The sequence below is a fragment of the Cinclus cinclus genome, chromosome 17, assembly GCF_963662255.1.
Source record: "Cinclus cinclus chromosome 17, bCinCin1.1, whole genome shotgun sequence".
Classification (NCBI taxonomy): domain Eukaryota; kingdom Metazoa; phylum Chordata; class Aves; order Passeriformes; family Cinclidae; genus Cinclus; species Cinclus cinclus.
The window spans coordinates 2,184,990-2,463,742 of NC_085062.1; the positions used below are offsets into that span (position 1 = coordinate 2,184,990).

The 278,753-nt window shown below is 43.6% G+C and overlaps 16 protein-coding genes and 2 long non-coding RNA genes across 26 annotated transcripts; 7 read left to right on the plus strand and 11 right to left on the minus strand.

Annotated features, from left to right (window-relative positions):
* Positions 1–31,892: 31,892 nt before the first annotated feature.
* Positions 31,893–33,752, plus strand: CCDC92 (coiled-coil domain containing 92). The gene is made up of 3 exons (XM_062504586.1): positions 31,893–32,022; positions 32,355–32,396; positions 32,980–33,752. The coding sequence occupies exons 1-3, from the start codon at positions 31,893–31,895 to the stop codon at positions 33,750–33,752; spliced, it is 945 nt and encodes a 314-aa protein (XP_062360570.1).
* A 2,219-nt stretch (positions 33,753–35,971) lies between these two features.
* Positions 35,972–84,843, minus strand: DNAH10 (dynein axonemal heavy chain 10). The gene is made up of 77 exons (XM_062504036.1): positions 84,627–84,843; positions 84,250–84,348; positions 83,829–83,944; positions 83,243–83,414; positions 82,785–82,942; positions 81,838–82,068; positions 81,071–81,261; positions 80,397–80,595; positions 79,517–79,711; positions 79,197–79,367; positions 78,345–78,521; positions 77,831–78,004; positions 77,041–77,210; positions 76,170–76,321; positions 75,615–75,779; positions 74,944–75,151; positions 73,924–74,080; positions 72,309–72,785; positions 71,979–72,137; positions 71,522–71,647; positions 71,340–71,442; positions 70,930–71,108; positions 70,117–70,328; positions 69,664–69,820; positions 68,997–69,230; positions 68,773–68,895; positions 67,763–67,996; positions 67,057–67,280; positions 66,311–66,580; positions 66,040–66,223; positions 65,646–65,780; positions 65,192–65,344; positions 64,412–64,600; positions 64,163–64,309; positions 63,404–63,595; positions 63,120–63,238; positions 62,816–62,974; positions 62,389–62,524; positions 62,156–62,278; positions 61,841–61,975; positions 61,333–61,546; positions 60,974–61,093; positions 59,950–60,095; positions 59,392–59,544; positions 58,841–59,101; positions 58,097–58,269; positions 57,635–57,728; positions 56,423–56,590; positions 55,947–56,135; positions 55,168–55,339; positions 54,095–54,298; positions 53,239–53,319; positions 52,638–52,835; positions 51,853–52,014; positions 51,127–51,301; positions 50,159–50,340; positions 49,818–49,954; positions 48,722–48,939; positions 48,159–48,380; positions 47,461–47,608; positions 46,430–46,709; positions 46,093–46,322; positions 45,368–45,641; positions 44,624–44,728; positions 43,985–44,139; positions 43,082–43,236; positions 42,672–42,855; positions 41,909–42,109; positions 40,616–40,825; positions 40,141–40,236; positions 39,361–39,532; positions 38,801–38,932; positions 38,271–38,482; positions 38,022–38,189; positions 37,632–37,809; positions 36,529–36,674; positions 35,972–36,118 (listed from the first exon to the last, which is right to left on the minus strand). The coding sequence occupies exons 1-77, from the start codon at positions 84,841–84,843 to the stop codon at positions 35,972–35,974; spliced, it is 13,584 nt and encodes a 4,527-aa protein (XP_062360020.1).
* A 1,608-nt stretch (positions 84,844–86,451) lies between these two features.
* Positions 86,452–102,312, minus strand: ATP6V0A2 (ATPase H+ transporting V0 subunit a2). Of its 4 annotated transcripts, none has more exons than XM_062504718.1 (20): positions 102,229–102,312; positions 100,841–100,919; positions 99,709–99,806; positions 98,748–98,885; positions 98,318–98,418; positions 97,546–97,672; positions 96,660–96,742; positions 96,192–96,285; positions 95,672–95,884; positions 94,977–95,127; positions 94,126–94,265; positions 93,255–93,412; positions 92,180–92,270; positions 91,762–91,880; positions 91,113–91,323; positions 90,864–90,983; positions 90,252–90,371; positions 88,929–89,046; positions 88,333–88,504; positions 86,452–87,474 (listed from the first exon to the last, which is right to left on the minus strand). In XM_062504718.1, the coding sequence occupies exons 1-20, from the start codon at positions 102,310–102,312 to the stop codon at positions 87,372–87,374; spliced, it is 2,520 nt and encodes an 839-aa protein (XP_062360702.1). In that variant the 3' UTR covers positions 86,452–87,371. The 4 variants fall into 4 exon arrangements, with proteins under 4 accessions (XP_062360702.1, XP_062360701.1, XP_062360700.1 ...); XM_062504717.1 differs by having other exon boundaries at positions 93,255–93,414; positions 94,131–94,265; positions 102,196–102,312; XM_062504716.1 differs by having other exon boundaries at positions 102,196–102,312.
* A 1,007-nt stretch (positions 102,313–103,319) lies between these two features.
* On the minus strand, positions 103,320–111,143 carry TCTN2 (tectonic family member 2). Its single transcript, XM_062504422.1, has 18 exons — positions 111,015–111,143; positions 110,512–110,625; positions 110,138–110,211; positions 109,808–110,003; positions 109,500–109,600; positions 109,065–109,261; positions 108,711–108,834; positions 108,048–108,183; positions 107,374–107,439; positions 106,852–106,980; positions 106,524–106,601; positions 106,138–106,218; positions 105,726–105,837; positions 105,251–105,354; positions 104,788–104,938; positions 104,022–104,147; positions 103,851–103,939; positions 103,320–103,653 (listed from the first exon to the last, which is right to left on the minus strand). Exons 1-18 carry the CDS (start codon positions 111,100–111,102, stop codon positions 103,547–103,549), a joined length of 2,073 nt encoding a protein of 690 aa, XP_062360406.1. The 5' UTR covers positions 111,103–111,143; the 3' UTR covers positions 103,320–103,546.
* Positions 111,144–112,083: 940 nt separating this feature from the next.
* On the minus strand, positions 112,084–116,271 carry GTF2H3 (general transcription factor IIH subunit 3). 3 transcript variants are annotated; one of them, XM_062504321.1, is made up of 11 exons: positions 116,162–116,271; positions 115,437–115,600; positions 115,125–115,187; positions 114,862–114,891; positions 114,386–114,414; positions 114,227–114,301; positions 113,991–114,044; positions 113,697–113,765; positions 113,441–113,576; positions 113,322–113,358; positions 112,084–113,234 (listed from the first exon to the last, which is right to left on the minus strand). In XM_062504321.1, the coding sequence occupies exons 1-11, from the start codon at positions 116,236–116,238 to the stop codon at positions 113,165–113,167; spliced, it is 804 nt and encodes a 267-aa protein (XP_062360305.1). In that variant the 5' UTR covers positions 116,239–116,271; the 3' UTR covers positions 112,084–113,164. The 3 variants fall into 3 exon arrangements, with proteins under 3 accessions (XP_062360305.1, XP_062360306.1, XP_062360307.1); XM_062504322.1 differs by having other exon boundaries at positions 114,862–114,900; XM_062504323.1 differs by lacking the exons at positions 113,991–114,044; positions 114,227–114,301 and having other exon boundaries at positions 116,162–116,268.
* A 696-nt stretch (positions 116,272–116,967) lies between these two features.
* On the plus strand, positions 116,968–120,500 carry EIF2B1 (eukaryotic translation initiation factor 2B subunit alpha). The gene is made up of 9 exons (XM_062504294.1): positions 116,968–117,015; positions 117,127–117,228; positions 117,311–117,447; positions 117,528–117,644; positions 117,866–117,978; positions 118,584–118,652; positions 119,316–119,391; positions 119,587–119,712; positions 120,124–120,500. The coding sequence occupies exons 1-9, from the start codon at positions 117,003–117,005 to the stop codon at positions 120,277–120,279; spliced, it is 909 nt and encodes a 302-aa protein (XP_062360278.1). The 5' UTR covers positions 116,968–117,002; the 3' UTR covers positions 120,280–120,500.
* Positions 120,501–120,689: 189 nt separating this feature from the next.
* On the minus strand, positions 120,690–128,130 carry DDX55 (DEAD-box helicase 55). Its single transcript, XM_062504293.1, has 14 exons — positions 128,023–128,130; positions 127,708–127,758; positions 127,533–127,619; positions 126,853–126,944; positions 126,696–126,758; positions 125,931–126,080; positions 125,280–125,469; positions 125,049–125,131; positions 124,539–124,670; positions 123,518–123,610; positions 122,837–122,951; positions 121,979–122,147; positions 121,334–121,626; positions 120,690–120,929 (listed from the first exon to the last, which is right to left on the minus strand). The coding sequence occupies exons 1-14, from the start codon at positions 128,128–128,130 to the stop codon at positions 120,765–120,767; spliced, it is 1,791 nt and encodes a 596-aa protein (XP_062360277.1). The 3' UTR covers positions 120,690–120,764.
* Positions 128,131–129,066: 936 nt separating this feature from the next.
* TMED2 (transmembrane p24 trafficking protein 2) lies at positions 129,067–135,395 on the minus strand. Of its 3 annotated transcripts, XM_062504508.1 has the most exons (5): positions 135,216–135,395; positions 133,777–133,969; positions 133,367–133,387; positions 131,386–131,493; positions 129,067–130,245 (listed from the first exon to the last, which is right to left on the minus strand). In XM_062504508.1, exons 1-5 carry the CDS (start codon positions 135,393–135,395, stop codon positions 130,121–130,123), a joined length of 627 nt encoding a protein of 208 aa, XP_062360492.1. In that variant the 3' UTR covers positions 129,067–130,120. The 3 variants fall into 3 exon arrangements, with proteins under 3 accessions (XP_062360492.1, XP_062360494.1, XP_062360493.1); XM_062504510.1 differs by lacking the exon at positions 133,367–133,387 and having other exon boundaries at positions 135,222–135,395; XM_062504509.1 differs by lacking the exon at positions 133,367–133,387.
* A 3,033-nt stretch (positions 135,396–138,428) lies between these two features.
* Positions 138,429–157,426, plus strand: RILPL1 (Rab interacting lysosomal protein like 1). The gene is made up of 7 exons (XM_062504491.1): positions 138,429–138,722; positions 141,988–142,138; positions 147,215–147,333; positions 148,206–148,433; positions 151,151–151,323; positions 151,565–151,657; positions 157,282–157,426. Exons 1-7 carry the CDS (start codon positions 138,429–138,431, stop codon positions 157,424–157,426), a joined length of 1,203 nt encoding a protein of 400 aa, XP_062360475.1.
* Positions 157,427–159,067: 1,641 nt separating this feature from the next.
* SNRNP35 (small nuclear ribonucleoprotein U11/U12 subunit 35) lies at positions 159,068–162,072 on the minus strand. Its single transcript, XM_062504688.1, has one exon. The coding sequence runs from the start codon at positions 161,894–161,896 to the stop codon at positions 161,102–161,104; it is 795 nt and encodes a 264-aa protein (XP_062360672.1). The 5' UTR covers positions 161,897–162,072; the 3' UTR covers positions 159,068–161,101.
* Positions 162,073–162,620: 548 nt separating this feature from the next.
* RILPL2 (Rab interacting lysosomal protein like 2) lies at positions 162,621–167,035 on the plus strand. The gene is made up of 4 exons (XM_062504689.1): positions 162,621–162,968; positions 163,878–164,032; positions 166,293–166,403; positions 166,885–167,035. The coding sequence occupies exons 1-4, from the start codon at positions 162,621–162,623 to the stop codon at positions 166,907–166,909; spliced, it is 639 nt and encodes a 212-aa protein (XP_062360673.1). The 3' UTR covers positions 166,910–167,035.
* Positions 163,291–168,134, minus strand: LOC134051132 (uncharacterized). Its single transcript, XR_009933758.1, has 3 exons — positions 168,114–168,134; positions 164,396–164,505; positions 163,291–163,451 (listed from the first exon to the last, which is right to left on the minus strand). It is a non-coding gene; the product is annotated as an uncharacterized LOC134051132 (long non-coding RNA).
* A 799-nt stretch (positions 168,135–168,933) lies between these two features.
* KMT5A (lysine methyltransferase 5A) lies at positions 168,934–177,141 on the minus strand. Its single transcript, XM_062504687.1, has 8 exons — positions 176,717–177,141; positions 176,353–176,447; positions 174,124–174,280; positions 173,077–173,293; positions 172,326–172,410; positions 171,989–172,048; positions 171,309–171,499; positions 168,934–170,585 (listed from the first exon to the last, which is right to left on the minus strand). Exons 1-8 carry the CDS (start codon positions 176,940–176,942, stop codon positions 170,375–170,377), a joined length of 1,242 nt encoding a protein of 413 aa, XP_062360671.1. The 5' UTR covers positions 176,943–177,141; the 3' UTR covers positions 168,934–170,374.
* A 4,132-nt stretch (positions 177,142–181,273) lies between these two features.
* Positions 181,274–212,381, plus strand: SBNO1 (strawberry notch homolog 1). Of its 2 annotated transcripts, none has more exons than XM_062504374.1 (32): positions 181,274–181,420; positions 187,761–187,894; positions 188,350–188,454; positions 189,314–189,623; positions 191,269–191,369; positions 192,486–192,582; positions 193,672–193,832; positions 194,812–194,945; positions 195,090–195,180; positions 196,117–196,278; positions 196,787–196,922; positions 197,014–197,119; positions 198,296–198,449; positions 198,539–198,721; positions 198,920–199,017; positions 199,652–199,803; positions 200,345–200,542; positions 200,800–200,970; positions 201,059–201,228; positions 201,960–202,091; positions 203,214–203,349; positions 203,775–203,887; positions 203,988–204,059; positions 204,512–204,611; positions 205,125–205,199; positions 205,461–205,607; positions 205,686–205,780; positions 205,901–205,993; positions 206,224–206,361; positions 206,878–206,954; positions 207,655–207,848; positions 208,712–212,381. In XM_062504374.1, the coding sequence occupies exons 2-32, from the start codon at positions 187,763–187,765 to the stop codon at positions 208,852–208,854; spliced, it is 4,176 nt and encodes a 1,391-aa protein (XP_062360358.1). In that variant the 5' UTR covers positions 181,274–181,420; positions 187,761–187,762; the 3' UTR covers positions 208,855–212,381. The 2 variants fall into 2 exon arrangements, with proteins under 2 accessions (XP_062360358.1, XP_062360360.1); XM_062504376.1 differs by lacking the exon at positions 181,274–181,420 and adding an exon at positions 181,965–182,339.
* Positions 212,382–217,335: 4,954 nt separating this feature from the next.
* Positions 217,336–220,270, minus strand: LOC134050760 (uncharacterized). Its single transcript, XR_009933736.1, has 3 exons — positions 219,903–220,270; positions 217,660–217,767; positions 217,336–217,426 (listed from the first exon to the last, which is right to left on the minus strand). It is a non-coding gene; the product is annotated as an uncharacterized LOC134050760 (long non-coding RNA).
* Positions 220,271–221,270: 1,000 nt separating this feature from the next.
* CDK2AP1 (cyclin dependent kinase 2 associated protein 1) lies at positions 221,271–236,949 on the plus strand. Its single transcript, XM_062504535.1, has 4 exons — positions 221,271–222,822; positions 233,214–233,320; positions 233,996–234,122; positions 236,843–236,949. Exons 1-4 carry the CDS (start codon positions 222,615–222,617, stop codon positions 236,908–236,910), a joined length of 510 nt encoding a protein of 169 aa, XP_062360519.1. The 5' UTR covers positions 221,271–222,614; the 3' UTR covers positions 236,911–236,949.
* An 885-nt stretch (positions 236,950–237,834) lies between these two features.
* MTRFR (mitochondrial translation release factor in rescue) lies at positions 237,835–241,397 on the minus strand. The gene is made up of 4 exons (XM_062504536.1): positions 241,382–241,397; positions 239,859–240,168; positions 238,907–239,149; positions 237,835–237,959 (listed from the first exon to the last, which is right to left on the minus strand). Exons 2-3 carry the CDS (start codon positions 240,132–240,134, stop codon positions 238,937–238,939), a joined length of 489 nt encoding a protein of 162 aa, XP_062360520.1. The 5' UTR covers positions 240,135–240,168; positions 241,382–241,397; the 3' UTR covers positions 237,835–237,959; positions 238,907–238,936.
* A 2,837-nt stretch (positions 241,398–244,234) lies between these two features.
* On the plus strand, positions 244,235–265,289 carry MPHOSPH9 (M-phase phosphoprotein 9). The gene is made up of 23 exons (XM_062504568.1): positions 244,235–244,341; positions 244,600–244,750; positions 245,933–246,022; positions 248,925–249,391; positions 249,628–249,751; positions 250,404–250,494; positions 251,724–251,830; positions 252,241–252,354; positions 253,134–253,570; positions 254,159–254,317; positions 255,241–255,328; positions 256,158–256,376; positions 257,175–257,222; positions 257,586–257,650; positions 258,083–258,184; positions 259,750–259,887; positions 260,035–260,210; positions 260,931–261,095; positions 261,416–261,536; positions 261,857–261,960; positions 262,774–262,979; positions 263,341–263,409; positions 264,299–265,289. The coding sequence occupies exons 1-23, from the start codon at positions 244,235–244,237 to the stop codon at positions 264,398–264,400; spliced, it is 3,450 nt and encodes a 1,149-aa protein (XP_062360552.1). The 3' UTR covers positions 264,401–265,289.
* The last annotated feature ends 13,464 nt before the right edge of the window (positions 265,290–278,753 follow it).

Sequence of the window (278,753 nt, forward strand, 5' to 3'; positions counted from 1 at the left end):
GGTACCATCCTCTAGCAGAATTTCTCCAGGTGCTGTTCAAAAAGCAGCCCTGGAGGAGATTTTGGAGGTATAACATAACTGGGTGTGGGTTTTCACCCAAATATTATCAGCAGCCTGTGGTCTCCTCTCAGCCAATATGCTGCTGCTTCTTCCCATCAGGAGACTGGAGATTCCCTTTTGAGAGGATCAAAGAACAGCACTTCCTGCAGATATTCTCATTTCCAAACAACCAGCAGCACTCACAAGATTCAAGGCTCAGCTGGAGAAGGATGTTTTGCCTTTAATTAGAAATCAGGTGTTGCAGAAAGAGCTGGGGTTGGGGTGTTTGTCAGGAGATGCCTGCAGGTTTCTGCCTGGGCTGGTGAGTGAGTAGTCTCCACTACCAGCACCATCCCTGTGGCCATGAGCCCTGTTCATGCTGCATTCCTGCCCTACCAGCATTTCCATATCCTGCCTGGGAGGAAGCTGTGCCTTGTAGGGGAGTGGATCTTGAACTTTCTCCGTCACGCAGTGCAGCAGGATTGATATCCATGCTTCAGGGAGACAGGGCTGCAAGAGTAGCAACTTGGGCCAGTGATTAGAAGTGTAAAATTATATATAAAATTGTTATTTTTACTCTTCAGGTGCAGAAAGTGAGAGGAAGAGTAGACAGAGATAAAGGTGCATCCTCTTAAGGCTGCATTATCTGAGTCAGAGTCTCGATTAGGTTATTTATACTGTGATCTGCCAGCTTTGAAAGCCCTCCAGCAGGTGCTGTAGCACTCTCCTGTTCAGGTCAGGACCACAGTCACCTTTCTCTGCAATTTCCTTTGTCATTAGTGCTTTTTAAGAAACTACTTACTCTTTAGAGATGAGGTCTAAAAGCAGCTTTGGAAACAAAATGCTGTTTGTTACTCCCACACCAGTTATACTTATTTAATTTGGAATGAATCAACTGCTATTCAGTGCAGTTACACCTGGGTGACTTTCAAACACTTGTGTAAGCAACTGTCTGCCTACGCTGGGGTATTCTTGTCTCTGAAAACAGCATGATTTGTTTTGTAAAGTACCTGAGTTTATATCTGAATTGCTACAGTCTCTTCTTAAAAACTTCCCATGATGGACATTTTCCTAGGCAGCGCATCCTAAAACTTTCCCTTTAGCTGGCTTTACCTACAGTACTGTCTAAAACTTCCTGGCAATAAATTAGGCTGATTTCTTCTTGCCCTTCCCAAGGTTCTAGAGAACAGTTCCTATCCCTTTTGCAAATATTGGAAGATCATTATCATGTTCCACTCATTCTTCTCTCTTCTAGACTAAACAAATTCTCTTCCTTCCACCTTTTTTTGCAGGTCATGTTTTCAAAACCTCTTTATCATTCATTTTATTCTCTTTGCACACGCTCCAGTCTATTATCTTCCTGAATGTATACTGCCCCAAACTGAGGGGATGGAGTCTCCCACTAAAGGGAAAATCTTTTCTAAGCCCTTATCAGCTTCATAACATCCTGTTTGGAGTAATAGCCTGTGCAGCTAGCATCCCCAAAACTTACTTACTTTTTCAGCTATGTCTTTGGTGATATTCAGGCCAAGTCTTAGGGTGCCATTAGATGTTCTCTTTGTATTCAGTTTAGACTCCCTTCATGAGTCTCAGTAGCCCCCCTCTCTGCTTGAGTTCTTCCATTTGTGGAAAAAAAATGAAAGTAGGGCGAAAAGTATATCCTTGATATACTAAACAGCCCCAAACCCGCCTCATAAGATCTTATAGCCCTCAAAATATTTGCTTAATCTCCCAGCATCTTGGCAGGGCACATAGGTATTAGCGCTCCCAGGTGTTCTTATCCACTGATCTCAAAATATTCTCCTTCTTGTTTTAAACATAGGGAGAGTGAAGTGTTTGGAAGCTCAGTTTTCATAAGCAACAAAGATCCCCCTGCTCCAACTTAAAATCACTGGAAAGTGTGGTTGCAAGCCAGAGGGAGAACTGGGCTTTACATGACAGCCTTGGGTCCCCTCAAAAGTTAATCCCACAGGCAGGAGTTAGAGCCCAGGTTTCCTGAGCCTGTCTGCTGAGCAGAGCCAGGCTGCCTCCCACTCAGTTATGTGAACACACCTTGCATGGTCAAACCCATCTGTAATCCCCCAGGAAAACCTCCTCACCCTGGCAGGAATGCCAGGTGCCCTGGAGAAGAGCTGGGTTCATCACAACTTGCTCTGCTCCCCAACTAGAAATCTTGTGCCTCTCCTATTTGTTTGCATGTTGCACAGCTGAAAACCCTTTTAAAGAAAACAATCAGCACCTATGCTTAGCTCTTCCAGCAGCAAAAGATATTAATAATTTCCAGCTCTGGATTTTTCATCCTGCCTTGCCAGAGCTCACCTGCTCTCTTGTGAATCAGGACGCTGCTCAGTGCTGCTCACTGAACAAAAGGCTGGTTTGTAAAAGACAAATCTGGGGGAATTTTTTAAATTCCAAAAATAGACAAGGGGGGGGAAATGTGCCAGCAAGATGGATCTCATTTCATTTCCCAAATCCCTCTGGTCTCCAGAGTTCATTCTTTGCTCTTAATGTTTCATGCTACAGCTTATTTTAGGCTCCTTAGTGGAAAGTTTAAAACATTTACTTAAAGGCAAAGCTTCAGCTGGCATAAACTGTCACAGCTCCCTTGGCTTCAGTTGCCTTCAACAGAGGCACTGCCCTTTAGCATTTAAATTGCTCATTAGAGAATGGAAAACTGAATTGCTTGAAATCATCTGCAAATACTAAGGAGAAAGGAATAGAGAGGAAGGGGCCACAGTATGGATTTCAGCTGAGAAAGTGTCTTTCCACATGGACAGGTGCAAATGCAGAGAGCACTCCTGGCACTCACTACTCTTCAAGTCTTTCCTGAGATCCCCCTCCAAAGTGGCTGCCAGTGCCCCCCCCATATGCCCTGAGGGGCTGGTGATGCTGGATCTTACTGGGCAGAAGGAATGAGACAGGAATCTCCTTACAGGGCAGTCTCAGCTGCTGAGCACCAGCCTGGAGCCATTTGTATGGCCATGCCCAGGTGGAACTCCTTTGTGCCAACAGAGGTGTGTCCAGAAGCACCAAGGGGTTCTGATAAATGTTTTTCTGGACACAAGCTCCTTGGCTAAAACCTTTGGGCCAGCCTGGAAAGGTGCTCGTTTAGCCAAATGGCCAGGATGGAGATTCCTTCTTATGCCTGGCAAGACTCAATGCCCCATCCTGCAGTCCTTCCACCTCCAAATTCCACCCATGCTGGCCTGATTTGCAGCCCTGGTGATCTCACAGGGAGGGCTGGAACAGGACTGTCACAGTTGCCATTCAGTCAGTGCTTTTACAGGGAACATCTGCAAGCTCTTCCTTTTGTTCAGCATATCCTAAAGGAAAAAGAAGGAAAAAAAAGAAAGAAAAATCAGAAAAGGTGCAATATGTTTTTCTTCTGCTGTCAAGTTTAACATATAGCAGCCATCTGAGCCTGCCCCATTTTATGAGGTTGTGTTCCTGAACTGGTCCCTTTCTTGTGTGTCCTGACTTAAATGGAACCAACCTCCCAGATTCTCTGGTAAATCACATCAGCAGGGCCATTCCTGATCCACACCAGCCCAGGACCAGAGGAAACTGCCAAAGCCCAAAAGATGGGAGCAGTTATTTTGCCAGCACCCTGGCTGGATTTGTGCCTCTTTAGGAATGTGTACACTTCCCTTTGCTTTTGCAATGGCACCAGCGTGTTGATGAACTGCAGTGCTGCTATTTATCCCTTAATTACTCCCATGACTCACATTAAAGGAGCAATTTTCCATAGAAACAAACACAGGCAGAGCTGACACTGCTCAAACTGCTTTTATTCTGAAACACACTCTGTACTTTGGGTTTTGAGGGTGGCAATTCTGGAAGCTGCTCTGTATTCCTGGTGCTCTGTAATCTTGGGTTTTGATGGAGTTAAGGGGAATGAGATTCGCTGGGCACCTCTGGATTACGGCCCAGACAGGGCTGAGGACCACTCAGCACAGTGTGATTTCAGGGTAGATGGATGTAAAGCTGAGGACAGGGTGGTTCTGTCCTCAGTGGTTCCTGGGTGTTCTTAGGACATGTTCACCTAGCAGTGTTCTTGGCGGGATGCTCCCTCTGCTTAATTGCTCGTGGGAGTTTCAACCTGGGCTGCTGCTCTGTGTTTTTACTTGTCTTGAGAGGCTCAATCAGGGAGAGCAGCAGGAGTGCCTTCCCTGGATTTTATCTGGGGATATTCATCCTGTTCTCTGCGTTGTTTCAATTGCAGGTGTCACAGCTGGGTGTGCTCATCCTTGGCTGAGTCAGTAATTTAAAATTACCAATGAAATAATTAGCTGGCAGATCTCAACTGCATCCTTTGGGCCAACCTGGCATCATTTCTTGTGTGGGGTCATCATTGAGAGCTTGTGCCTGACCCTCATAAAGCATCATGCATAGAGGAGACATCAAGAGGGATCTTTTTCTTTTCCAAACCTTCCTACCCTGCCTTGGCAATAGAATTGTCAAATATCACCCTAGTTTTCTTCATCTCTGGAGCCAAGAGAAACCAGGCAGAGCCAAAGCTGTTTGTCTGATTTCTTCATTTGCAGCTGCCATTATTTATAGCAATTAGATGTCCCTGGTGATGATGTTCCAGTACTTCCCCATCCTGTGGGGCAGCAGCAAGGATTTCTCTTTCCTCAGAGCTGTGTATGTTTATCCTAAAACCCTCCCACGAAGGGAGCCCTCCCCAGGGCTTTGCCACAGGCACTGCAGGCACAGAAGGGTGAATACATCCCTACTGGAGGTTGTTGCCAAGCCTCCCTGTAGCCAAAGAGGGAAAATGGCCCCACACTTTCTCCTCCAAGGCAGGGAATTGTAATGTCCAGTGAGATGTAGATACTGGAGCACTCAGAGCCCTCAGCCAGGAAACTGGGCCCCTTTACAAAAGCTGCTACACAGTCACATAAACACACTGTTCCTGCTCCAAAACACTCCTAGCATCATGGAAAAGGCAAGAGCAAGCAGGTGGATGGAGGGAGAGAGGAGGGACGTGGAAGCACAGGGTGATGACAGCAGCAGAGCTGTCACAGCACCCAGTGCCAGGAGGTGGCCAGAGGGCACCTGCTTTGCTGTGGGCTTTGCTTTGCACCCTGGGGAAAGGAGGGCATGATGGAGCAGAGCCCTGGAAAGCTGGAATGGGCTGCCCCCAGGCAGGCAGCGTGCTGCTTTTGCCACTGTGTGTTTTGAGAGATTGTGTGATTTGATGTAGAGTCTGTTAGAGTTGGCTGTAACTTGCTTATGCTTTGTCCATGCAGATAAAGTTGCATTCATATTATACTTCTGTGCTCCACACACACACACTAACTTTGAAAAGTGGGGTTTGAAAAAAAACAAAAACAAAAACAAAAAATTAAATGCAACTTTGGCTATGCAACCTTCCCAGGAAATGCCTGTAGAAACTGTCTGTGCAGGAAACAGCTACAAAGGGAAGGAGAGGAGGGAGGCAAAGCCCAGCAGACCTGGATTCTTAGAGACCATGTGCAGCTTCTTCCTCTCCAGCTCCTCGGGGCTCTTGGCTGTCTCTTCATGTTGCTTCCAAGGCCCCACACATTACAAATGTCTTTCATGAGGGCTTGTCAGCCTCCCACCATGCCCAAGTCCCATCAAGTCCCTTCTCTGAAGAAAAAACTTTTAAGGGCTAGGGCTCTGTAGCCATGACTGAAGCCAGATTTTCAAACAGGGCCAGCACTCCATAAACCACTGGGCTTTTCTAAAAGTCTGGCTCTGAGGAAAGCCTTTATTTCCTTTTATTTTTTTTTCCCTACACTAGAACTGAATCAGTAATATAAACATTAGGCTGAATAAGCTGAATATCTCCTCCCTAGAGAGCTTCTCTATGTTTCTGCCTCCTTTATCTCTGCCAAGGTGCTGATAAGCAATGTGTGCCATGTGGAAGGGTATCCATGGGGCTGACAGAGCCCTGTTCTGTGGGCATTTTCAACCCAGCTGCAGAAAGAGTTGGGAAGGAGAGAGTGGGAAGGCCTTCACTTGCCTCACAAACTTGCCAGCAACAGATTCTGCTTTCAGTGAGAGACTTGAAAATATTTACCTTTGTTTGAAGCAAGAAGGCAGAGAGAGTATTCCCTTACTCCTCCTCCTGGTTTAAGAGAAGGCTTAATTTAAGATGTGAAGCACAAATCAGTGACCTTCACACCTCCACTTAAACTGGACTGTTTAGCTTGAACAGCCAGGATGCACCAGGACACGGCTGTGCCCAAGACTCTCATCCTCTCAGGATGCAGAAACATCACTTGAATAGCATCTACTGAAGTTTTCTTTTGCCTAGAGGTTGGCACGGGGTGACACCAGCTAGTGGCTCACGTTTTCACAGGTAGGGGCTCCAAATTTTTTCCAGAAAGAGAGTTTTAATTGCCCCTAACTTCTCCTGAGCCCAGCAGCTTCAAAGACACATCCCCCACACTCTGTCATAACAACATTTAGAAAGCAGTTTGAATTTCTTCCAGCTGGCCTCTTGTTACAGAGATTCCTATCAGCACCCGGGAGGAAAGAATTAGCAAGAAAAACAAGCGTCTCTTTAAACTTCACAAAGAAAATGAAAATGCAAAGAAAAAGGCCACGTAAAAAGCACAGACACAGCCCTGTGACGTCCAAACAATGTGCTGTTTTCCAAGGGTTGTCTGAGGTAGAAAGGATCCTAATGCTTGACTTTTCTCATGTCAGCTGGAGCCTTTGAACACTAATGGCAGGGTTTATCAAAGCCAGATGCATTTGCACAGGTACTGCGTGTGTGACCTTCCTCCCAGCCATTGGGAAGGAGCACCTCAAGTGAATATTAACCCAGGCAGGAGCGTGTGGCTGGCAATGCAGGGAGTCACCAGAACCAACCAGACAATAAAAGTGGACTTTCAAATGCATCTGCTTGGCTTTTCATGCCAAACTCCTTTCATGCCCCCCTACAAGGGACTTCTCATGGCTCTCTCTTCCCCCAGAAAAGCATCCCAGCTGCAGACTTTTCCCATTTACCAGGAGATCAAGCAGCCAGGCTTGGGGTGAGCAGTGGGAAAACCTGGAACAGGCAGCTCCCCTAGTAGCAGAGCTTCCCCCACCCAAGGCGCTCCCCAAGCCTCAGCCAGCCGGGTTTGTTGTGGTTTCTGCTGAGCTGCCTTCTCTTGTGGAGCTGTCCTGTGCCCCAGCCCAAGCCCTGCAGCCATCCTCAGCATCTCTGTTGGTCACAGGCTGCCGTGCTGACATGTGAACAACTCCTTTTAAAGAACAGATACCCTCCGTTTGAAAGAGCAAAGTCCCTTAGGCATCTGGGGAAGGCTGGCAAAGGACACAGACTGGATTTGGTTTTGCTTTGTGCTCCCTGTGGTGTTTCACACGGAGGAGCCAGTGGCTTGAGATGGGGCTTGGGGACCCAAGCTGGTGCCTTTGCATGTTAGAAACCATTTCCATTTGAAAGCCTGACAAGCACTGTCTGTTTTGGTATTTGTGATCCCCACAGAGCTATTTTTCTGCATTTCCCAATACTTTCTCTTCTTCCCTATTCAGTCTGCAACTGGGCCCAGCCTCATAGCTGGTTCTCTTCAAAGAAGGGCATTATGTTATGCCATCATTTATCATACTGTTCTTTTCTCCAGCAAATTTCCATTATGATTGGGAAAAACAAAAAGTCTGGCAGCCATCACCTCTGCTCTTAGCTGAACTTTGGTTATTGAGCTGTTACTCATAATTTGTCTTCACTTGCTCTAAGTAAAAAAATGGGTAAATCAATAGATATAGATAGATAGATTAAAGGATGAAGGAGTGGGGGAACAATTTGGGGTGAATACTGGCCCAAGTCAAGTTAGAAAGGAAGGGAAATTGCACTGAGCTGCACCAATTAACACCTTCCAAGATACTGACTTTCTGTGACCATGAAACATTTCTCACTACAGAACTCAGCTGAGTGTCTGCATGGGTTTAGTGTGCAGTTAAATGAAAATTCACAAGATGCAATTCAAGCAAAAGTCACAGATTGATGTCTCAGCTTCTGAGAGTCCAAAAAAGTGAACTTGAGCATATGTAACTTCAGAGACTAACCTAATCTTTCCCTCTTGCTGAGAAGATTCACATAGCAACAGTGAAAGGGGCCTTCTTCAATTTGCTTTATCCTGTATGTATTTAAGATAACCCTTTTTTTCCCAGAATTTCATTTACTAGTCATACTACAAACACAAGGACAGATGGTCACCAGATCAAACTTAATCAGCATTCTGTATGCTGGATTTTGAGCTTAGAAATTCATCTGGTTCTAGTAAAGCACAGTCTGAAACCTGCCTGATGTTTAACTCAACCACAGAATTGTATTAAATTTCTAAGCCTCCCCATCCTCACAGGAGATTGAGATGGGAACCATCAGACAGTTTTTAAACGGGGTTGATTAGTAGTTTAATTATCAGAGATATCTGCTCTATTACTAGTGTCTCACTGGAGAAGAGCATTTTTAATGGGAGACTGAAGCCCAGTCTTACCCCTTTGTGTCTTCTTGGAATTCATGACAGAACTAAATCCAGCCCTGGAGCAAGAGGATGCAGTTTTGTTTACATCCCCTTACACCACACTGAATTCAAGGTCTAGACCTTGGCAGTGCACCCTCAGTTAAGGCAATTTGAATTATTTTCCCATGGCTCCTTCTCATTCCTCCTTTCATCAGGCTCTTCCCTTCTCTGCCTCTCTTTGTTGTTAGTTGGGCTGAACCCCACGTGAGTGTCCCCATCCCAAGGAGTTGATGTTTCACAGGACAAGCAATGAGCTCCCCCAGGGAAGGGCTGTCAGGCTTCTCTATGCCCAAGAGCACACAGTATCCAGGTACCTCAGGAGCCACAGCAAAGCCTCCTTTTCCTTAAGTGAAGTCAGGATTGGATGACCTTGTGTCCTTAAATCCTCTGTCCTTCAGGTGTGGTGACCTTTTTGTCCTCTCTGAAAACCCTCTGCTATTTTATCCCTCATGCCACAGCCTCTCAGAGCTGAGAGTACCCCTACATCCAGCTCTGCTGCCTTTATTTCCATAACTGTGGCATGGGGCTGCCTGGCTGGAAACCAAACCCCACTCCAAATGGCACAGAGGCAGCAGCCATCTGTGTCTCTTTCACATTTGGTTTCATTGTTTTAGGATCAAATCCAACCGCTGCAACCTACAGTAACTCTAGACTTTTCAAGGCTCAAAGCTTTCCATAGAGCACGACCTGTGGTTACACCATGGAGAAACAAACCTGGAAAAAAAACTTGTTGAACTGGCTCAGAGGTATTTTAGTTAGTGCAGAGGGTGAAACCAGCACTCCCAGAGTGTGAATGAATGGAGGGTGTTTCGTTCTGTGCTTGTTGGACAATTCAGTCCTAACTGGGCATTATGGTTGCACTGGGCAGGTCACTCTCGAGATGTATTTCCATTGCCACGTAATAAATATAAATACTCCTTATGAGACACTCATGGATGGAAGGCATCTAGTGGTTGCTGAAGGTTATTCTGATGATGTATATTCAAACCCCTCCTGTTTGGCATTAATTAGCACAATGTTCTATTTTGCAATTTCCCAGCATAAGACACATCCAGATTCCTGCTAGAAATTGGAAATGGCATCATCCACCACCCACTCCTCCACCCAAACCAGACAGCACTGATACAATCCCCTCCCTCCCATGAACCCCCCCACAACCTCATGGCAGGGACATGCAGGGCCTTGAAGGATATAGGATATTTTTGCATTACAAAACCTAGACATTCCTTTCCAAGAGACTTCAGGCTGGGATTTTCATTAAGGTCTCTCCCATGGATCCCAAAAGCCCAGTGCCATTAGCTGGGGGCAGTCAGAAGCTCCTGGTTTGGCATATGGACTGGGGTATTTCTGATGTCCAGGCTGAAGACTGCTGGTTGCAGGAAGGTGATGCCCTCAGGAGCTCCAGCCCCTCAGGAACTAATGGAAGTTTGCAACACACACACTGAGTTGAACTCTTCATGTCACAGCACTGGGAAGAACTGGTATAAACCATAAACTTATGGGTTTCCCATTTCTCTGGGCTTGGTTCCTCCAAACCTCCTACAGATGCTTCCTAAGGCAAATACTAAGACAAATGTGCAGGAGGTATTGCGGGAGCTGGATTCTGCCCTTGCCAAAATCCAAGAGAGAAGGGAATGCTTGCACATTTTCTACCTATCTTATCTCTGTTGGGTGTCTGAAAAGCATTTTCTTCCATCCCCAAGCAACAGGGATAATTAGATGCTGTACCAACCAAACTGCCAAAAGATGAAAACTTGTGTGTTTCAATATTGCATGGAATGTGGCTTAAAATAGCTAAGTAGATCCTGTAATTAGGAAAGCACCAACTAACACTCATCCTCCTCTGCTCTAGGCATCCCACCTCCGGGATATTCATCCCACCTCCGGGATATTCATCCCACCTCCGGGATATTCTGAACTCCTTGGGCTGGCCTGGCAGTGCTTTTTCCACTTTTGGAAAGTGCACTTTTTGGTGCATCCTCAATGCAAAGGGATGCTTTTTGCTTCTTTCTCATGCGTGGTTCTATCTTGCCTCATGTAAGGACCATGGGACTCTGAGCTCTAGTGCTAGAACTGATTCTTCTGCATTGTTCTCCTGACCTGTGACTGATGGGACAGTGTGAAGCACCCTTGGGGTGCAGTTACAGTCCTGCAGCTGTCACCCCTTGCACCCACTGTGGGGGACAGCCACCACTGGATTCTGTCCCCAGTGTCACCGTCCCTGTGGCACTGGAGCTCCACAGCAACTCCACCTTTGCCAGCACCACAGTCCCTGCACGCTCTCCCTGTGCTGGAACAGCCAAGCTCACATGCACCAGTTCATTTTGGGTTTTATGCCTCCAGCTTCCCTCTAGATAAATGTATTTTTTTAACTCAGAAATACATTCATTCCAAGTTGGATGCCAACTGCTCCCAGTGCCAAGAAGATGCAGTGCTCCTTCTGCTCACTCTGTTTTCCTGTGAACTTTATCAGTTTTTTGCTTGTTTCTCTGTGACCTTTGGAGCCCATTCAAAGTCATCTGCCTCTTGCTTTGATTTTGTTTCAGTCCAGTACAGGTTGCCAGCTGATTTGTTGCCTGTTTTAACACATCACCAGCAAATCACCACCTCTTCATATTGTTCAGTCAGTCATCAAATCCAGGCTTGCCAGCTCCTTTTGTTAATGGGCTAGGAGGGATTGTTACATCTAGCTGATGGGACCAGAAAGCAGTTTAATTACAGCTAACAAATCTTTAAAGCCTAATGTAGGACTTTTATGGCCAGTGAGGGGTCTGGCCTCTGTTATGGACCCAAAGTCCACCTGGATGTTGGCTGTACCTCATCTTTCCCCTGGTTAGCCAGGCACTTCAGCTGCCACACACACTGGTTCTGCTCCTGAAAATGTATCCCTGAAATTGTTGCACAGAGATTTGGCTTGTGCTGATTCTGGGATGAAGGCAGTTTTAATTGTTGAGCTAAGTGGGACCTCCTGGGTGCTCTTCTACAGCTGAACCCAGTTACAGGCAGCCAGGGATCAGTGAAGGAGGCCCATGCCTCATAGCCATGGTTATTCCTGCAATATTGGCAAGAGCCAAGGTGGACCTGGGAGCCCCTGGTGAGGTGCAGAGTCCACAGGCCATGTCCAGGCTCAGGTCCAGCACCACACACCCCACAAAGTGCTGCTTCCATGCCTGGAAGGATCCATGTTATCCAGGTATTCCTCAGGAGAGCTGTATTGAGGCCCATTTGTGGTGAAAGGCAGCAGTACTTTCTCCAAGACTTGGGTATGTTTCTCTGCATGTTCTCTGTGTTCCATTTCCAGCTCCATGTATTTTGCTCGATGGCTTGTTGAGGACCAAGATTTCCTTTGTGATCCAGGAGTAAAATCCTTATTTCTCTCCAATAGAGAGGACAGCCAGAAGGGAAGGGACAGCCAGATGACGAAAACCCAGGCTCATCCTGGCACCATGGGCATCTCCCACAGCACCATTCAGGAGCTGAAGTACTGATTTATTTCTTGAGCACAGGCATGGTGTACATAACTTTAAACTATTCTAACTCCATTTCTCTGTGTGGGTCCCAGGCCCCTAAAGAAGGGGGGATTTAGAGAGATGAGTGCTCATTGATTGATCCACTCAACTTGGATGAGTTTCCATAATGCAGTGGGTGTAGCATTTTGAAAGGTCGCTGCACACTTCTTCGGCTGTTCCTTAAGGTTTGACTTTTCGTCTGGGTCCATCCCGCGCTGTCCCATGCCCATGCGTGGCCAATGCCAAATTATTGCCAAACCATTCCCGAGCCGTTCCCGAACCTTTCCCAAACCTTTCCCAAACCTTTCCCGAGCCGTTCCCGAACTATTCCCGAACCATTCCCGAGCCGTTCCCACCTTCGCCGCTCCCGGCGCGGGGCAGGCGCTGTGCGCGGGCGGCGGGGGCCCTCTGCTGGCTGCGGGCGGAACCGCGCTCAGGGACGCGCTCGCTCGGAGACCGGAGCTGGCTTTAAAGAGGGACAATAAACCACCCGTCACAGCTCCAGCACGGACAGAGAGAGGGGTCACGGTCTCTGTGCCTGCACGCTCAGGGCAGGGTGCAGCCCTTCTCCCTCGCTTTGCCGGGGATGGAACCCCAAGCAGATCCCTGGTACAGCCCAGGTAAGGCCTGAGGTGGGGGCTGGAAGAGGACAGCAGCATAAGAGGGACAGACTGGAGATGCCCAAGGCACAGGGACGGAACTGTTCACCAGCGTGAAACACGTTTGGGACAGTGCCTGCAGAAAGGACGTAAGAGCAGGGGCCGAAATTCAGCATGCGTTTGTTCCCCGTGTTTCTGAAATAATCCCTTGGAGATCAACGGGGTTTCACATTTTTCCCCATCTGTTCTTAATCTGTTTGCCTGACAGATGCCAAACCACCATACCCTGCATGGAAAAAAACCACAAAACAAAAAACAGAGCTTTATATCTTCTCTGGTTTTATTCACAAACATTCCCTGGAGCCCGGCACTGTTCGTGCCCCAGGCGTGTGCAGAGACCCAGGGAAGAACCTGCCCCAGGGACAGATCTGCTGGCAGCAAGGGCTCACAGAGAGTCTGTTCAGGGCACAGACTGTCTCTGATGGAGCAGCTTTGTGTTTATGCAAACTCGATGACTCCAGTTGGTGATTATCTGCTGCTGGCATCCCTCTGCTGCCACGAAGCCTCTACCAACATCCCTGTCCTGCTGTTGCAGGCGCTGCAGATTTGTACAGCCTAAGGCAGTCCCAGCCAAGCAGGAGGTGGGCAGAGAGAAGGGAACTGCCTTGATAAAAGGTCAGAGAGAAGAAGGAAAACCAGCACCCTGAACCCTGCAAAGGCTCTAGACAATTTGTCAAGCAGCCACTCATCCCACTGTTATCTCAGAGTCCATCCCAGCCAAATCTGCTGAGGATGTGAGCAACAGCTTTTTAATGGCACACATAAATAGTTTATTTAAGGCTGAGACTGGGTGACTACAGCACTGTCATTATCAGTGCCTGGAATGAACTATCTCTGATAATAAATAATCCAGGATAACTCCCAACATCAAAAATTGTTCTGTCCCAAATTACTCCCATCTTCATCCTATCAATCAGAAATTCTGAGTGTTTGTGACAGCTCATACAGTAAATTGACTTTAGCTTTCTTCTTTCCAAATACTGAAATTGGCTCTTTCCAGGGCACTGCCATGTAATTTACAGCTCTATCACCACCTCCTTAATAACTGCCAAGTTCTTTGGGGTCCTTTGAAAGTGAACATAATAAAAAGATATGAGCTGAGTCTGACTGTGGGTTTCAAGTCTGCAGGTTTCTATGTGCCTTGTTTTTTTTCAGCAAGCTGATGGAAACCAATTCTGTATCTTTAAGGCAATATGGAAAGATTTTAGAATTCCCCTGACTAGTGAGAACAGAGAATTGATAGAGCTCTACAGCAGCCAAATGCCAGCACATCTCCACATCTCAACTTCACCATTAGTCTCAGCTAAGAGATGGAAGGGAGAGATTTCCTCTTTGTGTATCATTTGTCTAATCAATCTGAAACATAGCCCTGCAGTCTGAAAACTGGTCTGAATCAGTGACAGTTAAACGGCTGTGCAATTTGTCTGTTGCCCCGAGAACAGAATATTTAGATAAGGTTTGGCCGAGCAAAAAAAATAAGGCTGGGAAAAGATTCAGCAGCTCTAACAGGAGAGGGAAAATGGCACTGTCCTGGGCTGTTAGCATCACAGCAAGCCCTACTCTGTTCCAGGCACTGCTTCTCACCAGCCCAAGCCTATGATAATTTAAAAAATGAAAACATCCTGTGCCTCACCAGTTTGGCAAAGGTAGTAGGATTTGGGGTGAAGGAGATCTCCCTTGCTTACCCTGCATATTTTGCCAGTATCCCCCACCTCCCTGAAATGTCAAGAGAAAGATCAACAGAGTGAAATGTAATCTCAAAGAGAAACACGATATTTTTTTAATGTCCTCACAGCAGCAATCATAATAAAAATACAAACCTGAGGTTTGTAAAAACCTAGCAATAAAACCACAGACATCTTTACAACTCCCAGATACCCAGTGCTCCCCGGCAGCAAGCACAAAAACCCTCCCAGACACAAGGAGCAAATCTCTAACCGGGGACCAGGCCTAATTGTTTTACAGCCCGCAAAGAAAAAAAAAAAAAAAAAAAAAAAAAAAAAAAAAAAAAAAAAAAAAAAAAAAAAAAGCCACACGTGACACCAATTCGCAGGTCATTACCAGCCACCATCAGGGAAGATAAAATAAACTCCCTTCATTTTCCCTCACCTAGAGACCACGGAGTTGTGGGGAGGTGGAATGCTGTGCTTACAGGCAGTACGTGGTTTGGGTTTATAAGGCAAGCTCAGATCTTTGTGCTGTTTCCTGGTCATTAAAAGCCCTTTTTAAAAGACAGATTACAGGCATCTGTACTTCCCGAGCTAACAGTGAGCATATTCTGTTCCACAGGAATAGAGATCATCTCTCAAAATGTGAGGCAGGCCCTGAGGCAAAGTAGCTCAGCTTCCCAGTGTGCTCTGGAAGGCTATTTAATATTTCCATGCCTTGAATCTCAGCAAAAGGAATCCTATATTTAGGTATTTTCCAAGCTTAATACTTCTATGATGTCTCCCACTCTTTGTCCAACCAGACTGAAAGCTCTCTTCCCATGGGCACTGCTTATTATGAGGAGGGGATGGAGGACTGTGGCAGTACAGGGCTGTGCAAGGTGATCAGACTCAGCAATGATGGGAAATTATTCAGAGGGGGGAAAAAAATTCAGTGTAGGCCGGCTTTAAAAAAATCCAGAGTAAACAGCCTCAACCTAGTACTGTACAACTGTACTGTACAGCTGTCAAGTCTCATTGCAGTAGGTTTCTTGATGCTGATAATTTAATGATTCTTTGGCCCAGGGGTACATCTCCCACTGCGAATCTGCTTCTCCAGAGCAGCTTTATCACTGACCTGAAAGGCAGCAATCATGGCTTGTGTGTAAATGTGTGTGACAGCGCTAATGCACGGTAATGACTACAGCACATCCAGCGGGGCTGACAACACCGACAGCGTCGGGATGTGTGTTTTGTTCCCTGAACACGGAGGTCAGTGGTTTTTTTTTCCTGATGATCCTTGATAGAATACAGTAGGCAGAGCCTGAGCATACACATCTAAACCTGTCGGTGATTACTTGCAGACTGTAGGCTGTATTACTTAATTGGGGGGGGGGGAGTCTTAAAATGCAGATTTCACAGGTTTTCTTTTGCCCAGGAAAAATAATGTTTCTTCTTCTCTTATTTCTTGGCTATTTGCAACTTGTCCTTTTTTTTTTTTTTTTTTTATTTTGTGGACTAATTGTCTAAGTTTAGCTGTCTAGTTGAAGAGCTTTTTGAAAGCTGTTCTGGGCCTTAATTACACCCTTTCTGATTGGAATGAGAACCCTTGCTCCCCACGTTTCTGGGAAATGCCCATGGAATAATTGAAAGGTGGGAACTGCTTTTGCCCTTGTTTGTACAATCACAGAATTCTGGCTAATGGCCATCTCATGAATTAATGCTGAAAAATAATGGATTTACTAAGAGTCTGGTTGGTAAAGTGGAGATAAGGGAGCTGAGTAAGGGGCTGACGCCCTCTCCCAGCCAGCAATTGTAGCAATGTTTTATGATCAGGGAGTAGGTCAATTCACTTGCACATTTAATGGATGAGATAAGGGCAGCTTGCACTAAATTAGCTTTCAGGGCAATATATGATCCAAGGGATGCAAAACCCTTCTGGCTGCCTGCTGCTGAGGGAGCCAAAGCAAGGCAGAGCCAGAGCAAAGCTATTTGCAGATGATGCCGTCTCCTACTAAAAACAACTGCTGGTGCTCCTGAGCACCCGGCTGTGAAGTCGTGACCCTAAGGCAATGCAGGCCAGTGGGGCACAGCTGGGGCACAGCTGGCCACGCTCTGCTCAGCACCATTTCCCTGCTGGGAAGCGAGGCCGCAGCTGAGTTGCAGGAAGGATCTGTGTGCTGTGCCCTCCCTGCAGAGAGATGCAGCTCACAGCAGCTCCCACCTTCTGCTCCCCCAGCCCCAAACGTCAGGCTGGATTAGGCATCTCCTGCATCCCGACTTTCTTTTTCCTCCTCCGGAGATGTCTGGGCATCAGTTTCAGCACTTGCCATCAGATGTTCCTTGTTCGGCAGCAGCAGGTTTCCTCCGGTACCAGGAGCCCCCCTGCCCAAGTGTTGTGCAAACGAAGGAGAAACAATAACTAAAACCAGTCTCTGCCTTAAGGAGCTGACAGCATCTCCCTTATTCCTCCCAGCTTCTGTAAATAAATCCTTGGTAATGTCACTGTTTTTCGGAGAATGATAAAAGGACCTGTCTTCACTCCCTGCACAGACTTTTCCTGCCATTCACTGAGCTTTCCACTCCCTCTCCCATGAAGGGAGCAGTTTGTTGAAAATTAATTCTCCTCTGATGACTGCTAATTATCTTAGAGGCTGTTGGTGAAGTGCAGCAAAGGGACCAAAGACAGCGCTCAAGAAGAGCCCTGCGGGAGGAATGCTGGCTTGAATGTTGCCACTGAGTGGGATCAGGCAGAGAGGATTTTAACTGATGCTCCTCCAAAAGGATGTCTGGCAGCAGAGGTACAAAATAAGATTCACTCTTAGAGGTCTCTCTCTCTGCATGCACACATATATATTTAGTTCTGATTTTTAAAATCTTCCCTTTTGAAATGGGGAGGGAACACATCACCCACCAGATTTCAATGTTTTGGTTAATTTTCATCCTGGCTGTTGTTCCCCACCAAGCTCTGGGAAAGGCTCTGCACAATCCCTTCCCCTTGCTCTCACAGAGGGAGCAGGGAGCTCATCCCACAGCCTCTGAGAGCTCGGGCTCTCACAAGGGACAGCCACTCCATAGTGCTGCTCCCCTTCCCGGGGTGAATGGGAAGCTAATCCCAGATTCTCATCTCAGCCACACTGATCTAATTAAGAGTAACTCTTTTGGCTTTATAGGGTGGAGGGTGCCTGGATTTAGATCTGCATTACCGGAATCAAAACCAGGCCAGCTGTGCTTGTTGATATTAGAGATGCACAGCAAAGAGAAACAACATCCGTGTACAGGGACACAGGAGAGGTGACTAAACCTTCCTGCTTCTGGCTCTGCTTCTCTCTCCTTTCCCTCTAACCTCTGCTTTTTTAAAAAAAAACAAAGCAAGCAAAAGAAAAACTGGGAGAGAGGCACCTGGAAAGCAGAGAGCCAGCAAGAAGTTTTACAAACCACTGCACATCATGACAAACCTCTGTGATCTCTGATTTTGGGGGACCACAAACACTGTGAGATTTTACTGCAAAATACTCATATCTGAAACCCTGGTGTTTGCACTTTGATGGATTGGGGATTTGAATTTCTGGCTATCTCCAGAATTCAGGGATTGCAATGGGGGTCAGAACATCCTCCAGTTACAATTGCTGTAACTGTATTATACTGCAGGCCCCTCTTCAGGATTGTTAAAGAATTTTGCAGATATTAATGACACATAATTACCATGCTCAAGTTCCATCTTGAACATGAAGAAACTGGGGCAGCTCAGTGCTGCTCACCTGGCAGAGCAGCCTTTCAAAGAATTGGGGTTGCAGTTGCAGGCTAAAGCTTCTGGGAACTGAGAATTTCAGAGAAACCAGGAGCACGTGCAAAAAATGCTCAGGGAGTATTTCAGTTTTATTTCTGAATGAATGTATTTTTATCCCTTTTTTTCCATCAGGTTTTCCATACATGCAGTACAGGTACATATTTCTGTTCTATAAATGTCACATCTTGAGGCCTGTTAATAAAAAGCACTTCTTTGGAGCAACACAGATGGGGGTTTTCCTTCATTTGTGTTCAGTTATTAAGGATCCATATTGAATTTAACATCCTTCTGTCTTTTCTGCCAGGATGATTCAGATGGCAAATGCATTTTTCTTTTGGCACAGGTTCTAACTGAATCATTTTCCCAGGCTAGGTTGTCACCTAACAGGATCCTAAATTAAGAGTCCATGTTTTGTATTAAAAACTGCCTGGATAAAATTGAATGGACCTTCCTGCACTGCTGCTGGAAGAGTGGAATCTCCTCCTGTACCAGGCTTTTCACTTCTAAACACCCATTTTAAACTGGTCCTCCTTGGTTTTAGCTTTGACTAAGGATTAATGAATTTTCTTCAAAATATTTCCCTCTAGTCTATGTTGTGCTTCCTTTTCCCTGGCTTTAGGAGCTGCAAGCCACCAAGTTCCTAAAGATCCATCCTCTGTGTCCTCACACACAACAGAATCACCTTGAAGGGTAGGTAGAGCAAACAGCTTGCAGCCTGATGCTGAATTTGATTTTGGTGAAGGTGTGAAATACTTCCCTGTGCTGTGTATCTTCCCTGTGCATCTTTTGACTTAGAAATTTATCTCTCACTTCTAGAAACTTTATTGGCCTTTTCTGTTGGTTGCTTCAAAAAGCCAAGCTTCTGTCTTAATTTTGAAGCCCCTTAAAATGAAGTATTTTATTTCCATTAGAAACATAGAAAAGATACTGCATCCATAAATGCTTGTGTGCATCTGCCAGAGATAGAATCACAGGCCAGTGACTGCCATGTGCCATCATCATCAGTTTGTAGAGAAAATGCAGAGAATATCCAACCACGTAGGGCTGCACACCCAGAGCCTACCTTGCTGGTGGTAGGTCACATTTTTTCATATATTAATGCAGAAATGGCAGTGCAGAGTGAAGGTGCACGTGCAGACCAGGGCAGGCTGCAGGAATTGCAACCCCACAGCTCTCCTGGGGCTCTGCTGCAGCTGCACTTGTTTCAGTGGGCCTGGGGGAAATTCACACACACATGTGCCAACAGCACAACCCCCCTCACCCCCCAAACTCCAGGCAGGCTTTTTCCCACACATCCATACACATGTTGCCATGATCCTTTGGAGCACACACCACAGCTTCTGCTCATAGATGTGTTTCCACCCCCCTCATCCTTCACAGCAGCACACATGTGCACACACACTGCTCCCAACATGAGCACACACCTGGTGCACCTCTGTCCTCACTTCAGCTGGGAGGGAGGGAGCTCAGTTATTCTCAGTAGTTGGTGCTGTGCTGTGTTCTGGATTTGGAATGAGAATGGTGTTGAAAACACACTGTTTTGGTTTTTGTTAAGTTCTGTTGATCCTAAGTCAAGAGTTCTTTTTTTTCTCTTTTTTTTGTGTATCATGCTTTGCCAGTGAGGAGGTTTGCAAAAGAAAGTGGGAGGGAGCAAAGGTGGCATAGATGACCTGAACTGGCCAAGGGGATATTGCACAGCATAGGACATAATGTCCAGCGGCATAACTGGGGGAGTTACCCGGAAGGGGGGAGGGGGCTGATCTGGGTTTGGGGAGGGGCAGTCTGACATCAGCTGGAGATGAGCAATTGCACTGGGCATCATTTGTTTGGGGGCTTTTTCCTTTCCCTTTTTGTTATCATTATTGTCTATCAGTGCTGTTCTATTTCACTTTATTTCCAATTACTGAACTGTTCTTATCTCAATATACAAGTTTTACATTTGATTCTCCTCCCCATTCCACGGGGGAGGGAAGAAGGAGAAGAGAGTTGGGGAATTGAGCGGTGCTTAATTTCCAGCTGGTTTCAACCGCGACAGCCTCTCCCGGGAATGCACATTCTCTCCTCTCCCACATTCCCGCACACCTGGTGCCCTTGTTCTCCTCCTTCCCCCTCTCCCAGGTGCGCGCTCCCGCGCGCGCTCCCGCCGCGCCCCGCCCCGCGCGCGCTCCCGGGGCGGCCGCGCTGTCCCCGCGTTGCCAGAGCGACGGGCCCGGTGCCGCAGCCGCACCTGCGCCTGCGCCGCCGCCCCCGGTGCCGGTGCCGCTCAGTGCCGGCCCCGCGGGGCGCCCGCGGTCCTCCCGGCGGGGCGAGCGGCGGACCCGGCTCGGGCTGAGCAGGTGAGGGGCCGGACGGGGCGGCGGAGGCGCGGGGCTGAGGCGCGCTGAGGGGGCGGCAGCGGCATCGGGACCTCCGGGGCTGGGTGGGGAACGGGCTAGCGGCGTCGCTGCTGAGGCCTTTTTCCACCTCACGCGAATCCACCGCCCGCCGAAGGAGCCTCCCGTGAGGGGCGGGCGGGGCGGCTGCGGACCTGCGGCGACCGGAGGAGCCGCGCCTCGGCTGGGGAGACAGCCTGGTGGTGGGACGCGATCAGAGCCCCAGGGCCGGCCGGAGCTGTGCCCCCCCACCCCTCCCCAGGGCCGGCCGGAGCTGTGCCCCCCCCACCCCTCCCCAGGGCCGGCCGGAGCTGTGCCCCCCCCACCCCTCCCCAGGGCCGGCCGGAGCTGTGCCCCCCCCACCCCTCCCCAGGGCCGGCCGGAGCTGTGCCCCCCCCACCCCTCCCCAGGGCCGGCCGGAGCTGTGCCCCCCCCACCCCTCCCCAGGGCCGGCCGGAGCCCCCCGGGCTGTTGCGGGTGCGCGCAGGGCGGCTCCGGGCCGGTGCTCCGGGCGCTGGTGCTGGACCAAGGCGCTTCCTGCGCGCTCCCGAGAGCATCCAGCGCCCTTTTCTGGTCACTGGAGCACAGCGGGTGAAGGGACTGCCCTGCATCTCGCCGTACCCCCCTTGTCTTTGGACGTGTCGGTATTTCTGTTTGGGACGTGGTCCAGAACAGGAGAGCGGCCGCCCATCGCCTCCCCTGCACCCACCGGCACAGGTTTTACACCGCATCTGCCCGCATTCATCGCAGGCTCCTTTTGCACGGCGCCTTTTCACTCTGCGAAGTGACAGCAGTGTCGTTTCCATGAGCAGCGCGGGGCCTGCAAAGGGCTGGATGGGTGGATTGTGTATATTTTGGAGTGGATAGGGAGGAGGAGATTTTTCCTTTGGAGGAGAAGGCCTGTCGTCTGTGGATGTGGCAGCCGAGAAGTGCAGGGCGTCTTCAGACATGGAGATGCTTCCAGACGCAGTTTCCCTGCGCAGGACATGGGGTGGGACAGCCGGGAGGAAGGAGGGGCCCTTCCCAGCCTGGACGGTGGCGGAATGCACCTGAGCCCACCGTATTAAATTGAGTAAAGCTAAGACAGTGAAGGTAAAGGTTGAACCAAGAAGCTGAGGCAGCCCTGGGGGTGGAATTGTCTATTTTGATCTGCATTGCAGGTGCATAGGAAGCATCCAGGGTACGTGTTGGCTTTACTTAGATGGTAAGATGCTTACACTTAAAAAGCTATATTGAGCTTTTGCAGTACCACTTATATTCCTTAATTAAAAAATAAAAGACAAATGGATGTGACTGTAAATACACTGCCTTTTCTCATATAATTTGCTCATTAGTGAATGCAATTCTGTAGTGCGTTATTATGACTGAGCCTCTGGGAGACTGACATTTATGCTCTTAAACTGTATGTTGCTTTTTGGTTTGACAATTTAAAGCAAGTGGTTTATACACAGATAATGGGTGACTTGTAATATTGTTGATTTTTCAAGCTTTCGGTTGTACTGAGGCTCCAGCAGTCATTTTTAGTGAAACAACAAGGATTGGAAGGTCACAGTAGAGGAAAGTATCAGCTGCTTAAATGGTAAGAAAGAATATTGGCTAAACTGATGCAAACTACTTGTTTTCATCCTCTTGTTGTACTTCTGCTTAATATATCTGTAAAGGTTCCTCCTTCATCCCCTTGGAAAAGACAAAGGTCTCATGACCAATCTAGATGCTCTTAAGTAATTTCCAGTCCAGTAGTTTTTGCAAACTGTAGAAGAGCAAAGTTGTTTCTTTGACATCAGATTTCAGATACAGCTGCATACTTTGAGGAGTTTTAATTTTTTTTAATGTGTTTTGCTACAAAAATTGTACTGTTCCTTAGTGTGCCCTACTTCAAGAGGCTGTAGGTGTTAAGGGTGATATATTTGTTCATCCAGACCTACCACATTAGTCAGTCCTTTAACTGCAGGAGGCAGAACACAAACTCCCCAGTGCTGTTATGGCAGAATGTGGATTATGATGTAAAGTAAAATTAAAAGTTCATTCAACATTATAATCAGCATAATAGAAGGAGTACAGTTATAATTTTTAGGCATCTCTGCTCTGTGGCTTAAAAAATAGTGGTTTAAAGCAGCAAAACTGTGAAGGGTTGTTTTCTGTTGGGTAAAAGTATTTATATTAATCATTTTATTCAAGTTCATGTTAAACTTTGTTTTGCATAGTAAAGTTTTAAAAAGGTAGCAAGTTATAATTTGTTTTATAGAGACAACAGACATCTTTCTGAAAATTTATAATGCTGAATATTTTTTTTTTTTTTGCTGACAGTGATCACTTTTGCTGAAAGTGATACTTTCTGTGCATGTTTATGTATGTGTGTCTGTTAGTAACTAAAAGTGCTGGGTTTAGCTGAGCAACACTTGACTGAAAATTCAGCAGTCAAGTAAGTTGAAGAGGGGGAAATGTTGAGTGTGGGACATAGTTTTTTCTTATTGCTGGTTTGGCAAGGACAGCCACCGAAAGGAGAACGTGAGGATGGATGTTGGTGTTGAAGAAGGACAGGTGCCTGCCAGGGCTGAGCTCTGGCTGCCTGGGCCACGGGGGCCTGTGACAGTCCCGGGGGCCTGTGACAGTCCCGGGGGCCTGTGACAATCCCGGGGGGCTGTGACAGTCCCGGGGGCCTGTGACAATCCCGGGGGGCTGTGACAGTCCCGGGGGGCTGTGACAGTCCCGGGGGGCTGTGACAATCCCGGGGGGCTGTGACAGTCCCGGGAGGCTGTGACAATCCCGGGAGCTGTGACAGTCCCGGGGGGCTGTGACAGTCCCGGGAGGCTGTGACAGTCCCGGGAGGCTGTGACAGTCCCGGGGGCCTGTGACAGTCCCGGGGGGCTGTGACAGTCCCGGGGGGCTGTGACAGTCCCGGGGGCCTGTGACAATCCCGGGGGCTGTGACAGTCCCGGGGGGCTGTGACAGTCCCGGGGGGCTGTGACAGTCCCGGGGGGCTGTGACAGTCCCGGGAGGCTGTGACAGTCCCGGGAGCTGTGACAGTCCCGGGGGGAGCTGTGACACTCGGACAGCACAGACACAGCTCTGCCGCCGGGCTGCTGCAATGAGCCAATTGTGTAAGCAGAGCCAGCACTCCCTGAAGGGTCTGGCACAGCCCGGGAACAGCGCTCCAGGGCCCGGTGCCCACGGGTGGAGTTGAGGTGGGAGGGTGCCCTTTGTTCAGGTACAAACCTTATATCAGCAGGGCTGTGCTGAGACGAACCCTCCGTTCCCTTCTTGTTCCCAAGTGTATGTCAGAAAAGCACATGAAGATGGCAAACATTTCATTGAGTGGAGCTGAGTGGGAATGTTACCCCCTGGTCACCTCTGTTCTGTCACCTTTACCTGTCTGGTAGGATCATCAATGAACGTGGTCCTGATTTGTCTCTGTGTTCATTTTCAAGTGATGTAAAAAATATCTTCCTCTAGAGCAGGATGTCCAGCAGTGTAATAATGGCTGTTAGTCTATCTCCATGTGAGCAGTCAGTGATTTTGTTTAATAATGTTTTGCCGTTATCTACCAGCTCATTTCTCCTGGTGATGTTAAAGACTATGGTACTATAAATAGGAACAATAAATTTATTTACTACTAGACATTAGAGGCATGACTAAATATTGCTGAAACTGATGTTTTCAGAATGTACTGGAACTTCTGCAAGCTGTTCATTTGAGTGGTTTTAAATAATCATTGCAAAAAGGCCTTTCTTTGGAGTGCTGTTTCTTTCCTGTTATTGGGGAGCATGTTTGTTCTCATTTTACTCCAAGGAAACCTTTGGTTTGTATTTAAAATCTTAACATACATTGCTGCTTGATTTTTTGTTTTTTGCGGGTTTTTTTTTAATAATTATTTGATTGAGAGAGATGGGGTTTAAAATCAGTGTTATTTAAAAAACAGTGCTGGACTGAAAACTGTTAAATGTCACGGCTTCTCCGTGAACAGAATGGTAGCTGTCTCCAGAAAGGCTGAAAATATGTCAGGGAACAGTAGCTGCCTGTAATCCGAGTCGGTGCCCGGAGGGAGGGCACAAAAGGCACAGCAGATCGCATTTCTGTGGAGCAGAGGTGTCGAGCTCGGGAAGAGTCCATCTGTGAGAAAAAGCCGTGGGAATGATGTCAGAGCCGGCAGATTCCCTTTGTAATACAAGTGTGTCTGCTTGTTTCCTTTCCATCCTCAGGAAAGCTTGATCTAAGCTGTGTAGCTTTACTGGCTCAGTTTGAGATACCTGGGTTATGTAAGGGAGGGTATAACGCCCCTCTGTTTGGAATCCTTTGTCTTGGCATCCTATTTAACACCAAATAAATATTGCTTAAGAAAGGACTTGGACATAGGTCATCACCATTACCAGATTTCCTTCATCAGCAGCTCTCAAAACCTTTAGCAAAGTGGAGACCAATATTTGTGAGTTTGATCGTAGTTGCTGTTCTAAAATAATAAAAATCGATGCCTTATGAAACAGCATCACAGAATGCATTAGAGAAAATCTCATCTCCTCAGCCTGTTACACTTGCCTGGAAATAGTTGTGCAGTTCTGTGGAGCTGCTTTACAATAGCTGCTGTCTGTAAATGATCTCTCGGGATATATTTCTTTAGCTTGCTCTCAGGATTCAGTGCCTTCTGCCATGTTTCACAAATATTCCTGGTAACCTCTGAAAACTATAATTTCTGCAGTTCATGCAGTAGGAGCTCAAGCTCAGGCGAGTGCCTGGAGCTGGCGCTGCTGCAGGAAGCAGTTCTGCCTGTACCACCCCCTGACCTGCTTACAGATTCTATTTTTTATTTTTTTCACCTTCCCCAGGCATCTACATTGCTGCACAGTGAACTTGCCACCTGAAAACAGCCAGTGGGAAAACGGGTTTGTTTTCAGCTGCACCAGTGCCCTGACCTGGTTCACTGAATGATCAGGAAGGTGATTCTGGAGCATTTCAGGAATGCAGCACTAAATTCTTGCTCAGTGTGTGAGTGGAATGGGTGAGACAAAGTCAAGTCTGGGCTGGGTGGTGAAATAGCCCCATGTCTGTGTGGTGATGGGATTTTGTGAGTTTGGGAGCGGGAAAAGGCCCAGCCAAGTTGGTTATATGAAACCAGCTCAGTAATTCTTCTGGCTTGTGTTTCATCAGGCTTCAGAAAGGACAAATTTTTATTTTGCACAAAAAAATTTTCTTCAATTTCTGGTGCAATTCACACATGCTTGCTTGATCATAGAGGACAATATTAAAAGAGGGCGTGCGGTGTTCATAAGTGAGTGTGTGATGTGTGAGAAAAGCCCATGACTATTCTGTAGTATAATGTGATTTCTAAGCATGAATTTTGAGTTATACTTAACAGATCCTTGTACCAAAACCACCCACAGCCCACCTCACTAACTTAAGCTTTGATTCAGCTTTAACTGAAGCTGGAGAACTTTTGTAATGACTTTGGGAAAAAATAGAATGAGTCTGGGGTTTATGTGTAACATTGATACTGTGTTAGTCTGGGAGAATTGAATATTAATTTTCTTGTCATTCTTCTGACAAAAGAAGTTGGTTTACTAGAAAGACTAATATGTCTCTGCATTATTGTGACTGCCTGGTTGTGATGGGGTGCACTGTGCAATCTGTGGCTTTGTTGGAGGTTATATTAAAATAACAGTTTTATCCTCAGAATGAAGGAGTGAATAAAATAGAAGAGCCATTTTTTATAAGAGTGTGTGCTAGAGAGCAGGAGAGAAGCCTAACCCTAACTTGCTCCTCTACGTGATCACACGTCTTGCTTGTGAGGGCCTTTGTTGTCACTTCATCATTGTTAAAGGGGTTCTTTTGAAGTCGTGTCATTCAGGTAATACCTTCTTTGTTTCCCTAAAGTGAATTAGGCTCAAATTAGGTAATTTTCAAAACTTCCTGCCAGAGTAAGCTATTTGTTCTTGACAGCTGTACAGCCATAGCTTTGCATACACTGGTATTGGTCACAATAACTGTGTCTGTATGAAATGCCACTGCAGGACCATTTGGTTTGGTTCTCTAATACTCTGTCACAGTAGTGATTTTAACATCTGATTCCTTTTAGTCTCTTCCCTTGTGACAGCTTTGGGTTTGGGTGGTCTCAAGGACAGAGAAAACACCGTGTGAACCATTCCTGTCAGTGCTCCTGACTCCAGGTAGACAGTCGGGCACATAGGCAGTCAGTGAGTTCTGTGCAAAAGTACCAGCTGGTTCCTTTGGAGCATCCAGAATTAAATCATTGCTACCAGGGTGGTGTCCACTCAATTATTCTTCCTGCTGCCATACCAGCTGCTGTAGGAGTAACAAAAAAAATCATCTTATTAAAATGCTGAAATGTGTGCTTGCAGGACATCCATAGATTAACTGTAAAGAGTTTACACAGCTTCTGATCAGAAAATGATGGAAAAGTCAGGCTGAGAAACCACTGACTAAAACAGCATCCAAAGCAGTAGAAATGGAAAAGGAGCTGAGAAAGCAAAATCATGTCCTTCCTCTGGGAGGACAGTGACACAGTTCCTTCTTCCCCTCCATCGTCTCAGAACTACTAATTATGCTTGGTGTAAAACACACAAATGAAAAGAATATGAGAACGAGTTGCTGGGTCACTAATGATGTGTAAGCATTGTTATATTGTAATGCAGAAGGCTGAGGATGGAGGTGTTGCTGCAAGAGGTACTCACTGATAAGGGAGCACTGCAGAAGGGAGGGGATGTCCCCAGGTGGATGTGTAGGCTGAGTGTATTGTCTGAAAAGCTCGACTTCAGCAGCACTGGACTAGCTGAACTGGCTTAGTCCCATGCACAGATGAACGAGGGGTGAGCAGAAATCTGAAACTGGAACAGTTTGTCACTGAGCTGTGTTATTGCTGAATCTGCTCTAGTAGAGGTGTAGTGGTGTGATAGAATTGGTTTGTGGGGGACTTAAAACAAATGTCCAAGCAGAAAGAGAGCAAAGCCCTTGAGTTGGCTGTGGAGGCTGCAGGGTCTCCTTTGTTACGTCCTTTGGAAGAAGCTGAGCAAACACTTTGGGGATGCCATTATGTCTTGGAGATTGAGAGCTGATCTAAGCAAAGAACAAAGTGGCTTTCGGTAATTTCAGCATTAGAGCTGTGTTTGGATAAGTTTGGTCAGTTCAGTGACAGTCTTTAAAAGGGGGTTTGGCTAAAACTTTGGAGGTTCTTACAAGAGGTACTCACCGTCCTTACTTAGTTCTTGAAATTGTATTTTGTATAGCAAACAAATGACATTTTGGCAGCTTTTGTTACATTTTGATGGAGCACTGGTCAGTGAGCAGCTGAGAGGAAAATGTCTGCCCATACATATTTCAAGGCTATGAGCTGGCAGGGAGCTAAAGCAGCTTCTCAGGTGACGGTCACCCCATCCACGTCAAAGGAGGTTCTTGTGTTCTGTTTAGTGGACAGCAAACAGGAATGGAAATGTTAAATCACTGTTGTTTGGGCTTCGTTCCATCCTTTGGACTTGTGTCTTAAGGTCAGAGATTAGCATCTCCCTCCTCCTATCTTGCAGCAGGGTATAGAGATGCTCTGATTTTGTGCAAAGGCATCTGATACGCAGCCAGATGCTCGTTGCCTTGAAACATTTTGAACTCTTTCCAAATGCTTAAGATCCAAAAAGGCCTGCAGCCTCTATATCTTCTGCAAGGCAAGATGTGGCTGTTAAAATGTTAGTGAGTGTTTATGGTGAGCATGTGATTAATTTGCATTTTGAAAGCTTCTGTTTAATATTTTTTCCTTTTTCGTATAAGATTTTGTGTGTATGTATATTCCCTTTTGAAGAGAACGTGCACTTGTAAGGAGACAGAACAGTTCATTTTTAAGGTGAGCTTACAGCAATGATAATTGAAGTTACCTTCTCTGCTTTACTGGAAGATGATGCCTTAGGTAGGTGCAGTCATGATTAAAGTGTTGTACTTAATGTTCCCAAAAGAATTGTTTGACTCATTCCATTTGTTCCTCCTTGGCTATATTGAAGAGAAATTGTGAATCCATTGTTTGGAGGAGTTGAGGCTCAATCTCTGAGCTATATATAGGAACATTTGGTGGTGTGGTGGTCCTGAGAAATGAGAAATTATGCATGTTTGAAGGGTGGAAATGTGTTGCACAGTCTGCACAAATCCTCTGTCACTGACAGGTTGGACACTTGGTGTTTAGGGCCAGTCCTGCTGCCAAAGAGGAGAGGTGTCACCCTCCCCATCATCCCTGGACACTGCAGTGTCCCTTAGTGTTCTGTCATCCTTCCCAAATGCTGTGTGTGTTCCCAGGGGACTTTGCCAAGCTCTGCATAGCACAGTTCTGTCTGTGTAAGAACACAGTGAACTTTTCTTTTTGTTGTTGTTTGTTTGTTTGGAGACAAAGGGGAAGGGGGAAAACCATAGTGACATAACTCTGTGCTGTGTATGCAGTCACAGCGTTCTTCCCAGCCCTGGTGTCATTTATCTGCCAGCATCCAGCCAGAGCCTGGTAGACTTGGGAGCTTGTCCCACCACTTTCCATGGTGGGAGGTGGAGATTGCTGCTCTGGGCTGTAAAGGGCACCATTGACTTCTGCATTTGCTGTTTCTCTTGTGGTTTTTGACCTTCATGTTTCAGAGAGCCTGAGATGAAATCAGCTTAGTGCAATCCCAGGACTATGGGACATAGCAAATCTATGTCTCTATCATGACTGTCTGTGCAAGACACTTTCTTTCCCTTTCCCTGGTTTGACAGTAGATGGTTTTGGCTGTTCCCCAGAGCACAGGGGGCAGAGTTCACAGTGCTGGCTGTGCTGTGTAAAAAGGCCTGAGTGGGTGGGTGAGTGGGTTTGGAACTGGATCTGCTGCCCACACATCCATGGAGGTTGTGGCTTCACCTTGCTGGTCTTCCCTTTCTCTTGAAGGGAAGGAGAGAGGACAGCAGACAACCAGGCTGCTGTGAGGGGGAAAAGCACAGAAAGGCTGCAGAGGGTTCTGGGAAACTGCTTAGTGCAGAGGGGCTGCAGCTAAAACTCATTGTGGGTTGATTTAATTAATGTCACTGATTAACTTACTGCTGCTGCAGGAGGATGATGCTCTGGTGCTGGTAGTTCTTATTTTCTTCTTAAGCCTGTAACACTCACTTGCCTCTGATTATATTTGTTTTCTTCAGAGCAGGTAATCCTGGTGTGATCTTTCAGATGCAGAAGATCAAAGTGAAAAAGCAATTGAGGAGATGAATAGCAAGAGCTGTGTTCTGGTTTTGGTTTTGTTTTGTTTTTTTTTTTTAACATTTAGAAACTAGTTTTTAATGAACGTGTTTTATTTGCAAGGACTGAGCTATGCACACTTACTGCCTGTTGCTGGTCATGAAATATTTTCCTATTCAGACAAGTATTTTTCTGTTCAGGTTACTGTTACAGGTGTATAGCTACCATTAATACCCATTGTGAGGACAGAAGCTCTGGCCTATTGTGTGGAGGCTGTTCTTTAACCTACTCTATCACAGCTTAGGGTTTCTTTTGGAAAATACATTCCTCGATGAAGAATCCCTTCTGAGCCTTGGTGTCCTGCATAGTCAGAGCTCCAGCTGTGGCTTTATCCTGCTGTCACGCTCGGTCCATCAGAGTAGGATGAACACTGAAGAAATGGGATGATTCAGTAAAGCTCCCATCTGTCTGACGTCAGCTTTGCAAGCCAGAGGATGTCACTTTGAAACTGTATCACAGCTTAAATATCCTCACTCCTCAGAATTAATGGTGCCCCGCTGTAATTGCTGTGACTGGGCAGTGTCCCTTCCAACAGCCCTCCAGCACTGTGGCTGTGAGGGACCACCAGTGTGGCAGTGATGGGGTTTTGCAAAATTTGTTTAACTACCCTAGAAATCTCTTCTTAGAATGTGCTTGGTCCGTAATTTTTTCTTGTTTGCTAACCATGGGAACTGTAAAATGACCCATTCACTCGACAAAGCACTGCTGGCACCGCTACCCACATTCTTGGGCACTGAACTTGATCTCTGTTACAAGGTAACCAGGCTGTTTGGCTCCTGCACCAAGTGGATTTCTTAACATCTTTCACACCTTCCTTTTATTTATTTATTTTTTTAGTATTGGTTTCTGAGGGATAAATCAGTAGAAGATGAAGTCAGTTCAGGTCACTGATGAAATCAGGAGGGCTCTGTGTGTGTGTGATCTCTACACCACCTCCCCAGGTGCTTTAGTGCATCACCAAGATGCAAGAGTACCAAGTCCGGTGTTCTTTTGGGGAATAAAAGTATAAAATTAAACACAGGTGATATGTGACATGTTTAGGAATAACAAAAGTATGTCACTTATCCTCTTAGAGCTTATCCTCTACCGATTTTAAACTGGTAGAAAAATATTCTAGCCATAAGAACTCCACACCAAAGAGTCCCAATGGAGAACACCTGCCATGCCAAGGTAAACCCGTTAAGGTCCATCTTGGACACTAGGTATGGTTTCAATGCCACTGCAGGTGGTTGTCCAGGCAGCAAGAGTTCTGACTCTTCACTTGTCACCTAATTACTGTAATGGTTTCCACACATGTAACAGAATTTAGCCTTTCCTACTGTGTCCATTGTTGCCTTATCAGGACCAGTCACAACGCTGGCAGCACAGGGTCTTCAAGGATGTCTGTCAGCATCATTCTATTAACTGTGTCTGTCTTTGGGTGTGAGCACTGCTGTAGCCAAGGCTGTTCTGTAAGGGAAACCCAGTGGGGTAACAGGTTTCCATGTACTCCTAACCTCAGCAAGAAAAATCTGTTTTCTCTTTGAGTGAAGCGCTGTCCTTGTCTTCTTCTGTGTCACTGGGCCTGGTGTTGAGGAAACCCAAGAGCAGCTGGAGCTGCTTGTGCTGGTCCCAGAGCCCACATCTCAGTTTGAGCACCCATGACAGCCACATCCATGGCAGTGCCACCAGCCTGGCTGTGCTCAGACCCCTGCTCTGCCTTTTTCCTTAGAGCTGTTGAATTTTAGTGCTTTCGTCCTTGTTCTTGCCAGGGATTTTACCAATCCTTGTGTCCCCCGGGGTAAGTGGAAACCCTCAGCAAGACAGGCACAGTAGCCCATTCCTCAGAGCTCTGCTTTTGACTTGTAATGAGATTAATGACTTAGACTGTCTGAAGTTAATCCTTTAAATGTGTTAACTGCAAACAAATGAGTTCCCTACTCCAGCCTACAGTATGATTAGGCTTTTGATGAACTTAGAGCACTTGTAATCGAAATAGTCCTAAAGCAGAAAAACCTTTTGTGGCCTTTGATGATCACACAACAGTCAATGCATTAACAGTAGAAATCAGCCATCCTGCTGATCCTGGCTGCAGAGGGAGAATGTGCAAGGTAACTCACCACCACAATTCCATGTGTCTGTTCCCCAGCAGGGTCAGGATGGCCACCTCAACCCTGGAGTACCAGCTGCAGAGTGCCCAGAAGAACCTGCTCTTCCTGCAGCGGGAACACGCCAACACCCTGAAGGGGCTGCACGCGGAGCTGCGCCGGCTGCAGCAGCGCTGCACAGGTACCCATTCCTTGGAGTGACTGCTTCCACCTCAGCACTGAAACCTCAGCAGCAAAGCCCACCAGCAGGGTGCATTTAGGGTCTTCAGTTCGTATCTCGTGGCAAACTGGCTGATCAAAGCCAAGTTTTCTTCATTTGTTCTTTAAAAAGCTGATAGTTCAGTTGTTTTACATATTTGCCAATTTGCAGTGGATCTCCTATTCTTGCTTTGGGCAGTGGGAAGAGTTCATTCTGTATTTATTGAAAGCTGTCGTTGTAAATCTGCTCACCAGGTGATATATGGGCTCCGTGATGATGTTCTAACAAAAATAAACAACTTTTTTTTCCCTCAGATTTAACCTATGAGCTGACTGTAAAGAGTTCAGACTCATCAGGTAAGGAATACATGGCATTTTTCTTGTAGTGTTCACGTTCAATTTACTAATCTTTTTCAATGTTTGTATTTTCTTTTCTACTCTCCAGAATTAGTTATTTATGAAGTAAATGTCAAAAATTCTTTCCCAAGGTCATACAGGAAATCTGCAAAAGAGCCAGGAATAATATCTGGAACTGCTGACTCCACTAGACAGTCAGTTCCCTGCTTGCTATATGGGAACACAGGACACAAATTTTAGGGGCAGAAGAGTGAGACTATTTTTAAAACTTAGCTGAGCTGGTGCTGAAATTATCCACTAAGCTTTTATTTATATATCTACATGTATATATAGATACGTGTGTGTGCGTGTGTATACACTAGATCCTAGTTATTTTACATGTTTTATGTTAACAACAGGTAAAGAGCAGGAATAAGATAACTCCCTGAGGTTAACCCCCTGGATGAGGGATGGTGTGGGATGAGTATTAGCTGAAGTTAGTCTTTTGGATTCCTCTTAGGGATGGCGGGAGGAACCCTATTGCACTCTCTTACATAATTGCTGTTGTTAACTTAAAACACTTCTGCTTCTCCCGTTCTTCTAGACAGTGGCGGTTCAAGAAGTGATGAACTCAAAAGTAAGTGCAAGGATCTTGAAGCTCAGCTGAAAATCAAGGAGGCTGAAAATAGTGAATTGTTGAAAGAACTTGAACAAAAGAACGCAATGATAATGGTGCTGGAAAATACTATTAAAGAAAGAGAAAAGAAGTATTTGGAAGAGTTAAAAATGAAAAGCCATAAGCTCAACATGTTGTCCAGTGAACTGGAGCAGAGAGCGAGCACGATTGCCTATCTGACCTCTCAGCTGCATGCGGCCAAGAAGAAGCTGATGAGTGCCAGCGGGACTTCGGAGGGGACCCCGTCTGGCAGCCCCGTGCTGTCCAGCTACAAACCATCCCCTCCCAAGGACAAACTGCCGGAGACGCCGCGGCGCAGGATGAAGAAGAGCCTGTCCACACCGCTGAACCCCGAGTTCGAAGAGGCCTACAGAATAGGGTCCGAGAGCCGCAAGCTGGCGCTGCGAGAGCCCGTGGATGCCATGCCCGATCCCACGCCCTTCCTGCTGGCCAGGGAAACGGCCGAGGTGCATCTGATCAAGGAGAGGCCGTTGGTGATTCCCCCGATCCCTTCGGATCGCGCGCCCGGCGAGTCCCACAGCCCCGCCCGCGAGAAGCCGCACAAGGCGCACATCGGGGTGGCTCATCGCATCCACCACGCCGCGCCCGCCCAGCCGCAGGACGTGGAGACCCTGGCAGTGGATCAGGTCCACGGAAACAAAGTGGTCAGAAAGCACTCGGGGACAGACAGAACTGTCTGAGTACACCACGGAAGCGCTGTTCTGTGCTGGTTATGCACTGTGAGCCTGTAGGGTAAATAGCACCTGCGGTGAAGTTTCTTTTGATGCCCCATGCATGCCAAACTCCTCCCGGGTACATCATTAATACATTTTGCTCTAACGAAACCTCCTAGGACTGTGTTCGTATGGCAAGGTATATAACCACTCCATGCTGTGGCCAAATCAGGGGGACCTGACCGCTTGCTTCCAAGTGCTGCTCCATTTAGTGTAACTGCACGTGTGGACAAAGGCACGGGGCTGCGTTAGTGAGCGCTCCTAGAGAGAACACCCCTCCCTCCCACTGCAGCCACGCGTGTTGGCTGGTAAGATTTGATCTGGCAGGGGTTCTCTTGTCTCCACTGTGTGTGTGAGCACTGCACAGCCATCACTGACCTCTGCCACAGCCGCTCTCACTGCAGCACTAAAAGCTGGGCACGTGTATGTTCACTTTAATGACCTGAGGACATCCCCAGCGTCCCAACAATCACTACTTGATTAATCCTAAATACTTAGGTTTGTGGCTTTAAGTAAAATATGGGTGGGGAAGCACCATTTAAAGGGTTAACGACCCTCATAGGAAGAGTATGAACACTGGGTTAGTTGTGGGGATTGTTTTGGGTTTTTGGTTTTGGTTTTTTTTTAATCAAATGGCTTCATGACACATTTTATGCTAGTCAGTACACTGCACTTGTAGCACCTTCCATACTAGCTCAGAGCTCCTTTTCCAGGGAGGAAATGTAACTGGCTATCCAATATGGAAATGGTTCTTTATGCTATAACCTGCACTTTTTTTGTAAAGGGATGGGTTTTTTTTCCCCCTAAAAATCTTGAGTCTTGTTCTGGGCATCATCAGACAGTGCTGGCTACTGCCAGCCTAGAAACCTGAGCTGCCCCTCTAAAATGTGAGTATTTAGTTTTAAGTGATGTAACTGATTCATACAGGAGAACCTGGCATCCTTGATTTCTGTCCTTGTGGATTGGGATGGACTTGCCTTGCACTTGACCAGATTCCCCTACTACTTTCTAGTAAGTAGCAGGTAGACCCAACAGCTGTTAGACTACTTGATTCTTTTTCTTTTTTTTTTTTTTTTTTTTTTTTCTAGGAAAGAAAGGCATACTGGGAGCTGGGAGGGTATGTAGTTTTGGGACAGGAGCACGAGTTTGTCCATTTTTCTTCCATTCAGTTCACCTCTGCTTCACTCTTGTCTGCAGCCTCTCAGTAGGACCAGCAAGAAACACTGGCTCCCAAATGCTGCTAAGCTTATGATGTGCCTTTAAAAATCTGGAACGTGTATTCTCTGTGACAGCTGATGAAGGATCCCTGCCTGCCCTGTCCCCTCCCCTTGCCAGCTGTAGCTTGCCCCTCGTAAGCTTTTTCTGGAGCTGTGTTGGTGCGTGTCTCCCTCCAGAGCCTTGGACCACTGTCAGTGTCCCCAGCAGAGGCCCTGGCAGGCTGGCAGAGCTGTTCTAGTGCCTGTGGTCCCGCTCGATTCCCACAGCATGACCCTTCCAGCAGGGCTGATCCCGGGCAAGGCTCTGCCCTGTGCCTGCCCTCTTCCCCCTCTGTCACTCGCTGTCCCAAAGTCCCAGACCCACCTCAGCCTCGCGCCTTGCTGGCTCTGTGGTAGGAATTTGTTTCACAAGTGGTGGGGAGGGATAGGGAAAAGCTGCGTTGCCAGAAAGGGGTTGGTTAAAGCAAGGTTGTCACTCTGAGGTTTACTGTTTTTATGTGTATTGCATTAACCAGCAGCTGGTTTGGTTACTTTGGTTGTTGGCACCATATTTTTATGGTCATGTGTTGTATGAGTAACCTACCCTGCCACTTGGTGGAGGCTGGTGGGAGGCACCGCTTCCAGGCAGCCCAGAAGTGATGCTTTGGGCAATTAAAGACATTTCTTACAACCATCCAGGCAAACCTTAGTCTTTGTGTGTGTGAGACCAGCTTACTCCCTCGTTGCAGCCACAGACTGGCTTGGAGCTGTTTCAAACGGAAACTCAAATTACCAAAACCACTCTCTTCCTCAAACATGTTTATTGGGAGTATAATACAACCAAGCTAATACTAACTAAAGTCAAATATGCCTAAGCAAACACAACCCCACCCATGGTACCAAATCCCTGCCAGGGTTGAGGGTTTTTTTCCCCTGCACCTCTGAAGGGGTTGCATTCTGGGGGTAGAACACGGTTCCCATTTTTGACTGTCATTCAGCATTCAGGGTGAGACACACGCCTTGGAGGACCCAGTGGGAAATGTGCTTGGTAGTGTAAAGGTCAGCTTCGAAGACCAGGCCGAAGCCCATGGCGTTGCGGCGCATGGAGGTCGTGTACACCGGCGTCCGCAGCGTGTTCTGAAAGGCAGCGTGGACACTGAGCAGTGCAAACAGTGAGGGCCTCCAGACAGCACTGGCTTCAGAAATTCATTGGTTTTGTTAGAGCTTAGCCAATACCCAGAAAATGTAAATGTCCTTTGTGTCATTTACTGGGAATGGGAAATAATGGAAAGAGTAGGGGAGCGTAAGAGTGTCACAAGATCCCTGTCCCAGAGTGCCTGAAGGGAAAAGAGGCAATAACTGCATCAACCCCCTTAGGAGAAAAAACTGTACTAATGGGTAGTGTAAGGAGAAGTGTTAAGCCAAATGCTTTGTATGGGATAATAATGCATGATAATAATGATAAAAAGCAGCTTCTGGGCAGAGAGGGCAGGGCCTGCCAGCTGGGGAGATGTGACAGCAGGAGGAACATAATTCAGGAGCCATACCTGGAGTCTGAGTCTGTGTGCCTCTATGGGGATGATCCTCAGGATGGGCAGCTCCACCACCGGAACACGGGGCTTGCTCTGGATAAGGCAGCCCTGCTCTACATCCCAGTCTGCTCCTTCCAGGAACAGACCAGAAACATAGCAGCCTGCAAAGGCAGAAAATGCAACATTTGGGTAAACTGAGCTCCTGGAAGAGATCTTTTAAGATAACTGTTCTGGGCACAACAGTCATCACAAACACACTGCATTTCAAACTGCAGCTGCACAGGGTGCAGTTTTCTGAGAGCTTTGTTTTTATCATCCAGCTGTATTAGGAAATCAAATTAAATTGTCTCAGTTGCACTACACGTGATGAACAGTAGCAGGAATAAATGTGATTTCCTGTCCTCCAATTGCCCAAGTCACAGAGAGCTTTGTAACTGCCCTGGCCCTGATCACTGAGAGCAGGTGAAGGATTGGGACAGTTGTTCTGGTACAAATACCAAGTACAGCATTTAGATTTAACGAAAAAAAAAAAAAGAGAGAGACAAATGAGACTTCTTTCCTCCTCTGTTCCCAATCAGAGCTGGTACTCAGAGCCTTGCTTAGCTGTTCCCTGTACCCACCTTGTTATAATTATTAAAGCAGTGCTAGTCATAGAGAGCTCAAAGAGATGTTTAGACAATAAATGATACATATTTATAGGTACTGTTTGCTTAAGTAGATTTCAGTGTATTATTTGTGGTGCAAATAGATCTTTACAAGCCTGCTGGGATTGGTAATGTTTTAGGCATAAAGAAATTAGTGTGTCTTTATATACATATATATACACACACACACACATACATAGGTGTATACATACATACCCTAGAGAGAGAGAGGGAACAAGCAAGGTGGAGTTCTGAGTTCAAATCCCTGCCTGTGGGTGGGAAGAGCTTCATGTACACAGGAGTTCTGCAGAACCAGAACCCAGCTACTTCCCAGCTGGAAGCCATGAGGACTGTGAAATGCAAACCCAGGGCAAATGCCTATCAGGGTTTAACCAAAGTAATTTAGTGTGCCAAGCAATTTCTTTCTCTCACCAATTAACTACTTTTTTGCCAAACAATTCTGAAAACACCTACCCTGAATAGATTCAGTGATGTCTTCTGCTTTCTTGTACTTGGTTACCTCTGTGTAGAGGGTGGAGTGATCCAGGGGCCACCTATTTTTCCTGCAGGTGGCTTGAACAAGAGCAGTCAGGTAGGACTCGGGAATGTGCAGGCCCGACAGCCACATCACCTCAGGCTCACCCTCCCTGACCTGCAACCACAGAGAGTGATGGGCAGCACCTGGTACTCACCCTACACTGCCCTTAGAAAGGAGCAGGGGTGAGTCTGCCTTGCATCCACAGTTATGCAATGAGGGCACTAGTTCAAGAACTTACCTGAAATGTTCACTGGCTTCTGCACCAGCCTGCACAGCACATCATGCAGGTTAACAAAACAAAAGGCTTTCTGGAGGCACTTGCTTACCCAGCTGGTGTACTGGTCATATCGAGCTCTAAAGAAAATAATCCAATTTCCAAGTGTTTTGAGGGTGTCGGGGGCCAGCCGCCGCCAGATCCCGGGAATCTGCCCATTGAAGAGAGCCTGAGCCACATCATCCAGTTCACTGCTCATTCCAACTTCCCCAGCCAAGGCCTGGAGCAATGGTAAGAGTTCTGAGGGCAGGTAGAGCCCAGCTGTCCCATCCCATCACAGTTGTTGTGGGATTTTACTTACACGTTGTAGCTCAGCCAATGACTTTGCCATTCGAACGATGAGCTTGTTAAAACGTTCCAGTTCCTGCAACAGCACCACTGTCGTAGGGGTGATGTTTACTCCATAACTTTTACATATGTGGTCAAGATCAAATATTTGAGGTAATTTGTTTTCTATGTCCTTGGCAACATTTGCAATATATTCATCTCGACTAATTCCTCCACCAGTTTCACCTGAAACCAAAAAATTTTAGTGAGACTAAATCTGTACTAAATCTGAGACAAGGTTGAGAGCGTTGAGAGCTGAGTCACCTTCTGGCATCAGTCTCCCCCCCCCCCCCCGTTCTGCTCTGACATTTGCCCACAGCCCTGCACATCTCCAGCTGTGCCTCTGGGCAGGTGCTGAGCTGCTCCCAGCCCTGCAGTGGCTTTGCTCCCTCTGCTCTCCAAGGCTGGGACAGAGCCCCAGCATCACTCCCCACACACAGGGGCTGCTGTCACTCATCCCTGGAGATTTCCTGTTCACAAACCCAGTTGAGACAGGGCACGCACCAGTCTGGGGCTGCAGGTCGAGCAGGTGAACCCACATGTCCCGCACCGCCTGCATGTAATACCCGATCTCGGCGTTGGCGTGAAGGCCCAGGACCTCGGGGGTGTTGGAAAGTGGCAGAGCTTCTATAGCCTCTGGAATACAAGCACACAAGCTCTGGTAACCCAGAGCACCACAGCAGTTTTGCTGCTGGTCTGCTTAAATAAAAAAATCAAATGCTAAACCTAGTGCTGGAGCAATGCAGACATCAAATAAACACTTCTAAACACACAGAGACTCCCCCACAGGAATGTTATATATCACTTAACAAAATTACCATGCTGCTTTACTGAGGTTTTGCGGTTTGGGTTTTTTTTTAATTACTATTTTTTTTTAACACCCGAGGAGCTCAGTGACAAGCTCACATTCCAGAGGACTGCTCCTGTAAAGCAGAGGATTGCAACACTGCAGTCCATACACCAGCAGTGCCTGGTGTTCTGTTCACACTCAGCAGCGATTTATGGAGACAACGTACACTGGAAGCAGACTTTTTTTTAAATGTAGCAGGAGCAGCATTTCTTACCAACAAAGTCATCTTTTCCCTTCCCTTCTGGAATTTTATAATCGACTGTGTCACTTTTGTAAAAGTGGAACACTTGGAATGTGTCAAATAGGAAATCCCCAAGGTACTCATCCATGTAGACTGTCAGGATGCGCCGGTCAAAGCTGTCGATTGCACGCCCACCATACATGACCTGGAAATCAGTGATGTCAGTGCTACAGCACTGGCTTTTGGAGCAGAAAATACAGTTTGAAAAAATCACTGAAAGGTCAAAAATGCTCTTTGTGTTTTGCAGTGGCTGTGGTGTAGCACTGTGTCCCTTATGGATCCCAAGGACATCTCCAGTCCCTTCTCAAGGGGACAGGAAGGAAATATTTGGCCTTGGTCTGGAGAGAGCTGCTCTGGGCATTCCTAATTGACCCATCTGGATGATTTATATGCAGGTGCTGCAAAGTAACAGTTTCCTGCAGGACTTCATGTTGCAGCAGCTGCCAGTGCAGTGCAGCTGCACCAGTTCTGAGAACACAACATTTGTACAGCTCCAGTGATATCCCACGTGCCAACTGTGCTCTTCCAGCACAGGGTCCCAAGGGCTCTCTCAGAATTAATTAAGCACCATCACTCCCTGTTGTGCAGTTGCACACAGTGGCCCTAATTCCCTGAGACTGAGACTAAGGCCCTTGCTCAGGGCTACACTGGAGTTTCAAACCTGCCCAGGAAATAGTCCCAGCTTTACTTGATGCAGCCCATGCAGAAAGGAAACTTCATTCATCTGAATTGCTGTGGCATTGTAGCACTCACCTCCCCAATAAGATATTTGAGACTGCTCCAAGGGATTTGATCATCCTTTTGTTCAAAAGCTTTTGTCAAGTATGTGTTAAGGATTTCCATGCACACCTAATGAATTTGTTGGAACATGTGAGATAAAAAGATTGATAAATCAGATATACATATTCATAGGTTTTATTTAATGCAGCTATTGTTTGAAAACTAACAATTACTTCTTTCTGAAATAATTTAAAAATGAAGTATAAATCCTCTTATGAAAAGAAACCCACAAGAGAGGTAATAAAAACATGAAAGATTGGGAATCTAATTTTTAGCCTCCCAAATTGACATTATAGAAGATCAAGAGTCTACATGACCCCACAGAAGCAGAATAAAAAAATTAAGTAAAATCTGATTGTGAGAAAGGTTAAAGCTGGATAAATTCCGTGTTTTCAAAAGTATTCTGAGCAACTCAGGAATATAAGAACCATTGTAATTATTTTCTTACCTGGAAATCAGATTCATTAAAATCGTATGGTACGTTCCAGCCAACCTTCCCAAACTTCCTTCTCTCCTGAACCACAGCATGGAAAAATGCCAAGACATAGACTAATGACTTAAAGGCAGGATGTGGGCACTGCTCTAAGGCTTCTGGGGGAATTTTGAAGTAGGTGGCTCTCATATTCAATTTCAGACCATTAGGTGGTTCTGTAACAACCTATCAAAATAATTAGGGAAAGCATCAGTTACTGGATACCTTGAGGAAAATAAGTTGCAAATACATCATAATAAGTAAGCTATACAATGCAAGCTTGACATTTTAAGTTATTTTCCAAATGCCTATCAAATAATGGGTTTCTTCTTAAGTAAAGACATGAAACAGAGCTCTTAAATATATCAAGGTAACCTATGCAAAGAGAACCTGATATTATTTTGGAATTAGTCATGTTATTGGTAAGACATTAATTTCTCATACTTGAAGATCTAATTTACTGAAATACCAGTACTTCACACATTTTAATGTGTCCTATATCCCCACAGTAAGATGCTTTAACAGTGGCTTTACTGTTGATCAAACTGCCAGAGCTGCTTCCTGGCAGCTTTTTCAAAGGGCTCCAAAACCTCAGTCCTCATTGCTCCTGGCAAGACCCACAAAGTGCAGATTTGCAGCCTTTAAGATCCACTCTGGCTCCCTTCCCACTGCAGGAGAAGTGGGAGAACAGCCCAGAGCTGCCACTGCCACTGGCAATTTCCAATTTGTGAAATGAAATAATGATGTTCACAAGACAGGGTACCACAACAGCAGTAAAGCAGCCACAGAAAAGAACATTAGGGCAGAATCATGGCCTGTGCCTTCAAAATAATCAGCTGAGTTTTTAGTGACAAATGCTGCAGCCTGAAGTAGCGGCTGGAACCCATTATCCTATTCCAACATCTGCTCCACTGGCACTGCCAGGCTGACACAGGCCTTGGTTCTGCACTGCAGCATCAGCACTGACAGGGCTTTTTCTGTCTCCAGGTACTCCTCACTTGTGGCAGCATTTAAAACTAAGGACCATTTGTCACATTTCCAGGTTTACTCACAAACCTTTGAAATAACTGCTGAACAGTTTTCACCCAAAGGAAACACGCCAGTAAAATAAACAGGATGATGAGAAAAGGATTTGGTTTAAATAAAGACAAAAAGCAAGTTCATAAGCCTGGCTCAGTGTGCTGCACTCAGGTCAAGCTGCTCCCAGGGCCAGCCTGTTCTGCTAAGTACCAGTGCCAGGACATGCCCTCCTGGCTGGGGTTTCCTCACCTTTAAGGCCTTCTGCAGGATTCCAATTGGGAAGCCTTTAGTTGGGTCAGTCGTCAGCCAGAGGCGAAAGTCTTCATGAGGCTCTGTAATTTTCTCCAGGGCCTTTTCCAGATGGATGAGCCACTTCACCAAAAGGTGACAGTTCTGCAACATGAGCCACTGTCCATGAACCTCTGCTTCCTCCAGCATCTGCAAAGCAATCTGAGAACAGGAGAAACATCTGTAATTCTCCCTTTTCCCTGAGAACGAACTGCCTCTGATGGGCTCATGCAGTGGGTTTTCCTGCTAGGAAAGTGGTGGTTTAAATTAGTCTGGTAGGAGGTCTCCCACTGACTGAAATCATGGCAAATTCAATCAGCTGTTAAGATCTGGACATCCTGCCTTGGTGTCCATAACAAAAAGGAAAGTCACAGGAAAGGTAGGAGAAGCAGCAGAACTTTCTGGTTGCAAAAACTAACTTCAACCACCTCATGTCATACACAGCAACATCTTCTCATCTTTACTTTTTAACAGCTGAAAATCTGATTCTGAATCTACCCTCACCCACACCAGAACAGCAGCCAGTCAGCCAAATGGCCTCTTTCACATTCAGTAAAATGTTATTCCCAAACTGACAAATCTATGTCAGAACCATGAGGTAACTCCATTTAAAATGGAGCAGACCTATGGAAAGGAAATTTGATCAGTCCCAGAGCATTAGTAGCATGGCTTGCAATTCACACTCACTGCACACAGCACATCCCCACCCTTCCATCCAAGTTACCTCTTCTTGGCCTTGTCCCATGGCCAGGAATTTGAGTCTATCTGCTTTAAAATCTGTCCTCTCAGCCAGTTTCATGAGGTCACTGACAGGATCAGAGCCAGGACTTAGGATAAAAACCACAGGTGACAAAGGGGTGCTCTGCTGCAGGATGGAATCAAAGCTGATCACGGGGGGTTGCACATACCTGGCAGAGGGAGAAGTGCAATAATTTGGCTGATTTACACAGAGCAGCTGCCATGTGTGGACAGAGCCTCGTACACAAAGCTCACCACGGACTGCACATGGAAATCATTCAAACACAGCCCCTGCTCTGCTCTTTAGGCAAATCACAGAAGCAGTGACAGAGCTGATTGCAGCTCCAGCTCTGTGTGAGTGGTGTGGTTGGGATCTGAGAGAGGACAGTGACTCACGTCTCGCCCATTGTCACCGTCACGTAGTCGGTCACTGCCCGGTACATCCGGTCCACTCGGAAACACCGCAGCAGGAGCAGCTTCTGGAAGTCTGTGACACTGCCCTCATAGTGCATTGGCAGTGGGATCTGCTCCAGAGCATCTGTGTTGTACCACTGGCAAGAAAAGACAGCACACAATGCAAATGAATCCAGTGGCTTTGTCAGGGAAATTACTAGGAAAGAGGAAATCAATTTGATGAATGAGGGGCCAAGAGACACAACAAAAACAAAGAAAGTCAATAGCTACAAGTAAATATTGGTGCATGTAAAAGATCCAACTTTTTCGGTATAAAGTATTCAAGTCCAGAAACATATTTGCACTTTCACTCTATGTTGACTAATTCCCTTAAGATACAGAAAATAGCATCAAAAGCAAAAAGGTATTAACAGATTGCTTGCAGGAAGACTTCTTATAAAGCACAAAGACATGGAATGAAGCTAAAGGAGGAACAAAGGAAATCTGTGTTTGTCAATAGCCTATAGAATTCACTGCCACAAGAAGATCAAAGCACAATTTAGTAGCACAAAAACACCACTGAAATGTTGACTGTCGAAATGAACAGAAAATTTCCACTGACTTCCAACAGAGTAAGTAACTCCTCTAAGGCATTTGACTGGCAAATAAAAATTCTGTAGTGTACCAGGGAAGGTATTTTGGTTTGCTTTTTAAATGATATCGTCCTTAATTCTTCTGCAAATAAGTCAATCATTAGCTGAGGTCAAGAAGCAAAGAAAGGCCTTGAGGGAAGAAACCCACAGTGACATCTCCCCTGTGAGTGCTGTGACACATTGCATCACACTTGAACATTTAATACCAGATGAAAAGCTAGGAGAGAAAACAGCACTGCAAAAAAGCACGTACATTTTTCCATACATCTGGATTTTCTTCCACATCATCTGGAAGGGATTCAAATTTCTCAGGAAATAGTTCAGACAAACGAATTAGGTCTTCCCAGCCTTGATCTGGAAGCCAAGAGTACGGTTTCTTTCGGGCACTCTTCTCCAGGGAAATATTGCCTAGGCACATTCAGAAACCAGAGTCAGTGTCCATGTCAGAAATCCTCCAATGCATGACCACACATACAGTCCCTCTGCACAGAGGAACCAAGTGGAAATTTGTTCCTGGAAGCACTGTAAGATTAGACTGGTTTGCTGAAGGAAAGATGGCATTTTACAAGTGCTTGCAAAAGTCAGAGTTTTATCTTTGCAAACATTTCTAAAATTATGCGTACACAGTCAGAAAATAATTACAACATAGTCAGAAAATAATTACAGATTACTTTCCTCATGTAACATCATAACAATCAGCTAATGTGAAACAGAAACACTAGGATCCCCAGTTTGTGCAACCCAACACAGTGCAGCTCCCCTCAGTGACAGAGCTCCACTTCTGGAGGTGCCGGCTCCTAGTAAATCATCTCTAATCAAAGACCTATCTTCAGAAGATCCTTTAGCTATTGCTACATAGAACTACATACTTATATATAAATATTCACTTTACCTTTCAAAAAGAATTCAAATTCTTCTTGTGGAACTCGGCCCTCAGCTTGTTCTATCTTGATAGTCATATTAAAGGAGAAGAGTAACTTGTGCTTCTCAAACAAGCCTATATTAAAAGGACATTTTCAAAAATCAGCTGCTAAAGCTTGTGGAACTGGAGCAATTTTCAGTCCACGTCCTGAGTCTGTTGTGGGGTTAATGAGATGCTCCACCCCTGGAAGTGCTCAGGGCCATTTTGGATGGGGCCCTCAGCAACCTGATCTAGTGAATGGTATCCCTGCCCATGGCAGGGGATTGGAACCAGATGAGTCCTAAGGTCCCTTTCAACCCAAACCACTCTGTGATTCTATGATCTGGTCACCCCACAAAGATCATTTGGTTGATAGTTGGAATTGATATTCCTAAAGGTTTTCTTCAACCTGAGCACTGCTATGATGCTGTGATTAGGCTGCAGCTTTGAATCAGACTTGAAGAGTCAATACAGCCCCTGTGAGCTCTATGACTGCCTTTACCATTTGTAACTGTGTTAAGAAAAGCATTTCTGCAAGAGTTACATGGGTAATGTTCAATGTTACCTCTAACAGAAATAGCAGGGACGAAAGTGTGAACCAGGAATGGTGCTGAGATCTGAACATCACTGAATTCCCTGCTTGGTAACTTGCCTCTTTAGTGGGAACCAACTGAAGTCAGGGCTTCACCTTTATTTGTCCAACACAATCTCAGCCCCTGGTTAAACAGCACTAACCTGTGCAGCCATAGTTGTAGGTGTTCAAAGTCAGAGTATCCATGATGTTTTTTAACCTCTTAGGAAGAATAGGACTGGGCATGGATTTCCGAAGAGAGAATCCAAAAACCTCTAAGAAGGAGACCAGTGAGAACTGGTACATGATGTTGACAGATGCCATTTCAGCCAGCACAGAGAAGAGAATGGCCCCTCTCTTGGCAGCTGGTCTGTAGCCATCTCGGAGAAGGTCGATATCTGCTGCGGTCGTCTCAGCCAGCTTCAGTTTCTCAATCACCTGGGCAGACAGGGATTTTGTACATCTCTAATTGCTGTGCTGATCCAGAGTGGATCTGTTACACCCCAGTAATCAGAGCTGCTCAGAGCCTGCCTCTCTGTGTGGCTGTAGAGGGAATCAGGGCAGGTAACTCAAAAGAAGTTGTATGAATTATAAAAATTACAAGTTGGATAAAATGAATCCCACCCTGTAGATTTGTTAAACATAAAGGCAAAGATTTACAAAAAATCATGGAAATAGTATTAGTTCAACTTCTGGCCAAAGCTGGGTTATGACCACCACTAGATCAGTTCCAATGTGGCTTTGCCCAGCTGTGGCCTGAAAACTCCAAGGATGGATTATTTTGCTTTAGAACTGTAAACAAACATTACTTTGATGCTGTTAAGGACTTCCCTGAAGATAGACTACATTCTGTCCATAGATACTCTTCCAAAAAGCCCAGAGCTGGTACCTCAGTAGCTTTGAATTTTGTCTCTTCCAAGGTTTGCACCAATTCCACATTGTCCAACATATTTCCTGTGGAAGTTGACAGCCCATGAAGGAGAGTGTCTTCCAGATTTTTCAGCAGGTTTTTGTTTTCACTTGTCTCCTGGATGAGACGTTCCCTCTGTTCCTCCAACTCCCTCCTTTCAAAACCCGTAATGACACTGAGCAGCTGATCCTCTAGACCCTTGAGTGTAACTACAGGTACAACACATGGACAGAGCACAGAGTTTTGTAAGCACAGGCCCTAAATTTGCACAACAGCATAATCCCTACTATGTTATTAAGTACACACTTGAGCTTACCTGTATAATTGATAACAATAGCTCTGCCAAACACAGAGGGAGAAAACTTTGGGTTTGCTAATTTGGTGTTCAGGTACATTTTAAAATTACTGTCATAGTCAACCTCTTTGTCCCCCAGCACAATGAATGCTCGCCCCTGTGCAACTTTGACATTCTTCTCTAAGACATTGTCTATCACAGGGTCGACATATTCATCAACACTGTGCACCAGGAAAGGGGTTCCATACTTTATGGCCTGTTCTAGTTGTTTCAAGAAATCTGGGTCATTAAAGGAAGCCATCTGCAAGAGAACAATGGGAAAACATGAAAGGGGAACTGATATTCATGTTGCTGAACACTGTTATTTTGCAGCAGCTGCCAACACTAATGAAGTTTCCTCTTTGCTGTTTTTGTCTTTCCTCTCACAGATGATACAAACTGCACTTGCACAAAACAGTAAAGGTTTTTTTCTGATTAGCTGAGAATAATTTCCATTTGGAAAATACCCTTTAAAGTTTTAGCTGTCTCTCTAAGTGTGTTTATTGTCCTATATGGAAGTTCCATCCTGAAGCTGAGATTAAATTACAATCTACCAGCCTCTTTCTGCATGTGCAGACAGGCTGAGAGAGATGGGGCTGTTCATTCTGGAGAAGGCTCCAGGGAGACTTTAAAGCTCCTTCTAAAACCTAAAGAGGCTCCAAGAGAGCTGGAGAGAGACTTTTGACAAGTACATTTAGCAATAGGACAAGGGGAATTGGCTTCAAACTGAATGCCAGGGTTAAATTAGATATTAGGAAGGAATCCTTCCCTGTGAGGGTGCTGAGGCACTGGCACAGGTTCCCTGAGAAGGTGTAGCTGTCCTATCCCTGGCACTGTCCAAGACCAGGTTGGACAAGGTAACTGCTCATGGCCGGGGTGGAACTAGAAGGTCCCTGCCAATCCAAACCATTCAATAATTCTGTGATATATAACTGGTTCCCCATTCAAGGTGACAGATATTTATACAGCTTTGAAAGCAATCAGTAACGAGGAAAACAATCTTCCAACTTAACCTTCAGATTATTCTTTTCTTCTTTCTTCTTAATCCAATGCAATGCCTGCTGCTGTGGGTCAATACAGAGTGGGAAGCGGCTGGAATACGTTGTCAGGATGCCATTCTGGATAGAGAGCTCATCTGGAGGCAATCCTTGAGAAACCCACCTGGGAACAGAATGCACCAAAGACCAGCCTGGGATGAAAGCTCAATAGGAGATCAGCACATTTCATTTGTCAGCAAATGAAATGAGCACACAAGGACACACACAGAGTATGTGATTATGGGGACAGTGCCACAGCTAAGTCTGACTCACTGACTCACTGCAACTGCACTACTCTAAGCACTGGCTGTTGCCTTAGGGGAGCAATCCTGTGGTAGTTAATACATGGAGTACCTGGGCTTAGGTTCAATACCAAACCCACTGAAGTGAATGAAAAGACACCTGTTGGGTTATGGAAACACATAGTGAACTCCTAAAAAACTTCCTAGAAATGGTATTACATGTGTCTAAGTTCAGTGAATGTCCCCTGGAGTGTTAAATACAAGAGCTTGTAACAACAAATGGCCCCTGTTAATCAGAAGGACATGAAAGTAAGATTCTCTCTGGTATGGCTGTGCACCTCCACCCACAATGCCAATTCTGTGCTACACATTCAGCTCCAGACTCCCAGTTCATAATGTCACGTTATCCCTGGGTCTCCTGACTGGACATACCTGCTAACCTCCACCTCATTGGTCAGGAGGCTCTCTAATTTAAATGGATGGCTGACAGGAATTTCTCGTGAGAAAATATCTTCTTGCCACACTTGATAAAGCATTTCATGACGGAACTCCCAGCTGAAGGCTCCCACATAGCACAGAAAGGCAGCAGCAAGCAGACAATCTCCAAGCAACTTCACCTTCCGTATTTCTAATTCCTTGAATTCCTCTGTCCACCTGATAGAATTATATGGGAGATTCTGTACCAGGAAGATGAAGTTTATGTGCAGAATTTCCTGCTATTTTAGATACAGGTTGAGACAGACCCCCAGATGTAGAATCAGTTTTTTCTCACTATTATCGTGGCCACAGACACTGAGTTGATCTGAACCTTCTTCCATTTAATTTCAGTTATTTTCCAAGAGCTAATGGATATTAGCTTAGAACAGATAATAGGTCTTCTCAGAAACAAACACTATAGAAAGCAACATTTTCAAAAATGTCTCCACCTGATAGATTTTACCCCTGACACATGAACCTCTGGTGTCAAAAATGATCCTCTTTGAATCTAGACTTACCTCTCATTCTCAGATTTCAAGCCAGCGATGAGCTTGTCAGCAGCCTCTAATCTTCTCTGCATTATTTCTGCTTCTTCTTGTAACTTTTGGTTTTCTTTTATTGCCAGCTCATATTTTTCCCCCAAAGATTTAAGCTCATCCTGAATGGCAGCCAGCTCTGCCTGTATCCTTTCCAGTTCCCGCTTACTTAATCCGTAGTTCCGTTCTAGCCTGGCCACCTAAAGTACATTTTGAAGGAAACATAAGAGTGTCAGAGGACAGAAGGATTTTGGAGTGAAGTATTAAGCTCTCACATTTCTTTTGGTCATATCATATTTTTCAAAGTGTTCTGGTAATAAACAGTGTAAGCCAAAATAACTGACACTGTCACCCTCCTCTCCCCATCCCAAATACACATCATGGTCTGACACTGCAGCTCCAAAGCAGAGAAATCTTCCAGTTTTCTACCCACATGGAATATTAAAGCACTGGAGGTCAGCAGGACTCTCATGCCTTGACAAAAGGGGAGGTTTTTCTGCTTAATAACAACAATATTAAGGCTCAAAAAATAGACAGACATATCATCTAGTGAATATACTTTCTCTGTAGTCAGTTGTACATAGTAACCTTTTCTTGACAAAAATTTCCCAGTGTCATCTATTGGACATTAGATTTCCTTTGGTAATACAGCTGAATTTCCAGTCATCCTAGAAAAAGCTAATCAAAAGGTCTGTGCTTAAGAAACATGGATTTAGTGTACTACTGACCTCTGCTCTGTTCAAATGCCATGGGTTTTAAAGTTTGTTTTCAGTAAACAGCTCTAAACTGTGTTTTTTTAAGCATGTTAGATTACAAAATTCCAACTGAACAAGTTTCTCTCTCATCCCTCAAGCACTGGCATGGATGACAACCCACAGTCCAGCATCCTGACACAACAAATACAGAAGCTTATGACTGATAACCTGCCTCACTGCCACTGCAGTAGCTCTCCTTTTTAAAGAACACCACTTTTTAAGCACTTCAATAGGAAAAGTGGGCAGTCTATGAAATGGTCAAGTATTATCTTTTCCATCAGGATCACGTTTTGACCTCTGAATTTGATTCCAACATATTTTACCTTTTCTTCCTTTGGCTTGACTGTTTTAACTACATCACAGTAGGTCACCACTGCTTCAGCAAACTTTAACATTCCCAGTCCTGCTCTGCTAATAACTTCCATTTCAGCCCAGGTAGTATTAAGATTCTTTAAGAGAGCTACATTAGCAAACACAAAAATATTGCAAGTGAGTTCAATAACTGTGCAAAACCCCCCAAAGAAATAGCTTTTCCTACCAGCAGCATCAGCCAATGTCATGACAGACAAACAGAAACATTTGTCAGAATATTAAAGAGACTCTGTTGGTTGTTCCTATTAACAATGTCCTATATTCACTGCTAGTACCCAGAACAGGAATTCACCTCTCATAGCTTTCACATGGCTCCATGGAATTTCCCTAAAATCTGTCGTCAACAGAAGTCGCAGGAAGTTTGTGTCAGCCATCATTGCTTTGGCATTCTTCCAGTTTTGTTCTTTGTAACCTCTCATTATAAGAATACAGTCCAGAACAACCTGCACCTGCTTTGGGGGTGTTGCAAAGGATCTGGAAAACAGGTGAAAGAAACGGTGGAAGAGAAGAAAGGAGACAAAGCACGTGATGTCAGACATGGGTACTAAAAGAGGTATTGCAATACAGGAGCTTGTGTAAAACAAGCCATCAGTGAAGAAGATAACCCAAGTCAGACAATAAATTATTAGCTACTGAAAAGCTCAGAACCAATACTTGTATTCAGAAAATTTGATCCACGAGATACTAAAGGAATTCAACAGTGGAAAACTTAAAACACTGAGCTTCGATATTCATTCCTAGGGCAGTGAAGCAGCTGGAGAAAAATCCAGATATCTATGAGAGAAAGGAAAGTAAACAAGTGTGGCAGGGAAAGGAGAGCCATTGCTATTTTGGGGGCAACCATTTCAGGGAGAGCCAAAGACTGTGTGTGTCTTTATATCAATCAATACATTTTCTTGCTATGAAAGTATCCCTGAAAAATAACCGTTATGCATTCACACTTACACAGGAAGAAAAGAGGAGGAGTGAACAGGTTTGGATAGCCATTGTTCAGGCAAAAACCAGAGCAGGTTCTGGTGCACCAAACACAGGCCAGAGAATGATGGGGCAAACAGCAAAGAAAGGCCTGGAAGAACTGCTTTAAGGCAAAGTCATGGGCTAGGAATCAGGGTATTTTGCTGTGACCTCTGTACCTGGACAACTGATGTCCTGACCTTCAGAGGCAGGCGAGAAAGATAAGGTAAAGGCTCAGTCCCAGAAAACAAGAATCTCTCAGTGTATTTCCAAGAGTTTATGCTACTTCACATACAAATGAGTCACCTGAGTTCAGTAACTTCAGCCTTGTCAAGCTTCTCGACCTCTCGTTTGGCAGCTTCCATCATAGGTTTGATTTGATCCAGTGCTGCCTCAGCCTCTGCCTTCTCCACAGCAATAATTTTATTCTGTTCCTGTATCTCTACAGCTTTTTCTTCACCCATTTTTTTCTTCTCCTCAGCTAGTAATTGTAAAGGCAGGACCATAAATGGATCATTCCAGTTTCTATACAGAACATACATTAATACACTAACAGAGATTTACTCTTTGCTGAAAATCAGAAATTACCATCAAATCAAAACGTGTGTTGCCATCTTGCCTTTGGTTACAGTTACATCCCCAGGTTAGAACAGTTAGTGTTCCACACAGGGCATGCACAATCTCTCTTCCTTTGTCTTTCCCTCTGATTTTCCTCTAATACTGAATTTCTGAAGCAGAAGTTGCCTTTCTTGCCACTGCCTTTCCCACGTTATGCCCTACACCTTGGAAAGGGAAGACAAGGGCAGGCAAACATTGTGTAAAGTTCTGTGGGCCAAATGTGGAGCAAAGATGGCAAACTGGGCAAGGCAGGGGACTTGCTCTTCTGGCATGGCATGGGAGCAGCACACAAGAACAAGAGGGATACCTTGAGAAGCAGCTGGAGCTCTTCAAGGGTCTCCCAACCCAGCCTAACACAGATTATGTGAGTCCTGTTTAATCTGTGGGACACTTCAGCAGCTGTAAACTACCCACCTATTTCTGTATTTATTTTAATGTCTCGTAACAAAGCCTCACAAGCAGCTGTTTTTTCTGTTAGCACAATCTTTTGCTCAGCAAGTTTTATGTTCAGCTCAGCCAGCTGTACAGCAGCTTCTTTCAGTTTTACTAAGCCCCCATCCAATCGTTTACACTGTGCTAGGTAGGAAAAAAAAATGGAGAAATGTCAGTGATTCATTTTCATTCACATTCAAGAACACAGCAACAGACAAACTAACAAAGAGAAAATATCCTTAGAGGTGCACTGAGAGATTTTCCTTTCCTGAGCCTCCCAGCCAAAATGATGTTAATGTCACTTGAGCTGCCACAGTGGCCCTGTGCCACAACTTATTTGCCACATTACACTGTTTGTGTTTTAACTTTTTCACATATTTCAGTGCCACTGAAGTATGAATAAGAATTTCTGCTTGAGGAAGAAAGTTAAACCCTGAGTGAGGCCATGATGGTATTAGATTTCATCATGACTCTTCCCCAAGCAGAGGAGTGTCTGGTTTGGAGATTCTGGGTCGTGTTCATTCACAAAAGGATTCGAGGAGAGCCCATTGTTTGACAGAGTCTGAACATTCACGTGTAGCCAGGATTTTGGGTCAATGTAAAAACACAGCCCCACAGCTGTGTGCCAGAACAGCATTTGAGACAATACTGCTAACAGAGTTTTTTGCATATTCTGGGTAATATGTGGGATTCTCACCAGAACTTCTTTTGGGTTTAAAATATTTAAATCACTTATTAAAAAGGAGGAAACATTTACATAGCCTTACCTAAAATGAACTCATTTTTCTCCTGCAGCAATTTTGCATAGGTATTGAGAAAATCAAGGTAATTTTTTGGTGTGATGTGATTTATACGTCTCAGTTTCTCCAGAAATTTCTTGCTGAAATGCCCTACAGATTCATGCACCATGACCATGTGGTCAATCACTGACTGGGAGCTTTCTGGTGGGATGTGTGGGTTTTTTCCTAAAATTGGGCAGAAGAAATAAAAAAGTTCAAAGATTTGTGTTTTTTTTTCAGGGTACACCAATTACTATCTTTCTTATGTATATCTAAGCCAAGCACAAGTCTGTTTTCTGGGGCAAAAAGCAAGAGCAGGGCAGAACCAGAAGGGAACCTCCTGGTAGATAGCCCCAACTGTCTGCAGAGTTAGGAACTTGAATTTTAGCAATTTTAAAAATATATTTGGTTAAGAAACTACCATTCGATGACATTTTTTTGACTGGGTTTTTGCATTACCCATTTAGATTCAAGGTAACAAGCAGAATGGGAAATGAAATTGTGAAATGTACAACACTTGCAAAGTAAAGAATGTATTTCTCAGGCTATGCCATGGGTTAATGGGTTGAAATACTGATATGTTACATACCCAGAAAGGATTGTGCAACTGCACACAAGGCCTGGGCAGGCCAGGGCAAGAACCAGTCAATACCAGTGTTGTTGACAAGACCTTAAAATAAAAGGACAGTGTTATCTGAAAAATTCCTTTGTAAAACTAACCCCTAATCAGACAGCCAGTCCTCAAACTTTATTGACATCAAGAATTTGAAAATTATTTTTGACTCCTTCTTAGTAACAGAACTTACTGCAAAGTTCAAAACTTCCATTTTGACAGTAAACAATGAGCTTTGCCCCTGTGTGCTGCTAACCCCACTGTACCATTCCTGAGGCTCTACAAGATGCAGCCAAGAGCTGCAGTAAGGTATTTTAGGGCCTGGTTCATCACTCCCACCTGTACCCATCTTTCAGTCTCTTCTGTTCCCAGGACTCCTTTCAGCCACCTGCAGCACCTGCCAGGCTCAGGTGTTTTATCCCTCTGTGGGTGTCCCTCCCACCATGCCCTTTTTTGGCTATGGATACAAAACTGTTTCTTTTCCCACCATCTCCCAGTTTCATGACGATTTAAGACCACATTTTCTGCTGTAACCTACAGAAGAGAGGCTGCAGACAAAGGCTGTGTATTTCCAGTTCAGTGAGGATGACCAATTGATTTCTAGCTGTTCAGCTGGAAAATGAACTGATCTGATAAATGCTAATCAATGTTGTTCACTGATATGTGGTAATTAACTGGAAAAAAACCCCAAGCAATGCAAATCCTTAATCATGAAACCTGCTCTGCTTAGTTTTAGCTGCCAGACATCTCTAAGTGTCCACTGAAGATTTTTCTCTTGCCTGTAAATCAGTATTTCACAGAGAAGGGACTAAGTAGTGTGTACAATTGATACCTGGGAAATTCCTGCACCATGTTCTCAGGTCCTCCCCAGCTGGGGACATTCCCAGGACAATGTGAAGGTTGCTTGCACATTTGCTTACAAAATACTGCCAGATACTCTCTTTAGCTGGGCCCACGTCAGCTTTAGCAGCTTCTTCTCCAATCTGACTTAGTATGGCATCTTTTTCATCATCTGCAAAAAGGGCTGGCACCATTCCTGTGACATAAGGACAGAAGAATGCTAGTGAGAACAACCAGTAAGAGGAAACCATATGGCTGGGGATAGGGCAGATGAGAAACCAATTTTAAACCTAGTTCTGAAAAAATGATCCTGAGTAGTTTTGAATGAACCAATTCATCTCTCTATGCTTCTCCTTCCCATAGCCCTCATGGAAAATAGGTCATACTTGGGATTTAGGGAAATAATTAATGAATTTTTGTTTGGGCTTCAGTAACATATACAAAATGTCACAGGACTCTGCAAAGAAAATTTTCACTAGTGTCTGTGAACCATCAGTTCACATTTTTGTTCTCTCAATCTCGTGGCAAATACTGCATAAGTAACCTAATGATAGACCAGGGACAGGGAAACTAGAATAAGGAAAGGGATAAAATTAGCTAAACTGTTCTCATATCAGACTGTAGGAACTTCTGTAGAGAGGGGGTCACACATGCCAGCTGCTGCTCATTTCCAGCTGCTTCTTCACTAGAAGATACCAAATTACATTTCAGGGCATATATACATAAATATACATATGGACAGTTGCTGCAGTTCAGGTGAATGCTATTCAAAAGCCAACTGGACAAGTGGGTTTGTGGCCAAATGCAGCTGAAGTTTCCCTCAGTCTTGGAAGAAATCTGAGACTCCTCCAGCATCATCACCAGCATGAATGAACCCTACAACCTCTCCAGACATATAAATGACTGTAAGAAGATTCCAGAAAGCCATTATTAAGGCCAATACCATTTCAGGTAGTACTAAAAGGTGTAACTAAAGCAGCAGAGGACACAGGGTGAACCAGTAATAGCTGTATCAGGGGTACAGCTGAGACTGTGAGTCACAAGCAGAGAGGCTGCCAGTGGCACCTGAAGTCAACATGTTGTTGATGAGTTCCAGGAAACTCTCTTCTGCCACATGGCCATCTGTAAACAGGAAGACCATTGACTTGTCGTCAATACCCAGTTTCTGGTACAAATTTTTCAAATCATCTCGGAAATTATTTTCTCCGTATCCTCGACACAAGATGATCTCAAATACCTAAGGATGAAAATATACACTGAGAAGACACAGATGGATCCAAGACACGATGGTAACTGAATTTCAATTAGACGGAATCAAGGGGGTTGGTTTGGCCCCAGTAATCAGTAAATGTTTAAGTATCAATAAAATGGTGCATTTGTACAACCCTGCAGGCTTGCATTTTCAAAATTGCTTTGTGTTCATCCTCCTTTTTTGTTCTCTCCTTCCTTTTTAAGTAAAGTGCCTCTGAGAGGAACATTTCCTCTCTGAAATAATACAGTATCAATCACAACAAGGCTCCTCAAGCAGCCCTGGAGTGCTGTGTAACACATGTAAGTGTCAACAGCAGTAGTTAGGGACAATTAGTCTGCTCATCACTGAACCCATCCTTGTTTTTCCTCCCCAGTGTCAAAACCCAGATTCGGGCACTGACAGCTTCCTGCCCAGATCACACACTGTCATCATCTTGGACCTCCTGGCAATCTCCTCCCCCTGAGCTTCTCTCCACGGGGAGGAGCTGCCACCTTCCTCTTGACTGACTGACTCAGCCCCATCCCCAGTTTAATCCAGATCACAGTTTTACTTTCCTTGTCTTTTCTCACAGCCAAGCCACAGGGTCACTAACCTCACATCCAGCTGTATAAGCAGCCAGTCTAGTCAGGGACTGCTTTCCTGAGCCTCCCACTCCAATGAGCAGGGCGTGCCCACGGTCCATCCGGATGATGCGATGGATACGGATTAAATGCTCCAGAGCATCATCAAAAAGAACCAGGTTCATTTTAACATTATACTCGTTGTAGTCATCCAAAATCTCCTTCAGAGAAAGGTGAACACAATGTTACTAGGAGACCAATGAAACAATTCATAACATTAAGAAAATAGCCCGTTCAGCAGCATTATTCCTTTCCCGTTCCTCAGGGAAAATGAACTACTAGAAACACTGCTGACTTTCTTGCTGATTTTGTTTCCATCTCTGCAAGCCCCAAATGGGCATCAAAGCACATAAAGTTCTGTGTGCACGCAGAAGAGAACAGATTTCCTGCAGTTTGAGGCAGGCTCCTGCCCATTCCTCAGGCACAGTTCCCAGCTGATGCACTCTACCTTAAAGAGAGCTTTTGCTATATCATAGTCTTGGATATCTTCATAGACACGAGGTTCTGCATAATTCAGTGCTGTTCTGAAATCTCCAAAAAGAACTGGATCCCTCATGACATGCTCCAAGTCATCCATGAAATGCTCTTCAACCAAGGTCTTTATATGGCCTTGTACCTTTCAAGGATATGAAATGAGTCAGGCAACACAACAAAGCATTTGATTGTGAATCCAGTAATACTTAGAAAGGTGATAATGCAGAGTCTTGCTCAAATACTAGTTTATTTCAAGGTCATACTTATGTCACTAGAAGATCCAAAGATAACAGCCCCCTTCTGTGTTCTGTGTATGAGCTAAAATGATCTAATTGGCAGTTCAAGAATGGTTCAAACCAATTGACTGTAGAACATCAAAACACAAAAGGAGGAGCCTGTTGAAGATAGCACATTCTCATATATTTGTGCAAACAGTATATTAATAAACTTCTCTTTTCAGCATTCATAGATGTCTCACCAGAAAAATCTCTCACAAAGTTTCAAATTCTGCATTAATATTCTGCATTGTGAAAAATGAACTGGAGATGTACCTTTGGATGTTAGAGGAGAAAGATTCAACTAGAAAAATCTGAAGCCTTCTTGGCCTACCTCTTTTCATCTAAGCAACTTCCAAAGCAAAGCAAGTTGTTTCTTGAGTAGACTTTACCTCAATTTCTCTCCTAAATCTCAGGGTTTAAAATTTACATTATTCTCTTTTGTGTTTTAAGATAGAATTTGAAGCATTTTCCAATCTGTGTAGCAGTCAGAACTGAATCCACTGTGTAAGAACTTGGCTTTGATCCTGTTTACTACTTGATTGTACCGTCACATTCTGGTATAATCCTTCCTGAAGGAAAATCACTTGAAGTGATTTCCTGAGTTTTCTCCTATACTTCTCTCACACTTTGTCACCTGTACTTCTGCCAATCAATTTTCCTGGACAGGCAAACCAAGTGATGCTTTCCATTCCTTCAGCAGATCTGCTTTCTTAGGCTGCCATCATCCATTTGTTTTCGGAAAAAAATCTTCCATGGGCCGTGTTTTAAATTAATGAGCAACATATTGCTTAGACAAATCTGCAGTCAGACAGCAAGACCTGAGCCCAACACTTGGTAATGTTGCTGTTGCAAATTAATTGTAATAATAATAGTCAGTGACTACTAATAAACTGAAAGAAATTACTCACCAATTCTTTGTCTGCTTCATTAATCAGCCTGTCATGGAAAACCCTCAGGCACTCATTTCTCCAAACTCTCACCATCTGGGTCACTGTGTGAAACCTGAAATAACATCAAAATATCAGACTGCACCAAATGAGCTGGCATGATTCCTAAGGTCATATGGTTAATAACAAGGACCAAATTCTGGACTGACCTTTTTACTCTTTGTGATTTGGTTCTTTTTATAATAACTGATTTGCTTGCATTTTTACCCCTGGTATTTTATTTAAGAGAGACTAATGCATCAGTGTCTGACATTGAGAGTAAGATCACAATTTAGGATGTTCTATTTCTCATTGTGGTTTAATGAAAAGTGACCAAATGTGACTGATTTCCTGTACCAAATTACCTCAATTTCACTCAGATTCACCAAAAAAAAAAAAAAAAAAAAGGTGTGGGACCACTAATGACAATTTTTCTATGCTTACCTTTCTGAATCTGTAAGAACAAGTCCATTATAGACCCTGGAAAGATCCCGCAGGTTAAAAATGTAGTGGAATTTGGAAGGAGTAGGGGGCAGGTCATTAACAATCATTTTATAAAGTTCCAAAGTACACAGAGTTATCTTGTCCGAGATGGCTGATATGGACTCATTAAAGGTCTACAAACATGAGAGAAAAAAGGTGTTTTAATGAGATTTCCCAGACAGAACTCAGTGCTATTAGACATAATCTGCTTTCCAGCTTTAAAACCTGTTTGGTTCAAAAACTCTCTGTAGTATGAACATTCTGCAGATAAATGTTTAGGGCAGGCTCCATCTTCACTCTGGAACTTTCTGTGTGCTCAAGATAACATCAAACTCAGGGACTGGAATTCCTACAAGATTTCCAGAGCAGAAAAATTAAACTTCTCTTTTCTTATCTAATGTTGCAGGTACCTTGCCAGTAATGCAGTCTATTGCATTTTTCACACCCATTCAGGAAAGAATTTTCTGATCTTTGTGTATTTGCTTAAAGGAACTGTAATCAAATGATTCACACATTTCAACCCATGAAAAGCCCCAGGTTTATAAATTATCTGCTGGCTTGAATGTTTACATATTACACAAGAACTTATCTAAACAACGTAAAACCCGTTGAGATAAAGAAGAGGAAAAGAAAGTTTTGTGTGAGGTTATATCTATTTAAAAATAATACACCTGTTGAGCAATCCTTTAAAAACAGTGAAATTACCGCAGTGTGGCCTTTCAGGATGGAGAAGTAGATCAAATTCAGTGATTGCTCAGAAGGAAAAGGAATGTTAAAAACACTGAAGAGTGAGATGAATCGAGGGTCAACCTCATTCCGACCTCCTCCAGCTTTGCCCATGGCAGCAACAAAACCCAGGTCTCGAAGAAATTTAATGTTCATCTCTTTACCACGATCGTACATGAAACCTTTCTCTAGCAGCAGCTTCAGCAGGGCAATGGGTTGCTGTGTGCCATACTCATCAACCTGCAGGATACACAAGAGTCAGGATATATCAAAGCACAGTACATCAGCTCACCAATTACTTCTTTAAATGTGGGAATATTGGGTTCCATACTCAGAGAACATTCCAGGGACTAAGGGACATTTTGAAAAACTCTAGCACTGATTGTGAACACTCATACCAATGTCTCCTATGGGAAAAGTGCCTCTTCTCTGAGATAAACTTAATGCACACTGGATTTGTGCATGCAGGGACCATATCAGTGCCACCCCAAATGTTTCTATACTACCTTTCAAAACTACTAACAGCTTACCCTTGGCATATTCATATCATCCATGAACACAAGGAGACGTTTTCCCATGGGAGGGCCAAAAGTGTCTTTAGTTCGTTTTTCTACATTTGTCTCCAGGTTTCTCTGAATGTCCATGGATGTTGTACGAGAAGAGAAGTTAATTACCAGCACCAGCTGCAAACAGGAGGAGATCATAAGAATGGATTCTAACCTGTTTTGTTGTTTTTTGGTTTTTTTTACTTCAGCATTCCAAAATATTTTCCTGTCAGACATACAGGAAATGCTGCTCAGGTCCATTATTCACTTGAACTACAGATGAAAAAAGTAAGCCCATCCTTAGCACTTTGATAATATAATTTCACTTTCTGTAATTGAGTCTATACAAGGCAAAAGAGGACAAAACATCTTTGATCTTGAAACATTTTCAAATCAGTCACACACTTTGGGTCTGGAGTTTGCAGTTACGTTACCCAAGTCAATATTGCAACCCACAGACTCAGGCTTCACAATGCAAATTTAACATAAGGGCAAAGAATGAAAATGGAGCTTTACAAACAGGGAAAAATACCTCCTACATACATTACAGTCTTTGTCCAGATTCTTTAGGAAGTTCTGTGTAGTTGCTGTCTTAGATGTACCTGATTCACCTACAAGAACAACTGGGCGTTTCACTTTTACCATCTGCTCCAGTAACCAAGCAGTGCGTGTGGTATCCACTGTGGGCACTGAAAAAGAGCAGGAACACAATCCCTGCCTAAATGAAAAAGCACTACAGCTGGGGATTTATTTTTCTAGAATAGTGCTGGAACACACTCTCAAGGTATTAACATGCAGTTGCACAGAGACATAATCTGAATAATCAATTCACTAACAATGCTGAGAGAAGATTTTAATTGCTTAACCATCTCTTTTCAGTCTTTGTCACTGGGATCTTCTCTTCTATATATGTATACTAAAAAATAAGTTATCTTTCATATAGGAGGGTCATGGTTTGGTTAAGCTCCATTTAACCCCTATTTCAAGGACATAATCAGGATTTATTTGGATCATAAGCATTTTCCTAGAACTCTAGAGAGTTGATTTTTTTTTTCTGTGTGAATTGCCTGCATTTGGAGCAACTTCAGAGATCATAAACTTATCTCTCGTGTCAGTGAAGTTAACCAGTGCTTGCTGGAGTATCACTGTAAATTAATGTGCCTAAATTTGTCTTTAACTATGAAAAGCACCATTAGGCAATGTTTGAAATAACAACCAGTAACAGCCCTAAAAATGTAATTTTTATCTAGTGCATATCTGAACCACAAGCTGATGTTTTCCTCGAATTTCTGGTAGACCAAACTGTGAATCTTCTCCTAGTTCAACTTTTAAAAGGCCTTATTAGTTCCTAGATAGGCCTTATTAACTGAAATGTGCTTTAATCCTTTCCTCACTTTTTTATTACACAATGCTGTAAAGAAACTGATTTGTGCTATCACAGGAAATTGAACCTGAGTAGATGACCTTCAGTATAGAAAAAGGATGTCTCATGTTAAGTGCCATGCACTCAGTGGTGGCACTTCATGAATTAAAAGCACATAATCACTGTATTTTATTTTATACTCACCTAGAATGTCAAGAAATTTCACTTCAGGATCGTGAATATATTCAGGAACAAGTTGCATCCAAGGTACCCATTTTTTTTGAGATGCATCAAAATGGAAGTCATACAAAGTTGGCAGCTGACCTGCAAACCATTAAGCAACTGCAAGTTTTTTAGGACACTGAAATATTTCCTAAGAAAATAATCTGATTTAGATGAAAATGAAGGGTAAGATTATAGACCGAGCTGGACAACACTTTTTTCTATTTACAACCCATTTAACCCACTAAGGCTCAAGGAAAATTCCTCTAGCACCTTCATGAAAACTATCACTTTTCTATACAAGGAATGGGATTCAGATTCAAATTATGACAAGATCCTACCTGGCAGCTCCCCTGGTTTAGCCAGGACATTCTCACCCTGAACAATAGTCATGCAGGAAATACGTTTAATGTTTTCATCAAATTTAATTCTCCCAGCATCAAGAAGAGAAGCACCTAAGGAGCAATACAAAGCTTCCAAGAAAAAACACTCCAGAATATCAGGATTTTCAGGCTCTACCAGCAGGACTTCCAGCATCACAGTCAACTGCACGATCTGTTGGAAAAGGGACAAATCTTTAAACTAAAATTGTCATTTAGATACGTGAGAACTTAATATGTTTTCAGCTGATTGCTGGTCTCCTGCTCTTACAGGGGGATCTACTGCTATGTGTATTAAGTTCAGTAGAAGAGCATTGTTAGGTGCTGATTAATTTGGTGCTCATCAGTAGCAAACTGACATTTCAGCACAGATTCTCTTCCTGTGCTTTCTTTGGGAAGGTTTTACTTTCTCCATCATTCTGTTTTCTTTCAAGTTAAACATGTTCAATCTTTATTCTCTGTTTCTTACCATATTTAAATCTGTTTGAGGAACAATGGTCTTCAGCTTCCGTTCCTGTTTGCCATCCACAATTCCCTCCACAATCATATCAATAAGGTAGGGCACATACTTTTGAAAGAGACGCTCCAATTCCACTCTCTCTTTCTAAGGATCACAAAAAAAGACAATAATTCAGCAGGAAAGAAAAATTTTGACAGCAGAGCTTCCCATCAATTACCTGGCTGACCAGATATGATTGTTCTTGAAGGAATCAATTCTACCAAAGACTATCTACAGGACAGTGTTAAATACAAATACTCTCTGAACGAGTGCAATAATTCCCACCTCATTTTCTCTTCCTTTGACCCACTTCTGCCAGAAGGGCTCATATCTCAGATTTTTAGGATCTACAAAGACCATTCCACAGCGGGATACTGTAGCAGGAGATGCATACTGTAAGTCCCCAACCTATAAAATAATCACACAAGATAGTGATACACAGTAACTGCTTTTCAGGCTTTGAAGCCCCATCTGTATCTAACCCTTCATGTGTATTAAATGGCACAGTCATTTCTTACCTCAAACAACAAAGCGCAGTGTGCCTGAAGCCTAATTCGCTCCCCATTTGCCAGGGTCAATAGCTTGTTGTCATCCATGACAGAATTCATGTTTTCAACCCAGAGAGCATCCACATCTCCATCAAAGAGAATGTACCTGTGTACAAGAGCCATGGGGCACTGACTGATCTCTGATTTTGCTAGCATATTTTTGCATTCAAAAGTGTCATCAATGGTGTCATTATCAGTCCAGCTATTTTCAAGTCTAGCATTCATTTTTTGTAATTGCATAGTTTCACTGAGACTAGAAACTCACAGGAGACAGAAAGACCCCTAGACACTTTCTATTTATTTAGCACTTGTTTTTTTAAAAGGTGCCATATATTTTTTTTTAATTGATGTAAATCCCAGGATCTCAAAACCACCACAATGATTTCTAGCTGCCTACCTTCGCTCTTTCTTGTCGGTGGGTCTGTTGATATCCCGAAAAATATTTGACAGGACTCCATCTGTCCAATCTCGTGTGACAGGGTCAAGGATCCCATACAGCTCAATCACACTCATAGCTTTAGGGTTCAGTGTGTAAAGCTTTGTCAATAAACCCAGCCTAAAGATACAGCAAGAAAAGCAATAGTAAAATGTCGCACATGTTAACCCAAGCAAATACTTTGGGCAGCTGTTGACCCTGGCATAACTGGACTGAGTAATACAACCTGTGTCATTTCACAGCCTGGTTTATATTCTACACTCACTTGTTTTGGGCCTGACACAAGGTTTTAATAACAACTGTCTTGCCACCTCCAGTAGGTCCAACCACCATCGTAGTGTGACGAGTCAACATTGTCTCATACATCTGAACTACTTTATCCACCTGAAAAATAAACATGCATTCAGTAGACTACTGCCATGACTCTTTGGACAAGGTTAGCAGCTGGTCTATATCAGCTAAGTCTTCCTGGAGCCACTTGAGGGTGCAACAATGCACCTGCAGCCTCACGTTTACAACAGAACCTCAAGCAATTAACATTTTTTATACCTGGACTGGTAGAACAACATAACCCCATTCTTCCAGCACTTGTTCCACAGCATCATTAAAGTCAGGGTAGCGGACTCGAGGGCAATCCAGGCCAGGAAACAGGTCAGAGATTAGGCCAAGGAAGAGAGGCACATCTTCAAACACAAATTTAGGAAGATTCATATCTCGCAGGGCTCTCATTAGTACAACTTCCTAGACAAAACATAGCAAAATCAATCTTTGCCAAATAGTTTACTAATCAGCTAAAATGAGGTACTTCAAAACTTTAAATCATTAAAAACTATAGCTCGATTATTTCAGTACAGCTTTTAGGTTTTTTGTCATCAATTCCTAATGGAAGCAACAAAGGTTATTTTATATGGATTAAGCATATCAATAACTATGAATAATAGACTGCCTTTTTCTACCATGGTAATCAAATGCCAAATGGCTGCAGTGGCCCACACCACAGCTTCCCCAGGCTAGAGCACTCACTATTCAAAAACCAGTTTTTGCTACTCATCTAGAGATATTCATCTGGCTATTTGCATCCTGGACTTAACGAGTAGGAAAATATTTCATTTTCTATAGATTTCCCTACTTCGACTGGAGTTCTGATGGCAGAGAGCACAATTAAACTCAATAAGAACAAAGTGAAATAATAAGACAAATAACACCAATGTTCCTATTCCCAAACCACAACCTACATTATATGGGGAAACACATCCTCTTTCTAATGCAATGGATGATATGCCAAGGGAAACTAAGCAGCAAATCTACCTCACTGAGGTCTGCTGATCCTCTCTTCAATTCTCCAGCCATTACCAACACTGACTTAAGGGCCCGCAGTCCAAAATCATAGTGATGTTGTTTAGAAAGCTGTTCCCTTGCCAACTTGTACAGCACTGTCATCTTTTTGGCAAGGACCTGTTTGAGATTTAATGTAAACGATCACGAATGTGAACGTTGCTACTGGCCATGCAAACATGAGTGGGTACATGGGTATGGGTAACAATAGAATTTTCTTACCTTTGCTGTAAGGAACCCTTCAGAAAACAGCATTATTTCACAGATCTGCTGAAGATCTGGTACAATAACAACCACAGGCCTGAACAGAGCTTTTACAGACTCAGGGAGCTCAGTCCGGCCAGCGTAACCAGGATTCATTGTAATAAAAATGCCAATACGGCTATCGAGGGAAATCTCCTGTCCTTCAAACTAAAGGCAGAAGAAAACATTAGGAAATTGTAAATTAGGAACTAAAAAAAAAGCCAAAAAAATTTCTATTTGCTCAAAGAGAAAAACAGTAATACTGGGGCACCCACCTAGGACAAAGTGCTAAAACATTTAGCTTTAGACAGTCGTCCTGATACAAACAGTGGGATGAATGTATCTTCTTTAAGATACTTCACAAGCATCAGATTTTCTGTCTGAGGTTTTTGAATCACAATAAGCATCATTAAAAAAGCCTCAGTAAATACAGCCTCACAATCCACGTCAAATTAAATTACTGCTGTTCCTCATTACTACTAGACTATTACCCCATTTACTTGCTGTTATCCTATTAGATCACTTTTGATCCTAAAGATCACTTTTATCTCTCTTCACAAAGGAAGAGCCTAGCAATGGATTAGGCAATCAGCAAGGATTTAACATCTTTCAAACCGAAAGTACATACCCGGGAGTTTGAAATGTTCAAATGAATTACAGAACCAGCAGCCCTTTGATCTAATGATGGGGTCTAATCCTGGATCTTGACCAGAAAATCAAGATCAGCCTTCACAATTACTCTTCCTTTTTACTGTTTACCTGAAATCTTTTCCACCCATTCATTAAAGCATTTCGGATCGTCTGAATCTGGGAAGAAATGACTGAAAGCACAGAAGCGTCGATGCGATTGAATTCATCAAAGCATCCCCATGCACCACACTGGGTGAGGCCTGAGAAAATTTTACCCATTGCCTAAAAGGAACAACAAGAAAATCTTCTCAGCGGTGGCTACATAAAACATTCCATGTCATAAACCTTTGGAACATGCTAAAATTCTCAATGTTTATCAGTCATAAGGTCTTGCAACAATTAATTGCCAAGTACAGATTGCCTATCAAACTTAAACACATACCAAATAGTCATTGTTCCCCTGCTTTAAAGTGCCTAAAATTCTTTCAGGAATTTATTCAAAATCAGCATTTTTTTACTAAATTTAATTATCAAACAGCATGGTATCTCTAAGGGGGATACTTATGTAGGAGTTCAGTCTTACTTTGAAGTCCATGCCTTCTCCACAGTTTGTCACTATGCACAGCAAACCCAGTGCTTTGGCCAGATCCTTGGTTGTTTCTGTCTTCCCTGTACCTGCTGGCCCTGCTGGTGCTCCTCCCAAAAACATTGATAGAGCCTTTGAAGACAAACCAAAAAGCAAAGCAAAGCTTAGATTAGATTTACCTTAGGTTGATAACAAAACCGCAAATGAACACTTGGGTACAGAAAACTCTGTGAATGCCTTCTACATAATCTTTGTGGCAATGAGGTGAGAACGATATCACTGATTTCAAACGCCTTAGCGCTCACACTGGCAGACAGCAGAAGAGGCAATAAAACAAGGATGTGACTAAATACAACAAGGGTTTGTGAGCAAAATGTCCTGGAAGGTGCACCTGTGTGAGGGTGAGGTAGATGCGGTCGGTGAGCGGGGTGATGACGAGCCGCCCATTGAGCCCCATGTACTCGTAGCCGTAGGAGAAGGCGCCGGTGCACTGCCGCACCATCAGCTCGTCCGGCTCGCGCTCCCAGTAAAACCGCAGCTGGCTCTCCCACTCGAACTCCTGAGCCTGCAGGATGCTGCACGACAGAGCTCACGTCAGCCACAAGGATGGCAGGACAATTTGTAGATTTGGTGCTCACCCAGGAGTTGGAGGTGGTGTTTACCTGTCTCTGACGAATATATCGATGATGTCTCTGGCGTGCACGTCGATGATGAGAACAGTGTTGTATTTTTTCCTGTCGTTTTTGCTCAAGGGCATTGTAATGCGGGTAACCAGGTCATCGATTTGTTTGTGCATTTTTTTAGCATAAAATTTCATTGCCTGCTTTTCTCCCTTTTTCACTTTCCGAAAGACATCCTCTACCTCCCAAGTCCACCACACTTGATTAGCAGCAAGCACCATCATGCCTTGGAAGAGCAACATCCAATCAACTCTATGGAAAACACACACAGTGAGGGAGTCTGAGTTCTGTTTATCTTAAGTAACTGATCATGAAAGAAAAAAAAAAAAAACACAACAACAAAAAAGAAGTTCCTCCTGTTACTGCAACAGCTACAACACCAGCCAAACTTTTCAGAGATACACAGAATTCTGTCAAAGTGTGCTGTGGGATTTCAAAAGCCTAGGGAAATATTCTGATAGAAAAGCTGCTTGTTCCAGGTATAAAATTGCCAAGTGCTATTCATTGTGAGAAAAACTTACTGAACACATAACATTTAGGAAAATAGATACAAGAGATTGATTAAGCATCTTCATGGTTGGTTAAAATAGTGCATGTGAATGTATTCTTATGCCTCCACACAGAGAAATCAGACTAAATTGTGTAGGAATTGTAAAATTGTGCCTTAACTTTTCTGTATCACTAACATATCAGGTTATTTGTGTTACAGTTGATGCTGATTGTTTCACCTGCTTCTGTCTTCACAGTATCGAAAAATGGCTTCCTTGGTGAGGCGTCTGTTGGTCCGTCTCATTTCCTCCAGCACTACTGTCATCCAGTTCTCCACTCTGCCCACAGCAGGCACATTCTGTCTGAACTCCATCACCTCCCCCTCAGCTGAGATCATGGCTGTGGCAATCTTCTCCTCATTGTCACCATCCTGGAACCTCAGCGAGGCTATATTATCAAACATCTGAAATGCACCAACAAAGAAATTCACTGGCATTTCAGAAATAAAGCTTCCAAGATGTGTTTGCAGCCCCAGCTCTCCTGAAGAGAAATGGATTCGACTCCTAAGCAATCAAATACAAATATAGCCCAGCAGCAGAACTGCAAAATATCAAGCAAATAACCAGGCCCAAATTACAATGATTTCTTTTTCCTAGAAAATAAGAGCTAGGAGGAACTACAATCTATAAGGAAAGTTCTTTAATGATAGATCATTGTGGTGTATCTTGAATGCTCCCCTTACCATAACTACCAACCAGAGTGAGAGGCAGCAAAGACTGTGCTTCAGATTTGATCTGGTTATTCAGAAGCTTCTGCAAGATGCTGCCAGGATTCTCTTTGTATGCAAAAAAATATTCATGCATCCTTATAAGCATGTACAGTACAATCTGTTAAAGGTTTTAAAGCACCTAAAAGCACAAGGACTGTAGAAAACCAGACCTGTACCTTTATCATGTGCTCCTGGACACAGAGTGCACTGCTACTGCCAAGGATACTGAGCAACTCGTCATCAGATATAAAGAAAAATCTTGGGAAAGCATTTCTCTTGGAATCCAAATAATCATTCAAGCTTTTCTGGCATTTCTCCAGCACATCATTTATATGATGAAGGTCTGACAGACGATTTGGGACTCCACAGCAATTTTTTATTATTGGGTCTTTTACAGTTTCTTCCATTATCTATACAGGGAGAAAAAGAAGTTTAGAAAATGTTGAACAGCAATAGGTTATATTAAATTATATTGAATTAATGACAAAGCATGCAAACAGCATAAGCAGTACAGGTCCTTATAGAAGTAACTGAAAAGTTTTTATATGGTTTTGAAATTATTTTGTCGTGCTGCAGTGCTGCATGAAAACACGAAGGTGGTGTGTTTATGGAGACACAACTGCAAAAGCAAGTGTAAGCCAGACAAGCCTGTATCCCAGTGAGGCCAGCTTAAGCCCATACCTGACTTTGCTCTTGTACACAATGGTACTTCAGGGAATGATCAAACATCATATTTCAAAATAACAGTACTCTCTCAATTTTGCACATGGGACAGAGAAAAGTAAGCCATATTCATACCAGGAATGTGTGTTCCATATGGGAACAGTGGCATAAGGCAGGAAAGCCTTTTTAGCGTGTTTATAGGTCCTCAATCAATAGCAACACATCTAAGCTTTTATCAAGGTAAAAGTAAAAAGTTGTAAGCAATGAAAGGAAAAGGAGATTCTGCCTACCCCATGCTGCCAGCCAAGGATCTCACCTCTGCCCATCTTAGCTAAATCAGAAGTCTTCTGGTTATGACAGATGTGAAGTAAAACACAAAATTCCTGGGCTGCCCAGTCTCATATTCAGTGAGTTATAGCACACCATTCTCAGCATTACACATGTCACAAAAGACTATAAGTAACTATGGAGCTGGAAGCAAAATGCACTAAATAATTATGCTGATCACAAGTCAGTTACTTGCCTGTTTAAACATTTGGTCTACACGATCAAATATTTTCACCTCCTCTGGAAGCTGTGATCTGATATCTCCACTAACAAAAATGCTCTCCAGGTACATCCATTTTCTCTGAACTGATATCCAGATCTAAGAATAAAATGTTACCCTCAGAGGAAGCAGAAGTACAATGGAAAATTTGCATTATAAATAATAAACATTAATTATTTAGTCCAGCACTTTCCTCCTACCTCGCTTACTTCAGAAATCAATGACAGAATTTTTTCCCACTTTTGAGCAGCTGGAAGAAAAGGACCCACAAATCGACTGCCCAAAATACTCTGAAGATTAACATTGTTGTCATCGAGAGTCTCTAAAATTTCCTCTACAGATCCCAGAATAAAGCCTCGTGTCTCAGTGCCTTTGGTGTACACTTCTACAGGGAATTTCATATTTTCCCACGTTTCTATTACTTCCTTCATTCCCTGCACGTGAATAAAAAGATGAATATTTCAGTCTTCAAAAACTGGAGAACGATAATCTTAGCAAAAAAAAAATTAAACAGCTAATCCAGCAAAAATTTTGCACAGATTTTCTAACTCTGGTTTATAAAGAAGGGTCTATTTCAAAGAATGATAGCAAGAGAATGGATCCTTCTTCCGATCCATTTTCATAAGACAAACTTTTTGACTGTAATCATAGAAATCCAATATTCTGCTGCCAAACCCATTTCTTCAAGGATCCTGTGCCAGTAGGAGCTCATTAACAGAGCTATAGATCTTAGCTCATGCAGCTCATGGCAGCTCCCTAAAGATGACCAAACTTGCAGTCATGCCAATTGAAAAATCTTAAATAAAACAGATTGTAGTCATCCTTGTCTTTTCAGGTTTACTGTGATTCTGTAATTCAATACATTACCTTCTCAATGCTAAGTTCTTTAACAGCAGTTCCAACTATATCACTGATAACATCAGTGTGTTTGTGCAGTTCCATGGCAAACATATTTTCCAAAGTGAATGTTTCTGTTTTCATTTCAAACCTTGTTCCTGTTTTGTCCATAAGGTCTTCCCAATGCCTGTTTTAAAATGACATATCAGTTTGACACCATGATACAATAAAAAACAAAAACAACTGTAACATATAATAATAAACTCATGTTTAGCATTCTGCTGTTTAAACAACAACTCCTAGTTCAAATACATAAAGCAGCCCAGTCATTGCAGCACCTTTCATGCTATTACACAAGTTCATTAGGCAGAAATAAAGTTCCAAGCTCCAGGATACGGCACGATCCCAGTAACGGAAACTGAAATTTTTAACAAATGTATCAAATACTTCTATATATAGTGATATAAATAAGTCAAAACAAACCTTTCTCTTAAAGCTTCATTTTTCAAATCAAGCAACAAAGGAATGGAGTTTTGAAATGCCTTCAGTTTTTTTTCCAGTTGGACAGCTATTGGCATGCCACGCAGTTGTCTGGGCAGCTTCCGAAGGACTTTCAGAAATCCTTCGGTTCCATCCAGAAGAACCTTGACATTGAGGTTTATCCAGAGTGTCCGAGACCATTCCTCTTTAGCTGCCTGGAAACAAGGACACAGAGAAGGGGAAAATATTATATGCCTTTTAGTTCTGACCCACAAATTGTAATTGTATTAACATTTTACAAACATAAAATGTAAAACAAACAAGTTAATGGGAGAGACAAGTTCATGTCCAAGACAGATTCATAGCCAAACACAATCAGTTGTATAAGAAATAGTAAAAAATTAATATGGAGAAGAGGACCATACTTTACAGGGCATTTAAATTTTGGAAAAATAAAACTTCTTAAAAATACTTAAAGCCTGATATACCCACTGTCACCTGTATACATCCTATAATCAAAAGTAGTTTCACTGAACTGATCAGGAACCATGTGCAGTAAAATGTTATCCAACAATTATTAGAGGCTGGGAGAAGTCTGTTCCCATCTGATGAAAGGATCTGTTTGGTCCACCATGGAGACAATAATAATGCTGCACTAATATTATTAAAATAATTTCTGAGGGCAGAACTTATTTCATGCAAAGGCTTCAGAGTTGACAGTAACCAGGAAGCAATGCAGCCTCTTCTGTCCACACTTTTGCTGTGTGTCTGTGCATGAACATGTGTGTGTACCTGCAGACTCAGTGTGACACTCACTTTTTGCTGTGCATAAATGTCATAGATCTGCTTCAGAGCTTTTGCATCTTGCTGTGCTTTTATTAAGTTCGGGTACGCCGTTCCTGGCAAGCCCAAAAGTTTCTCAGCACTGCCCAGCTCCTGCTGCCTTTTTTCTAGTCTCTCTAGTTCTTTTTCAAACATAGCCATGAGTTCTAGTCCTGGGAAAGGAGAGGAATTTTTCCAGATAAATCATCACAGGGTTCACGGGAAATAAATAAGACAGAATTTTCACAGTCTCTAGATGTTCCAGTACTAAAAATGTTCACATTCCCAGCTGATGAGTTTGTATGTTAATAAGGAAAGCACAATTTTCTGGTTTTACATAAAATTTGAATTATCCGAAGACTAATATTTTCAAAACATCACTTCACACACATTAATCCGTTTACCTTTATCAAGATCATCCCCAACAACACCAGGCCCCTCAGCCAAGAGTTTCTGGAAAAATTCTTCTGTCTCTTTGCTGTAGTCCTCAATTTGTTGCTGCGTCACCTAAAAAGAGCAGCGTTTAAATAGTTCCATTAAACAGTTTCCATTTCAAATTGTTTTCAATACTAATTACATATATTACCTTTGTGAATGCTTCTTTTACACCTCCTTTACAATCTAGGTTGCGACTGACTTCTGCTGCTTCCATAAGGACAGTCTCCCACGCTTCCCTAAGATTGGCAGACTTCACTTGCTCTTCTTCAGGTACCTAAAACAAAACAAGTAGCACCTCTCTCACACAGGACAGGGGTAGACACACACTTTCACAAGAAAGTGAGGAATATGTGCTCACCTTATAAATATTCAAAAGACAAAGCCAATACTAAAGCGACGTTAATCAGATTTAAAGGCATGCCATGTGTCCATTTTAAAGTGGACATATTGATTTGAGAAGGGAGTCTGGACTACAGAGTCTCCAGACATCCCTTCAAACCTCAACAACACTGTAATTCTGTAACATGTCTTAAAAGGAAAACATTTCTTCATTCACACATGAGGCATTTGTGCCCTTAGCTGGGTTTGATGAGACATGCACTTACTGGAATATTGTACATTGCAAGAGTTCTGTATCTCTCCCCAATGTCCAAGTATCTTAGTTCCATCTCAAGGGAAATGCCTCTGACCACCCCCAATGTGCTCAGGATGATTCTGAGGTCATCCAGGGTTTCAGGAGGTCTATTCACATTCTCTGATAATCTCTGTAAAAAGTAAAGATCATTTCCAGAATCAACAATGACAATGCAATTGGCAGAATTAAAATAATGAGCCAAAAACAAAACACAAGCAAATAACATGCCAGATTCATTTTCAGTGCATGTAATAAAGATCACAAAAAAAAAAAAAAAAAAAAACAAACTGGAAACACCTACCTGAATCTCATCATGAAGGCTGAAGAGCTCCTCTCTTGCTAACTCATTAAGCAACTTCCCAAGTGACATCACCCAGCTTTTAGCATTCTCCTGCACTGCTGAGGCTAAAGGAGCCAGCTGAAGCCTGATAAATTGTTCATCTTTAATCAAGGGCTGTTGAGTCACTTCCTGAACTACCTTCATATAGAACTGCAAGTGCTCATCAAAGATAACACAGGCAGGCTTTTCTGCAGCTAAACGGTGCAGGACTGCGCCTTTGTCTGATTTCCACAGCAGGTCATACTTCTTCCATTGGTTCAAACAGTTGCTGAGAGAAGCCAGGAGTTTGTGGACATTCTGAGTGATGAGATCAGCCTGTTCAATTATCAGAGGGCTCTGTGAGACATCACTGTAAAAGCTGAAAGTGATAACTTCATCCACCTTGACGCGCTGAGTAGGGCATTCAATACACGTACCGTGCATCCATCGTACGAAATGCTGCAGTTTTAAAGACAGGCTCAGAAAACAGTTGAGTGAGTCTAGTTAAATCATTCATAGAATCATTTGGGTTGAAAAGCCCTCTAAGATCATTGAGCCCAAGCAGTCCAGGACTGCCAAGTCACCCACTAAATCACATGTGTCCCCATGTGCCACATCTACACATCCTCCAGGAATGGTGACTCCACCACTTCCCTGGGCAGCCTGTTTCAATGTTTTCTCCCCTTTCAGTAAGGAATTCACCATTATTTAGTACACAATATAGGAAGTGGCAAAAATTATTTCTCAAATCAATTGTTTTTCTGACAGCAAAAAAGAGATCACACTTTCCTATCAACCTGAGAAGAGTTAATTTCAACCTAAGAAAACTTTTCCATGAATTACTCAATCTGCTTTTATAATCTTTGCTGAGCAACAATATAGCATGACAGAGAAGAAAAGGTATTGGCTCGAACAATCTGAATACAGCAGTGGAGAACAGCAGCAAATCTGAGCACAAAAAGCACACTTAAACTAAATTTATTCATTTCAGGTGACATCTGGAATCATTTGTCCAACAGCAGAGGGCAGGAACATTGTCACATTATTTGGCTTCTTTTCAGGAAAGCCTTTCAGTGTGAAACTATTTACGCAGGGAAATATTGCTACATCGTTGCCAGTAAGATAGATACTTCATCTAGATATTTGCTGTCCTAGGATGCCTTTCTCCAACGTTTTCTGAACTGTTTTTTCTGCTCCTTCTAATGTAATGTAATGTAATATAGAAGAGGCCACTCACGTTCCTTATTCCACCAGATGATTCATACATCAGAAAGTAACATCTGCAGTGCAATCTGAAAAGTACTTCCTTCTGATGTATGCTGATTTATAGAAGCAAATCATGTCCTTACACTGGCAAAATTGCTAAAAAGCAATCAACAATTTTACCTGAGTAAAAATGGTATGGATCTTTTTCCTTTGATCATCAGTTTGTAAAATTAAGACAGTTTGTAAAATTAAAACAACGTACTGGATATTTTGATTTCAAGATAAAGTACCCCTTTGACATTTATGCTTACCCAAGATTACAAAAAGATTCGTTTCATTATAATCACAACCAAACTCTGGAAACAAAAAGAAATCCTTATCCAAAAATCACCTTAGTGACCTCAACACAGTCTTGGATACATTGCACAATCATTTTTTCAATCTCACTGGCATTAGGTTGCAGGGTTATCTCAGGAACAGATAAAACAGCTTCTATCTGTAACTGTGGCACATTTGCAAGAACAGTTGCATTAAAAGCCTGTAAATTCCTGAGAAAGGAAAAAAAAAAAAAAAAAAAAACAGTGTCAAAGAGAGAAATAATCAGGTGCTGCCCCTGGGAAAATGCTCGAGAGGCTGCAGTTTTCAAGTGTATGCTTAGATCTGTAACCTGAGTTATCACTGATTCCAGTTGGAAACACGGATGTGTCTGGGAGAAAAACTGTCCTGCTAAACTGATTTAATGCAAAAGCTAGACTTGCTAAAAGAGGCTGTTGGAAGGAATGAATGGAGGTATTTTGGTGCAAAAGGATCCTGAAACTGTGGTCAACTTCACTGCAAGAGCCCAGACAAGGAACCACAGCAAAGTCATCTGTGCATGGATCACATTACAGAACATGGATCATGGGAAGAAGAGATGGTTGGGAAGCTTAGACAGATATTACAATAGAGCTGCAATGCTGTACTGCAGTAATACTTTGCTTGTAAGAGAAACTTTCTAATATCTTGCTCCAGCATTGCAGAACAAGTAAAACCTTTGTTCGTATTCCATGCAGTACAGGGAAGCACCTGGCACCCAGACACCAAGTTTTCAAAATCATATTCTTTAGGAGAACAAAACCTTGATTTTAGAGACAAACCAGGGAAGTGCAACTACACACATTGCAGAAAATGGGTCTTATTTCTCTCTTCTGCCAACAACATTCCAATATACATTTTCTCAGAATCTGGGTTTCCTCTATACCTTATCAGTTTTCCATTCTTCACAGAAAAAAAAAATCAGTAGAAATACAAATCTTCCACAAACTGGAAGTCACTGATGGGTTCAAACAGAATGTCAGTACACACAGTCATCAACAGATCCAGGAGAACCTGAAGATGACTGGAAACCCATTAAAGCAAACAACTGACTTACTTCACAATTAACTGTGTCAGCACCTGATAAATCCTATTTTCCCAATATGCATAATAGGAAGCTAATTTTGGAGATTTGCCACTGTTTGTATTGGCAACTCGTCTTTCCACTTCTATTAGCAACTGTGGAATTGCAGAATACTTTCTAACCAGTTGTTCCACAACTTTTGCTTGCTCACACTTAACATAGTCAAAAAATTGTTTTGCTCCTGTAACAGACACAAAAAAATAGCATTATTAACTGCAAAAGATCTAACAGTTTTATGCTCTGAAATAGTTATCTTAGTTTTATTTGGGAACATGAAATTGATCTTATATAATGATAAAAAAATAACTTCACTTATTAATGCTTAATTTATTAATATTTCAACCCTTTGAAATATGGACTTTAATTGGATTCAATTATTTAATAGCAACCTTTTTACAGCTACAATGTGTTGAAAGAAATTTGATCCATCACCCACTCAAGCGACAGAGAGATCTGGCAGACAACCAGCTCGCTGCCATTTCCACCTGAGGAAACCAGTTCCATCCTCTGTTACACCCTGAATTACTACTTACAGCCAGTTTTGGTAACAATTAAAAGGGTTTATCTTAGTAACTAAAACCACAAAGTAGCAGATAGAGAAAAATACAACACCACAGAGCTTGGAAATTAAAATAAAAACTTACCAGGATGTTTGTCACCATTTTTTGAACATGGAAACTTAAAGAGATTTGTTGATTCTATGGACTGAAGTTTGCTGCTTATGTCTTCAGAAATATGATGAATCTGATGGACAAGTAACTCTAACTTCCCAATGGTTTGTGTACATTGGACAATAAATTCACCAATACCTTGAAATAAATCATAACCATTTAGTTTTTTTCTCTTTCAACAGGTATTTCACCAATGCATCAAAACTGCCACAATCAGACATCTGATTTATCTCTAAGAATAACCCAAGGTTCTGCAAAATCATAGATTAGATGTTTTCTCAGCTAATCCTTCATCATGCTCCCTTACAGCTTTTAGCTAAGGGCTTCTAATCATCTCCAGTTTTTTAATGATTATAAAAACACAAGAAATATCTCCTGGATCAGTTTGTCTAACCTGTTATTCTGTCCCTGTGGCAAGAGGATGGATCATATGTTCTGCCATCATATATAATAGATTGCAGAACTGAGGAGATTTTTTTAAACTAAAAATAAGTGTCTAAGGCCACTTTAAAATAGTATCTCCATTACCTACAGACTTCCACGTGAGTCTTTTGTGTCCTGATTTCAGTATTCTCCAGAGTTCTTGGATATAGTGATCAAGAAGCTTGGTTTCTGCTTCATTCATCATCTCCATTAATTTGTGATAGTGATCCAGCATGGCTTTCAATTTATTTGTGTACCTAAGGTACATAAAAAACACAAAACAACAAAACACAAAAATTACGATTTTCTTGAAAAACAGCTCCAAAGAGCAGAGAACTTCCATCATTCTATTCAGACTTCCATATAAAGCAAAATTTGCAGAACTAACCAGAAAATATGTATTGATTATAAATGTAATTTATTTCCCACTGAAAACCAAACAACAGTTTCATATGGTTCCAATAGTGTTTGGGCAAACCTCTCCTACCCCAGCTCAGAAAGTTATGGAAACAGCCCCACTTTAAAGAACATTAGTGAACTGAACAGGTGAACTTTAAAATCCATTTAGGGACTTACTGGCACACCTATGTGCTAAATGTCTGTGATAATTTGGGCACAACTGACTTATCCAGAGCTGTACAGGAAGAGTGCAATAGTGAGTTTAAATGAGCTGAAATCTAAATGGCAGTAGCAACTCATTGCAAATTATCTTCCCCTCAGATTTGAACAAGCTGTTAATTTTGTATAACAGTCCTACAGCATAAAGGATGCCAAGAGTGCCAGAGAAAAGCTTATAAGTGCAACATGGCCACTAGAAATTGTACCCTTAAAAAAAAAAAAAAAAAAAAAAAAAAAAACACTAAGTGCTCTCATATTTCCAAAATGTGATGACTCAGGGCCTGTTCTTGTTTGGAGTGAAATCACTTCAAATGCAGCCATAAGCTGCATGTGAGCAGATATTCTGTTACAGCCTTACCTAAGGTATTTGTCTTCTTGTAATGCCACGTATCTTGCCATTTCTGGCACTGGAAGCCCTAGTTGTTCCATGTACTTCGTTTCAGTGATAATCTCTTGAATTTCAGGAGAAAAATTCAGAGTGAAGCAGACATTTTTCTTGGTGGTGACAGGCTCCTCTGCTGCAGAGCTCTACAGCACAAGAAAGAGCAGCAGAAAGGAGAGAAACACCTTGCATTATATAAAGGTGAGCTTTTGGAGACATTTGATAAAGTCAGAATGACTGACATTCACAGCTTGTGGATATGCCTTTAAAATTTGACAGTAGCCTCAACATTCTTGGTTCAGAAATTACCCAGAACTACCTTTTCAGCTATCAATTACAAGAAACAAACCACATCACCTCTGTTTACACACTGCTGCAACCAGTTACAACAGAAATCCCAGTGAAAATTCAGAATCAGACAGAAGTTTAGTAGGAACAGAACAGGACTCTGCAAGATCTCTGCTAAAAATCTACCTCTACCTAACTTCAGTCACAAATACAATAGCAGTGTCCCAAAAATGTTGTACCAAAACCTACAAATTAACAGGAACCACAGCACTGAAGAACACATACAGAAACAACATTCAATAATTTGCCAGGTGATTCAGGAACTATGTCTTATAAAGGACCACAAGCAATTTTGAGCTCAGAACTTTTTATAAATCTGTGTTTAAAACATTACTGTCAGAAAATTCCTGCTGACCATCAGGTAGGTTTCAGTTTTTCCCCTCAGAGAAGCCTGGTACAAAATCTTCCCACATTTCACCTGCTCAGAAGTCTCTGGATTAACATTTGTTGCAGCCCCATCAGTGACAATAGTCAGTAGAGTCTCTTTCAGTAACACTGGAAGCACGAGTTCTGTCCTCTCTCTCCACAGACAGTATCTTTCATCTTCATACTCTTTCATTTTCTTGGCCACTTGGAGATATATTTGTTTCACCTAGAAAGGACAACTCTGTATAGCTCATTTTAAAGACCATGAGAAATATCCAACTAACCTGTCCTAATATGGCCTCTCAATATGGTTTCTGTTTTTTATTAGATAAGAGATCAAGTTATAGCCTGTAATTAATGCAGACACTGGAGAATTTGGACTTTTGAATTATGTGATTGATTCCATCCCTGTCTCCCTGGGAAACAGTGGGAAGGTTTCAATCCAGTTTGCACATCTAACATGGCTTGCTGTGTGCAATAGAGCTCACAACAGAGCACTTCACATCTCTAGAAGTGTGTAAAGAAAGTGTTTCTTCCTTCATCAAGTACCAAAAGACCCAACATACTTCCTTTCCACGTTCAGAGGCAAGCAACTCCTCCTCTTCCTGGAATCGAGTAACGGTGTGCGTGATCCGATGGGAAAGGGATCGGGACCAGGATATTGCTCCAGCCACTGGAGGATGGTTCTTGTACAGAGGTGGATCCTTGTGGTTCTGAGCAAAGATTTGCTTAACAACTTCAACCTAGAAGAAAATAAAATATTGCAAAGAATCATTTTCCCACTGCTTGTCCATCATCACTGTCTGATACACAGCACAAGTTCTGAAGCTAATTCCAGCAGCAAGATAAAAATAATTATTTTGTCTTCCTTTCTCTCTCATGGAGCTGCCATTATGGCAGCATTTTCTGTAAGATTACATTTTATTAAGTTAAACATCCTTTGAGATATATAAAAAAAAAGCTAATATGAACAGCTTTCCAACATCCAGTCTTCTACATTCTAGCCTTCTAAAGTTGATCTATGACACCTTCTGATATCGTGAACTTGACAAGAAGGGTATAGGGTATAAAAAAACATCCATTTTCTCAGGAAGGTTGAGCTGCTGTTTACAAGGTGCAGGAATAGCCACAAGCCTTGTTGCATTCAGAGCACCTTCCTGTTCCCACACAGTGTCTCACATATACAGAGATACAGAGATGTGTGTAACATTTCAGCAAATTAACCAGACTATTTCTCCATCTCAAAAAAAAAAAAAAAAAAAAAAAGAGAGAGAGCAATTATCATGTTTATTTTAAAAAGTTTTCAGTCTTTTAAATAGTAAATGATGCCACACAAGTATTTAGACATACTCAGATTTATGATTTTTCATTAGGTAAAGAACTTCATGTGCTGAATAAGAATCCCCTAAATTGAATACCTCTTTACAATATTGCTCCAAAACATCACTGAACTTTTTAATGAACTGCTTTTTAACAGTTTCACGAGTCTGGATGTGTTTGTACTTTAACAGCATGTCAAAAGCAGCTTCTGCTGATCGAAGGGTCATAAAAGATTCATCAATAAATCTTGTCATCTTTTCTTCAATATCCTAAATGAAGGAAGAAAGCAAAGAAACCCTGTCACCTAGAAATTCATTCTGCAAAACCAAGAAAGGGGGGCAAAATTAAAATACTTTTTAATAATAGCAGTCAAGCTTGTTTTTACTATTTTTTGGGAATCACAGTATATGGTACTTACTGTAACATCTTCTCTAAATTCTTCCATAACAAATGCCCAGTCACGTGCACTTTCCATGCTAAAAGGGTCAAAGGTCAGGTCTTCCATAGGACTAATTACTATATTCACTTCTCTCTGTAATTCATCAACACCCTTTGGATTTTCTGACACAGTTATCAGTTCAGGAATAAACATATTGTGAAGCTCTTCAGTGACCTATACATTCAGAAGAACATAGCACAAAGCTTTCTTTTTAATATTTTTTCTGCTACCAAATGCATTATTGTGAAATTTTTATTTTAAAAAAATCAACCACTCAAAATTATCAGTTTCTGCTGTAATTTAAATTTCAAATATTTTAATACAAGACAGTAAAAAAACTATAGCAAGAATCTACAGGCCCAGCACTTCAGTTGTTATAACAGATAATACTCAGTTATTAGTCCTTTTCACTCCACTTTACACACAGTTTATTGATGGACCATATTGCTAATTATCCTGACTTAAATTAGCCTAAACACAGCACCTCTCCATTGATACGTTATTCTGCAATTAATACACAGATTCACAGATGGCCAAATTTTATATTATAATATACTTAAATGGTATTTTATCTAAATCATTAAGGTAGCAACCCATGAAAATCACAAACGGTGAAGCAGTTGCTGCAAGCCTCTTATGTTCACACCATGTACACACTGGCACCTTTCTCCAACCAGTACTTGGAGAAAAGTTATTCCACCTCCAGCATTAAAGGCAGTTTTGTTGGAATCAAAGGCACCACTCGGGTCTCAAACACAAAACTAAAAGCTGTTAGCAATCTACACCTACAACACAAAAGAATCTCCTCTAGAGAAGACAGTGATTACACAATCTCTTTATTTACTGTCCATATTCCTACCTGAAAAATATCATACAGATCTTGACAGATTGAAACCATATAATCTGTTTTTTCAAACAAACGTTTCACGTCGAATTTCCAGTATCGCTTACTTCCTGACTCTTCAACTTGGATACAAGTAGTAAAATAACATTTTTTCCATTGTTCAAGAGTGTTCCGGGCTTCTGTTATTTTCTTTTTTGCAGTAGCTATGTCTTGTCTATTAATCAAATCAACACAGTAAAAGATATTATAGGTAGAAATACTATAAATAAAAAATTGTATCTCAACTGGAATAATATACCCTGGTTTAGCAGCTTCTAGCTATACAAGATCTAGGCAAAACTTGTAACTTATTTTCAATGTCATTTTGAAAGGAGATATTATTTGAGGAGTGATTTTGTTTATATTTATGCCACTTTTTTGCTTCTATCTTTTTATTTGTTTTATTGGTTTATGTTCTTTCAATACAAAAGAGGACGAGAACTTATATCTTCAGGGCTGATTTAGTAATTTATGAAAAATACAAAACAAATTGACTTTTAATTCTTTTAATTGACCTTGTAACACAACTTCAGATGGCTGAAAAACACGGACACCTCTTTGGTGGAAGTATCATCTACTGTATCTTTGTCTTCATGCAAGACAAAGCTTTTAATAAACACAGCTCAGTTAAACAGAAACCCAGCACTTACTTAAAGAGTGTTTGCAGATCCACGACTTTGCGCACTCTAGCGGAAATCTCCCAAGAAATTCGTTCCAAGAAGGGCACCATGCGCTCATCCCTGTTGTAGTGCCTTGACATGATCCACAGCAGTCTCAGGGCATTCAGCAGGGAAGGGATTGTATTCGAGATAACATCAACCCCAGTGCCAGCTGATAAATTCTATTAAATGCACGTTGGGGGTTAGATGTCATGAAAACACAGAAATTGATATTCAGTGAATCAATGTTTATTCTGTCCATAGCATTGTTAAATAAATAACCTGGACAAGGAGACATCCTGGTGCCTAAATAACACACGTGGTTAAATATGTGCAAATCTGCACCTTTTGCTCCAAATGATTTTAGGTCCCGATTTTAAATTTTGGTTCAGCTCTTTGTTTGGATGATCTTCAATACAATTTAAAGTTTGAAACATCAACTGTAATCTGTGGTAGAAACTACCTAAAAAAATGGAGTAGAGAAATCTTTGTTTTCCCCTGTCCAGCTATGCCATCAGAACTCCCAAGGTCGGACTACAAACCAAGTGCTCACAGTTCTGAGCTTTCAAACACTAGGACCACTGAAACTCAAACAAAATAAGTAACTCTTTTATAAAATTAAATATAATTTGTTAATCTAGAGTATAACTTTATTGTTTCTAAAAACTGATAAATAAACAAGAAGTGATTACATCAACAAAGAAACCCAACTCAAGTAAGTGCAGTTCCAACTTCACCAAGTTCTCAAGGACAGGTACCTTCAAATGGCGTTCCAGAGTTGAGAGAAACTTAGCATTATCTTGAGCCTGCATGTGATGTCTTCTGAGGTCACTTAAGACTATTTGTAAATCTCCAGTAATTTCAGATTCAGCTTCCTGTAGTATTTCCAAGACTTTTTGCACTTCTGGAAGCTTTATCTGTTCAGTAAGAGCACTTAAAACAGCATTTTTTTCACGCCAGAGGTAAATCTCTGCAAGTGGACCATTACCCTACAAGTAATGTGCAGTCAAATAAAAAAAAAAGCTGAATTACCACTATGCAAGAGTGAATATTTATAAGCAGGATTATATTTGTTCCTTCTTTTCAATAAACTTTATGCTGAGAGAAACTTGGTATGATTCAACCATGCAAAAAGCTAGACAGAAGATCCCTGAAATAAAGAGCTGTACACACACTGAAGGGAACTGCTGATGGGGAGTGTATCCATGAGCTTATGGCTTTTGCAGAGGTAACTTTAAAATCCCTCAGCATGTTTAGTGGTATTAGTTATATATGTGTTTGCAGAATCAAAACCTGAAAATAAGAATTTTTTTCTTTTGTTTGCAATTACTTTTTTCACAAAAAAAGAAAATATATAGTTGTCTATTAAAAAAAAATAGTCAGTGCAGCTTTTAGTATTTCTTGGCTCTTTAGAAGAGAGGAGATTAAAAAAGTCCCTTAGTTTTACACAGTTATCCTGTGTGGGTAGGATCTGCAGTGAATTACTTCATATTTTATTTATATTCTACTTCCCAGAGACACACAGTTCCTCTGTTCTACTTTTCAAGAATTTTTGTTTGTTCTGTTTGTTCTACTTTTCAAGAATTAGTAAATGGTTTTCCAACAATCAAACATGAGGAGGAATTTTAAAATAACACAGTTATTGTGGGGAAATGAAGTAAAGTCTCCAGGAATAAAAGCATCTTGGTGTTACAAGCAAAGTTACCTGCGGAACCTTTTTCAGCTGTTCCTCCAGGACTCTGCATATTAATTTCTGCCAGGTCAGTGCACAGCTTTTCAGAGACTGAACCACTCCTGGAACTGTGGCAAGAAGAGTCACTTCTCTATTTAGATTTACAGTTGGCATCTCCAGTTTAAGATCTTCTGTTGGAAAAAAACACACACAGAATGAACTGTCTTGTTCTGGCAGCATTGGTAACGTAGCACCACTGGATATGTCTCCCTCTCTCCTACTCTTACTCCAAACCCTTTGAAAAACTTATCACTGATTTCATCCATTTCTCCATGGTGCCTGCTATACTTTAGAGTGAGAAAACCACAGCTGGTATCAGCAAAGAGCAGCTTTAATCAAATCTGTCATTCTCCATAAAGCCACTCTCAGGTGAACCTCGTTCTACTGCCATGTGCTCTGCACTGCTAGCAGAGGCAAAACATTCACTTCACCTGGTATACTCAGCTGAGTTTCACTCCTCATTAGAGTATCAGAGTCCTCCAGGGACTTTCTAGATTCAGTCTCGGGTAAATTACTTTCTTCAGAATCTGTGTTTTCACTGTCTGAATCAAAGGAAGATTTCTCAGTTTGCTGCTGACCATGAGAGCGAGCTGGTGAAAACTGCTAGGATTGAAACAGGTGCCATAAATTAGATGGGTCAAACTGAAAAAAAAAAAAAAAAAAAAAAAAAAAAAAGCTCTCTAGCAATTAACTTAACCATTAGATACTGTTCTAAAATTTAAATGTGTCTCCTTCAATTTCAAGTTGTGCAGGGAAATAGCTCCAGCACACCTTTATGAAAGTCTGTGAGCACAGAAATAAGAGGTCACTGGTGTCACACCCTTAAATGACCCTCAAATAGGGGAAAAAATGGGGAAACAAAATAACAAACAAGGATCAACAAAAACTTCATTTTGGCATATAAAAGTCACTTATTAACTATTAATGTTTCTTATGCATAGTCCATATAATACTAAATAGGGAAATCACTCCTAGAAACACTCAAGATTCCATATATAAAAGCTGTCACTCTTTTACCTGTGAGATGGCATTCTTTAGCATCAAGAGAGTATCATCAGTAAGTATACTAGACTTTATCACTTGAGGAAGAATTTCATTAGCTTCAGTCAGGTTATTAGGTTCAGCAACTCCCTCTAAACAGTATACAGAAAATCAGTATAATTCTAATTAACTGATACAGAAAGTAAAAAGTCATTTTCATAATAAGTTAAAACTCCAGTAAAACATTACTAGGTTTGGTGCAGGTCAGGTTCAAAACTAGTGCTGGTTTTAATAGTGCAAATGCTTTTTCAGAAAGGGCAGAAAAATACTTCAGCATCATCACCTTGTTCTAAGTCTTTACAACCCAGCCTGATAGTTAGAAAATAGTTTTCTGTTCAGAACAGAACAGAACTGCAAAACTGAAAACATTGAGGCTGCAGTTCTTCAGGGCACATACCTTTGGCATCCCTCAGAAAATACACAGTAGAATCTGACAGAAACTCTTCAGGAATTTCATTAAAAGCCACATAGAAACGCACATTCGTGACACCTGCATCTGCACAAATGGAAAAATGGGAGGAAAGCATGAGGGATTATGCAAATCCCACAAATAGAGCAGACAAAATTCTAGAAATGGGTGTGATAGAAAGGATATTCAAGAGAACACAGTCCAAGGAATGGAGAAGGCAGGAAAAGGGGTGAAGACAGAGGTCATGGGGCTGCGACTCAGCAGATGGGACGATAGAGGGCTTTGAAGGAGGGGGAAACAGGGAATTGTGGCCGGAGAGAGCTTAGCAGGCCAGGACAGGGGTCCCTCTCCCACCCGCTCCTCACCGGCCGGGCCGGGCCGCTCGGCCCGCAGCAGCAGCAGCGCCGTGCCCGCCCCGCTCTCATCCTCGCTGCCCTCGGCGCCAAAGCCGAAGAAGCGCAGCACGACCCGCGCATCCTCGCCGCGGCTCAGCAGCTTCTCCAAAGGCGCCGGCTCACTCAGATTCAGCAGGGAGAGCGCTCGGTCCCGCAGCCACCGCACCCGCACGTCGTCCAGGCTCATGGCGGCGACCGGCCCGACGCCTCCCGGTGGCCACGGCAACGGCGCGGGGTGGAGCGATGGCTGCTGCCCGCCTTCAGCCCGCTTCGGGAGGCTCCGTGCCCGCCTCAGGAGGCGCCTCGAGCGGCCGCGTTCCCGTAACAGAACCCGCCCGGCGATCCTTCCCCTCACGGGCGCTGCTTCCCCTCAGCTCCAGCCGGCTCTCGCTGCCGCTCCTTCCCCGCAGCACCCGCCGCCTCTTACGGGAGCCCGTTCCCCTCAGCACGGGCGGCCCTTCACGAGCGCCGGGTTCCCCGGGCAACGGCCGCTCGTTCCCCTCAGTGCCCGCTGTCCCTCACGAACACCGGATCCCCGTTCCCCCGGCTCTCAGGGCCGCTCGTTCCCCTCAGTGCCCGCTGTCCCTCACGAACACCGGATCCCCGTTCCCCCGGCTCTCAGGGCCGCTCGTTCCCCTCAGTGCCCGCTGTCCTCACGAACACCGGATCCCCGTTCCCCCGGCTCTCAGGGCCGCTCGTTCCCCTCAGTGCCCGCTGTCCTCACGAACACCGGATCCCCGTTCCCCCGGCTCTCAGGGCCGCTCGTTCCCCTCAGTGCCCGCTGTCCTCACGAACACCGGATCCCCGTTCCCCCGGCTCTCAGGGCCGCTCGTTCCCCTCAGTGCCCGCTGTCCTCACGAACACCGGATCCCCGTTCCCCCGGCTCTCAGGGCCGCTCGTTCCCCTCAGTGCCCGCTGTCCCTCACGAACACCGGATCCCCGTTCCCCCGGCTCTCAGGGCCGCTCGTTCCCCTCAGTGCCCGCTGTCCCTCACGAACACCGGATCCCCGTTCCCCCGGCTCTCAGGGCCGCTCGTTCCCCTCAGTGCCCGCTGTCCCTCACGAACACCGGATCCCCGTTCCCCCGGCTCTCAGGGCCGCTCGTTCCCCTCAGTGCCCGCTGTCCTCACGAACACCGGATCCCCGTTCCCCCGGCTCTCAGGGCCGCTCGTTCCCCTCAGTGCCCGCTGTCCTCACGAACACCGGATCCCCGTTCCCCCAGCACCGGCCGCTCGTTCCCCTCAGTGCCCGCTGTCCTCACGAACACCGGATCCCCGTTCCCCCGGCTCTCAGGGCCGCTCGTTCCCCTCAGTGCCCGCTGTCCTCACGAACACCGGATCCCCGTTCCCCCGGCTCTCAGGGCCGCTCGTTCCCCTCAGTGCCCGCTGTCCTCACGAACACCGGATCCCCGTTCCCCCAGCACCGGCCGCTCGTTCCCCTCAGTGCCCGCTGTCCTCACGAACACCGGATCCCCGTTCCCCCGGCTCTCAGGGCCGCTCGTTCCCCTCAGTGCCCGCTGTCCCTCACGAACACCGGATCCCCGTTCCCCCGGCTCTCAGGGCCGCTCGTTCCCCTCAGTGCCCGCTGTCCCTCACGAACACCGGATCCCCGTTCCCCCGGCTCTCAGGGCCGCTCGTTCCCCTCAGTGCCCGCTGTCCTCACGAACACCGGATCCCCGTTCCCCCGGCTCTCAGGGCCGCTCGTTCCCCTCAGCGCCGCCTCGGGCAGGGAAAAGGGAGCGGATAAACACAGGGCCCCTGCTCAGCACAGCGCAAACGAGGCTTTATTGGGGAATTCGTATAGGAAAGAAGTGAAAAATCTGTGCTGTTCGCATGGCACAGTTGTTAAAAGATCATGGCAGTATCCCCATTTTCACACTGATACAAAAATAATATAAAATGACCCCTGTCCACCTGTATGGTATAAATTAGGTTCTACAACATCAGGGAAGTGCTGTTTGTATGTCCTTACAGCCAAACAGAAACAGGGATCGAGGCAAATTCTTTATTCCATGGGCAAAAGTCATTCCTCACTACAGGGAAAAAAAAAAAAAAAAAGAGTAATACTTCTAATCCTGCCTTCTTCCATAACATTAAATATAAATATAAATAGCAGTGTGGCTTCCAAAAGCTTGAAGTAGTAACCTAGAATGAACAGACAAAATTTCCAGTGCAATTTTAAATATGGCCAAAAAAGAGCATATTACATCGGTGTGTATAAACTTCTATTAACTTCATAATCGTCCTGGAATACAGACTGAAAACAAACATTGCTTCTACTGCATTGTTGAATGGTTCCCAAAATGCAGAAGATGCAGCTAGGTTAAGTATGTGATTAGTAATGAATGTTTAATATAAGGAAAGGTATTTCAGATAACTTAAAAGTAACCATTCAAGAAAATAAAGAGACTCAAAAAATGCCAACATGGGTTTCAGGACAAGCAGTAACAGCTTTTTTTTTTTTTCCTGTTTAAGAATAAAATTAATTTACAACATTCGTTTATTAAGAAAAATGTACATTTTATATCTATATATTTTACAAGATGCTCCAGCTCTGCTATGTCTTTCTATGGGAGGTATATTTTACAGAATTGTTTGGCTGCATTATAAGGCAATCAGTGAAAACCACTTTGTTCCACAAGAAACCATTCATAGGCAAGATCCAATCACACAGCTATCTGCAGACAATTCCAACATTTCTGCTGACAGCAGCCAAATTATAATGCACCATCTTTATTAAAATGTAAAGAAATGTGCTTAAAAGAGAAAGGTGTAAACTTGTATCCTCCACCGGAGTAGAATTTGTTCTGAAATTCCACCCTGAAAGGAGACAAAAAACCAGAATCTGAACATGAATCCAAAATGAGTTGTCAAGAGACAGAACTGTATAACCCAAGAAGCTGAATAAAACAAACTCCAGTACTCTCACTTGTTTTCTGTGCAGTTATTGAACCTTCCCATTGCAGTCCCAGGCTAACTTTATGTTCCTCAGAGACCCACATGCACTAAACTGGGCTCATTTCTTACTTCTGCCTTACTCATTTGTTTCTGAGTGAGTTGCAGTCAATTGTTTTGCAAACATGCAATATCATGAGGACAATTTGTCGTGTATGTAGCTCCACCTCCTGTCTTTGGACATTATACGCCTCTGTTTAAATTTTAAATTTCATCATGTTCTAACTAAGCATTCTCTGAATCCATTCTAAAGTGCAGAGTTTGTGATAGCAAGACTAAGAAAGGATTAAAATACTTAAGGGTCAACAGCCCCACTCACTAATATAAATGTTCTGTTGAACCAAATAAATGGACTGAAACCATATAATGAGATAACTACAGATTGAAATTAAAAATACTTATCCAAGTCACTAATATTCTACATTATGAAAAGCTGCAATATTACAAATCAAATATATTTATATTTTGAGAATGTGGTTGAAGTTAAAATGCATTATAAGCCAATATAATATTTCAATCTACTGAAAATATTCCAGAGGAACAATCAAATCCAACTAACAAGCCATTTATTTAATATAACTAAATAATTGTATTTCAGTAGCAATGAGGCTGTTGAATTTTACACTTTCCCTTTTTAATAAGGCACCTAAAATTTTGACATAAAAATTCTTCTTAAACAAGCCAGTATATGCTGAAGTGGTATACAGAAAAAAACAAACATACCAGTGAAGTCGTATAGCATGGAGGAAAGCAGAAAGCCCCTCCATGACCAGCAGAATAAAAACTGTCAGCACAGCAAAGAATGCCAGAACGGGGATTAGCAGCAAGACACCGTACTTGGTATCCACACGGAGACCCACCCTCATCACCATCTGCCACAGAACTTCTGATAACTCTAATAAAAACCAAAGAGTTGTCATGATTAATGTTGGTAATGAGTGCCTTCACCCACTGAGCCACTGTGACCTGTTCATTTAACCAATGTAAGAGCACCTGAGGAACAAGGGAACTATAAGCAATCCCCCTCCCCAGAGAGCTGCCCCCATCCCCTCAAATGTTTATAGAGACACCTCAGTGTCAAAATCAGACCTACTGAGAGCAATATTTTACATAAAGTCACAGTTTTAGTTTGGAGGCTTCCAGAGATCATGATTAGTTGAAATAGAGATTTTTTTTTTTTTAAATTCATACTAATAATAATTCATAGCAGTATCACTTGAACAGGCCAGCCTCCCTCTAATTGTATTACAAAAATACAAACGGAGGAAAAAATAAAAAAAATTAAAATAAAAAAAATCACAAAACCCACCCCCACTTACGTGCATGAGCAAGACTTAATGCCCAGAGTCTCAGGTATGAGGCTGTGTTGGAGATGCATCCCAGACAGTATTCAATGGTATGAATTGCTTGATTCATAAAAACATCTGCAAAGTTCAGCTGAAAGATAAAAATACATTTGTATTGATTTTAACAACAAAGAGAACAAAACATGAGAGAACAAAAATATCCATGTGCAAATCCTTATTACATGGAAGAAGAATTCCACTGAAGGGTAATAAACGGATTTTATATCAAGTAAAAAAAGTGTACCGTGTAGAAGATCCTTATTACAGAGATAACATTAAAAAAAAAACACCAGATGCTACAGTTTTCCAGTATTATTTTGTTGATAGATAAAAACAAATGCAATTTATGTTTTCCACAATGCTTATGATCTAGTACTTGAAAACTTTTAAGCACTATAACCCTCCCATGGTTCTAACTCCCATTCTATTGAGGTTCCAAGTTTACAATAATAATTTTTTCATCTTTAAAAGCAGGGGTTATTATCAGTAATGCTACTGATAGAAAGCCAGATTAATGCTGAAAGTTCTAAATGTAAATACTTGTTACTAATAGTTTCAAAACTGATATTACTGAAAATTTCAACGCTTACTTTGTATAACAGACTTTATTTGAGCAAGTAATTCTTGCATTTTCTATACACAAGAAACAAGAGTCTACTACCCCAGTGAGACAAGAACTACACATATTCTGCACATTAGGAAACTGAAGCAATTCTTTGTCTTTCAATTCACATGGAATCAGTGGAATCTGCCCAGACCTTTAAAAATTTGCCCAAGTTAAAACAGCAGCAGTGGGTGGGGACTAGGAATGCTGCCCATGTCCCCCAACCCCCATTAGCAATAATCCTCATCACAAGATGTAATTTGCAGACACAGAAAGACTTTTGTCCAGATGAAAAGCCAAGATTAATTATCAGGAAGCTGGGCAGTTGCCACCTTGCCTCAAGTTTAAGAATCCATAAAACCAGACAAAACCCAGGATTTTTATCCTGCTTTTCCACTTAAAAAAACTTGTACTCCTAGATGCAGAGTCTTAATTGCAACTAAAACACTCTTTCTGTTGTCTACTACAGATAGGTTGTGGTTTACTGTAACAGTCTGAAAATACCAAAACATAATGATAAAATAGCAACAAATAACTGTAAATAAACTGCATTTGGGCACCAAGGTCTTTGTAAAGGCTCAGCAGAGTTTCTTCAAAACTGCTCAGCACGCAGTGCACAGGTTATCCATTGACTGTCCACTTCCAATCTGCTTTTAAGAACACACAAACCAGAGATTAAGTACAAACATTACCTCCTCTGCATCTCCCTCTCTGTGCCCACTGTCTGAATGATTGATGCCTTCTTCAAGATCATGACACGACAGGAGACAAAGCTCTTCTTCACTTTCTTTTCGGACAAGCTTGTAGCCACTCTACAAAATGGGAATGCATTGTCTCTTCAAGCAGGCTGCCACTGTCATTTCTTAAATTTACTTAGAGTAGTCAGAGGCAAAGGCAAAAAGATTTAGAGGAACAAAAGTACTATTATGTGTTTCAGTCTGAAACTTCTCAAACTGAGCAGAAACCAGCAAGACAAGGACTAATGGGATCAAACTGAAATTTAGGTTAGATATACAGAAGAAATTCTTTCCTATGAGTGTGGTGAGGCTCTGGCACAGTTTGCCCAGAGAAGCTGTGGCTGCCCCATCCCTAGAAGTGTCCAAGTCCAGGCTGGAGGGGCTTGGAGCAACCTGGGATAGTGGGAGGTGTCTCTGCCCATGGCAGAGGGTGGAATGAGATGAGCCTTAAGTTCCCTTCCAACCCAATCCATTCTATGAAATACCCAGTAAGGACATACCCTGCAATAAAATAGCAGCTGAATTCTCCTACACTGAGGAAATGTGTGAGTGTCTTTCAGTACTTACCCTGTACATTCTTATCCCTCGGCCTCCGCTGTGCAACCAGTACAAATAAAGTGGTTTACCAAACAGCATTACAGGAACACAAAGAAAAGCAACACTAAGTAAAAACTTCTGCAGAGGAATCTGTTGGGGGGGAAGGAAAATTAGATTAGATCACAAAATCCAAAGCAGGAAAGCCATCCCCTTCTCCTTTAAAGTATTATCTGCATAGGGAATGTAGGATTTCCAAAAGCTTGGAAGAGAATTACTCACCTGGCCACTGAAGAAGCTCTTTGTTTCACCACTAGGAAACAAGAACATGTTAATAAATTGAATCAGAATACTGGGGGCAGCAGTCGAGTCCTCTACAGAGTACGCCAACCATTTAAAGAAGATCATGAACACCAGGTAGCCAAATATGCACAACATGAATAAAAGTTCAGGAATAAAAACCAAATAAATATTATAGGTCTTCTTGAAATGCCTGAAAGATAGAAATGGGGAAAAAAATAAATGCAAGTTTTACCAACATAGCCCCAATACTATTTCAGTAAAACAAAACACTTTTAAACAGCAAAACTGAGGTTACAATCCAGAGCTGATTTCTATTTATTCAGTGAAATTTTATCAGGTATTTCGGTGGAAATAAAAACTGTAAGAGGCATGTATCTTTATTTACCAACAAGTGAAATGAAGCCTTGTATTAATTTGTTTTGGGATTTTTTAGTATAATACTGGACCATCATCTTACATATGTGAAGGAAAACCTCTGAATTATTGTCTTTTTTTAAGAAGAGTTTTCACAATTACTCTTATTCTGTTCTCAAAAAATAAATCCAGTTTCTCTCACAAGATCAACTGTTATAATTCCAGACTTGACAAAAAATACAATATTGGTATTATTTTAACTTCTTGTACTTACAAGTGGTTAAACAGCCCCAATACAACTCCAAATGTCATGTGAGTCACTCCAAAGATCACAGACATTTTCATTTTGAATGAATTTAAAAAAGTGAGACGGTTGCTTGCCAAATTCCATATCTGAAGAAGAAAACAGCAAACCAGCATTGAAGACTACTGTAACAGAAGGAATAAACCAGTATCCTTTTTCTACTGGGGACCAGAATTCTACCTCAAAATGGAGGTCACAACTGAAATTTGAGCTTTGCAAAAATAGCTGAATCTGTGACTTGTCAGAAGAAAAGCTCTTGTTGAACAGAGAATGCAAACAGAAACGTGGTTTTTTTCTTAGTCAGATTTATCTTACTTATACACATACCAAAATCTAATGGACAAAGGCTGATCATCACAAGGGGATAATTAAAAAGAATGGAACTAACCGGATCAATTCCAAAGGGATAAGCTCCATTGTAGACACCAGAAACATTTGGATCCAGTGCTAAATATCGATTAGATTTCACATCCTCAGTGCTGGAGTGAAAGAAAAACACACTCAGATTTGACACTTTGAACATAATGACAACATACTTTCAGTTCTACAGGACACGGCTCCTGTTTTTCTTTACCTAACTCACCCAGTGTCACACTTTTTTTAAAAGAGTGAAAGGATTTCTAAGCACAAAAGTCCTGACTAATATAAACAACAGCAAAAAAAAAAAAATATATATATATAAAATAAAATAAATAAAACAACACCTAGAACCTCACAATCTGGCCTTGATTCACATTCACAGTCTTTCAAAACAAAGTTCATGAATTTCATCCCACATTCCCCTAGAACCCAAAGCTTCATTTTAAAAGTTCACAGTTTGATTTTGCATAAAATTCACTGTCAAACACCCAAAGCAAAATTGCTACCTTTTTTCCCCTTTTGCATTTGGGGAAGATTCTACTTTATTTTCATATCGTTTTTCATTACCACAGCACACACAACCTGTAAATTTTAGCCAAAGCCAGTGGTCTTGACTATTTGAAGCCACATCCTGTTTTGTAAGGCACCATGAGATGCAAGCTGAGAACATTTGTGTACCAAAGTGTCATGACACCTCAAATTAATAAGGTTATCCCACTCTGAGAAAAAGTAGATTTGACAATTCACATAGATTTTTTTCTTTTTTTTCTTTTTTTTACTATCAAGAAAAGCTGTGCAGAGACTAATGATTGCCAGGTAATTAATTTACTTAATTAATAGTTGTTTTCTTTTAGCAGAAGCTAATGCTGCTCAGCTACTCATTCCAGAAGCATGACCTAGGACCAATAAATCCAAAACTAGACCTGTGTTTTACTATCCCTCTGAAAATCTTTATATAGACACACACACACCTGGAAAATATAAAATAAAACATCAATGTAAAGACAAGCCATAACAGGATAGTTAAAACATCTGATCAAAAGGGTTAAACTGCTGCAGGAAAAGCATCTCTGGTTTAATGGCATGGCAAACATGCTGCTCACCTCCAAACCTTCTGTTCAAACATTGCTGAAACATTCCATCCAGATCCAAATATATTTATTGACTTTGAAAAACAGTCATTATAGATCAATCCAGTGTATATGGAAAACAGCCCCATTAACAGTATCACGTATCGGCCTTCAAATAACATTTTCATTATCTGTCAGTATTGGGAGAAAAAGGAAAAATAGACAGTATCAACTGTTATGTGAGCAAAGGTTAGCTAGACATGTCTAAGAAAAACACATTTTTGGACACATAAAGACTTCTACTGAACAGTCATTAAGGAATATGAGCTCCCATGACAAACACTGAGATTTTTCTCACAGGCTTCCTTACACTAAGGAAGGGTCTTTTTAAGCCATTTCCTTCCTGGGATTCTTTACAAGAAATTACACATTTGCAGGCATTTTTAATTGAACACAATTCTAATAAGAGATGCAGGTGTTCCTGCTTTCCAATCCATATGATAAAAAATTAAAGTGAAGTTTAATAAATTTCAACCTGCAACTCTTTTTATGAACAATAGAAGGTGGAATTTGAAAAATCATTTTCTCCTCACATTGTCACTGTAATGACATTCTGTAAAACACATAACTGAGTAGCCCTGGTAGAAGGAAAGAGAAGCTTAAAAGCATCAGTTAATTTTTCCTAAGTCTTTCATTACAACTTGATTATTTCTGCTCTTTCAAGGAAAGTGAATAGTTTAAAATATTACATTAATCTCAAGGAATATGGGGGCTTTAAACACAGAAAATCCTAAAAGAATGGGAAAAAACCTAATTAAATACCCATGCAAAAAACAGCACTTTCCAGAAGCACAGTGACTATTCAAACTATCTGGCTGGATGGGAATTAATTAGTTTTTTTTACCTCATCTTGTGCTCTTTTCAACCTAGGGTGGTTTTCATACAGTATTGTCACGAGTGCAAACAGGAACATGAGCAGCCCATGGCCAAAGTCTCCAAACATAACGGCGAACAAGAAGGGGAAAGTGATGATGGTGTAGAGAGCTGCAAGGGCAACACAGCAGATTTCAGGCACAGCACAAGAGATTCTGTCTGCATTATCCCCAAGCAATCCCGTACTTAAATCTCTCAAAGTTCTTAAGTTTGAAAGACATTTCATCCCCTACTCATAGATCTTTCCCCCACACTGTAAATTTAACTCAGTTTAAAGCTGGTTTATTGTGTGGCAGTGACAATTTCACAGTTGAGCAGTACTGACAATTCTGAGGATAATAATATCAGCCCAGGAAATAAAACTCAACCAAACCCAAGCCCACTTCTTCCTCTGTGGGTATTATTATAAGGTACATTCTCCTATGCAGAATGATCCAATCAACATAGCTGCAAGAATATATTAAAGTGGGCTATACAACAGGCTGAATTGTTCAAGTGATGAGCTCCCCACTTCAATTACCACTACCAGTTTTCTTTTTTTATCCCCTAAATATCTTCCTTACCCAAAGTAAGACACATAAAAGAAAAATTATATAGCTATTACCACTACCTTTCATGCTAAAATAACTCAGCAAAACCAAATCCCATCTTGCTGCTTGGAGCACTGTTTGTGCTTTTGATGAGGTACTGAAATTCTAAAAAACCTACTAACGAGCAGAATGATTGTCACCATTTGGCCTTTGCCAGTGTCCAATTCAGCAAGGTATCAAAGCAAGCAGCAATGACAGCACAGCTTACAGCTCAGCTTTCAGAAGGACCAACCTGGATTAACTTCCCCATAGCTTCCAACTCCATAAGCATCAACGATGTTCTGGAACCCTGAGGTGAATTTATTGGTACGTATCAAGGTTGGAGGAGGTTGTGTTGTTGGGATAGTATTCATGAAGGAGGAAATTGTAGCTCCACTCTTCCTCTAATTACAGACAGAAGATACATTTGTGTAAGATCTCTGTTATTCTAATCAAAGTGAAAACATTTGCTCTATCAGCAGTTTCACTGATCCAAAAATACCATTAAATTAAGCCCCAAGTTTAACATTTATCCCTTTGTACTCTTTCTAAAAACAGATTATGCACAGTGTTCTAATTCTTAATTCAGATCAAGTATCAGATGAGACTTATCAGTCCCAATATTATAAAGCAAATGTTAGTTATTACAAATTTTCTCTCTTAAAACAAAAAACAATGCAAAGGAACTGGCACCTTCTGCATGACTGCAAATAGCACTGTGGGCCCAGCTGGACTCAGGTGCAATATAGAAGTTATTCAAGGAAAAAAAACAAAAAAACACTACATACACTAAGTAACAGCTCTGCTTATTAAAGAAATGTTTTATATAGAGACCCAGATTTGTCTGTGTCTACTTCTAGCCTATTGTTAAGGATTCTTTCCTTTCCTTATGTGTACAGTTAGTTCAAGATAAAAGCTTTAACATCAGTGAACATTCAGGTGACTTACTGAGCCTTCCTCCAGTGCATGGCGTAAATTCTGGAGATCAGCCACTGGACACCAAACCTCAGCAATTAAACATTTATTTGTGACATCAAAACTGCACAGGTTAAGGACGTGGTAAATGGCTTTCATCTTCTTCACCTGGATTACCCAAGTATAGATGGATTCCGATGCTTTATATAAGACCTGGCGCAAGTATTCCTCAGTTTTATTTAGCACCTTTGTTTGAGAAAAAAACCAAAGATCTCACTGAGAATGTGACAGTGGTTGTGTTGATCACAGCAAGAGCACTTCACATGTGTCCAGAGCTGGGCCATATTTTTAGGAGGGCAAGCAAACCTCTGCTGAAAACACAAGTGCTGTGAGGTTTAACAGATACGTGCAACACAAGACCAGGGACACAACTCACTGTCCCACCAGCTCCAAAACTGTAAGCATGTTAGAAATTGTATTAAACACTGTGATTCATCAAGTGATTTCCTACGGTGCCACAGCTCCAGCAGAAGGAAATGTGTTCTTTACTCACAGTTTCAAGATCCTGAATACGAACACTGAGTCCTTGGAGCACGGCCTGGCGCTCCTCGGTGGTGTCGGGGTAGGGATACACGTGACAGCGATAGCTGCAGGAGCACAGGGCTGTGTTCAGTGACCAAACTCCACCAGAACACATCACCCAACCCCCTGCCACAGCCAAATGTGCAACACACCATTTAATAACCATGGAACAGATTCAACTCAGAGGCAGAATTTTGCCAGTACTTGGTAACGACCGCAAGTGAAATGACTCATGTATTTATTTGTATGCTGCATAATTATAGATGCAATATGGAATATTATAATAATTATGGATGCAATAAGGGGAGGGACAAAGTCAACATAAAAAACCTTGTCTAAAAATCAACACAAATCAGGAAGGGTTGCAGGGGAAAAAAAAACAAAACTAGAAAATACCCCAGGTATAAAGGAATGTACATATATTAGATTTACTTCTTACCAGTCACAAATCTTCTTAACTTTTTGACCAATTTGTTCACCCCAATAGGACACTAAAAAAACAGCCCACTTTGTGGTTTCACCCTAAAAAAAAAAAAGTACTGCTGATTAATTATATTTTAACCAGCAATTCCCCTGTAACATAATTACACAGGTAAGTAACAAAGCTGAACAATTAGAAAAAGCTGTGTTAGTAGCAATAATCTTCCATCTGTTTAGTGAAGATCAAATAATAAAATTCAACAACCAATACCATTTGTATTAATATCTCTTCTTTTAATATTAGAGAAAATAAGAAAAAGTTACCAGGGAAAATCAAAGACACGTTATATTTTACTATCTCAGAATTCTTAGTAAGAAAAGAATATTTTAAAAAGGTAACAAATTAGAATTCAAGCAAAAAAAAAAAAAAGTGACAAATCAGGATGCCATAATTGATTTACAAAAAAATAAGTTTCTAAGTTGACAGTAAAAACTTCACAGAAAACTTGCTGCACTTGATTTCTTAAGTACTGAATGAACAAGTGAAACAGCTATTAAAAGGCAATGCACTGTACAGACCTAGTTAATAAATATCCAAGGAGCCATTTCTGCCACGTATTTTGACCAAGGTGGCCAATCATAAAGCCACCACTTATTCCACAATGAAATTCTGCACTCCTCAAGCTGAACCACAGCAAATTAATTGCCACTTCTACAACCCTGAATTTTCAAATCTTACTAATTCTAATGCTTCAGAATAGTTATTCTAATACTTTAAAATAGTTTTTCCTCCAAGGACACTGGGAAATCATATCCATTTCCTGAAGACAGACCTGAGCAGCAATTCTCCCAAATCATATAAAAAGTACAAATGAAATAAAACAACCATTACAATGTTTACTCACTGTATCTGGATCTTCCAGAGCCTTATCCAACTCTGCATAGGTAAGAAAGGGATAGCCTTTACAGACTCTCCATAGCATTTTTTCAAATGCTTCAATCTTTGCTATGTGGACTAACCCAGATATGAACCTAGGAAAAGGAAAAATTTGAAATATAAGATAACATTTACAAGAAAAAACGTTTGAAATTCAGAGAATATCACCACAATAATTTAGTATCTGCCATGGCTAGGGAAGGAAGCATTACCCTGAACAGGAAGTAATTGGTATAGAAAATGCCAGCTGGTATATGAAATTTTTATTTGCTAAATAAACAGACTACAGACCTGAGTACACAACCAGAATTACTTCTGATTATTTCTGTGGTAATGAGATTATTTTTTTCTTCTTGGAAGATACCCTCTCATAACAATGCCATAGACAGCAGTATCCATTCAGCATTTCAAAAGTAACACAGTTAATGTTAAACTGACACTGCCAGGTGATTAAAACATAGAAAAAGAGTTTAAACAACAGAAGGAAGTACTGATTTAGAGATTTTCCTCTACACATGTCCTTGGTTTGATGAAGCTTTGTGACAGCTTTTTTTTGGCACTGTCCTGCTTATCTCTCCAAATAATCTGGGTTTCTTATAAAGTTACATTGGGGCCAGGCTCCTGTCCTGTCTAAAACTCTTTGGTGCACCTGAAATCTCTACAGGCCATCTTTTAAGAGAACAACCCATTCTTTACAGCCCCTCATCAAGCACTTCTGAAAGAGCACATGCCATACCCACCCCAGGGAGGCACTCAGTCTGTGCGTGCGGTTGTAATCCACCAAAGAATCGTTTTCCACAGAAGGAAATTCTTCAAAATTTCCATGTAAATGGGATTCATACTAGCAAATATAAAGAAAGAACATTCATTGCTTTCAGGAAAGAAAACCCCCTCTCATTCCACTATTATTCTAAAGAAGTAAAGGTAATTAGGTAAATGGTTTAATTAAAAACATAAAACTCATTTCGGGCAACAGAGACATCCTGAATCTCAAGTGCACTGCTCTAAACAATTATAGTCAGTGCTGCAAAATTACACTGTAAATTTCTTAGCACAATTTATGCACCAAAATAACACAATTACACCTTCATTTTCAAGCAATTCAACAGGGAAAAAAATCACAAAAAATGCCACACAACAACAATCTCTGTCAAACACCCCAAGCAATACCTCTGGTGGTCTCCTGATGAAATTCTGTGTGATTTGTAACATGTACTTGTATTCTGTCAGTTCAAGCAGGTTTTTCCTCAATTTTTCTTTGTTTTTAGTTACTTCCCTCAATTCTGTCTCCAGCTTCTGCAGCTGCTCCTAAGACAAAGAGTAAAGAAAAGACACAGAATCAGTTACAGCATTTGGGGAAACAGAGTAGGATTCATTTCCAACACATAATAATTTGACAGAGGGATAGGAATTTCCCATTTCTTAATTAACTAAAGCTCCATAGGTTTTATCCCTCAATCTACCAAAGACTGCTTTGTATTGAGTACACTTGATCCTCCACTGGCATCTGTTCAGCCTGCTGCTCTGCCCCTAATTTGTGTCAAAATAATGCAGACCTGGAATTAGAACTGCAGACAGCACAGGGTGGAAGATACCCAGTTACTCTTTTAATATAATCACAACAAAACAGAATGTTATTCAAAATTGGATCTGTGTTCTACAAGCTTCTACATTGAACACAACACCAGAAAAAGCATTCAGAGAAAACAGCACCACGTTTTGCTGTGTGACCAGCACCTGCAGAGCCCTGGGCAAGCAAAATTCCCACACACCTGGAAATTTTGCATGCACAAAGAGCCTTAGGTAAGTACCAAAGCAATAAATGAGGCTGAGGGACTGCATCTACAGACAATCTGCCTGGAACAGTGTGATGTGCCAATCCATCAAAACACAACGGATGACTGCACGCTCCCCGAGTTTGCTTTGACCCTTTCACAGGAATTTTGTGTTAATACCAAAACCTCACTGGCTTTGAAGTCACACTGGCAGCAAGGAATCAGACAAAAAGAAAAACAAATTCTTCTGCCCCCCCCACACCACGCCGATAACTTAAATCACAAGCAGTAAGATAGCAAGTCATTAAGCTTGAAACTAAGTTCCAAGATTTTGGCATCTATTTAGTGGAAGTTACCTGGATTTCTAAAATGTGTTTCAGCAAGGGGGCAGGAGGAGCAACATCTCCTTCAGGAAGTGGAATATCTGCTTTTTTAATTTCTTGTACTAAATACCCTGGAGTGAGAAGAAAAACAGAATCAGAAAGGAAACTGCACTGCCCACACCTCCTGGAGTGCTGCAGAGTTGACCTTCAGCTGTTCTTGATGGTGCTAATCACATTGCAGCATCGAGCCCTGGCTATTTCATTCATTCATTTCAGCAACAATGCACACACAGAAGTCTTCAAAAAAGAACTTAAAGAGTGGTGGGGACAAAACACATAAACTACTCCCACCTTGGAAGTCTGCAGAAGCAAGCAAACTTCAGAAGCTTCTCTTTCCCAACAAGTATTTTCTAAGAAGAAAATATTTTTCTTCTTCTTCAAAGAAAAGCTTTTACCATTTCACAGAACCTCTTTGTTGCTGCACAGTATTACTTTTTGCTAATGGTACAACAGTGTCACTTTCTGCCACAAACAGATGTGCTGCTCACTGACCCATGTTTGGAATTAAAAAGTTTTTTAAAAAAAGCAGCTTAAGCAACCTTGACAACAAATGCAACTCACACTGGGCAGGGGGACTGCCAAAATAGCTGCTGGCATGACCAGCACGTGCCTCTGATGAAAGATTCCAATCAAAGGAATCCTTCAATTCTAACTTTTCCTCAGGATACACTGAAAACATCTGCATCTTAGCTGTAATGCTCTGCATACCCTTTTCTCTATGCATTAACTACCATGGGAACACAATTATTAATAACTTGAGGTATTTTTGAGGGTGCCTGGAAAATCAACAGTATTGAGTTGCACAACATGAAAAACGGGGAGTATGTTACAGTCAAGGAAACATCCACAGTAAAGCTTCCCTTTTCCTAGCAGAGTTTTAAGCATTAAACACTGAAACAGCCTCATCTATTTATCAGCAACACATTAGCAACCATTCTTCACCTCTGATCTTAAAAAAAACCCCAAAATCTGTGTAGTGTAAGTAAATTTCACAGCTTACAAAACCTGAGAAGGTTAAAAAAAACCTTGTAGCTGGAACCTCCACAGTAGTGCCACTCTGGTAATGCCACAGGTGAGAAATAGCAAATATGAAAATAAAGCTCACCAAGTATTCTTTCCATTTCTTCACATTTCTTCACTTCATTCACGTATTTTCTCTGAAACACACTTACATTTGGGTTAAGCTGAAGAAGAAGGACAAAATGCTTATTAGGGATTTGAAATAGTAACCTCCTCCAAAAAAAAAAAAAAAACAGCTGTTCCTGAAACTTCCTGGAGACAATTTGCATGAGCTCTCTGCTCTAAGTGCTTTTCAGCTGAGAAGGCACAAAAACCTAAAAAGATTACAAAGTCTTCAAACAACAAAGCTGGCTTTATTAAAGCAGAATTATCCATGCCATTGGCTAGTTTCAATCAAACAACAAAATAACAAGGTCTACAGGAGAAACCATTCCTAATCTTATTGCAACAGTTTTAAAATATTTCTTAATAACTTCAAATTAACAATTTTACAAATTTGTTGCGATGCATTTCCACAGTCTATTTGAAACATTAAATTTTGTATACATCCTACTTATATACATACTACTTATCCAGCTATTAAATCAGAACCACTAACACATTATTTCTACAATAAATGGTGTATCAGGTAACTAGAAAGACATCAAAATGTTAAACATACACTCATGTAATCATTCTTACAGATCTGCCTCCTTCTTTATTTAAGTCTTCCCAGCTTTCCCTGCAACGATTTTGCAAGCTACATTTCTAATATATATTTGGAAGACATTCCAAAGTCTCAGCAAGCAAAGATCATATAATTATGATGAGACAGCACAGAGACATGGCTAATTATTGCCCAGCCCAACTTTATGTTAGGCAGGGAGTTTCCTCCAAGGTGAAGTGCCCCTCCAGAAACAGGAATTTGTGATCAATAAACGTGGAGAGCAGGTGTTTGTATTTGTTAGTGGGGTGGATGGATCCATCAGCTGCGCACACACGCTCGGGCCGAAGGTGGGTCAGGGGTTCCCCCATGGGATCTCGCTGCAAATAACCCCAAGTTTAAGCTACTTCTGTGAGAATGGTGGGATACAGCCATCGCAAAGCGTTCCTCCCGAGAGTGCCGGGGAGGCCGGGGCTCCACACTCACTTCCCATCACCCAGCCCAGTGTCACCTCTCTGGGTGACCCTGCCTCGGGAGGGGTTGGACGGGACGATCTCCAGAGATAGATCCTTTCCACCCCTAACAATCCAGCGATGCTGCTTTCAGCCGAACGCCGCACAGGGACGGGCCATACACCTGCCTGTCGGAGTCGGGGAAAGACGGGCATAAAAGCAGTTTCCACCGCCTCACCGGGGCCAAGCCCACACCTTCCCGAGGGCGGCCGCGGGCCCGGCTCGGCCCTCACGCCGAGCCCCCTCAGGCTCCCCGCACCCCCAGACAGCCCCGGCCGTACTCACGTCTCGGAACTCGGCCAGGCCGCGCTCTCCCACCTCGCTGAGGCACTCGTAGGCCGAGCCGCTCTGCAGGAAGAGCTGTGCCAGGCACACGGGCTCGCCGCGGAACAGCGCGCCCATGGCGGCGGCGCAGCCCGGCGCTCCGGGCACCGGGGGCTCAGCGCGGCCCGGGGGCGGCCATGGCGGGGCGGAGCGGAGCGGAGCGGAGCGGGCCCGGCCGCCGCTTCCGGGGCGGGGAACGGGGGGAGAACGCGGCTCCGACCGGCGGCACCGCGGGCCGCGTTCGGGGACTGCTGGCGGAGCTACCGGGAGCGACAACCGGCGCTCTGAGAGGCTGCTGTGTAAGAGGGGGAAATGCAGGACTGCGAGAATGTCGTAGAATCGCAGAAAATGCTAAGCCGGAAGGGATGAAAAGGATCATCGAGCCCAGCTCCTGGTCCTGCACAGCACCATCCCCCAGAGCCACACCGTGTGGGCTTGGAATGGACCTTAATAATACCCAGCCCTTCCTGCCGTGGTTGCTCCACTTTGAAAACTGCCAGGCCTGGGGCATCCGAAACCTCACTGGGCAACTTGTTACAGTGTCTCACCACCTCCACAGTGAAAAATGTCTTCCTAGTATCTAACCTTAATTTCCCTTCTTTCGGTTTGTATCCATTATTTCTTGTCCTGTTCTACATTTCTCGATGAAGAGTCCCTTTCTATAGCCCTGCAGGCCCCTTCAGATACTGGAAGGTTGCTATAAGGTCTCCACACAACCTTTTATCCAGTCTGAACATCCCCAGTTGTAGCCTGTCTTCATAGCAGAACTGCTCCAGTCCTCTCCTCAGCTTTGTGACCCATCCAAACCACAAGAACGTCCCAAATGTTGCATTTCATCAGCTAAGAACAATGAGAAGATATTTTCTGTGCACAGTCACGGCAGGTTGCCAATGCAAAGCATTAACTGGAAAAGAGAATTTCAGATCAAGATGTGAAAACATCTGAAGGGCTACAACTTCTCAGAACTGTGAGAAGTCAGCCCACTGCCCCAAGAACTGGTGGGCACAAGGTGTTTCTTGTCAAGAGAAGCTTCTAGACTAGGAGAAATAAACTGTCTTGAGAGGACAATGGTCCATCCATGAGGACAATCCCAACACTGCTGCAGCCTCTGGGCAGGACTCGCCACATTCTTGAAGTCAACTCTGCACTTTGCTACTAAAAATACAGAGTCTAGAGCTCAAAAATAATTTATTATTCTTTGTTTTGAGTAACAGCCATTTTCTCTATGCTGTAGAAGTACTGATTTTATGTACCTTTAAATGCTCACATAAATTGTCTACAAAATCCAAGAATGTTTCTCCATAAATTTTACCTATCTGTTCCATAATTTAGAAAACCAAGGGTTGCTCATAATTGCTGCAAGCAAAACAAGAAATGCCAGAAACAGGCCTTTGGCAAGACACTGGGAATATGGCTCTCCTGGAAAAAAGAAACAAAAACAAAACCAAAAACAAGTGTAAGCATGTGAGAGCTAAATTTTAGTTTATAAAACAACCCAAACATACAGATTAAAATTTATGCAAAAGCATTCTTTCAGACTAAACTCCCCACATCTATGCTTCAAAGAAATACTGCCTGTCATGTTTTGTGGCATCCCACACTGTTTATTATTTTACCTGTGTAAAAGCGTGTCAGTGGATAAAGGAGCTGTGGCCAGCACACCTCATTTCGATTGCAGTCAAACTCTTCATAAATCTTGTGATATCTGGAAAAAAGGAACCTTTTGGTTAATGCAAGTCACATTACATCCGCTGAACATAATGGGAGGTCGTTTTCACCAAAACTACCTTGTCACTGGAAGGGGTGGCTGAGCTGGGACTTCAATGAACTGAACAGAAGCTGTGATGGGGAGAATACTGAGGGTGTTTTTGCAGCCAATCCCACACTGGAACTGCCATAAGACTGTTGAGTAACTGTAACAAAAAGCATAACTATTTTTTGAGGGCTGGAAATGAAAGTTTAGACCCTAAACACAAGCAGGAAAGGTCAAAACACACAGTATTTATGAAGAGGTTGATAATCCCTGGATTTTCCACATCGTACAAGGGAAGAACTTGCACAGACTGGAAATGAGGTAAAATGGAACAGAATCCCAGTTATTTGATAGGGATTGACCTGTGGAGGAGGGGGGGGAAGTGTTTGCAGAGTGAAAATTCAGTTTCAGGAAAGAATTGGCACAGCTCCCAAGAGCTGAGCAGTGGGGTAAGCCAGAACACAGGACAATCTTGCTGCTTCTACCACATGACTCCTGATAGGATGCCCTGTGTATGTTTGCTGCTGGCATTATCATATGTTTTATTTAATATTTCAGTGAAGTATAAAGATTATCTCCTTTTAATCATCATTTTTTTTCCTATAATTTTCTTTTCAGAGGAAGAAAGGCTAGCCTGGCTGTGATCAAAGGAATTTGGGTTGAAGAGTGAAAGGCATGTAAAAAGCCAGCAACAAAACCCACCCTTTTTGTTTGTAAAATTGATTTGGGATATGTTAGATAAGCAAGGTTCAAAATGAAGAATTTATTTGTCAGATAGCCAGAGACACAACTCACTTTACCTGATCTGCACAGCAAGAATCTGCTGCTGGGGAATCCCTTGCACTGCTCCCACTTTAGCAAAGATGATGCGAATATTCAGGTTTGCAGGAATATCTGGACAAATGCCTTTTAAACCTCCAGTGCTCACATTAGAACTAAATGGATCAAGACCTGTGAAGGAAAATTGCGGGTTTAAAATATAAATGTTATGGAAAACATTTCATATTGAAGAATTAGATTATTCTCATAGGCCATTGAAATGCTGGTAACTGTCACACAGGACATACTTATTTATGTCCCTGTGTGCAGACTGGATGGATGGATGGATGGATGGATGGATGGATGGATGGATGGATGGATGGATGCAGACACACATATAACTAGCTTCAGGTGTTTAAATTTACAATTTGGATTTATATTGACATGCTTTATTTACTGCATGGGCATATGTAGACTACAAAGGACAACACAAAGCTCACTTACGTATAATTTCCACCCAGTCATTTAGATCACTGTAACTGGAATTGTCCCTCTTTCCAATGTGAGTAGCTTGTATTAATGCATTCAGTTTCTCAGTCACATTTCCTCTGCAAAGTAAGAATGCAACATCACACAGAATGTAAATCTGTACTGTCTTACCACATGCAATATTACTGTATCCCAAGGCCAGTTTCATCTGAAAGATGTTATCACACAACAAAAATAAACTTGACTAATGAAGGGAAGAAATGGCCAAGTATTGCAGCCAACACAGTCCTCATTTGAGTAAAGAGTGAAACCATTATTATGATTTTCCATCAAAAACAGAAGTGAGACAATTAACCACAGAAAGCTGGAACCCACACGTGAATATTTAAAAAGAATGTACCAGTGCTGATGGGAAGCACTTGTAGACAGTCACAGAACAACCAACAAGAGGGATGAAGCACAGATAAACAATTCAGCTTGTGTAGCTCACCTTAAAAGGCTGCAATCTTCATTAATATCAACTTCTAGAATGCACCCAGAGTATGAGTCTACTCCAAATAGAACTGGTCTGTAAGTTGCTGATGCACATAAACCTCTGCCAGCTGTGAAATGAAAAGATCTTACTTGAGCTTTCCTATTATCCACCTTTGGATCTTTAGCTTTCAATTTTGTGCTAAACATAGAACCTTAGAATGCAAACTCAGCATGGTAGAGTTCAAAACCAGATACAAGTCCATTCAATTTTCCAAGAAAGCATTAAAGGTTCTCTCATTGACCTTTAAAGTTTGGGAAAGAAAAGCAAAATCTGGCAGAGATTTTTAACTAAAATATGTTTTAAAAAATCCAGAAACCAATATTTTAGCATTAACTACAATTGAAGTTGCAACCTCACAAGCCAATACCTGGCTGCCAAATGTTTAGGCTTCCAAGAGGATCAGAAGCATTCAGATTTGCAGCTCTCACTGGTTTTCCAACATGATACCCTAAACAGAGAAGGGTAGATTATGAACACTGTAGAAGAATCTGTAAGCATTAGCATTGTTTTAAATGCCATCAATCTTGAAGTACATGACAAGGCATTTCCATTACAGTAGGAATGACCTCACTTTAAATAATCAATATCTATGCAACAAAAGCCCAAGAACCACTCACTGCTATTGGCAGTGCAGTAAGGCAGGAAGTTGAAGGCTGGCAACACAAAGAAGTACAAAAGAAATATAATCACTGATAAGAGTCTGTACAGTACATTTTTTTATTATTTTCAATAGGCAAAATAAAGTATTAATACCTGGATTCTCAAACAGTTCCTCTCCATCAGTACTGTTTACATTTAGAAATTCAACTGTGAATCTCTGTGCCAGGATTTCTGGGAAAAGAAAAAGGTATGACTTTTAAATAAGTAAATGAGCAAAACGTGTGTTCTATATAGGGCACAAACTTGTCTTTCATTAGGGACTGAAGATTCTAACTAAATTAATTGAAATCAGCCCCATAATTTTCTTTCTAGAGTCTGAGGAAAATTATTTTTAAGAAGAATTAGCAAATAAGAGATTCTATCACATAATTTCCATCCAGAAGACAAAGAAATAAATCAAAAATCATAAATGTCATGATACCTCCATCACATAAGCTTCCAAGGAAGACAGTGACATTTATTTGCTCAATTTTCTTGTCTTTCCAAGTGAATTTATAATGTTCTGCAAATGTTACATTTTGACACAGAACCTCAGCAGCAGGAAGGTTTTCTGGCAGAAGGAAAAAAGAAAAGGTCATAATGAAAAGCATTCTAATTAGAAAGCTCTGCTACTGCAGCTGAGAAAGAACACATTAAAACCTTGGCAAAATTCTGGAAATTACAACATTTATCTTTTTGAGAATTTATTTTTCTGTTTCAATTTGCAGTGGTGCAATCCCCCATGTATGCAAGGTAAGGAACCTGATTTCCTGACCAGCTGTGATCAACTGGAGTAAACTAAATACTTCCTGCTTTGCAGGAAGCCAGTTTACTTTTTCAGTCTTAGATAACATAAAATTCCTCCTAAGAATTGCAGCAGGTAAACACTGTAGACATCAAAATAATCTATTTCATAGACAGTCCATGCTAAGTAAGAAACATTAATTAAATACAATAGACCTACCACTTTCAGTGATGAATTTGCCCCTGTCAGTTATGGCTCTATAGACAACATTTTGTTGGATGAAGTCTGAGAATGAAAAACAAACAAAGACTTCTGTTTTCACATCTGAGGTACAATCCTTGTTGTTATGAAAACTGAGTAGGAAATTATTTCAAAAATTAATTTTGGTAAAGACCCACACTGTTTATGTATTTTGAAAGCACAGCTTATATTACAGAGGTAATACAGACTAACAAAATTAGATGATTATGGAGCATAAAATATGTTCATGCTGGTAATCACATTATGTCAAACTCTAGAATGACTCTTCATAAGTACAAGCTTTTGTAATGCAGAGAGAAACCACTTCTCACTAACTCTAAAACGCTGATGCTGCACCCTCCTGACAGAAAACTGGCTCTGCAACAGTCTGAAAATGAGTCACCAGGAACAGGCAAATGGGAAACAAAGACCCATCCCATTATTTCTTACCTCCTAAATCCCACCTAAAAGGTGGGACACTTGCTAGGAGGTGATGAGAAACAGGAACAGAACATCCCCAAATGCTGAACTTCGGCCACCAGATAACACAGGTGTTACATTTAACGACTGTGCCAACAGCCCTGGGGGTTTGTTCTGTTCCAGCAGCTCTGAGAAACACGAAACACATTCCTGCTTGGATTTCTGCAGCATACCTGCAGTGCCAGTGTTTATCCTCACGTCATGGGGCAGGCCTTCCTTGTAAGATTCCAAATCGGTGAGGCACTTGACATCAAAGTTGTGGAGATAAGCCACGGGAGCATTCCCAGCACACTGCCCAGCCATGGATTGCTGCAGGAGGTTCACACAAATAAGGATTTTCCAGCCCCTTGCTTTTCATTTGAAGATTACTTGCTAGTAAAATGCCCCACGTGTGCACTACATAACACTTTGACAAGCGAGCTACGTGATGTTAAAAAACCACCTCAGCCTCTGGCAAAAGAGAGCACAGCTTTAAAAGTAGTTTCAATGTACTTTTAAAAACACAGCTTTAAAAACAGTTTCAATGTACACTGCGACTTTATCTTCATTTGTGAAAATAATTATAACCAAAAAGTGTTTCCAAAATTCATTACCTCTTGCAGGGATGGGCAAGGGGAAGAGGAAGGATATTGTTTACTTTTAGTAATGACTTTGTGCTTCTGTTTTGGGTTTTTTGGTTGGTTGGTTGGTTGGTTGAGGGGTCTTTTGTGACAAATATAGCCCACCACTTCCAACATCAAGGTGCTGAAATTGGATGCAAAGCTATAAGGAGGGTGATGCAGGGAGTTCCAAACAAAGCATGAGGAATCGAAAGCTCATAAGCACCAAGTGATTACCTGAGGAACAGTAAAATACTCATCTTCTTCTGTTATAACTGGATCTCCTTCTCTGTAACCAGTGAAAGGTTTGCCAGGAGAAGTTTGTAGAGGAATCTTAAATGAAGGAACTTTGGGTGTAGAACTGCAAACAAATTTAAAAATTAAACAGTGCTTTACTCTTTACCTCACACAAATAATTACAGGTTTGCTTTCATGTCCCCTGTTCTTATATACTACCAATTACATTTATCCACTTGCACTGAAGTTTTACACCCTAAAACCCTAATTTCAAAGTAACTTTCATTATAAAGACAGGTTATATTTTGGTTGCATAATGAGTGTGATGAGATAATAAATTTTCTTAAGACTCACACAGAGCCATGATAAAAATAGCCAAGAAACGGTGTGTTGTCAAGAGAAGACTGTACACAGAGGAAGGGAAACCACTCAGGGGTATATTCCATTGACTGGGAAGAGCACAGCTGATCAAAAGGTGGGTTTACATCCCCACCAAACACTCCAGTGAAACATGATCCACTGAATAACTGCTGCAAGTCTGGTGTACACTCCTGAAAGGGAAAAGAATGGTCAGTTTTCAGGAAGGTAATTGCAATACTTATGAAAATATAAAGCCAAACTTACAGGTAAATCAAGCAACTTTGCAGAGAGAACATAATTACTTTTAGAAATCCTGGAACATCCAAACACACCATCTAGTCTGAAGCACTCAGTATCTCTCTCTCCCCACAGACAAGAGAGTCTAGACCACTGATAACACTTAATCAAAGTTTAATAAGAAATAAGTACCAGATCACAGCAACAACGAATATCACAAGCTCCAGCTGTTAAGTTACAAGGACAAGAGCCCAAGGGCTTAAATGCCTGGTTTGGGATGACAGTTGCATTTTCTGTAACAGAAGTAGAAGAGAAAATCACATTAAGTGGACTGAAATCCAAATAAAAAGACCAACGGCACACTGCAGTTTATTCTGTGTAGAAACCTTTTTTTAAATTCCATTGATTGCCCAGTATCTCTTACTGCTGCCCAAATCCCAATTTTTTTCATACAGAAAGGAAAATAACAGCCAAAATGCCATTTCTTCTTTAGCACTTACCTGACACATTTCCTGCAAAGGAAGAGTTGGCAAATATTTCAGCTTGAATCAGGAGCTGTGCCAGCATCACTGAACCACGGCAAGCTAAAACCTGGAGTGTTTCCACCATGCACAGAGGTGAGGGGCAGCACTCAGTGGCATTGGGCAAACACAGCTCCAGAGTTCTGCTGAGGCTCACAGTCACCTTGGAAGTGTTCTGGATTAAAAACAAAATAAAGTTTGACAGCTCCAATAACTTGTATTAAATTGCTCTTGTCTATAACATTCATCAGCTTCTGAAAGAGAAGGTGGAATGAAGTGGAATAACAGAAAAATCAGGATTTTACACACCACACCAGGAGTTACATCCAAATTCCAATCTCCAGCTCTTTTACTTCCACTGCAATTTGCAGGTTGCAATTTTCCTATAACAAAAGAAAAAATTTAAAGGCATTCCACTGTCATATAGAAAAGACTAGGAAATGAGAAGTACATTTAAACTCCTCTTGTGCCTTCAAGTACACCCTCACATATACACCCAGTTGACAAGGAACCAACTGAGAACTAAGGGGTTAATCACAGGAATGTCCGAAATTCCTGTTTCTGTAACTATTAAGACACCAAATGACAAGCATCACCATTTCTCTAGTAATTTTTGTGTCAAAAAATATTAACAATTCAAGCATATTTATTTACATGGGGGAAAAGGGTTTAAGTGTTCTTACCTGTCTCTGCATCTCTAGGACTTAAAATTATAGAAAAATTAACTCCTGAAGAATTGCCAAGGAAAAATGAATCAACTCTGGGCCCTGACATATGAATAAACGAAGGCTGAAAGACTGAAAAAAAAGAGAAAGAAACAAGTTGACTAAAATAAGTAGCATCTGTAAGACATATAGATCTTGTGCTTGGGTTATATTCTCATGCTCTTATGGGCGCCGTATCAAGTTTAGGGCTCGGAGTTGGGAGTTTCGTTGGCTTTTTATTTCTAGACTTTGCCAAAGTTGGAAAGTCCTACATAAACTGCTCCACCCTCCCCCTCTGTGCAGAAGAAACGCCACACCGAGCACGTTGGGGTTTGGGAGGGTTCCCCTCAGGGTCTGCGCCGCCTCCCCTCACGCCCACCCGGGCAGATCCCGCCGCGAGCCGAGCGCCATCCCCACACCCCCACCCGTGCCTCGGCCCCCGGAGACCGCCATTCACTGCGGCCGCTCACGCCCTGACCCACCGCTGTCCCCGGCCAGCTGCCCGGGGCAGGGAGCCGCCCGCAGCAGCAGCAGCAGCGGCAGCAGCGCCCCAGAGCTGGCAGCCCCCATAGCGCTACGGCGGCCGCCCGGCCGCCATCTTGCAGCGGCAGCGCGGCGCCATGGCAACGCGGAGGGCGGGAAACGGCCTCACGGAAAGGGCGGGAAATGACCTCACGGAAAGGGCGGGAAATGGCCTCACGGAAAGGGCGGGAACGCGGCCGTCTCACGGGGCAAGGCCGGGGGAGCTGCGGTGGCGGAGCAGCTCCGGACCTTGGGCCGGGCACAAACTAACAATGCTAACAAACAAGTTCTAAGTGTGTGAGAAAAGTTTAGGGCTCTGTGGGCCCGGGGAGGGAGTCAGCACGGTTTGGGAAGAGGGAGGTAGTATTGGTTGTGAACGTGAAAGAATGCGGAATTTATGGACTGCTAGGACATGAGGCTGGACTTCCAAGTTAAGGAAGAAACTAATCAAACCAGCTCATTAATTTTGCTGAAATCAGATGCAGGTAATTCTGGTAGGAGGCCAGTGACCGAAGAAACCCCCAATCCCTAAGGAAGAGAGAAACTGAACATGTGGGCTGATTAAAATGAGAAGCAAGAATCATTAACCAGTAGGCATTAGAGTACTAATTAATATGAGTATGTAACTTGTAGCAAATAAACACTAATCCCTTTGCTAGAATGTATAAATAGTTAAGTTTTCATGACTGATGCACATTTTACAGAGCAGTTCCCATCTACCTCAATGCTGAATAAAGTAACACTGACGTTTTAATCTTGCAGACTTGTTAAGAGTTTCATTTCCTGGTTTTTGGTGATAATCCCAGACACATCTGTCCCTCAGCATCTCCCGACTTGGACCTGTCCTCCTTCACCCACTGTCAGTCACATCACACCATGAGATTCAACAAAACTCCCAAGAAAACCATGTAGCTCACCCTTAAATATCAAAGCAATATCTGACCACATTTGAAAAAAGAGACTGTCTTTATTACAAAAGTTTTATACAACATAAATTATAAATACAGCCTTCACACAAAATGGCTCTTGTCAATGAAAAAAAAGCTTGCCTTCTTACATTGGCAAGCCCAGAAAAAACTGGCACTGCAGCTGTTACAGTGACAAAACCTGATGTGAATATCAAGACCTGAAAAATTCCTGTATATACATTAGGAAGGAAAAAATAATTTGTTTTCTATGTGGAAAAAAAATTCCTTTCAGAAGAAAGGTTAAACTAACAAATTACATAGTTCTCTTTAGAAGGAGATAGGGTTTGTTTCTTTAAATGAAAGCCACATTCAGAAGTACACAGCAGACCTTCCTGCCATAAAAGACACCAATCCAAAAGTCTTTGTTCTTGTCATGTCAGATGGAAACCCACATACTAAAAATAAGAAGTGTGCCTGTTACATTACAACAACATTTCTTGTTTTCCAGTTTCAAAATAAAACCTAGAAAACTAACATAGTTAGGCTGCAGTTACTGATGTTATTTTAAACAAAGGGAGGCCTTTTCATTCACAAATGAAGAGATATTAAATTGATAAAGAAATGCCACAAGGACAGTACAGTCACAGGAATATGAATACATGTGAGTGCACATGCAGGGCAAGTAGCACCTTTTTTTTTTTTTTTTTCCCCCCAAGTGGCTCACAAACCATCTTGAAAACGATGGCTCATATTGCTAGTAAGAAGTTGAAGTCCCTGGAACAGCCCAGTGCTACCATTCTGATCCTACACATTAGAAAAGGTCATTTTTAACTTTACACCAACATACAGAAAGAATTGAAGCTCTCCTGACTTTGAAAATAACTTGGAGGTGTGAAATTTAGCAGTGGACAGAACACCCTCAAATTCACAGGCTGTGTCTCTTTACCAGGATGCAACTTCTGGTTCCTCTTACAGTTAAAAATTAGTATTTAAAACAGCACAGATTGCATGGTAATACAGTGATTTGTTACTTAACAGGCTGCATAGAAGACATACATTTTAAATATTTATCCCCTAAGAAACAAGTAATAGCACTGCATACAGCTCTCTTTCATATCCAATAAAAAGTGCCATCAGTTTCTCAAGTAGGTTCCATTTCATGGAATTACTGGAGGAGGTAATGATGTATTTACATAATGTTGCTATGCAGCTACCTTTAATTTCTTCTTCTTTGCTTTCATGACGGGTGGCAATGATATTTTGAAAGCAGTCCTGGGAAAAAAATAGGGAAAAGCAACTGTCAGATACACTGAACACATTCCCACACTCATCCTTGAAATACAAAGAACAAACACTTACTCGCAGGTACTGCAGATAGGACTGAAGTTGCAGAATACTGAAAAATCAAAGAAATGGTTTTCACTAAAACAGGTCATTCGAATGTAAGAAATCAGACTGTTAAATATTTATAAACTTACTTGACAAGCACACGGAGCACACGTAGCCAATTTCAATGAGGTTCCGATGACAGAAGCAGGCAGCTCTGTAGTCAACGTGAACAGGAGGTGGAAGGACAAGCTGTGATCTCTGCTCTTGATCAGGGAGGAAAACCCACTGCATGGACAGAGAAAAGTATTTTGTGAATTGGTATTCCTGTATTATCTCGTCAGTGAAGGGAGTAATATTTCACATCTGACACACGGAAAACACCAAAGTGTTTTTTAAGTGACTTACCAACAAATACTGCAGAAGGGATGGCATGTGGGGCACTTTCAAATATATGCCACCTGTAATATCACAGGCCTGCAAAGCAGGGACAAGGATCAGATTGTTGTGTGATGACATTAACAGGGCATATAAAATATCCATGTACTGCACAAGGCTGGCCTGTCAGAACTGTCAGATGCACTGAACATATTTCCACACCCACTCTTGATTGAAGGAAAGAGCTGAAGAACATGTTGAACTGTCTAACATCAAGTACTTATGAGTTAATATAAATGGCAAATAGGAACAGCAAGTCTGTACCTGTTGTAGAAGACCTGAATCAGAGTCCAAGACACAGGCATCAATCAAAATACTCTGCAAGAGATTAAATGCATGAGAAACAAATTTAGCCAGGACCCACACAGCCCTGTCAGTGTTACTGTCATGATTTGTTTCCACAATAAATGAACTATAAATCATGTAATCGTAAGAGAAATTAATATTTCTATTATCTTTGCACAGAAATAAAATATAAATGGAAAATAGGGCAGCTTCACCTGTTTCTGTGCTGCAAAGATCACATTCATGAAATTCATGTATTGCAATGCGCTGTCTTCTGCAGCTTTTATGACCTAAATAAAAACTCAAACTTGTTAGCCTACATATATCACTGGATTTCAAGACTAAGAGAAAACTGTGACAGCAAAAGTTCTTACCAGAATCCTTGATTTAATTTCTTGATTGGCTAAGTATGAAAAAGAAAGAGAAATGCATCAGCACATTGTTTGTATCACCCCTTTAATTCTGTAGCATCTGACACCTCAGAATATACTGGACGTTAGATCTAACAGGTCACATAAAATATGTATGTGAAACTATTTCCACTCCCAGTGACAATTACCTATGGACTAATTCCTCTCATCCTTCAGTTATTCCAAGGAAATTCCAGTTACAGTTTTATTTGCACACAACAGAAAATCACCCTAAGGACGTGGACTATTGATCAAGTCCTTTAACTGTTTTAAATGAGGCAACTTCAAAAGATCAAAATAAACCTTTACCTATTAGTGCCAATTTTGGGAATGGGAGTGTGTCCAAACATGTACATTTGTTTGTGTGTGCATGTGCATTTATACCTGTTACTCAGGTTAAAATATTTACTCAGTGTTGAAAACAGGAAAAGAGGATTTACCTTTTAGGTCTTTGCCCATCTTGTTGATGTCTGCATTAGCTGGCATTAAGGAATCTACATTCCATTCTTGGAAATAACTCCATGATTCACACCACACATTCACCACCTTGGCCAATACACATTTTGATAAGCACAAGCCACGGTTATCAGGCAAATGTTTCCATTTTAAGTATTGTAACAAAACAAGAATAGTAAAAGCCAGTGTTATAAGAAAGTCTTAAGAACACATAAAGGCTTTGAAGATTCTGAGATCAAAAGGATACAACAAAGTGCTTTAGCAAGTGATCCTGCTAACAGGGTTTCTGTTTGCTGGCCCTTCATGTCAGCTGCAAAAGGGCAAAAGTTGCTTTTATATATAAAAACAGCTACTGGACCTAACAATACAAAATACTATACATTTTTATCTTTGGCAAATAATACTAATGCAGAGGCCTGAAGAGTGAAACGCAATAAGATCATCTACTTTAAGAATAATAAAATTCACATGATGAAAATAGAGGACATTTCTGCAACTCTTTGACAATCCAAGTGTTTTGCAATTCTGCATATTTAGCCTAGAATTTTACCCTCCTTACTCTTTGTCATGAGGTCTTTAATCTCTTCTGCAATTGCATCATTTATTGCTGTTAATAATTCATATTTTCCATCCTTGCTGCCGGAGCAATTAGATTCCAAGGAAGGGCCTCCCTCTCCAAAGTGATCTGCAGCAGCCCAACGCTTCCCAGGGTACAGAAAACGGCTGAAACAGAGGAAAAACAAAGTCTTCATGTAAGAAAAAATGATATATATGAATCAGCTGCAAATGGCAGCACTCTGAAGTTTAATTTAAAATCCTTTTGATACTTGAAGCATTAAAGAAGCTATGTAAGATAGGTGACCTTCAACTTAAACTAGATTAAAACCCACATTCAGCTCCCTCCTTTTGAGACATCTCTTAAGAGGTCTGGCAAAGTTCTTTGGCTGTACCTGGGGGTTGATCCTGAGACTCACAAACATCTGGGGGAAAAAAAATATCCCCTAAACAGGGAACTTCTGCCACATGCATTGTCCCACTCCACACATACCTGCCATTCTCTCTCTGTGTATCTTTAAGTCTATTTAAACCTCCCTTCTGTCTTCTAAGTCTTTTTGTTACTTTGTAAGTCGTTAAGATTCTTTCCTGTATAGTTTCAGCTAATTTGCTTTTTTAAGACAATGATATATTACACACTTTTAACTTGGTTTCTTGCCATCAAACAAGAAAATCAGGACACAGATACAGGAAACTCGAAACCTTTACACTGTTGAGAAGCAGATCTACCTTTCCTGAGTGTGACTTGCTATTACAGCGAGTTTGTTGGTGCGATTCATGAGTAGGTGAGAGTTTCCCAGCACCATCACTGCATCGATGCATTTCGACAGGGTGAACTGCTGGGAAAAAAAAAAAGAATAGAGAAGATGTAGCACAATAACATTTACAGAGAAGCAATTCAGAAGAAATCTGTGAAATTACTGCAGTTAAAAAAACTCGGAAGATGTGGAAAGAGCTCCAATGAATACAGAATGCTGCATAGCTATTTCAAAAGGTATTATGGAACCCATTATAAATTAAATATAATGAACCCATTCAATATTATTAGTATTTTTAATTAAATAAATAAACAAACCCATTATTGTCTTGCTTTAGCAGACAACATTGGCAGAGTTCAGATGTCAAAGAAAATGGTGCAATTTCCCCCACAAACGGCTATCAGCAGTCCCAGCGCCCAAAGGCCGTACCTCAGCCTCTCCCAGGGCCCTCTTCCCCCACCAGATCGGGTTGGTGTCGAGGACGACGATCAGCAGGCTCAGCTCATCATCTGCAAAGGGACCACACAGCAGCGTCACTCAGGGGGAAAGCCCCCGGGCCCCGCTCACGGCCTCTGCTTCCCCACAGGGAGCCCGAGCGAACCCAGCCCGAGCGAACCCGCACACCCCGCCGGGACAGCCCGGCCCCGCTCACCCGCGCTCATCGCTCCGGCCGGGCAGCAGCGGCTCCGGCGCCCGTGGATGACGCCCGGGACCGGCGCTCCTCATCCGGGCACGCCCCGGGCCGGCCCTCCCCACGCCCCGGCGCGGCGGGCGGAGCGGAGCGGAGAGGAGAGGAGAGGAGAGGAGCGGAGATGAGCACGGACGGTAGCGGGGGAACGGGGCAGCCCCGGGAGGCGGCGGGCAGGGCAGGGCAGGGCAGGGCCGGGCCGGCCCCTCAGGGAAGGACAAGGCCTGACGCTCCCCGTTGCCTTTCAGACTTGATCGAGACGTTCCGGGCGCAGCTGAGGGACGATCCCGATGTCGCCTCGGCCGTGGCCGCCATCCGCGCGCTGCTGGGATTCCTCAAGCAGGACCGAGGTGGGCCCGGCTGGCCCCGCTGAGCCCCGGCTGGTCCCGGGGCGAGGCCCTGACCTGAGCACGCGTCTCTGCCTCTCCTCAGGGGAGACCATCCAGGGCCTGCGGAACAGCCTGCGGGACGCTATCGACACCCTGTCCCGGGTGGACTCCTCGGTGGCCGTGTCCTCCGGCGGGGAGCTCTTCCTGCGCTTCATCAGCCTCACGTCCCTGGAGTACTCGGTAAGAGCTGCCCCTCTGCCCCGCCGCTGCTGCGGGAGCCTCCAGCCGCTCCAGCTGGCATCTCGGCTGGTTTTTTCCAGGACTACTCCAAGTGCAAAGAAATCATGATAGAGCGCGGGGAGATCTTCCTGACGAAAGTCTCTCTCTCGAGGAATAAAATCGCCAAGCTGTGCCACCCGTTCATCAGAGATGGTGCTGTGAGTAGGCCGGGGCAGGGTCGCTCCTGTTGGGTTTTGCTGTTGCTGGCAGCGAGGGAGGAACAGGAGAGGAGAGGAGTCTGACTGGGGCTTCTGCACAACATTGTTCTGCAAAGCCAGCCATCACACTGCTAACCAAAGTAAAGGTTTGCCAAGGCTCAGCAGAAGTAAAGTGTGAATTTTTTTTTTTTTTTAATTTTTTTATTTTTTTGTCCTGGCAGCGAATACTGACACACGCCTACTCCAGGGTGGTCCTCAGGGTGCTGGAAGCAGCTGTGGAGTCCAAGAAACGATTCAGTGTTTATGTTACTGAATCACAGCCAGATGAAGCAGGGCAAGTATTCATTAATTTGGTTTTTATCTTGGTTAACAGGATAAGGTACAGCTACTATCCAACTTTTTCTGCCCTTAAGAAAAGCTGCTAGGTTTGGCTGGAGCGTTTTAAACAGCAAGTGTCACTCATATCACATTATTCTGGACATGTGAAAAAGAAATCTAAAAAGTAACTCTCCATACTTGATAGTCTAATTTGTGTTACCTATTTTCCTCAGAGGTTCACAAACTTTTGGTCAGTGCCAGGCAATCTTTTCCCTTGGGAGGTGGGAGACAACTGCTTTTTAATTGTCTCTTTAAGAAGCAGGCTAAAATAACCAGTGTTATGATAATCATAGCAAAGTAAAATATACAGCTCACAATGTCATTTACAGATGCCAAATAATTCCTTCAGAGCAGATAGTGTTGTAGAAGTGAAGGAGTAAACCCTGCACACTGTCCCTAACCACACATAACAATTCTTTCCATTTCTATACAAGAACTCATTTTCTGTTCTACCAGCAGGGGGATGAAGGCAGTCACAGGCTTCAGTCTTTCAGACAATATTTTCCTGTCATTGTCTTAAAAAAAAAAAAAAATTCAAGGTCCAAATATTTTCTTTAATAGGCAAAAAATGGCAAAAGCCCTGAGGAAGCTGAACATTCCCGTGACTGTGATTCTGGATGCTGCAGTTGGGTAAGTCTGATCATAATTTTAGTATTCTTCATCACAATTTTATTTTGAGAGTAAGACAAAATAAATTACATGTAAGCAGCAGCTTGTTCAAACTCCAGGGATATTACTTAGTTTGTCATAGTCATCCAACAGGCCAAACGAGTTACAGCTTTAGGTGCACAATTAGAATGTGTCAGCTACAACACAAGCATTTGATTTCACATGTTGAAATGAAAGAAAGAACCAGACCTAAGAACTCATACAGATCTGTAAAAAATAACTGAGGTGCTAATTTTTCCTAATTTGCGTAAGTGTTACCATTTTGTGGTTTCTTAAGGTATTTGCTGAATTAGCACTACTTAGTACAAGTCCAATAAATGAGAAAAGAAACAACTACAACAAATCTGAACATTCCTAATTAGAGATCAGCTTCTTCCAGCATTTACACAGTTGCCAGAGTCAGCTATGGCTGGGGAAGATACGGCTACTTAATATTCCTGCAGGAAAGCAGATGAAATCTCACTCCAAGGATGTTTAACAACACGTGGACTTACAAGAGGTAGATGAAACTAGTGCAGAAAATTGAAAGATTGTTTGAATTACTCATTTCTGTTCTGTTCAGCAAGTCCTTTGTCCTATTACCCAGTAAGGCTTGGATTTCCCCCCCCCCCCCCCTTTTAACAGCTACATTATGGAGAAAGTGGACCTGGTGTTAGTTGGTGCTGAAGGTGTAGTTGAAAGTGGAGGCATTATCAACAAGGTAATTGTGAGTTTCTTACATCATTCTATAAACTCTGGACTTGTAAAGTTTGGTTTTTTTGAAGCATTTAAAGCATTTTGAAAAGCCTCTTCCATTTGGATTTTTTCCAGTAAATGTCTGTTAATTGTTGGGAACTGGGCAATATTGTCAGGCAAGCACTGAGTCTGCAATGTTGTTCTCCATCTGTCTCCACAGATTGGCACCAATCAAATTGCTGTGTGTGCCAAAGCCCAGAATAAACCATTTTATGTGGTAGCAGAAAGTTTCAAGTTTGTAAGACTCTTCCCTCTCAATCAGCAGGACGTCCCTGACAGGTTTAAGGTAAGAGAAATTCAACTTCCATCTTACCCAGCTAAGGTGCACTGTGAAAAATTGTGTTCTAAGCATCTCTAATTATTTGTATCTCTCTGCTGTGGTGTATTATGAGTCCATGGTACAGTCAGTCACCAAACAGCCATAATTTGTCCTGACACTATACTCTGTTCTTAAAGCAGTTCCTTTAGGGCACAGGAGCAGCTGAAGGTAAGAAACAATAAAACCAATAAACTCCAGAACTACAAATCACGCTTTTTACACAAGATAAAAGAGCTGAGACCAAGGTGATACCAGTCTGTGCACTTGACTTCCTTCTGTTTTACCACAAACATCTGCTTGAGGCTGTAGCACTGCTCTTGCCCAAAAGAGGATTTAACTTTAGTTGTGTAGTAACTAATGGTCTCTGCTTCTTTCTAGTACAAAGCAGACACTCTGAAAACGGGTCAGAATCTAACAGAGGAGCACCCCTGGATTGACTACACCTCCCCATCACTGATCACCTTGCTGTTCACAGACCTTGGTGTGTTGACTCCTTCAGCTGTCAGTGATGAACTTATCAAACTCTACCTGTAACTCAGTGACTCCTGCACTGGATGTGCCATCTTCAGTGACCATCAGGGTTCTAAGAACTTGGAGGATGATATATGAACGTGGCAAGGATTAACATAATTATGGACCACTACTGAAAAAAATCCCAAAGTTACTACAGCTGCTAAAGGCTGCAACTAAATTATTTTAAAGATGGGTGGAGTATTTTGATATTATAAAATAAAATCCTTTATGGTGTATCCAGACTCGTTCTGAGGTGTGCTGTTACTGATCTGTGGTATGTACTTGAAAAAACCAAAAGTAAAACATGTACAAGGCTGCTGATGGAAGCCTGCAGCTCTTGCCACACCAGTGGTGCTTTTAGCTTCGTTCTCAACAACTGCAGGGATGCCAGGTCTCTCTATGAAGAGATTAGATCAGCTCTGTTCTCTGTATCATTTTTTAACAGAAATCCAGTTTTACTGAAATAAGCAGTGTTTTAATGTAAAAAAATGTGGTTAGAGTAACTGTCAGCCTTCAGACTCCGTGTCCACAACAGTTTCTGCTTTGAACCTTTGGTTGCCTGTTAGTTTCTTCTCAAACTCTTCTTCACTGATTTTTCCCTTTTTTAATCTTTTCAAGAGTCTTGTGTCATTCAGCAACTCTTCCATATCCTCATCTTCAATATCAGAGCCCTGTTGGAAATTGAAAACAACAAATTAAACACAATACACCAAAAGGTTTTCATTCTATACACTTGAACACAAGAGAAGATTACAAGTCAGAGTTTGCCATGAATATCCAAGCAGGAAATAATATCCAATTCCTACCCAGGCAACTGTAACTCTTAGCTACACTTGCTGAAAATTGACAAAAACAATCTCAGAGAAATAAAAATCCTATTACTGACCAGCATCAGTGCTGAGAAGTTATGTTAGTGTTCGGCTTTAAAAACCTCTACAATTATTTTAAGCTTTGCTTGTCCAAGTCCTAAAAAGTGATTTTACAGCCATCAGTCCCACTACACTAAAATCCCAGGGCTCTCTGCCTTTGGAAAGGCTACAGTAATCACTTGCAGTTTGAGGGAATGGACACAGACCTCTTCACGTTTCCTTTTAGCTGTTACTTTCTTCTTCTTCTCCCTCTTTGCTTTCTGCTTTGACCATGCTTTGTTCTTTACAAATTTCTTTTTCCCTTGATTTTCCTCTCTTTCTTTTCTTTGTTCTTCTAATTTCTTTTGTCTCTGCTTTTCTCTGTTTTTATCTTTAAATGAAATGGAGTCTGTATTGACAGCAACTGGAGTAAAGTCTGGAAAACATTTTCCTCTTAGTTCAGGCATCTTTGGCATTTTTAACAATGCAAAACCTCTGGCAAGACTGGCAAAATCCAGATCTGTTGAAATAAAGATTATAAAGTCAGTTTCCTGATGGCTAAAAAGTTAATTTAACTGAGAAAGGAAAAAAAAAAATCAACATTATAATGCATTGGTTTTGCACTCTATACCTTAATACTAGCAGCAATACTAAGTCACTTATTTGTGCTTTTATGAGTTTGGTCAAGCTCCATAATTGGGTGCTTTCTCTTGAAACAAGATGCTTGAAAAAAACAGGGGTTTTGTCAAAATATGATGGTGCAGGTAGTGAATTTGACATCCAGAATGAGTAGCTGAAGCTTGTGGGCAGCACCACTATGCTTTTGTTATCTGAGAAAAACAGTAAGAGGTACCAGCCCTGCTGGGAATTACCTTTGATCCGGAAGATGAGATTGCATTCGTGTTTGGCATAGGCCTGGACATAAGACACAAAGGCTTTCATCCCTTTCTCAAACACTGCCCTGTCAGCCAGGGCCATGGACTTCAGCTTGGGAAGAAGATCCAACACATTTGTCTGTGGTTTCATTTCCTGCATGGGACACTGGGAACCAGAAAATAAACACCAAAACCAAAGGAAAAGTTCAACCAAATCATGTGAAATGCACTGTGAAAACTCAAACACAAGCTTCTTGCCCAGTTAATCTTCAGTCAGCTTTGAGGCCCTTTCCATTGGTCACTCAAACACACGAGCTGCCCATCAGTCCCACAGAGCAGCTCCTGGCCCAGCAGAAGAGTTCTCATTCTGCTGCTCCACAAAAGCAACAGCTTCATCTCTTGCTTTATCAAGTCTCATTAGGAGGTCTCCAGAGAATTCACACCATTAATCCCACAAATGCAGGAGCAGGCATGGGAGATTGTAGGAGTTGTAAGTGAAGAGCAGAGAGGCTGCAGGGCGTGAGCTGCTGCTGGCAGGGCTGGGGCAGGACCATAAGCCAGCACTGCCCTCCTGCAAATGCTCAATTTACACCCTTAGGAACAAGAGGCCTTTCCTTACTCATTGCATAACAAGTTCCTCTTACAACCCAGTAGGTAACACTGGAACAATCATGTTCCAGTTCCAGTTCCATTTGGTGATTAATAAGCAGCTCTTGTCTTTTAATTCTGCACCTCTGCTAAAACACTACCCACATGTATGACCACAAGTTCTACAAATTCTGGTTACAAAGCTCCTATCAGCAAGTCTGTGCCCTTCCTCTTTCCTCCTTTGGGGTAGAATAAAAGCCTACTCACCTTTTGGTTGATTGAGAGAAAGTTAATGTAGGATTCTTCCATAGGAAGCAAAAACACCAGTGCACTGCCCACGTTGCCAATCCGTGCCGTGCGACCACAGCGATGCACAAAGGCACTGAAACAACCCAGCAGGAGAGCTCAGATTGATTTGGAAGCATTGGGCAGCAAAGGGTAAATCTTGTGGGATGGAAAATACTAAACTAAACCAACAGGAATTTGCAAAGTGTAACACAAGAGATGTGTGGCAATCCCACTCAACCGTTAGGCTCAATCAAGGAATGTGTTTAGGGAGTGAAGTTCAAGTAAACTGTAGGAACAATTATGACAGCAAAAGTTAAAATCCATGGAAAAGCTCCTTTCTTGTGAGCTTTCAATGTTGAAGAGTTCCATCCCTGCTCTCATCACTGTTCTCTCTCATCCCAGTGTCACCTCTCACATCTGCTCTGATACTCCCACACAAATCACCCGACCACAAAGTCATTTCAATTCACAGCACTGACAACAAAAACTGCACTGTTTCAGCCTCCCTTGCTCCTCCATTATTTTGTGTGTTCTCTCAGATTAACCTCCAGAAAGTGATTAAATGTGTTTTATGCAGCTTTTTGTTCCTAACTGATACCTGAGCAGCACAGTAACAAGACCACACAGAAAGAAAAAGGATCTCAGGATCTGAAGCTGTACCTGGCACTGCTGGGTGGGTCGTACTGCAACACCCAGTGCACTTCTGGAATGTCAATGCCACGGGCCATCACATCTGTGCACACCAAAATGCCCCTAGGAAGAAGAAAAAGTGTATTTTTATTAAGCTGTCATTTGAGAAGAGCCAGCCTCCTCACAGTTCTGTGTTCTGCACCTTCACTGGAGAGCGAGGAACAAAACATTTTAAAACATTTGGGGTTTTTTAAGAGACAAAATATAAGGTAATTGCAGCTTTCACTAACTAAAATTCTACATAACATTATGAAAATTATTGTGATTTGTATTACATTTCTAAGACAAATCAATTGCCCATTACAAATTCAAACTTTAAACCCACACTGCATCCACCACAGCTGATTATACTATAATAAATGTTTAAATAAAAGACTTAAGACTTGAGCGACAATTTTTGCAAAACTGCTGTGATGTTCTTTTCAACAGCTGTTCTTACAATCTGCTGGTAATTATTTTTCTCATAATATAAAAAGCCAAAACTCAGGTCCCATGCAATAAAATAAATGACAGTTGATGAGGCAAGAGTTTTTTAGCAGCATCCTGCAAAGCTGCCAAAGAACATTTCCCTGTGGGTAGGTTACAGCACTGTGTTGCCATGTTCTTGTTCATACATTAACAAAGTATTATCCTGGCTTTCCACTCTGGTTGCTAATCAGGAAAAGATTATTTTTGCTACCAGTTTGCCTAAACATCAGGGCTAATGTGTGATTGTAGCAAGTGACAGTGCAGTGTGCTCACCTCCTGTGCTGCCACATGGATTATCTAAAGCAGGGTGGAGATGTTCCAGTGACATTTTCCCTTTGTTTGTGCTCGTATTTTGGGTACCTCAGCACAATTTGTGATATTATCAATACACTCAGAACCAGCCTGGAGCATCCTTCAACTGAGCCATCCTTCCACACTAAGTAGCAGAAGAAAAGCCAGACAAAACCACCTCCCCCCCCCTATTTTGGCTTCTGGCTGCTTTAGCCCATTCCCATGTTCTTACCCTGGGAGCTTCCGAAACTCTGTGAAAATCTTGTTACGCTTGTGCTTCATTTTCCCATGGATGCTCATTATTTTCACCTGTTTAATTAAGGATTCCAGAGCCTTCCCATAGTATTCCACACAGGCACATGTGCTGTTGAGATAAAGACAGGCATAAAAGCAAAAGTTATGCTGAATTTTAATCAGGTTTTGACAGTCAAGCTAGAGTTTCCCAAGCTCTTTCAAAAATACACACTATTTTTCTTTAAAACATGCAAATAATTTTTATAATTAACATATAATCATCTATAATGTCTTACTTAAAAACACATAGAATTTATGTTTTGCTTAATAACACAATCCTGACATGAAGTAATGATTAATCTCTTTTTAGGCACCATAATCTAAAAAAAAAGCTCTCAAAATTAACCACTTTAAAAATGGCTGTATTACTTGCAACAAAGGGCACAGTTTTGGAATTTAAGTAATTAAACACCAAACTGTTCTCACAATGAAACACAAACAGAATTACCTGAAAAAGACCAGATGTTTTTCCTGTTTGTGCTGCCGAAGAAAATGCACCAACTGGTTAAATTTTTCATCTGCCTTGCAAATCTAAAAAATGCAAAAGAAAAATGTAAGAAAATGGACTTTGGCTCCTCTGTTAACACAATCCTAAGTGGACAAGATTTAAAATCTTAGTGATTGAACCAGGAAAAAAAGGAAAGGGAACAGGAAGCTCTGTCAGAGCCCAGGCTCACACCATGTAATAGTTCTCCAGGCGTGTTGGGGTTTTCTGGGTGTTGCTGGCTGCCACTCCCTTCTCCTTGACCGAGATGCGGACGGGGTTCCGCAGACCTGCTCTCACCAGGTTCTCCACCTCCTGGGTCTGGGTAGCTGAGAACAGACCTGTCCTTCTCTGCTTGGGCAAAAAGTCCAGAATGGCATTTAAGCTGCAAATAAGCACATGGAAAATGTAACTGTCCCAAGGTTTCCCTCAGGAATGGTTTAATCATTGGAAGTAGGACTTTACAAGCAAAACAGGCTTTGTTATTACATGTCAAACTTCTATTGAAATCATTGTCTTAACTCTGAGAGAAAGAGAAGAGAGAGATCAAAGCTCATTGGTTAAAGTGTTTTAAGCCATTCAGGTGTGTGAATAATGATATTTAACCAGGTATTAACAGAGATACTAACATACATCTCAACAAAGGAAACTCCGTATTCACTGAGGCTCCACGTTTCCTGTTTTTCTTCCCCCTTAGCAACTGCTTTGTGTAGTTAGAGAGCAAAGATAAAATAACAAAACATAACAAATTAACTTTGGAGGCCATGGCAGGCCACGCTCGTTCACATCCATCACACATCAACTCATTTAAAACTGCAGAACCACCAGAATTTATTATTTCAATACCTTGCTTCGAAGCCCATATCTAGAAGTCTGTCTGCTTCATCCAACACCAGCACATCCAGAGCCTTCACACAGCTTGCAAGGTCCAGCCCATCTGCTTTTCTCCTGAACAGATCCTCCAGGCGGCCCGGGGTGGCCACGATGATGTTCCCACTGTTGGTGCACACACACAGAGCAATTCCCTAACTACAGGCTTAGGAATTTGGGAGAATTCCCAATACTGGTATCACAGCATAGCCCTGCCCTGCATTCTTCCATAAGATCATTTAATTCTGTCACTTTTAACTGCATCCATATTTCAGTGCCTGTCAGATGCCATGGGATGGGGGGGAATGCCCAGGTGAAAGCACTTCCCCTGTGGCAATAACAGTTTAGGATATAAACAGCAAGAATAGAAAGCAACTATCAGCTACAGGAAATATTTGGTACCTCCATGCAACAGCCAGTGGCAAATAGGACTCCTTCAAAACTCCATCACCAGTATCAGCACCAAACAACTTCAGGAAATTAATGAGCAGGGAGAAGTGAAATACTGAAGGCATTTTCCAGCCCTGTTCTTCACCCAAAGAGCAGATAAATGTGCTGATGTCACGTAAGAGCCTCTCCTCACACTGTACCTCACTCCAGGAACAGACCCCACCATTTCCCAGCTCACCCCAAAAGATTCTAGCAGCACCATCCCATTCCAGCACCACCAGGACCACAGCTCTGGGCTGAAAACCCTGACAAGGAGAACACCACAGCTCTGAGACACTGACAAACACTCACCCATGCTCCTTAAATTTTTCAACATCTTCCATGGGGTTCCTCCCACCAATTAAAAGAATCTGGCTAAAACAATAAAACAGAAATATTTGGGGTAAGTTTTGCTGTTTCACAAGTGACAGAAGGAACTGTGGTCATGGAAATTATGAAATTCACCCACCTGAACATGGGGAAGTGTTTTGTGAAATGTGACAGCACCTCATCAATTTGAATGGCCAATTCCCTCGTTGGTGTGATAATTATAGCTCCAACCTGCACGTGAAAAACAGGAATTTGTGGGGAGAAAAAGCAACATTTGGGGAGAATTCTCCCCTTCAAGCTAAGTGAATATGAGTCGTGATTTTGAGCCTGGTTTCAGACAAAACATTTCCACAGAAATACAAAAAAGTATAAAAACCATCCCAAAATGCTTATGAAAGACTTTGTATCAATGTGTAAAACATCTCTGCTCAAAGAGCAGCATCTAATAATGGCATTTAACAGCAAATGACAGTGAAGTTCCCTTCACACTAAAATGTATTCAAGGTCAATAGGTGCTAAAAAACATTCAAATCTCACTCACAGTGTATCAGTGTATTCCATATTTTGGGACATTTTTCTAACAGCCCAGAACCCTGTTCTGATCATGTCAAAGAAAAAGATACATCTAAGTGCAATGAGAGCACCCCAATTTTATTTTCAAGTTTTTAACCGTTTCTTCTTACCGCTACACCGAAGAGCTGAGCACACAGTCAGTCACTCGGTGCATAGGCAATTTTCCTTATGCATACATCTCTTGAAGTTCTCAAATCTTATTGCACGTCATAAAAATATACTCAGTACTGAATATTTTAATCTCACCTGCATTTTCTTTAATTTTTCTTCCCGTCTGAGAAGAATTTCCAGTATGGGAATCACAAACGCCAAGGTTTTCCCACTGCCTGTGACCTGTAAGAATAGAAACACCGTCAGCCCTGCCTCACCTCCAGAGACAAGCCTAGAAAACAACGAGCTGGACGAAGGAAAAGCTTCTCACCGCTTCTGCAGCCACATCTTTGTTACTCATGAAGAGCGGGATGGTCGCAGACTGAAAAAAGAGAAGCACCACATGAGCAGGTGAAGCGGTGGTAAATCTCACAGAGGTGAAACTCCGCCGAGACATCAGAGCTCGCTGTGAACACTACCCAAGCAAAGCCGGTGGGAAAGTCACGAATGCGGCTTCTCTCGCTGCTACAGGAGCCGGTGACCGCTGCAACCGCCACAGGCCCGGCCCGGGCGCTCCTCACACCGCCCTCGCCCTCCTTCCTCAGCCCGGCCTCCCCTTCCCCGGGAGCACCGCGGGGCCCCGCACCTGCACCGGGGTCATTTGGTGGAAGCGGAGCTCCCGCAGCGCCCGCAGCACGCCCGGGCTCAGCGGCACTGGCAGCGAGCTCCAGGCGCCCTCAGTCACCGCCTCCATCTTGGCCCGGCGGTGTCACCGCTCCGCTGCTCCCCCGCCCCGGGGCCGCCGCGGCGGCGCTCTGCGGAAACACGCACCGCGGCACCTCCCGTTCCGCTGCACATCAGTTCCGCCAGTCCCCGCCGGGCTTCGCTTCTGGGGCAAAAATGTTTGGATTTGGCAAAAAATTCCTGTTTTTATGGGGTACTGGCTATGGCAGAAAGTACTTTTGCGGGTCTTAGAGCAGCGCCATGCCACTCGAGTACCCAGAACCTAATATGCAGATTCAGAGTTACCTGGTATTTATTCTACCTATCCCCGAAGCAGGAAAATTCCTGATATGCTAAGAAAGCAGGGAATCACAGAATCATCAGGATTGTGAGAAAACTTTGGAGTCATCCAGTCTGAGCCCCCTGCCAAGGCAGGGTCACCTGGAGCAGGTGACACAGGAATGCAGGTGGGTTTGGAATGTCTCCACAGAGTGAAAATCAGAGACGTCCCTGGGCAGTTCCAGTGCTCTGCCACCCTTAATATGGAAAGTTCTCTCTCTTGTTGATACAGAACTTCTTATGGTATAATTTATGACCATTACTAAACAAATAATTTATAAAACCCCCTTTGGGTTAATCTGTACTTCCTTCAGGTATCAATAGAAAAAAAAAATACAAAGCTGCCTTTCTTTTTTTAAAGAATTTGTTTATTTATCGAACCTGGGTCATATTTAGATTCACGAGCAATTTTTAAATGTACATCTTAGAATTCAATTTTCAGTGTTTTACACAAAAATATTGGCACACAACAGTTGCAATAAGGTGTAACAGCCACCTCTCTGAAGAACTGCTGCAAGTGTTTGCCCGAGGTTGAAAAAACTTTACCTGGAACATGAAAACCTGTAACAAATTTTAAATTAATTGTACAAAACTGTTGTGTGTTACTTGTAGAGGCTCCCCCCTGGAAAAGACCCCACCCCACCCCCAAAAATGATTACAACTAATATACATCAGTCACAACATAATCCTGGCTCAGCACCCACATCAGACGCTTCTTAAATTTTTAAACCAATCATCAGGTAACTGAGGAAAGTAACTTTATACAAAAACAAATCTACATGTGCCTGAAAAAAGAAAACACACCAGTATTTAGCATTATGCTAATTCTGATCAGATCATGGCAGAGTTTGCCACTGCACTTAAATACAAGGGCTGCATAGCGTGGATTAAACCCCCAGAATTCAGAACCCTTTGGCCTCAGGAATCCAGACTTCCTAAACACTTCTGCCCTGGGCACTGGGCAAACAGTCTGAGCTTTGGACCTGAAAAAGCCAAAGGGTTCACAAGTGTTTGCCAAGACACTGCACACAGTTGGCTTCCAAATAAAACCTCTGAGAGACTAAAAACCGTGTAAGGAACATTTGGTGATGAGCGGAGAAAAAAAAAGCATTTTCATATCAACTATTCAATTAAAAAGAACTTTGGGAAGAAGTTGATATCATTAAGACAGTTGCTGATGACTATATTTTAAATAGCAACTAGGTATGAATTTTAACCTTTTCCTTGGCAGTTTCTGTGAGTGGAGAAGGGATTATTTCCATTTCATAACACCTACAGCAGGGTTAAGGATGTAAGAATGCAAACAGTCACGTTAGGGCCTTGTACCGTTTCCCTGGACAGAACTGCAAGTGCTTATGGAAACAGGGAAAAAAGTTAGAAAAGACAGAACAGCTTGTTACTAGAGTGAGTTACAGAGTTTGCAGCTTGCCTGGACCTTGCTTAGCACACAGACTGGGTAGATCTCAGTGGAAAAAATATGATGCCAATAAAGTGACAAGATTTCAGCACAGCTTTCGCTACAGAAGATATATAAAAACTTTTTTTTTTTTTCTTAACTAGGAAGGAACATAAGCAAATAAGTTTTACAGTTCAGTAAAGAGGGTTCAGAAACTAAATGACTTTTTTTTGTGACCAGGATGTTTGGTAAAGAGTGAACTGAAATCCGGGACCACAGAAGGACCTTACACCACCCTTCGGACTTCAAAAAACCTCTTCAGGTAGTAGATTTGTCCCAGTGTCATGGCAACTAGTACAAGGGCTTCAAAGAATGACCAAAGGACCACTCTGCTGTTTGTGTTGTCATTAACTGTTGGGGAAAAAAAAAAAGTAGTAAGTAACAAAGCATTTAAACTGAAAACGTTCTGCCATGAAATTGGAACACTGCACATAAAGCACTGGGTTTGTGTCAGGTCATCACAGGTGTCCCAGAAGGACCCTGCAGCCTCAGAGATGAGATCTGAGGAGGGATTTTTCTGAACAGTTTGTTTTTAAACCCACTTTGGACATATACTGCAGCATCCTTCTCTATTCTGCCCACCCTTCTGGCCTCTGAGCTGCCAAACAAAGCCTCTTGCTTTTTCAGCCTCTAAGTCAAGCAGGAGACTTCTGATCTCTGCACGGTCACAAGCTTTGGTTCTAAACATTCAGATTTTTCTTAATCAGACCATTAGTAACAATTCACAAAACTGGAGATATTCACATCTTCAAATAATTGAGGAGACAGTGTTGTTATATAACGTCGTGTTTCCTCATGAAAAATATTTGCCCTTGATGCTCACCTATGGAAATAACAGTAATTCTGCTCTATCTCAACAAAACATTTTTAAAAAGAGACTTTGGCTCAATTATTAAACCATATGCACTTCAAGGGTGAAGTAAAAGTTCAACCAAAGTCTGGGAACCAAACCATGGAATGGTTTGGGTTAGAAGAGACCTTAAAACTCATCCAGCCCCACCCCTTCCATGGGCAGGGACACCTTCCCTTCCTTGGGCACCTCCAGGGATGGGGCAGCCACATCTTCTCTGGGCATGCTGTGCCAGGGCTATACCACACTCCCAGGGAGGAATTTTCCCCCAGTATCTGATCTAAACCTCCTCTTTTTCAGTTTAAAACCATCCCCCCCTTGTCCAGCCCCTACATATCCTTGTACATGGATTAAATCATATCATCACTTGTATCTCCCTGAACACACCATTCAAACAAGTGCAGAATTTGCATCACTTAAGCAAATGTTATTTTGTATAACAACCCTCATTACACGAGGAGAAGCCAATTTAAAGATGACTGCAAGCAACACCTATATTCTTTACTCTATGGGCAGGCCCTTCAGGATTTAAATTATCATTTTTAAGTCACTTGGAATAGCTTTGATGGACTCGTATTTAAATGACCATTTCCAAGTTCACTGGAGAGGGGGGAAGGCATTGATTGGAGTCAGACACGTACTTGCTCTATGTATTCTTTCACGGACCTCCATGTACTCCTGTTCATGCTTTACAGCTGTCATGGCCACTGCTAACTCGTTAATCATTTCTTCTAGCTTGTTCTGATGAGCTGCAGAATAATTTCAGAAGCGTCAGAAAGTCTGTTAATGACTGAAAAAAACAATTCCAATGAATTTATGAACAGTTAAACGTAATTTCCTGCTGCAGAATGTCTGACAGTACAGCTGAACACTTTGTATCCTTACAGCCAAGTCCAGTTTCTGTAGCACCACCTTCCCTAACATGTCTCTGTGGTGTTTAACAAGTGGGAAAACATCCACATCCAAATAGGAGACAATTCAGACTCAGTACAGACCCCACATTTCCAGTGTGCACATACTTTTCCAGGAGGATAGAATGGAAGAATGCATGAGATCAATACCACACACTAGTATCTATTTTGCCAATATCATCCAATATATACCAAGCAAATTATCTTAACATGACAGCTTTTCCTAGTTGTTAAGCTTGCAAAAATAGAACAACTGAGAATTTAGCTCAAGATCATGATGCTGGCAAATCATGAGATCACTTTCTGAAGCAAAAAAAAAAAAACCATATCCTGTGATCTTCAAGTTCAGCCGAAACCCAGCATTCAGGGGGCACAGTGCCCAGGGGGCCTGGCACAGCCTTCACTTGTGGTGTGTTGTGAAAGCAGGAGAGAAGTTAAATACCAAACCAGTAGCATAAAACCACCTTGAGACAGTTCAGCAAATGGAAGGCTCAGAGATCTAAGATTTAGGTTTGACTGTCAGTCACAGGATCTTTTTAATAAATCCACGTTCAAAGAACTGTCCACTCAAAAATTTTTAAATTAGGCAAGTCATTTGCAAAGTTTTCTAGCATCAGGTTGAGGTATCATTCCACGGACAATCCCTGGGCAATCAGCTCTCTTTAAAAGTCACAAAACCCAACATATTCTCCTTTCAAGGGACATGGATGACTTGGAAGCTACCTTTCTACAGTTATTTGTAAATTAAGTGTTTCAGATCACAGTCTGAAAACAGAGCTATTCAAAGCACACAAATTGTGGGGAACAGTCAAAAGGAAGGACCAGAGAATAAAAGTCATACAAGTTACAACTAAAATCTAAATAGTTGTGCAAACCAAACTTACTTTCCTAATATCTCAAATCCCTTATTTTCATGGCCAACTGGTCATTGCAGTAAATGCAGTTTATTAGAAAGAGAAGAAACTACAGTTGCAGGGACAGTCTAAAAACACTCCAAAAATTCACTTCAGAAAATTGTCCTATTGCACTAATATTTACAAATAAATGCAGACTCAATAAAAGATTTTAGCAAGTCTTAAAAAAAAAAATCAAATGTTAGGAATGTGCTACTTTTTAAGTGACATCAAGCACTCAATGACCAAGTTATTTACTTGCTAAAATAGAAACCAATAATTTGTTGCCTTTCTAGCTACAGTCAGTGATTTCTAAATAAACTTTATAATTTGCTACACAGTATAATCATTATTTTACAGCAAATGACAAGTCTGAGTTTTTCCCCTGATACATCAGTAATAATTCATAACCTACAAGCAGCTTATTGTTTCCAAAAGCTTTTGATTACTCAACATCCCTTTTAGCAACAGAAAGCAAACACTGCCAAAAACACCCAGAATTCTTGGATGGTCAGTGTTTTAGTTCAGTTTCACCTAAACTGATTAAATCTTCTGGCAGCCATAAGTAAGCACCTGAAGACAAACTGCCATGGCCAGTGCAAGGACCTGATCCCAAGAGCTGCTCAGGGTATAAACCTGCCAATGGGAGCCTGAAGGTGCTCAGCATTGCTCAGAATCAGACCTTTTGGGTAGTTTATTAAAAAGACATTCTCATGCTCCAAACCAGTGTTACAGAGAAAAAGCCAAGTTAGCTGTTAGTGAATGAACATGTGCCAGAGACAAGATGCTAAGGAGCTTTCAAAAAGCAGTCCACATACCATCCCAGGTATCTCCACCACCTAGAGGAAAGTGTAAGAGATGAACACAGGTACAGGACAAAAGGCTGCAGATAAAATAGTCATTTACAAGGCTACAGGAAAAGTTTCATATTAGCACATTTACCAACTAAGGCTACACACTGCTGAGCCTACTAGGAATCAGAGGATGGCACTGATGAAGGGCTAAAGGATGGAAGCATTAGTGTCTGCAGATGGCCAAGGGATTCTCTGGTGATTTTGCCTCAAATTGTGTAACCAGGTCTAAAAACATCCACTTTAGCTGTGCAAGAGAACAGCTAATTACACCTGAAGGAATGGGAATCCTGAGAGTCCTACTCAAGTTCACAAGTCATGCAAGTAGGGAAAAGCTCCTGAGCTGGAGCTGATTTCCTTCCAGGACTATTCCTCACCTTCTGTCTCCATGTCTTGCCCCTTGGGAGCTTCCCCGATATCAATAGTGAACATCACTATCTTGGGAGTCATGGTGGACATCCTGTTGCTAAAGCAAAACTTGTAAGTTCCATCCATGTGGGCAGCAAAGGTGTATTTTCCACTGGACTCTCGATCTCCTTTATAAATCCCTTTATTATCGGGCCCTGTAATCTGTGTGGGGAAAAGAGAGGATCACACGTTTTTATTTCAAACACAGATATTTCAAATGCACCATCACAGCACTGCCAGCACACTCTGCAGCCAGCCAGTCACAGGCACCAACACCATCTGTAATCTGGCTGGTTTGGCACACTTTAATCTTTCCCTCCCACAACTCACTGGTGCAGCTCCCTGCACAGAAATTTCTTTTTAAAAACCCCACAAACTTCTTGGTAAAGAAAGTCTTATAAAAACCTCTCTCCCTGGCCTCCTGTGGTTGAGATAAACAGTCAAGAACAAGCAAACCACAAACCCTGGTTGTTTGTCTAATTAACAACTGCAGGGGAAACCTTATCTCTGATGTCTGAAGGAAAACAAAAAGGAAAAAAAAGACATTCTCCAATCAACTCTAGACACACAGTCGGGCATTGCTGCAGTTACCATTTCAAATGGACTGAAGACCTGAGTTCTGAGCATTCAGGGTCACTGTGATCCTAAATTCCCATCCCACCTGGCCAAATTGCTCCTGAGCTTCCACTAGTGACACGTGCAGGGGATCTCCCAGCTTCCAGACCCTGTCCTGTGACACAGCCATGTGTCATTTTCAAGTGTTACAGGACTCTCAGCAACAACCCTCACGTCTGTGATACCCCAAACAAAAGCCTCCCTGCTCTATAACATGATGAAGGCAATTCACACTCAGTATTCTCCTGATTTGATTTCTCTTTGAAGATGAGTATTCGCTGAAAACTTTCCCCATGCGAAACACCCAAATTAAAGACAACACCTTTGGATTCAAGGGGAAGCACACTGCTCATCTACGGGCAGCACCTGATTCCAGAGAACAACCCCGGTCATTCCTCCGGCCAAATAATTCACTGTGACGAGGCTGCACCGAGCGGGATGAGGCTGAAAATCCCAAGGGAAGGGTGGACAGATGGAGCAGCACAGCCTCGTGCAGCAGTGGCAGGGGTGACACCCCGCGCAAGCAGCCAGGCCTGCCCGAGGCCGCCCACGCCGGGCCCTGAGCGCTCCCGCCGCACGGAGCCCCCGCAGCGGGCCGGGCCCGCCCCAAGTCCCGGCGGGCGGCTCTGGCCCCGCTCCGGACCACCCCGAACCCCTGCGGGCGGCTCCGACCGGCTCCTGCCGGTGCCGCCGCTCGCTCCCGAGGGGCCGCACACGCAGAGAGGCCGCAGCGCGCGGGGCCCGGCCCCGGGACGGCCCCGCTCCCCAAGGTCGGCCCGCACCGCCGCCGCACCTCCACGTCGATGTCCAGGAAGCCGCCCTCGGCCACCTCGAAGATGAGCCCCATCTTGGTGCCGGACGGCACCCGCTCCAGGAAGCACTCCTCGGCGTGCGCGTCGATGCTGACGAAGTAGGCGGCGGCCGGGGCCGCCAGCGCGGCCACCAGCGCCAGCACCGCCCGCACCGGCGACATGGCGGAGCGACCGGCGGCGGCACCGAGCGGCGCTTCCGGCTCGCGCCGCGCCCCTTCCGGCGCACGGGGCCGCCGCTCATTGGCCACCGCAGCCCCGCTGCCACGTACAGGCTGCGCTACGGCGGCCGCCGGGAGACAAAGGACAGCGGCACCCCCAAAGCGCTGAGGCAGCGCCCGCGCGGCGCGGGAGGCGAGATCCACGCGCGAGAGCAGCCAATGAGCGGAGAGAAAAGGCGGGACGGTGGCGGCGAGAGCCAATCGGAGCCAGGCGCGGGGAGCGGCGGCGGGAGTGGGGGTGAGGGGGCGTTGCCCGGCAACGGGGCGGGGAGAGCGCGAGAGGCGGGAAACAGCGGCTGAGGGCACTGGGGGGCGGCGGCCCCTGAGGGCTCCGGGCCGCTCCCTGTGGGATCCGGGCCGGCCCTTGAGGGATCCGGGCCACTCCCTGAGGGATCCGGGCCGGCCCTTGAGGGATCCGGGCCACTCCCTGAGGGATCCGGCATCACGGCTGTCACCGCGGCCGAAGCTGCTGCTGCTGCTAAAACCGGGAAACTGAATTTGCTGCAGCCAGGGAGAGGTTTGGGGAACAGCCAACATTTAAGACAACCTTTAAAATTTAGGGAAACCCAGTTTGTGGGCTGTTGACGCTTAAGGAAACACAGTCAGAGCACGTCCAGTTTCTGCTTCACCAGAGGACAACTTAAAAAAAAAAAAAAATTCCTTGCATGACCATGCTTAAGCTCAAATTTCCAATTAAACCTTCCAAACAGAAACACAGAATTTAAAGTTTGAGCTCAAGGCAGCTTGTTTCTTGATTAGCGGTTTTAATGATGTGGGGAAGAGTTAAAGACTAATACACAATCTGGCTTTCCAGTGAAATATTTATGCGCTGGTTTTGTAAATAAGCACTGGTTATTGTACTCGAAGTGACATTCAGATGCATTTATCTCGACAAATGCCAGATTTACATCAGTACATTCTGCTCTCCCCCTCCAGCTCCAGGTGCGAGCCAGCAGAGCTGCTGTGTCAGTGCAGGCACAGGGTGTGGACAAGTGTGGACAAAATTCTGCAAGACAAGCTGAGCCTGAGGAGCTGCAGGTCACGTACGTGGCTGGATAAGAGACTTTTCCTGCCAAAATCGTTTTCCATGAGTTTGGATCAGGGCAATATCAAACATACTGTTTCCCATACCACAGACTGTGCTGGTTTTTCACCTTTCTCAGCTGTAGTTTCAGTTTTTCCACACGTGTTCATTACATTGTTATATTTTTTCTCCACGCACACTTGAACAGAACAATGGGAACTCATACCAAATTGTTGTTTCTCATCTCTAACTTGGATAAAATAATGATTTCACAGCATAGCTGCTCCCCTGAGGTACTACGGAGCATTCTCTAAATATTCTGCTCAGGCTGCCTCTCCTTGTGTGTTCATAAGCACATTTGCCAGAAAAGGATGACTACACCATTATTCATCCTCCTGTTCACCCTGGAACTTTGTGCAATATCCTGTGGTGTTCAGCTTTGGAAATGAGTTTCATGAACAACATATAGCTGTATTTTCACTGGGTTATTGCTCTAACTTAGGAAATTGATTGCCAAGCAGAGGTATTTGGGGACTGATGTTCCCCTCTTGGGGAACCTACTGGCAGCGCATGAGGAGGATCAGTATTTTGTACCTTGTGGCAGAAGAAAGTTTGGACAGAATTGCATGAAAAAGCTCGTCTGGGTGTCACAGTGTTGCATTTCTGGGTGTTACAGTGTTACACTCATCGTTCACCCCTCCCAATTACTTGCACGGGAATTTTGTCTCTGCCAAAAATAGATAATTACGTCTGTATTCACAACATGCAGCACGTGTCAAGTCATTCCAGGCTTGGCTTTTGCAGCCCCAGTGCTGTTTCTCCTGACAAGTTCCAGTGTTTGTTATTATTCATCTTATCTTGTCCAAACTAAAACGCATTCTTCCTACTCTGCATACAGCAAATGGCAGGACTGATACCTAAAATTATTTCCAGGCACATTTAACTTCTTTGTAGAGGCTCATCTGGAGTATCTCTTCCTAAACCCTATGGAAATAAGGACATCCAAACTTTCCCAGTCGCATGTGAAAGCGAAAATACTGAAAAACCTGACCAGAAAAATGCGTTTTGGTCACATTTAAATTCCTGTGTAAGTGGATCCATGCCAGCAAGTTGCTTGTATGTGTAAAATCTCCACTGATCCTCTGAACATGTGCTCAGTAAAGACTCTTCCTGTGCTCCTGTAGAGAAGAGCCTAAAACCCCTAATGCTGATGTGCAGCTGCTGCGTTCTGGGCTTGTTCACCCCCTTCCATGTGCCTGCAGCCATCCGTCAGCCTCTGTCCTCTTCGGGAGCAGGGGAACATCACCCCCCGTCCATCCTGGTCCGGACGTGTCAGCTCTGGACACTGCGCTCGCTGCCGGGTACCACTGACACACCCTGCCCCTGCTGCCAACCCACTCCAGCGCCGGGCATCGCCTGCCGGAGCCCCGAACACGGGCCCCGAACACGGGCGGGTCCGAGCTCTGCCCCCTCAAACTCGCGGCTCTCCTCCCAGGACGAGGCCGCGGGAGAGGTCGGTACCGAGAGCCCTCCCGCTGATGCTCGGCACAAGCACCGAGCGGAGAGCACCCGCCCTTGGCGATGCTCCTTTCCCTACCGCAAGCGAAGCAAAATCGCAACCCGCGACTCGGGCCGGCGGGGACGGCCCCGGGAACCGGGCGGTGCGGGGACCGCGGGCATGCGTGGGGCCGCCCCCGGTCCGCCCTGCGCCGGGCATTGGCCGCGGGCGGCGGGGCGGTGGTGGCGGGGACGCCGCGCCCGCCTCCCGCCGCCGCTCCCCCAGCACCGCCCGGCCAAGTTTAAACACCCCCGGCCGAGCGGCCCGGAGTTCGCGGGAGTTGCCGGGGGGCCGAGGCCCGGGCGCGGGGCAGCGGGAGCGGCTGCACGGGGACAGCCCCGCCCGGAGCGCGCCCCGCCGCCGCCTATGCGGGCGCCGCGGGGCCGGGCGAGCCATGGACGGCGGCGGGGTGCCGCCCGCCCTGGAGAAGAACGCGGCGGAACTGACGGTCATGGACGTGTACGACATCGCTTCGGCCGTGGGGCAGGAGTTTGAGCGGGTGATCGATCAGCACGGCTGCGAGGCCATCGCCCGCCTCATGCCCAAGGTGGTGCGGGTGCTGGAAATCCTGGAGGTGCTGGTGAGCCGCAACCACATCAACCCCGAGATGGAGGAGCTGCGCCTGGAGCTCGACCGCTTGCGCCTGGAGAGGATGGACCGCATCGAAAAGGAGCGGAAGCACCAGAAGGTGCGGGCGGGGACCGGGGGGACGCGGCGGGGCAGGGCTGTCCCCGCCTGCCGCAGCCGCTGTGGTGGAAGCCGGGCTCCGGCCCCCCCGCCGCCGCCGGGAAAACAAAGAGCGACGCCGGGGTGCGGGCCGGGATGTCGTGGGAGCGGGCGGGGCACGCGTGCGGTTACAGCCCGAGCGGGCTCACGGGCTCTGCGCGGATGCTGCCTTAGTGTCGCTGAGGCTTTGGGCGTGTTGTTGTTTTTTGTTTCCTTCCCTCCTGGAAGTTTCCTCCCTCCTTTCCTTTCTCCACCCCTTCCCCAGTCACTGCATTTCCTTTCCCCGATTAGTACTCCTGCTCCATCCCCTCTCCTGACGAGAGGGTAGTGCTGCTTCCTGCTAGGCCAGGAAAGGTCACTGACAAGAATACACTTTCCTCTCCGGAGCTGGGAATGATTTAGCAGTCTCGTTTTCCTGGAGCAGACTTCGGGTTAGGCAAGTCCTAGGAGAGTGATGGAGAACCAAGTGATTTCACAGCAGTCAGAGCTGAAGAGTAGGGAAGAGCACTCTGCCAGATTGCTGCTCCATCCTCCGATGGCAAGATGCACCTCGGCTTGTTCTGGGATGGTCATAGCATTCCCTGACCCCACTCCTATTAAAGCCCAAGGTAGAGAGCATTTCCCATACCCTCTCATGGCAGGACAGCATGCTCCAGTTACTGCAGTAAAAGTGGCAGATCCACTCTTCAGACCATCCAGATAACCGATATAAAAAAATGGTTCTTCTTTAAATGATTATGCTAAATCACCACTGCTGTCTCATGCCATTCCTGATTCTGCACACAGAATCAGGATAAACAGGACACAGGGGATTCTGGAAGAGAGACCCCAGCTTCAAGATTTGGCTTAAGTGGATAAATTCCAGTTTAATTTTTTCAAAAGAGTCTGCTAAAGGGTTTTCACCTAGCACATGGAAAATCCAGGATAAACCCTGCAACATTTTGCAGAGGAAGTCTCAGAGCAATATCTCTGAAAAGGAAGGTTAAAATACCTTTAAATGTAAAAAGCCTTGATAAGTCTCAAGAGTATGAAAATAGGTCTAGAGAATAGATACAAATATGTTGGATATTTACCAAAGGCTGTGGGTGAAGTGGAAACTGAACTCATCCAGTGTCATTGTACAAGTTGTTTTGTTTTTGAAGTTCTTGTAAGTGTTAAAAAGTTTCCTAAACGTGTCAGCTGATCTCCCTGCCAGTCAACCACCTCTGCTCTGTCAGCTTCTCTGAGAGTCATGAAGTGGCTCAGGGAGTGCTTAAACAATTTACTTCAGTCTAAACAGATTTTAACAGGAAAATAAACTGCATGATACACTTTTTTTTTTTTTTTAAATCAAGCGGGTTCCCAGTGCACCAGGTCCCCGTAGAACTGTGGTCTCACATCTTCTCTGTTCCAGTGTGAGGGTTTAAGACTCTTTCACAGGACAGGTGCTGATAAGCAGAAAAAAAAAAAAAAGATAGTGAGAAATAGGTTTTTTTTTACCTCAAAGCCTCCAGAAAATACCCAGAAAAGCTCTTAATGGTCCTTGCAAGCATCAGTTTATGAGATTCCAGCACCTAAACTTTATGTGTGAATCTGTTTTGGTGTAGACCTGGCTCAGCACCCACTGCCTGGGGCTTCCTGAGCTGGCTGGCACTGCCTGGCCCGTGGATGTGTCTCCCCTGTCTGGTACTTCCATTAATGAGGATTCAAAAGTTAATTTCTGCTCCAATTCACTGGGCTCTTCAATAGCAATAAATGACAAAGTTTGCCTAGGCAAACCTTAGGATAAGGTTTAAACACACAACCTTAGTTGTGTGTTTACAGTGCAGCCACATATAAATGATACAAGTTTAGATTGTTTGGGGGTTTGTGTACATTCTATTTTGGTTTTATAAACATGCTTGTAAGTGCTGGTTTATTGCTAAAATAGGTCACTGCATTATTTTAGCTACAGAGTTGTAACAGGCAGCATCACTGTAAATAGTCCCAGTTTTTGGAAATATCAATTTCATTACAAATTTACTTTTCTCTCAAGATAAAGAGTTTCAAGTAAAATAGGTGATTAATGACATTTTCTTTCCTTTTCAATAGTTAAGTCTGCATGGATTATCACACCTTTGCTATTTATTATTCTTTGGCATATCATGTTTACTGCAACACTTTTAGCAGCAATACAGTAATAAATACTGGAATAAAATGGCATTTGGACCCAAAAGTCACCAGGAAGATGAGTTCCCATTATCAGAGCATGCATTCAAAGCAGAGAGCTACCCTTTAATCTGTGAGCAGGGCTTATTTTAGCCTCGAGCTGTGCTTGGCTGGGTTGTTGTCTGAATGTGTTTTGTTGTTAGGTAGGAAAGGGGCATGTGGATGGATGTGAAAGTCAGCAGTGACTCAGCCTGGCTCCAGGGATTTGCATGCAGCTTTTTGTTTGAAGAACATCAGTTAAAATGGAGCAGGGAATGCCCCTCACTGCAGAAGGGAGATATACAGAGAAGCTTTTGAAACAAGCAGGACTCTTAAATACAACTGTTTTCCTTGAGGACTTTTTACTTTTTGTCCTGACTTGACCTTCATGAGGACTGGTGACAGCTGCTCTTGACACACAGTGTCCCGACAAATGGGAGCTGTTTTGACTGGCCAGGCTGCCCTAACACAGACACCACTCAGGACATTCCAGGAGAACAATTTACATGGGAAGCAGCAGGCTTTGGGTTTGTGTTCACTTTGTGCACCAGGAGCTCTGCCTTTGCTGCACTGGATCACACACTCATCTATTTATACTTGTGTTTCATAACAGGAATTTAGCCCAGGCTGTTCTGTCGCCCTGACTCCCTGGGCCTCGATGTGGGATGGTTTGGGGGCATTTCTAACAGCTTTGCAGCTGCTTCCTGGGGTGCAGGAGGGAATTGGTGCTCCTGTTTTGTTATTTGTCTAACACAGCATCCTTCTTAATCTGGTCCTTCCCTCAAAGCAAGGCATAAGGAGCCATCCTTTAGGTAACTTGCTTTGCATCAGGAATAATCCCCTCAGGTATTTACATTCAGCATATAGCAAAGGGGACTGTGGTGGCTGGTTTCCTGGTGGTGGCATTAGAAAAGCAGATTTCTTCTAAGAAACTCAAAGTACTCTTCATTTAATTGTTTTCCATAAGAAACAGTAGGATCATTACTAGTTTGTAAGTCATCCAGTCAAAGACTCTTAACATGTTGTAAAATATAAATGTGTTGTCCTGATCTACCCTATAGGAATTAGAACTGGTGGAGGATGTCTGGAGAGGGGAAGCACAGGATCTTCTTACCCAAATTGCACAGCTGCAGGAGGAGAATAAACAACTGATGACAAACTTGTCTCACAAAGACATTAATTTCACAGAAGAGGAATTTCAGAAGCATGAAGGCAAGTTTGCTACTTCAGATTCAGTCCTTGCTTTGTTACAAAAAGCAATACTTTATCAAAATGCTTTGACTGGATATTTTGGTGTGGTTTTTCCCTGTAGATGGGTTCAGATCTGGGTTTTGAAGAATTGTTTATTATTTTTTTTACCTAAACAGAAAATCTCTGAATACGTGATGACACTGAAGACATGATAAGAGGTAGAGGGATGAGGGAAAGAAAAACAACTTTTTGTTTGGCTGAAAAGCCTCTCTGGAAGTAAAGTCTAGATACACCTTTTAGTCTATCACTTGTTTGGGTTCTCATTTTGCAAAAAATATTCTTAAGCCCTCTTTATGTTTTTTTAATACAAACAGAATAAGACATTCAAGTGTTTATTTCACACATTATGCACAAAACCAAGGGCAGCTGTTGATCTCCTCAGGATAACTGTTTCATAAGTAGCACATCAATGTTTCTTTGTTGAAATTTTATCAGTCCCCCATATGGAGATATTCTAAGATAATATGATAATATTCTCCTAGAAGAGGAGATACTGGTTTTACTTGATTTATCTGCCTTTTTTGGAGACTTATAACCAATTTAGAGTAAATCAAATTTATAGTCCAGGAAGGGGGTGAATCCTAAGGAGTTGAAACAACACATTTGTGGGCATTCTTGAGGCAGAATGAAGTTCAAGACATACCTGCAAGTACAGATAGATCTCACTGCAGCAACTGAAACAATTGCCAGCCTCAGCTCTGACCCACAGCTCAGCCAACAGCTCTTTCCCAGGAGCAGAGGAATAGATGCCTCTTTGCTCCAACATTCCCAGCACAGAATTTGAGGTTGTGAGATCCCAAGTCCATTTCCCAATGTCCTGAGTGGAGCATGCAGGGTGACTGAGCAGTCTGAAAGCAGAGCACACAGCTGAGCCATCACAGCTCCCCAGTGATCATTAGGAATAAAGGGATATCCCTTTCCAAGCTCTGGAGGCTGGGATTAAATGGAGGCTTGCTGGAGGTGGATAAAACTGTCCAACACTGTGGAAGTTGCACTTGTTCCCTCCCCAAGGCTCAGTGCTGCTCACTTGCACTGGGGAAGAGTATAATGAAACCTTGAAAAAGTAAAAATTGTTAAACCTCTCAAGATACTTTTTAAAATAAATGCAATGCTTTCGATGTAGGAGTCAATTAGTGGCAAAGAAGTAGCTCAACATCAGGCTGACAAACTCCATGCAAAATTCAGAATGGCAGCAACGAGTCATGGAGCATAAAGACTGATATCATGTTATAAACAACCAGTTCCCCCTTTCTTTTCTTTTTTTGTTCCCCATCTTTTTTCCCTTCCAGTGTCTATCACTGCAGCTCATGTGCTTGCATTTAAATATAGCCATACTCTTCACATCCAGCCAGCCAAGCAAATGCCAGACGTGCTTTTCTTGTTATTTTTACTGTGTCTACCCATGTATGACAACACAAACAAAACCCATAAGCCCATTCCAGAGCTTAGATTCTGAGATCAGTTATATTCTTTTGCCAAAATATTCAGTTTAACTTAAACTTTCATTTATATCAACCCCATTTAATTATTGGGATCTATTATATCAAGCCCAACTGCTTTTCTTTTAGGACATATTGTCATTAACAAGCAGAGAGAGATTTGTCTCAAATTATTTGTTTGGATAATGTCAGAAAGCAGTTCTGCTGCTCTTTTTCAGTGTGATTTAGAGTCCAGAGAAGCAGGATTTCAAGCTCAGTACTGTGTGAGCTGGACTAATTTTGAGCAGATTCCAGTGCTCCTATCTGAGCATGGTTGAGCACTGGGATCACATCTCCCTTCAGTGCTGGCCCCGGGGATCAGCAGCTCACTGCTTACTCACCAGACAGGGGTGACAGGGGTTATTTTACACAGACAGCAGAGGCCACTGATTTGGGTGTGCAAGACCTTGAGAGTCAATCCTGCCAATTAATTCTCAGAGCCTCACTTGAGCATGATGAAGTGTTCATGGGAGAGGCAGAAGTAGTCCTGTGCAAAAAGGAGTGTTCTGTGCAGTCTGAGCAGGGCAGGGTTCCTCTGAAAGGACCTGTGGCAGAACACAAAACACAAGGGAGGGGTTAAAGATGAGCCTGTTACACCCATTAAAGCCACTCCTCCCAAGCCCAAACTGAGCAATGCTTGACGGTGCTGACTGATTGGAATATCCTAGGAGAATGCCACATGTAAACTTGACCCAAGTGTGTCAAACAGGACGAGCAGGCTGCTGTGCCACTGCAGGGGAGCTGCTGGCTCAGCCTGGCTGTGGTAAGGGACAGGCAGCAGGATGGCAGCACCTGTGTGACCCTCCTGTGCTGCAGAACCTACAGTTCCCTTCAAAAGGGGCATCGAATTTGTTCTCAGTATTTAGGTAATGGTGCAGTGTTACAGGTTCTGCCTGGCACTTGGCCTGTAGTGATGGTGTTTAGATCACTAAACGTAAAGAATGGGTTTTTTTCTTTCTTTTTTTTCTTTCTTTTTTTTTTTTTTTTTTTTTTTTTTTTTTGGTGTCCTCCCCTCCAGTTGCTTTCCATTCTCTTGCTGGAACAATGCCAGCAACATTGGATCACAGCAACCCACAGGAAGCTGCTCATAGGATGTGCCTGGGGAAGCCAGCTGGGTGTGCCATTTAAGATCTTGTAGTTATTAGAGTTTGAACCATTTAGAGATAATTATTTTACATTTAGGGCACTTAGTGATTTCCCTCTCCTCTTTCCCAGTGTCTGAGGAAAAGAAAGGAGATGTTTTTGTTTCACAAAACTCTCCACCTTTCCTGAAATAAAAATTGTAGTGATCTGTGCACACAATTGAAGCCTTTTAGGTTCACCAAATGTTAGCAAGAAAAATGAGCACAGTGGGAGGATAACTAGTCAGCACTGAATGGTACTTTAAATAGCACCTGCTATCTAGAGATCTTAAAGCATCTCACAAGTACTAATGGATACAGATGCATTCAGTAGTGCTACCTCCTTCTAAAGTTTCACTGCAGTCTCTCTACTTCAAGACAAAGTTTTGGATTCTTTTGGTTTTAAATAGAGCTGATGTTTCAGGCCCCAGCCCTGAGACTGGCTGCAGTGAGTGGATCCAGGAACCTGCAGTGAGGTTTGTGGGTGCAGAGAAGTACCAGACCTGTGTTATGACAGAGGAATGTGCATCTTTTAGAATAGTTAAGCAGCAGTTTGTGTTTGTGATACTTGTTCTCCCTGGTGGGTATAAGCTGGTACCACAGCAAAGAATTAAAATTATCCTGTGATGAACTAGAACCCAGAGCAGCATAGAGCTGATAAAAACCAGGGTCCAGAAATAGAGCAGGCAAATGTACCACAGAATTAAAAGGGATGAGAATGTAACACTAGATTGTGAACACTGTGTCACTGACAGTTCTTTTCTGGGGTTTGACAGGAACATGTCCTGTGAACCAAATTCCTGGCCAGCCATGACCAGGAGTCCTTTTCCCAGCAGAGCAGTTCCCTGTTCTCTGCAGTATCATAGCTCTGGTCCTTTAGCACTGAGGATTGGAGCTGCTGTTCCTCCTGTTTGCTCTGATCCACTCCCTGCCTGGGAGTCCACAGCTGCTGCAGGAGTGCACACCTACCAGTTACTCCCTTTCCTTCTCTGAGGTTTGTCCTGCTCTGCTCAATTATCCATCAGTTCATTCTGTGAGCTGGAGTTCCTAAAGACATGTAGCTAAATTCTCTTGTGGGAGCAGCTCTGGATTTCTCTGATGAGGGAAGAACAAAACCAGAAAGTCTGAGCTGATGTTAGAAAGTAGAGCCTTTCATGGCTGGATACATTTGATGCATACAGAGCATATTTCTGATGTGGGAGCTGCTTTAATATATTAAAAAGGAAGCAGCTTTCCAACCACCCCAGAGTAGGGAGCGAATTAGCACCACTTGCAGTTTGTAAATGGAAGAAGCTGAAGACCCACATAACAAAATACTTGCCAAAATTAATAGAGTTAGCAGCAGACCCTGGATCTGAGCTCCTGTTTGGGCTGGACTTTGGCCAGAGGAGCCACACACTGCCCTGATTGCAGGGTTTTCATCTTCAAGGATGTGCAATGTGATTCCATGTGATAGTTCAGACCATCAAACTGCACACCTCTGTGCCATTCTCAGGGAAAATCAGGGCAGGAGATTCTTCACCTCACCGAGTTAAAACCTCTGCTCTGTGTCTGCTCTCAAGAGCCCATCACTGCAGTGCCAGATCCAAGTTATCTCTGTAATGGCAAATAGAAGAATGTTTCCTGTTTTGTGGTTTATGACATTTCTTAATGATTCATTGGTCAGATTTAAGGTTAATCTAACACTTTATTTCCAGACAGGATCAGTGTTGGATTCTTGGCAATGTTCCAAACTCCTTTCATCAGTGAAATGCTATGAAGTATTTTTCTCCCAAGTGGTTACTCTAAACATGAATTACCACACAATAGGATGGGAAAAGGGTGGTAAAACATGAGAAGAAAATATGTGACCATCATTCAGACTAAATTTTGGTTCTGCGTGCAGGGTGGGGGTACCCTCTGAAGGTCCTGTTTCATCTTCTCACCAAACACAAAAATGGATTTCAACTAAATTGTTCCATCTAAAATTAATCTAGTTCAGTGCTCCTCAGCTGGTTTGGATCCAGATGCAGTCCACAACAGTGATGTGTTTTCTACATCTTACTGAAGATCCAGACCATCTTTTTTACTATTTTCACGGGGCCTTGGCCAGCTGATTCCAGAGATAATCACACAGATAAACAAGCTCCCTAGGGCACAGTGTGAACATTGATGTAAAACTACTAAGGCAGCAAGATGAAGCAGTGTCATTCACTGCTATAAATGTTTCTGAGTACTGTCAGTTCCTTTTTTTAAGGAGTCTCTGTGCCGTAGCTTTATGGAGTGGATTCTGTCATCTGTGTTCTCTGTTACCCTTGAAGTAACCTCTAAAGCATCTTTGTAATTGTACCAGCAGGCAACTTCCAGAGTCTACTTAAATATTTCTCGTTGTTATTGTTCTCAGGCTCAGCAGCTCCTGACTGTCCTTCGTTTGTGTTCTGTGTTCTTTTTTTAACCAGGGATGTCAGAGAGAGAGCGGCAAGTCATGAAGAAGCTGAAGGAAGTGGTAGATAAACAGAGGGATGAAATCAGGGCAAAGGACCGGGAACTTGGACTTAAAAATGAGGATGTAGAGGCTGTAAGTGGCTCTTGGTCTTCTTCTTTCTCACCCACGCTTCCATAGCCTGGTTTTGAGTTTGAAGTTAATTTAGAAAGTCTAAACAGTGCTGGATTAATAATCTTGCAACTGTGGAGTGTCCAGAATGGTCAGGCTTCACCAGGGATGCAGTGTGGATCACCTCTGCATGAGAAGGGCACTGCTCAGTCCAGGCCACCCCTGCCAGCAGTGGCCTGTTCAGGGCTTAGCCTCAGATGAGTCACAGACTCCACTGTGACTCTGGGCATGACATGAGATTTGGCACTTTCTGTGGAATGACCTCCTTACCCATATTTTGCTTCCCATTCCTCATACTGCCTCATGTCCTTAGGCCATAGGGCTTTCCTGGTGCTAGTAAGGCCAGGCCAAGGTAATCTCTGCTCTGCCCAGGTGCCTCTGGCAGGTGCTGCAGCCTTTTGAACTGGGGCTGTCACACACACACCCAGCAGGTCACATCCTGCCTTAAGAGAGAGCCTTGGAGCAAAACGCAAAGTACTTACAAACTGAACACTAAGGATTCTTCTGCCTTGTCTTTCTTCTCCCCTGGGTTAAGATTTGATTCAGAATCCCATAAGCCACCCTATCCTTGAACTAATATCAGAAGAGATGGATTTGCTTTTATCTGAACAACTCCCTGCGCTAGGAGAATTTACTCTAGAAATCAATTAAATTTGAGTGACTGAAATTGTAGTAGATAATTAGATATTAGAAAAACTAATATGGGGGTGAGGAGAGAGGGGGAATTTTTCAGATTAAATGCAACAGGAGCCCACTACTTTAAGATGGTGTTTGGGATTGGGCCATCGTGGCTCACGGCTGCATGGGCACTGAGCTCTTGCATGGATGTTTTGCAGCTTCAGCAGCAGCAGAACAGGTTGATGAAGATCAACCACGACCTGCGGCACCGCATCACGGTGGTCGAGGCGCAGGGGAAGGCGCTGATTGAGCAGAAGGTGGAGTTGGAAGCATATCTGCAAACCAAGGAGCAGGAGATGGGCAACCTGAGAGCAGAGCTGGGGAAGCTCAGAGAAAAGCTGCAGGGTGAGGACAGCCAGGCCAGCCAAAATGGGGAGGAAGTAAAGGTAAGAGACACTTTGAATCACCTTTTAAACAGTCTTTTACAAAGCTTTGGACTTCATACCAAGTACCTCTTTGCCTTTTGGCAGGGCTGTGGCAGTGTTTGCTTCATTTTGTTTGTACACGCCTACTCCTTCTCCCAAAGGAAAACAAACACATTCCTTGGAGAGTCTGGGTTTTCCAAAGTGAAACAACCAACAGTAGCTTCAGCTTTGCTAGATCTGCAGATATTCAAGGCCAGATGGGTCACAGGGGTGCACGGGGGTGATGGTGGCAGATGAACCACAGTGGAACAGAAACTGTGCTAGAAATTGTCCCAGAGTCAGGGCAGAGCTCTGCACACCTGGTCCCTGCAGAGCTTATGGCATTTTGGATAAGTCAGGACTAAGCTGGTTAAGTGCTACCAAACATATAAATACTTCAAGGCTCTTTTTAGAGGAACCAACTTTGGCCTTATTTCTGCTTTTGCTTCCTATTAGAATTTGTGCAGTGAAGTGTTGTGAGCACAGATGTTAGTGAAAAACAAATGTTCCTGCTGGCAGAGCCAGGTTCTTGCAGAACAGGCAAAGTGACAGTCTGCAAATGGAGCTGGGCTGAGATCAGAGCAGCACGAATGCAAACTTCAGGGAAGCTTCCTGAGAAAAAGATAACACTGATCTATTGATCCCTTAGTCCCCTTTAGGGTTCCTAGTATTTTCCTTTGTGCCTATGACATCACTTTTTTATTCCTGAAGCAAATGTACTGTGTTTCCCTCTCCTCATGATGCTCTTAGCAGAGTAGGAGATGCAATAAGGGTGTCATGATATTTAGGAACTTAGAGGAGCTGTATCACACAGAGCTGTTCAGCTTGATGCATTGGTAAGAGCTCCATGGTATAAATGCCTGACAGACTGCAGCAGAGAGTGAAACACCCAGTGAAACACCCATTTCACTAGCAACAGGCAGGAATACACATCAAAAAGCAGAGACGAGCTGATGGGGTACCTTGGTCCCCCGTGAATGTGACAGCCAGTTGTGTTAACATGTCACTGCTGAGTTGGGCAAGCACTGTATTAATAATAATGAAAAGGATTATTTCATTGCTGTTAATTCAGCCAGGACACCCAGCTTTGTAAACAGGGCTGGGGAGCCCAGGCCTGGAGCCAGCAGGAGTGAAAGTGTCCTCAGTGTCAGCAGAGAAAGGATGCATTCTTCACCTCTCTCTAACTCATCAGTTCCATGGCATTGGCTCCTCTTCTAATGAGAGCTGTCCCGGCTCCCTCTGCCAGGACACTGCTTACACAGGAATTGCAGTGGCAAGCAGAAAGCTGGAATAGCTGCATGCTCCAGAATGGACATTGCTTGTTGGCCTCAGTCAAGGACATTTGCATCCAGTACAGGCTGCTCAGTCTTTTCTGATTTGAGCCAAATCTAGCAAAAATAGCTTATTTGGGCAGAGATGTGGGACAAATATACAATCAAAAGGAGAGAAACCAGCTCAGACCTGTACCTAGGGGGTGAAGAGGAGGAAAAGTGTTTGGGTAATTTCCTTTGAACCTCTTGTTAGGTTGCATCACTCTTTATTTCATGTAGTCTGTGCAAATGAATGTGTTTGGATGAAAAGGGTGATCAAACAGTGCACAAGTGAGCATCACTCTGCTGCCTCATCCCTGCAGGACAGGCACTGAAATTCACCTTGCACCAGCCTTAGCCAAGTTCAGCCTGAAACCACAGATCAGTGTATTGCAAAACCATTTCACAAACACAGGAGCTTAGAAGAGGGTAGGGTTAGGATTACAAAGAATGGACTGTGTAGGAATTTCACTACTCAACTCCTCAAATTTCCAGCTTGTGTCCCAGCAAGATGTCACTGCCACACAGGAGCTCTGAGACTCTGATCTCTGCATCCTCCCAGGAGGGTGAGAGGCTGGCCTGGCTGCTGGCAGCTGTGATTTCATGTGCTGGCCTCTATGAGTCCTTGCAAAAAGCATCACATTTCAAATGGACTTTGCTACATTTCAAGTGTATTTTCCTGGAACAGTGTGTCCTGCGTTTATTTGCATTGTTATAAATCCTGCAGACATCTTAAGGCTTGGAGCTTCTTTTCAGAATCTTGATTTCAAGGACCCAGAACCTTGTGATTTTTCATCATTTCTGTGCAGCCACTGAGTGGAACAACCACACAGGACCTGAGCAGTGGTGTTCTGTGTGCTGTGCTTACACAGACCATGTTTTCACAAGCAGTTTGTGCCACAGAGTTCTAAGCAAGTGCCAGAGGTGACAGGAAGCAGCCCCACAGGCCTGGGAATCAAGACTTGTACATAGAGAGCAAATTGTGGCTTGTTGGGAGCCACAGAAACTGGGTGGTGAGAGAAAAAATTCCTCCAAGCTTCCAGTGAACTCTTAGAGGAAAAGACAAGGCAAGGGTACACCTGTATAAACACCTCATCTGCAACTTTCTGCCACTTTAGAGCCAGATCTGGTGCTAACACCCCTCACGGTTTTTAATGAAAGCATAAGAGGGGATAGAAACTTTAATCTCCACTTTGTATGTTTACATTATAACAAGACACCTATCTGTGGGAGGAGCTGGAAGGAACTGCATGACCTTTCAGTGTTTTTATGAAAAACTGATGTTTGATTTACTCCATTGGTTAAAAGTATGATTTCTTAAAACTGACTTATCAAAAGCTGGACATTTGAATTGGACAGTGAGTTTAAAGCCAACATTTCACTCCCTAGGCAGAACCAAACAATGATGATTGTCTCTCTGAGTCAGAAAAGATGGCAATGGACTTAAAAGATCCCAATCGCCCAAGATTCACCCTGCAGGAGCTCCGGGATGTCCTTCACGAGAGGAACGAACTGAAATCTAGAGTGTTTTTGCTTCAAGAGGAGCTTTTATATTACAAAAGGTGGGTTACATCTCTTCTCCTGTTGGATGGTACACTCACAGGGAAGAAAATATTGAACAGAGACACAGTTCTTGGTGCTGATCCTTGGTTGATAAAAAAATCTTTAAGTGATTTGAATGGGTTTTGAACAGATCTTTTTGCATTTCTTCATCAGCAGTAGCTGCCTCAGATTGAATTGTAGATCCCAAAGTGCTTCCATGGCTTGGGAGGAGAAAATTAATTATCTTTTCTTTCTTTCAAGTGAGGAAATGGAAGAAGAAACTAGATCCCCACAGCCTACACCCATAATTCAGCCAAAACCCTCAACTCAGCCTGAATCTGGAATCAAACGACTGTAAGTAATATATTTACTAAGCATACTGGATGTAGTCTATAAATATCAAATGTTTCTTATGCATAGGACAATTTTAAAGACTTTAAAATGTCAGAAAACCACATTCCTACTGCATATGAGAGAGACACTGAATGAGCACTTGGCAGATGTGAAACAACAGTTGGTTTTGGCCAAAACTTTTGGCTAGATCTAGGACAACTTTCAGTCTTGGATTATCATTTTCCCATGACCTCACTGTGATCATCTCCCTGTTGACTGAAGTTTTTAGACCCCGACTTGCACTATGTGGGCAGCACAAAAACCTTCTGTTTGCTGAGCAGATTTGCTGCTGAGAGGAGGGGCACTTGCTTGGCTAAAAGAGCCCCACCTTTTTCTGAATTATGAATGCTGCTGTTGGAAAAGCTTACTGCCAGAGATGTGCTGTTACTAGAGTATCACTCAGTTATAAAATCACTATGTTGGCCAGCTCTTTTCTCTGTTGAAACTCCCTCCTGTACATTTATTTATTTTATTATATATAATATATTTAATATTTATTATTAATTATGTCTTCTAATCTCATAGCAACTCTGGATTTTTGTGATAATGGAAGCTTAACTTTTTAAACTGCATAAGTGATTTTAGAACAGTTGTTTCCATATAAAGAGCTCTTCCATCCTGTCCCCATGTCCACAACCTTAAATCCTTGTTTAATAACAGCAGCAGCCCTGTGAGAGTAAATTCCATAGGAAGATCTGGACTGACCCAAAACACCATGAAGTCAGAAGGGCACTGTTGACTATTTGCAGTACACTGCAGCTTTCTGCCTGTGCTGAGAGAAACCTTCTTCTCACATGAGAAGAAAATACACTTTGAGTTTGGTCATCAGTTTTCATTCTGCCACTGTGATGATGATGATGATGATGATGATGATGATGATACTGTGTTGCACAAGATCTTCACTGTAAAGTTTCTCTTTTCTTTTACGTTTCTTTTAGAGCTTTTTAAAGCTTATTCTGTTGTAGGGAATGGCTGGTTTCAGCTGACACAGTTTGTGTTGTACAGCTTCCATGTTTGATTTGAAATGCTGCCTTTGATAAAGCAAAGGCACCATAAAAATGTAAACAGAGGCTGTAAGGCAGAGCACATGTTGGTGAGGTTTCAGTTTTGACTCTGCCTAAGCTGAAATTACTTCCTTTAGATGTCAAGCTCTGTCTCCAGCTTTCACTCTGCTGTCTCTCCACTTAGCCATCATATTAAATAAGGGAATATAAAACTGTCTACCTGAGTAATCTGAAGGATGGTAACAGAATTCTTGCAGCCTGTGTGGAAAGGATTTCTCTGGCAGGGTTTTATTTTCCTTCCCTCCTCCCCTCTCTGTGTGTTATCAGCACTGCATTTGTAGCTGGGCTTTAAAAAAACAGGAAATGTCACTGCTGGGCAAACTAAAGAAGCCAAATGTAGCTTCTGTCCTGTCCCAACACCCTCCTGCCCCAGCTGCAGTCCCTGCCTGCTGCAAGGTGTCTCCACAGCTCCCTTCTCCCTCTCCAGGGTCCCTCTGGCTGCCTGGGGAACACTCTGGCACATGAACTCTCTGTACCCAGTGATGTGATGAAAACTTCCAGTGCTGCTCTCTGCATGCAGAGTGCCTTTACAGAGGAAAGTAGGGTTGCTTTTCCCTCTCTTTCAGAGTTTTCCTCCTGATTATACAAAAAAGCTGAAGTACAAAAATAGGAGCCCTCTCAAGGGAAGTTTTGTGCTTGCCTGTGCAATGTGCCCTTTTTCCCTTCAGCACACAGTCTGAGGGAATGAGCCATATGGATGTGTAGCCTGCACCATCCAGGACATGCTCAGGTGATTCAGTGCTCCAAGTACATAAAGAAAGGAAAACAAAAGCTACAAAAATCAGCATCTTTTTCTGGGTTGGCACATTTGGGGCAAACTCTTGAGTTCTGATCTCAGGCTGACTCGTACATTTGTCTCTCCCACATCATGTGACAGACTTTTAATGAAATAATGTAACCAGGAGGCTTTACTGAGGAGGAAAAGTCCAAGAATTAAAAATGCTCTCTCTGTTTGGAGCAGAAAACACCCTTTTGTTTTCTCCCTATTCTTGCAGTCTACAAGAGCTGGTGTGTCTGTCAGTTCTGCAGCTCAGGATGTGCCACACTGGGCAAAAATAGAAATCCTGGCTGCTGCTAATGATCCAACAGTGTTTGCCCATTTGTTTTTAATTTAAATCTCAGAACAGCAGTTAGTGAACTGGGGAGAGCTGCATTTGGTGACAAGTGAAATGTCTCTCGTGATTTCAACTTAATCTTTAATTGACATTAGTCCACAGTTCAAAAAAATATTTGGCACAAGGGAGAACCTCTGAGGAGAGAGAATCCTTAGACAAACAGAGGGTGCTGCAGGTACGGATGGAGGTGTGCTGGCAGCTGTGTGTGGGGCTGGCTGGGCACAGAGCACTCAGCTCTCTCAGCCTCTGTGCTGCATGGATTGTCTAATGCTCAGTGCAAGTGCTGAACCCTCACAAAGAACCCGTCTTGCTGCGAGCCAGCTCCAAAGTGCTCCTGCCAGAGCAGCTGCAAGGTTTCCCAAAAGCATTCAGCTGCCTGCAGTTGGCATCTTTCTGCATGAGAAGTAACACAGGTTCTTTTGGAACAGACACACAGGGCCTTTAACCACGGGGTTTCTTAGGAAGTTATTTCAGAAGTTCACTTGCAATACTGGATTTTAACTTGAAAATACCAACTGTAACCCTTGTGAAATCTTTAACTGTAATGTAGTAATGCTGGTCCTCTCTAACCCTGTGCCAATATCCAGTAGTCACAGCAGAATCCTGTTTTGTATTTCTTAACATACACCTTCATCCTTCATTTCATTGTGTCTGTGCCTGTTTGTCTCTTGGAACAAAAAAGTGCACTGTGCTCTGCATTGCTAGAGGAGGTCATACCTTGATGAAATCCAACCCAGGTTGCAGGCTGCCTCACCACAGGAAAGTGGTATCTTCTAGAAATCCAAAAGCAACTGAAACTGCTACAATAACTGTTTTGGTTTTTTGTTTTTTTTAAACAAGACTTTTTCACTGAGGAGAGCTGTCTTGGGTGATGCAGATCCCCCTGTAACGTGTCCTGTGTTTTAATTCAAAGTAACCCCATGTATCATGTTTGCCTCTTTTTAATGGAATGCTTTTTCTTTCCCTTGCTCCAGTCTTATCTCTTCTGTGTCTGTACTTTCCTGACCAGGATCTTTACAGCCATAATGCCCATGGTAGCAGCTGGATTGATTCCAGACGATCCCACATTGCAGCCAATAAGAAGACTTGTGTCCCTTGTAGGAATTTTTTTTAAATGTTTGGTACTGTGCTTTCCTCTTGCATGACCCCATGTTAACGAACACTGCTGGTTGCATTCTCCTGGCTGCCAGTGGGATCCCAGGGGATCAAAGTGCCAATCAGAATGACCAGTCAGTGTCAGTACTCATCCCAGTCCTCCATGCTCACCCTCAAACTGACACGTTATCACCTTTTGCCTTAATGTTGCCATGCTAAACCGGTCAGTATTCCTTGGAAAATCAGTGCAATATGCAGTTTTAACCAGCATCTGTTAATTCTGCTTCCTAAGCAAGGCTATTCACAGTTCTCACCAGTGCTTTTTGAGAAACTGGTTTCTAACAATTTGTTACAATCATTAGAGTTACAGAATGGAGTGGCTGATTTCCACATTAATTTCCACTGTTAATTACAGGCTGTTGCATTCATGTCTTTCTATCTATGCCCTGTATATTTTGTCTCTAATTATGTATTTTGGAATAGAGTGTAAACTCTTCATAATCAATTCTGTCATCCAATTCTTGGCTCTCCCTGGAAGACATACTGATAATTGCTAATGCAAAGTCTCTTTGAACTGCTGCTTTAGTGATCTTTATATTTAAAGCAACGACACAGTTTCCTCTCCATACAGACAGGCTTTTTCCAAACATCCTCCATGAGAATTTTCTAGCCATAATAACAATTTTCATTGTTTCAGAAGGAATTTTAAAAGCTGAACCCTTTAGAGATTTACAGTCTTCTTTTTCTTCTGCTTAATTTCCTGATAAAGTGAAAAATTACTGAGCTTTGACATTTGAAACTGACTGTACAAACACAACAGGCCTTTGTGTGGGCTTCCAGACAGTAACCCTGAGCAGGCAGCACTAAAAGTGCTCTGTAGAAAGGCTTGGTCACTAAACACTTCTTTTATCAGCTGGAGCTGGCTCTGGCCCTGAAAATACACAGTACATGTGTGTGAGCTCATGAGCTCCTGTGATGAAGCTGGTAGAAAAGGATGAGGCTAAGTGCAAAAGACTTATTTCACTATTAAGCCTGCACATTTGAAGCCAAGAAATGCAAAAGTTCAGGTCCTGCTGGCACTGTTATTTGTGTGCATTTAACTTGTAGTGGTTTATTGCCCTTTCTAATCAGCAAGTAATTATTCTCAATACTCTCAGTGATTATCATCCAGCCCCCTGTGTATTGAGAGGCATGGAAGGCCAAACCCTCTGCTCTGCACAGAGCTGGGGAGGGTTGGGATCGTGGTGCTGAGGGGGATGGAGAGTTGGAGGAGGGAGAAGGCTGAGCAAGGTGAGCGTGGACTCAGGGTCAGGTTTATGCCCTGACCAATATTCCACCACCCAACAAAGCTGAGCTTATATTGGCATAGTCCCTTCCTGTGGAACATTTAGCAGTTCCTGTCCTGGAACTGTGTAACACTTGGTACAGTGCAGACAAAACAATCTTCACCTCCTGAAGCCCACCCAGCACTGAGACCAAAGGGATCCACAGCCAACTCAGTCCTTTGGTAGCTGGAACCACAACTTTTGCATTTCTCTGCAGGCCTGAACACTGCACTAACACCTCTTGTACTGAACCATCAACGAACACTGAATTTGCCTAATCCAATAACCTCATCCCATACAAATAAAACAATACTAAGGATTTTTCCAGCTGTGTTTTTTAGCTGTATTAAATGGCTGTTGGTTCATGTACGTCATTATCTTAGAGCACCCAAGCTGTGTGACAGGAAATGACGTGCACACTTGTGTGCATTTGTTCAGAGCCTTCATCCTGCAAACTCTCGTGCACATAGTGCATTTATTCATTCATTTTTGCAGGAACCAAGTCTATGTATCAAAACCTCTACACTGGGAACAAACTGGGAGATTTGTTTTCTTATCTCGTGAACTTCACTGCTGACAACCTTTAAAAAAATCTCTTTCTGCTTTGTGGTAAAATATACAGATTTAATGCCAAAGATACCACTTTACTTATGCCAAGAAACTAACCTGGATCGTGTGGCTTCGTTACCTGAGGGCTGGGGAAGGGGGAACCTACATCTAAGTGATACCTGCACCTTGTAGAGTCAACAGCATTTAGAGCTTACCTGAAGCTTCCGTAGCCAAACCGCTTGAGATTGAATGACTCCATCCCTAACAACGTTCTGACATGCACTCCCATCAGGCTGCTTGATTTTCTGCAGATGCAAGCAGTTTTTTGCTCAGTGTTTTGTTGTGCTGTGTATTGGGGTGGGTGTTTGAAGTGCTTTCAGGATGGTAAACACTCTCCTTTCTTTTCCCTCCCTCCCTCATTGCTCCCTTCCCGGAAGGTTTAGTTTCTTCTCTCGTGATAAGAAACGTATGCAGGCGTCACAGAAAAATGTCCACTTCCAGGGAACTTTTGGAGAATGGTCACATTCAAACAGAGACGACTCCTACATGGAACAAGGACAAGAAGCCCTGCAACACCTGTGACTAAACCCCTGAGGTGTTTGGTTTGCTGCAGTAGATCTCGACAGCCTCGTAACAAGAAGCTTCTGTAAAGCATTGCGGCAGCTCCTCACTTTTACTTGCCTTGCACAACTCGGGGGTTGTTTCAGACTCTCCAAAAGGGATCCCTCACTGTTCACTTGGTGACTGTTTGCTGCAAACAAGAACCCAAGCTTTGTAGTAACAGTTGCTGACACCCTGGGACATGGAAGCTTCTAGATGACTTGTTTTGTGCTGAATAACAAGTCTGTGATCTTGTTCATGCATTAACTACAGTAACACAAGCTTCTTTAAACCAAAAAGGACCCGTGCCATTATTAGATGTTTGTTTGCAGTGTATATCTAGTACAGGGCAAACTTTTACCCTGTTTGTTAACACTATTTGTTGTTTTCTTTTTATTTCTGTAAGAACTTTTTCAAGAGGGGTACGACAGCTGGATGCCCTGGGTGGCAGCCCACAGCTCTGCTGTGTCCTGTCAGTGCCGCTGGCATCGGCATCTTGCAGAGTCACCCCTTGGGAATCCACACAGTGATAACTGGAGTAGCCTTGAGAGGGACAGTGAGTGTACGTTTCCCTTGTGCTTACAGTGCCTAAAGCATGAAGAGCTGATGTATGAGGTGAGCGTGCCTTGTGTTCTGCAGTATTAATGGAAAACAAATTGCTTACAGGGAGGAATCCTAACTCTTGATTTTTTTCCCTTCTTACCAGGGATTTCCTCACAGTGTAGCAGGCAGCTGCTGTAAAGGGATTAGCTCTTTCCCACAGACAGGTTTTTAATTAAGTCACACTTCAGTTTCCTGTCTAGGTAAGACTGCCCAACTTCAGAAGGAAATACATCCTCAGCTGGCTGATGTGAACTATTTCACTGACCTAGACATGACCCCAACCTTTTCTCTTGACTAAACACTACGTGGGCAGAGCAGATGAATTCTGTGTGTGAGCTGCTCCTCTGGTGGGGGCAGATGTCTGGGTAGCCCCTGTTACAGGGCTGAACTCACCAGCAACAGCCCAGCAGCTGACCCCAGGGGCTGGATCTGCTTTGCAGCTGAGCTGGTGAGACCCCAGGCCTGACCCAGGTTGTCCTTCCAACACTAAAACCCCACAGCATCAGTGTTGTGGACACCCAGTGCCAGTGCACTCCCCACCTCTGCTCCACACACTCCACGAGGAACCTGACCAGGTGGGAGAGGGTGCAGGTACCCATGGCTGAGTGTGAGGACAGGACTGAGGGGTCTCTGCTGGAGACTGTTGCTCATGGGGAGGGTCTCAGGCCAGCAGGGCCATGGACAGCTTCTGCATGTGCAGCTCAGAGCCAGGGACGGGGAGCTGCTGTTGGCACCACACCCCAGCTGCTCCACCTGCTCTGTAGAGCCTCTTCTCAGGAGTGGCACCAAGGACAGGAAATACAGCTCAGGCTGGGGCAAAGATCCAACTATTCCAGGTACTGAGTGTACGAGGAGCTCTCAAAGGACTCTGGAGGGCCTAGTACAGGCCAGTTGTTTTTATTACAGGGTGATCCAAGAGTGGATTTTTAATGTGTGTGAGCAGCAAACGGTTCTGAGCCCTTCTCTAGTAGAACCCTGGCAGCAAAACCTCTCCTTGCAGTGGTGGGATGTGTGCTGCCCTGCTCCTGGCTGTAACTGCTTCATTCCAACACAAACCTTCTGTGTGTTCTAGGTAGGGAAAGTGCTTGCTGTGACCCCCTGGTGTCACTGCAGCTCGGGGCAGGGGGTACATGTGGCCTTATACGAGATAAGGTGACCAGAGCCCCACGTGGGTATTGTGTAGATGCATTTTTGCCTGGTTATATTTTGGCAACATCCCTAAAACAGCAGCACCTCCCCACTCCTGTGAAAAGCAACTCTTAAATGGGGGGAGTGTCTTAATTTAATGACACTTAAATTGCCAAAACCTGGCTTCAGTTCCATGTGAGAAAACAAAAAGTGCAGTACAGTCACATCAGGCAGTTCAGTTGTGGACAACCCCATCGAGTCTATCCCGAGGGCAGTTCAGTCGTGTGGCTCATTCAGAAGGGATGCAGTGAGCAGAAACAATGCCAGAACGTGGGCCTGAGTAAGCAGATGCCTTTGGAAATCAATCAGCTGAGAGCAGTGAGCTGGGATAATGGAACTGCACAGACCCAACCTAAGCCTGAGCAGCACAAAGGGAATCTCCAGGCCTGGTGCACTGTACAGCAGAGCCCGGGGCTCTGTGGGGCCAGCCCTGCAGCCAACACCAAACCAGTGCAGGAGGCAGGACAGCCTTCCCCACATCTCTGAAGCCTCAACCCCTGGGTAGCTCCTCCTGACCTGCTGGCATTTACCACGTTCTCACGTTTGCAATGCTGCATTCACACACCCCAAGTGCCATCGGAAGGATGGCCTGGAGGGAAGTGTTTGTAAAGATCTGAAGATCTGTGTGTATTGTTTGTCAATATTCAAGGAAAATCTGCTTTTAGAAAAGGGGCCAGGATGCTGGCAGGAAAGGGGTGTAACAGTCCTGCTTGCCAAATGCAGGATCACTGACATTTTTTTTGGTTTTTTTTGGTTTTTTTTTTTTTTTTTTGGTTGGGCAGTAAATAATTTTAACAGTTTAATAAATATTTCTGAAAAACATGTATGTCTGCAAGACTTGAGTCTTTTTTTTGTGGAAATACTACCATCCATTCTTGGGGATGCAGCCTATGGATCTGTCTGTGTACAAATCTTCATGGAAATACAGCCTTAAACCAGACAAGGTTTAGGACAGAGCCATTCCAAGACTGACAAAATACAATTTAAAATACATTATCTATTTAGGAATGGCTTATGATGACAAAGAACATGACAGAGCCTTTTGTAGAAAGCACTGAAAGCTCCTTAATGGAAGAGGTGTGTCTGTATTTACACATCCTAGCCCTGAGAAATATGTTTTCCCCTCTGTTTTCCCCAATTCAGCTACAACCAACAGCAATCCCAGTTTCCAGAATGGATTTAAAACCTGTGTAGAAGGGTGAGGACAGAGTGGGTGCAGCTGCAACCACATTTACCTATGACACTCTCCTTCAGTGACTATCCATGGATTCATCAGGAACATGAGGCATTTTCTGACATGCTTATTGCCCTGTGGTGCACATTCCTCTGTACCAAGGAGTTTCATCCTCCCAGGTCATAGACAGTGGATTGGTTCCATGTTTCTCTCTCACCTGGCAGAACTAGTTAAGGACAAAGTATCAATAAAGATCTTGCCTGTCCCACTGTCTTCACAAAAATGAAGCCATCAGCTTCTGTTTTGGGGCACCCAAGTTTCTATTTGTTTCTATTCTATTCCTGTATCTCCAGCACAGGACTGTTTCATAAAGAACAAGAGGACACCTGGCCCACAGATAACCCCTCACCCAGGCAGCCAGACAAGGTGTGTGCTCAGCTCAGTGGGATGCCTGTACACACAGTGCATTTCTTACAGCACTCACCGGTTCAAAAACATTACTACAAAAGTTTATTTTCTCTAAAGAACAACACACATCTGAACTGCATTAAGAACCAAACTACGGAAAGCTGCTGGCAGCAGAGTCACAGGCACAAGGTGGCAACACCACAGCTCGTTCTGGGATTGCTGTCACAGCCCTGAGCTGCCATAAGGGGAGGTCACACACCCAAGGGACAAGGCACAGTCACCTATCAGTGCTTATCATCATCTCTTTGCTTCTTGGTATCTCTGTCCCTGCTCCGGTCTCTATCCCTGTCCTTCCTGTCTCTGTCCTTCCTTTCCCTCCCCCTGCTCCTCTCCTCTTTGGAGTCCCTTTCTCTCTCACTGTCACCCCAAGCCCACGACCTCTCCCTTTCTGGCCAGCGTTTGTCCCTGCTCCTCTCATGGTCCCGGTCCCTCGTTCTCCAGTCCCTTGTTCCCTCCCGAGACCAGTTTCTTTTCTCTGACGATCCTTCTCCATAGAAATCATTTTTCATGTTTGGCAAATTGATGGGCTTTCGGAAAGGTCTGTCCCGTCCTCCAAACCGCAGCTGCCCGGACTCTTTTTTGCCTCCAAACCCACCCCCAAGCCTCCGGGGAATCCATCCTTTGAGAGTTCTTTCCAGTTCAAAGTCGACAAAGATCTCATGTTGGTCGATGACCAGCCTGTTGGCATCTCTGTGGGCCTTCAGGAGCGCACGCTCCTCTTTGTACTCAATAAACGCATAACCCTTGGAAAATCCCGTGACCAAATCTCGAACGAGACGGATCTTTCGGATGTCTCCATAGCGGGAAAAAACCTCCTTTAACTTCTCTTCTGTGGTCTGAAGATTGAGCCTCGCCACGAAGAGGGTGAGGTGAGGATCTCCCGTGACACCCTTGTTGGGCACGTACCGTGCAAGCATCGCCCGCCATATGGCCCGGTCGTGGGGCTCCTCGTCCGTGCCATCGATGCTGCCGGCCTTGAGGGGGTCGTACTCCTTCGCTATGGGGGCCCAGTCAGCCATTGTCTAGTCGGGGAGAACACACATGGCACAGGCTCACGGCTGTGTCAGGAACAGCCCGTGCAAGAAGCGCTTCCAGCGCTGCTCCGCTGCGTGTTCATCCCAAAAAATCCCCCCAAAACGTGACACATAAACCAGCCGTGTCGCTGTTGTTTGAGCCCGCATGCTGGGACAGAGAGGTCTCGGGGAGCCGGGTCCTGCCCTGGTCTATCCCCGCCTGAGGGGTCTCGGCCTGGCCCGAGGAGACCCCTCAGCCCCTCGGCCCCTCAGCCCCCGGGCCCCTCGCCCCCCTCGGCCCCGCTCCCGCCGCCGCCTCTGCCCTCCTCACCCGCCCGGCGGACAGGGGCCGAGCCCCGGCCCGGAGGAGCCGCAGCCGCTCCCTCTGGGTCGATTTCAGCTCCTTTCCCCGCTCCCGGCCGGTCGGATCCCGCCAGACCCCCCCCGCCCCGCTCCCGGAGCCGCCGAGGCCGATGGTGACGCTGCGGAAAGGCCGATGATGCGTTCACCCGCCTCGGTGCCGGTTCCCGGGGCTGCCGGAGAGTTCCCCGTCCCTTACCGGCAGCGGAGAGCGGGCGGCGCCTCCTCAGGGGAAGGGGCAGGGCGGGAAGCGGCGCGGGGCCGCGGCCGCCGCCACGGGAGCGCCGGGGGCGGGAGGGGCCGCTCCGACCGCGGCCCCGCCGGCAGCGCCGCCCGGCCCGGCCCGGCCCGGAGGGAGGGAGCGGCGGGCATGGAACGGGGCCGGGACGGGGAGGAGGAGCTGGAGGAGGAGGATGATGAGGAGGAGGAGGATGGCGGCCCGGAGAGCGCCCTGGAGAAGAGCCCTTTCCAACTGACGGCCGCGGATGTCTACGACATCTCCTCCGTGGTGGGCCGAGACCTGCTGCAGCTCCGCGCCGGGCCGCAGCTGCCCGCCGCCCGCGCCCGGCTGCAGTTCAGGATCGTCAGGGTGCTGGAGATGCTGGAGGCGCTGGTGAGCGAGAGCAGCGTGGCCGAGGAGCAGCTGCGGCGGGAGCGGGACAGCCTCCGGCGGGAGCTGGAACAGCTGCGGGCGGCGGCCCGCGGGAGCGCCCCGCAGGTGGGTGCGGGACACGGCCGGGGCACACGGGACAGGGACACGGCCGGGGCACAGGGGACAGGAACACGGCCGGGGCACACGGGACAGGAACACGGCCGAGGCACACGGGACAGGAACACGGCCGGGGCACACGGGACACGGGCCCCTTCCCCAGCACGGGCACACCACGCGCGGGTCCCGGAGCGCACCCAGAACCACACCAGATGTGCCGGTCCATACTCGCGGTCTCTTAGTGCCAGCAGAACGAGTCTCACGAAGTCACTTCCCGTCTTTGGCCATGAAAGCCTTGAAGGTCTTTCCTTCGAGGTGGTTACGGGTCGCAGTGCTGTGGATTCCTCGCTCCAGTTTCACTGCAGTGACTGACCCAGCGAAGTTGTGCAGACACGCACAGAGTTCAGAGTACAAACCCGCCGGGTTCAGCTCTTGCACAGCACCGGCCCCATAGAGACAACTGTATGCAAACACTGAGGCTTTGTTACCCCCCTGTGAGGGAAATGGATGTCTTGATTACTACAAAGGTTTTTAATGAAAAATGACGAGTTCAGTTCTCACCTTTCTTTGACATGGAATTTTGGTGTGGCATTAGATGGCTCAGCCTCTCTCATCATCCGAGAACAATCTAATAAAAGCATCTTCTTGACAACTAATTGCAAACTCTTTGGGACAGAGACTGCTTTTAACTGCGGTTAGAGCCTGTCACAGTTGTGACCTGTACTTGGCTGGGGAACACAAGTCACTAAGGGAATACAAAGTTATGAACTATAATTAACTGCTTGGAAAAAAAAATCAGGGTTGTTATGAATTCAATACTAGTTCTAAAAATTCTATGTATATAAAATCCAGATATTTTGCTCTCTGAATGCTGAGTTTTTTGAGAGGTTACAAGATCCACTGCTGTTTATTTTACAGCCCAGCAGCCTTGGACCAGATCAAATGGTGATAGACCTCACAGACCCCAACCGGCCCCGCTTCACCTTACAGGAGCTCCAAGATGTACTGCATGAGAGGAACCAGCTGAAAGCTCAGCTTCTGCTGGTGCAAGAGGAGCTACAGTGCTACAAGAGGTAAAGCTTGAAGTCAGCAGAGAACTAATACTATTACTAACAAGTACTTCTTGTCTGGGAAGCTTATCAGGTAGAGTCTTGCAGGTTTGGGCCCCTAGGTCAGGAGAGGCACTGTCCAGGTTTGTAAGTGACCTCTGTGCTCCCCAGAGCATACAAGTGAGCAAAGAAAAACAGGGGAAAAATGAAGTCTCTATGCAATATGATTTAAAAACCGAACTCCCTTTTCCTCTGCACAGTTCCCATAATTGTCCCACTCTCAGCCTCTGCACAGTTACTCCCACTCCACATCCAGGCTGGGTTCTCATGCACAGGAATTCATCTGTGCAGCTGCACACACACAGTGTCTAAAGCCACACTACATACCAAAGAGCACGGGGGGTTTCCAGCTCAGCTTTAGTCAAAGTTTCCTTCCTCCTGCAGCACCACGCTGGTTGATCTCTGGTCCTTCACTCCCACAGGGGTATGGCACTGATCTAGAAACAGAATATTGAGCTCTTTCATCATTAATGATAAGCTGTGGGGTTTTAAAGACTGCCAGCAGAGGGTTATGTAAGGCCCTTAAACTGTGCAAAGCAAGTGATTTCAGACAAGGGCTTGGTCTTCCTTGAAGGGAGGGTCAGTGTGAGTCAAAGTGTGGGATGTGGGAAGGGTATTGATCTGGGTGCTACAAATTCATTCACCCCAAAGACTCTCCTTCCCAACCTCTGCCCCCTCTCATCACGTTGGATTACAAACTCTTTGGGTCAAGAAATTACTTCTCAATCTAGACATTAAGTGTCTGAACACATTAGATTTCAGTTGGGATATATCAGCAGCATTCACTGGATACAGTGAGCCCACCCTTTGCCTTGTCTGTAACAGCCGAGTTAAGCCAAAAAAGTTACACTCAAATTCACAGATTTACAAACTGCCTGACAGCACATCCCCAGCTCAGCTGGATGTTTTGCTGTGCAGCAGTGGAATGGCTTCTTGCTTTGATTTCCCAGCTGTTACACAATTTAGTACAGGCCAAGTTAAAAGTGTAGCAGTGGGCGTGTTTTCAGGTTTTTAGTGATTTGAGTCACAGTGCTGTGCACCAAGAGCAGGGCAGGGCTGCTTTTCAGGTCGAGTAATTTGTGGGGTTATCTCCTCATATAGTGTTACATCTTAAGCCAAAACCCATTTTCCCTCTAAACAGTCACATAAAATCCTAATTGCAGTTGTAGTAAAGAGTAATTGTGCAGAAGAAGATAAATATATGTTCCAAAATGGCTTGTACACATTGGAAATAAGCTCTGTAAAAGACAAGGGAACATCTCAGAGACTGGCTCAAGGTGACTGGTGGTGGTTTTGGGGCTGCATGTTTCATGATGATTTCTGGCTAGAAGTTACCATGCAGCTGTTAGAGCTCTGCAGTGTCACCCAAGAGCTCCTTGTCTCATTTACCCAAGAGGACAGTCTGCCTGAGAATTACCCCATGCCTGGTGTCACACCAGTTTTTAAGTGCTCTGTGTTTTTATTTCGAAATCCATTTGAGTGTTGCTTGGCTACTCTTCGCCTGCAGCTACTGCAGGCACAGGCTTTGATCCACTGAGCTCTCCAAATTACTGAGGTCAGCTCAGGACAGGCTGTGAAAACACTGTGTACTCAGGCTGGGAAAATCCAACCCGGTTCCAGGCAGGGAAAACACCCTTTGGTCAAACTGAAACTTGCCTGGGGTAGGTGGTTACAGCTTCTGGAGTATAGAAACACTCAAGCCAGATGGTAAAATCTAGAGCTGAGGCAAAGCCTTTCTTCTCTCCTCTGTAGGGTGGAAAGAGGAACAGGCACCTGCCTTGCAGGGGTGCTGGGAGTCTCCCATCTGGTCCCAGGCCTGGTGTGAGCCTGTGTGCACTGGAGGTACCACACATCCACCCCTGCAGAAATTCATCGTTTGTGTCTGCACCCTCCTCTAATCCTTGGACTTTTGCACAAATCCAAGTGTGATTACACTTCCCTTTCACTCCCATTATGATTTGCCATTTTGCTCTGTGGAGAAGTCAGGTTATTACTTCTTCAGTGTTCTCATTAAACCATAATCTTGATACCATTACATTCCTGTATTTAGGGATAATAATTCATTATTTTCAGTTCATTACAAGGAAGAGGCTGGGCTGCCATTTCTGTCCTGTGAACCCTCATTCACCCATGTCCTAGTTGCCCAGTGAGAGGGTCTAACTCATGCACTGTCACACTCTGCACAAACCCACAAAAAATACACAAAACCCATTTCCTTTCCCAGTGGGATTATCTCAAAGAAAAGGGACCAAACTCAAGAACTGGATAAAGAAGCCAGTGGCAGCAGTGCTGGCACCAGCAAGGACAGTGAAGAGAAGACAATCATCAAACGGCTGTAAGTTTGTGTACAGATTTTTGGGAAAGAATTTGTGAGAACAAGGCCCACACTCCTGACACAGTGAATCCAGGGATGGATGCTGAACTTTAGCCCAGTTGGCTGGATATTGTTTTCTCCTCTCCATGTAAAGTTAAAAACCTGATAAAGCAATCTCTTCCTGGGGAAAAAGCACTACAAAGGAAAGCAACCTCCACCCAGGCAAGCAGGGAGTAATTTTTTTTTTCCTAGGAAAAACAAGCATTCCTGAGCAAAAGGATTCAATACTTGCCTCCCCTGCCAGCTCCTCAGGGCTGTGCTGTGGGGGCACCCCAGATGGCCCCAGGCTTTGTTTACATTGTACACAGAACCCACAAGCTCAGAGTCTGTCCCTGAAGTCCCCCAAAAATAGCACATTGACAGGGCCAGCCCCCGCCTGTTCCTTGTTTTCCAGTTGTACATTATTGTTTCCTTTCTGCTATTGATTTTTTTCTTTTCTTAGGTTTTCTTTTAAACATGGAAAGTGAGCATCCTCAAGGACTTAACTGCTGCTGGTGAGAATGGCACTGATGAGCCTCAGAGGCATTGGGAAAGACAATGATTGGAAGCAGCAGCATCACTCCTACTGTAGAGAATGAGCAATCTCATTAAAATCACGTTGTATAATATTCTCTCAGAATAGATTTTACTCTGCTTTTTCAGAAACTGTTTGAAACAGACTTTTTGTATTTCTTACTGTCAGATATTACCCACATGTAGAAAATAAAATGTTTATACAAAGTTGGGGTTTATTCTTATTACAAGAGCCTTCGATGATCTGTACTACAGCATACTTATCCTGTCCAGCTATCAAAACATCCAGCCCAAATGATTTTGTAACATGAAGGTAAGTTAAGAAAGACATGCCATTCATGAGTGGTTGTTTGGGGGTGAGAGGAACAGTGGGGAAAAGCACACCAAAGGAAGAAAAGCTACTGCAGTTGGGCTCTGCCCACATGAAGGACTGAGGTGCAGGCAGTGCTCAGACTGGAACAGATGCACCAAACATTTCCTTTCTGACAGCTGAAAGTCTCCTGTGGTAGGCAGTTGTGTTTTCCATAAGCTCTGTTCTTTCCATCACCTGCCACAAGCTGTGTATTGGCCCCAGTAATGAGATTTAGCACCAGTGGAAGCATATAGGGCAAACAGAGGAGTGGGAAAAGAAGCTTGAAAGACACCAATTAGGTTCTCCATTTAGAAAGGTAGAATATCCAGAGCAGAAAAGTCTGAACAGACATAAAAGAAGCAGTGACAGGTATCAAACTGTGATCTTACTCTCTTTAGAAATAAAAGCAGGCTCTGAAGTCTTTTGATTTCCCTCTCCTACACTGGCAGCATGAAAAATATAGGACACTTCAGACATCTGCTCAGCTGCACAAAGTGAACGTGGCTCAGCAGAAAGCAGAGCTGCAGCCTCCCTTCAGAGGTCAGGAACAATTGTCTGTGAGCAAGGCCACACCACAGATGGCTGACCTGAGCCAGCTGGTTTAGCCAGGGCACAGAATCACTGGAGTCCTTTTGCCATCTTCAAAGTATCAGCAAGCCTTGGCTGTGTATTTTCTAGAGCATGGCAGCAGGGAAGGCAGTTACTGCATTGCCTGAGCAGAGGCTTTGTGCACAGAAAAATTAAACAAAGAAACAGTCAATCAGCAACAGCCAGGATGCACCTCTGAGCTGAAGAGAGATGCTTACATGTGATCTGAATTCCATCCTCTTCCATGGTTTATATCCAGGGACAGATTTTCCAATCTCCTTTAAAAAAGGCAGTTTAGCTCCCAAGGGTGTTTTTCCCTATGACACCTTGTTAGAAGATGAAGCCCTCCTGTGAGGCACAGAGATAAATATCCAAATGACATGTCCTGTGAGAAGTACATTGAGATAGACCTATAGATCTCTTATCTGTGTTCCTAGAAAAGTAAAGGATACATAAACAGTGCAACACGAGCTTTATTTCCATCCTCCAATGCAGTGCTACTCATTTACCAGTTAAGCTTTCAGAGAAGACATTTCCTTTTAACGTAAAACAGGGAAATCTTTCCCCTTTCTTGTTTACAAAAGTGATGCTGAAGTACAGAGGTTTTAAGCTATTCAACCTGATAAGAGAACAAGTCAATGTTTAAATTAAATTTAAAATAAAGATTTAAAAAAAACGCCAATTTTGACTTAAAGGAAGTGCTCTAGTTTAGCAGGACACTACACATTGCTGAAGTCTCTGTTACTGAGACCAGAGAAAAAAAAAAAATCAGTGCCAACTCAGACAAGTTGGCCAACGAGGCTTACCTGAAACTTGGTACACGTAATAGAACAGGTCTCCAGTTAATTCTTCAGAAATGGGAAAACACCCAGGCTTGCTCAGACGAGTTTGCCTTGTGTGAAAGCAGTAAATAATATAAAGCATTTAACAGCTAATGATTTTCACAGCTTTCTTTCAAAATGCTCATGAACTGCAATGGAGACAGGTAGTATAGCAGCCGTTTCATCAATAATAAATATATTCTTTATTTTACAGAGACATTGTCTTCAAGTTTTTAATTTAAAAAATACATCACTAAGCCAGCTCTCTTGCTGCTGGAGCACACAACCAGGATGTTGTTGCTATCTGACCTATCACATAGGCAAGCATAAGATTGTCTAGAGGGCATTCAGCTGGAACAGCAGCAGCCTTCAAGACATGAGGAACAGAAGACATTAACACAGCCACAGATCCCTTGCTGACATCTTCCAGCAGCAAGCGTGGCTGATGGCTCACAGCCATTTTCATCTACACACATGCCAAGCCTGCCTTGGCAAAAATTCCAACTGGTAAGAATTCATCTTTAACATAAAGGACCTGCATTGTATTGCCTGCCTATATCCCAGATTTGGCTCTCCAACAGTAACATTCCAAACACCCACGAGATGCCAACTCCCACGTGAGACAGTGGGACCAGACCGTGCTGGACAGACCTACAGGACCAGGCAATAAGGAATCTACTTTCTTCACTGCATGAACTCCATCACTACAGTTTGAAGCTGCATATGAAGATGACTCCTATTTTTGGAACCACTATGCTCTACTTCAAGCATTCACAGTAAATAAATAGCTTCTGATGTGGCTAATTAGCATAGGAAGGTAATATAAAAATTTTTGGAGAGAGCTTTTACTTCTTTAAAATCCTCAGGGAGACACCTCCAAGAATCAGCCATCAACTATAAAAAAGGTACCTTCTCAAAGTTTTGAAAATAAGTAAAAGTCAAACATCAATTCTCATGGTGAAATTCTATCTTCACATCTGTAATCATTATCAACCCAGTCTAGCAAAATTGATCCTGATTTGGCTGAGAGTCATTTCTCCAAAGGAAGCAGCCAATCTGACCATCCTTTTCCCCTCAGTGCCAGTGCATTTGAAGTTCACTGCCAAAAGAATGTATGACACAGGAGAAACTGGATTCCTACCACAAATTATTTGAGACTGAGAGTAGCATCCATCTCAGAGAAACCTGTCAGAACTGGGCTGTGAAAAGCAGTCTGACAGGCAGTCAAGCCACTGGATGACCAAGTCAGAGTACAGCAGTACTTCTGTAATAAAGCCAAGTTCAGCACCCCAAACTGGAGCATGAGATTTCCTTGCAAAAGCAAAAGCACAACCCCAGTGATTAAGTTTCTGTGCAAGTCTTTCACTGCTCAAGTGGCACTGGTCACTATGCAGAAGCATTCAAATTTCAAGGAGGGTTTTCCTTATATGATATAAAAGTTTTGGCAATCTAAGATCAATTATTCAAGCCTGCCCGGAAAGTTGTAATAGGTATTTAAATACTGCAAAGCAAAAAGGCAGTTTTTAAGGAGCTCGGAAGACCATAAGCAGTCCACTAAGAAAGCTGAGGGAAGTGAGGGCAGGAAAAAAAAAAAAATTCACTGACTCCTTGTAGAGCACTCAGTCCAAAAATAAAAACCCCAAAACAAAGAAGATGAATTAGTGTTTCAGCCACGGGTGAGCTTCAATGGAAGCTTTGCTTCTGTCTCCATAGTCGTACAACAGTTCTTCACCTGCCTTAATGTCCCTGGAAGCTATGAGGATGAGATGAGGTACACCATCGATGTCATGGAGCTTGGTCTGACAATTGCCACACTTGCTGTGATTAATGAGCCTCCCCAGACGATTCGTTTCTTTTGTAGCATCGACACTGAAAGAGCAAGAACAGAAGGGTGGGATTGCACCTGGGACAGGCACCTTAGTGGACAAAGCCCAAAGTGCAAATCAGACAAAGAAGGATTCTACGTGAGTCTTGAAAAATTAAGGAGAAACAGAACATTAACATGTTACATTACAGAACAACCATGATTAAATAGATGGCCATAATATGGCTAGGCAGAGAAACTGAAACAACTCTGGGAGATTTTTAAGTTAGCACAAAACCCAGAAACTGAAATATGTAGACTGTTTGAGCTGCCTATTTCCAGGAATAGCAGAATCCAGATGTGAAACAAATGACAAAGCTTGGACTGAAGTGGGTATCAGAGACTGGAGGACACCCACTGAAAGCTAGAAGAAATGCTTCTCTTCCAGGGAGTCTGTCCAACCTGCTTTCCAAACCAGCTCCTCGCAATTCAGACACTGGAGTTCATTGTACAAGAGCAGAAATTTAGGCAGAAAACCACTGCAGAACTACAAGCCTCATCCAAGTAGATGCAACTCTCCACATAGCTTGTACTATACTTCAAAGAACAGGGCTTTGAGTCACCTACTATTCCTCATAGTCCAGACTTATAGGAGGCTCTCAGACCATGGATCAGTGCTCCAAAAGATTTTGTAATTCACAGTTCCCATTAAAAACAAAAAAATTGCATGAAAACAAGAAAATAATTAGCAGCATTCAAAGCCTCTATCACTGGAAACTCGAGCTTACCAGTAGGTTTTGCTGAGGTACTGGAAATAGTACATGTAGCAGCCTGTGGATGGGTCTTGAGCATACACAGCCTCTCGTTTCTTGGCATCAGTGATCTCAATGAGATCCCCGTGATATTCAACCACAAATTCACCTCGATTAAAATGTTTAGTAGCAATTACTCCTCTCCCTTTGCCATCGATGTAATCAATCTGTTGAGTTGAAAAGAAATTACTTTCTCATTTCCCAGCTGATTTATGTCATTGCAGATACGCTGATTACTAGGAAGTGATTTGTCATTAAAAAATGCTGCAGAAGGGAATCTGTGTGTACTGCAGACAAAGCTGTAGAAGCACAATGCATGGCACTGTGGAAGAAATGCAGGATGAATTTGGGACACACTCAGTTACTGGGTAGCTGGACACAAAGTCTACCAAAGAACTTAGGAGTGCATTTCTGAAAAGATCTTAAAGCCCCCTCAGTATTTATAAGCAAGGCTGCAAGTACATATCCTTCAGAGACCAACATTGGTCACTCAAAAGGAAGGACTGTGTGTTCCAGTTTTCCTGGAAAATTCTCATTTTCATCAGAGAATTGCTGGGTCCTGAGACTGAGTTCTGTTGCTCTCTGTTTAAATAGATTAACATCAAGATACTGTATGATAAACACTACATGACTACTGAGGTTGGCACTGTAGTTACCTTCATTCCTTCCTCCTTCCCACTTGTAATCAGCTCATCTATTTTCCTCCTCTCCTCAGTCTGCAGAATAAACAAGAACAAACAAAACCATAATACTGTTGATAGCTTTGGTAGCTTATTCAAGAGTTGGAAGGAAATTATCCACCAATGACACTCATTGTTCCAAACCATCTCATATTTCCAGCAAACTTATTGGCAGAAAGCCAGATTTACACCTCCCCCCCCCCCCCCAAAAAAAAAAAAAAAATACACAAGCAGCTAGATTCTGTTCTAAACTAGAGGTACACACTTCCCAAAATTTTCAGGCATGTTATGTCATTTTAACAAGAAGCACTACCTCCAATTCAGATTTGCTCTTCCTGGAACTTCTTCTAACTGGGTAATAATCTGTCACTTTTCGGTTTGGTGTTCTTCCTTGTGTTCTAAGGAGTAAGAAAAAGAGAACACACACACATTTCAGACTTTTTGCTAAGATACGCTTCTAGAGCAAAGGTACGTGCACGAAAATTTTATTGGTAGCTTGAAAGTTGAAAAGGTGATCAATATGAATCAGTGTTCTTTATCAGTACTCTTAGCTTCACGCCACAGCTACATCCACTTTTCTTCCCCACACTATTTTCATTACTCCAGAACTAATTCTTGAACAATAAAAGTGAGATGTCATTGGAAATCAACTGAAGGTCACATTACAAGTCTGAGGCCCCCTGCATGCTTTGCCAGAAGGCACTCAAAAATTTAGGTCACGAAAACTGCTTGGCAAAGAATTCATTAATGTTAGGTCACATTACTCTGATAGCATGAGAAAGAGTATCAGCTCAGCCAGGAAGCCTCCAACTGCTCTGTTTTTAACAAGACACATTCCCATTTGTCCAAAGGGAAATAGGTCTTAATGGCTCATTAATTTATTTACCATAGGTGACCAGCAAATATTTTATTTGTGATGGAACAATAGAACACACTAACTTTACTTACAAGACAAAGGAGTGCTCTGCAAAATAGCTACTTGGATGCTATTTTAGGGTTTTTAAAAGCCTGATACTCTTGAGAAAACAAATAGCTGTCCTTTCACAATTGCACAAGTCACTTACTTTTTCCTTGTTCCTCGTTTTGCTTTAACCATCTTCTTCTGAGCTGGCTTTGCATTGGCCTCCTCAGCACAGTCTGCAGGCAGGGGAGTCTTCTGGGTTTCCACAGTTTCCTGGTTTTGATCAGAGGAGGGCACAGAAGGATTGCACACACCTTCCTTATCCTTCTGGTCTTCTGGTTTCACAGCACCTTCAACTACTTTGCCACTATTCTTTTTTCCTGGTGACAAGGAAATCGAGTAAGGCTCTGAACTTAGGGCCAACTATACCTGAGTGCTTTATATGCATTCCTGTGGTTTTTAATTCTGTCAAATGAGAGAAAAAGGACAGCAATGACCCTGCACTGCCAGGATCAGCAGCTGCAGATGTTGGTACCAAGTGGCCAATGCCACCCAGACTAAATCCACGTGAGCTAAAAGGCTGGCACTGACAAGAAATCTACATTCCCCACAACCAACATCGACCTTTTTTTTTTTTTTTTTGGCATCCTACCCCAATACAACCACATCCTCCTCCTCAGAGAACCGACTCCCAGGTAGGTGAGTGTGGTTTAAAGCTGAATAACGTTTTCATGTAGAGTAAATCATCAGGTTTAGCAGTCCCATCTGCTGAGACAGATGCTTCTGTCTCAGTGGAGAAAAGGAGCACAGCTGCAAGGCCTCAGCAGTGGGACAAGCTAAAGCCATCTTCACTTCCTTGTCAAAACCAGGGAGCCAAATTAGGAAATAAAGGCCCCAAGTTTCCAGAAAGCCTGACACTGCCTTCCTCAAATGGGACCTAAAATATCTGCTTGGTAAAAGTGCTTGCATCAAAATGCTTTGACAAATTACCAAGGCTGTTAAATGCACCTTTAAACACAAGCCAGATGGGTCTTCTCCCCTTCCTAAACTTACAGAACATTCCCATTTCTAATCACTGCACTGAAGCTGTGAAGCTTGGCAGCATCAACAAATTGGGCTTCTCCTCACTGCTTTTGTTACTTGATGAAAGTGTTAGAATTGGGGGTGGTGGGAGGTTCACCAAGATAAGAAATCCGAAGCTCAATCTTACCAGCTCCTTTCCTGTAGGTTTCCTTTAGTGTTTTGCCCTGACATTTCACCTCGTGATACATGACAGAGTTTTCTTCTTGAAGAGGGGAGCGAGCACCAGGAGCTTTGTTGGGATTCAGGTAGCTGTAGATTTTGGATTGACCAATAAACACATTCTCCTAAAACAGACCCCAAAAAAAAAATCAGTTCAGCACAGAGATTCCTGGGAACCTCAAGTTGGCATCCACAACAATCTGCAGCAACCAGAGCTGACAGAGGATTGTGCTGATACAAATTACACTGTTTGAAGCATCAACCTCATTGAGGTTGTCATTTCTAAGTGAAAACAGAACAGTGCTGAGCACTCAGAGAACTTAACTAATGCAAGCTCTCAGTCCAAGAGAGCCACATAAAATGTGGCAGGATTGGGTATTCATAGCTAACGCCAGCCTCCCCCCTTGTGCTTCACAGTATGAACTTTGGTGCTAAAAAAAAACCCCAAGCCTGAGCTTCTGGGGAAGAAGGCGGCCTCAGAGAGCACAAGCCAAAGAAAATACGAATAACGCAGCAAAAATTGTCCAGACCCAGTACAGAGCTCTCACAGCCAGAGAGGTATGAGCTACCCAGATACTCTCAGGAGGTGTCAAATGTTGCTGCAGAAATTATATGCTCAAGTGAACAGCACAGGAATCAGTTTTACAGCCTACCTTGAGTGACAACTCTCAGCAAAGCATAGGAGATAAACAGTGCTATTTTTTTATCCATTATTTGATACAAAAATAAAGCTTAGAAGTTGTTTATGGCAAAAAAAAAGCCCAGTAAAAGGTCTATGCAAAGCCTAATCAGGAAAATGGCAAAATCCTCTTGCACGGCCAGACACCAGAGCCTGGGGTTTGTTCACTGGCTCAGGCTCCAAGATGCCAACAGTGAGCAGGGTCAAATTTAGCAAAGATTAGTGGAGTCCTGTCACCTTTGTTTTTACAGTCTCCTGCCACCTGGCTATGTTTGCCTGTGCAGGGTATGTCAGGCATAGGGATTCCAACCGTGAAATCTCAGTGTCTGGACAAAAAGATGAAGCTTGGGCAGAATTAAGTTTTTCTTGGCTATAGTTTGGCTCACCCAAAAGCAATTTTCAGACATTGCAAGCCAGTTAAAACAGAAACAAAACGCATCCATTTTTTTAGAAAAGCAAGGAACAAAGGGTCCCAGTAGTTAAAAAAGACAGCTCAAACATAGCTGACTAAACAAATACCTCAGTATTTCAGTCACAGACAATGAAAAAGTAAACAAAGTACACAACAGATCAGATAGGAGAATTTTAATAATCAACGTAGTCAAGAATAACAAATTTCCTACGTACATAATTCACACAGAATCAGACCAGTTAAAGGCTGAAGTCTTAGTCCACAAATAAACTTTACTAACGATTGAGATTACGATGGAACAGCCTGAGAAAAAGCAAATCAGATAGACACTCCCTGACCTCCAATATTACTGAAAGGCCTGTGAAAGGCAAAAAATTGTCTTTTAAAAACTAGGGCTTCAAAGCATGAAATACTACGAAAACACTCCGTTTTATCAACGCCAAGTAATGAATCCTGAGCTTCAAAGACCTCAAGATTTAGTAAGAAACTTAAATATGGGCATTTTGGCAGAAAGCCCAAAGGAGTGAGCTGCGGCCCACCTGCCAACTGAGCCTTCAAGCTCTGCATACACCATGAACAGGAAAGGAACAACTATTTTTGCAGCATAGCTTCCTCCCTTCATTCCCCGCTCCCTGCCTGCTGTGCTCTTGGCGCAAGCGAGACGCCGCTGCCACGTCTTTGTCTGTACCAGGCTTGAGAACGGGAGAGCAGAGATTTTCTCAGCACAGCAAAATACACGAAAGGCTGATGAGGGCCTCTGGGATTTGGTGCAATAGCTACAGCTAATTTCTACTGGGAGTTAAATGCAAAGAGACACTCAGCCTCCGGCCAGCTGCCTGTGACAGAACTACAGGACGGGGAAGATGGCACGGAGGGAATGCCTGGGGCCGAGGGACTGTCTTTGGTAGGGCACAGGCAAACATAGAACGAGTTCGACTGTACTAAAAGTTAAGGGATTTCTGAATGATTGGAGGGGCCCCCTAAGGCCCGGGCCCCGCGGCTCCCCGGGGCAGCCCGCACACCGGCTCGCCCGCACCGGGGAGAAACGGAGGGCACGGCAGACCCCCGGGAGCCGCCCGCCCAGGCCCGGGCACGGCACTGCTTACCCCGCCGGCCCGGGGGCGGCCAGAGCCCTTCCTCTCGGCGCTCTCGGGGCTTGCCTTCTCCACGCCGCCCGCCCTGGTCTTGGGCATGTTCTTCCCTAGGAGCAACGGGGAAAGATCGGCGCCTGAGCCATGTCCGGCGCTGCCGCCCGCGGTCATCGCCCGGCCGCCACGGCCTGCGCCATGTTTAAAGGGCTGGACGCGGCAGGGCGAGCCGCGGCGGCCCAGCCCCTTCCCGGCGAGCTGCGCACACCGCGCGGGGGAGGAGTCCCGCCGGCCCCGGCTCCCCGCACCTCCCAGGAGGAGCTTCCGCGCTGCGGAGATGCTCCGCGCCGACCCAGCCCCGGCCCCGCTCCGCCCCACGCACCTCCGGCCATGGCGGCGGCGGCGGCGGCGGCGGCTGCGGCCCCGCGCCTCGGAGCCCCCGCGCCAGGCGGCCCCGACTGTCCCCGCGGAGTCCCCGCCGCCGCCAACCGCTCCGCAGGGAGACGCCGCGTTACCCTTGGCAGCCTCATTGGTTTAACCTCCTGCCGATCATCGCCATCGAGACTCTGATTGGCGCGAGCGGCCATAGCCCGCCCTCTCCCTGTCATCCCGCGGCGGCTGCGGTTCCCGGGAACAGGATTTAAATGTGAGTTCGCTGGGCGCTGATTGGCCCGTGCCGAGGGCCAGCAGCGTTCTGATTGGCGGGCCGGCAGGGGATGCCCCTCTCGCAGCCTGGCCGCGCCACGTGAGTGGGACCGGGACCCTCCGGGCTCCGCGGGGAGGGCCGGCGGTCACCGCGCTCTGTCAACCCGCTCTCACCGGCACCTCCCGCCGCTGTCCCGCCGACACCGCCTCCCTCCTGCGCCTTTCCGTACGGCACAAGGCCTCCGCCACCTCGCAGAAGGGATTCGGGGCACCCCTAATCCTGGCGGGACTGTAAAACTCTGCTTTGCGAAATTATTAGGCTGCTTTACTCAATGTTTAGTTTAGATCTCCCTGGCTGAAATTTAAGTCTGTTAGTTCCATCTTCCAAGCTCGCCTGGACAGCAGGTAATTCTGAAGCATTTCACTAAAGCATCCAAGACCGTGTGTAAATCCCTATTCCTTAACGAGGGCGGCTAAAATATTAAAAGGCCTATTGACAGAGCGGTCATTATCACCAGGAGAGCTAGAACTGCCTTCAGCATCAATTCCCTGGTCAGAAGCTGCCAACAGGACTAGCACCTACATTTTGAAATCAGGCAAGTATAACGGCAAAGGATAACACAGCAATGAGCCCAGAGCACACAGGGATCAGGGGATCTGGATGGATACCAAGTGGATGCCATCATGGAAGTCAGGAAATCGTTCCATGATAAGCAGAACACTTCTGTTGAGCAACAGTGCATGACTCCTGTTCCTTATCTGTGTTACCCCTCCTTTAACAAGGCCAACCTGAGTGTGCTCAGGAGATGGGGTGGTGACACTTGCACTGCCCCAAGCCCTATCGCCATGGGGTGGCTTCCCACCCAAGGCTTATCTGTAGCCACAGGCTGCTGCTTGTCTCTTGGGCATTCTCACAGTGACATAAATAGCCGGTGTGCTGCTTCAGTGGAAAATCATCCTTTCCCTTAAGAACAGGGAAAAAGCCCTTCTCATCTTAGGCAAGAACTTAGGGCCTTATCCTTTCCAAGCTGTCCCAGAGCAGTTGTGGGCTCACAGGACAGGAATTCAGTGTGACTGCAGAGTCTCAGAAGGCAGCACAGCACAGTTCCAGTCCACCCCCACGTCTTCTTGTGCTACCTCTGCATTCAGGCGTTTTGGGAGACAACAGAACAAACCTAGCTCTGCATGGACACTGTCATTTGTTACATCTGGGTCTTCGATCACCAGGCACATGAATTTTACAGAGAGCCCACCAAAACGCACTGGGTATTTTCCTGTAAACTCAAAGCTGCGGCCAGCTGACATCCTCTGGGCATCATGTCCATGAACATCCACATCCATGGTGTTCTTCCACCAAGGCAGGTACTCCAAGCTCTCTGCAAAAGCACCAGAGCAGACACTGCTCTGATTTTTCCACCCCAGTTCGCACTGTACTTATCGCACAGCTGGGATGAAATTGGAAAAAAAATCTTCATCAGTTACTAAGATGATCTCCTTACAGTAACAGGGAACACTCTTCCTAATGTCTTAGGAAAGCTCTGGAAACACCCTCAACTGTGCTTTTTCTGTTGGGGATTGTATATTTTATATATGTATATTAAACAAAGCAACCGAGTTGGCATCGAAGTCGTGCGGGCCACCAGTAGAGGGCAAAGGAAGCCAAGGAATTTTCTTCCCCAGAGCAACAAAGAAAACAACGTCATCTCTAACTGGCCGCTGCTCCCGGCGCGGTGGGATTACACTGTGAATTGCCAAAACATTTTGGCTTTACCCCTCAGCTGGCTGCGACCAAAAGCCAGAGATGAAGAGAAGTTAAAATGTTAGAGGCTCCAGCCCAAAACAGTGTGGCTGGAGCCGCCCGTCACTGTGACTCGGGATACGCAGCAGCACATGGAGAGAGAGCGCTGCCGACTCCCGTAATCCAGAGGGAGCAGCGCGGCTCCCGCTGGAACCAGCGCTAAAACCCAGTGACCTAAATATTCTCTCCCGTAGTGCCGCATGAGCAGCTCTCGGGAGCACCACGTTTTACTGCGGAAATGTGAAAATGTTTTGTGGGGGAAGGGAAGGAAGAACGAGCGAGGCGTTGAGTTGCTCAGAAAGGCAAGAAAATCTTCAAGGTAAATATCTTCGGTCTAGATGAACACTTCATCCAGTTTAAAAAAAAAAATCTTATCTTTGAAGTCATAGTTTCAATTTCTGTCCAATACAGCAAGGAGATGCTTGTTAAATATTCCCACCTGAGAGCAAGTTCTCACATAGCACCTGTCATATTTGCAATTTGCAAAATAAATGACGGCATTTACACAAATTTCTCGTTCACAAGATGAAATCCCTACCATTTGTGCTTCAGCCACTAGAAATCAAGTAAAAACAATCCCTGAGGGTAACTGCTGAATATTACATTAAGCAATATCATTTTATAAAGTCATTGAGTAAAATGCCAGTAGGTGATAACTGCATTTCATAGATTATAAAATAAAATTACATTCAGAATTGTATCTACCAATGATTAAAAAAAAAAAAAATCTCTGACTAGAAAGTGCAGTGGGATCCGTGAATTACATGCAAAATTCTATGGAAACAGAGTCCTGCAGACAAATGTGCGTGTGCTAATTCCACGCCAATGGAAAGCAGCACTTCCACCAGATTACTCACCTATTCCAGTCGAGGATGATCACAAATGCTGACAGGTAGCTCCGTTTTCAACTCAAGACATGGAAACCCTCACATTCTTGTCACGATTGTACAGAGCTGCTGAGATTTAAAGTTCGATTCAGCACGTTTGAGCTGTACTTCATCGTGCCTTCATCTGAAGTGTGAAGGGGGCAATAATCAAGATAAAAGCTGCCATTTAAATTGTTCTTCTGGTTTCTGGCCACACTTTGTCTTTTTCTCCATCTGAAGCATCACCGATTAATCTGAATTTTAAATCAGTTCAATTAACGTTGCTTTGTCCTTAACTAGTTTAGCCTTAATCTGTCTAATCCTTTATTGGTTATATTAATCCCTGTTAAATTTGTCTAATGATAAAATAACCAAACTTGTGCAAGATTGAATGAGTAGTAGTGAACGTTTGAAGGAAGTTCATGATTGCTCACACTTCATGTGTCTGGCTCAATTCTGTGTGGAAGTTCTTACAAATTTTCACATCCTTACACAACTGGGAGACCATTTTATTGGAAGATTGTCTCTTTTAACAAGTCTTCTCAGTCTGGGGGCCTCCAGCGCTAAAAAGATGTCTCCAAATGTGAAACGACCATGAGTGGTCTATGGATTTTCACTCACTCTTTGCAGCAGCAAGTTTCACATTAGCAGCTTGTAAAATATTTGCAAGGGAAAACTCATCTGCCATCACATCCCCACGAGAGGCAGTCCCAGGGAGGGCAGCAGGGATGTCCTCCCGCATTGTTCTGGGGGAGTCCCTGTGCAGGAACACAGCAGAGCCGTGCCGCTATGAGGGGGCGGAGGTGGCGGCGTCCTCAGAGCGGGCCGGCACCGGCCGCACCGGGGAGCTCGGAGCGGCCAAGCGCGGAGGGACGGGACGCGACGGGACGGGACCGGACCAGGGGGCCGCCTGAAGCGAGACGTATTCAGCAGCGGCAGCACGGGCGGGGATGAGCTGAGATAAGCCGGTCCCGGCAGCTCGGGCGGGGATGAGCTGAGATAAGCCGGTCCCGCCGCTCCGAGGCCGCTCCCGCCAACACCGCCTCAGGCGGGAGCGCGCGCAAGAATCCTTCCCCCTCCCCCCCCTCCCCGTGATGCAGCTAGAAACGCGAGATCTCGCGAGAGTTCCGCCGCGCTGCCGCGTTCTCGCCGGCAGCCGCCATCTTGAAGGAGCCTCGGTCACGTGACCGCTCGCAACCGTTCTCCTCTGCCTTCCCCTCCCCCCACCCTACCGGGAACCGGGCCCGGATCGCTAAGGCTCGACTGCGGTCGCCGCCCTGGGCGGGGCCCGCCCGTGGGGACGTCGCTTATCTGAAGGACGGTGGATACGCCGGGTTTTCTCGGGGGGGAGGGAACGGGGAATTTTCTGCCTTCCTGTTGCTGAGTGCAGGGAAAAACCGAGGCGCGGCATGCCACGTGACGGGGGCGAGCGGGGAGCGCGCGCCAGGGCCCGGCGGCGGCGGGAGTGGGGGGGTGGGCGCGAGACGGCGGCGGCGGCCACGTGACCGGGGAGCCCGCGGGCGGGGGGCGGGGTCACGTGGTGCCGAGCGCGCGCCAGCGGCGGGCGGTGGCTGGCGGTGTCACGTGGGCGGGGAGCGCGCGCGGCGGGGGGAGGGAGGTGCGGCCCGGGTCACGTGGTGCGGGCGGCCCCCGGCCCCCCCCTCCCCTGTGAGGGGAGGGAGGGCAAAGATGGCGGCTGTGAGTTAGAAAGCGGCGGGCGGCGGGGCTGGCGGCGGAGACTTCCAGGAGCCCGCGGGAGGATCGAGCGCGACTGAGAGTAAGTCTCGCTCTGCCCTTTCGCTTGGCACCGCGTCTGTTTGGCCGCTTTTGGCCTCTCCCCGCGTTGTGAGGCCGCCCCGGGGGTTTCCTCCCCTCTGCTCCTCACCCGGGCCCGCAGCGGCAGCGCGGGGGTGTCCGGGGAGGACCCGTTGTGCTGGGAGCGGCTCCGCGTCTCCTTCGGTCCCTCAGCCCCGGAAGGCTGTGCGGCCGCCCCCGCAGGGGTCCCGGTGGGCCGGGGGTGGCGCGGCGGGCGGGGGAGGCGCCGCCGCCGCCCCGGCGGAGCCTCGGTTGTCCCGCGAACTTCGTGCCCGGGGGCGTGCGGGGGTGGGCGGCGGGGTCCCTCCGCTTCTGGGGAAGGGCTTCTCTAACGGGGGCGGGCGCCGCGATGGGTTTGGCCGCCCCTCCGTCGCGTCCCTGCGCGGGCTGAGCCCCCCGGCCCGGCCCGCGCCTTTGTGCGCTCTTTCCGCGGCTGGTGATTGTTGTGATTGTTGAGGTTTGAAACGGAGAGACGAGGCGGGGGGGGGGGATGGGGGTGTTTGATTTATGGTGCCGGAGCGGCTCCGAAAGCCGCCGTGAGACGAAGCCCTGCCGCCCTTCCCCGGGATCCGCGGTCTTGGTGAAGGGATCTTTAAAGAGGTGAAGCTGTGGGAACAAAAAGTCGCGCATGGGACAGGATTACGCAGCCGATTCTGGCCCAACCCGGAAGTTTATGTCGGGAACACGTGTTGGTGGGAAGGTGGCGGGGCAGGAGCCGCCGACCCCCCCCTTGTCTCTCCCGTCCTCTCCCCCGGGGGCTTCCCCGCCCGGCCGAGCCCTCCGGGGCCCCGCTGCTCCTGGGGAGCTGAACCGCGGCGACAGACACGGCCTCAAAGTCCAGGGACTCTAAAACGAGCCCACCTCAAACAGAGGTTGCTAGGGTGAGTAATAGTTTAACATAGAAATGGCCCTACGGTCTGAAGGGGAAGAGGCCTTTTGGGTTTTTCTTCTGGTTTTTTTTAGGTTGTTTCTTTATTATTTTTAGCTGACCAGGTTTCACAGTGCGTTTGAGGGTATAAATTAGGGCTCTTGTACTTTCTTTTAGGTACTTATAAGCTGGTTCTACGTGTTTGATACCTGTTAAAGATGAGGCAAATTTTGTTAATGCTTAAAAAAATTTCCAAACATTACATTGCTCTATTAGGTAACTCCAGAGTAAGTAAAAAACAAAAAAAAAATAGTGTGACACAGTGTAAAGTTAGGAATTAACTCAGTGGTAGACTGTTTGGCTTTAGACTACCAAGGTTGTATCTGTATTAAAATTATTTAAAAACATACATTAATGTTTTGTGAGCTGCAGTCCTCCAGAATTGAAAGTCCGTAGTTGATGCTGTAAAGCAAGACTTGAAATTGTGTAATAGTGTGACATTTGAATTGGTCTTTTGTATCTGCCTCGCAGCCCTGAGATGTTATATTTGTATGCAATCTTAGAATTATTTAGAAATAAAATGTGGGCAGTTTGTCTTTTTGTCCAGACTGTTCATTTGGTTTCAAAACTGGCTGAGAACTACTCTAAAAGCCATTGAAGCAGGTCATGGATATAGGTAATGGTGCTTTGAGAGACACCTGGAACAGGCTCCTAGGCTAGAACTAAGAACCCTGACGATCACATGCTGCTCTTATTTCTTTGAGTTTTTACTTCTTAAAAACTTTCACTACTGGCCAAATTGCCAGCTCCAGCCTTTTAGTCTGAAAGCTGATTTCATGCAGGATCATTGCATTGTTAAGTCTTCTAGTATTTTCAAAACTTCTGAATTTCACATTTGCAGACTGTGTAACGTGGGAGCTGTAAATTTTGTAGAACAGTCATTAGAAAGCATTGAGGCAAAGCTGAACCCCACAGTGCCCTGAAGTGTCCCTCGTGTCCTTGAAAGCTTTGACGTTTGAGTGGTAACCAGCCTTGGGAAAATGGGAATGATTTTTCCAATATTGGAGTTAACTTACAATTTTTGTGAGAACACCTTTGTACATGTAAATGCAAAATTAACTGCTAGGCTTGAGGTTAAGGCATGGAAGGATGAGCGAGTTCATTAATTAGGGTTTTGCTCTTTGATTGGATGGTGGCTTGGAGAGGACCAGAAAGGGTTGGGTTGGTTGAGGGTTTTTTTTTTTTTTTTTTTTTTTTTTTTTACTGTTATCCAGGTTGCATTCCGGAGGCAAAAGCTGTGAAATGAGCAGAACCCACGTGGATAGCCAGAGAATCCTGTTGGGTGGGATGGGGCTCAGCAGCCCTTACACCTCTGCTGTGAGAGGCTGCAAAGGGAGATGGTGGAGTTTTCAGGTCAATAGTAACTCATGGTTTAGACGAGCAGAGAATTTGCAGGGCACAGCTGCCTTGTCTCTACAATTCCAGTAGCTGTGTGATATTATAAATGGCTTCCAGTACAGTTCAGGTGACAGGTATTCCTCAAAAAGGCAGTGGGATAAACCTTTCCAGTAAAAGAGCAAAAGTTGCTGACTGCTGTTTGTATCCCAGCCAAGCACTAACAGCCAGGTCTGCAGCTGGGTGCACCACAGAGCCCAGGTGTCTGAAGGGCTTGGGAATAGCAGTGCCTGGTTGATTGGGATGTTTGGTTTGAACCAACTTATGATACTGTAATTGATTGTGGTTTTAAAATAAGCACTTTAGGCATGCGGTGTTGCAATGTGTAACTCACAAAGCTAAAAATCAAAAAGGCTTTTCATTGTTTGGGATTCTACCATTATCTTTCTTGGGGGAAACAGAGCAGGTTGCTCGACATGTGTTTTAGAATCTTTTTTATTCTTTTTTTGTTTCGTTTCTTTGTACCAAAGCTAAAATGGAAGGAAAAGAGAGAGCCAGGTTGGCATGGATACATGACATGATATTAAACATGGCATTCTGGTTTTGTATCTTTAAATCAGGAATTATTTACATAATGTGCAGTGATCACAAAACTGTCTCATCATCAAAGTTTTAAGCTGTATCCTTTGTCAGGAGAGCACCTTACAGAAATGTTTGGTGTGTTTTGGTAACCCTTATTGAAATGGCAGCAGTTTGCTTTTTCTTAATACAAAGAAAGTAATTAAAACATTACTACAGTTGATATTTTATAGGTACATTTTTTTTAGTGCTATTTAATAGACTGATTCTTGCTCAGTGACACTGGACTACCTCACTAAACATAGACAATCTTATCTGCAAGATTCTACATGCTTAAATCAGTTCTTTGAGTGATGAAATGCTCAGGGAACAGCTTGTAATATTCACAACTTTTTAATAAGTATTTTCTTTCGAAGATTTTGAGGATGTGGCAAGCAGGTCCTTATATAGTATTGCCAAGGCTGAGCTGCAGAGCTTGATAAAGTCACTTTCACTTGTGTTAACTCAGGAGCCTCCTACCTTGCAAGATTATGGAGCTGCTTGAGCCTGATAATGTTTTAAGCTTAACCAGTATGTGTTGTAGAAAATAAACTTAAGTTATCACAATGCAGCTTCTCCTGTGTTTTTTTTCTTCCTCATTTAATTTCCTTGCTAAATTAAAATGGGAGGGTGGGCAGCACTGGTGCTTGGAAGCTGTACAGAGCCTAAAATTGGTGCTAAGTATTCAGTGACTTCTAATGTAAAAATTCTACAAGTTCAGAATTCCTTTTGTTCCAGACAATGCAGCTTTGTTCCTACTGTACAGAAACAAAATAAGTGAAACTAGTCAAACTTTCATTGTCTAAACTGACAGACAAACAATTGCTGTTGTTTTACTGAACTTTTTGCTGGGTTGTGAGCAGCCATGAATTTTTAAGACTTAAAATTTGGGTTATCAGGAGAGGGGTGAAGTTAGGGGGTTTCTTACATTAAAACATCCCCACTAGAAAGGGATGCTTCTAAACTGGAGATACTCTGAAATTGTAGGAATTGCTTTTCTGGTTTCTATCACCAGTCATCTGAAAACTTTGAAATAAGCAAGTAAAGCATTACTGCTATGGATTGTTTTGGTTTTTTTTTTTTTTTCCCCTGGACTCTGAAACTTTGAAGATATCAGCCATCATGTTTTTAAGGGTTAAACATGGAGAGGTCAGTGGCATCGGGGATATGTTAAATTGGATTTAAAACAGATGTGATGGGTTGTGACACCATTGTAGGGTGGCCTGGGGAAGATACATTTTTGTGGTGTTGGTGTGGGTTTTTCTTCTAGCTTTGGTTTTGTTTTGAGTCTCAACTTCATAGAAAGCCTTTTCTATGTTGTGAGAACAGACTAAAAGTGCTTGAGTCTTTTCTCTTAGTTCTCCTAATTGAAAGCCTTTTTCTGCCTTTTTGTGCCTTTATTCAGTCCAGTCCCTTAACTCTCAACCAAGTTTTAGTCATATCTTTGTTTAGCAGTGGGGTGATCAAAGCTCCATACAGATAAAGAATGACTTAACTGATGTTATTTTCCGTTGTACATTTAGACACTTTAGTTTATTTGTCCTTTTGAGCAAAGGTGGTGCTTGTGCCTCTTTCCCAAATGGATCATGTGAAGTTTGATCTTGAAGTGATTTGGAGCTGTTTTGATGGGGTGACCTGTGTTCATTCCACTGCTGTAGAGAAATTCAGTAGCTACTCTCAAGTTCTGAACACCAAAAGTACTGTTGAGAAAAAATTTCATCTGCAGACTTAAACCTTCCTCCCCATACCTGGTTCTAGTTAGTAAATAGTGCTGCAGGCTTCTAAACTTAGATGTGATGGTCATTGCTAAGATTCTAGTCTGATGAAAATTAAGGATTTATCCTACCTAATTAACAGGTGTGTGTGTATATATATGTATAGTGCCCTTTATTAAGAGAGGAAGCACAATCTTTCTGGAGTGAAAGGTGAAACTAAAAGTCACTTCTTACCACTTTTGTTGATCCATTCAAGGTTCTGGAAGACAGGCTAGTGGGTAGTGACATATTAATTAAATCTGCTAGATGATTTAATACTTGTTAATATTGTCTGTACCTCATAGCAGCAAACCAAGCCATTCTGCCAATTTATTTGGTCACCTCAAATGTCTTTAAGGAAGAAGAATCTGGTTCTGACAAGCAGGTGGTGTTTGATGGGGCTGTGTGTGGTCGGTAGCAATCCCATCAATTGTTTGTTGCTTTGATACTGTTTGGAGCATCTAAAAGTCTTTGACGCCTTAAAATGTATCTCCTCTTTGTCCCAGTACCTTGCACTTGTGGTGCCACCATCTCTGTATGAATCCACAATTCTCCCTGCTATTGCACAGACTAAAACTGGGAAGAGTAAGAACTAAGTGCCTGAGGCTTAGCTTATTACAAGAATTACCTGTTCTGCTAAATGTGCTGAGGAATATGTGTGAGCAGCCAGCTGGATGTGGCTTAGCTGTGCCTGTAGAAGGGATAAGCAAGGGAATGCTGTTTTGGAGTCTTGTGAATGAACATCTAAAACACCAGCAAATAATTGGTCTCTTACCTGCTTTAGAGTAGGTGTTTGGCTTCACTGGGTTTCAGTGTTTTGTTCCCAGTGGGTGTTAAGGGGTGTGGAGAGTGAGTGAAATTAAGATCTGCTTGAGTTGTACTTTAGACTGTATAAGCAACAGTTAAAGTTCTGTGAAATCATTTAATTTTTATCTTAATACCAGGGCAGATGGGTTTCCTTCTTAAGCAAGTGAAATGTGTTATCTTCTCTCTTCATCTTTAAATATGGAGTATTTGGCTTTTTAATAAGTTTTTATGCTGTCTAGAATAGCTTTTTGAAATTAGTTTTGCTTGTCCTACACATAAAGGAGTCTGTGACCTGATGTTAGTGTCCTATTTAATAAGCACTTACATACTATAATAGTGGCACACTTGTTCTCTCCACTATGCAAAACAAAATTTCTCCAGTGAATGAATGTAACGGCAAGCAAGGAATTAAAGCTTTCCCTGTAAGTTCTTTATCACTAACTTGCTACAAGATAAAGTAAATGGGTTTTAATTGTGTCTCCCTAGTGCAGTTGTTTCACTGACAAAGACAGATCATTAGCATAACATGGTCTCACCATTTCTGCTTTTGGTATTTCCTGTAATGCTTGAAAATGTAGTACCTCGGAAGACTAGAAAAGGTGTCTTAAGTTTATGGGTATGATAGCATTTTGTGTAGTGTAGTAAACTATTTAATTCTCCCTGCTTTTAAATGTGGTGGGTATGTTGAAAAGCCTACAAATTAACAAAAGCACCAGAGCAAATCTGGAAAGTGAAATTGTGTACAAGAGACTGCACCATGAACACCCTTAAATCCAGGAAATTCAGTTGTGTGTGGGCAAAAAATAAATCAGAATTAAATGTACTTGTATTTACAGTTTCATTTCTTTTCTTTTTTTCAGAGATGGTGGAGCCAGGACAAGACCTGTTGCTTGCTGCTTTGAGTGAGAGTGGAATCAGTCCAAATGATCTCTTTGATATTGACTCTGCAGATGTGGTTCTTGCAAATCCAGCACCAACTCCAGCTGTTCAGCAGGTTAAAACAAGAACATAGGGGTTTGTTAGAGCTTGGGTTTGCTGTGATGGGGTTAAAGGGAGTTATGTCCATAGTAAATGGTTAAAACATGAGGAGTTTTCTGAAGTTTCTTGCTTCATAGTACTGAGATTGGAAAATGACTTGCAAATTAATTTTAAACTTCTATAAAAAAAGCAATCTGAAACACTTGAGGTCAGTACAAATAGAGATGCTTAATTCTGAACATGGGGACTTCGTGACATGGGGATAGAATGTCAGGTATCCATGGAGAGTTCTCATGTCATTGGGGACTAGCTGCTCTACAATGAAATGCATAACAAATGTAATGAAAATACCATGTTTAAGCTCCATGATGGCCTTCACTCTGGCAGAGTGTAGCCACTTGAGGCACAGACTGGGAACAAAAGCCTTAAGGTTTTATTCCTGCTGACTTGTTTGCTTTCTTCCCTCTGCAGTCAGTACCACTTAGTGCGTTAGAACTGGGCCTGGAGGCTGAGGCTGCAGCTGCTGTGAAACAAGAACCTGAGACTGTGTCCACTCCAGCCTTATTAAATGTTCGGGTAAGAGCTGGTGCTCCAGCACTTCCATGGGGAGGGGGCTTAACTTGGGCTGGGCACCAGGTACCCACTAAGCTGCTTTATCACTCCCCCTCAATTGCAGAAAGGCTGAAAAACGATGCTGAAAGGCTCATGGGTTGAGATAAGGACAAGGAGATCTGCAATTTGTCATGGGCAAACCAGACTCAACTCGAGGAAATTAATTCATTGCCAGTTAACAATGGAGAAGGAAAATGAGAAATAAAAAGAAATCTAAAAATACCTTTTTACCCCTCCTTCCTTTGTCCTGGGCTCAACTTCACTCCTGTCATCCATGGTCCTCCAAAGGCTGCAGGGGCAGTCCTTGCTCCAGCACCTGGAGCACCTTCTCCCCTTCCTTCACTGACCTTGGTGTCTGCAGGGTTTTCTCACATACTCTCACTCCTCCATCCCAGCTGCTGATTGTCTAACAACAGGCAAAATCTGCTACACAAATACTTTCTCACAGGCACTGCCAGTGGCACTGACTGGCTGAGCTGTGGCCAGTGGTGGGTCTGTCTTGCAGTGGGTTGGACTGGGTTTATCACATATGGGGGAGACTGTACCCTAGGAGATGAATTTTTCTTTTTTTTATTTGCTTTTCCTAAAAATAAAATCTAAAAATAACCTTCTGGAATACATACAGTGTATTGAGAGATACTTTTTGCTCAGATTGTTGCAGCACAAGATAATTACTCTGGCATCTTCAGCATGTTTTATGACAACATTTCTTACTACGAGTGTCTTCTAAAACCTGTTGTATCCTGTGTGCTAAACAAAGTCTAATAAAGTTTTCTATCTTTTTGCCTGTTTCCTCAAAACTTCCCTGCTTCTTTGTTGCCAGCAACCACCATCCACCACAACCTTTGTGCTGAATCAAATAAATCAGCTTCCAACTCTGGGGACGACAATAGTGGTGACAAAGACGACGCCAGTCACGACATCGAGGCAGACGATCACTGTAGCAAAGATCATCCAGACCAGCACAACCACTCGGCCCTCGGTGGCAGCACCAGCAGTTCGTAATGCCTTGACCACTGCACCTTCCAAGGACCAGATTCAGCTGAAAGATCTGCTCAAGAACAATAGTCTTAATGAACTCATGAAATTGAAGCCACCTCCTAATATTGCCCAACCAGTAGCAACAGCAGCAAGTGAGTTTTCGTTCTTTGTAATTACAGTGTTTTAGACAAATAGTGAAATAACTAAGGTCTTTGCACATCATGGATTTTCATTGATTAGTACAATATCCTGGTGAAATGAAGTGGTTCAGGAAACCTGATAAGTTTCATTCTAGCTGTAGTAGTTAGAATTCAGGGTGAACTCGTAGGAAAGAGTTAAAAAATTAAGCTCTTGACTTACTACATGGAATGAGGAAAACAGGTAAAATTAATTTGTGAACATTACTGAAGTCTATTAGCTGTGTTACTGAAGTCTCCACCAGTTCTTGTTCTAGTGTGTACTTGGAACTACAGCACACTAGTACTTTTTTTTCTGTTTAGCACCTTCCAAACTAGTTTTGTAGCACGTAAGGTGTTTGTGTGAAGTGTCTCCTGCAAAAGGAAAATCTGCTTAACCCTAACCCAAAATCTTGCTCTTTATTTTCATGTTACTTGTGAAATGTTGCCCTAAGTTAAATGCCACAAGTACTTTATCACCCTCTAAATCTTCATTTTGTGATTCCTTCCATAGTATTTTCTTGTATATTATATCTAACATGTGGTCAAGTTGTATCAGGAAAAAGCTGCATGTGTGTGAAACTGACTATTTCAAGTTGTTCTGGTTTTAGTATGAGATTAAGATCAGACTAATTCAGATTGAAAATGTCTTTCTGAAAGATGCACAGGAATTTTCTGGATTTCTGTGACTTTCTTTGTCTCTGAAACAAGCTTTGCTGATTTTATAGGTGTGGTTGGCATAACCTATTTTTCTGTATGCAGAGAGAGAGAGTGCAGTGCAGGAGCTGTCTGTTAGAACTGAAACAAAAAGTGTCCCTCCTTGTGTCATTGCTTTGTCTTAGGGAGTGGCTGCCAAAACCCAAGTTGGGACATGAACTGAAGTTGAGGCAGGGAGTAAAGGAAGTAAGCAATAAGAGGGGAGAAAGCAGGTGATAATCAGTCCTATTAAACCAAGTGAAAACTCGGAGAAGCACAGAATAGGTGACATCAACAGTAACTGTTGGAGTGGCACAGCTGCAGAAAACAGTTCAATCTGTAGCTTCTGTATAAAGAGGAAAAGAGACCTGCAGCTTCTAGAACTGCATTCCTAATCTTATTTGTGTTCCTGTGGCTCTGGATATTTCCTCTTGTTTATTTAAAAAAAAAGACAAATATTTGTAGGAAAGAGAAGCTCTTGAAAGGAAAATGGTCTTTGCATACAAGTCAGGCACCAGGAGTTCTAGGTGGGAAAATATTAAGAAGTTAAATTATGCAATGTCTTTGAGGAAAGCATTTATTTGTGCAAGTGCCCTAATTGTTTTTAGGGGCAGTTATGGTAAGTTTATTACATGCATTGATATGATGGAAGTTTGACAGCTGCTTTCAGTATTTTGCATCCATCCTTACGCAAATTATTTTAGTTGTGTACTGAGCCCTATTCCTATTTCTTGCAAATGTGACTGAAGACAGGAAGGTTAGTAAATGGTCTTCTTAAAGAATCCTGTTAAAAATTTGTGTTCTTGAAGCCTCATTGTGCTCCTGGATGCTTTAAACTTCTCTTCCAGCTCATTAATGGAGCAGCATGTTAATCCAAATTGTTGTTTGGAGGGAATTCTGTAAACCATTGCTTCTCTTTTTGCAGCTGACCTAAGCAATGGTGCAGTGAAGAAGGAGGCTTCCACAAAAGAGGTAGCAAGAATATGGATAAATGACATTAAAATGAGAAGTTTTTCACCCACTGTGGTAAGTGGCACAAATTACTCACTTGCCAAACCAGTGTGTTGGTGGCCATAAACAGTTGTGACCAGTTTCAGGAGTTGCTCATACTTGTCTTGTGTGTGGTGGAACTGTCAAGTGCATCTGTTTGTTCAAAAGGTCAGTTGCTCCACAAGATGAAACTTGGTTAGATGAGTGAAGTTAACAGCTGTGCAGAGCAGGCTTAGATAGTAAATGACAATTTCAAGAAATTACTGTCCTTGGCAGAAGCTGGTGTGGGTAAAGGAGGGTGTGGCTCTGATTAAAGGTGATAAGCATAGCATTTCCTCTGGGTTAAAGCATTTTCTTCTGAAATCACTAACAATGAGGAAACTGAAAGACTTCCCCCTAGCATGGCTGTCCTTCTGGACAGTTGAATTGAAGATGTAAATTGAGTATAGTTTAATTTTCTAAATGTAATAAAATTACATTCTGGTGCTGTAAACACTTGAGTTTTGGCATCTTCACTGATAGCTCAACTCAGGCTGATGTTTGGGAAGAAATGTGCTTCTCAGTGACTGCCATACAGAAGGGGTTTTTCAGATCACTTCATTTGTATTAAACATTAGTAGTTGTGGAAGAGGTTTATTTTTTCATCTGTTAAGTGCTTTACAAATACTTATGTATTTTCATTGGTCAGGGTCACATTAAATGGGTAACTGTCAGGTCTCAGAGAATACTGGACACAGCTGACTATTTAACTATGAAGTTGTGAAATAGTGTTGTGAATGTGCAGCTGCAGGAGACTCTAGGGGAATACTTGAACATTAGGGCTGTCATGTTTTCAAGGCAATTTTCTTTAAGTCATAGTCTGGTTTTAATATGCTGTAAGAAGAATTTTTTAAATTCTTCCTAAGTGTGTTTGGAGTACTTGATCTCTTTGCAAAGAAGAGGAAGTTCCCTGTTGTTGTGTCTTTAGAGGGTGTTCAGAGTGTGAGAAATCTACGTTTGTGTGATTTTCCCAGCAATTCACTGGTTTGTCCCCTACATGTGTTAAAAAATTGAAGTGCAAGTTTGTCCTCATTTCCTTTCTCAGGTTAATTTCCAGGAGATGGAATATTAACAGTGTGCTGTTTGACTAACATAGGTATTTCTCTATTCTAGAAAGTGCCAGCAGTAAAAGAAGAGGAGGAACCTGAGGAAGAAGATGAAGAAGAAATGGGCCATGCAGAGACCTACGCTGAATATATGCCAATAAAATGTACAACCTGATCTTCTGTTACATCAAAAGGCTGAATGCTTTGAGAGTTAATTTATTTATTCTTGTGTAATTGCTAACACAGAAAATAGCTCCTGTCTGAAGTTTAACAGGACCTGAGTATGTTGTGGGTTTTCCTAGGAAATTTATTTTCTGTAATGCTTAGATTTGGAATTTTAATGTGGATTTTTAAATAGAAGAGGAACTCTTCATTGCATCACCGAGCAGTATTGGTTTCACAGATATGACTGAACCAGAATCAGGCTTTTTTTTAACCTCTGTTAAGATGCCTTGTGCCTCAGCAGAGGAAATTTTGTAAAGGAATTCAGTGCTCACTGCTAGACTTAGGATTCTAGTTTGAGTCTTTTGGTGTGAAATCACCCTAAGTATGTTCTTCCTGCATTGTTCCTGGCTGACTACTTAGAACTGGCTCTTGGTTATTTTTTGAGTGAATCCTTTACTGCTGTTAATTGCCATCTCCTCTTTTTTTCTCTTTGTTATACCCATTGACAACAAGATGTTATCTTGTTTGCTAAATACAGTGACCTGCTGTAAAAGCAAGGCAAACACTTTGCAGGGAGTTTGTAGCTAAATGGTTAATTTTTATTGTTACTGATGAGATCTGTCAGTAATTAAACCATGTCTGTTCTAAATCTTTTCTCTTCTCATTCTGCTTAAAAATGGCACTATATAAATAGTGAGAAGAATGTTGCTTTTGTGATTCTGGCATCCTGAGGCTGCTTCTGGCCTTTTTGTGAAGACAAGGTTCAGACTGATTTTTCTCAAACAAGTCAAGTACACAAATACTTCAATTTTTTGTAAAATGAACTTTATCTAATCTCATAAAAATTGTGGGAAGGTGGTGAGAAGAGAATCTTAAGATTGCAGTTACAAATTCAGATTAATGTGTTCCTTTATATGCAGTACAGTTTAACACTTTGCAGACTGTTGCAATGGAGCATACTTGTTGAGTTCAGCCTTTGCAATCACAATTTTAAGTTGTTTGGGTAAATACAATAACTTGTGCTGCAGCAACAGAACTTTGCATTTTGTTTTCATCTTGTGCCTTCCTTCCCTTTCTTTCTCCACCAGTAAAAATTGGTCTACGTCATCCTGACCCAGTAGTGGAAACCAGCTCATTATCCAGTGTGACTCCTCCTGATGTGTGGTACCAGACATCAATATCAGAGGAAACAATTGACAGTGGCTGGTTGTCAGCTTTGCAGCTCGAAGCAATCACTTATGCAGCCCAGGTATGCCAGACATCAGCACAGCTTAAAAGATATCAGAGAATTTAAGAAGAAAAACTGCAATCTGACAAGTGCAGCTATGTCAGTTTTACAAGGAGATAAAATAATAAGAGCTTAAAGGTTTGAGTTGCATTAGAAGAGATGGCAGGTGAGCTTCAGCTCAGATAAATGTGAGGTAATACACCTAGGAAAACTTCCTCTAAACCACTTCCACAGTGCTGATCTCTTAACTGTCTTAGAACATGTTAGTCATTTTTATTTCTCTGAAATAACTTAATGGCTGCAGTAGCAGCAGGCTGAGAAAGCCAGCCCTGTTAGACATCCTTGGGAAGGGAATAGAGAACAGGACTGGTTGTTATTTTGCTGCTGGGTTAAACTTCAGTGTGCCCACCCCAGATGTGTGTGCAGTGCTTGGTGTGCTGGGGAGGGAGGCAGTGGAGTTAGAGTACAAATAAAAGGGTCTGAGGAGGGACAAGTTGCCTCATGAAAAGAGACTGACACACCTGGGACTGGAGAGGAGAGAAAGGAAAGGGAATGCAATCAGGGTTAAGATAATCAAGAAGTGAGTGATAATACCACAAAACCAAGAGCAAAGCAGAGCTTGGTGACACTGACAGAAGATTGGTTTAAAATGGCTGGATTCAGAATGCTGCATTCCACAGGCTGTGAATGTCTGGGTCTTGCTGCTCCAAAAGGCTGTACAGGTTCTTAACAGTGGGTTAGGAAAAGGCACAAAACATTAGGCAGATGTTTAGAGCAGTTCTGGGTGCTGAAGGAAGAAAAGGGAGAATGGATCACACAATGCTAGGGTTGTTAGGGTGCTGTGCTCTCCCTAGATAAATTCCCCTCTTCCTGCTTCCAGGAGTTTGTTTGGACCACTGGTCTCCTCCAATAGGATGTTTCTTATGTTTGCTCTTTTCTGACAATCCCCTGTGATGTGTTCTGGAGAATGGGTACAAGTTTTTTGTTCTTTCTCCTACAGCAACATGAAACATTCCTGCCCAATGGAGACAGAGCTGGATTCTTGATAGGTGATGGTGCTGGTGTAGGAAAAGGAAGGACCATAGCTGGAATAATCTATGAAAATTACTTGTTAGGCAGAAAAAGAGCAGTCTGGTAAGTGTGTCAGGATTTGTTAGAGCAGACACTCCAGTGACTGTATGACTTAAATTCAGGGTCATCTGTCTTCTGACAAATGTTCTAACAACTGCCTTTGGACCTGCTGGAACTCACAGAATGTGCTTTGTTTTCTCTCTTCAGGTTTAGCGTGTCAAATGATCTGAAATATGATGCTGAAAGAGATTTGAGAGATATTGGAGCAAAAAACATATTGGTGCATTCATTAAACAAGGTGTGGAAACTTTTTTCTATGTACAGTTGAGGCAAACCTTTAGGTACGCTTGTGTGACGAGTTGTGCATGTTGACTGTTTTGAGAGCAAGAATGTACTGATTTCAGTAAATTTGCTGTCTAGGTCTTGTTTGACAGGCCTAAATCTTACAAAGAACCACACAGAGCTTTAAGTTAATCATGTTAATAGGCCCCTTGTAGGATTAAGTCAGCATGTGTGCTTTTTTCAAAATAAAAATTACGCTTCGAGGCACTACTGACACTTAGTATTTTCTAGAGGTTGAAATATTCTTTACGTCTTTAAAGCTTTGTAGCATTTGAATTTTTCCCTTTCCATCTCTCAGTGCATATTTTATGTGTAATGCATTTTATATGTATTACTTGAATAATAGACTTGTTCAGTAATTTATTAAATCAGCAGTGGTGTGTGCAGTTATTTTTGGAGACACTGCCTCTGCTCTGGATTAGCTGCTTAAATTGCAAAGTGTAATTACTGGTTGAGTTCACTGAACTTAAAAGTTTGGTTTAAGTTGATATTTCTGCTTTGTGAATTCTTAATTTCTAAAATAAGGCTTTAGAAATCATCACTTATGGTAGCAACTGTAAATCACACTTGAGCTGTTGGCTCTTAAAGGGATACATTGAAACTAAAATCTCAACTTTATTTAAACTAAGGAAACCATGTAGCTACAGAATGTGGCTGCTAAGCCTCTGAAGCCTCAGATTTAGTCTTTCCTAAGTCCATATGTAAGTAAGGTTCTGTATCACCCTTTACCCACACTGCCATCAGCTGTGCCCTGATCGTGGTGTGGGGTTTTGGATGGCTCCAAGTGTTCACACCTTTAAGGTTAAGACCACCAGCATCCCGTAAGCATCTGGCAGGTGGGATTGAGGAGTGGTCTCTCTTGATTAATTTCTGTAATTTCTATTTATTGCAGTTCAAGTATGGGAAGATTTCTTCCAAACACAATGGAAGTGTGAAGAAAGGTGTCATCTTTGCTACTTACTCTTCTCTTATTGGGGAGAGTCAGTCTGGTGGTAAATACAAAACCCGATTAAAGCAGCTTCTTCACTGGTGTGGTGAAGACTTTGATGGAGTTGTATCCTTTTTCTGGAGGTCATTTGATCATAACCAACTTGCTATTTAAACTTATATCTTTAAAGATTAAGTATTCTTTATTTGTAATGACAATCAGTTGTGTGCATGCGCTGACATTACACTTGCAGTTTTACAAACTTTGTGCCAAACGTTGCCATCAACTTGTTGCCACACAGCTCTGGTACAAGGGTGAAGTTTTTTCTGTATCAAACCTATGAAACTAAATTGTTATCCTTAAGAACCTTAAGTTTACACTGCCTTTTTTTACAGACTTATTTAAATATATAATTAGAGTATCACCAGCATTTTTAAGAACTCAAGGGTTGGCAATTTTGTTCTTCAATACTTACTGTCTAAGTATTTTTCCGAGGTTTTTAGTTAAAATGGCTAGTGTCTTGAGTTTAATTTTCACCTGCACCTTATTGTAAGCAGTAGATTTTCTTGCTTTCTGTTCTAGGTCCTCCTTCTGTACATTAGTGGGACAAAGCTTTTCCTTAATTACAGTTCAGATCGTATTTGACGAGTGTCATAAAGCAAAGAATCTGTGTCCTGTTGGTTCATCAAAACCAACAAAAACAGGTCTGGCTGTATTGGAACTTCAAAATAAACTTCCAAAAGCCAGGGTTGTTTATGCCAGTGCCACAGGTATGGACTGCTGGGGTTGTATTAAATGTTGCTGGATTTTTTTACTTTTTTTTTTGCTGCCACTGGTACAGATTTATGTTTCTCTTTTTAGGTGCATCTGAGCCAAGAAACATGGCATATATGAACCGTCTTGGAATTTGGGGGGAAGGAACTCCATTTAGGGAATTCAGTGATTTTATTCAGGCTGTTGAAAGAAGGTAAAATTTCCAACACCTACAGCAAGAATGCACAGGTTGTAGCTGACTGTGCTCTCCAGTTCCTCGTCTTCACTCTCTAGTCCTTTGCAAACATGTCCTGTCACGCTAGGAACTCTGGCTTCTAAATCTAGCTGAAACATAATTTATCATAAGTGGTGAAAAATAAGATGTTGCCGTTGTTCACAGAAAATTTTGAGAGCTTTAAAAGCTTTCTGGGAAAAGAGGCCTCTCAAAAATGTGGGTGTTAGGAAAGCAAAATACTTTGCTGCTCCCCATGAAAGCACCCTGTATTGTAGTGAGTATGCTCAGTGTAGTTAATGGCTCACTATTTGTAGAAGGCCTCTAATGTTTATGCATTCATCTTAGGCAATTTAACAGGAGGAAATCTTGTGCTTCCTGGCATAAGAACCCAGTTCAGGGAAATTCTTTGTTCTGTTACAAGGTACTTGGTGTTTCAGAACATACTAATAATGCTAAATGTGAGAGGTCAGTGGAAAGCGCTGCTGCCACATTCTGTGGTGGGTGAGCATCTTGCTTTGCCTAGTCAAAAAGAATTTTGAACACTTCAAAATGCCACAATAGGGCTTAGGATGCATCTTGTTTATTTTACCATCTACATGATGTGTGTTTTTTCTGGACTCTGCAAGCATAGCCTCACTTCATTACTGAGTGCATGTCAAATAAGCAATAATGGAATTAGAGCCCCAAGCCTGTGAGTAGCAGTCAGCTGTTCTGCAGGTGACTTCTGTGCTCTCAAGGTGTGTTGCTGTTGAAGGGAACTGAAGTTATTTACTAATTAAATAATTTTCATATCAGCATAAATATTAATAACTTAAAATTATATGTGTTATTTTAAATTAGCTGCAGTTTATAAAATTAGAATGCAAGAACTTGCTAATATTTGGACCAACTTTAGTTACAATTTATAAATTAGTCTCCTAATCCTTCCTAGGTCATTTGAGAAAAAAGAAACTTGAGTTTTACCTCTTGGGATACACTTAATATTTACAAGGCAGGGATACAGTTGTATATCAAGACTAAATTTCAGATTGTTCTGAGAATGGGTTTGTAAGGTGTCTTTTACTAAAGTACTTCTGCTTGTGTTTTGAGGCATTTCTTAACAAATCCTTCCTCTTGAAAATTCTAATATGGGCTTAAATTGTTCCTTTATTTTAGAGGTGTTGGTGCCATGGAAATAGTTGCTATGGATATGAAGTTGAGAGGAATGTACATAGCCAGACAGTTGAGTTTTTCAGGTGTAACTTTCAAAATCGATGAAGTTCTGCTCTCACAGGAATATGTCAAAATGTACAATAAATCTGTGAAACTGGTAAGAGCCCCTTTTAAAATTTGCTTTCTCCTTTGAGTTCTGAGGGGTTGAAGTTGGTTGAAATTGGGAATGCTCCTTTTCTTGTTTAGTGGGTCAGTGCTCGAGAGAGGTTTCAGCAAGCGGCCGATCTCATCGACGCAGAGCAGCGCATGAAGAAGTCCATGTGGGGTCAGTTCTGGTCAGCTCACCAGAGGTTTTTCAAGTACCTTTGCATAGCCTCAAAGGTCAAGAGGGTGGTGCAGCTGGCTCGGGAAGAAATCAAGAATGGCAAAGTAAGTGATCGACACTTATTTTTAAACATTTCTCTTAAATGTAAAGCTATTCGATTATTTTTATATATACTACAAATATTTTTCAGCCACAGTAAGAGCATGCTTTGTACTTCGTGGTATCTGATGAACAGAGATTCAGGCAAAATCAACTTAAAGCTCAGTCATAGTGACAGTATCTGCTATTCATTTGTCCTTCAGTGCGTTGTCATTGGTCTGCAGTCGACAGGAGAAGCAAGAACGTTGGAAGCTTTGGAGGAAGGTGGTGGGGAACTGAATGACTTTGTTTCTACAGCAAAGTAAGACTGAATTTTAAAACTGTTCTTTACAAAACTGACCTTCCTCCAGCTTAGAATGTATGTAGTCTGTCAAATGTGTATCAGTGCAGGCTGGGAATCCTTTAGTACTAATGTTCTTTACTGAAGCTGCCTGTACCTAAAATCTGGCACCACTGGTTAGCTCCTGATTCTCCTGGCACTCCAAACTGGTGTTTTCAGGTGTGCACAGCTCATGCTGTTCCCCTCAAACTGGGAGGACGGGGAGACCTGCCAAGTGTGTGCTGCATTTATACCAGAGCAAGTTACAGACCATGACTTCCCTCTTTGATCAGATGGACAGAGCCACTCCCAAGGCTGCCTTGCTGAAGATCTTAATAAATTAACTTAATCTTTTACTTAAACTGAGCAATAAAAAATGGCAGTAGCAATGCCACTTGTTACCAAAAACAAATTTAACAAGTTATAACAGTTCTGTATAAGAAATGTCTCCTACTTTTAAGAAGGTTATAGTAATGTGGGTGATAATACAGAAAGTGCCCAACTGCACTCACAGGGAGTCATTCTTCAGAGAAGTCAAGCAAGCTGTTAAATGTTAGAGGTTTGTGCTTTAAATAAATGCAAATTCCACTAAGCAGCCTTTTTTTTTCTTAAACAGAGGAGTATTCCAGTCTCTTATTGAAAAGCACTTTCCAGCTCCTGACAGGAAGAAGCTGTTTAGCTTGTTGGGAATTGACCTGACTGCTCAAAGTAATAACAATTCACCTCGAGACAGTCCTTGCAAGGAGAACAAAGTGAAGAAACGAAAAGGTAATGCTTAAATTCATACACTAATGCCACAGTGAAAATGGCAACTTCAGAGCTGCCTAAGAGTGAACTTTTTTGGGGAAAAAAATCTGTAGAGTCATCTGTGATAGACATTGTATTGCAGATCCCTTAAGGCTGTTGTTAGAGATTGCCATTAGTAGATGTTGTATTGCTGCTGAAGCAATATGACCTGTAAATTTTAGTTAATTTTGCTCAGAATTGGGTTGATCTGCTATAGAAGCAAATCCCAAAATGCCTTGTTTGTTCAGACCACTTTCTGATGTAGTCTCTCAAGTAACTTTCTTTATCTTGAGGCTTAGTGAAGAGAAGCCTAATACCACCCCATTCCCAAACTGATTATCTTGAAACTAGGGGGTCATGAAAAACTTGGGAGAGAGGTCCTGCTTAAAACTTAAATTCTTTGAAATAGTTCTGTTTTCAAAAGTTGAATATTTTTCTAGTTTGTATGGTAAAACAGACCTCAAAGTGTGTAGACTACAGGCTTTAATCTAACTTCTTTTTTCTTCTGGGATTATGGAATTAGGTGAAGAAATAAGCAGAGAAGCCAAAAAAGCCCGCAAAACAGGTGGCCTTGCAGGTAGCAGCTCTGATGAGAGTGAAAGCGAGTCTGATGCTTCAGACAATGAAGAAAGTGACAATGAGAGCTCCAAATTTTTGAGCTCTGGAGATGATGATGACTTCAACCCGTTCAGAGATGAATCCAGTGAAGATGATGAAGATGGTAAGACAGTTTAAGTTTCACCAAGAAAGTAGCTGTATTTGCAGAGAGTAAGGAGTAAGTCTTCCCAAACATTTCAGTGAGCCACAGATACTAATCATGTAGCTCAAGACTGCAATTAGCAGAATGTGACACTTCAATTAGATTTTTGTACACTGGAATTCAGACTTTTGGAAGTCACTTTATGCAGTGAGAATGTATTTGTTTCAAAGGGATGAATGGCTGCTTAGTAAATGCTTGAAACTTTTATTTAACTTCAGATCCCTGGTTGATTAGAAAAGAGCATAAAAAAAATAAAGAAAAGAAAAAGAAGAAAAGCATAGACCCAGATTCTATTCAAAGTGCCTTACTAGCCTCTGGTCTGGGATCCAAACGACCCAGCTGTTTCACTTCCAGTGTTGGAACCACCACTTCTAGTACCAACACGTCTGGTAAGAGCAACTTTCTTTGATGTTGGTTCATTTCCTAGCAGTTAGGCAATAAAATTCTAAATCTCAAAGAGTCTTTCTTAACTTTCAGCAAACAGTAACACAAACAGCAGCTTTGTAACGAGTCAGGATGCTGTTGAAAGGGCCCAACAAATGAAAAAAGAATTGCTGGATAAACTGGAAAAGCTGGCTGAAGATCTTCCACCTAATACTCTGGATGAGCTTATAGATGAACTTGGTGGTCCTGAAAATGTTGCAGAGGTAGGCTGGTGTTCACATGTAGAAAAAAAAAAAGTATGTTTTTAAAGAGGTTGTTTTTCAGTTTTAGACAGTGATCTCAGGAATGAGAGCAGAGGTTACTCTGCTGATGCCTCTGAATGAAAGAAACTTGAAGATTGTGTGAATATAGGGGGAGCTCTGAGTGGGTTGAACACGTTATTTCTGAGATTTGATAGTTTCTAGTTGGGTAAATCACACCAGTTTCTCTTTGGCTTTACTGTGGTCTGTTTCTCTGGCTGTAGTCAGTCTGTTGCTGGTGTGTATTAAACAGACAGGAGCTTTAGTTTATCCTCCAAGGCAGTGGAGATTAAGAACCTTTATGTGGTAATGGAAGTCTGATTAATTAATAGCTCAATAACTTCAGAAACATATCTTTAAGCTACTGTCAAGTAGCAACATCAATGTGATTTCATAGACTCTTAAAATCAGTGGCAGCCTAAACTGTTTGGCTTATTTTCTTAGTGCTGCTAGTAAATTCCTTATGAACAGTAGCATAATACAACATTTCTACATAGATTTGCTCTGTCATCTTCCACGTAGCAGGTAATGGCATCAGCCAAAAAATAACTCGGGTTCTCCAATGTAGTTTTGCACTTGGAGTAAATTACTTCAAGTAATTTTAATGTGGGTGCATGGATAAATAATATTGCTTGGAGCTTTTTTGTAGGGGTGGTTTTGGTATTGCCACACTGAGCTTGTGTTCCCTTCCAAAGATGACAGGCCGCAAAGGGAGAGTGGTGAGCAATGATGATGGCAGCATCTCTTATGAGTCAAGGTCTGAACTCGATGTGCCCGTTGAAATCCTGAACATCACAGAAAAGCAGAGGTTCATGGATGGAGATAAGGTAATCCTTGAAGAGATAGACTGTAGATAAATGTGCCAGATGCCATAGTAACTGTAAGCTATTCACCAGTGACTTGCAGGTATTGAAAGTGCTAGTTAAGATGCACTTTCAGTTCACTGCTATTTTGTTTTTCAAATCAATGTGTTCAGCAGTCCAGTGTGTTTAAAGGTCAAGCTGTAGTTTGGGTGACCTCAGAGGCCTGTGCTTGGTGTACCCATGTGCCAAACTGAAAGCTGGCACCTTTAACCTGTTTTTGTAAAACAGTATGTGTCTAAAAGGCAGATTTGTGATTTGTATCTGATTCATCGGTCTGGGTCACTGTGCAACTCCTCTTCAAGGAGGAAATAATTAAATTGGGAACTGGGGAAGACCACTGTATGTAAACCTAGTGAGAGGTGAAGGGAAAAGGTGACGCCTGTTAACCTTAACAAGGGTTGAGAAGTAACACTGGGAGGAGTTTATATTCTGTCCTTTATATTGCATTCTGAAAGAAAATCTTGGCCTGAATAATGGTAGAATTGCATCTAATAAAAGGAGGGGGGGGGAACCCTTCCCAGTGGTTCACTTGGGTCGTGCTGCCACAAGAGGGCAAATGGAGTAAATGTCACTGTGCATGGAACTTGTGTGGTCCCTTGAGACACTTGAGGGTAAAGACTCAGGTTCCTCTAAGTGACTTGTGCACAGTCCAAACATTTACATTCTTTCAAGGCAAATGCATTCAGGGACTGGAATGGCTGGATCCTCTTCCTTGTTCAGCACTAGCAGCAACGTTTTGTCTTTTCTGTGGTTTGCTATTGGAGCAAGTCTGTGTCCCTCCCCTTTTCCTTCTAAGTACAGGCCAGAGTCAGGGAGACCTGCCCTCTGGGATGACAAGTCTTTGTTTGCACAGGGAGTTGTTGAAAAGTGAAGCAAAACCCCCTCCTTTCACTCAGAAAAGTTCGTTAGCATTTCTAACTCGGATACAGAAAGCCACACCTTTGCTGCCCTCCCTCTGCTTTGTGAATAACAGTGAAACTGTTCCAGACCCATGTTTGGTAACAGTTGTAAAACCAGGGGTGTTTTTGGAAACTGAAGCTTGATCTTGGATTTATTGCTAACTAACAGTTGTTTTCTCAATCAAAGAACATTGCCATCATCTCGGAGGCTGCCAGCTCTGGTATCTCACTGCAAGCAGACCGCAGGGCCAAGAACCAGAGGCGGAGGGTTCACATGACCCTGGAGCTGCCGTGGAGTGCAGACAGAGCAATCCAGCAGTTTGGTAAATCAAAATCACTCACTGTGTGTCCTTACCCAGCAGACTCAGCAGTAATAACTGAACTTACTGCTAATGTGGAAAATCAGATTGAGTAGGCAACCTCCTGAGGACCCCTCCAGTCTCTTGTACCCATGAACAGAATCAGCCTTGTCCGTGGTCGTAGCTTATAGTCTTGAAATCTTTGAAAGAAATCTCACAAACAAGCCTAGGCTGCAGTTTTGGAGTTTCATTCACATATGAAGTGTCTTCATAGAAGCTGCCACAACTTTTAGGGTATTTCTGTGCTACGTTCTGTTTGCTGTATTACAGCAGAAACTAGTTTTAAGCAGTTCTACCTTTTTTCCTTGCTCTTCACAGTTCATGTTTTATTAGAAATATTCATTGAAATAGAGTTTATCTAATATATGTGCTTCTACTTAATTATCCAGGAAGAACTCATAGATCCAACCAAGTGACTGCTCCAGAGTATGTGTTCCTCATTTCTGAATTGGCAGGCGAGCAAAGATTTGCATCTATAGTTGCAAAAAGACTGGAGAGTTTGGTAAGATGTTTCAAGAGGTCTTCTCTTTCCTTTGAGAAAATGCAACTTAGATTTCTTTTTCTTACAAGTTGTATTTAATGACAATGATGTGTCTTAACAGGGAGCCCTTACCCATGGGGACAGACGGGCCACAGAAACTCGAGACCTCAGCAGATTCAATTTTGACAACAAGGTGACAATTCTATTTCTGTTGGAGAACACCTGCTGGGGTGCTTATTCCACAAATGGCCTGTTGAGGAAGGTTCCTCTCTATCCCTCACCTTTAATTGTATCACTTTCTGATGGAAGGCCTCTTTCTGTAACCCCTAATTCTGTTTGTGAAGCCATGTGGAACACACATGTGTAAATCACTTTTCTGCTCTTGCAAACAATCAAAGTCTTAAGTAAAAGGTGTATGTTCTTTAAGCCACAACGAAATATTAATTTGGCAGTTCTAATTAAAAATTAAGACTGGACTGTTTTCAGTTATAAACTACACTACATCACAGTGCTAAACAATCCCCTTCACTATTGCACAGAAAAGCTTTTCATTGTGAGTTACAAATACCTGTTAAACCATTGGTGCCTGGGGCTCAGGCACAAACACTGGATGGCATTGACAGAGCAACTTTGTTTCTTACACAGTATGGCAGAAATGCTCTGGAGATTGTTATGAAATCCATTGTGAACTTGGACTCCCCAATGGTCTCACCTCCTCCTGATTTTCCTGGAGACTTCTTCAAAGGTAAAATAATGCACTGGCTGCCATAGCTACCTTTTGATCCTTCCTCCAGTGTGCAGAGAATGGAAATACTGTTAGAGCTGTAAAACATTGTTACAATTTAAAGAGATCAGCTGAGACAGATGGGAGTAAACGCCCAGTGAGAATCTGTGCACATGGCTTGAATGTTGAAGTTCACACTTGAAACCAGATCTGTGAACTCTCAGTGTAAGGAATGTTCTGTATCTGCTTGGCCACTGGATTATAAACAGATTTTTACCTTCATTTTCCTATTACCTGCTGGAGCTGTTCTCATGTGCATGGTGTCATTGGTGTTTTCCCCTGTTTGTGCTTCCTGCAGGGACAGAAGGCAAAGCTGTGTTTTGCTTATTGATGTATTAGGTAGAAACTGCAAGTAATGGGAAGTGAGGGCTGTCAGAGGTTTTGGAATCAGATCCTATGGCTAAACAAGCTGTTACTTCACTGGGTTATTTTTAGATGGCAAATCAGCTGTGATTTAACTTTTCTCTTTCCTAGATGTTCGTCAGGGATTGATTGGCGTAGGCTTGATAAATGTAGAAGACAGATCTGGAATACTGACACTTGATAAAGGTACTTGGGTGTTCAGTGTATCTGTAGAATGTCCCTGGGAACATCTTATGTCATGACATTGGATTCCCAGAAGAACTGAACATGTAACTATCTAAAAAGTGACCTTTTTAAAGGAAATTAATATTTTCTGCATTTCTGAAAGGATGTATTTAAATATTGTTCGTAAGAGTCTTTGAATACAGATTGAGGGATTGTGGTTATCAAAACTTCATCTTTGACCTAATACATGTATTTCTTACTTTTTTTTTTTTTTTTTTTAAGATTACAACAATATAGGGAAATTTCTGAATCGAATTCTTGGTATGGAAGTCCATCAGCAGAACGCTTTGTTCCAGTACTTCTCTGACACATTAAATGCAGTTATTCAAAATGCTAAAAAGAATGGAAGATATGACATGGGCATCTTAGGTGAGTAAATCATTTCACAGTGCCCTTTAACTGCAGTGAGAGCAGAGCAGAAGAATAGAACTCTGCTTTCTTTTTCAGATTTGGGCTCTGGGGATGAGAAAGTGAGGAAGGCAGATGTTAAGAAGTTTTTAACTCCTGGATATTCTACCTCTGGACATGTAGAGCTGTACACAGTAAGTTAATCCCATTTCATCTCATTTGTCAGTAAGTTTTTATAATGTGTTCAGTTCCCATGTGGGTAATTGTTTTAAATTCTATTCCCACTCAAATCCCCCTGCACTGCTCTCTTGTAGATCAGTGTGGAGAGAGGAATGTCTTGGGATGAAGCAACAAAGATGTGGGCAGAGCAGACAGGTCCAGATGATGGATTTTATTTATCATTACAGGTAAGATTCTTCTGTCTCTTGGATTATGTTCAGAGGTTTTAGGGGCTATACTGAAAAACTTCTTCGTTCATTTTTGCAAAATACATTGAGTCTTACATTAAAATTCATTTTAAGGGGTTTTTAACACTTGAGTATGAAATTCTTCCTTTTACCGCCTCAGGATATTTTCTGATAGGAATGAGCCCAAATTAATAACTCTTATTTAAACTTTGATTTTTATTTTTTTTCAGATAAGAAATAACAAGAAAACAGCAATTCTAGTAAAAGAAGTGAATCCTAAAAAGAAGCTTTTTTTGATATACAGACCAAATACTGGGAAACAACTCAAACTAGAAACATGTGCAGACCTGAAAAAGAAATATAAGAAGGTAACCATTAAAGTGATGCTTGTTTTCAGCTTAGAAAAGTTTGAAAATAATTATAAGGGTTTTGTTGGTTTTTTTGGTTTTTTTTGTATTTATGTATAATTTTGACAAGGGCAAAAGTCTCCAGAGCAGAGCTTTTATTTGGATCTTTTCAAGTAGGTCTACATGATTTCAGCATTCCTAATATCCATTTCTGAACTTCTTTCTGAATATAAATTATCTGTGTTGTGGTAATGAAAGATGAGGTTCCTTAGGGTCTGGCAAGTGTTGAATTTGCAAGAATTTAAGGGAAGATCAGGTGAATTATTGGAAAAAGCTCTGAGGTTCTGCTGTATTTAAGCATTTTGCTCCTCCTTTGAGATGAACAGTTTGAAAATATTATAATGTAGGATGCTGTACCTCTCTGCACCATCCTGATGTTGATGCTCCCTTCTTTCTCATGGTAATGACCAAATTATTTTTATTCCATGTAAGTTTTTAAGTGTTTTACTTTAGTCCCTCTTTGGATGACTCTTCCAGGTACCTTCTGAGGATGCTCTGCCACACTGGCTGGAGCAGTACAACTCCTCTGCAGACACCTGCACCCATGCCTACTGGTCAGTGTTTGTGCTTTAACTTCTACTGGTTCGCTTTGAGACTGGTTTATCACTGCTTCTCTTCTTCTGGCCCTCCTGTAAGGTCTTGTTGTGTAAGGGAAATTGCCCCGTGATCAGCCAAATGACCCAACTTCTAAGTGCAAACATCAAGCTTTGCACTTGCCCTAAAGTCCTAATGCATGAGATGAATGTTAATGTATACATTACACTGAGTGGCTCAGGAGTAGCTTGTGCTTCAACTGTCTTTATCTGTTCTGGTACTGTAGTCTGAGAGTGCAAATATTATTGGGGGGGAAATGTTTAGAGATGAGATCGATGCCAGAAACAGCTGTTCCTCTGCTGCCTCCTGTTTGGCTGAGCTCAGCTGATGGCTGAATTCCTGAGGAACTGCATAACTGGTAGAAGTTTCAGATTAATATTGGAGCTCCTGAAATACCCAGATCAGATACCAGTGCCCTGTAACATACTCCAGCTCTCGGGTGACCTCAGTGATGGCATCTTCAACTCAAAGCTCTGTCTGTGCATTTTGTAGATGGGGGCTTAACCCTTCCCAAAGCTTTACCACGTGCTCAAAGTATCCTTCCCTTAGTGCGTGTGCAGCCCTTGCTTGACTCTGCGCGTTAAATAACCACAAATCTCATTTTTAATGAGATACTTTTGTTTGCAGAATGGTTTTGAAAGCTTTTCTGTGTGTCTGCAGGAGGGGCAATTGCAAGAAGGCAGGCCTGGGGCTGGTCTGTGAGGTGGGGCTGCGCTGCAGAACCTACTACGTGCTGTGTGGCTCCGTGCTGAGCGTGTGGACAAAGGTGGAAGGAGTCCTGGCCTCTGTCAGTGGCACAAACGTGAAAATGCAAATTGTTCGCCTGAGGACAGAGGATGGGCAGAGGATCGTAGGTAGGTGCTTGGGCTGCTGCTCTAACTGGGGAGTGGCTCTTATTGCCAGCCACGTGGCTGAGTTTGGATAAAGATGTTTACAAGGGAAACGGGCTTGTCTGCTGTGGAGGGGCAGAAGTGCATCTGGAGAAATCTACAATGCAACATATTGAGGCAGGTTCGTGAAGGCAGGTTTCTTTTCCAGCCAGGCTTTGGAGCATTTAGTCTCAGTTCTTTGGATTTACTGCAGCAAAAAATGTCACGCACAGCCTGCTCCAGCTGAGGTACTTTGACATCATCATGGCTCTGCTTTTCCCCCCACTTTTGGCAATTAATAGTAGGCCTTTCAAATAATTGTTTTCATGGGTTTTGAGCTACTGAAAGTGTGTAGAATGACTTCAAGATCATTGTGTCTTCATTAAACCTCACAGCAAAGCCCTCAAAACAGGGACCTCAGAAACCAAGCTCTCCAAATATTTTCTTAAGTGTGGACTTCTGTGGGATGTGCCAGTATCATGGCAGCTCCTCCTCTAGTACCACTTTTCTAAGATGACGGAAGTAGGTTTTTCCATGTTTAAACTTTCATGGTGATATAACTTCTGTGAGACTAGAAAAGCAAAAATGGCTGACTTCTCATGACAGCAGGTAACATGAGACTAAAGTTTGTTGTCAGGAAAAATGGGAACTTCTTTTTCCTGCTTCAAAACCTAAAGGGTGTGAAGGACTGAGGAGCAGGACTCGCAGCTGTGCTGATTAGACCTGACATCAGACCAGTCATTATTGAATGTTGCATAAATTAAAGGGTGGAATCATCAGCCTGAGGTCTAAATGAAGACAACTGATGGCGTTTTTATGAAACCATTGATGATTGTTGCTGTTCTCAGGTTTGATCATTCCTGCAAATTGTGTGTCACCCCTCGTGAACCTCCTGTCGACGTCTGACCAGTCGCAGCAGCTCGCAGTGCAGCAGCAGCAGATCTGGCAGCAGCACCACCCCCAGAGCATCACCAACCTCAACAACGCCTAAGAGGACAAGCTACAGGTGTTGACTTTGGTGTCTGAGGAAAAGGCTGTAAAAGCATATCACTTGCATAAAAATCAGGGACAGATTCCAAAGAAATATAACTTTTTCAGTTCAGTTGTGTCTCAAATACTTTGGGAATAAAGAGATCTAAAAAGGTTGGTAGAACTGAAAGCCAGCAGTTGTTTATGGTGGTGCATCTGTCTTTCCTTATGCTCTCTGTAGTGCTTCCTGTTTGCTTTTACTTTTGGCCTTTTAAGCTACAAACCACAATTTGTTTGAAAATGCTTGAAAATCCCCAAGCAGGCTTTATTTTTATCTTGTCATACAGTGCTCAGGGTTTAACGCAGTGCATCGATGCCATTGCTGTGGGAGATCTCGAATGCATGTATTGAGTATATATATAGAAAATATATATTGGGTTTTTCTCTTCAATTTGAGTTTATAAAAGCATGAAACCTAGAGGGTGCACACCATGCATTCAGGTTCCTTCCCAGTTTCTGTTTGACAGTGCATGTCTTTGGAAACGGGCATGGACAGCATAAACACATGAGACAGGAATTCAGAGAGAAACACAATCTTAGTTGTACAGCATTGGTTATTGCATTTTTATAGTGTTTATACCCAGGTGTTGCATTTTTTCTGGTTCTCTCCTGGGAGTTATATATTTGAGTCTACAACATGTTCTTTTTGTGATAAACATCTTAAATTAAAACTAGTTCATTTTTAATGTATTAATGGTATTCCTAATGTGTACTGCAAAGATGGCTGGATGCCTGTTTTCCTTAAATTGAAGCATTTCCTTAATCTGAGGTGGTTATGGAAACTTAAGTGCAAATTCACTTCTGTCTCGCATACAATCTTATATTTTTTACTTCATTAACATAATTTAATTTGTCACTTGTAAGATGAAACCTTACTTGAGCTGTAAATTAGAGAATGGGAAACACTTGAGGGTTCCGCTGTATGTGCTGTTTCTGTTATGTTTAATATGTTGTAAGACATTGTAGAGTTTATCTGGAGCTGTTTAAAAGAAATTGTAATGTACAAATGTGAATAGTCACTTATCTATAATATGGGTAAGTTTTGTTTTGCCTATAATAGTAGATGTTTATAAGAAAGTGAAGGACAATGTTTGTCATTTCTTGCTTGCACAGGTTGCACTATTGAAAAATTGAGATTGTATAAACCTGTCCAAAAAACTACAAGATAATGATCTTGTAGATGTCAAATAAAAGTTATTGTACTAACAAGAAGTTGAGTCTTGTTTAGGCAATCACCATATTCCAAAAAAAACTAACAAGTCTGTACAATTGGAATTTGACAGGACTTGGCATGTTCCAGGCTGCTCTAACCAGGCTTCTGTCTTGCAGCCCAAATCTCTCAGCTGAACTCGCTAATGAGGCAAGAACTAAACTCTGTCTAAACCTCCGTGTGTGTTTTAAGGAAGGCTCGGTTCCAGAGCAGGATGGCTGCAGGTGTGGCACCTCTGAAGCACTCGGTGAGCCACTCAAGGGTCAGAAAGAGCAGGGCTGAAGGGGGTTCTCTTTTGGAACTACTGCTCCTGAGGTTCTGTTAATGCTACCTGTACCAGCAGCTCAGTGTGGTCTGAGCCCCTGCTTGGCAGGGAAGAAAATCTGCCCACTTCCCTCAGCCCCAGCCTGAACTGGTCAGGAGGGATGAATCCCCTGCTCGTGCTTGGGATAATTGGAAATGCAGATCTGGAATAAATCCTCTGCTCCCCATGTCCTGTGCACCCCTGTAACTACCTGGAAATGCAGGTGCTTGGTGTGGGGATCTCCAGTCTGCTGAGAGCAAGGGAAGGGAGCCTGAGATCTGTCATAGCTCTGGGCAAACTCCAGAGCACAGGGTGTGGGGGAGGCTGTTCCTGTGTTCTGTACCCACCAGGGGCTGTGTTTGGCACCCATTCCAGGAGCAGGCCTGGGATTTTGAGGAGTGTGTTGACAGATTACTACTGCAGCAGAATCAAACTGCCAGTAATGGCAGGCTCTGTGGGGACTGCCCTGTCTCTGCTGCTGAATCATTCTTTGCTGTAGAAGCTTCTGCCATCTGAGATGGTGACATAACATTTTAGCTCTTGATCCTCAGTAAAATAGTTCTGCAAGTGGTAGATTCACAATCAGTGATTTTTATTTTTTTTTAATAATGATTTAAATACTTTCAGATCCTAAGTGCTCTTCTCAGCCTGGTATGCTCACTTCGATTGTTGCGATGAGCAAATCTGATACTCCCTGTGTTGATGAGCAAACCACACTATTTTACTTCAACCTTTTAAAATTCCCATGGACTTGTGTCCCCTGGAGGGGGCAAAAGCTGACAGTACTTCCAAGATCTGTGTTCCAGTTCCAGAAATCCATTCCTCTACTTGATCTTCTTTGCCTGCTCTCTGCTCCTTGCACCATCACTGCCCTGGCTTTGCCATCCGCTTACTAACACAGCTGCAGCCATGGCTCTGGACTGTTGTAATATCTTGAAATTTAACATTAAAAAAAAAGAAAAAGAACAAAACCTGCCTTTAAGCTGCAGCAACATTTTCTCTCTTGGAAATTCCTACTCGGTGCTTGGGGTATGGATTTTGGTATTTGTTCCCTGCATGAGCTGCTGATTAAAGCTTGGGGAGAAAGGGAGTATAAATTGCCCTGGATGGGTAAGAACAGTGAGTGGTGTCCCTTTGCAGCACTGCCTGTGAGATAAACATCCTCCTGGGGAGGAAAAAAAGACCAATTATTACATCATAAATTACCAGGCCAGGCAAGGGTGGTCTCTGTATTTTCCTGCTTGTGGGGTATTGATTTGCTTTGTACAAAATTAAATACAAAATGCTTTGTACATCTGAAATGGGTATAAAACCTATAAAGGACAGAGGGCCCTGGTAACAGGGGCAGTGCCACGTGTGAAATGGCAGCAACTTCTGTGTGGATTTGGGAATTGTGCTGCAGAAGGGGAAGGTTTGTTTTGGGAACTGAAAACCCAAATTTTGTTTTCTAACTGTCCCTTGACAGCAACTAAATTATGACTTGTTAACTAGTTTTGTAATTAAGATATGTCTAGCATGATAAATGCAATTATAACCCCCTCAAAACCTCCTTGCACTGCAAGTATTCCACTTTTTCCATTGGCTCTGTGGTTCATTGGGAACACACACCTCTTGTAAGGACTTCAAGTTCCCCAAAGCTGCGAGTTCTCTGTTCCATGTGTAGTATTTGCTTTGTAAGTGGAGAAATCTCTGCAACCTGTAAACGCCTGTTCAAGTGAATTATCAAGGGGTTTTGTATTTTTCTTTTGTGTTTGGAATAACTTCACTCGGCTCCCAGCGCAGTCTGTACATAAATAGAGCCTGTTTGTATATAGAGGTGTTAAAGGCTACTGAATTATTGAATGTAAATAACTCTTGTTTTCCTCTGTGGTTTTTTCCTTCATGACCTTCCCAAGATGTATTCCTATTTTCTCGACCTGCCACATGGGCAGCTTGTGTGTACTTTGAAATATATATAGAGCATATATAAACCTTCCAGGGTGTGTGTGTACATTGTAGATGTTATGTGTTGTCATCCTTTTTTTTTTTTTCCCCAAGACTCTGTTGTCTGTCTCCCATGATCCTTCTGATGCTCTGTGGGTTTATTCTATTTTTTTAATGTAAAATGCATTCCCTTGAGAGAAATGGACCCAATGTCTTTTGGTGATGCATGTTCACTTCTTAGTGCCTGTATCACAGAAACAAGTATTTGAGTTTTCATGCAGATTGTTTCCTTCAGTCTCTTCAGTATTTCAGAATTTGAGCTTTAATCCTAGAAACATTTCTGTTTTCTTCCACTTATTGGTATCTTCAGTGAGCTGCAAAAATCAGTTCTAGAATTAAGTTCTAACGTATCAAAGTCTATTACTGCTTTTATACGAAATGTGAACCATCTTTAAAGTGCTCTAGAATGGCAGTGATTGAGAGTAGAAAAGATGTGTCTATTGTAGCATATTTCCTGGGAAAATTTTGAGCTTCCTGTCATGTCTAAATGTGCAAAATGACCATAATGAAACTTTCTTACCTTGGGAAAAAAAACGGTGCAGATTTTTAATTGCTAGGTAAAAAATAATATAAATATATCAAAGTTGGAGATGAATAAGAAATCCCATTGATTTTGTCTCTTCCTTAGCCTTTGAGCTTCCAGCAGCTGTCCCGTGGGTTTGGCCCCTCCCCAGCCGCAGGGAAGAACTGTGGCCATGCAGTTGTTCCTGGATTCAGTGATTTGCCAAATTTGCTGACCAGAGCCGGGGCGAGAAGTGTTGCAGCTGCAAATAGCAACAAAATACTTCTGGTAGTTTCTGTGGTCAGTGCGAGCTTTAACCGGGGAATGTGGAGAACCGAGGGGGGTGGTGGTGTCACTGCTGCCAGCTGTGGTTCCCTGGTGGGGGCTGCAGAGGGACGGAGCTGGCAGGAGGAACAAAGTAACGAGCACAGCCCCACCCGAGCGAGCCGAGACCTGGGAAACCTCGAGGCTGGCACTTCCCTGGGAGCAGCCCCAGGTGCTGCTTCGGTTGCAGAATGAAAAGCAGCAACTCTCTTCTTGAGGAGAAAAACAGGGAAGAAAAGACTGCAAGGTGCTGTTTCTCAGACCCACTTAAAACAGCTGCAGGCAGGTTGCACCTCAAAGCTTGTGCTGAAGAGAGTGAGATGTAAAAAAAGGTGAGAACTTCCTGAATCTGATGTGCTTTGCCGTTTCTTTGTTTGCCCAAAATAATTTTTGAGTGAAAGAGGTTTGAGGCACCACTAAGATTCAAGAATAGGAGCTGGACAGGTTTAAGCTGAGGCCAAAACTCATGGAAGAAATTTTTTGCCTGCTTTATCCAGGATTCTGTGAACCTGGCACCCTGTGTGTGAAGGATGCTGAGATGTCTGTGTGGAAACTCAAAGTAAAGCACTTGGTGCACTTAAAACAGGCAGCTAAACCAAACTACAGAAGTATATTCACATTTAAGCGATGTCCTGCAGTGTCAATACCTGAACCAACGTGGGTTACATTTTGTTTTGTAAGAGCTGACTTTAGCTGGTGCCTGTGAATTTAGCTGTGCTTAGGGCATCACCTCGGTGAGAGGGGCCTCTGTGGAGGAGTAGTTTTCCTACACTTAATTTGTGCTGGGAAGGATAAAGAGACATTTCTGCCGCCCTTTCTGATGCCATACATATTTATGTCTCTTTTTCCTGGCTTGGAGAAGATAACCAGGAAAATGCCAGCTTCCTCACAGTCACAGAATCACATTTTTATTTGCCAAGTAATTTGATTTATTTTTCAGTCATCGACATATTGAGTTTCATTGGAGGTGGGTGTTTGCTGCCTCGTCACCTTCCGTGTACCCCAGCCCTGCAATAGCTCACTGGGAATCTGCCTCTGCACAAAGGATACTCTGATTATTTTGAGTAGGGCTTTGCTGTTAGTACTTGTGCTTTAATGCTCTGAGGTGACAGAATCCCAAAGCCACGTAGGACTTCAGCTGAGTTGTGTGAGGTGTTTTTTATTGCCTGCCCTAATGGGAACCTTTGCCAAGCTGAAAGCCTCCATCCTGCAGCCTGGGGTTGTGCTGTGTCCCCGTTCCCTGCACGCGACACCGGCATGTGCCAAATGTCCCCAGAGCAGCAGGACTTGGAGTGCCTGGCAGTAAAACATCAGTAGTGTTTAGAAAGATTTATACCCCCAAAAATTACAAACTGAAACATGATGGATTCTGTATTCAGTTCTTTCTTTTTTGGTAAAAAATTATTAAATAAATTAAACTGCTCGCTACTTTGGGGTTTTTTTTTTTTCTTTCCCCTTTTAATTTTCTGTTCTGGAACTTGCCCACAGAGATTCTGGAATGCCTTTCAGCAACACATCCATGGAACACATTCTTTGTCACACCATTTTAGGATCCCTCAGACTAGCAGAAGTCATATTCTAGTGATCCAAACAGCTTTTCTTTCAATCTACTTGAATCCTGGCACTTTTAATCTGGCTAATGTTACTGGTTAATTAAACTGGTTTTATTGGTAGTTAAGAGCAGACTCGCAACATTCTCGAAGTGTTAATTGTGTTGGGCTTAAAAAAGAGTGGAGGGTTTATAAAAACTGTATCAAGATTGGAAAGTATCAACTTCATACCTCATGCATATTTTATGCAAAGTATGAAAATAGTTTTCCTTTATCCAAAGAGTTAGTCTGGGGTAAACAGACTAATCTTAGTTTTGCACATCATTTAACATTGACTTTTATTCTCATTTTCCCCAAATATGGAAAAGTGATGAAGCCAAGATCTCAGCAATAAATGGAGATGCCCAAACCTCAGAATTTAATTATTCATTTTAACAAAGCAGTAGACTTTGTTCTGTAAGTAAAGGAGAAATTTCTGAAGAGAGGTTTTGGTTGGCTCCTTTCCAGCATGTAAATAATACACCTTAAAAATGCCAGCGAGGCAGCTTGGGAGCTGACAGCTTCCTCCTTTGGAAGTCCAGGTCTGGTTTGTGTGCTCCTGCCACGTTTATAAAGTGGAAGAACCCACTTTGCCTGTGAAATGCACGATGAATTGCAGGGCATGAGGCAGAGCTCTGTATCAGCTTAGCCGGAGTGAGTTAAATCGTAAATCAGGGTGCAGGTGGTTTAATCCCTCCTGGGTAAGGTCTCCCCTGAAGTTACTTGGAGGGAACACAAACGTGGACGGGAGCGATGAAATGGTGACGATCCGAGCCTGCAGCTGGTCTGGTTACCTCTCCATGTGGGAAACCTGGGCTTTGGGACAGGGCAGAGCTGCTCTGTGCAGGCAGCTCTAGGGATTGGAACCTTCCTGGCAACAGCTCCTGCCTGCTTTAGAGAGGGCCACCCAGTTCTGCTGCCCCCAGCTCAGGCTGCTGAGCCACACGTGTCCCCCTGGCCCTTTGCTGCTCCCCAGGGAGGGCTTGAGTACATCACTGGTTTCCTCCCTCCCCTGTGTCAAGAGAAAAGCACATCCCAAGCCCACGAGTTCCTGGAGAGGATGCCACAGCCTGGCCTGGCTCCTGCAGCCCCTTTGGGGCCTCGGGCTCTGCCTTGGGCTCGTGGGTGTTTGATCACTGGCAAGGCTCGGCCTCACACTGCACTGTTTAAATTCCTGAGCTATCCCAGGTCACCAGCCTCTTGCAGGTCTGTAAATCCTTCCCATCCAGGATTGTTCCTCCCTTTCTGTGCACACAGAGCACAGGGGACAGCGAGGTGGCTGCCAGGCTGCAGCATCTGCTGGGGCAGACACACAGCGTGTCCACTCCAAGAGATCTGGAGGGACCCCATGGCCTCTCCTTTTTGCTTTTGTAGAGGAAAGAAGGGGTTTCAGGGAGTGTGCCAGGGCAGGAGGCTGCTGTTGCTCTTCAGGTAGATGTTTAGGGAGAGTTTAGTCGTTTGGCTTGCTAAAAATACTTTGTGTTTAGCATCACTCTGTCCCACTGCCTCCACTGGGAGAGGGAATTGACACTGCAAGACTCTGCACCCACATTCTCACAGGGCTGGGCACAGAGGCTTCAAACCAGTGGTCCTCATACACAGACACCAGCTTGGCAAGAGATTTCAGGGCCCTTCCTTCTGCTCTGAGCAGTGTCCTGGGGCAGGAGCTCAGCAGACTGTCAGACTCATCCTGGCAAAAGCTGTGTCTGGGCTCTGGGCTGGTGAGGGAAGGAAGCGCTGTGCCCGGTAGTGCCAGCCGAGGGCTCTATGGCACCGGCAGAGACTCCGAGGGGCTGCCCGTGCCACAGCGGCACTCAGAGACTGTGCTGTCCTGTCCCCGTGATTTACCTCCTGCTTTTCCTCCTTCCCTCTTCACCCTGCTCTTCTCTCCCCCGCCAACTCCAAGTTGTTGTGAAGCTCCACATTCCTTTCCTCACAGTCATTTCCATTTTCCAGCCCTGGGCTTTGCTTCCACTCTCTCCTCCACTTCCTTTGCTCAAATGACCACTAACAAAACCGTTGGGGATGCTCCCATCAGGCTGCACAGTTGCTGTTACAAGGAGGGTCTGAAGGTCAGAGGTGTTCGTTTTTCTGATTATTTGTTTCAGGCATATGACACTGGCCAGGTGACGCTTTGCACTCAGAAGGTTTTCTGTGGGGCTTAAACCCAGTGTGTCCCAACCAACTGTGATTTGAATCTGCAGCTCTCACAGGTGCCACGTGGATGATCATTTCACACGGCCAAGGTGTGTTTGACAGCAGCCTGGCTCCAGGAATCACTGCAGGTGAGCCAGCACTCAGCTTTGCTGCTGTGGATTCCTGTGCTCCCAGAGGCAGAGCAGGTTCAGGAGCTTTCCCAGACAGGGCTGGGATGAAAGCAAGTCTCGGAGCCTCCTCTGCCCCAGCCAAAGGGCGGGGTATTCCCTGCCCCGGGCCCACAGCGGCGCGGGGAGGGAGGCAGAGGCAGGGCCGTGCCGCAGCCCGGCAGTGCCAGATCACTCCTTGGCACAGCCTTCAAGGGCTCAGGAGTGGGAGGGAAACGGGAGTCCAGCCCACAGGGCAAGAAGGGAGAGTCCTTCCAGGCAAACTGAAGGAATCGGACAGGGTGGAGCACACATTTGTCTGGAAAAATGATGCAGAGAAGCCCTGTAACATGGGGATAAAGTGATATTCCATCCCTGCAAGCAACAGCAAGGAATGAGGAGCCCCTTGGCCCGAGCCCCACCATCAGCTCGACTGCCTGTGCCCAGCAGGGCAGGGATAGCTCTCCCTCTCCCTCTCCCTCTCCCTCTCCCTCTCCCTCTCCCTCTCCCTCTCCCTGAAGGGGCTCTGTAGTTTTATTTGCCAGTACTTACCAAGCAAAATGAGGTGGTTTCGTTTCTACTCTGATATTTCTTTGCTGGTTTTCGTTGGAATCTGGGCTGGTTTTGATACTGGTGCCTGGTACTTGTTTGCCTGGCAAACTGCAAAGAGGAAAACTTTCATTAGAGAGATTCCAGGCCTGTGCTTATGTGGCTGAGGGCTTGGAAACTTCTCATTCCTTCTCCGTGGTCCTCCAGGGAGACCTCCAGCCAGAGCAGGAGAGAGCAGGCTCTCTACTCACTTTGTCTCAGAGGTAAACCCAGAATGTCATCAAGGCCTCTTTATCTTAAACATTTCCAGTGCCTTATGACAGCTTTACAGGTGCTATTTGCTTTTTCTCCTGCTGGTACACGACACCTTCGAGGCAGAGCATCCCCCTCGGAGATGGAACGGGCCTGGAATCAGCTCCTCAGCCCAGAGGGCAGCACCCGTGCGGCGATGCAGAGCAGCTGTCTGCCTGGCAGGGCTGCTCCACTTGGCAGCCAGACAAAGGACTCAGGAGTAGGAGGAAAACAAGGCTGGGAGGGAAAGTCGCTCCAGATAATACGGCATCTGGCCCTGGGAGGAACCATCTCGAAGTGGGGAGCAGGGCTAGACTGGGAAGAAGTTTGTCAGGGAGGATTTAAGGGGGAAAGCCTGTCCGGAATAGGCATCCAGGTTTCCACCTGAAATTGTTGCAAGGCTGTCTGGTGATGTGGGCCAGGCTCTGGCTGCTGCTGCAGCACTCCTGCATCGGACACTGCATCACCTCTCTCCTTGTGAAGAGTCTCAGAGGGCTCTTTCCACTGGAGGGGAGCAATCCAGAGCCTCCAGGGGGATTTTGGGGTGTAAGAAGGCAACAGGGTGGAGCTAGGGAATGTGTAATTTTATTCAGGATTCGGTGGTTTTTGGTGAGGATGGGGCAGTGGGCAGCAAGTAACAGCCAGAAAGCAGATCACAGAGGAGGGACACCAAAGGCTGTCAGCTTTCTCTTGGGAACAAAAAACACACTAAGGAAACTTTGTAGCATCAGCAGGAAGCAGTTGTGGGGAACAGAGACGGGAATGTAAGGAGCTGTAGCAAAGAGATAAGAAAGGAGCGATATTGATGCCAAAAAAGCACAAAATGCACATTTTTCCCTGTGTGCCAGGGTCCCAGACTGCCCCAGGGGTGTGCTGGGTGTCCTGGGAAAGGAAGGGTTCTGCACCAGGAGCTGCTGGCTCATTACAATCCCAGTGAGAAAGTTACTCAGCTCTGCAAAGCGTCTTTGAGAAAGTCTGTGTTAAAGCTGACACTCACTTGCCTCTACAATTTGAGCTTTCCACAGAGGCTAAACCTTGCCTTCAACCAAGACTTTAAAAGCTTAATTTTCAGTTTAGGCCTATCAGAGGCTTTTCATTTTGGTTGATCATGTTAGTTATAGCACCAGAGCAGTTTGGAGACTTGAGGGTTAAATTAGTGCTCAGCAACTTGAAGGTGCATCTGTGGTTATTTTATGTATGATGCTGGATCACCAGAAATGTGGGGAAAGTATTTGAATATAAAGTCCCTCTAGGAAAAGGAACAAACTTCCCATCTCTTTCCCCTTGCTGCTACACGGGGCTCTGTGGTGGGTAAAGGACAGTGAGAATATCCCCAAGTCACTCAATTCATTAAGCCCTGACAACAATTAATTACATTGAAATTAATGCGCAAATTTGATGTTTTACACACGTCAAAGACATGCCAGAAAAAAAAAGAGGGTCTTACTGTGCCATCTTTAATTTTTCTCATTGTTGATTTAACACAAGGTGATAAGGAACAAGCCTAGTTTGTGCTCTTCATTTGCAGGTCCCCATGAGCTTTACAACACAGCTCTGCAATGACTGTTTCTTTTTGTTTCCAGATAAAAGGGGACAAACGAGTTTGTTTAACAGCGTGGCCCAAGGCCCCCGGCCCTGTGGCAGAGCTGCCAGCACCTTCCAGCATCCCACTTTGCATGAATATTCCTTACACCCTCGCCCGAGGGCCATGGCACCGACCCGCAGAGCTTTGGAAAGGGAAAACCTCCTTCAGATCAGTCAGAGCTCTGGCTAAGCAGGGGCTGAAGGCAAACTCTGTGGAAACACTGGCTGCTCAGTATTCCCAGTGGTTTGGGAGGGGCAGAGGTGAGGAAGTCAAACCAAGAGAGGGAACAGAGAAAATATCAAGGGAAGAAAGGGGAGGGGGACAAAGTGAATGTTGCAGATATTACATAACTGAGAAGAGGCAACTGTACCTGGAAAATACATTATCAGTGCTTCTTGTAGTGACTGAGGAGACAGACATGTTCCTGACCATCCTCCCTTGCTGGAAAACAGCAGCTCACACATTTAAGTTATGCCTTAGTGTGCAGAAGACTTGCAAATGTCACCTGTGTGATAAAATGGCTCTGCTGTACTTCCTGCTCTGTGACTTGGCCACTTGGTGATGAAGAGCTGCTTTTGCTGTCAGCGAACACGACCGAGCCATCAGGCTGCAGAGCAGGGACCTGCAGCTTGCTGCACACAGCCTGGGAGCTGGAGCTGCCACACTCGAGGCACAGTTTGCATGTGCAGAGCACAACTCCAGCGGTGCAGCCCACCGTGGGACATCAAACAAGTTGAAAACCACAGGCAGCCCTTCCAAGAGAGCTCGACTCTGTGGTCACCCTGCTGAACAGTCAGCCCAGGGCCCGAGCACCGATGGTGGTTTTGTTCTTGTGGCCACACCTGGTTCAGAACAACTGCAGTGAACCCTCAGAGCACATGGCAGACGGGAAGAATTTGCAGGTATTTCCTACACTGCAGTGAGTGCCAAAAAACAGAGTAAAGTCATATGAAGCTTAAACAGAGTCCAAGGCCAAAGGAGTAAGTTAGTCCTTTACCAGGGTCTTGTCTTGTGCCACCACTGCTACTTGTGCCCAGAAAACTTCAGAGTAAACATCAGATACCCACATCTGATACTGCTGGGCTCCTGCTTGCCCTACAAGCCTGACCATCTCATCAAGCCTGGTCCTCACAGTTTGCTCCAAAGCTCACAATGCCTTGTGCTGAAGGAAGAATAATCTTTACAGGACTTTTACCATATCCCCTGCCTCCCCATTGGAATATTGTGTATTTTGAAGCTGTCATTATAAAACCCAATCAAAACACAGCGGATCTTGTTCTTCACAGTGTTGCTCTGAGCAGTTTTGTAGAGTTGGTGTAAAGCCGTGAAAAACAGGGAAAGCTCAGAATGCTCCCATTTCGCACTCACTTGATGTGACTGTAAACAACCACACGATGGAAAATCCCAGAGCGGTGTGCAGGACTTTGCTGGCCTTCCAGAATTCAACAGAAAAGCTGTTATTTACAAACCTGGAAAGTGAAGCTTTAGGTTTGCGGAGTTCTCACTCACACAGTGAGGATTTACCAGTGCAGTCTTTCAGGACTCTAAGAAGAATGACACAGTTGTAATCACAAGCACCAGTGTGAAACTGCTGTCACTGAGCGTGTAATTCTGTGCCTGGGGCTCTCAGGACCCTTCTCTAACAGGCTGGAGCACGGATCAGTTTTAAGGACAGTCAGTGCCAGTCTGGAACTCACCAGAATCGCTGGAGTTGAGCTCTTAGTCTGTAAACAAAACACAACGGTGTTTCATCTGGTACCAGCCAGAATGATCAGGTGTTCCTTTCATGCAGTGTACAGTCAGTAGGGCGTGAGCAGGGGGCTCAAAAGCTGCTCCTCTTTCCCCATTGTCCCTCAATTCCCCTTTATGCCGAGGAAATAATCTGATTGCTCCGTGACTGTTTCCGTGTCTCTGTGCTGGACGTGTTACCTGCTTCCCTCTGCAGGGCCGTCCACTCTGGGCCTGAATCAGTGCCTCTGACAAGGAATATGCCCCTGATTTCCAAGGAGCAGGATCAGGCTCTCTGTGTTTGCTGTCGCTGGCATTAAGAGCAGTATGAAGCCATGGATAGATGTTAAGTAGCACATACAATAAAACTACCAGAGTGGCTGCTGGCAAAATATACATGGGGGTCAGATCTGGTGGGTCTCAGTGCACCTAAGGAGAGGTTGTCCAAATCCCAAGCAGTTTTGTTGGGATAAACCTGGAGTAACTGAACAATTTTCGAGTGTATTCGATATTAATTGACAGAAGAAGCAAACCTGAATATCTTGCAGTGAAAAGGATGAGTTCTGACGGCAGATGCATGCTGGAAAGTTTCATCATTTAACCTGATTTTTTTTTTTTTTTAATTTTGGTGGGGAAGTTTTACTGCTGAATGTGCCAGTTGTCAACGAGATTCGAAAAATTTTTAGTCCCTCAGAAGCTGCAATCCACATTAACCTTCCAGCAGAGAGAACTAGTGGTTTGGGGGAGAAAAAAAAAATTAAAAAGGAAATTAAAAAGGCAGTTTTATTTTTTTCCTTGCCGGCATCTAGGGGGGTGAGTGAGGAAAAAAAAAAATAAAAGAAAGAAAAAAAGAACAAACCCTTTTATTTTAAAATTATCAACAGGTATTTTCCACAGAGATTGGCGAGGGAGGTGGAGGGGGGAGCCGGGGAATGAACGGCCGGCCTGAGGTGAGGGGGAGGCGGGAAAGGCGGCGGCGCGCGGGCCGCCCTGAGGGACTGCCCGGCACTCACAGAGGCCGCCGCGGGCACAAACCCGGCTAAAACACGCAACTTGTGCCAAAACTTTCCGAAGTTAATTAAAACAACCCCCTCCCCACACACAAACACACACACACCCCCCCTCCTCCTCCTTCTCCTCCTCCTCCTCACCGCCGGGCTCCGCGCCGCCCGCCCCGCTCCCTGCCGGCGGTCCCTGAGGGGAGCTCCATTGTCTGTGAGGGGATGGCCGCGCACCCCCGCCCGCCGCGCCCCCGCCCTCCGCGCCGCCGTGCGCGGGGCGCCGGGCGGCCGCGGCGGGTGGCTGCCGGCTCTCCCCCAAAGTTTTTGGATCCGCGTCTCCTCATGATGTATGGATGATATATTGCATTGTGGGTGTCAATATAACTGACGGCCATATTTGCCGGTGCTGCTACTGCTGTAAACAACCCAAAGTGTCTGGGAGACACGGAGACGCTTCGCTGAATTTCAGGACGCTTCTCCTCCTCCCGCTGGCCATGTCTCTGGGAATGTCTTACAAGCCCAACTTGAACGCCCACATCCCCGGGACTCCCCTCAACCCGGGTAAGTCCGCGGCGGCAACTGGGTGGCAAGTTTGGGAGGAGAGCGGCGGGTGCCGCACCGGCACCTGGGGGAAGCCCCGGACTCGAGTTTGTGCCCGGTCCGGTATGGCGGGGCAGCGGCTCCGCGCCGCCATTACCCGCTCCCGCCCGCCGGCGCCGCCAGCCCCGCTCCGCGCCGCCCCCGCGCCGGGCACCGCGCCCGCCCGGCCCCGCGCCGCCGCCGCCGCCGCCTCTCCGGGGCTCCGGCCGCCGGGTTTCCTCCATGCTCGGCTCCCCGGGGCGGCTGATTGATCTGGATCAGGAATATTCCGGCGGCGCCTCAGCGAGGACCGCTGCTGGCGGGACGCCGCAAGTGCGGCCGCTCGCTCCGCGCCTCGCCTCACGCCTCCTCCGGCGGCGGGGCCGCCCCGGGCCGCGCTCCGCGGGCCGGAGGGGAGCCCAGGAACCCGGAGCTCCGCCGGCGGAGGCACCGCCAGCCCCGCGGGGCGACCCTCGGTCAGCGCTCCCCCGCCGGAGTCTCCTCCGCATCCCGAGCGGAGGAGCCCTCTCCGCTGGCTGGCGATTTTTTGGGGATGGTGTGTGTGGGGGGGGGGGGGGGGGTGGCACACAGGGATTACACTATTTCTTAAAAAAAACCCCTCCTGTTTAAAAATCGCTCCTCATACTTGGATTCGTACAGGAGTCCTTCCAACTTTTCTCTTTAAAAAGTTTCCTTGACAGCGTTAACTTTTCGCCTTTTTTTTTTTTTTAAACTACGTTCTCCCGTTTTCCCTTCCCGATTTCCGAAGGCATCAGCCGGCGGGTTTTTGCCGGTGCTGCGGTGCTGCTGTTCATCGGGTCTCCGTGCGTGAATCGGTGCAGCCTGAACAAAGCCGCAGCAGCAATTGCTTCGCTGTGGGATATTTGGAGGGGATCTCGCTAATATGTGCTCGTCGTATCCGATTAAACAGCACCAAAATGGAGAAGTTGGTTCTGATTTAAAAAAAATCACATTCCCGTCTCCCATTCCCGCAACCCAGCCTGCAGGACTGGCATCAGACCGCCACGAATAAGGCTGTTGGGTTTTTTTGTTTTGTTTTTTTTTTCCCTGAGAAAAAGTTTTGGAGTTAGGTTTAGGAGGGAGGGAAATGTGCTTGGGTGATTTTTGCAGCACCGTTAGTGGTTGTAATCCTGGGAGGCTGAGGAGCGAAAGGGATCTCTCCGGGATGCATCTCTATTCTAGCGACCAGGAGAGCAGCAATCATATTTTACTGCAAGGACTCGTCACCAGCTGGTGGATGAGCCGAGGTGGCTGTGCCACCTCGATCCAGGATCCTCGATCCTGGAGCTGAGCTCCCTGGGGCTGCGAGGGTGCAAAGGCTCGGGGAGCCAGGGTCGTGTGTGGAGAGCACCGTGGGCTCGAGTGCTGCTCTGCGGAGGGGTCAGGGAGCGGGGGATGTGCCGAGGATTTCTGACAAAAAGCAGAAGTGTCACCGGAGAGGAAAAAAAAAATAATTAAAAAAAAAAAGAAACAAAGCCTAGCAAGGGAAACCGTTCTCCTACCGGCTCCCACGAGAACCTGTGCCTTGCTCTCCGGAACAGCCGTAAAATTGCAGGGAAAACAAAGGTGGTATTTTGCGATGGTGGGTGAGGGGTGGGGATTAGGTCATGCAGTGGAGGGGATCCGAGTCTGGCTGCTCTGCGAGCAGGGACTGCAAAATCCCGGCTCAGACATGCCGCGCACAATGAGCCGAGCGGTGAAGTTTCTGTCTCCAGCCCTCTCGCTGCCGTGCCTGAGCTTTCCAGCGCTCCGGTTGCGATCAGGGCTTTGGATTCTTTCATGCAGTTTTACCTTCCCCTTCTCTCCCACCCTCCTTTTCCCCTTGTATCGGCAAGTTAGCAGCAGTTTGCTGTCATGCTGGAACTATTCTTGTCTAAGTTGTCCTCTCTTCTGAGTTCGGATCATCCTCAACACCCCCAGAATCTTTTCAATGAAGGAACGTCCTCCTCTGAATCCAAAATGGGCTCTCTCTTCCCTCCCTGTCTTCTGCCATTATCCTCACGCACCAGCTCTTCCTCTAGCTAGTGGTATTGCCAGCACCGTGGCCTAAGGCCAAGGGACTTAGACAAAGCAGTCCTTGCAGTTGCACATATCGCATTCAGAGTGATATGACTGCAAATGGCCCCCTCCTTTCTGGAGCTTAATTCTGATTTGGAGGAGATTGCTTCTCTATTGTGCCTAAATTAAATGCCCCCCAGCCAGAAGGATAAACCCTAGGTTTGCTTCCAAACCTGGAGTGAAGAACCCCCACCCCCCCTGTCCTGCAGAGGAGAGGAAAACAGGAAATCTGTCCCTTTTGGCCTGAAATCAGCCCTGCAGAAGCCTCTCTGTATGAATGCTGAATATTTTGGTCTCGACCGACGGAGGGCTCTGGGCAGCTGTGGATCTCACAGGGATTTTCCTCTGGGAGGTAATGCTGCTTCCCTGCAGTGCAGGGCTTCTGGTGCAGGAGTATTTGGGAAGGCAGTGTCGACTCAGCTCTTGGAGCTGTGTCCTTGCTGCAGAGCAAACTCCTCTCAAGTTGAGGCTGAGAGTAACCACTCTGCAAAATTATACTTAAACTGCACATCAGTGAGATGAAGCAGTTGTGGTTGGTGGGTGCCTGGGCTCTGTTCTTGCATGGGAGCATGTTTTGGGAATGCAATCCTGGACTGAAGTCCAGAGGGAGAGGAGCTGTATGTGGGGGAGGAAATAAGGGGAGGAAACCTCTGTGGGTTGTCGGCAGATCTGGGGATGACTGCGGGTGAGGAAAATGCAGCTGCTCCACAAGTGACTCAGGATGCTGGAAGCATCTGGGTGCTGACTCCTCTGCCTTACACCAGGCTGAGGGAAGGAGAATGTGTTGTCACAGCAGAATTCAGTGCCTGTTCCTCTTCTCCGTTGCCCAGGTCGCTGCTGACACTTGGCCCAGGGTGGCTGCAATCAGGCTTGCAGTGTTTTGTCCGAATTTTGTCCGAAGTCACCTTCGGGAAGGGCCTGTGCACAGGGACTTGGGTTCTTTCAGGTAGCACCCTAAGCTTTCAAAACCAAGATGCCCGTGCTTGGGGAGCCCCATTTAATCTCCTGCATAATCACCTTCTCTGCCTGGGCTGTAAAAGGTGCTCTACTGGGGACCTGCAGTGGCTTTATCTTCCCAGCCTCACCTGACCCTGTAGTGTCTCGGGGAACCTCTGCTACCTTTTCCAACAACCATGTTTTGATTTGTTTGTCTTCTCTTACTTATCCTACTGATTCCTGGGAAGTTCTGTTTCTTCCTCATCTGTCTTGTGTTTCATACTGTTTGACTATTTCTCCATAAGGGACCAGCTGCTGAGCTGAGGTGAAGTAGAGCATCTCCATTGACTTAAGCTGAGCTAGACACTTACACCAGCTGTGAATGGGTCTGTAGTTTGTTTTTCACCATGTTTGCATGTGTTTTCTCGCTCAGTGGATATTCACCAGCATTCCTATTTTGTTTAGACTAAGCACAGGTCAGAGAAAATGTGTTTCAAGATACAGAAGCTAGCAGAAACAGCCTGGGATTTTCCTTTACTTTCGTTCTCATCCTTGCAGAAATGTCAGGTTTTGAGACAAAATCCTGTTAGTATAAAAAAAGCTTTAAAACTGTCATCTGTGTGGTCTGGAAACACCAATTCCAGCTGACAGTGACAAGGGAAGGAGCTGTGTCTTGGTTCCACATGAGCAAGTGGTGGCCTGTACAACAAGTGCTGCTGTAGCTGAGGACCAAAGGGGCTCTCAGTGCACCTGCCACACCTCGCAGTAAACACAAGTTTCTCATGAAAAGTGCAAATTGTCACTGGGAGGTGAAATGAAAACGATTTCCCTGTCTGGGGCTGTAGCTGGCAACTGGAGGGACCAGTTCCATTCAGTCCTGAGAAAACGACACCAGCACACGAGGCCAGCCCTTATGTTCTCAGCACTGCAGTGCAGACTTGCTCAAGCACATGGCTTGCTTGTCGCCCTTTACAGAGACAGCTTCTGTTTGATATTGTTGACCATATTGAGAGGTTGTTTTTGGAGTGGGAGTACTGGAAAGAATACTCTTTGTAGGCAGAACAGAGAGCAAAGTGTTTGTGCCTTATCAGGGGGATAATTTCTAGGAAATATGCTCCCCTCTCCAATTCAGACTGAAATTTGCTGGATCCCTGATCTCTTGAAGTCCATGTGAAGTTAAGCATGATATAAAAAGAAGCTTGCTAAACGTGTTTCAGAATTAGCAATTTTCAAGTGGACTTGTTTGGGCATTTAGAAAATGGGCATTTTTGGCTTTGCCTACCTGAGTATTTGGCTTGAGAGCAGTGATGTGGTTTTCAGAGTCAGCGAATCTCCGCATGGTCCCCACCCAGCACCTTGGTTTTGCTGCAGAGTGGTTTGGGTTTGTGCTAACTGGATTCCTTTTGAATAAAAGTGTCCAGAAACTCTGCTCCAGTTGTGTAACACGGGTGCTCCATCCCTTGAAATAGGAACACAAGGATCCAAACCAAAGATGGCACAGCTTTGAACCATACCCCCCTAGTCTGGGGGACCAGACTAAAATCTAACCTTAAGTCATACCCCCTCAGGCCAACTACATGTGGTGTACATGTACCAAATGCTTTCATCTTTTGATCTGTTCCTTGTGGTGCCAAATAACTTGCTAGTGTAGGAATAGCTTAAGCAAGAAAAGAAGAATGGTGGGGAGTCAAGGGACTGGCTTTAGTTTTTCTGATAAAAAAAGAGACAGGAGGGTAGGAAGAGCAGACATAAACCATGACCATTATCCACATGGAAAGATTAAATAGCATGAGAGTACTAGAGGAAAGGCCCAGAGTGTGACAGATCAAAAGAGCAAGGCCTCTGGCTGTTATGATAAAGAATGTCCTAGTTCTTGAGAATGTATTTATGTGTCTGCACACTGCTTTTTTTTTTAAAGGAAATAGTTTCATTCAAAGAAAGGTCTGTTCCTTCCACAAGGGCTGTTCAAGGGAGAAATAGTGGGTGAAAATACAATTTTCACAGCCAGTGCTACAAGGAATGGTTTGTGCAAATGAGAACAGGGTCCATTATTTTAAATTTAAAATTTTATGGAAAGGTTGAGGGGAATGGGGGCTCTAAGCTCTGGGTTGGCAACTGCTGTTAGAATCCATTGTGTGGCTTGGCTGTGCAGTGGATCTACTTGTGTAGACATGCATGTGGTGTCCCATGGATGGCAAGGAGTCCTTGTTGAACTCAAACCAAAGTGTGCAGAGGGCTAAGGAATAAAATATTCTTGTAGTCAGCCAAAACACTACAGCTGTGTTCAGCTACTTGCTGCAGAAATAGCTGTGCTGGGTGAAGCTGTTACCTCTCCCCTGATGCTCGAGGATGCCTCATGGTGTGTGTTGGCAAAGCAGCTTCAGAAGCATTTCTCATGTGTTTTCTTGCAAAGTTACCTAGTTTAGGACAGAAGAATCAATACCTTCCCAGTTAAAATGTTCCAGCTTTGTTGTCTGGTACCCCATAGGGTCAGGACTCCATGAGGAGGTCCTGAAGGGTCTGGCAGAAGCAGTAACCTCCAGCACTGGGCTCTGGAGTGGTGGTGACCATGAGCCACTGAAATGGCAACAGCCCTGATGTTTCAAGCAGCCTCAGCTTGAGGGGTCTGTGAAACAGAGGGAGAACTGTTGAGATTGCACAGACTGCACCACATACCTTGGATAAAGTCCAGGTTACAGGTATCTCTTCTGACATGCTCTCATGTTCCTGGGTGGAAAGAGTCTGTACAATGGCAGGAGCTTGCTTTTGTGGTTTTTTAGGACTTTATAAAGTACAGGGCAGTAGGGAAACACATATCCAGTGGGATTGGGAAACACATTTCCACTGGGTTTGGCCCTCAGCTTGTCTAAGTTAGTCCTACACGAGTAACTCCATGATTTGTGTGGCTGTTCCTGGTTTTCCTTTGCTGCCTGTGGAACAAGGGGGTAGCTGAGCTGTGTAGATGCCTTGGCATCTGCCAAAGTGGATCAGGTGAGTGTACCCAAGTGTTCTTGCTCCTGCTGCTTCCTTCAGGGTGCTCAGCAAGATGCCTTCCCTGTTACTTTTCCAGCAAGCAGCAGTAATAGAATTAAGAATTAAAACTTGAAGCAGCAAATTGGTCATCATTGCTTAGGCTTGGAGCTGAAGGGATCCCTACAAACCTATCAGGAACTAATGAGAAGGTTCCTGGTCAGCAGGAGTTTAGACAAACAAAGATTGATTCAAGATCCTTTGTCTCTCGGGGTGTTAATTTGGGCTGAGAGAGATGGCTGGAAGGAAGAGATTTTGATACCAAAATCTCATTTCTGTTTGCTGTACCCCCCCCACCCCCACTTAATAAAGATTAATATCAATTAACAAGGAAATCACCATGTTTTTGTGGGGAAAAATGCTTGTGGCAATCTTCTGCTTGAATACAGAAATAAAAGATATTGTGCACTAGAATAAGTGGGGATCTACAAGGTTTTGTGTACATTTAATTGGGAAAGTGAAGGGAGGAAAGTGTGTGTGTTAATTTAGGTTTTAAACAACAGCAAGCACTAAGACAGTTTGGGATGTGATCCAGGGTGCCACTGAAATTCAGTACCAAGCTCAATCCCTTTTCAATTCTGTCAGTTCTTAACTGTCTCCATTGTCATTTTAACATTAGATAGAGCAAGCCTCAATTTAGATCCCCCCTCCCTTTTTCTCTCTAGTGAATACCTAATCATCACACCGATTTTTGACTGGGTATTGACCGTGAGACTTCCTGGCCTAATTTCTAACTATAATAGCAATATCTGGTGTTTTTTTTTTTTTTAATCTGAGATACACAGGCTGTTCAGACATGCGGATGAATTTTGGGTTAATTGAGTAATAGCCATCCAGGACCCAGGGGTTCTCCTTGAGATTAACATACCAAGAGATAGGTCAAAAAGCTCAAGGTCTGTTGCCCTGTGAGATACTAATACCCCCTCCCCCCCAATTAATTTGTTTTTTCATGATGGCATCATTTTAAATTGAGGTGAAACCAAGGATTTTCCTCTTTCCTCCCCCTCTCCAGCTGAGTTTGACTGGCACAACTCCTGACATGGATATACAGAGGCTGGTACAGCGGCCAAGCCAAATCCTTTCCTTTGTTCTCTGGGCCTTGCTGCTACTGCTGATAAAGTGGTCGGCGCATGGCATTATGTCTTATTACATTTTTGATGCAGACTGCAAAGAAACGGGTAAACTCACCATGGTTACCATGCTGTGTGACTTGGCAGGGCCCGGAACACTCAGCGATGGCCTCTAGTGTCTGAGCTCGGCTCTGCAGAGCCCCGGCTGCTCCGAGCATCCCTCCCTGCCCGCTTTTGTCCCTGGCTGGTGCCGCGCCGCAGCTGGCACACATCCACCCGCACCCCCTCCCCGTGCTCTTCCCACACCTGTGAAACTTCTCTCGGCCAGCCCCTTGTGATAATTGACAAAAGATTGGTGTTAATTGTAAAAGTATTGGGGTTTTGTATAAACCAGAATACTAAGGTCTGAAGTGAAGCATGGACATTAGATATATATGATTAAATCATTCTGTTTTAAACCCCCCTGTTATGCTAAATAAGTCGTATCCACTACCAGTTTGCAAAATCAGACTTCCTGCCATCGTTTGATCGATGCTGCCTATCTACAAAGACCAGACTTCCCTATTTTTGCTGGTTTTTATCTACCAAGACCAGATGGTTATCTGTGAGACTGACTATCACCCAGAGACTTTACAGATGTTTATTCGACCACCACTGCTTACCTGACAAAGTTAGGAATTACAACAACAGTCCATACTGTAAGGAGAGGCTGCAAACCAAAGTTTGATGGAGCGTGGAGTAGGCAGTGACCCCTCACATTCCCCAGTGCTGCTTGCTCTGTCTATATCAAATAAAGTAATCTAAATTTTACTAAAGATTGAGACTTTTTGCTTCTCATTTTTAACACCCTGGATGTAGACCTGACTCTCTGCTTTGTGCTGGCACCTCTTGTTTCTTAGGAGAGTTTTTCAACTCCTAAGACGGACCCTGCTGTGTTCTCCTGCAGACCGAGTGTGTGTCATTGCTTAAATTAACAGAATGTGAAACAATTGCTAAATTGTCTGTGCTGTGATATCACGGAATATGTTGAGTTGGAAGGGACCCACCAGACCCAGGACACCCTGAGACTCACACCAGGTGCCTGAGAGCATTATCCAAATGCTTCCTGAACTCAGGCTTAGTGCTGTGACCACTTCCTTGGGGATCCTGTTGCAGTGCCCACCGTTTCCTGATATCCTTAACCACAACACGTTATCATCCACCCATATGGGATCAATAAGTTGCTCTGAGTTTAGCGTGGGCTGCAGCTCAGTTTTGCTCATTGGGTAAAGCAGGATTCTTGAGCCTCATCATTGGAGTCCTTGCCTTATTCACATCCAGTTTGGAGCTCTCGGCTCTTGTATGTGACTGCTTGCAGCAGCAGTTCAGAGACAAGTCTTTGCAGGATGGGCCTTTTGTTTTATTGTACATGAGGAAAAATCACTTAAGCCTTTCTCTGCTTAATTGAGGTAATTAAACCTTCTTACCTTGCAGCACAAGGGGCTCATTAATGTTTCTGAAGCATTTTGAAGTCCTCGGAAAAAAAATGTGGTTTGCTGTTGTGTCATGTTTAGTAATTGTTGAAAATCAATCATCTGGACTTGAAATACTGAGTTTCACATAGAGAAATCTTACACTTGTGCATGTATTTTGAGCTGCTAATGTGAAGAGCTAATTGAGAGAGTAGCTGTCAACTCTGCTGTTCCTACAGTGCCCTACCCTATGGGTGCATTGTTTTTTGGGAGGGGGTTTACTAAGCTTAAGCAAAATTAGCTCCATGTGAAACCTCAGTGATGAAACTGCATGTTGTAATGACATAAAATTTAGCAGCTTTGTTAAAGACAAAGAGAAACCTTGCTCTTTTTTTAGGGTGACCTAGTGACCAGCCCAATTTGCCTTTTTTTGGAATTTCACATCTGGTTAACTAGTAAAAATTAAGAACTTGTAATGAGTGATATCCTGTGATAACTCTGAAGTGGAAAGAGACTTCCTATCTCAGGACAAGAGTCTGTTCCACTGTGCTCAGCAGAGCTTTTTACAGGGTAACTGCTGGCCTTTACTTTTTGTAGAGAGGGGAAAATAGGAATGAAATCATTTGCAACTTTAAAACAAAGCTAGAGATTTACATAGTTCTGAGCCCCAGTGACTTTTAGCATCAGTTTAATTTAGATTTAAATGAAGGCTGGTAAATGAGATTTGTTCCTCATATGTAAGACATTTGGGAATTTTCAGCAGAGGAGTTTGTAAGGGGGGAGATATTTCCAGACAGCAGGCAGTCTGTGTCTGTGCCTACAGGCAAAGACAGCAGCATCCATGGATGCAAGCAAGGGCACTTGAGCTGCAAGAGTGAAGAAGTTCAGTGGTGTGATGCTCCCTTGCTCCCAAGTGTAAAACCAGCAGGTTTTTTAGCACAGTTATGAAGTGGGCAGTAGGATTAAGCCCCTTAAAAAAAAAAAATCTAACAGTTGTTTCTCAAACCTAATTTCTTACCATTGTGGGACAAGGGGGAGAAAGTGTTTTGGTTGCTCATTTCTGGAGCAGTTTGTCAGTGATGACATGAGGGTCTGTTTCTGGAGCTTGTAACTGAATCAAAACTCATTAGATGTGAATATAATAGTTTATAACTTTAGAAAAAGTAACCATTACATGAAGTGATATTATTTTCCCTTTGATCTACTTATACAGCACAATTTGACCGGCTGAAAATGTTTGATATCACACGAAGAGGAATAATGATAGCATTCCTCACCTCCCATGTCACACAATGAGCAGCAGATCTGATGTACCTCAACTGACTGTTCCCTAGGAATAGTTCTGGCATTGGCTGAAAATAGTACTGAGGGTAACTTGCTTTGACCATGTGATGACACTTTGAGTTGCAAAATTACTTTCAGATAACTTGCACTGAAAAAGTAAAAATAGCACAGCACATTAGACTCATCTGTGTGGAATGTATATATGCAAAAATAGGGCTCCTTAATACTTACAGTTTGTCTAGGCTGAGCAACCTGTCATGCTGCACTCTGCTTCACTTTTAGGCAAACAATTTGCCCTGATAATGCTGCAGGCTGTGCTATTTCCAAGTGTTCATCAAACATGAGAGAAGCATTAATTCAGCCATTCTCTTCCTAGCAGTGATGCTCAGAAATGTCATTAGTGATCTTAGACAAAGGTGAGAGGTCACATCTTTAAGAACAAGTGATTAAAATGTGTCCCAATGTAACAGGCTAATTAATCTTTACATAATAACAGGTTTTTTTTCCTCTTTTCTCTCTGCAGCTGGGAGTGTTCACTCTCCCTCCACAAGTATGGCAACATCAGCACAATACAGACAGCTCATAAACGACTATGGCCCCCCATCTCTAGGCTATACACAAGGGATGCAGGTACAGCTCTGCTTATTTTCCTTTAATCAGATCACTGACCCTACGTTTGCATAGTAGCAGGGATTGTAATCTGAGGTGTTCCTCCTTCCCACCAAGGTCTGAAATCAAACCCAAATGGCAGACTGCTTCCTCACACATGTCTGGGGATCAAATTAGGCTAAGCTGAGTACTGAGTGAGGTTGGTTCTTAATTAACTGCTAGTCCTCTCCTGTCTGAGTCACACAGAAATGTCTTGAATTATGCTCTATAAGCAAACTTATATATTTTAAAATTATTTGTTAAAAAACCAGTATTTCTATGCAGTTTTATCTTCTCAGTCTCCCTACCTGGCTAACCTCCACAAAATATACTCTGAAACACTGAAAAACCAGGGACAGGGTTAAATAAACAGTTCCCAGTTTGCTGGTTTTGCAGGACTGTTTTAACTTCTGCTTCACCCAAAGTCCAAGGCTTGCAAATGGGTCCTCACAGTTGATCCCAATTTTTGAAGAGCATTGTGTCCAACTGTAGTAGCAATTAAAAAAAAAAAGTTTATATAATAATCCTGATATTTTTTCTTTTAAAAAAGTGATTTACAAGGCTATTTCTGGTCTTCCGTAAACTTCCACTTGCTGTTTCTTGTAATTGTTTTGTTTTTACAGTATTTGACTGAGATTAATCTACTTTCAACTATAGGGTACCAGCAGCAGTCAAGTACCACAGAGCAAATATGCAGAACTTCTAGCTATCATAGAAGAATTAGGAAAAGAGATTAGACCTACATATGCTGGGAGCAAAAGTGCGATGGAGAGGCTAAAAAGAGGTAAAACTTTAAAACTTGTTTTTAAAAAATAATCATTTCCCATCCACTTTGTGCACTGACTACTTGTATGCAGCTTAATGACAACTGTTTCCTTTGAAAAGAGACAACTTGAGCTCCTCTTGAAAGTGGGAGAATTAACCAGGAACTGAAAACTTGGGATGCTCTGTCTGAGCAGTATTTGACAGATGAACAATGACAAAATGTGTCTCATGTGGACACAGGGAGTTTCAGTTAATAATTCAATCCTTGTTGTAGAACCTCTCATGTAGACATTCTTTCAGGCTCCTGGTGATTTACTTGCCCTTTCAATTCCCTTTTCTCCCCACTCCCCAAAACCCACAGCCAAACACTGTTTACATCTCATACACATCTCCCATCTACTTGGCCCAGGAATCTTCACTGAAGTGCATTTTGTCCAAAGAAATACAACATTGTGGTAGTTCTCACTGAGGCTGTGGAGAAAAGAGCTACAAAAATAACCCCCAAAATGTGTTAGGGAAGGTTGTTGAGGCTGAGATGTCAAACATGAGCAGAACTCTGTGGAGAGGAGAGTGGGGCTGCTTAGGCTTCCTTACCTCCTGTCAAGTGCATGTCATTAAAAGTCCACCAGTAAGGGACAGAGCAGCTTTTAGGGCTGGCTGTTGAGTCTCTCCAGCTTTGCTTTGTCAGCTAAAAGGGGCAATAAACGCCCTTTCCTTGCAGTGTAAAAGAAACCCCTGCATGCCCCACTGCTGACATCAGCCTGACATTGTCCTCTGCAGGGGACGTGCAGGGATATTTCTGAAGGAGCAGTGGGACATTCCACGGCTCCAGCTCCTGAAATGACCCTGGAAGACCAAGAACAACAGTAGTATTGGCAGTCCTCTCCTTCTCTAGCATGTCATGGTTACTTTTTCCTCCTTTCCTGTGGTCCTTGTGCTGAGACTGCCTCATGCCTTCAACACTAAAGGGGTATGTTATTGTAACAGACTAACTTCAGCACCTTGCAAATCCCCCTTACACTTACCCAACACTACAAAGCTTTATTTAAGGCTCAACCATTATGGAAGAGTAATATATCTGCCATGACATGCAATAAAATGACTAGTAGCTGTTCTGGGAAAGGATGCAATAAAGTCTGCTGATGAGTGGTAAGTGGAATCTGGCCCAGCTAAAATCAATGTTGCTGGAGTCTCTCTTTATTGCATTGCCTGAGTCAGTATTAATAGATCATGAATGGCAACAGGCTAATGGGGACAGCTTGAGACAGACCCAGAGAGCTGCAGACATTCTCTGGACTGGACGGTTCAGTTCGGTGAGGAAAAAGTTACTGTGCTGCCTCTTGCAACTCCCTAGGTTTAAGATACAATGCTGCCACTGTGACTTGCCAGCGTTGCACAAAATCCCGAATAAATACTTTTTGCTGCCATCTTTTGGTCACAAAGGTACCTCTCTTTCCATTTTGGGAGCCTGGTGGCTGAAGGAGCATGTGCAAGTGTGAGAGCAGAAATGAGTGAGGGTAACCATGTGACTGCTGCCTCCATGGCCGTGGAGGTTATCCCTGAATAAAGTCCCTGTCCCCAGCTGCGCCTGCTCCTGAGCACAGAGGCTACTGACCTCTAAAACTGGCCAAATTCCCAGTGCTCTACATTATTCAGAGTAGTTCTGCTGCATGAACCGGGCATCCTGCCACCAGATCCAGGTCTAACACACTTCTTGGAGTTCATGTTTCTGCATCCCACAGCTGCAGCTTTCCTCATCCGTGGCAGTTTAACCCTCTGCAAAGCCTTGCACTCATCAAGTCCTCCCAGGTCAGTAGGCTGCTGCTGTGATCTGGGCTAGCAGCCTTCTAGAAACAGAAGCCATGATCTCTAGAGATTAATCCCCATCTACTGCTCTTTCTCCAGCTTGTTAAGGAGCGTGATGAGCAGAGAAATCACCTTCTGCTTCACCTAGTCAGCAAAATAGAAACCTTTGTTGTAGAAAAATCTGTCCATCTCATTTTAACATCTATCTCAAGCTCTGTTCTTTCAGCAGCTCTGTGAGCATGAATCTACATTTAGTTCCAGGATTATGAACCAAGGTCCAGATTGCTGGAACTCAAGGCAACAGGACTTGTAGTGGAAAATTCCACATTATGTCTGTCAGATGAGAGCAGACACGGCAGCATGTAAAGTGGTGATGATTTACACTGGGAGCTGAGCCAGTGTTAGGAGGTAACTTTCTGCACACACCATAAAGAAAAATTATCTTATTTTTTACATGAGAGGCTTGTCTTTGAACAGTATTATGATGGCTTGGACTTCGATGCATCCTTCCAGAGAAGAACTATCCCAAGGCATTAAGAGCTTTCTAAAATGACTTCCCAAATAACTTTGTAATTTGTTTCACTCTACTAGCAAAATAACTCACTGGTAGGTAAGAGGGTTTTTTTCCCTCTTAAATCTTTATTTTAAGGAGGCTCACACTGCACATTAAGATCTACCTACCACTGCAGACTTACAAATCTTATTGTGTTCTGACTCCTGGTTTAGTCCCTTTTCAATTTATAATGCGAGTTTGGGAAGGCAGAGTTGTTTAGGGGCAGCTGATGTTTAGGAATCGAGGGCTGTCCCCCTTTGCTGAGGCCTTCTCTGGTAGCCTTGGCAACTGGGAACAGGAATACATAAACCTTTCTGTGGACTGTCACTGCAAGTGTGGCCTGAATGGGATGATTTAAAACACATCCAATTCTTTTGCAGGCATTATCCATGCTAGAGGATTAGTTCGGGAATGCCTGGCTGAGACGGAACGAAATGCAAGATCCTAGTCCAAGGGTTCAGCTGCAAGGTTTTCCATCTCTTCATGAAGAAAAAGTAACACTTCGTCTTTTTGACTCTTGAAACATTCAAACTCCTTTATTTTGAATGTTTTGCCATTCTTGCTTTGCCCTTGCAAAAATGTACAGTTAAGAATGAAAAAAAAAACAAGGATTTTTCAACTTACTGAGGGCTTGCATTTTCTAAAGATGTTAAAAATCCCCAAAATGTTTCTAGAACATGGAAACTGAAGTGCATGCAGAGGAATGCTCTTTCTCTCCCAGGCTCTATTTCAGTTCTCTTCTTATCCAGCCACAGACTCATTCTGTTTTTTTTTCCTTTGACTATGTTCACTTATCCCCAAAATGTCAATCTTTCAAAGTTTGACATAAGCTCTAAGGACTTTTTTTAATAAATGCAGAATAGCATGCTGTACCCAGTAGTCTGCTAAGTCACAATTTGTCATACAGCATAGACCCTGCTTAGAAATAACCTTCCCCTTCTCTTATTTTTCCTTTTTTTGTTCATTTTGCATAAACATTTGCATGACTGTTAGTGCTTTGAAGTCCACTTAAAGTGCATGAGCTATATGGAAAATAGGGAAACCTATGAAGTAATAACAAGGTCCTGGAAAAGCTAATTTCTACACTAAGGCTGGAGATTTCAGTTTAAAGTTTGCAAAAAAAAAAAAAAAAAAAAAAAGAACATTCTGGATAAATTACTAAAACTGTTATTTGCATCTTTGTATGTATTTATTACTTGATGTAATAAAGCTTATTTTCATTAACAGTTTGTATTAAAACTATGTACAGTCACTTTAATCAAATTCATACTCCAGGAGCAAGAACTGTCAACAGATAAAAATTTAACCTTTATGCAGGAGTTCAGGAAAGGACAAGGGAAGGGGAATGCAGATTGCTGAAGCACTCCATCCATGGCACAGGGTGCAGTCTCTGGGACAAGGAGGTGAAGTTCTAGAAGCCTCTTTTGCCTTCAAAATCCATACTCTGGCTTTGGGTCTTTGCTGAAGACCAAAACATGGTGGCAGCTGGTGAGGGTGCTGTCCAAAGGTGAAAGAGAAGTTCTGGTTAAGCTGCTGGAGTTCTTAACAGGATAAAACTGGGAAAAATGTACTTCAGGAGTGGCTTCAGAGCAATGGTGACAAAGGAAACTCAGCTACATTTGTTCCTATAAAATGGGAAACTGTCAAAATGAGTGAAGGTACCAACGTGGCCAAACTGAACTGCAGCATAAACATAATAAACAACTCTAATTAATTAATTCACAGCTTGGATGAACTGGACTTTGTTGCTTGGGAAGCAGCTTCCAAGACAGGTTATTTTTTATCTGTAACGACTCAGTTTTACCCCTGAACTGGAGGGCCATGAGTGACCATCCCTTACCTGCAGGAGGGCCCTCCCTGTGCCCCAGTGCTCAGCACCACTCCAGGTAAGTTCTGGAAAGCTGCTGGTTAAACTTCATCCAGAGCTGAGTAGGACAGAACATTTGTTCAGCTGACAGATGTGAACCAGTGACTGGTGTCTCTTCCATCAGCAGCTCAGTTCACACCATCACAACCAGTACCCAAACCTGGTCACAGTTTGTAAAGGATTTATGTCACTGAAGGCACTGCCTGAGTAAGGATGGGAAGTTAGAACCTTTTAGTGCTGTTCTCATGTGCTGGAGCTCCCATGAAGCAGCCCAAGGTGTCACCTGCACAGAAGGAAATCTATTGATTTTTTTTGGTCTGTGCTAACAATGGTGGGAAGCTTATAGCTCCTCTGTAACAAGGATTCTTTTATCTCCTGAACTTGGCAGAAAAACTGATTGCTAAATGTGATTAATGAGATGATGGCAGGGAGAAGCAGGAGTACACGAGTGTGCTTTTATCTCCTCAGCTTTACAGGAACAGCAGGTCAGCACCAGGGTTTCAGCTGTGCTTAGGAAGCCCTGCATCATTTGTTAGTTGGAAAACTATTTGGGTCTAATGACAAACAATTCTCTTACCCTGCTAGGGCAGGTCAGTATTTCACATGTTTATTCCTTCTCCAGTTGTTGCATCTCTTTAAAAAGCTTTTTCCTTTCTAAGTTTTCCTTTGCTCTTCTTTTTTTCTCCTGCTTTTGCTTCTCTGATGCTTTCTTCTCTTTAAAAACATCACTGTCTTTGCCTTTGTAGAAAAAGTCAACTTTCTCCTGCAGGATTTCTCTGGCAATCTTTCGGTTCTTCTCCACTGATCTTGTCTGATGACACTGAAGGAATACAAAGGACATTTTTACTGAAACTTTAAGCTGTTTATTCTTCAGCTTTCCCTTTCAGTCTATATATTCCTACCATTACATAAAGAAAATCCCCTCCTCCCCAAGCCAAGAGCATCCTCTCACCAGTAACAGCTGCAACTTTTAAATCCAGTATATTTTAATGATTATTTGCTACTGTCACTCGTCAGGTTTCTGCATTAATCTTTAATGCTTCCCATCTTACCTTGGAAAGCTGCTTGAGTTTAACTTAACTGTGTCTTCCCCTTGTGACAGGAAGTAAAGATTAATTTCAAGGTATTAATCCACAAGAAGTAGGTAAGAGAAATGCTTAGAAAGATCTGCAGAGTGAGTGTGATCAACTTGCTAAGGAAGAGATTCTAACTCACATGAGGGACAGGAATGGGACAGCTGGCACCAGATAGCAGCTACAATGAAGACTCATTTAATTGAAAACCACAAAACTGTAACTGGGTGGCAAAGACAGGAAAAGCAGCTCTGACCCCAAGTTTATTTATCTGCTGACAGCCCAGACTGCTTCTTGGTGAAACTTTTTACTACATTTATATATGTATATATATATATATATATATATATATAAACTTTTCCTTCATGCCATCAGCACTGTGATTATGCTTTATTCTGAAAGGAGGCTTGAAAGTCCTGAAACAATTTGTGACTCAATAAAATAAAGCACAATTACCTTCACTACAATCCCAGATGGAATATGCTTCAGGACAACGCAGTTGTTTGTCTTATTTGTGGCTTGACCTCCTGGACCATCACCTCTCACAAACTGTTCTTCTAATTCTGCCTCACTTAGTTCAAGGAGATTCAGAGAGTTCCTTTTCCTTTCTGCCTGAAGCAAGGGAACACTGGGCAGAGAGATCTGCTGCTTCCTCAAAATCCACCGAGTCCATGATGGTGTTTGCACCCCTCTCAGTAAGAATGCAAAATGAAATAAACTTGGAACATTCATGCAGAAACAGCACACGGCTTCTCTGGAACAAAACCTGGAACGGGAGAGTGGAGTTTCCCCACGAGAATCCTTGTTTTAGGATGAGCTACTTTAGTTGCATATATTGGGCAGTATTTCAATATTCAGATTTATTTTCAAGGTTATCTGAACTCGTTTCACAGGCATTTACCTTGAAATAATTACCATGCTGAATAGAATTTTGGTTCTCAATGAAATTACGTTTCTTAAAATATTTTGAAAGGGATCTGGAGAACAGCAAATGAAAGAATACTCCTACCAACACTCAGAAAATACTAAACATATAAAAAGAAAAAAACAGAACAACAGAGGGAAAAGAGGTTATTTCAGTCTTCCAGTGTGACCTGTAAAGTCTCACTGGGAACCTGATTTTTCCCAGGTCAAGGTATTAACAAGATTATTAACAAAGGCACAAAAGCATGCCTGGAAGTGTGCATTTTCCTCATGGATAATGAGGAATGTCAGCTCCTACTCCTGTCAAGTGTCAGTCTTCAGCAAGGCATTAGGCAAGCAATTAAAACAGGACATGCTGTTATGCTTGAAATATTTTGACTCATAAGAAAATAATTCAGTGTGTAAAGTGTCAATTGGCAATAAACAGAAAATTTGAACTTAACTGTTGAAATTAAAAAATAATTAAAAGAAAACTTTTATTGGCAGCCTCCAGAGAAGTTAGTAACATTTTAAAATGAAGAATACATGCAGAAAACCAAGCAGCATTTCTGGCTAGTTCTGAACGAGCCTTTATTTAATAGGTTTAATACTCTTACTCTGTAAGCTCTCTTGAAACCAGGACTGAAAGCTCTTGATAAGGTTAAAAAAATCACGATCACCCTCGGCCTATTCCTGCTGCTGGGACACTACAACCCTAAAGCAGAAGTAAGCACAGAAAATACCGAATTTACTCAATTTCCCTCAGCGCTGCGCCCCGCCGCGGCCTCCTCCGCTGGCGGCAGCCCCGCGGGCTGGGGTCGGGCTCGGAGCACGGCTCCCAGCGGAGCGGAGCGGAGCGGCCCGGGACAAGCCGAGACCCGAGAGCGGAGCGGAGCCCGGCCCGGGACAAGCCGAGACCCGAGAGCGGAGCGGAGCCCGGCCCGGGACAAGCCGAGACCCGAGAGCGGAGCGGAGCGGCCCGGGACAAGCCGAGACCCGAGAGCGGAGCGGAGCCCGACCCGGGACAAGCCGAGACCCGAGAGCGGAGCCCGGACGGAAACCCCGACCGCGCTCACCTCCACCGGCCCTCGCGCACCGCGCATGCGCACGCCGCTCGGAGGGCGGTGCTGCCTTGGTGATTGACATGTGGAACAGCCAATCGCCGCTCGAGGGGGCGGGGATTGCGCTCGCCCTCCAATCGGTTCTCTCGGGGAACCGCGCGGCGGCGCGCGCCAATCCCCTGGCGGCGGCGCGCGGGCGTTGCCGCGCAGCGAATCAGCGCGGGAGGCGCGGGCTGGCGCGCGCTCGAGGCGGCCAATCACGGGGCCGGGCTCAGTGCGGAGCGCCCTCTACCCCCGTCTCCACGTTCCAAACTCTCGGCCGCCGCTCGCCGGGCGGGCGGCGCACGGCCGCGCTTGTTCGTCGCCTCACGGCCGCGGGAGGAGGCGGTGGCTGCCGGGCGCCGTGGGCTCCCGGCGATGCGGGTATGAAGCGAGCGGGCCCGCGGGCAGGCGGCTGGGGTAGCGCCGCTGCGTTTGGCCGGGTCCCCGCACTCGGTTCCTGAGCCGCGAGGCCGTCCCCGGCGCGCCGCCCTTTTCCTCCGCAGAGTGACGGGCGCTGCAGCCAGTAGGAATCGGCGGCGCTGTCAACATCGCGGAGCGCGAGGAGCGGCCGCCCAATGAGGGCGCGGGGGCGGGGCTTGGCCCGAGCCGGGCGGGGAGGGGGCGCCGGTGCAGGGACGGGACCGTGGAGGGGCCGCGCCGAGTGAGGGGTGACATGTGAGGGGCCTGGGGACAGCGGGCGGAGCGCGGTGTTTGTGAGGGACGGGGCACACACGGAGCCGGGGAGGGGGGCAGGGACTGACGGGAGGCGGCCCCGAGGGGCAGACGTAGCGAGAGGGGTCCCTGCGGGGGCTGAGCCCTTGGGGCCCGCGCGGCTCCTGAGGACAGCCTGGGGCGCTGCAGCCCCGGGACTCGTTGTCCCTTCTGGGGTCCCTCAGGGTCCGTGGGGAGATGGGGGCCTGGTGGCGGGGGCACGGCGGCGCCTGTCACCGCTTATGGGTGGGCAGGGATGGGAAGGGATGGGGTCGGGCTCAGCGGCGATGCTGAACCTCACAGGCTCTGTGTTCGGCGCTGGCGCCGGCGTTTGCATCGAAATCAGCGCCGATTTTCTGAGTTAAAAACACTCGCGGCTTGTTTTTTTTCTTTTTATTTTTTTTTCCATCCGTGGCCCTTTCTGCAGCTACGTGGCCGTATAAGGACCGTGCCGTGCTGTGGGCTCGATGGATGACAGCGCTCCCGCAGCATACTTACAACCCGCTAATATATATATATATCTTTTTTTTAAATCGAGAACAGACTTGTAATGAGGTTATGAAACGAGCCTGTGTCACTGCTAAGTCCCACCCATTTGCTGTGCTGCTGAGATAGGTCACCCATGATTCCATCCTGGGGATTCGGGGGTGACTGATGCAGCCCCCATCCACTGCTCCAGTGACATTCCCAGCCTCAGCTTTCACTGTCACCTTAGCAGCCTGATAACCTCCAAGTTTTGCAGACTTCTGACCTCTAGCAAAAGAAGAAAGCAGTGTTTTTCTTCTTTTCTTTATCCCAAGAAGCTCTGCCAGAGGAATGTGTGTGTCTGTGATAACTTCCTTCCAATTCTGGCATTTTCAGCTCTACCCAGAGGAGAGAGTGAGTGAGTACCCAAGAGAAATTTTTGCTAAAGCCAAGCAGGTTCCAGTAAAACAGGAAGAAATAGGGCAGTTGTCCATTAGTTTCCTTCTGGTGAAAATGTTTGATACTTGAGAAACTGTTAGAGATATATGTCCAAGAACGTGCAAATAATGAAAACTTGAATCTGTAAAACCCATCAGCATGTCTTGGTAAGCCCTGCAAAGAGGAATGGTCGTGCTTTGGAGGTGTTGTGCTTCTCTAAGGCAGCAGAAATTTATTCTTAGCATTATCAGACTATCAAGATGTTATTTCTTAATGTCTCTTTTTGCTCTCCATCCAGAAAATGATAAGGTTTTTCTTCAGTGTTAGAACACAGGCTGAATTCACCAGGGTGTAGAACATGCTGAAATAAGCCCTGTGTAAGAACTGATTAATTAATGTGTTTCAAGGGTTTTCTTAGTGAAAGTATGTGAACTGGAAGAATATTTTAATCTCTGTACACCCAACATGCTTTGAGTGCTGTAAGACTGTGGCCCAACTATTGTGTATTTATTTATTTATGATGCTTTCAGTTAGCCAGCTGCTGTTTTAATCATTGTAGGATTCCTGTTTGACTCCTTTTTTTTGTTGTTGTTGTTTTATTATTCGGTCAGAAATGTAGTTCAATTTCAAAGCTTTCTGATTTAATGTTATATAATAACAATGAAGCAAGTGATCTGTGAAAAAAGTGAGCCGAGTATTACACACAGAAATGGCAGAATTGATTGACCTGAGTCTAACTCTGTTGGTCTCAGTTTTATTATTTTTGGCAAGTGCACTTCTTCCAGTGGAGGTTCAGATCCTCAGTCACATCTAAGTGCATCAATAATAGGAGATTTCACTCCTTGCACGTGGTCTGTAGAGCCCTGGGTTTAAAAAAAACCAACCAACCAAACCCCAAGAGCACAGTTTTACCTGGAATGTTTTGCATTCAGACATCCTTTACAGCCCAGGCTGGATGTGTCAGGAATCTCTTGGACTTTTGGGAGGCCCAGCAGGTACAAGGCTGACTGAGCAGCTCCTGTTTGCAGGGCTGGCACAGGAGAAGGGAGGGAGCCTGGCTGTGGATTATTTGCATTTTCTGGGGTGACAAAACTGTCTCTTCAATTCCAATTCTATTTCTTTACACAACTAAGTGAAATGTTATTTTTAAAGAAGGAGGGTGATGCTTATTTCTCTCTGTTTTCAGGGTAATGTCATACTTGGGACTAAGATATGGAAAGCAGTGATGTGGTGAATTCTGTTCAAGAAACCCCTTCATCCTCTGCAGACTCTGATGTCAGAAACATCCACAGCTCTGTCTGTAACTTGAATTCTAACAGGTAACGTGCTGAAGAAATCACTAACAAATACTTTTATTTATTATTTTGGTTCTGCTGAGTTAGCATGCCTTCACAGTAATATTGGTATCAAAGTGAAATTTTTATTTCAACATTATGAGAGTCCTAATGTAAATTGAGTGTATAATTCTCTTCTGGCAGACAAGTATTGTGTTTTAAGAGTAGTGTATTGTTTTGGGCCACTGTGTTGCACACCTGACACAATAAATAATTGAACTGTTTTTCCTCCTGTTTCACTAGAAGTCCTTCATCCAATCCCAATGGAGTTTCTGATTACTCAGGGAATACCAGGTCCTCATTAAAGCCTGGTTCTGTTGAGCTGCTTGCCTCCTTTATGCAAGATATCCAGAACATTGGACATGCTGACTCAGAAATTGTGAGGAACTGTGAGGTATTTGATATTAAAGGTTACTTTTAAAAAGTGGTATTAATGGATTTGCTTTGCATTTTGGAAGACAAATTTAATTATATAATTCAGCAGCAAGATCTGTGTTTATTCTTAATGATGGGACAGATCCTTTTATAATAAATGAACTAATCACCTGGCTGGATTTTACTGCAATTTTATCTTAGTGTTTTACAATAATTTGTCTTTATATCTTGGTGTTTTATAATATGGATCTGAACATTTTTTTTCCCCCAAAGTTACAATAAAGATAGTGAGTTTTTGAACTGAAAATTTTAAACCATTAAAAGTGTATCACATCAAACTGGTCTGAAGTGATCCTAGAAATCAGAAGGGTTTTTTTTCCCTAAAAATGGTTCTGTTTTGCTTGACTTATTTGTATTACCCATTTGTGAAGATGTGTAGGTGATTAGTTTGTTTCCAGATTTAAACCAATGCAAAAATAATAATGTGGTTTCAAAGAACTAATTCTCCCAAATACTTTTTTGAACGCTTTTTGTCCTTTTGTATTTTGGATTTTATTATTATTTTTAGTCATCATAAAGAACACCAGTTTTCCACACCATGGACTTGTTCTTGCAGATTTTTGAGCTTCCTGGCTGGGATCTGTCCAAGTGTGTGTTGACAGATGCTTAATTTGGGTTCTCTTTAACACCTCCAGGAACAGAATATTGATGTCTGTGTCTTGTGCTTCAAGCACCAGGCTCCATAAACATTAGCACAAAATAGTTTTTAAACATCAGATTTTTGCCATGTTTCAGGAATGCTGTATATTTGATTTTTTTTTAAGATTGTCTCTTATTTCCATGACATAATTATGCATCATGGCCTTTAGCTGGATTGCTGAGAGGAGGAGTTTCTTACTGAAGTGGATGGACAGAAGGGTGTTTAATTCTCAATTTTAGAATTGCCTATAATTGATGGAACTGGAATCAACCTTTCCAGAATTTGCCTGTTCTCTGCTGGCAGCTGTTCCTACTTTTAGTTTCCATTGATTGGCATGGTGGGGGCTGGATGTACTGTGGGGTGGGCAACCACGGTGCTGTTACTCAACTTTGTATTATGTGAACAACCTAGGATAGGATTGCAAAACTATTTGTAGCCAGAGAAAAAGGTAAGAGGTGCAATATTTCTGTGCTTTAATTATTTTACTTTGTGATTTAATAGGCAAGGTGGCTACAGCTACTGAGACTGGTAGAAAAACAATGCCAGGAACAAATAAATGCCCAGCAAGAGCAGTTCCACCATCAAATCCAGGTAAGAAATGACTGTTCATGGAGCTAGATAAGGCTGAATGTTTTTGTTTTTTTTTTTTCCTGCCTCCAGCTCCACATTCCTCCGAAGCAATGCAGAGAGGCAGTTAATGGAAGTGGATCATTGGAATGCAGTTTAAAGGATGCATATTTGAGACAGCCTTGGCTAATTAACAGTTAACTGTTACGAACAATTTCAGGAGTGATTTGTGGGTTATTTGCTTTCAATAATTTTGTTTTCACAAACGTTTGGTTCAGGATGCTCACATGCTAATGGGATTTTGTAGGTACATGATTTTTATTAACTGTTAGACTGTATAATTTCTAATTTTGAGACAATATAGTTTTTTTTTTAATTAAAAAATGTTATACAACTTCTCGTCCCCTCATCCAGAGAGTATATAGCCTAGGAAAACAATCAGTGTAATAGCTGAACACCTATTTCACCTTCAGTTGAACAGTTTCCTTTCTAAGAATGAAAAATAACCCATGTGAAGGTTCATATTTTTGCTGAACCCTATTTATCTATTAGAACAGAAGAAATGTATATGTGTGTATATAAGAGACAGTAATACTATAAATATATAATGCTTAATATCTTCATCATTTTGGTTGCTGTTTTTCCCTTCCCTTTCTTGATGCCCTCCACACTAGTAGTAATCAACAGTTCCTGAACTGAATTACCAAGAGGTACTGTCCTTTTATCCTGTTTCTCCTGCCTCACCTCCCTCCCTCCCTCCCTCCCTCCCTCCCATCTTGTTATTTTTGTGTTTCCTTACCCCTGTTTTTCCTTCTTCTTTCTGTAGTGGTTTGATTCACTCGTTGCTGATCATAGTCTTTACTAATCCATTGTGTTGGCTTTGCTGGTTTTTGTCTTTTTTTTAATAGGAAAGGCTACCTCTGGAAGAGCTGAGGGTGTGGTGTCAGCAGGGACTCACTGCAGGGGTTGCCACACTAAATACAAAATCAACAGCTATAACTGAGTTGTGTGAATGCATTAAATGAAATAGATGGAGCTATTCCAAACTTACAAACTTACACTGGTGTGCCAGTGACATAGTGAAAACACTGAAACAGGCAACTCACATGCTAGTGAGAGTAATAAGAAGACACAAAAATAACAATAATCTACTTTGTGTGGCAGAAAAGCGAGGTGCTGCATCAGCACTGACATGACTCTGAGAAAAGGTTTGCTCCATGCTGCATTTCAAGAGCAGCTGTGCTTATAAAAATCTCCATCCATGTGAGAATAGGCATAAAAAGACCTTGAGTTCCTTTTGGAATCAGTGGGGTCAGCCCTTGGCTTATGTGATCTATACCATAAAAGATAACTGTGCCAGGGACAAGCTGTCACCAGCTATGGATCATCCCAAGATCAGACTTTATCAAAGAGATTTTAAAAACAAAACTACAATCCCAAAACTGTAGAAAGCACATCTTATTTTTCTCTTTCCCCCCCGCCATCTCTTGCAGTTATTTGTGACAATGCAAAAAGAAGTAAAAATGCAATTTAATTGGAATAGGAGCATTTCACTTTTCCTGCACAGAGTATTAATGACAAAGACTGAATGTCAGCAGTGAATCTGATCTCCTTTCCCCCCACTCCAGTTCTGTTCTCTCCCTTCTGTTCTCCCTTCCCTACCTTCCTGACAGCTGAAACACAGAATTAAAATACAAATGATTGCTGCAGTCATGATTGAAATCATTAGCAGAACACAAAACTTCGTAGTGGAAGGAAACTTCATCACAAGTTTTTTGTTTGTTATTTTTGGCAGAGAAAGGCTGAACTGAAGTTCAGTTGTTTGTTCTATTGCAAGTTAATAAAAAATCACGTAGGTTCCTCTGAAATTAAGTCTTTTTTATTTTTTTCTTTGAGAGAATAAATCATTTTTGTTCAATTTGTGCTCTGCAGTTGCTATTCACATTCAAGTAATGTACTGTAGAGCTGCAAAAACACATGAGTTCCATGTTCTTCAAATTATTGCAAGTTTTTTTCTTCTTTCTTTCCTGAGGGAATTAGTTTGAAATATATTCTTGAAAACAATTCTGTGTTCTGTCTTGTCACGAGCAAGAGTTGTGTGCTCCTGCAGTTCAGTAATCTCAATTGAATTCTTCAGAAGTGCTGGCCACAGGCACAAATGTGAAATCTCTTCACAGCCCTTAGCAAAAGCATTAATTATTTCTCAGAGCTGTTTCAGTATTGCCAGTGCACAACTGTAAAACTTAGAACTTAAAAAAATTACTTACCTAATGTACTGAAATGAGTCTTGTCAGACACTGCAGACTAAAGAGTAAGTGACCTGTTAAATCTAGTGAGCCAGTTATGGGTTTGCTCCACTCCATCAGACACCAAAGCAAGCAAAATGTAGAATTTTGTACCTTATGAACCTAACAGCAAAATATCTAAATTGGGTTTTTTAAAGTCCAGTTTTATGCAATAATCTTGCAGAGGTACATTATTCCTATTTTCATAATAGAGTAATGGTTAACACTTCCATTAAAGCATCCTTGTAATCTTTAAAAATGTGTATCCAAGTGAAGAAGTGTTTCAGACCTAAATTTAGCCAAACACCTGGATAGTTTGTATTTCTTTAGCTGCTGGTATGTAACTGTAGTTCTGAGGGCAGTAAGTGAATACATTCATGCATGTTTTTTACATGAATAAGTGACTACTGAGACTCGTAATTCACTGCATGGAATTCAGGATTGTTCTCATGGACATTTTACTGTTATGCACAATATGTATTTATCTACTTTATGCATGAGACGTCTGCACATGAAAACTTGGAGTTGTATGGAATAAATACTCTAAATCTCCCGCTGCTAGCACGAATCAAAGATGCATCAAGGTAGGAATGTGATGTATGGCAGGATCTCACGGGAGCTGTGCCTTTTCCCCTGCGCAGCTGATTCAGGATGAGATAAAGCAGCTGGTGAGGTTGCAGAGCTGCAGGAGCCGGGCTTTGCTCACCGACACCTCTCCCTCCATCCCGAGCTCCGTGGGGATGCGCTCGGAGGCGTTTGAGGAGCAGGAGAGCCTCGTGAGCCAGCTGAGGTGCAGCGAAGGGGAAGCACAGAGCGAGGCCCCGGAGGTGCAGCAGGAATGTGTGAGCAGCGAGGCTTCCATGAACAGTGGTTATGGCTCCCTGTCCACCTCCGAGCTGAGCCCTGCCCAGCCCGGCGCGGACCGAACCCTGCAAACTCCCCCCGGAGCGGGGCTGCGCCGTGATCCAGACAGAGCTCAAAAGAAAAGAGACCTTCCAGCAAAAAACACAGACGGAAATCATTCTTTGGGGAGGAGCGATGTGTTAGTTTGTCCCGCTGGGTTTGAATACAAAGCTGATGAAGATCATCGACGTGGGAAAAAGCCCAGGTAGGTGATGAACTTTGCAAATATGTTAATTTATTACAGACGATCTCCTTTCAGTAAAAGCTGGGAGGATAACTGAGTTGAATGGAGCCTCTTGATGTTCTGCTTGATAGATAAATATATATTTTTAGCTTGATGCTTCTGAATGATGCAGGTCTGCATTTCCAGTGTTTTGCTGCTGTAGATATATTTAGAGAAAATACCTTAAGGTGTGTGTGTGTGTGTTTCTTACTGTCTAGTAAATCTTTAACATCATGGGCACAGAAGTTGAAACAAACCCAACCAAAAAGAGTAACTGCAGATGAAATATGTGTGAACTCTATGCAAGAAAATGAGAGAATGAAGAGATTACCACTTGAGAATGTAAGTCTGTTTTTATTTCATTATGATTTTCTCACATGATACTTATAACTTTTTCAGAGTTAACAGCATATTCTCATTCAGCATGTACTTTCAAATTTTAAATATTTGAATTCCAATTCACGTATTTAAAGTTTGTGTGGGCAAAGTTTACTTCTTGGATCATTCCATACTTAGGCACAGAGCTATTTTGGCTTATTTTATTGATTACTTAATTTTTGTCTTACCACCTCCCTGAGTGGCACATGTTCTCTCCTTGAAGAGATCATGGCCAGACTCAGCTGAGGCTTCATGTTGTGGTTATTTATTGTGCCCTGTAATTTTTGAAGGATCTTTGATTTCAGCTGGTGATACCTCTACTGGCACACAGGATTCTTTGTGTGTTAAGGTATTAACTACTTTGCCCAGGACCAAAACACAGGCACATGTTTTAGGAAATAGCAGTTTAATTATGTGGCTTAGCTTAGTTCCACTTTTGGCTATGATTACCCTCAATATAAATTCTGTAGGTTTAGATCATGCTGTATAATTGTTTAATCTCTTTGCTTAAAAAGACTAATAACATTTATATGCAATTTTTAAACATTATACCCTTTTTTTTTTCCCCTTGCTTTGTGATTTTCCTTCTGAATTTGTTTCACCATTGTAATTTTAGACAAATCTTACTGATGCTGCTTTGCCACCATACACTTTTTACCTCAATCAACCCAAGGAAAGTCCGAATTCTGTAGTATCAGAAGGTTCAGGTATAGTAAATTTCTTGTACTTAAAAATTCCCTTTATTTTGAATTCTCATTTTTGAAACTCTTACTGGAATGCATCTCTAATAACTTCAGGGAGGTGAGGAGGATTTAAGCACTGACAAGCTTTGCTGTAGCATTAATTCTGCTTCTTGCTCCTGTTTTCAAACTGATGGCAGCTCCTATGGATTGCTGCTACCAGATGTAGGACATGCTGCAGTTGGGATTTTTTTTCTGAATTTCTCAGCATTTCAGAGCTAAACTTTGTGTGTAAACTGTTTCATAATGAAATTACTGTTAATATCATGGTAGGATATCAAATATTAGCTCAGTGGTGTGGTAATTACAAGAATTCATGGTAACAGATGCAGAATTCCTTTAAGCCAAGGACATGATTCAATAATTGTGTAAATAGACAAGAACAAAATAATGCAGTGTGTAACATGGTGATTCTTTAATTTTGGGGGGTGCGTTGCTTTTTTTGTGTTTTGGTAAGGTTTGGCTTTGTTGTTTTGGGGGTGTATATGAGGGGTGGTTGGGGGTAGATTTGCATGGGTTTGGGGATTGTGGTTATTGCTTTTTTAAAAAAAAACAAAGCCAGACAACTAATTCACATATTTTGATCATGACAGGGTGGATTCATTTCAGTAACAAACAAACAAACAGGGGCACAGAGATGCAGCCCTGCAAACTGTGTATAATTATTGCTTCTTCACAAGCCACTAAAAGAGGGACACACTTAAGAAATTGAAGTGGGATTGAGGCTGTGCCTGTTCCTCTTGTGCCATCCCTCTTAGTCCTGGTAGTTTCTCTGCATGCTACAGAGTGCTGCACAAATTGAAGAGTTTGTAATATCAGTTGGCTGCCTGGGATTATTCCTTGGGTGGTCCCAGTTTGAAGTGCTATACTGGAATCATTAGAAATACAATTTTGTGGTAAATGAGGGTTTGCCCCTTGAACAACAAATCTTTGTGTTTTAACTGATTTATAGCTTTTGTTGCTGGTTCTGTGTGATGTGAGACTCATGTTGCCTGTGCTTTGCATTGAGATTTTGGTAACTCCTGGCCTGGTAACAAATGCTCTAATGACATCCTTAAGCAGTAGATGCAAATAACTAATACAGCATTCTTGTTACTGACAAAATAACATTTTACTAATGGATTTTGAATTCCTGTTTCAAGCTGCGAGCTTGAAATCTATAGATTTAATCTTCTTTTGGAATTTTTTCTTATTAGGACTTTCATACTGGAAGTTAGATGAAAAGGAGATGTATCACACTTTACCAGGTAATCTCAGAAGTGAGTTGCCTGATGTTTTCTCCACAAAAGTATCACCAGTTCAGGTAAACTTTTGTACATGTTTAAAAGTTGTCATGTAGTTTCTTTTTGTCTTTGCTGTTTGCCTGTGATGGAGAGAACCAACCCTCCAGAAGTTACATTCTCTGTGAGATCTCTTCTGTCATCTCAGTCTCTTGTACCCTGGCTCTTCCTTATTCCTGTACCCCACTAACCTCACTTGGAATTTACTAACCTTTTGTCATTCAAAAGAAACTGTGTATAGGAGATAAGAAGTCACTAATATGTTAAAGGTGTATGTGCCTTGTTAAAAACCCTTTTTTAGCTGGGTGCATTGAATAAAGCTGCCTGTTCTGAGCTGCTTTATTAGCTAAACCCACCCCAGAACTTGCTTATCTCCATTGGGGGTGGTGGATTGTGTTCAGAAAAAGTAATGTAGCAATTTTGCCTGTTGAAGCTGTCTTCTGCTGATGAAAAGAAGCTATCATCACTGAAGGATATTTATCATAAAAGACAAAGGGAAAACAAGCAGAGTTTTATGCCTTCTTCCCAGCCAAGTCACCCACCAGAGGTAACATTAATTTCTTTACTTCACCTGTCGGTTGAGGATGTGTTGGGCTGGTTTCATACGGCTTGGGCCCTGCTGCCACCTCCAGTGTTGTGCTGGAACAGCAGTTTGAGCAGCCCAGGGATGAAGCAGCTTGGGAAAGGATCCAGCTTGAAAGAACCTCTGAGAACAGCCTGAGCAGAGAAGCACCTTTGCTGCACAACCTTGAGGATGCTGCGGGGATGGATCTGCTGCTGCTGAGCTGCACGTGGAGCTGCAGTGGCAGGTTTTTCCCAGTGCTTCTCACAAGATAAATTCATTCCACCCATGAGACAGAACAGGCAGAGGTTGTGAAAATGATTCTTTATCGTACCCCTTTTTTCTATACAGCTCTCAGTCCTGTACATAACCCTGTAATGGTGGCTGCTGTGTGACTGTATTGTTTAGGTAATTGATGAAGTGCTTTTGTAAACCTGCAAAGTTACTGTTTCAACACACAAACAGACATCATTGTCCTTCAGGTTGCATAACTGACATTTCAGAGGTTTTCTAGAAAGCTACAGATCTTGGATATGTCCTTTATTAATGGAAACCTAGAAACTCAAGTTGCAGTTTTTGGGAATGTGCATTGTCATTTCAGTGTTAAAGTGCCTTCATTTTATTTGTCTTTTCCAAATGATTGCAATGCTATTCAATATAATACCTGAAGTATGTGATAAGGTTTACTGATGCCTTTAGATAAATTTCATTCTTGTAAATGGAGTTAAATCACAATGTTTTTAGCATTGTAACTTATTTCCTAGATCTTGACATTGGACCCAACTCTGCATATGAAACCAGGCCAGCAGAACCAGGGAAGCTGTTGTTTCAATACTCCTGAAGACTCCACTCCCTTTTCTCCAGACTCTATGGCAGAGCACGGATTTCCAAGTCATTGTGACACAGACTCTTTTTCACAGACAAGTCATTCATCTCAGTTAGATGATTCTCCAACACAGCCTGCCAGCAGCAGAGCTGTGCACTTGGACCTGTGGAGAAATCACCCATTCCAGAGTGAAAACAGGGCCAGCTCTCCCTTCCCAGTGGCATACAGGGATGCTGACAATGATCATTCAGTCAACACTGAGGAGGAAGAAACACTGACTCTGACTCCATCTTCTGTTACTCAGTGTGCTGACAACAGTTTGCCAGATTACAGCCTTTCAGTGGCATCTGTTGAAGATCCTGTGGTAATGTCCAAGTAAGTAATTTTTTCTTTTTTAAAAGTCAAAAGTTTGGTACTTTCATGAAAGGAATGAAAGAGTAATAAACCAAACAAAATATGTGAGTTGTCTTGGTCATCTCTCTTTATACATAAAAATAAAAATACATCCTTCCCTCATTGGCTGTGTTAGGGAGTTCATTTAGGCAGAGAATTTCAAAGTTCTGGGGGGGAGTTATTTTCCTCTTTAAAATCAAATGTAGAGAAGCACAGAAGTTACTGTGTTAAGGAAAAATAAATATCCTCCACTCACTGTTGAAGGTCTGATGATTTGCACATGGACAAGCAGACAGGACATATATTCCATGTGTGAGGGCTCATAAAAAAAGAAAAGCTTTATGTTGTGTTTGTATAAGTTATTTGTATATAATAATCATAATATCTACCTCTATTAATGTGAACACTTCTCTGCCTTAGATGACAAAAGCTGTCTTTGCTTTAGTTTGAATGCAAATAGGGTTTTGTAAGAGACATTTATTTGCTGAGTTCATTATGTGCAAATGAATCCAGCAGTGCATGGTCATGTGGATGGCTGGAATTTTTAAAAAATTCTTATATTGAAAATAGGATTAGGCAGAACCTGAGGGAAAAACACGCTCGACACATCGCTGATCTACGAGCTTACTATGACTCTGAGATACAGAGCTTGAAACAGCAGCTGGAGTCAAGCCATAGAACTGCTGCATCTGAGGACCTGAAGAAAATCAATCAAAGCCTTGCTGACAGGTACTGTTTGTCCTTCTTGTCTTTCTCTTTACATGGTGCTCTTTATATCTTAAAGGCTGAGTGTCCTTGTTTGGAATATCTTGAACAGTTTATGTCCCTCTTCAGCTCTGAAGAGTTCATGCATCTGTGATACTAATGTTTCCCTGTTAAATAGAAATTTTGCATTCTTTAATGAAGCTGCTAAGTTATGGCTGCCCCATCCCTGGTTAAGGGGCTGGTCAGGGCCCTGAGCTGCCTCATCTTGTGGAGATGCTTATGGCACAGGGGTTGGAACTGCATGAGCTTTAAGGTCCCTTCCAACTCGAGCTATTCCATGTTTCTCTGAAGATCAGTTTGTTATTGTTAGACAGTAAATGTGTGTTTGGACCACAGTTTTCTTGTTTGAAAAAAAATGGGTCTTTTTCTGGAGCCAGTGCAAGCTTTCCTGAGGAATGGTTGACAGGCAGAGGTACTCCTTAGCAATTTGTAATGGAATGATTTGTGTTGGAAAATTGTGCTCTCCTGTCATGCTGGTGCACATCATTCTCCTGTACCTTCCATGTCACAACCACAGGTGACACAGGACCAGTCCTGAGTTCATTGGTGACTTTACCCTGGAGTCTGTGTGCCTCAATATCTACAGCTTGAGTGTTTGTACAAAGAATACTGGTGTGATTTCTGTATAATTATTGCCAGTTAAAACACATATTGCAATTTAGACAGCTGAAATACTGCACAAAATTTGTGTTTTCCCACTTTCCTTCTCACCCCAGGCCACCACAGCCCTTCTGAGCAGAGACACTGCAGGGGCTGAAAAATGTGGGAGATCACAGGCTGGGCATCAAAATTTGTGGGGATGCTTGAGGAAGGAAAAAAGGCTATAAAATGTAGATTTATTATTTGAAAATTTCAAGAGATTGCTGTAATCTCTATGTTCCAAATAGGTGTGACCAGTTAGATGCAGCTCTGAATGAAGCCAGTGCTCGCATAAAAGCCCTTGAAAATAAGAATAATCTGCTAGAAAAGCAAGTGGTAAGTATATGTTCTTAAATCAAATTGCTTTTTAAGTAAAAGGGTAAAAGAATGAACTTTTTCATTAGTAAGATGATCAGTACTTCCATACTTATATATATATTTTTTTAACCTTTCAACCTTTTCCTTAATATATACCATCAGCCCACATTACACAGTGACTTTCCTACCTGAGTTTCTTAGGATTCCCTACTTGAATCATCATCCCTTTTGCTCATGAACTTTTTTCCAGGTTAGCAGGGATCAAACAAAGTCTAAGAGTAAAATACTGTGATGTGTTTATCATGTTTCTCTTTAAATTTTCCAGATTTTTTTATTTCACTTTAATTACTTACTAGAGCTGTGATAAAAGAAATCTTACTTATGTTGGGGCAAAAATACTCTCTTTAGGTATATTTGCAGTTTTTCTAGCTAGGCCAGACCTGTTTTCTTGTGCATAAATTAATGCATAGCTGCATTTATTAGTCAAAAACCAGGACACTCTTGTCATGAATGTTGAACAGTATGTCATCAGAGTTAGACACCTGCAGAGAACTAATTCCAACTTCTTTTGACATTTTTCTATGCTGGGAAATAAGTCAGTGAGATGGATTGGAGTCCTCACCTCTAGATGTTTACAATCCTATAAAATAAATACATTTTTAGTGGCTTTAGTCTTCATTTTCATCCTTTCCAAATCAAAGAGCAAAAATCCTTGTTTAGTTCATGTACAGCTATACCCTCGTTTTCTCTGCGGGTGATTTTAAGGTAATTCTTTGAACTGAAACAAATAATCTTCGATGGAACAAGAATGTTTTAAACATTGTAAAGAATGTTTTCTGTCCTCCAGGCAGATTGGAGAGGACGTTTCTATTCCATCAGTGACAATTCCAAAGTCCTGCAGGAGCGGCTGGAGGAAATGCGCACAAGCCACAAGGAGAAGGACAACACCATCAGCCGCCTGAAATCGAGGCTCAAGGAGCTGGAGGAGGCTTTTGAGAAGTTATCTTACAAGTTATCTGACAATACAAGCACAAGGCTCCAGGAAGAACACAAAATGTTTCAAAATGTGAGTGAGAAAATGGATGGTGCTGTTGGCAGGGGTACCACAGCCAGTCCCTGAGTTTACAACTGGGAAGTCTTAAGGCACAGCAAGAAAACAAATTCCTCAGCTGACTTCTTACTAGGCTGGGTGTTGGGGGGCACTGTGGACCTGAAAAATATTTAAAAACAATTGAGGCAGAAAGTGTCTGCTTGATGTGGTAACCCTTGCAATAGTCTCAGGGATTTTATTACTCTTAAGCTGAAGCTACTACATGAAATTATTTTAGAAAGTAGTTTTTCCTCTCTTAAGCATCTTGGAGATGGACTAAACTTTTCATACCTCATCCCAACTTGCTGAAACTGTTAATTGTGTATGATTTGAGACTGAATCAAAGGAGTTGTTCCTCTGATTCTTCAGGAAGAGCTTTATGGAATGTTTAAATGGGCTGGCAGAATGGGTATTAGCTGGAGAAGCTGCTTCATGCTTTAACTTCTTTTTTACATTTGAAATTTCAAAGTCACTTTTAGTCACTGAGGAATTTTCATTCAGTTCATTCATTCAGTTTCTTTAGAGACAAATAATTTGAAAATTAGAAATGCATTCTATAAGTAGCTCTGTCTCCTCTTACCCTGTCTATAACTTTTTGTTCCAATTAGAAGGTGATAAGAAGAATTTAACAAATACTATTAAAGTACATTATGTATCCCCTGTAGTGCTTCTGCATGTGTTAACCAAGCTGTTGAGATGATTTTACAGCAGCCAACAAAACTGTTAATTGACTGTGGTCTCACTGTGGGTTGGTGTTCTTTTGTTTTGTTTTAGCTTTTAGGAGAATACGAGTCCCTTGGAAGAGAACATGAAAGAGTCAAGGTAGGCACACAGTGGATAATTAAAAACCCAAACATGCTAATTTTTTATACTATTCAATGGAATTAGTTGAATTAACTTATATATTTTGAAAAAGCTCAAACAGAAAGATCCATATTTATTTTTACCGATAACTTCCTTCTTCAGAGTCTTGGAGGGAAAAGGAAAGCAACTGGAATCTGTTATTCTCCAGTCATAAACAGCAAAAATACTGCAAAGTCAAAGCTGATGAAATTTAATGGACCCTTTGAAATATGAAGTGGAATTGATGTATTTCTTTCAAGACTCACTTGGATTTACTTGGGTTTTATTTAATGCACTTCTGTTGTGTCTGGACTTTTTACATTTTTCTTTGTGTCCTTTTAGGATACATTAAATATGACTGAAAACAAATTGCTTGATGCAAATACAGAGATTTCTGATTTGAAAAGGTAACTGTGAAACTTATTATTGTTTTAACAATATGAAATACAAACTATGTCCTGAACATGTACTCCCAGAGTGTGAGGACTGTAGATCTTTCAAGTTTAATTGCATTTTATAAAACATTTCATGTTACTTCATGCTAGTGATACAAACTACAAATCTCATTAACTTAGGATATGCATTTTTTTTCTATTTCCTCTGCTTCCACAGCAATGTCACCTGGTCCTGTCTTTCTGGCCAGATTACTTGATTTATTTAAATTCAAATTCAAATACATATTTCTATCCATATTTAGATAGAGATGCATAGACAGAAATGCAGCAGTTGCTCTTGTTCTCCTGCTTCATCCAGAATATCTGAATAAAAATGAGTAAAACTTAAGAAATATGATGTTTCTTTTATGCCATTTAAATCATCTGATAATGCATCTTTTTAAGGACAATTTTAAAACTTGAAGCTCAACTCAAGCAGGTAGAACATGAAAATGCACTGAAACTTCGCCATATAAGTGAAAATCGTTTAAGAACCTCTTGTGCCAAGTAAGTGACCATTCAGACATGAAAACAATGTGTTTTGAAATAGCTTTTAACATGTTTTGGCTAAAAATGGATCAAGATGAGGTCAGTGCATGGGCTGAACTAGATTAAACACGGGATGTAATCCAGCGATTGGATGTGCCAAGAAATTATTAAACCCAAATAAACACTCTGGCTAATGTATCTCTGACTTGGCAAACTGCTTTTACTCTTCCCAAATGAGTGTTTGCCAGGTCTCTGCTGCTCAGCTGAATTCTCATATTCCACAAAAATCTTGGGCATACAGTGTGGTAGTCCAGTTAGACATGGGAGGTTTTCTTTGTGTGTCATTGGTTTGAAAGGCTGATTGCTGCTTAGTATGGCTCTAAATACACTTTGTACTGAGAGGAGAGTGGAAGTTCTGGTTCCAGTTCAAAACTCTGGTTTGAATTGGGAATTTATGTTAAAGAAATTCAAGTTATTCTGTGTTTTGGTTTTGTTTGTTTGAGGTTTTGTTGGTTTTTTTAACATCTTAAAGGCCTGAAAAACTTCGTTCCCCTGTGATTTTTCATTGCTCAGTTATGGCCTGTTCAGTGTCTCTCCCATTTCAACACAGATGCTGTGGAGCCCAAAATCACAAATAATGGGATTTAGGGACGTCCAATTGGATGTATTGAACAGGAGCATCTTGGGGACACTTGAATTTTGATTATTATGAAGACAGAAATAATTGATGTATTAATATATTAAAGGGACAGATTTCTGTTCAGACCTCTTTTAATTATGAACCAGACTGCTCAACAATGAACAGAAAAAAGAAGGCCTGGACATGGCAGACCATGTTCATCAGGGACTGGGGGACGTAAGAGCCAATATGGATTTAGAAGTTAATCTGTCCCTAAATGATCCCAGAGGCTCAAGGACAGCTTCATTCCAATTGAATGCCCAGCAGGATAGATTTGCAGAATGGTGCCTATAGTTCATAGCTTGGGTAAACATGACACTTTTTTCCTAATTATCTGCTTTCCTGTGAATAGAAATCAGATTTTTCTTTTGATAGCTCATGATAATGATATCGTAATTGATGCTTATTAGTTGATACTTGTCACTCTTAGGTCATCAGTGCTGGCTTGTTTTTTGTTTTTTATTTTTCTAATAATTGTTGTCCAAAGGAAAGCTGGGATCAGATGCTCTGAACTACTGCAGTAATCTCCACCAAATGTTTTCATTTAATTAGTTGAGATCTACTTGCAACACAAACCTGGGTCTGAGTGAGCAGCATTAAATAACAGGAAGATCTTTGTGGAGCATTGCATTCTGAGCATATTGTGTAATTTAGACTGAAACTGCAACATATGTTTTTTTTTTTTTTTCCCCCCCACCAAATATTCTATTTTTACTTTACAAGTGTGTTTTTAAAAGCAGGGTTTTTTTCCCCACAATATTTACAAGTTTATCATATATTTGTTTTTTGGAATAAATCACAGGTTTTTCTTAAAAAGTAAAACAGAAACAAAAAAAAAAGAAAAAAACAAAAAAAAACCAAACTCCAAAGCCTTTCATAATTTTGAAGCTTTTTATTCCCACAGCAAGTTGGGAACTCCTGATGTCAGCAGGAGAAAGTGGTTGATACCAGGAGCTGAATATTCCATCTTCACTGGGCAGCCTTTGGAGGGCCAGGAAAGCCCCAAAGACAACAGGCTGGAAGAAACCTATATTCCTTCTAGGTGGGTTGGCTTCTGAAATCTGAACTAAACTAAAATCCGAACCAAATTTCACCATGTTTTTGTTTATTCTGTTCATGTTTGGGTATATGATATAAAATAAAATACTTCATCTTCTTTTTTTCCTTCTACCACCTCACATTCTTTAAGGCACAATTCTCCTCCTGAGAAAGACTCCTCACAGGAAGATTCTTCAACAAACACAATAGAAAAGAAAGAAAATGAGATGTCAGAAGCACCAATTATAAAAGCTTTTAAAGAACTTGAAGAAAGAAAAATATTTAAAGATTGGGGTACACAGACAGAAAAAGAAGATGCACCAGCTAGTAACTCTTTTTTTTTTTTAATATTCCTGAACATGTCTTTACTGGCTTTTCTTAGTTTGCATGTCTTTTGGCTTTGGTATTCTCAGCATTCAAGTCCACCAGGCTTCAGTGATGGGATAAAAATGGTTTTAGCATGCAAACTTGTGGGGTTCTCCCAAGAAAATTCCAAGTTAGATATCCCAGTGATTTGTTTAGAATAGGGGGAATGTAGAGGTTGCAAGCTGAAGACTAGTTAATGTCCCCATTTCTAAGAATATCTCAGTATTTATAAACAGTTAATGGAGGCCTAACAAAGCTCTGGCTGCTGTACATCCATTTTAGTTTCCATGGTGTTGTATGGGAATGGAATTGAGGAAGTGGGATTGCTCTGAGCTGTTGTAACAACACTGATTTAGAGAAAACACGGAGTCTTTCTTAAAAGCTTGTGTTCTGGGCCTCAGGCATGTCCTTCAGCCTTTTCCAAAAGATGCTTTTGTCCTGATTTCCACAGTTTCTCTATTAAAACAATGTTACTCAGCATCATTTCTCCCTCACACACTGCAAAGAACCTTTTTCATGAGTTTAACTGTCTGTTCCATGAGTAGGAAGAGAGACTTGAGCAAAACAGCACAAATGCGTTGATGTGAGGGAGAAAAAGCTCAGTTCAGGGGAATATTTGTGAGTTCTTGTGTTGAAAAAGATTGATCAATAGAACAGCTTTTTTTTTTTCCTTTTAATTAGAGCCATCAACTCGACGTCAGACCGTTGGGTTTGTTGAAACTTCTTTGGTTGCAAACCGATCTCCAGAGAAAGGAAGAAGCCAGCACAGACCCAAACGGTTCAGCTCCCCCTCTGGCCAGAGGTCATCATCTCTTCCTCCTGCAAACAGGAAATCCAACACTCCCAGTCAGTGCTTTCCTCAGCTTTGCTTTGTGTGTTACTCAAAAAGTAGAATCAAATCATGAAAGGCTGCTCTGGAAGATGGAAAATAGGGACAGGATATCTGCATTGTTCTGACAGTCTGAGAACAAACCGTGTCTGTATTCACAGAATATGTGAGAGTTCTAAGTTTATTTTAGTTTTTCCGTGTTGTGATGCACTTCTCATCTAATTTAGATAAACATGTAGACAGCTTTGAAGAGCATTCTTTTAAGCTGTAAGCACATGAGTGGGAGGTACTGCACTGGGGAGTTTTGAGGTAGATAAACATACTTTGTCTTTTGCAGCAAGAAGAGAGATAATGTTGGCACCAGTGTCTGTGACATACAGCCCAAAACGATCTCCTAAAGAAAACCTCTCTCCTGGATTTAGCCATTTGCTCAGCAGAAATGAAAACACAGTGACAAGGTATGAGTCTGGTGAATACAGTTGTGTTCTGATCATTTTTAGAGCAGCAGGATGTTTATCCAGGCTTAATGCTGCTGTTTCTTGTTCATTAAATGTCCTTGAAAATGAGTCGTGAAGATTTCTGAATATGAAGCTAAGTGGTGCTTTTCAAAATCTGTCAGGGAAAATCTAGAATGGCTGAACAGGATTTAGAAGACTGTAAGTCTTCTAAAACAAAATATAAATTGTTTATTCAACCAAAAGGTGAAAAAGTAGAAAATAATGTATTGCTTCATACATGACTTCTAACAAGTAATTGCTGTGTGCTTCCTGTTCTCTAGATTTGATATACTTCTGGATGACCTGGAAACTGGTGCTACTTCTACTTTACAGCACAATAATCCAAGGAAGAGGCTCCAGTTTCATTCACTAGATGATGTAGAAGGTAATCTGTCAAAGTGGAGGGAAACTGTTCTTTATTTTTGTTCCGTAATTCTTTCCACAGTGGTAGTAGCTGCTTAACTAAAAAGCTGACTCTACTCAGTGAAGTCCAACTTTTAAAAATCTTCTAAATCTTGCCTTATTCCTATAGACAGAGAAATCCTCTTCATACAGTCTTTTATTTTTATGTATATGTGTGTGTGCACACAGTGGAACAAGAGAAATAATTAAATTGAGAAAGAAGGGCAATGCATTTCCCTGTGCTTAACTCAGTTATCCAATGCATATCTTAGTGGGGTCTATATTAAGATGTACACACTGAGTCATACTAATAAAATTCTATTGCTAAACATTGCATTATGGACAGCAAAGAGTAACTAATAAAGCCAGTTGTTTCAGACTTTTTGAAATGATTGATCTTTTCTCATTTTTGTAATCCTTGTCACAATATTCTGCTTTTTGGTTTTATCCATGCTCTTATTTAGACTGGTGTTTGCATGACAACCAGTCAGCTTGGTGATATTTGGAAATGTACCAGTAAAAGTAATTTCTAATTAGTACAACACAGGAATCTGATAGTTAACCAAAAAATATGCTGTGTTTTAAAGATCACTTGAAAGATGACCCATACAAATGTTTAGCATTCCTTTGGGAAGCTGCTCAAGGCAAGTGACTGAGGCTTTGCTCGTCCCTCTCCTGGGTTCATGCACTGCCAAAACCACACTGCTTCTGCTGTGATTAGTTTCTTTTTCTGCCCTGTGTAACAATTTCCCAGATAATTACAAAACAAATAAAAAGACCCCTCTTCTCTTGATAGGAAGGCAGCATTCAGGTGTCAGACAGAGTTCCTGTACTGAATCTGTCAGTAATGGAATGAAGAAAGCAGCAGCTTGGGAGGACAGGAGCCAGAGACACGAGGCAGAGCAATCACATTGTGAGGAAGACTTCAAGTACACAGCAAGGATTACAACTCTGGCTGAAACAGAGAGGCTTTTTGATGAGCTGACTCACGAAAAGCAACAGGCAAAGATTATTTTTGTTTTCAAGTTGTGACAAATTGTAATTGTATGAGAGGAGAGGGATGGTACCATTTATCCATGGAATGCATGGCTGAAATTCATCCACAGCTTCAGTGTCATGTCAGGAATGTGCCATTAGCCTTCCCTGCTCTACTTGCAGTCCTTCCCTGTCCTTAAATTCATTAAAGTCACTGTAACACAAACACAGTGTGGGTGGTGGTTGGCACAGTATTATGGTGTTAAAGAGCAAAACACTACATGTGTCTGTAATCCATACACCTCACCTCTCCATCTGTAAGAGGAGTTGGGGAGGCTTATATTGGCTCTTGAAACTAATTTACAGCTGAAGTGTTTTCTGTTATTAGATTGAGGCTGCACTGAGCCGAATCCCTTGTTCTGGTGGAAGAATGACCTTGCAAGCAAGACTAAATCAGGTGAAAAAGCTTCTCTGTATTACTGTTCTCTTTTGTTCTTCCACAGTGGAGAATACAAAATGTAGAGCAAAGATCCTCTGGGTAGTAAGTATGCTTAATCCATGGGAATTTTTTTTTTTAATGTTATGGTTTTATATTGTTTACTATCTTCTATCTTTTGTACATGGGATGCATTTTGCCAAATTACTGCAAGAATCTTGTGCTGATGCTGAGAGGGAGAGAGATAAAGGCAGTGCATTAACAAAATGCAGTGACTATGAAATAGATCCCTGAAGCTGCAGAGAGGATGTTGTGCTGTAGGAGAAATTGAAAAGTTCAGTTTTGGTTTGGTTCAGTTTTTGTCTCCTTGAAAATACAAAGAAGAAAGCAAGAAGGTAAAAATAACTGGTTTAGGTGGAATGCAGGGAAGTGCTTTCTGTGGAAAACTCTGCAGAGTCTTTTAATAAAAACAAGTCTCAAATTTGTCTTTTAGAGGTCTCTGCAAAGCCTTCAACTTCAGCGTTTCCTAAATTGTAATCCCAGGGTGTTTTATCAATTTATCAATATGAGATTAAAAGTGCATTCCAGTAAATCAATACTGCCACTCAATACATTGATCAGCTGTTTCCTAAATATGCCTCCCTAATTATCAGCCTGTCATAATTCTCGTCAGGTTTCCGTCATGGAGTTTTGTACTTAGAAAAGTGTGTTTAAAAAGCCAACACATAACATAAAAATAACAAGTTTGTAGGTCTGACTCTGATTTTTGAATGATAGCAATGCTCCTGAGGCCTCAAGAAGGATACCAGGAATATAGGAATAATAGCAGTTTCCTAATTTTAGAGGGAACATTGGATTTTATGATATATTATTAATGCTTTTTGTTCTTTCTTTCAACTCTTCCTTTTAGGAAGCCCTGGAAGATCGTTTGGAAAGAATTAATAGAGATTTGGGGTTAATACGAATGACTCTGAAAAGATTTCATGTTTTAAGAACCTCTGCGAATCTTTGACAGTTCTCTCTTGACTGCAAATATACTTTTTTTTTTTGCACTAATATATAACGATGCACTCAGTAAATGCAAATCGTTTTGTATTTTTATAAACCCTGAAAAGTAGTTTTGCAACCATGTTACCCTTTACAAACAGCAATATTTTGTACTTCAAACAGCCACCTCTATTTTAAACATATTTTTGTTACACCTGAGAAATCAATGTTTATCCTGTATTGTAATATTTTTAGAAATACTGATTATTTTTAAATAGTGATATTTGATTTATAATAAGAAACTAAAAGGCAGCTTGTTTTCAGGAAAAAAAAATTGTAGTCTTACCCTTTTGCACTTGGTTTTCCTCCACCATTTTATAAATATTTATGGTGTGATGTAAATATTAGCCAAGAGGAGATTTTGGACTTTAATACAAAAAGCAACATGAGTTACCTGTGTTGTAAGACAACCACTGTTCTGTGGTAAATCCTTTTAATTTAAACCTTTAACATGGATGTTTCTCATTGTGACAGAACTGTGAGCAAAACTTGCACTCGGGCTGGCTGGGGCAGGAAAACCCTTCTCTGATTTATCTGATGTCTCCCAGCAGTCACAGTGAGGGGTGTTTTGATACTGTGAGTACCAGGATTCACCTGGCAGCAGCCTCCTGTCTCCCAGTGAACAACTCAACTCCAGCTGACACTCCAGAACTGGAACTCCTTTCCTGAAGTTACTGGTTCCACGTGCCAGACTGGGTTTCATGCCAGTGTTCTCTTTGTGTACATTTCATGTATTTGTGAACATAAACAATTTTGTCTCGGTGAAAAAAATACATATTTGCCAGTTGTCATATTGCTGCATTACTGTCCAACATTGATATTTTGGTTTGTATTTTAATATTAAATAAATGTTTAATTAGATTTTTTCCTCCTGCCCAAGTACAGTAATAGGCTCTGGGATATTACATCAGCGATAATGTAGGTTTTAATCATATTGTGTGTTTCAAATTCTGTCCTTGTTCAAGATCTTCAGCCACCAATGATGTGATTATAGGGCCACAATAGCTGTCATAAAGGAAGCTTGAGAAGGTCTGATTCTAAAATTAGAGTGCTGTGGTTTAAGATATTTGATGAAGAACTGTCCAACCCCTGCGTGGTCTTCTCAAAAATTCTGTTGTTTTTGCAACCTCTTCTGCCCTGTGGGTACTTCCAGTGCAAGATCAGAGCTGGACTGGGGAGAAGTCAAGGCTGGGAGTTTCTCATTTTTCCTTTTACTCTAGAATGCAGAAATTGGATCTGAATGCTTGGAGTGGATTTGCCCCAATGTATTTCCAGTCTCCACCACGAGATGTACAATTCTGATGGCATTCCATGTACTCGCTGGTAATTTTTACTTAGAAGGGGTGGAGAGGGGGGGAAAAAAGAATCTTTACTTCTCTGCTTAGCTCTATTCAGCTGCAGTTTTCCCACTATTTTGTTATAACAGGTACAATTTTAAAGCATTCTTCAGAAATACCAGTCAGCCAGCGGGATTTTTCCAAGGAATCCATCACAGGAAAATTTCATGAGTTCAGTAATGGTCTTGTTTTCTTTCATCAGTGCTACAGCTAAACCAAAGAATTTTCCTGACAGACATTAGAGGCAAGTAGGTAAATTAGCTCAGCTCTTTCATTGCCTTTCCTTGTAACCTCCCTTCATCTCCACTCCATTCTCTCCAGCACTATTCATATTCATGGGCTCTTTTTTATTACATCTAGAAAACTGAATTGTGACTCAGAATTTATTTTTTAATCAAAAGTCCTCCTCCATCTGTTGGAGTTCTTTAGGCTATTTCTGTTCTATTATAACACTGAAGGGGGGGGGGGGGGTGGGGTGGAAAAAAGTGTTGCTTTTAGTAAACTTCTAGGCCAACCTTCTCAAATATCTGTGTGACCTGTTCAGTGTGGTGCCTTTGGCCTGATTCATCAGAGGGGCAGAGGCTCTGCAGTTCCAGATTAAATCAGTGGGAGGCCTGAATGCTCAGTGCTCCTGAAAATCAGACCCGAAGCACCAAAAACTGGGACACAGGGAGCGTTTACTGTGGGAACCGGGACTGTGCTTGGCCGTGCCCTTTGCTGGACATTGTCCTTTTGTTTTTCATCCCCTTAACACGGGAAAATTGCCTTGTTCTCTCTTTGAGGACACATAAGGATTTCCAGATAAACAGAGAAGCTTTTGCTTCCTCTTCAGAGGACTTTAGTCATCTTCCTCTTGCGTTCTCACCTGACACCTCCCGGCTATGTTGGCACTTATCTCCTTTCCAGATCTGCAAGGTCCTGCCTGGAGCCCCAGGCTCTCCTCTGTCTCAGTCTGCCCTTGCAAGACACTCCCATGCCGAGTTTTCTCTAATAAACATTTCAGCTCCTCCAGGTCTGAGCTTTAAACTTTGGAAAATAAAATTTCTGTTTGTTCCCAGCTCTAGCAAGCAGGTTTTAAAAGTTGTAGCATGGGTAGGTTTAGGCATAATCTGCCTGGCACAAAGCTGTAACATGGACTACAACTCGGTGTGGCAATGCAGGGAGCAGTTACAAAACAAACTGCGAGTGGTTTGGCTTTGCAGAGAGGGAAGAAACGCTGGGATGATGCATCCTGCATGAAAAACAACCGCAGGAAATTAACGAAGGTTTAAAAGGCCGCGGTAAATTTCATCGCAGGGTCTTGTTTTTGTTTTTTTTTCCTTTTTGAGATTTCTGAAGAAAAGGACTGCAGAACTTTTTGAGATTTTTCCTCCCCCCCGCCCTTAAGCTTTGCAGAGAGTAAAGTTTGAGGAGTCACCAGCGCTGCTCTGGGGGCAGGTGAAGGTAGAGCGCGGTCTGGGGGCTCCGTAAGCGCCGTGATCCTCCCTACGGGCACCGGTACCGGCAGCCAGCGGAGGAAGGCGGTACCGGCCGGGGGGATCCCCGCTCGTTCCCCGCTCGTTCCCCGCTCCTTCCCGCACGCGAGGCGCTCCCGCTGCCCCGCGCTCCCGGCAGGCGGCGCCCTCGCCCCGCCCGCCCGCCCGCCTGAGGGTGAGCGGAGCGGCGCGGGGAAGGAAGTGGCGGCTCCCGGTGTGCGGGGTTCGGCTCGGCTCGGCTCGGCTCGGCGGGTAAATCCTCGCGGCCGCCGTGCCACGGCAAGGCAGGGGCAGTACCGGCGCGGGGCTCTTCGCTTTCCCCGCTCCCTCCTCCCCCGTAGCTGCGGCGGCCCGCCCGCCCGCCTCGCCTCCCCCCGCCTCCGCCGTCCCCGCGCCGCGGCAGCGCCGGCGGGCGAGGAGCTGCCCGCGCCCGGCCCGCCCGCGCCGGGGATTATGCCAGCGGTACGCGGGCATGCCGGCAGGCAGCGACCCGTAGGCAACGGCAGCCGCCGAGCTGCGGCAGCATCGGCAGCAGCAGCGGGAGCCGCGGACGCCGCGCCGGGAGCAGCCGGTGCGTGCCGGGGGGCGCTGAGGGCGGGCGGGGGGCGCTGAGGGCGAGCACCAACACCTGGCGGCCCCCGGCCCGGCCCGGCCGTGCCGCGGCGGGGACGGGAACCGCGGCCGGGCCCGAGGGGAGCCGAGCTGGGGTAGCCGGGCCCGCGGAGGGGCCGGTGCGGCGAGGGGGCCCCTCCCGGGACCCTGGAACGGCCCCCGCGGGCCGCGGCGCGTCCCTGCCGGCACCTGGAGGCTACCGCGGCCTGAGCGTGGCCGGGCTGTTCGTCCTCGCCCGGGATGCGGCGGTAAAAGTTTCCCGATGGAACAGTCGGTGACCGGGAGGGCCCCGCGGCCATGGCAGCGCCCGGTACCGCACGCCAGGGACGCGGGACCGCAGCCCCGCGCTGCCGAGGTCCGGCGTGTGGCACAGCCGGTGTCGGGCTGTCCCTGCGCTGTTGGGTTGAGGGCGGCAGACACCGCTCCTTGCCCGCGGGGACAAACGGGGACAAGCGGGCGGACGGACGGACGGAGCACCCTCCGCGCCGGGTCGCAGCAGCCGGAGCGTTCGGGGCGGTCGTGGCTCGAGGCCGGAGCCCTCCCCCGCCACGGGAGAGCTCCGTCCTGGCCTCCTTCCTCGGGTACCGCATCTCCGAGCCGTGAATTTCACCGAATTCGGCTGTAGCAGAGGCCTCCAGCGGAGGTTTTGTCGTGCGGTGTCCCAGGAACGCCGTGGAAGGGGCCTGGCCGAGGGGAGGGGGTGAAGGTGTTGCCCGGGGATGTCTCCATCCCACCCGTGTGGGACAAGAGGGTGGGACCCGCAGCAGCCTCGAAGAATAAATGCCGGTGACTGGGTATACCTGAGGGCAGCCCCGTGAGCTTTTGGGGCTCGAGACCCCGCTATGTCAGGGCACTGCTGGGGGTGGTTGGGAGCTGGCCGTGCTCCTTAGGGGGTGCTTTTCCTTGCGGGAGTGGGAGGAAGAGATTATTTTTGAAAGAGTAGAATGCCTATTCCTTAGCTGGATGATGGGCTGCAAGAGGGTTTTTTTTTTTTTTTTTTTTTGCTTGGCCTGTCAGTCCTTTCTTCTGGCCTCCCCATCCCTTGATGGGATCCTGCCTATTCCCAAGCAACCCTGGGCTCCATCCTGGAGCGTGCTGCTGCCCCACGGCTACAGCGTGAACAGCTCCAGCTTTTTGCCCAGCTGCGGGAGGGTTAAATCCCTTCCTTCACCTCCTCCCCAGCCTCTCCTGCTCCACCGAAGAAGCAGAAGCACAAAGTGCACTGAGGTGCTCGGGCTGGGAGCATCATTCAGGGAGCGCCCTGCTCAGTCAGCCACACGAGTCCGTCCTATCACATTTCATGCTTAAATGCCACTGCTGAGGTGAAGTCTATTTAAACTGTGTATTTAAGCAAAAAAAAAAGTTTCTTCGTGTGTTGGTGCCTGCTCTAAAGTGAGAGCTTCCATCTTCTCTGTGCGTCTGGAAGCTGCTAAGTGGGAATTGGATGTCAGGAAGCGTTTTCAGCCTTTGAAGACATAATCTGTGAGTGTTCAACTCTGAACAGGACAGTGGCCGTAGATCAGTCTTTGTGGACATCAGGATGTGAATAGGTGGATGTTTGAGTGCGTGTCAGAATATCAGTGGCTGTAGAACTCTTTATCCCCCGACGGCACCGATTCCTGCTCCGTGCCTACATCTTTTTTGCTCGTGCTTGTATTTTTATCGCGTGGTTTATTTTTGTCGTGACTGTTGTGCTCCGAGTAACACAAGACGACTGACTGCCTTACAGAGTTCAGCACTGGCTTGTGGGCTGGGGTTCCCCTGCCTTTCCCCACGCTGTTGAATAGGAGGCTGCTGTTCGTAGCCCTTTTCGCTCTTTTCCCCTGGCAGACCTCGTGCCGCCGATGGCTGATGCATGTCGGAGTGCCTGGTTATTCTGACAGGTAACCAGCTCCTTGTTTTGGCCGCGGGCTGCTCGGTAATTGAAACGCCTCCTCGGGATATACGGAACAAAGGATGGCCAGGCATGAAAGCACGGTTGCAGACTTGTCCTGGCTTGTTGTTTTGTGTCAGGATTTCTGCTTTGTGGCCCTTGCAGTGTTTTCTGGCTGTGGCAGCATCTTTGAGAGGGGAAGAAATGAGCAGCCGGGGCTGGGAACGCAGCTTGTGCTGCTTTTGATGGAGCAGACTTCTGGTAGGGTGCTGGGCTTCATTAATCATATTTAAGTTTCTGTCACTAACTTTTAATTAAAAGCATAGTTGATACCACTTTAATGAACGTACAGATGTTAGCCATCTTCATGCATAAAAATGCTTTTTAATTCCCTTACTATTCCCTTTATGGCCCTTAGATGCTTTTGTTGCCATCTAAACTGTGTGCAGTAGCAGCTGTTTATCTTCTTAATAAAACTTTTTCTTGCATCTGTGTTCTGGAAACAATAATGGTTTGAGTAAACAATGCCCTAGTATCCTTTAACAATATTTTTTAAAGAACTTGGCAGAAAGGATCAGAAGTGGTGCCTAAATAGTGAACTCCCAGGCTCTTGCTGACTATAGCCCTGAGCCTGATGTAAGTCACCTGAAACTGTTGGTTGTTCTCAGGCTTATGTGAGGTGATGAAGAAAATATGAAGCCCTCCGTGTATGACTTTTGATTCTGATGAGTTTCACGAGGGTCTTTTCCCCAAATGACAACTTCTTATTAAAATATCTTTTCTATTTTGGGTTTGCTGCTGCTGGTGTATGTTAGTGCTTTGTCGCTTGTTGTGCATCTAACAGCCTGAGCATTTATTGTGATTTACCATCTGGCACGTGGGAGTTTTATCTAACTTCTCATTTTACTTGACAGCAACCAGTTTGGAAAGACCTTGTCCTGATTTTTTTTCCCCCCCTTAATAGAAATTCTCAAAACTTAAAACTGACAGTGAGGCTAAAAGGTTTTGAATTTAAATAATTACTCTCTTTATATTCACAAATTTTTGCTGCTTCTGTGAGCTGGCCAAAGAGAGAAGCAGCACATCCTTCAAGTGAGCTAATTTAAAGAAGGTTCCTCCAATTAGTCCTAAGGAGCATTAATCTCCCCTCTGCATTCAAATAAAACTCTTGTCATTCAGTTGCTGTCTTGGCAGCCTGAGTTGAAGGCTTTGGAAAGCATCAAGTGAAAGCTGATGCTTGCTCCTGAGTACAGTTTGACTCATGCCTTTCATGCATATTCACCATAATGTCCTGTTCCAGGACCAGCCAGATCCCTCGAGACACATTTCTTCTTTTAAGGTGTTTTTCTTTGAGGCTTCCTCTTATTAGGGACTCAGATATGAGGAGAGGCCAGAAACAGGCATTGATCTGTTGCTTTGCTGTATTTTTATTTTCTTAGAGGGAAAAAGCAACCCATGGTTTTCTTAACAGCCAATTTCTCTAAATGGTGGAGATGCCTTCTCATTTAATTTTAAAACTGGCTGACGTAGGGTGTGATGCAATTAATATTTCTGTTTATCTCCCCAAATTGGTAAAATATGCCTGAATTTAATTTTGAGCCTGAAAGCATCTTATAAACAAAAATGTGCTGTAGTTTTCAGTGTGAATGGAATAATTAATGGGGGGGGGGGGGGGGGCAAGAGGGAATAAATAAAACACTTTTTATTTATAACTTTACTTCCCGGGTGTTGGAGGAAATCCAAGTGCCACGAGATTGTACTGGGGCAGAGCCTGTCTGAGCTCACCCACGAACTGCAAGGGAATGTGGCTTCTTTAATTGTGGTGCCCATGCCAAGAGCCCTAGGAAAATTTAAATGAACAAAGTAATGGATGATATTTGAATGTTCTTAATGTAAGAAGAAAATAATCTAGCCTGGGGCTGGCCCAGAACCTGTCACTACAGGGAGTTCTAATCAGCATGATGCCAAGTCAATAGTGCTCCTGAAGTCAGGCTTGTGCATTTTCCATAGGAAAGAGGGGGGAGGGTTTGGTGGTGTGATTGGATGGTGGTTTTAATTTTTTCTTTTAATTAAACTAATACTGCTTAGATGCTCACAGAAAAACGCTTCAGTAAATCCCACTGGAGAACTTAGAAACCGATTGGGAAAAGTTATCTTTCATTTTGAAGGAGGGAGGGGGAAGGTGCAGGGGACCTCCTGAGGGGTGGCAGGATCTGGAGATGCTTCCCTTTCCTGCAGCTCTTCCTGAGCGTGTGACACAGGGTCAGGCTTCAGAGGGAAGAAGAATTAAGAGGTTGCTCAGGCAAGCGGAGATAAATAGTTTTTGGGCACATCTGGTCGCGGGGAAGAAATGCAGTTGGCACAGGGCTAAAACATGCCCTGGGGAGCTTGGCCACACCTGAGCTGATCCCAACGAGGAGGTGCTGGCTTTGCAGGGAGAGGCCATCCAGGAGGGAAAGCAGTGCCTTCCTGCCCTTGGGCTTCCCTGTGCCAGGGGTGGTGAGGAGGATGAGCAGGAGCCCTGGGTTGGGTGAAGGCTGGGGGTCTGGCAGGGCTGCAGGAGCAGCAGGGCCGGGGTCATTGTCCTCGGAGCTGGCACCGGGCAGGGACACATGCCAGCGCCCTGAGTGTGCCCAGGGTGCCACCGAGGGCAGGGACAAAGCACACACCTCGGCTGAGGAAGGAGTGCTGATAGGAGCTGGGGCACCCACGGCAGAGTCTCAGTCTCCTGACAGCAGCACAGGCTGATTCTGGCTTCTCCTGACCAAGGTAGTGGCTGAGAACTCCAAATTAGATTTGTTTGTGTTTTGTTTTTTTTTTTTCTTGGCTTTAAACATCCTCCAGAAAATCTTGCTCAGACAGATTTGAAGACCTACAATATCCAGAAGCCTGCACCCATGTGAACCTTAAGTTGTTCTCCTGCAAAAATAACCCAAGCTTGAATACGGAGTACCTTGGATAGCGAGGACTCTGCACAGCTCTTACAGTCCTGGCTTTGTGTGTTTGGGCAGCTGAGGTTGGTGAGTGCTGAGATGTGGGCACGAATCTTAAAACTCTCCTTGGCAGGGAAAAGGTGGGATTGGGTGAATTGGAGGGAGTTCCTCGATGTGATGAGGAAAAGTGATTTGCCACTCCTGACTTTCTTGAACCAGCTCAGTCTCCATCGGAGACCAGATTTGTACTCAGGGGTTTTCCAGCAGTTTCTATGGTCTCATCCTGGTGGGGGAAGGGAGCTGAGATCCAGCAAAATCCAGTAGTGGAACAGAGGTGGTTTGCTATGAGCTGGGAGGGCACAGCTGATGAGGACTTGGGAAAGACAATAGTGAATGAACTGCTGAAGGATTTGTAATTCATTGGACAGGGAGGGATTCCTTTAATGGACAGGGAAGCTAACTCTGATTTGTTTGGATTGCTGGCACTTACATAACAATCACGGAGCTTCGGGATACTAATTCAGGCTTAACCCTCAGAGCAGTGACCTGGGAAGGCATTTTAATGGTGTGATAACCAATTTGGAGGGTGGGAGTGTGTAATCACATCAGCACTGAGGTATCTGGGCACTGCAGGGGCGAGGCCACGTTATCTCCAGGTCCAAAGAAGTTTGGTATTTGCATGACTTAACTCTGGATGTGTGGAGGGGCCTAATTCCATTATGTGCTTTAAAAGGTTATGGGAGGATTTCAGGTTTTTCTAGTGCAGCCGTGGTAAACAGCAGTTCAGCTTCAGCTGTGTTTTGTACAGAAATTCATGAGGTGTTGGGTTTGGATCATTTTGTGTCTCTTTTCAGATGATTTGGGTTGGAGTGAGAGTTATCCATAGCAAAACTTGGAGGGCTGTGGGCATTTCTGAAGAGGTAAAAAAAATAATGGGCTGTCATCAGCCACTACATGTTTGGAAGATGCAGCAAAACAGTTTCACATATCCATTTGTATATAAACGTGGTGTAATTATGTTTTGTATACATCAGAGGACAATTCAGTGGGAACAATTTAACTTGTAATTTGTTTGAAGATCAATACCATAACTTAAATAACCTTCTAAAGGTACAAACACAGTAGAATCACTTTCTCTATGTGGGTGGCTTACCTATTTTAATGTTGCCTTTTTTTAAAAAAGAAGGAAATAGAGATTTTATATTTATCATATCAGATGAAATTGAAATCTAAATATTTACATCTTTTCACTGGATCTGAGGTTGAGCACCAGCTGTAGGCGTTGCCAAGCTGTTTGAGTTGTCTCCTCCACAGAGCAGGTTGATTTCTCCAGGGTGGTGGAGAGATGGAGCCTTGTGTTTCTGGCTCTTATTTTCTAGCCCTTCTCTGCATCTGGAAATCCTTCCCTCTGTGGGCTCTGTGACCCGGCCTCACGTTCAGAGGGTGTTCCAGCCTAAACATGATGAAACGAAACATGTGCTGTCTCCACCAGAATGCAGAGTAAACTGCAAGCTGTGAAACTGGAGGGGGAGTTTGGGATACGAGGCTGTAAATAACTCGGAGATCCTTGGTGGAAAAGAGCAGGAGGGGGGGGAAGGCCTCTTGCTTGCTTTTTCTCTGCTATCCCATCTCCCCAGTAACATTCTCTGTGCTCTTCACAAGCAAAGGTGGATCTCTTCTGTCTTAAACAGGGGTAAACTAGGAGCAGATGTAGGAAATACTGCAAGCACGATTCAGCAGAAGAGACACTAGAATTCCTGAAGTTTTTGTCTCTGGTTTTGTTTTGCTTTTCTTGTTTCCTTTCCCTGTTAATTTCTTGATTAACATGACATGAGGCTTTTAGGCTTCTGCCCCACCAAAGTGAACTGCTGGAGAACACATAGCCTGTTTTGTTCTCCTTCTGTTGTTTTCAAGGATCATTCATCCAGACTCAGGGGACTCTTTGTTTGCCTAACCTGTCTCTGGATTGTAAAACACTGTTTGAGTTTTAACTTCAATAAACAGTAAACATCTTCCATCAGATATCCTCAAAAATGTGTTTAGCCTGGGCACAACTGTTTCTATTGGGACTAAAACAATTTAAATTCTCTATTTTGCTTACATTTAGTGCCTATAAATAAGTTCTGTTTCCAAAGGGTCACCTTTATCTAGCACACTGCCACTGTGAGAAGAAAGGGCACATTTAGACAAGCCTAGTTGGAGAATAAAACTTTCTGGTTCAACTTCTATGTGCTGCCCTGGCTTCCAAATTTTCATTTATCCTTTTGTTTAGAGCAGGGAGAGATGGTTTGACTTACCTTGCTAGGAGTGAACACTTGGGTATCTTTAGGTTAGATCTTCTTCATGTCTGCCAAATATCTGGGTAGAGAGGATGGAGAGGAAAGAACCTTCTGTCCTCCTGCCTGTTCCTTCATACAGGTGCCCCAGCAGAAACAGGAGCTTGACATAAAGGGGAGATTTATTTCACTGTCTAATGGAGCATCTGTAGGATCAAGGACAGATATGTCAGAGCACTTTCCCCCTCCCTGCTGTGTCTTTTGTTGTCTGAATGTCATTTTGCTGATAGAACTTGTGTGTTGTATTCCTTATTATCAAAGTAGAACTGAAAAAAAAAAAAGAGAGGTGATGCTTTTTCTTAAGCATTGCTACCAAAATCATCAGCGAAACCATGTTGAGTGAGGATATTAATTCCTGGTTTAAAGACTGAGTATAATTTGGATTTCAGACCTCCCATTTTTCCTGAATCAGGTTTATGGTAGCAGCAGCCGTGAGTGTCAGTTTCTGATTATAAACAGATTTGGAGCCACTAAAAACCTCCTTGAAATCAGTTTGACAACTGTTTGAGAAGCACCTTTTTAATACTCCCAACGACTTCCCTGCTGAGGTCTCTTGCAGCAGCCTCGTAGATCTTGTTGATGTTAGTCTTTCCTGCATATTTATTTTAACTTGCTCTTAAGATTCCTAGGAGAATGCACATGGATAAGCTTTTCCAAGCTTTTTAAAAATTAATTTTTACATGGAAACCTGGGCTCAGCAAGATGAGAGTTGAGTGGAAACTGGTTGTGCTGTGCTGGGGGGTGCAGCACCTTGGTGCTCAGACCACCTTGCAGAGAGGTGCTTTTTGCTATTGTTTGGGTTTTCTTGAGGCTTAATCCCAATTTCTTCCCACAGTGTCTGGCTCTAGGTGGGTGTCTGGACCTGCAGGTGGTGGAGTGTGCAGCAAATCCATCACCACAGGACACAGTGGGATGGGCTGGGGGGTCTCGGGGTGCACAGGCTCAGGTGGGAGGAGGGCAGGGAAATTGGCTGGTGCTGGTTTATATTCCTGCAGCCTATGACAACCCTGAACCATCAGGTTCAGAAAAGATGAGCTGTTCCTAAGGGAGCATCACCCCAGGCCTGTGCTGCATGCCCAGGGCTCTGCACTGCAGGGATCAAGGGATATTCCATCTGGAGGTGGGAAAAACAACCCTGGCAGCCTTTCTTTCTTCAAGGCTGGCAGAGGAGCAGAGTCAGGGACATATTTCCATTTGACTCATCCGTTGTTGAGATGGTGACACCCTTGAGTCACATTAAAAACGAGACCTTGCATCTGAATTGGCACATCACAGAACAGGTGTTTGCTGGGGTTTTTGAGGGTTTGTCCTTGTTAAGAAAACTATTTTCCTGTTTGCTGAGGTGGGATGAAATTGATTAATTGTGGTGCTGTTGTCCTGGGTTAAAAATAACAGGAAAACCTGATTCAGGTGGAATGCTGGAAGTTAAAATAACCTGCTTGAAATAGTTGTAAAGGCCTAAAAAATAAAATAAAATAATCAAAAAGATGAGTGCCCAGTAGCCAGATGGTTGGAAGAGAACACCCCACGATCAATGAGGCAATATGTAAATATTTTCGATCATTACCACAGTACTGCTGTGTTGACATTGAAATTCAGAGTGTTATTCTGTGGGACTCCTCATTGATCAGCAGATGAGCTCTGATAAAACAAAGATGAAAGCACAGTACCGAGCATTATTATGGGTTGTGGATTTCATTGACAAGGACAGGCTTCCATCAAGGTCTAGGAATGGATTTCAGACTCTTTAAGCACATTACTGAGCCGCTGTGTTCCTTCCCTGGCTCCCAGCTACCAATTAAATGGTGTTTTATTTCTTGAGCTGCTTTATTTAAGGTGAAATACTGCATAATTGACTAATTTTTCTGTGCTAATTGCTGCATTTATGTGGAAAGGGGCAAGGTGGAAGGTGACATAGAGTTCTCTGCTTGAAATACACCTGGCTAGAAATGACTGGAAAACAATATCAAACAGCTGAATTAGGTTGTTTTTTTTCAAAAAAAAAAGATTCTCCTCAAAGCTAGTTGTAGAGACCCTGTCTGGCTGAGTCACTTAGAAACCTTCATGGGGTGATAGCGTTCTCATGAATAAAACATGAAGTGCCTTTGGCATACTCAGGTGCTGAACACACCCAGAAGCTTTTTCTTTCCTTTTTTTTTTTTGTTTTGTTTTGTTTTTTTGTTTTTCCTACTCCTTAAAAAAAAAAAATCGTCGGTTTTACGGCTGTCAGAGGGAAGTCTGAAGCTTGACACTAAACTGACTCTTTTGAAAGCTGCTTTTTAAGAGCTTGCACCCCAAAGCGATCCCAGTGCCCAGGAGGGGCTGCTGGTGGTGGTTCCTGGGATCCCAGCCTGGAGGCAGGAGGGAGATTTGGGAAGGTGATGTGTTGGGGGGGGGAGAACAGGTTGCCACCTTTATGTGGTATGAAATGTGATTCTTCCTGTTTTACATAGGCTGGTGTGAGGTCCCTAAAAATCTTGTAAGGGTCCATATAGAATGCAGAGTTCGGAGTTTTAAAAAAATATTTCTTCTTGTAGTTGATCAGAGTAATGGGTTGTAATACTTCCCATTTCAAATAAGGGAATAAAGACATTTAGGAAAGGATTCATGACTTCTGAGGAAAGAGGGAGAGGACTCTTGGCACATGAAAAACTCATTATAGCTACAGCAGGATCCAGAGCCCAGGCAGCTTCTGGAAGCATTTTGCTGTTTGTTTTCCCTCCCTTTCCCTCGGGTCTGGCTGCTTACAGTGCAGCCAGGACCTCGTGCTCCTTTGGGAATGTAACCTTGGGACACTTGGAGGGTCCAGATGCTACAAATATCAGAGAGGGGGAAAAAAGGCCTCGGTGCTTTTCCAAGCTGCTCGTATTTTCCAGTTAACTGCTGCATTTCTCTTGCATGTTGATTAATTTCCTGGCACATCTTGGAGCCTGTTCCTCTGATGAGAATTCTTCAGGATTTTGAATTTATTTCCCTGTGGTTTGTTGATCTTTAGTTGCTCACTTATATTCCCTTAGTGCTTTAGGGTGGCTGGTAGAAGAACAGAAACCACCTTTTCTGAGAATAAAGGGCTCAGGAGACTTTCTGTGGTCTGAAACTGATGCTCCCAAACCATGGGCATGTGGTGTTTGACCACAGCTGACACTTGGTAGGGCCTAGAATTTATTCATGCAGATTGGGCAAGAGCAGGAGGCTGAGCTGGACCAGCTGTGATGGTCATGAGGAACAGTTGTGCTGCTTCATTTCTCCCTGTGAGACGGTGCTGTCAGTGCCTCTGTCTTTACAGAAGCATTTTTATTGCCTGCTCTTGGCAGGGCTCTGTTGCCCAAGGCCAGTGAGTTGTTGTTTGGGGTTATCACCAGGTGTGTTTGTCCCGGTAATGGTGAGGTGGGAGCTCTGCCCGTCCCACCAGTATAAAGTGATTTAGTGGTGGCAGCGATAGTACCTCCTGGAAGGGCTGGAAAGTGAAGTGCAGCACATCAGTTCAGCAGAAAAGCCAGCAGAAAGCGTCTTACAATTAATTAATCATCCTCTATGAAAGGTAAATGCCAGTTCTGTTAGCGCAATGTGGTGTTTTCAACATTGCTTCTAAAAACGAGCGTGTGGCACCTCTGCCTCTTTGCAGAAGATATTTACATGTGAATCTGTCTATTAATAGCTGTGGTCTGCTTTGCTGTGCCTCGGGTGCTGCTGAGCTGTCGTGCTGCTCCAGAACCAGACGTGGTCTTTGCTTCGGTTCTGGGCTGCTCCAG

Excerpts from the sequence above, each read along its gene's own strand:
- CCDC92 (XM_062504586.1), top strand. The coding sequence starts at position 31,893 with ATGGCCACCTCAACCCTGGAGTACCAGCTGCAGAGTGCCCAGAAGAAC. Across the intron at positions 32,023-32,354 it reads GCTGCAGCAGCGCTGCACAG|ATTTAACCTATGAGCTGACT; the intron begins GTACCCATTCCT and ends TTTTTCCCTCAG. Across the intron at positions 32,397-32,979 it reads AAAGAGTTCAGACTCATCAG|ACAGTGGCGGTTCAAGAAGT; the intron begins GTAAGGAATACA and ends CCGTTCTTCTAG.
- DNAH10 (XM_062504036.1), bottom strand. The coding sequence starts at position 84,843 with ATGAGCCTGGACGACGTGCGGGTGCGGTGGCTGCGGGACCGAGCGCTC. Across the intron at positions 79,368-79,516 it reads AATTTAGAGAAGATGTTACA|GATATTGAAGAAAAGATGAC; the intron begins GTAAGTACCATA and ends TCCTTCATTTAG. Across the intron at positions 61,976-62,155 it reads TCAAAGGAAGAGAAAATGAG|AAAGAGAGAGTGGAATTGGA; the intron begins GTGGGAATTATT and ends TGTGATCCTTAG.
- KMT5A (XM_062504687.1), bottom strand. The coding sequence starts at position 176,942 with ATGACAGGGAGAGGGCGGGCTATGGCCGCTCGCGCCAATCAGAGTCTC. Across the intron at positions 176,448-176,716 it reads CGCCGCCGCCATGGCCGGAG|GGAAGAACATGCCCAAGACC; the intron begins GTGCGTGGGGCG and ends CGTTGCTCCTAG. Across the intron at positions 171,500-171,988 it reads GGAAGGAGGAAGGAATGAAG|ATTGATTACATCGATGGCAA; the intron begins GTAACTACAGTG and ends TCAACTCAACAG.
- EIF2B1 (XM_062504294.1), top strand. Across the intron at positions 117,645-117,865 it reads CGTTCATCAGAGATGGTGCT|CGAATACTGACACACGCCTA; the intron begins GTGAGTAGGCCG and ends TTGTCCTGGCAG. Across the intron at positions 117,979-118,583 it reads TCACAGCCAGATGAAGCAGG|GCAAAAAATGGCAAAAGCCC; the intron begins GCAAGTATTCAT and ends TTTCTTTAATAG.
- SBNO1 (XM_062504374.1), top strand. The coding sequence starts at position 187,763 with ATGGTGGAGCCAGGACAAGACCTGTTGCTTGCTGCTTTGAGTGAGAGT. Across the intron at positions 203,888-203,987 it reads CAAAAAGACTGGAGAGTTTG|GGAGCCCTTACCCATGGGGA; the intron begins GTAAGATGTTTC and ends GTGTCTTAACAG. Across the intron at positions 204,612-205,124 it reads TCCTGGAGACTTCTTCAAAG|ATGTTCGTCAGGGATTGATT; the intron begins GTAAAATAATGC and ends TCTCTTTCCTAG.
- TCTN2 (XM_062504422.1), bottom strand. The coding sequence starts at position 111,102 with ATGGGGGCTGCCAGCTCTGGGGCGCTGCTGCCGCTGCTGCTGCTGCTG. Across the intron at positions 110,004-110,137 it reads TGGATGTAACTCCTGGTGTG|AACACTTCCAAGGTGACTGT; the intron begins GTGTGTAAAATC and ends TTTTTAATCCAG. Across the intron at positions 109,601-109,807 it reads CTTTGCAGGAAATGTGTCAG|AAAATGCAACTGTCATCCCA; the intron begins GTAAGTGCTAAA and ends CTTCTGTTACAG.
- RILPL1 (XM_062504491.1), top strand. The coding sequence starts at position 138,429 with ATGGACGGCGGCGGGGTGCCGCCCGCCCTGGAGAAGAACGCGGCGGAA. Across the intron at positions 138,723-141,987 it reads AGGAGCGGAAGCACCAGAAG|GAATTAGAACTGGTGGAGGA; the intron begins GTGCGGGCGGGG and ends TCTACCCTATAG. Across the intron at positions 148,434-151,150 it reads AAAATGGGGAGGAAGTAAAG|GCAGAACCAAACAATGATGA; the intron begins GTAAGAGACACT and ends TTCACTCCCTAG.
- RILPL2 (XM_062504689.1), top strand. The coding sequence starts at position 162,621 with ATGGAACGGGGCCGGGACGGGGAGGAGGAGCTGGAGGAGGAGGATGAT. Across the intron at positions 162,969-163,877 it reads CCCGCGGGAGCGCCCCGCAG|CCCAGCAGCCTTGGACCAGA; the intron begins GTGGGTGCGGGA and ends TTTATTTTACAG. Across the intron at positions 166,404-166,884 it reads AAGACAATCATCAAACGGCT|GTTTTCTTTTAAACATGGAA; the intron begins GTAAGTTTGTGT and ends TTCTTTTCTTAG.
- ATP6V0A2 (XM_062504716.1), bottom strand. The coding sequence starts at position 102,312 with ATGGGCGCGCTGTTCCGCGGCGAGCCCGTGTGCCTGGCACAGCTCTTC. Across the intron at positions 97,673-98,317 it reads AGACTGAGTGCCTCCCTGGG|GTTCATATCTGGGTTAGTCC; the intron begins GTGGGTATGGCA and ends TCCTTTTCCTAG. Across the intron at positions 87,475-88,332 it reads CATGCTATACGACTTCACTG|GGTGGAATTTCAGAACAAAT; the intron begins GTATGTTTGTTT and ends GTCTCCTTTCAG.
- GTF2H3 (XM_062504322.1), bottom strand. The coding sequence starts at position 116,238 with ATGGTGCTGGGAAACTCTCACCTACTCATGAATCGCACCAACAAACTC. Across the intron at positions 114,415-114,861 it reads GATGGGCAAAGACCTAAAAG|CCAATCAAGAAATTAAATCA; the intron begins GTAAATCCTCTT and ends TTTCATACTTAG. Across the intron at positions 113,766-113,990 it reads ATTCAGGTCTTCTACAACAG|GCCTGTGATATTACAGGTGG; the intron begins GTACAGACTTGC and ends CCTGCTTTGCAG.
- DDX55 (XM_062504293.1), bottom strand. The coding sequence starts at position 128,130 with ATGGAGGCGGTGACTGAGGGCGCCTGGAGCTCGCTGCCAGTGCCGCTG. Across the intron at positions 126,081-126,695 it reads GAAAAATTTAAGGAGCATGG|TGGGAACATCATCGTGGCCA; the intron begins GTGAGTGTTTGT and ends GTGCACCAACAG. Across the intron at positions 124,671-125,048 it reads AAACATCTGGTCTTTTTCAG|CACATGTGCCTGTGTGGAAT; the intron begins GTAATTCTGTTT and ends TTATCTCAACAG.
- TMED2 (XM_062504508.1), bottom strand. The coding sequence starts at position 135,395 with ATGTCGCCGGTGCGGGCGGTGCTGGCGCTGGTGGCCGCGCTGGCGGCC. Across the intron at positions 133,970-135,215 it reads TCCTGGACATCGACGTGGAG|ATTACAGGGCCCGATAATAA; the intron begins GTGCGGCGGCGG and ends TTCCCCACACAG. Across the intron at positions 130,246-131,385 it reads TGAAAGAATACATAGAGCAA|TTAATGACAACACAAACAGC; the intron begins GTACGTGTCTGA and ends TTTCCCCAACAG.
- CDK2AP1 (XM_062504535.1), top strand. The coding sequence starts at position 222,615 with ATGATATATTGCATTGTGGGTGTCAATATAACTGACGGCCATATTTGC. Across the intron at positions 222,823-233,213 it reads CGGGACTCCCCTCAACCCGG|CTGGGAGTGTTCACTCTCCC; the intron begins GTAAGTCCGCGG and ends TTCTCTCTGCAG. Across the intron at positions 233,321-233,995 it reads GCTATACACAAGGGATGCAG|GGTACCAGCAGCAGTCAAGT; the intron begins GTACAGCTCTGC and ends TTTCAACTATAG.
- MTRFR (XM_062504536.1), bottom strand. The coding sequence starts at position 240,134 with ATGAATGTTCCAAGTTTATTTCATTTTGCATTCTTACTGAGAGGGGTG. Across the intron at positions 239,150-239,858 it reads CATCTGGGATTGTAGTGAAG|TGTCATCAGACAAGATCAGT; the intron begins GTAATTGTGCTT and ends GTATTCCTTCAG.
- SNRNP35 (XM_062504688.1), bottom strand. The coding sequence starts at position 161,896 with ATGGCTGACTGGGCCCCCATAGCGAAGGAGTACGACCCCCTCAAGGCC.
- MPHOSPH9 (XM_062504568.1), top strand. The coding sequence starts at position 244,235 with ATGGAAAGCAGTGATGTGGTGAATTCTGTTCAAGAAACCCCTTCATCC. Across the intron at positions 246,023-248,924 it reads AGTTCCACCATCAAATCCAG|CTGATTCAGGATGAGATAAA; the intron begins GTAAGAAATGAC and ends TCCCCTGCGCAG. Across the intron at positions 262,980-263,340 it reads TGACTCACGAAAAGCAACAG|ATTGAGGCTGCACTGAGCCG; the intron begins GCAAAGATTATT and ends TTCTGTTATTAG.